General features: G+C 47.1%; 7 protein-coding genes across 10 annotated transcripts; 2 read left to right on the top strand and 5 right to left on the bottom strand.

The window, feature by feature from the left end:
- Positions 1–38,196: 38,196 nt before the first annotated feature.
- CIMIP1 (ciliary microtubule inner protein 1) lies at positions 38,197–45,789 on the top strand. The gene is made up of 4 exons (XM_061571994.1): positions 38,197–38,467; positions 41,290–41,371; positions 43,866–43,988; positions 44,385–45,789. Exons 1-4 carry the CDS (start codon positions 38,226–38,228, stop codon positions 44,544–44,546), a joined length of 609 nt encoding a protein of 202 aa, XP_061427978.1. The 5' UTR covers positions 38,197–38,225; the 3' UTR covers positions 44,547–45,789.
- Positions 45,790–48,564: 2,775 nt separating this feature from the next.
- On the bottom strand, positions 48,565–59,791 carry LOC133354811 (waprin-Phi1-like). Its single transcript, XM_061571950.1, has 4 exons — positions 59,533–59,791; positions 56,132–56,269; positions 53,813–53,947; positions 48,565–50,972 (listed from the first exon to the last, which is right to left on the bottom strand). The coding sequence occupies exons 1-4, from the start codon at positions 59,612–59,614 to the stop codon at positions 50,836–50,838; spliced, it is 492 nt and encodes a 163-aa protein (XP_061427934.1). The 5' UTR covers positions 59,615–59,791; the 3' UTR covers positions 48,565–50,835.
- A 2,165-nt stretch (positions 59,792–61,956) lies between these two features.
- MROH1 (maestro heat like repeat family member 1) lies at positions 61,957–127,565 on the bottom strand. Of its 3 annotated transcripts, XM_061572170.1 has the most exons (42): positions 127,397–127,565; positions 121,882–122,027; positions 119,957–120,088; positions 119,011–119,173; positions 118,312–118,410; positions 116,683–116,834; positions 114,866–115,006; positions 113,813–113,905; positions 112,964–113,042; positions 112,014–112,127; positions 111,393–111,466; positions 110,347–110,472; positions 108,405–108,518; positions 107,052–107,196; positions 105,206–105,246; positions 103,593–103,734; positions 102,587–102,636; positions 102,344–102,451; positions 100,821–100,940; positions 100,575–100,697; positions 98,444–98,590; positions 97,206–97,232; positions 93,457–93,579; positions 90,903–90,982; positions 89,975–90,110; positions 88,639–88,734; positions 87,509–87,613; positions 86,914–87,049; positions 85,688–85,800; positions 83,959–84,111; positions 82,156–82,310; positions 80,376–80,541; positions 79,604–79,797; positions 77,953–78,090; positions 76,813–76,927; positions 74,855–75,001; positions 73,469–73,657; positions 71,981–72,136; positions 70,800–70,934; positions 69,130–69,232; positions 68,267–68,332; positions 61,957–67,621 (listed from the first exon to the last, which is right to left on the bottom strand). In XM_061572170.1, the coding sequence occupies exons 1-42, from the start codon at positions 127,416–127,418 to the stop codon at positions 67,539–67,541; spliced, it is 4,947 nt and encodes a 1,648-aa protein (XP_061428154.1). In that variant the 5' UTR covers positions 127,419–127,565; the 3' UTR covers positions 61,957–67,538. The 3 variants fall into 3 exon arrangements, with proteins under 3 accessions (XP_061428154.1, XP_061428155.1, XP_061428156.1); XM_061572171.1 differs by lacking the exon at positions 97,206–97,232; XM_061572172.1 differs by lacking the exons at positions 61,957–67,621; positions 68,267–68,332; positions 69,130–69,232; positions 70,800–70,934; positions 71,981–72,136 and adding an exon at positions 72,151–72,278.
- Positions 127,566–129,955: 2,390 nt separating this feature from the next.
- SAMHD1 (SAM and HD domain containing deoxynucleoside triphosphate triphosphohydrolase 1) lies at positions 129,956–169,769 on the bottom strand. The gene is made up of 17 exons (XM_061572027.1): positions 168,157–169,769; positions 160,729–161,125; positions 155,353–155,419; positions 150,050–150,122; positions 149,740–149,900; positions 148,421–148,536; positions 146,223–146,293; positions 145,053–145,295; positions 142,856–142,956; positions 141,461–141,578; positions 140,664–140,755; positions 139,534–139,649; positions 138,729–138,865; positions 136,834–136,923; positions 134,933–135,037; positions 133,628–133,765; positions 129,956–133,068 (listed from the first exon to the last, which is right to left on the bottom strand). Exons 2-17 carry the CDS (start codon positions 160,952–160,954, stop codon positions 132,928–132,930), a joined length of 1,995 nt encoding a protein of 664 aa, XP_061428011.1. The 5' UTR covers positions 160,955–161,125; positions 168,157–169,769; the 3' UTR covers positions 129,956–132,927.
- Positions 169,770–184,931: 15,162 nt separating this feature from the next.
- On the top strand, positions 184,932–211,984 carry TCAIM (T cell activation inhibitor, mitochondrial). Of its 2 annotated transcripts, none has more exons than XM_061572028.1 (11): positions 184,932–185,464; positions 188,273–188,408; positions 190,938–191,076; positions 193,207–193,339; positions 197,246–197,341; positions 198,301–198,423; positions 199,916–200,013; positions 202,146–202,237; positions 203,597–203,829; positions 206,562–206,693; positions 206,990–211,984. In XM_061572028.1, exons 1-11 carry the CDS (start codon positions 185,421–185,423, stop codon positions 207,234–207,236), a joined length of 1,473 nt encoding a protein of 490 aa, XP_061428012.1. In that variant the 5' UTR covers positions 184,932–185,420; the 3' UTR covers positions 207,237–211,984. The 2 variants fall into 2 exon arrangements, with proteins under 2 accessions (XP_061428012.1, XP_061428013.1); XM_061572029.1 differs by having other exon boundaries at positions 206,537–206,693; positions 206,990–207,190.
- A 16,050-nt stretch (positions 211,985–228,034) lies between these two features.
- On the bottom strand, positions 228,035–241,730 carry LOC133354797 (E3 ubiquitin-protein ligase ZNRF2-like). Its single transcript, XM_061571917.1, has 5 exons — positions 241,036–241,730; positions 235,468–235,563; positions 234,847–234,952; positions 232,873–232,953; positions 228,035–230,820 (listed from the first exon to the last, which is right to left on the bottom strand). The coding sequence occupies exons 1-4, from the start codon at positions 241,448–241,450 to the stop codon at positions 232,896–232,898; spliced, it is 675 nt and encodes a 224-aa protein (XP_061427901.1). The 5' UTR covers positions 241,451–241,730; the 3' UTR covers positions 228,035–230,820; positions 232,873–232,895.
- Positions 241,731–258,004: 16,274 nt separating this feature from the next.
- LOC133354964 (ras-related protein Rab-2A-like) lies at positions 258,005–267,552 on the bottom strand. Its single transcript, XM_061572203.1, has 8 exons — positions 267,379–267,552; positions 264,927–264,998; positions 263,900–263,967; positions 263,319–263,401; positions 262,557–262,649; positions 262,015–262,126; positions 260,981–261,049; positions 258,005–259,616 (listed from the first exon to the last, which is right to left on the bottom strand). The coding sequence occupies exons 1-8, from the start codon at positions 267,422–267,424 to the stop codon at positions 259,515–259,517; spliced, it is 645 nt and encodes a 214-aa protein (XP_061428187.1). The 5' UTR covers positions 267,425–267,552; the 3' UTR covers positions 258,005–259,514.
- Positions 267,553–267,879: the final 327 nt, after the last annotated feature.

Raw genomic sequence — 267,879 nt, 5'->3', positions numbered from 1 at the left:
TGCGGTGATCCACCAACACTCGCTGCTGCCTCCACAATACTGGATCACGTGTGTAGCCACCATCACACCACCAGCGCTATCAGAGCAGAGTAGAGCATGGGGGGGAAGGTGCAGCAAGCCTCAATGGTCACTGGAAGTGATCTCGGAAGTAAATCTGTGATATCTGCCTCCACCGGGGCGATGCGATGCTCGGCGATTATTCTTTAATGGACACGATGCCGACGGCACCACTTGAATACAATTCATGGGGAAAATATATTGGAATACTAAAAACATGACAGGCTAATTTATTTAGAGATGTGGTCCAAATGCCTCACGCTTTGAAAAATCAGTTGATGGCCACATCAAGCGTCAAAGTCACGTCTCCTCCCATTATTTGTACCAAGATGTCCTTAAATATTTATGGATAGGGACATTTATAGGAACAATAAAAGGCTGGCGGTTAAAACTATCGACACAGTAGCAGCCAAAGGAGGGAAGACAATAGTGATGGACGTCCTGCGCAGTGATGAAGCGATCGAATCGGAAAAAATGGGCAGTAGTTCGGTAAATTGTTGCATCAGCAAAGCCACGAGAGATGTAATGGTGCAGAGTGACTTTCGTCCAGCAGTGGAGAGATCGTGGCTGATGATGCCGATGCCGACGACGATGCTAATGTATTTGGGGGGGGGGGGTCTCTCTTTGTTTGAGTCCATGGCCCATTTAGATGTAGCTCCAGGTCACTTGGCAAGCGCAGACAACACAGGTGTGGAGTGTTGCCGCTGTAATTAAACATCGGCTCCAAATAATGCAAATGCGGGCATTGTTTAAAGGGTGCTCTGACCTCAGAGCCATCACCTATATGTTCCACAAATTGGATGGAAATGAAATAATGCAGAACGCATATACTGTTAATTTAACATTCCAATAAAACGGTACTCGGAAGCCCATAAAATGCCAGCAGGAGATCGGAAGCCTTAAACCCACAGAGTGCTCTTTAGAGCAATGTTAAATGTTCAATTCTCGACTTTAAAATGCATTACCATGCTTGTGTTGCAGACCTCCTGCAGATGTGCTGTGCAAATCAGAATTAATCAAATTAGTGAAATGGAGCAGATACCCTTACAGCCTCGCCATAACCGGTGCGTCTGGGGAAAGCAGAGTATTGCCGGCAGGTATATTTTCGCACATGTTGAGGCCCCGGCATATACAATGCATCTGGGAGACGTCTTAGTGGGTGCGGTTTTTTTTTTGTGCGCGTGCGTATGTGCGTGTGTGTGTGTTGTGCTTGCGCAAAGCCTCCTCCCGCATGCGTGGCACGGCATCTGCCGGGACGCGTAACGCAGGTGCCGCTACGGCGAGCGCACCGGAGCGCAAAGCGGCGCGGAGCGTAGCGGAGGAAACTTGCGCAGATCCGTGGGGAGCTCCGCGCACTGACGGCGCCACTCCGCAGGTCTCTCCCGCGTGATTTTCGCGTGATTTTTTTTTTGGTGTCGCGACGTTCCGATCGACGTGCCCTTTGAATGTGCGGCGACGAGCCGTGTGTTTAGGAGCGCACGCAAAGACTTTTCGAATGAGTGGTTGTTAACGTCTTCCCAACGCATGAATCGAAGGCGCTTGCTCACTCACTAAACAAGAACCCTGCAACGCTTTATGCTTCGCAGTTGTTGGGGGGGTTTTTGGGGGGGCCGCAAAGCTGTCTTTCCCATACAAATACACCGAGAGGCACTTGCGGCGTGGAAGTTGCACAAGCTCTCGCCTTGTCTTCTTGGTTCTTTCGGTAAAGTCACGTAGAATGGAAATACTAAAATAATAAAAAATATAACATAATAAAATAATTCTCACGACGTTTCGGCCACAACGCAAGCAGCCGCCCTCGACAGACCTGTTCTCCACCTGAGGACGGATGCTTGCGTTGTGGCCGAAACGTCGTGAGAATTATTTTATTGTTTTTTTTTTTCCCCATTCTACGTGACTTTACAGAAAGAACCAAGAAGATGAATCCCTGCAGTCACGAAAGCATTAAATCGAAATCTCTCGCCTTCTGTCAAAAGACTCATCGTTTGCATTGTTCCAATCACACGGGAAGCAAGGGGCACGGCTAGGTTTGTGCCGTCACTGGAAATTGCTATCGATGTGAGCGCCCGTAACTCGGTGGGTTGCATCTCCATGTGAGCACGTCCCTTGCTAAGTCTGAGATCTGCGATGCCGAGTCTCGAGTGTTGAGATGCAGCGGAGATTGTTGGGACTCGGCGTCTCAATGTGGCTTAAAGAGTGGTGCCGTGTGCAACGGATTGACCTTCTGACCCGCGCAGATACCTGCAGGGATTATTCCGACGAGCAAGTATATCTCCGGAATGTATGTCTGCAAACATGATTGGCGTCCTTAGCTCCAAGAGGCCTAATTAGCGGCACACGAGGAGATGGAGATCGCTTGAAGTCTTTCGCCGAGGACCAAAGGGTATTTTTTTGCGAAGCGCACGACCTTTTCCTTATCCACGTGGTTGATGCAATTCAATCAATCAAGCCGTAAAGCTGTACGCAAGCAGTCCTCTTGTGTTTGTGTACGAGCGTACATGTGAATGGATTGTAAAGCACGTCACAATATTTGCCGGCGATTCGTAACACCGGGGCATTACAGCTGGCGCGCGAGAGAGGGAGGCGTTCGTCACCTTACATGGCAGAGGTCAAATTTGCTACGCTCCTTTTTTCATTCGCTCCAGAACAGATTATTTTGTTTTGTTTCGAGAGGGTAGCGGATACGATCAGATGCATTCGGTTGGACACCTCAGCACGATCAAAGGGGAGCAGTATAAGTAACAATGATCTGTAAAAAAAACACACAAAAGCAGAGGCTGAGTGATGGGCTTTCAGATAGCGTGTGTATTATTCACATTGACTCATTTAAGTACCCAGGAGGTCACGCCTGGATCTAAGGAAGATGGTTCCAAAAGGTAATGTCCTTATTGAATTATTGTTTCACGTAAGGCAATAGTTTTTTTTGGAAGCACTTCTTAATGTTGTTATGTTCAAACAGATGCACACAACTCACCCGTTTGGCCAGCCTATTGAACATAAGAGTCGAATGGAAGTGTACCGCAAATCATTGTGCATTTTTATTTATTTATGATTCTCGCTCTTTGAGAAAAAAAAATGCACACGGTTGATGAGGTTAAACTTTATAATTGGCTCAGATCAGGGTTTCGTGTTGTAAGAGCTTGGCGGTGTAAGCCAAGGTCAAATAACGCCATAAACGCGTCGACGCGATCAACATCACCATGTAAATGATTTAACAGAGTCCACGCTCTCCACTCCTGAACGCGACTTGTTCATCGTAAATCACGAACGCTGCTCCGCTGGCGAGTTGTGTACATGGAGTTATTTTTGCGTGACGCTTGTCGACATTGCCGCGGTCACATCGAATGACTGCGGCCGATCTATTGATTCCGACGCGTTGCAAGATACCTGTGGTGGTGAGATGTTGACTCGCTCGCCTAGTATGCAGGAAGGTCGTGGGTTCGATCCTGACCCTGAAATCTGCTGGGAATTTCGAGTTTGCATGTCTCTCTCTCCCCGTGGTCGCGTGGATTTTTCTCCAGGTCCTCCGGTTTTTCCCTTCACATTTACAAACATGTGCTTAAAATATTTGGCTGCTATAAATTTCCACGTGATAAGCCACTTCGTTGAGCTGTCATTTTGTGGCCAGGTCGATTCTGAAAAAGAGCTATATAGCTCAGTGGGCATTCGCTGGTAAAATAAAAAATATCTATATTTTAGTTTATATCCGACATTCCGTGCTGGAAGCCACAAACATAACCCCCATACGCGGTAACGTTGTTTCTTCTCCACAATTCCGGCTTCACTATTCTGTCGCGGAGATATTGAGCGCAGTTAAGTTGTTGAAATCACACTGTCAAGTCAGGCCGTGGAGATCACGGGGGGTGGTGGGGGAGGTGGGGGGGGGCGGGGGTTATTGGGCTTTAAAAAAAACGTTGTTGCTTTCGACTCCCCTTCCCCCAAGTAGAAAGCACACTTTGCATCAGGTCAGCAACCTCATGCAGCTTACTTCAGTACTTCAGCTCAGCAGCAGTCTCGGGGCATCATGTATCAGCTGCTCCCAGCGTGCTCCCGTTCCCCCCGAGCTGCTGATCACTGTCTATTTATCTACGTGTTCAACTTTTTTTCTTTAGAACAATTTTTTTCCAGATTGGTCTATTTGCGTCGTGTCAAGAAATGTGTCGTTTTTTTATTCATTTCTATCAATGAACGGATCGACCCTTCATGCTTGAAGAAAGCGGTCCACGAAAGTGGACATCACAGGGCTACTCTGAGATCCCTTCAACTGACTTCTGTTGCACAAAGCCGGGGGCATGACACTTTCACACGCGCCCACCCACACTGCCACAGATACTTATGTCCGTCGCATTGCAGTCACACCAATATTCTTTTGTATCTCCGAACTAGAATTTGGGATAATAGGAGAAGTCAATGGTGACTGGGCTGAGATCATCAACTCGCTACACTTGAGACGACATTTGTTTTCAAAAGGCAGCTGCCCGGATTCGAACCCAGAATCTTAGTGGTGTCAGCTCATGGCCCTGCATTGGCACATTAGCTGTTAACATGCCAAGCTCCCCCTTGCCCCCTTGTCATTGCACTCCACCCTCCCACAGAAGCTCCACTTCACTCTGCTCTCCGGATATGGAGCTGCCTTCCTGATGAACACATTGTCGGCGAAATCACCGATTCTGGTCTTCTAAGGCCTTCAAATGCCGTGCTCACACACGGACATCTCCTAACTTCACCATGCGCCTAGTAGGGGATTCCTGAGTCTTTGAGCTGCAGTGAAACCAATGACGATGCCGATTATGTGTACTCGTGTTTCATATGGCTGCTGTTCACAATTGCACCCAATAAAAAAATGCGGCGGTGAATCCATTCCACTGCACTGGTGATGACCTGTGCAGGGTTTCTCCAACCCCGGTATTTCTTAAACTCCAGGTGGGTGCACTGTGCAGTGGCTTGATGTGTATAGGAATGGAAACGATGGGTTAATGGTACTGTGTGTTCTTCTTGGTTCTTTCGGTAAAGTCACGTAGTAGGGAAGTAATAAAATAATAAAATAATAAAACACAATAAAATAATTCTCACGACGTTTCGGCCACAACGCAAGCAGCCGTCCTCAGGGTGAAGAACATGTCTGTCGATAAGACACTGTGTGTGGCAATGGCTGACATGATTTTGGTGGTCTGCAGAAGGCTGTGGTACAGTATTAGTGGTGTTTGTAAAAGTACAACATTTTCAATATTTGTGATGTTTACGATTGGAGAAGACGAGTGGTACAGTGGTTCGCACACACAATGGGCTAGGAAACCGACGACCTGGATTTCGTTTGAGGCCAGCCCTTAACCAACCCCGCACTGGCTAGCATTGGTGAAGTATGGTCAAACCACCTCCATGCCTGATGTGGTGTGGAGAGGAGGCCTTCATTCAGCAGGGAATTGACAAAGGGCTGAAAATTGTTGCACTTATTGTGCAGAAAGAAATCATATATTGATCTCGTATTTAGATAACTTTGTTTTGTCTGCGACTAGGAGCAAGATTCAGAAATATAATACGTGATTTCGTGGTATTTGGCATTGAGGACACTGAATAGGAAGGATCTACAGCAGTGTGTCTGCAATTGCAGACTACTTTCTGCCACAGTGCAAATACAAAAAAATATCCGCCGTTTCGCCTGAATAGACTGTTGGGGAAAGTGATGTTAGCGAGCACTTCTGAATGCCAGAACAGCACACACCCGGCCGCCTTTTTTTACACACCACACCAGATACTCGTTTAAGGCTTGAGTCGACCTAGGGGAGGCCCAGAACCGGTTCAGACAATCGTAACTGGTGTTGGCCGTGAGCGACAATTGAACTCGGTTTGCCGGGTTCGTAGCGCAGCGCGCTGACCGCTAGGCTACCGCTAGGCTACCGCTCCCGACAGTGCGAGCGCTCACACACACAAAGATAAAGATCCCCCATATAGCCTTAACAGAATGTAGGGGCAAGTGCTGTTAGCGAGCACCTATGAAGGCCGGAACGGTACACGAGGGGATGGGTGGCCAGCACCACGCCCGACCGCCTTTACCTCCCTAGTGGCAATGTTTACACATCGCACCAGGTGCTCATTTGGGGCTGAGTCGACCTAGGGGAGGCCCAGAACCGGTTCAGATAATCGTCACTGGTGTTGGCCGTGAGCGGGAATCGAACCCGTGTCGCGGGTTCATAGCGCAGCGCGCTAACCGCTACACTACCGCTCCCCACACACACACACGCACACACACGCACACGCGCTTGAGCTTGTCACTTAAATTGCTAAATCTTGGGACGGCTATTGGGCCCTCTTGCTCGTCGTATTTGCTTCCTCGCGGACGTAAATGTCCATTTTGCTAAAGGGAGACAGGCCATTGTTTCCAGGCCAAAGGTGTCCCACAGTTTCAAGATATCTTCAAAGCGTGGCACTTTGCACCTCGGCGGGCCTGCACCGCTAAGTTCCCTTTTGTGTGGCTTTTCGTTTCCTCCATTCAATGTGAAATAATAAATAAAATGGCTTTCCACAGTTGTCTACGTTACCCATCTCTGTGGTTGCTGTGGCAGCCACTTATATATCGTCGATACGTGCGCGGAATATGCAGGCTGTTAATTTAACTGCACGCGTTTTTCGAGCAATAATGTGGAGGGACATGCCACCCTGTCCCGTGCGTTTCAGTGTCAGGTGATTTAATAAAAAAAAAACCTTATCAGCCAGCTCATTCCACTCCCGAATTATGCATCTAAATCTGTCACCGAAGGACAATCCTCCGTTGCCGCATCAAATGATCGTTATTTTTGCAAGTATAAACGGGAGCGTTAATCTTTCCAGCAAATTCGCCCTCGTCGGGTTACAACAAAACGGGGGGGGGGGGTTGGCTTTTAAATCACCACGTGGGCTGAAATTCCTGCAGAAAGAGTGAATGAAATATGCCGCTGCGGTTCAGCGATTTTAGGGAGCCCTCTAAGGTGGGCGTGATGTCTGGGCCCTTCTCCGCCTGCCTCCCTTCCTCCCACGCCCACGCCGGCTTCAATCAGGCGCGTTCCTCAGACGCCTTTCCCCAATCAACGTCTCAATCAGCCGGGGAAAGTGCAGCGCGCTGCAGTCTGCTCTAATCTTCACTTAAAGAGAGAAAAGAAAGTAAAAGCTCAGCTGTTACTTCGGGAAGGATCGAGGGCGGGGGGGTATCGGCTGAGGAAATATTTGAACAAGCATAATATTATCCCCCTTTATATATTGGGACGGTGCTAAGTGAGAGCGTGAATTGGACATCAGCCCCGGGGTGACCAACTGATCTGGCACTTTTGTCGGAGAAAATTGTGAAGTGGACGGAACGAGTGTTCAATAAGAGCGGGACGCCCGTGTGGGTCGTGCGTTTCCGTATGGGGTTAAAGAGGTCACGCTATGCCTCTGCAATGCGTGCAAAGCAGGGCAAGAGACAGAGAGGCGTGGGATGTGACTTGGCAATATTCCCATTGCGGTCGTGAACCACGAACACACACTCGCTTCCTTGTGTCTGTGTGCAGAGCAAACATCTCCAAAAAAAATCCGTAGAGGTGCAGCCCTGCAATTCCTGTCTCGTTGCTCTCCTGGCGTAAGGGCATCTACTCGGGCAGTGGTTTTAAACCTGGGGTGCGCGCAGCCCCTCGGAGTGCGAGATGCCCATTCTGGGGTACGAGACATGCCAGATTTTGTTTTAGAAGGTAAATCATCGAACACACAAATTAAGCACGGACACGTAAGTGCAACTACTTTATTCCATCAAACCTATGTATGTATTAACATTATAAAAAAAAACATTGAATTATTGAGAACCAAATGGTTGCAAGGCTGCAGCAAAGCTTATGAATCACTGTACTAGAGGAAGCTCTAGAGAGCTCCTCTGAAGGTTACTTTGGTCTACTCCTCCACCAGACTCGACCTGCTGATCGTCGAGAAACGTGTCCCATTGTTTGAGGAAATCGATCCGGTGGCCTCCGGATTGAAAGGGCAGTGTATGCGAACCATCATTACACCACGACAGCTTCGCAAAAACGAGGTGGGAGTGCTGGGAGCAATAAAAACCAACATTCACATTTTAATAGCTTCTCTTGGTAACACTTGGCACAAACATATGTCAACGTGCTCCCGCTCCATGCCCATCCTATCCCGCACGGGGCTGCGAGAATGCCACTGGATGCCACTCGATCGGACACTACCTGAACTGTGAAAGAGTGGCGGACCCACGCCTCATTAATATTGGTACATTGTTACGCACGTGTTTACCCGGGCAAGTCTCAAGACAATTTTTAAGGAGGGGCCATGCCAAGTTTTTTGTGTGTGTTTGCAATCAGGGGCAATTGAGTAATTTTTGCAGGTCATTTTTTTCTGCATTTGGGATGTTTGCCCCAAGAACAAGTGTGGCGAAATAACAGCTACAGGAAGCAACCGAAGAACCTGGAGGACACCCATTTCAGAAGAGAGGGAGGATGCACAAACCCCACGCAGAAAGGAGCCCAGGCACTTCTTGCTATGAGACGCAAGTTTAACCACCCTGCCACCCCGGTTCCATCTGTTTGCTAAGTGTGCATTACGTTTGTTACCCCCAAACCGATTGCTGGGGTTCCAATTCACCATTATATTGAATACGTGCTGTTTATTCGATTTAACGTTTTTTTGTTACGGGAAATTGTATAGGATGGTTAAAAATGGTACTTTCGAAAAGTGTCTTACCAATGACTATGATGAAAATGTCCTTAATGTGTTGTAATTTTTATGAGTTTACAATGAACAATGTTACGTCAATATGAACTTCACTTAACAAATGCTGTCGAGTCACAGGTTATATCGACACGTACAGCCATTTTGTGATTCCACTGCTGGATGATTGCCTCCCCACGCTACGTGGATCATGAGTATCATTCGACCATACATCGCCACGGCTTGGTGAAGGCGTGGAGACATAGACGTGGAAACATAGAAGTACAGCACAACAATGGATTTTGCTGCCCCGTACTAACCTGATAGTAGTATACTCTTTGGTTCTTTCGGTAAAGTTACGTTGGTTGAAAATGTTTTAATTAAAACAAATAAATTAAATCACGACGTTACCGGCGCAACACAAGCGCCCGTCATCAGGTGGGACAACCACAGCAAGAAAATACCTGATGGTTATTCCACCTGCGCTTGTGTTGCGCCCGAAACGTCGTGATTTAATTTATTTGTTTTTATTAATTTTTTCACCTACGGGACTTTACCGAAAGAACCAAAGAGTATATGGATCCTTGCAGTCACGAAAACTTCAAGCCAATAGTAGTATTATGCGGTAAACCGTAAGTTACAGATCTCACACTAATAAAGAGTAGGGCAATTTTGATTATAACTTACTTCTCAAACTTATTTTACGTAAAAATCCAAGTGCATTCGAGCCGAGAACTGTGAACCGCCATGCCATGTATATTTTGCCCGCTGCAAATAAACACCGCACTTTACACATAAAGTTGCAATTCCTTTGAGACAGATTTAGTTTTAAGCACTTTCATAAACAATCAAAAAAAAAAGTTCTCGTTACACACCTTGTAACTTACACAGCCCACACAGACTCGGTGGAAAACATCCGGCCTGCGTCACCTCCCCCCCACCCCCCCGCACCTTAAAGGTCAACGTGGTGCGTTGGTGTGTGGCACATTAATTTGCAACGCACACTCTGCCTAATAGGGGCATTTTCTCTTTGAGTTGCAATCCACCTGCCCACAGATGCCCCCACTCCTCCACGAGTGAAGGCCACCGGGCTACACAGAGAGCGGTTGTGGTCCATTGCCAGATGCCACGTGCTCTTTTGCTGGCATTAGCCTTAATTACTGCCTATTAAAGAAGATAAAGTTAACTTAGTTTTAAACCTTCCGGGGTTCGACCCCGCGTCTACAAATGTCAGTGCCGTTCCCTGCGGCCAACCGGGGAACTGACCAGGCAGCCGCTGACATTCGGCGCGACGGGAGGTCAGTGCCAAAGCGTCGTCGGGTGAATGATGGGGACATCCCGTGCCACTGCAGGCCACGGGCGACGCACCTTGATTTTAAACGTCCGATGTCGTGCCGGAAATTATACACGTTTTCATCTCTCCGTGTTGTTTTGGGCTCCTGATATTTAACGGCATCGTAAGTCCTCGTTATGCAATTCATTTGCCGAAGGGGGGAGCCTTACGTTTATGGCCGCTTTCCCAATAATAGTGGTTAACAAAATACCTCATAAACGCAAAACGATGGCAAAGCATTATTTGTTTTTTAAACAGACATAAATCCAGCTAAGTGTGGTGAATATCAGGATAAAGTTTTATACCGACAAAATAGGTGATGCCTTCATCCAGCAGTGGATTGACCGTGGCTGATGATAATAATAATGATGATGATGAGAGTGATGATGACAATGCATTCCTTTGAATTTAAATGTTAAAAAATATAACCAAATACTCCACTGATTTATAAAGGCCCTCAACAGTTGATTGAATCATATGAAACCGATGGCTGCGTATCTTACAGAGGAGAGAATTAAAATATCAAATAAGAAACACTGAGATCGGTGGGAGATGTCAAGAGAATTTGATAAAACATTGTCTTCTCCAAACAGTCTTTATTATGTTTTAGTGGAGGTATAATGAGGGATGTCGACAGCTTGGGGAGGCCTTAATGCCACAGAGATGTTTCATCTCGACACTCAGCAAGTTGCGTTTGAGGATTCTGTAGACTAACTCTGCAGATTGGAGACATGCTGACGTAAATCAGATTGGCCTCTGGCATGCAATGCCACGGTCAAGGGGTTCTCCTTGGACGATGGAGAGCTTCCATCGCTTGAGGCCACCAATCTCATGAGCTCATATCCCATCTGTACGGCTATTCTCTCCCCAACGCAAGCAATACGTACACGTGATCTTTGAATATCACACTGTCAATACATTTACGCACAGCTCCTAAACACTGGGGCCAGGTGAAGTCAGCGCTGCCGTGTTTGGTTTTCCTGCAGTGGCTTTGCTGGGTGACATAAAAACCAAAAATGTTGCAGCCCTGCAATTTCTACTTGCGAATACCACAATTTACTTGCGAAGAGCTCTGAAGGGAGAGCTCTGAAGAGATCTTCTCAAAGGTGTTTTGGCCTACCCTTCCACGCTGGCCAGAAATTATCGGGAGAGGTGAGATTTGCCACACTTTACCCCCACCATGTGCCACCTGCTTATCAACGAATTGTGCCGCACCAATTTATACTTCTTGATGGACAGAAGTAGCGAGGTGAGGATTTAAGAAATGCGCACCGTTGTTTCGACTGCCTCGCCAGGAGATTGAATCGAACCGGCGACCTCTGCATCGCAGGTCCAGCGTGCTTCCAAACCTAGATTTGAAACTTTCGTGACTGCAAGGATTCATATTCTTAGGTTTTTTTCGGTAAAGTCACGAAAAAACCTAAGAATATGCTTCCAAACCGTGGCGATACGTCCGCGTCTCCACTGGCGTCAGTAGCCGTGCACTATGCTGCTCACCTTGGCTTCCTGAGGACAGCTATCGCTCAAAGGCTGCATTTTAATTTGTCGGCCACTTGGACCGGCCACCCAAATGCATCTCGCCACCCACGGCGCAGGGTGAGACGGTTAACCCAGCGCTTGTATGTCACAACCGCCCTCACAGGGCCCTGGCAAACAAACCAAACTTCATCCAGGGCAATGTGCTGTACGGCTCTCTGGTGTGCTTTCGGGATGTCCCAGGGTTGCCAGCCGTCCTGAGTTTCCCAGGAACGTCCACTTTTTTGAGGTGGCTGTCCTAGGGAAATCTGTGAGGCTTTCCACGACATTACACGTTCCAGTTTTGTCTCAGTAAATTTAATAATAATACCACTCAAGACAATGCGTTTGAATCGAGTTCTCCCCTCTTATTTATTTTGTGCTGTGAAAGGTGGCAACCCTCATTGTTTGTACGGTGTACAGCATTCCGCTGCGTGCACTAGGAGCGGCCTCTTGGTCAGGAAGCTCTCAAGGGTGCGGAACGACACGTCGGACATCACACCGAGACAACGGGCGACACAACTCGTTTTTTTTCTGTGGCCGTCTGGAACGCTCTTCCTTCCAATATTAGAAAGCCACTGGGAGCGATGCACTTTGAAATCTAGATTGAAAACTCATTTCGTTAGAACTGCTTTTTGTGTTTAGCATTGTTGGTGTGTGTCCCCCACCCACCTCCCACCACCAGCTCCGATTATCACGGTTGGCTACGCACGACGCGAAAAAACAACTCTGCGTACACACGCCGAGGTTGTATGCCGCGGGGCGCTTGAGGCCACCACCGTTTTGTTGTCGCCCTGCGAATTCCCGGCCACGTGAGCAGCGGCACGGCCGTCCTGGGGGCGCGCGTCCGTCCGCCGGCTTCGCTTTGTTGTTTTCTTTACGATTCCTGCGCATATCTTTTTTTATGAACTGAGAGGCCATTGGTTTTGTTTGCGCTCAAACGTCCCCCCCCCCACCCCCCGAGGTGGAGTATTGGCCGCGCGTTACATGCGTGTTAGTAAGAGTGGGTTCGGGGAGTCTGTGGCCTGTAAGGCATTAAGTGGAATCTCCAGCCATCTGCTCGTGAGAGTTCCATCTGTGCGTGCTTTTTGATGATGGATCGGGCTGCTCTATAATGGGGCCCCAAATGAAGGTCACTTTATACGGTGAACATTTTTACTTTGCCATTTTTGTGTGTGTGTGTCGTACAATGAAATGTCACAGTTGCGTGGCTGTGAAACCCTGACGCCTCGTGCATCAGAACCCTCTGCAATTAACCATTTCTGTGATGGGTAAACATAAACTTTTTCAGACGATATCCTGGAGAGGCACTATACAGATATCTTATTTTATTGTACAGAATTGATTGATAAACTGTGGTTCGCGGCTGGAAACTTGCTGCGACCGTTTGGATCGACGGTGTCTGATGGGCGAACGTCTTTGCGTGAACGAAATGTGGCGAGCAAAATCCCCACCCCCCACCATCCAACCATCTCGCTTTTATTTTATTCCCAGAGCGGGAGGAGATGTGAGGAAAGGAGTTCAATACTTCACTGATGCCTTGGCTCGCGATCACTGCTTTACGCTAGGCTGCGCTTCAAAACAGAGGAAGTGTGCATTAGTTGAAAGTAAATATGCAAAGCGTAATTAATAAAGATACAACGCATGCGTACTGCAGACGTATCTTACCTGCTTTGGGCCGGAAAATCGGCACGGCGAGGCACCAATTCGACGTGGACGTTTAAATTTCACGCTGAGAAAACAGAAGAATCGTGGGGAGATGTGTGGTTGGAGTTACGTTTGAGAGACGTGAAGAGGAACGCCGTGGGTTTCAGAACGTGCGCAGGTTAATGACATCATTGAAATCAGCATGAAGGAAAGCGATTGCAATGTTATATTATTACATCACAGGATCGTGTATGTATGTTGAACTTCGTTCGCACCGTACGTAGCCAACCGTGCTCATCATGAGAGGCGGTGACTGCTTAGGACAGCCTTCATCCAGCGGTGGATTATATTCTGTTTTTGCATGTGGCGATATATTCACGAGCTAAATGCTGATGTCGAGGTCTCCGAGCCAAGAGAGCGCTTCGAGCGAAAGTGTATGTGTTTTTGATATTCCTCCTCCATTGGAGGAGTGCAAACTACAGTGGTTTACTATGTGATCCATACGAAGTGTTTGAGGTTGCACGGCCAAAATTACACTGCAGTCATGTGGCTTATGTTGATTTTCCATTCATGAAGGAGACGTGCGCATCGGCCTGATGAAATTCCGATGCGGTTGATGATTAATCGAGTGTCTTTGTGGAACGTCAAAGCCAGGATGTGTGCGGTATTTGGGTTTTGAATGAAGCAGTGGATTGACCGTGGCAGGTGATGACGATGATGATGACGATTGACCGTGGCTGGTGATGATGATGACGATGATGATGTCGTGGACTTTGGTGGGACGCGTCGCTAGAAGGGACGATGATCAAGGATAATGACAAAACGGCAGCCAAGGAATGGAACGCATCTCAGAAGACGTGCACTGAGGAGATGGAGTGATTCATTCAGTTCGTGTGCAGTAGATGCTGGGTGGGATGTTATTTTTAATATTATTATCATCAAGGAGCATGAATAATCATGCAAACTCCGGTCATCCTCGCTAGGCATCGAACAAACACGGTCACCACATGCCGCACTGTGAGAAGCACGTCTACGGCTATCTGGAAAGCTCTTTCTTTCTTTCTTTCCGATATTGGGAAGCCACTGCAGCTGTGCACTTTCAAATCATCCAGGTTGAAAACGAATTTCTGTAGAACTGCTTATTGTGTGAAGTGCGTTGTCCTTCCCCCCGGCACCTCCGATTTGCATGGCTGGTTACGTACCGTTGCGAAAGAAGTTCAACATACATACAGCGCGGGATTGTGAGAGGTGGCGGAGACTTGGGGAGGCGTTCATCCAACAGTGTATTGACCATGGTTGCTGATGATGATGATCATCATGAAACCCACATCTATTGCAAAAACAGATAGTGCTGAACACGTTGGTGCAGTAAGATTTGTTTTTACTTTATTTAATTCAAAACATTTTAATATTCAGAAATGTTCTTCTGCAAACTTTTTAAAAAATGGTAATGGTATTTTAGTATTAATCGGTGCTGGGAGAACTCTGTAAAAAAAGCACTGTTCGCGACAATTAGCGTAATCGGACTCTAGGCAATTAAATTCAAATTATTTTCTTTTTATCAATTGCCATCGCTTTCTTTCAGGTGACAATTGCATTCTAATTTAGCAGACCGGTGCATTCGCTGGTGGGTTGGGAGCGTGCTTAAAAGTAGACTTTCCCTTACTTGCAGATGCATTTAATCATCAGTTTTATAGTAAACTTGCAGAAAGAGAGTGCATACACGTTGGTAAATGAAATCGCATGTTTACATTTATTGGAGTCGACAATGTCAGCAGCAAAAACCAAAAAAACAACAATGTTATGTACACACACACATATCTGCAGTGAGATGAAAACAGCGAGAAGTATTGCGGCTTAAATGTTGGTTGACAATTCGTACGCAACAGAGAACACAAAATGTTCGCGAACTGACACTCGCGTTTGATAAATCTGTTGACTGAAAGGTAGTGATCCTATCAGCAGTTGGTGTAAGTGGTTAGGCTGTGTGCATGAGACACTTACATCAGAGCTGTACCATTGTGCCTGGCAAAATGTTCGACGCTTGCAGGTATATTCATTTGAGTGGCGTGGTAACGCTTGTGTCCCGCAGAGAAAATGGCCTCAGTTCCATTCCCGACGCAGGCGCCATTTTGTGTGTAGAGTTGTATGTTCCCCCCCCCCCCCCCCCTGTTCTACATGGGTTCCAGTTTGCCCTCATGGCTAAGTCAGGTCGCTTCTGGGCCTTACCTGGTAAAACAAAATATATACAAAGTTTTGATTTTAAGCTTTCGTGACTGCAGGGATTCATATTCTTGGTTCTTTCGGTAAAGTCATGTAGGAGAAAAAAAATAAAAATATTGAAACAATTAAAATTCTCACGACGTTTCGACCGCAACACAAGCAATCATCATCAGGTGTGAAATCCACAGCAAGATAATTTGTATTGTTTTATATTTATATTATTTTATTATTTCCCTTCTACGTGACTTTACCGAAAGAACCAAGAATATATACAAAGTTGTTTTAGTTAGAAAGCAATTGCGGGGCTGCGCGTTTTGTCACCAGGCGGCCAAACCCATTGATTGCTTCAGGAGACTGGGTCCGAGACTCCCCGATGCGGGGAGCGACAGCTGCGGCTGTTTGGTGGCCACGTGGCTCGCTTCCCAGAGGCTGGCCCAGCGGGGCAGCTGCTTCCGAATTGGGGTTCCTGCGCGGCTGGCGGTGGAGGAGGTGGGGGGGGGAGCAGGAGGAGGCCAAGGGGGAAGTTATTTTCATGGCTGCAGCAGAAGCAGCAGGATGATTGTCACCTCAAGTAGTTGGTACTGGGTAGGGAGCCGGCCGTGGGGCTCAAGGGCCGCTAGGGGCTCGAAGGGCCGGAGCCAGAGAGTGAACATGGCCACGTGCTACGGAGGTTTACGCCCCCTACATCTCACCTGGCGGGAGAAAATTGTCACGCTTTCAGGTGCAACTCCCAGAATCACATCTGGTGGGGGAAAATCCACTTTGGTTCATGATAATAATCATGACCTAACTCAACCCAAGAAAACCCCACTGAGCCTCAAGACTCTTTTTTTTTCTCGGAGGGTCCTGCATTGTAATATGTGACCAGTTCCTCCAGTGAGTGTTGGGATACGACAGATAAATCCCACGCATACGAGAAGGAACACTCCAGGCTCCACACGGAGAGATTCGAGAATTCATTACTGTGCTGACATCTTCTGGCCACATCGCAGCCCAAGTGGGGTTTTTTTTTTACATTTTATTGAATCAGGAATAAACCACAAAGAGGGCACAATTGGAGGGACTTGGGAGCAGTACTTGGGGACAGGATTCCTCCCGTATAAATGCAGATTGTGACAGGAGATGAGGTGCACGTCAATGTCATGCGCGCGACGTTACAAGCACCGATCGGGCAGGGTCGAAGGTGGTCCTGGAATTCCCAAGTAAAAAAATAACAATACAAAAAAAATAACGTAAAAAAAAAAATCCGATATCAGTGGAGTATTTTTCAAACTGGCTAATGAACAAAAGTGTTGCAGCTGATGCCTGCCCAGATTTCCACAGGGCTTGGCTAACCAGCAGTGGCATAGTGATTTTTATGCCAGGACTGAGAAGCATTAAGTAGCAGCTGTCGCCAAGTGACTCCCTGCAGATGGGTTCACGGAGGACACTCAGTGTGACCAAACGTATCTGTCGGGAGATGTCCGATAATAGGAGAGAAATTGCATGGTCTCCGAGAAGACAATTATCTCAACTTCAGCTTGCTTAACGCTCATCAAATTATTATGCTCATGCATACGTAAGTGGCGGGTACATCGCGTGCATACGTATGACGTGAGATTCTCGTCATGTGCCCAGCATGGCTCAGTGAAATCATGCAACGTATCATTTACGTATCAATTTCCACCGAGTCACGTGTTTATTTCACGTGTTTTTTATCCACAAAGGCTCGAGATATCATGTGGAGTGTTTAAATAAAGTAATTGGGCTTGGGCAGGACTCATCGCTAGAAATGGATAATGGCCGCCGCTTGAGGCCAATGATGGAGTGGGTAGCCAGAGCAGGTAACAGGTCCAAGAGGGCATCGTCAGTCACGGAGACGGAGCAATGAAATCAGCTTGTGTGCAGGCGCTAGATGGATTGTTACTTTCCGAAACTGAGAGACGGTAACTGCTTGGAGAGAGCCTTGAATCCATCAGTAGAGATATCTTGACTATATATATTTTTTCCCTGGGACCTGTTGCACCAGCGATGCAAGAGCCAGGGTTTCATTGAGGGGGCCGTCCATAAATGACGTCACGCGGTTTTAGACGATATTTGACCCCCCCCCCCCTTCGTCACACGACGTCACAAAAAGTCAGACCACCCTCAAATATGACGTCACAAAGTTCTCCCCCCCCCCCAAAAAAAACATGCTTCAAATCGCTTTAAACTATTGTCATTGTAGTGCGTATTTAACGTGGCGCTGCACTCTGATGTTGTAGGAGAAAACATTTATTAAAGAGTCTATTTAATTAAGTAGAACGTCTTATCTATATTCATTTAAAGTTGCGCATTTTGATGTGACGTCACATTTCTCAACTCCCCCCCCCCCCTCGTCACATATCGTCACAAATGTCTGACCCCCCCCCCCCCCAGGTGCGTGACGTCATTTATGGACGGCCCCTGACCGCATTGCCACAAGGAGGGCTTTGCAACGTGGCGACAGTTCAGGATGAGACGGCCGCGTGGTGCGACCAGATCCTCACTCCTCGGGACTCGGCCTGCACAGACTGGCGCTGAGAATCCCGTAAACAAAAGTTCCAGATTAGAAAGAAAAACATAAATGTTATTGGCCAAACAAAATATTCGCTGTGAATGTTCCGGATAATTTTCCAGAGATTGCTTTTGCTTTCCGAACTCAGGGGGGTGAGGTGGTGGGGGTTGGGGGAATTTGGTCACAGACCTTAATCCACCGTGACGCTTTGCACGCTTCATTCCAAAAATCGTATTAGAATCCCCGTTACTTGTTGCCTTTGCCGGAACAAAACCGCTGTCTACGTGCGAATTCAAAGGCGCGGGCTAGTTGGTGGCGTCTGCTAAGAGCGACTCGTGGGGCTTGGTCAACGTCATCTCGGAACGGCGGTGCTCAATGCGGACGAACCATGGTGCAAGAGTAACTTGCGTAAACGTTTGCCTACGCGAACCAGAAAGTCGAAACCGGCGCAGAGTTTTCTTGCTAAAACAAATAAATGCTTCTGGATAATGATGATAATAATAATGGTCTCGAAAGCCACGGACCGATGATAATACTTCGCAATGGAGTTTCATTTACATTTCTTTGGACCCAAAATGCACCCAAACATTGCATCATCCAGGTTCTATTCAATATTGCTTTTCAAATGACCTCGTTTGGCTGTGTCTGACAGTTTTTCCTCTGAAGAAATCAAATAACCTACAGGAAACCAACGCAGAACAGGTGGGAGGACATACAAACTCCACGCAGAAAGGCACCCGAGTCGGGAATTGAACCACAAGCCCTTCGTGCTGTAAAGCACGAATGTTCCCATTACCCCACCGCCCTGCCGTGCCCACACGATCAGTCTGTAACCTCTTCTTTGAGCCATTGTCAATGTGCCTCAAGTGAAGCATGAACATATGGTTGGTACTTGTACCCGTGCAGATACCACCCTAGCATGTGCCGTAGTTGTTTCATGATAAAAACAAATGTTTAAATAAAACTGATTTCAAGCCGTGTCAATCCATTGCAGGATAAAGATGCTGTCATTCACAGTGACTTTTTCGACCATACTTCACCAGTGTTGGTCGGTGTGAACTGGAGACTGATGGTAGCCATAGCCAGGAATAAAACTCAGGTGCCTGCGTTTATAGTGCGATGTGTGAACCGCTGTGCCACTGCAACATACAATTTCATGATAATTATACAATTCTCCCTTTTTGAAGCATGCAGCAAGAACCAGAAGGTTGTTTTTCGTGAAGGCGTGTGTCCTGATGTATATTTTGCAATAATCCAACGGTTTCTCATACATACAGACATAAACCTAAGAGTAACATGCCATATGAAAAAAAGATTGTGTTTATATGAAACAGATATCTGAAAACAATCGATAGGTAAAGTGCAGTTATTTGTCACATTTTTTTTCTGTACAAAGTGATACGATTTCTTTTCTGGAAAAAAAAATTACGTTCAAGAAAATGTGAACTATCAACAATCGAGGTAACATGGCATCCATTAGCTGTGGCGTAAAAAAGACCACCGCCTGGAAAGATTAAGGCGCCTCGGGAACACGAAGCAATTTGAAAGATGAGAATTTATTTTCGGACGAACATTATTTTTCCTCTTTCGGTACAAATTAAGGACACGGTGTGGTGAGTATGGGGGGCCTGGGTCAGGTGTTCCTGGGCGTGCGTTGCTCCACAGTAAAGGGTGACTATCTATGAGATACGGCACATCTCCTTGGCAATTTTCTCCATCATCAGTTGCTGAGGCAGCAGTAGATTTCCTCCCAAAAAATCGAACGAAAACACCATTCGTCGAGAGGTTGAATCCGGATTTCATACCGCCTTTTTTTCCATTGCCACACGAGAGCCGTGCCAGCACGGGGCTTTCACAGTAACAGGTGCTTTTCCACTAGCTATTTGCCTAGCCGAGCCAGAATCAGCCAGCGAAACTTTGTCCCTGCATGATATCATAATCCGGCTCAGTGCCAAGCGGAGCGAGGAGCATTGGTTGACAACTTTCATCGCGCTTTGCCAATGGTCATTACGCGACCCGTGCTTGACCCGCAACGTCAGCGGTCGTGCCTCGGGGCTCTGCAGTAGAAGGGAAAAAAACAACAACCTGGCATCCGCTGAGCCGTGCCGGGCTGGCTCGGTACGGTCCTGGTATGGGTCTGTTGTATACAGATATCAGTGATTCTCCTGTCTTGAGATGGGCATCAAGATGTGACCTCTGCCCCAAACCCGAATGGAGTCGCGTGGCAGTGTGGTCCTCTGTGTCTCTCTGTCCCCTGGCAAACACCAGGCAGACGTCGCTACGCCGTGCCAGGCTTAACCGGCGTATACTCCATAGGCTGCTTGCGAAGCAAATCTAATCTAGCACCCTAACTTGAGAATTGCTTCAGGTACAATAATATAATTTGTGAAATGCTAGGCAGGTGTTGCTATGTTAGATGTATAATTTAGTGTCTGTCGTTAATTACTCCTTTGGGAGATTCCAGGTTTATCTTTTTTTCTTCGCGCAGGAAAGTTACCAACAATAAACTGGTCGCGTTTATGACGAATAGGTCTGCGAGCCGTAACGCTGCGTTGCGTTTGCGCGCACAGACCGTGTTGCCTAACCTCTTAATCATCCCAATTAGCATTCCGTGTAAGCGTGTCAGCTCTTCGTTCGTCGTTGGCTGGAAATGTGCGGGACCGACCCCCGTTCGCAATGAATTCGGTTCCAAGGAAATGTGTCTGCAAAAACCACACACAGTGACACATTTACATAATTGTCTGCTGCGAGTTCTATTGGAAATCGTTACAAAAAACGAGCTGCAAGCTTATCCCCCTGCAGTTAATTATAACAAGGTTCAATTGTAAGGGAATTTAAAGTGAGGCGTGCAAAAAAATACAAGTTAGTCAATATTTCGGCCAGCGGGCTTTTTTTTTCTTCTTCTTCTTTTAAAAAGCAACGTACCGTGACCATGATTGTGTGTGTGTTGCTGCTGTTGTTGTTGTGTGTACGTGTGCACGCACGCATATCAAATATATTTCCCGAGAGGAGCGTTATGGCTGCATTGTCGCGACAATATCCTCATGAATGGGAGCGCTTTGTGTGTGTGTTGTGGCGTGAGTTGGTTGTGAACTCCACCCCTGGCCGAGTGTTGGTTAGGGCAGACCCGTGTAGTTGTGTGCCGTGCGTGTTGCTGCAAGTTTCGTTTGGCCACAACATCTCCCCGCTCACTTACACCCGCCCCCCCCCCCCCAAAAAAAGGTTCAGATGCCCAACTAATCTCATTAAGTGATTTAACTGCACGTTTGCGCATGTCCGGTAATATAATTTACCATAAAGTGGGCAGGTGGCATGCGCGCGTTTAGGATTTTATAAAAAAAAAAAAATTTATATATATCGAACAAGTATTGCTCTTTAGGGGAACCACAAGTAATGTGAAGTAGCGGCAGAAAGATAAAATACAATAAACCATCTGCTTTTACAGCTGATTGCATTACAGCTTAGATACTGTCAAATAACGCCGATTAGCTGGCCCTAACGTCATTTGCCTGAATCGTGTAAACTTTACTAAAATGAAGACTTTTTTTAAGGCTTCCCTTGCGCGGGCGTTGCGCCGTTGTTGCACCGTAGTTGCACCGTAGTTGCACTGTAGTTGCACTTTAATTGCACTGTTGTTGCACTGTTGTTGCACCGTAGTTGCACCGTAGTTGCACTGTAGTTGCACTTTAATTGCACTGTTGTTGCGCCGTTGTTGCACCGTAGTTGCACCGTAGTTGCACCGCAGTTGCACCGTAGTTGCACTGTAGTTGCACCATTGTTGCACTGTAGTTGCACTGTTGTTGCACTGTAGTTGCACTGTTGTTGCACTGTAGTTGCACTGTAGTTGCACTCCAGTTGCACTGCAGTTGCACTGTAGTTGCACTGTAGTTGCACTGCAGTTGCACTGTAGTTGCACTGTAGTTGCACTGTAGTTGCACTGTAGTTGCACCATTGTTGCACTGTAGTTGCACTGTTGTTGCACTGCAGTTGCACTGTAGTTGCACTGTAGTTGCACCGTCGTTGCACCGTTTCAAACGTTGCACCTCTCTTTCGGTGCGTTTTCGGTTTGCGACCTGCGCACTGTTGTTTTGGCACGATGTCCAACGTTTCACTCCATTTGCCGCGAGCCTCTCGCGGAAGGAGCCGAAGAGGCTCTTCACGCGGAGCGAGACTCTGGACACCAAGACGGCGCTGGCCCCCAAAATACACGGGAGAGCTATTTTTGAAGGCTGCCTTTGTCAACATCAATCGATGAATGCCCAAAATAATTACGAATTGGCTCTCATCACGGCTGTAAACTGAATCATTGACTCAGCCTCTCTGCGCTGACACTTCCACGTCTATGTTTATAATTGGAGAAAAAGTTTCGTGAAGATCCTCGGCATCGCTGGGTCATATCCAACCCTCCTTATCACCCCTGAGTGACATTTATTCAGGCCAAGTCAAATCACTGTCCTGCTGTCTCTTTGCGCTCTTAAAAAAATATATAACTTTTAATTAAATATCTAAATTAAGTTTCATATAAAGTGTCACTTAAATGACCACTTTCCCATCTGCTCGCCTGGCCTTCTCGCTGACATTAAAGGTCCCACACACTCCTTTTCGCTCCCGTCACGCTCTAATTATTTCGCGAAAACGCAACCTCACGCGAATTGTACATCTTAACGGTTTGCACATTCTCCAAAGCGAGCTATTAATCGCTTTCGTTCGTGCGCGTATAAATCAAACAATTCTGCATTGTCAAACAGGCGCCAGCTGCGTGTATAATTGGCGAAAACAACTGTGCTTCGCGTGTCCCCGTAGGGGATGTGGAACCCGTACACCTCAAACCGCCTTATTTACTCAATGCTGGGGCCACATGCCGCTCAGACGAGTGACTCAATGGGTGATGCCTCTTCTCTGTCGGCTCGCCAAATATTCCATTGATCCGCGACTCTTTTTGAAATGAATAACCTCCTTAGCTCCCTTTCATTTCTTCTCATGTACTTTTTCGGGCGTGACCTCTTGCTGTGTTTAAGTCTTTGAAATCTGCCAATGTTGTGCATCTCCCCCACCCCCCGCTCCCTTTCCTCTTGCTGAGCCATTAGCCGCGAGCTCTGAAACACTCCGTCAGTCCGAGGCACCGCTTCAGAGATGAGGAAAGCCGCAAGTCCTTACACTCGCAAAGTTTAATTCCATCGAGTTTTCCAAGCGAATCTGAAGACTCGGGGGAGAGGGGTAAAAAAAAACAGTTGGAGTGAGTGTACTTTTTTTTATTGTTGCTGAAAGCGAAGAGAGAGGGAACTTCACGTATGTTGCTGATCAAGAAAAATAGGTCGCGTGAACTGATGATGCTCAATTATGTGAGTCACTTCTTTGTCCCTCGCTTCTTCTTTGCTTCAACGTGCTTCCCCGTCCTGTGCCACGTCTCATTATCCATGGACATTCACCCCAAGTTGCAGGGATTTTTCATTATCGGCTCGTCAAGATGATTAACGAAAAACCCCTTCCCGCCCAAGGCCACGTTGTTAGCTGTAATTATTGCCTCGTATCATATATATACATTTATTTTTCCCGATTGTGACCCCCGAAAAGTGCAAACGAGTATCATACAACAATTTAACTGGGATGCCTCTTTCTTATTAATATTAAATGAGACTAAACGTGCCTCTCATTGAAGCAAAAAACCTTTCCCGTGTTCTTTTAAATGCTACTTTAAATTGCATAAATATTGGATGAATTGATGGCTAAAATTGGACCAGCTACGGAGATTAAAAGTTCATTCCAGGTCACGTGTGACCTCTCAGGTCACCGCAATTTCTGCTTCTTGCAGTATTCATATCAAGTAATAACATTCTAAATTTGAAGAATAACAAATCACTCGAGTTGAAAACACTTATGCGTGTTAACAGCTGCAAGTTGTGCCTTGCTGGCTACAATTAATCTATGCAATGAATAAATTGCATATTATTTCCTAGCAGCATTACATTAGGTTGGTAATTACTCATTACGTTTAACATTTGTTTTCATTTTCTTATGTTTATCTCACGGTTTTTTTTCGTCAACTAGCTCTGCAAAGGTTTACATGCCTCCGTTTTTGTTCCGGTAAAATGATAAAGATAGAGCTTCAACCCCGCAATTATTTGCTCATGGCACTGCTGACAGAAGAGCCTACACTATTGGCGGCTGGAAGCAGCCACTACACAGTGTATTTTGGCTGACTCTTCCACACTGGCGTTTGAACATCACACTGTAAATACATTTCACAGTTCCTGGGGCCAGGTGAAGTCAGAATGAAGAGCTGCTGTTTTTGGTTTTCCCTGCAATGGCATGTCTGGGAACAATTAAAGGTTAAGGTGCTAACCTGCAATGACTTGCAGATGCATACATTAGACCAGGGGTGGGGAACGTCCGGCCCGCGGGCCGTGTCAGGCCCGCGAAATCATCTGGTCTGGCCCTGCCAGGGCAACCGCAGGCGGGACTCGAAATTCAATAAATCTAAGAGCAAACCTAGAAAAGCAGTTGCGAGTAGCAACATCATCATCAACACCAGCTAGCATCACGCGCCTCGCCAAAGAGAAGCAGTTCCAGCCATCATATTAGGGGTGAGTTAATTAAATGTTTGACCAAATATAACGGGCAAATTTTTAAGTCGATTATTTTGTATGTCCCGCGAATGATGTTATAAATATCCAAATGACCCTTGGCAGAAAAAAAGGTTTCCCACCCCTACATTAGAGGGAGCTCTAGAAAGATCCTCTTAGAGGGTATTTGGGCATACTATTCCACGCTGGCCAGAAAATCTTGGAATGGGGGGGGGGGCGGGTGGAGGTTGGATTTAATAAACTAGCTCCATTGAGATCGAACCAGATACCTCTGCACTCCAGTGTGCTAACCTTGACGTCACGGCAGCACAGTCACCAGAGAGACCACATAGAGGAGACGATAACATTCACAGCTCTGCACAGATATATTCAATGGTCAATTGCTCGACTGCCATCTCCAAGAGCACCTCGTAGTCCAACCCTACAACACCTGATAATTCCGGGCTGTCTTCTATCCAACTATCGTACGAACCAGGCTCAAGATTGCTTAGCTTCTGAAATCAGATCAGCATAGGTGGAGTTTGACTTCTATATTTGTGGGGGGGGGGGGAAGCAGGGGTTCGCCTTGCCCCTCACATTAGGAATCGCAAGTGCATGTCATTTATTTATTTTAAATCTTTATTGTAAACTACTGAAAATTGATTTATAAAGGTGTCCAGTTTGGTTGGGGCGTTGACCCCCCCCCCCCGGCCGCCCCCCACCCCCCCTCCTGCAAACTCCACCCGTGCGGATCAGCATTTGTCACACATGGAATGTCACATCAAAGTAAACCTTCATACTTTACCCACAAGTTTTACCAAGACTCGTTTGAGCACCACATTCAACAAGTTATCTCGTTTTGAGAATGCAAATCTGCCGATTAAGCTCTCCCTGCATGCTTCCAGGCAACACACATCCCGCGGAATGGATCACAGGGGGAGGCCATCGTGGTCCAATGTCACCACCAAATTGCCCCGGTTGCATTAAAAATGCATAACATTCGTCGAGTAAAGGAGAGAGAAAAAAAACAAAGGCCATCGTGTAAACAATCTGCTAGCGGCGCCTCAATTGAGCCATCCCTGGGAAACAACTCTCAAACGTGGCAAATTGGAAAACCATAATGTGCCAATCTTCACAGATGTGGCGTCCATCGGCAAAACAAACCAAAATACCGATTCAATTTTACTTCCCGTTGTGCAAGATCACGGCGGCATCGCCATGGTAACCACGCAGGCCCAAGACCAAGAAAGTGCCCTTTATTGAGGCTTGACGCCACCGTCAAACCAAAAAAGTGTCCCATGGACGAGTGCTAACTGGTGCCTTATTTATTCAATCATCAACGTCAGCCACGGTCAATCCGCTGCTGGACGAAGACCTCCCGACAAGCGCCACTATTTCGCATAGTCTCACGGTGTGACGAGGTGCTTCGTCAGCCTTTCTTGACCGTTGTGCAAATGCGACGCGAGAGAATGATAAAAGAATAAAACGCGGAGCATCGGGAGCGAGATCAAGGTAGTGCGTCGGGCAGAATGCGAGCCTTTGAATTTTCTTGAGTTTTTTTTTTACAACTTAATTCAATACAGCAGGAAAAAAATAGAATTTATAAGCAAGCCCCGTCTGTTCCAATTTATATTGAAAACGCCAAACTGTTGTTTCCATTGAAATAAATCAAAAACTGCAATAAAATGTTTTATTACGAGATTGAGTGGATTTAGTTTTCATGGATTGATGCCCCTCCGCCTTTGGCAATAATGATGCCATAGCTGCTATTTGCCAACCTAAAAATAGATCTAAGGGCAGTATTATAGATTTTTCTTTATCTCAATTTTAAATTCCGAAATTTTCTTGGCTATTGCTATTTATTTGAAATGTGACCTTGTGAGACAGATAAAAAATATTTATTGCACCTAATGATGTATACGTTCGCAGCGCATTACACTTAACTTGGCTGAAGTGAATCAAGCGGCCTTTGAAGGATTTCATGACCATTTCGGTTAAATGTTCCCTCGTTGTTGATGGGTACGGATTGATTAAACAGTGGAACATTCCTCCCTGTTCTCAGAATACGCTAGAGTACAAACAATTTAAACCAATGTATTAAAAATAAGAATAGGTTTTACCCTTTCTGTTAATAAAACAGGTGCTAAGATGTTCAAACACCAAATAGAAACTTTTCGCCAATCCGTTTCAAAGGCAATGCAGATATTATAGGAACATTTTTGTTGCATGTTCACCACAAGTAGTGTGTGTGTGTGGTTATTGCAGACTTGATTCCTTGCAAAAAGGTTTCTATTTGGTGTTTGAACATCTTACCACCTGTTTTATAACGAGAAACGGTAAAACCTATTCTTATTTTTTGAAAACTTTGAAACTCTCACAAAAAGGTCCCATTTTGTAACTGCAATCAAACGAATATTACAATCTGGCTGGGTGTGATGCATTTCGCGAGGGTGCTACCGACAACTCCCCGAAACCCCAAAAGAGCCCCCCCAAGAGCAAAGAAAAGGGGGGGGGGGTGGGGGACGGGGAAAACGAGGCCCTCAGTTTGGGCCCCGTTATCACGGGAGCAATCGGAACATCAGGTCCACGTCCAGGGCTTAATTTCAACTGGAGCTGTCCATGGTTAACCCCCCCCCCCCCCTCTCTTCTCTCCCGCCACCTCGCCGTCAAGGTCCAGGGGTTTTTTTGGGGGGGGACCCCAGAATATATTCCATGTAGACATTAATCCCTGGCCTTGTACGCTACATCCCCCCCCCCCACCCCCGGTGTTTAGATGGCCCTGTCTGCCTGCGTGCGTGATTGCGAGCTCGAGCGCTAATCGCGACTGGCCACGTTGCCATCTGCGGGCGGCCAGGGTCTCGTGCCCCGTGCCCCAGAGCGACGGGAGGTCGTCGGTTGCCTTCTCAACGTCTCCCTCCGCCAAGGGCGCAGACCGCGCGGCCGCGAGCAATCCGCGCGCGCGGCACGCGGACGGGGCCGGTGTGGAGGAGGGGGTGTCGGGAGCGTGGCCACCGCTGATTAGCTCATTGCGCGGGGGGGGGAGGGGGTTAGGATTCTGCGGGGCTGGAGAGAGGTGGGCGAGGGGCGCAGGTGGCAGTGGGCAGCCGGCGCGGGGCTTGCCTTTGCGTGACCGCGCAACAAACGCAGCTGGTGGATGCTGCTGGCCATATGGCCTGGTTGACGGTGCAAACAACAGCAACAAAAAGAAAGCGTTGCGCCAGCTTTGCGTTAAAGAAATTAAGTGGTGGTGCCCAGGCGCTGGGGGTGAGTTCCGGCGAGGAAAGGTCTCGTGCGTCGATGCAGCACTTTGTCTTTGACCCTGCTGCGTGAGAGGCGTTGCCTGTCCGCACCTGCTGGATTGAGCGGGGTGGTCACGTAGTCAGCGGGGGAGCTATTGGATTCGTATCGGTTACTTGTTTAGATCGTATAGGATTTTTTTAAACGAGATGTCCGATATGTTTTGTAAGGTTAGTTAATGTTTAGGTGAAAGACCTTTATCAGAGCGGAAAACCTGATTAAGTCCTATCGGCTTAAGCATTGACTCCCCGTGTCTTTCATTCCCGGACGCAAATTGAATTCCCATTCTATTTTTGCCAGCCGATGACAAATGCTGACTCGCCTGCTGGAAACTTAACAAATAGTCTAAATATTGGAGCTTTACGTTTTTTTTGCGCAAGAATTGGATTCAATCACTTGGCGGAGTGTGTAAGCTCCAGCGTAGAGAGGCACACCATTGAGAACAACCAAGCCATTACAGACTAAACGCATCTCTGGAGAAAATGATCCAATTTTCAAGTAATGGGTACATTACTTCCAATGGGAAGCACAGTTACCATAACAGCCGCACAGATGCAGCATAAACACACCGCACATTTCGCAGAGATTCCCCGCGGTGTGTTCCAGCGTTCAGGCGGAATTTGCACGCACGCTGTTATTGCAGCGCAGAGCTTGTGGCCTTGAGGAGGAAAGCTGTTTCCCGCTGACTGCAAACAGCCTCTGCCCGGTGTTTCGTTTTGTAATCTTCGCTCGTACTCGACGATGGGTCCTGGAGTGGCTCTGAGACTCACGTTGATTGACAGCAGCCCCCCCCCCCCCCCGCTAGGGCAGCGTGGAGCCCTCCTTGCGAACGTCAAAGCCTTTTAGGGGGGCGACGCAGGCCGTGGCACGGATACCGTGGAAGACACATTTTTTTTGGACGCGTGGGAGATAAGTCACGGCGTCGTGTGTTCGGTGTCAAAAAATGCCGTACACTAATCACACACCGTGAGACAAATGCCTTCATACCACTCGAAGCACACGAACGCAAAACACACACGAATACAAAACAAGAATAAGTTGCCTTACCAACACCGCGCTAGTGGCGTGGACATGTGGTCTCCCTTTCTTGCTCGAGGAGAAAAGCGGAGAACCCGGAGGAAATAAATGCAGAGCAGACAAACGCCACATAGTCGGGAATCGAACCCAGGTTTTTCTTGCTGTTACCACTGCCACCCTGCCTCCCTCGCCGACTGTGAGAGAGCGAATACCGCGTATGTGTGCGGTTTTCTACTGCCCACTTGGACTTGGGTTGCCACCTGTCCTGGTTCTCCCAAGATCGTTCTCTTATTGAGGTCGCCATCCTGGGAAATGTGTAAGTTGTCTCGTAACACGAAAAGTCCTGCTTTTTGTCAGTTGCGTAATAATACACCACTCAAGACAATGGTTAAACGCGTACATGAGTCGAATGCAGTACCGTTCATTCACCGTACACATTGAAGTAACACATTTTAGTCCATCAACCTATTGGGAGCCCAATATTATCGAGCAGCATTGCCTTGACCAGGCAAACCCTGGGCTGGCATCAGCCTCGCTCTGTGTCTCATCAACATCGTCAGGCTCGTTAAACAAATTCTGCGGCCCTTGCAAGGACGCTCTAGAAGAAAAAAAACCGTGTGAGACAAAATGCATTTTGCTTGGAGTTCAGCGCCCCCTCTCCAGAACGGTGACATATTTTCTCTTCCCATGATGTGTCTCAGTTGTTGTTGTACGTCCGAGGAGATGGCGCCCGCAACGCAGACAGGAGGAAGAATTTGAATCGAGCGACGTGGACCGGCTCGCGGTCCATTTTTGTGGCACCGATGCCACCGATGCCAATTTTCGCTTCCTCGTGTGCCCTTGCGAGCGGTTGTCTGCCGTCGGCAGGATGCTCCGCTGTGAGTTCAACACTTGCTCCCCCCCACTCCCCCAGCAGCCTCTGATCAAGAGGAATCCAGTGGAGAGGAGAGGGCAACGGACGGATGGTTCGGACTTTGTGATCGAGATCACAAGCGCGGGCCTCGTTCCCTTGTTGGTTCTCCCGCTGCGCCTTCCGGGTCGTACCGCCGGCGTCGCTTCGGGCCGCGTGTGATGTCCGACGTTTCTCTCCGCGTGCTGGGGGCGTCGTCGGGAACAGCACGCGGTACGAAATCCCCGAGAACACGCCGGAGGGGGCTGTGCAGCACGCCTGTGAAATTCGTACGCGATAGTTGCATTGCTACTATTATTGTTATTATGATCCGATGTACAAAAGATTCGTCTCACCCGCTAAGAGCACCGCGGTCACGGTGTGACACCGGTTGGCCGATATAAACATTTGCTGCGCCTGCCATTCGCATTGTGCCAACAGCAAATCGAGCAGCGCCCAGGCTGCATTTAAAAGCTTATTGGCAAATGCTGACTCGCCTGCTGGCAAAAGTAAACGGCGAGACAACCGCAAAGATGCGACCGGCAAATACATCTCACTCCTCGCAGCAGCAGCAACAACAACAACAAAACAACTTTTAATAAGCGGCGGGCGAGAGCCGCAGGTTCAGGAGTGTGCGGGACAAGCGCACAACGCGAGCATGTTAAGTCCACGGTCAATGCAGTCGATCGATTGGACCTGTCGGCGGCCACCAGACCAGAATGATTTTTAATTGCTGTTTCTTGGGCCAGACTCCAACCTGGGTCTCGGAGGTAACAGCATTGATGGCGCGGGCACAAGCGCGCCAGACAGCTCCGAGCCATTATGCCCGAAATGAGGAACGGACGACCCCGAGTGCTTTCGGACCTCTCTCCCTCTCTCTCCTCTCTCTCTCTCAGAGCCCCACAGCGGCCGCTAACAACACGTTGTCATTGCGGAGGAGTTCGGAGGGCGCGCGCGCAGATCAGCGGCGTCCGCGTGCTTTGTTAACCGTTTGCTCGGGAAGTCCCGTGCGGCACCTGGAACACTAGAGGATGCGTCGGCTTTGCGCTCCCGTACGACTGGACTCGATGGATGTCGACACACGCGGCGGTCAGGCTGATCGCTCTGCTATCACTACTACAATGGTTACTGGTCCCGTGAACTTCACTTATTGATTCTCCCACCCCACCCCACCCCCGCTCCATCCACCATGTGGAGAATTAGGTCTCCTAGACTGACTGTTGTGTCTTGTCCACACTGTGTTCAAACACCAGGTCGCAACACTTATCTGTCCTTGAATCTCTTCCGCGCACTCCTCCAATTTAGAATTCCTTCCCAATGTCTATTTTCCACAAGCTCTTCGAATAACCTTCATCAATAAAAAATAAAATGTATTAACTGTTATATAATTTTAAAAAAAGATCAATAGTGTTGATGACTTTACCGAAAGAACTAAGAGTATGTTGATGGGCCGCTAGGATGTGCTCAACAACCGTGGGATGTTTCGACATCCGAATGAAGACGACTCACGGAGGCTTCATGAAAACCGGGCCAGGAGAAACAGTCGGCAAGCGCGCCGTCGTTTTTTTACCTCCACATGATTTGTGACTTGGACCGCATCACTCTGGTGCTTAACCTATGACTGTCGCCCCCTTCCCCCACCCCACCCCCTCCTGATGTATGCCTCCGATGAAGAGTAGACACAGTCCCTGTGATCCGCCACGTGAATTGAAACGAGGCCCACACGAAATGTTTAATAAGAGGGGGGTGGGGGAGGGTACCAGGGGCTGTTATAGTTTTTTTGAGGCCCCCTCTTTGTAGATTATCTGTCTTTCCTCGACTGTTTTACCACTGTCCGTAGATATAATAGGGTGCTTTTTTAAAAAAAATGTTAACACTTCTTTGGGACTATAGTTTTTTTCATGGAAAAATAACGGATAATACACTGTAACTTGATAACGAATGCATGTTAATAGCTTCAAAAAGTCAAAGAGTCTCCACTCGTTCGCCATCATTGTCAACACGTGCTGGAGTCTTCTCCAGGTGGTCTCCAGAGCTCGGAGGTCACATTTCTCGTGGTATTGTTGTAAATTCTCGGAAGTGTTAACATTTTTTTAAAGCACCCTGTTTATACGACGATTCAACGAATTGTCAATGCTGAATCAAAGTTAAAACGAACGAAACCCAGTTTACATTTGGCACATCCCTTGCAGTAGTGCACGTTGCGCTGCTACGCCTCTAAACGCCACGTCACCTTTTGGATTCATCACAGCGCTGCGTAGTATAAACGTTCGCATTAAAGTTTACATGTACAAGCGTGCCCCGGCCGCATCTTTTTTTTTTGCGCTAGTGGGTGCGGCAGCATTAAGCGATTGTTTTCGCAATAAAAGCGATGTTCTTTAATCGGCGGTAAAACATTTTTTGTTTAAAAAAAAAAACCCTCCGCGTGCCCCACTTACGGAGAACGCGCGCACTTATTGCACAGTGTGGTCGCGATTCGTTTCCGCGCAAATCGAGTTGCCGCGAAGGGTTCACGAGTTCACGAGGCCGCGCGTGCCTGGGCCCTGGCCCCTTTAGCGCCCGCGCCGTTATTAACGCCGATCCAGCTGCGTGATTTGTTGCTTCATTTGAGGCTCACGGTGCAGCGCAGTGTCACACCGAACCCCAGCTGCTAACATTACCACTAAACACCACGGCTGGTGGGCAGTCTGTACTTAGTGGAGGAGGAGGGGGGGGGGGAGTGGGTTGGTGGTGGGGGGAGGAGGGAGTTGATTTCCAGACTTCTCTGGGGGCACTTTGTGACCTCGACAAAGTAGCAGAGCTGCGGCCAGTCGTGTCTTGGTGTTGACTTTGATTTCACCCGAGCCTTTGTCTGACTATAAATACTGCGGCTGAGCACGCCAGGTGCGCGCATCACGTATGCAGCCGCGGCCCCACTGCTGCTCATTGGAGTCGGGGGTTTCGGGCACCACCGTCTACCAAAGGGAGAGGCCAATGTAGAAAGACCACGGCAGCCACTTCCAATGTCTCTTTTCAGAGGTCACCGCTATCTCCTGCCTCCGAACCCGCGAGCGGGTTGCCTGCCAGCACCCGATGCAGTATTTATGCGGTGAGAATGATCGTAAGGGTTTCTGGATCCCCTTGATTCGAGGATGCGGTGGAGGCGTTTACTCGAACAGACCACGGACATTCGCGCCGGTTGATTATGCAAGTCGCGGGGGGGGGGGGAGATTCTGCACGAGACAAGGCGGACGTGTCACCGAGGCCACTGTCGGCCGATTTAAAATTTAATGGAATGAGAGCGGACGCCTCGATGGGCACGCTGTGGGCCTGATGCAAAGCGGTGGAGAGTGATACATCAGAGTGAAGGGGGCTAATGAGCCTGCGGGAAGGTTATTTGGGTTCAGGGAGCGGAGGGACGGCGTGACAGGGGCGGAGGAGAGAGAGCAGCAGCAGCAGCAGGAGGAGGCAAGGGAACTTTGTCTTCTTGGTTCTTTCGGTAAAGTCACGTAGAATGGAAATAATAAAATAATAAAAAATAAAACATGATAAAATAAAATCATTCTCACGACGTTTCGGCCACAACGCAAGCAGCCGTCCTCAGGTGGAGAACAGGTCTGTCGGGAAGACAGAGTCTGAATGACACACCCCAGGTTTGGAGCGACTATTTAAGCTGGGATGTCATTCAGACGCTGTCTTCCCGACAGACCTGTTCTCCCCCTGAGGACGGCTGCTTGCGTTGTGGCCGAAACGTCGTGAGAATTATTTTATTTTATCATGTTTTAATTTTATTATTTTATTATTTCCATTCTACGTGACTTTACCTAAAGAACCAAGAAGATGAATCCCTGCAGTCACGAAAGAAGCTTTAAATCGAAATTTAAGGGAACTTTGGTTCGTCATCTGTGAACTAACGGGCGAGAATCGCGAGCGGCCAGCGTCGGCTTCGCATCTTCGGTGTGTGTCACAGTCGAGCGGAAGAGCAGTTGTCGCGGTGCGGGAAGTCAACGGCGATTGACCCCAGGAGACGCATGATTTTGAACATTGCACTTCCCACCACGGGGGGGGGAGGGGGGGGGAGATGATCGTCGATTGTAATGAGTCAACCCGTGATCGGTGCGGCAGAGAGGGGGAAGAGAAACCCCCGTCACTTGTTGGCGCACGGGGTGTTCGTGAAATGTGTCAACGTGGAGGCACCTGTGCCGTTCCACCGCCGGATGAAGGCCTTCGCGTGAGCCGCGTCGGTCATGGGTAGGGGTGGCCACCTCTGAGTTACATACAATTGGGACATATCATGGGGGGGGGCGGGAGGGAGATAACATATCACATTATTGGAGGAGGGGTAGGGGAGTGAGCAGAACTACATATACGCAACTGGGACCTTTAATGGCCCGAAAAGATGACGATTGTGGCAAGCAAGCAAGCAAGGGCAAAGGGTGGCAACCCTCGTCATGGGCTTGTTGGATCCACGTGCTCGGCCACGCCGGTTGGTGGCGAGCGACGAAGGAAGCCCCCCCCCCCCTCCTCTTGTGTCGGTGAGGCCGTCACTCGCTCGTCCGACGTTCGCACTGGCCAGGACAGAGGCTCGCGCAGTCGAAGTGTTTCTGCCCCTCGTGCTAACCGCTGCTTCCACCGCTCCCCCCTCCTGTGCCTTGTGCAGGGTTGGTTCAAAAGTCAGGAGACGCATGGTTGTAATATTTATTTTAGGGTCATTGGATTTATGTTTAACAAATGTTGAGGCTGACCGCCATTAGCATTAGTGCGTACATGAATATGAATGTCGGGCTTTTAAAAAAAAAAAAATCTACGTGTAATCTCTATACATTGAATAGAAATGTAAGTGTTTTAATGGCAGTGTTAAAATAAATGAAATAACCCTATATATCTTGACTTTTTGACCACCCTGTATAACTGCACCAAAGTCAAAGTGGGGCTTTCGTTCGAGATATTGGTGGGAGAGGAATTGAGTTTACCTGTCCCCCGATTGTCCTGTTGTTGGTTACGCCAAGACGAACACCTTGATTGCTACGCACTGCGCTGGGATCAGAGGAGAGGGTGAGTGGAGGGTGAAGATGAGTGAAGAGAAGGGCAAAGGGCTGAATAAATATGCGAGTTGGAGGGTGGCAACGCAAGGAAATCTCATGAAACGTTTTCCCACGGATCATCTTGTGATCAGGAAACGTACGCGTTCGACAATCGAAACAGCGGCCCCGCACGAAACAAACCCTGCAATTTTCCCCAATTCCCATCAGTCGTTGCATTTAAATCGCGTAACGTGCTGCGCACAAGAAGTTCTACGGTGAAAGGGGAGGTGGGTCTGGCGTGTGGAGCCGGAGATGGAGCGCGGTGGTTATTTCTCGTCCCGGGGCGACGCTGGATGTTTGCTGGGATGCGAGGTTGGGGCGCCGCGTTCGAGCTAAAGCCTCATGACGTATTGCGCCGGTGGAGAAATTCATACAGACTCACAACCTCTGACCTCCTCCCCCTCCCCGGCGCGAGACGACGATGACGACGTCTTGTTAATAATTAAAATCCCAATTCATCATAAGTCAGCCACTGGCACGCTTGATGCTTGACTTTGTTAATTCAGATTCAACCTTTTGTCAGTAGTGCTGCATCAGCCGATATGTCTTGTTCGCCAAATGGAACTAAATCGACAGCCGAAAGTGCGTAAGATAAATGGCGAGTGTTGGCGAGTTCTTTTCTTATTTATTCGATCACTCTATTGCACAGCTCACAAGACTGTTTACTGACATTCTCTAACCTTTATGCCTTCACTGTTGAAACTCGAGAACACCTCAGTGTTCTCTCTCTCTCTCTACAATCTGTCACATTGCAACGACGGGCGCAGAGGAGCGCTTTAACGGCACCAAGACATATACTTTGGGCATCGGCACACGGACGAGCAGTAAAGTATTTCTGTTGACTTTCGCAACTAAAATATTGAGACGCTGACTTCTTTTACGACCAACGCTGTGGAATTTATGACATCGCTACATCATGCTGCCCGGCACGGCGATCTGGCGCGGGGTGTTTCCCCGTGAGTGATGGAAGCCGAGATTTGAGCTCAGGTCTTCATCCTCACTTCACTGAACAGTTTGATTGGATTTTACCCCCAAGCCGATCCAATCTTAACCCTTCCAACGACGTCCAGCGACCAATTTACGGCCGCGGTAAAATGTCCACTTAAAACGCGTGCCATTCAAATGATTCATTCGGGGACGTAAATTCACTTTTTCGCACCATTAGTTCATTTCTTCCCCCCCCCCCCCCCCCACTTCGGAGGTAGACAGCAGCTCCGCTTGATTTCCACAAATGGTGGCAGCCTCGGCACGGGAGAACGAGTGAACATGTAAAATAGAAAATATTGTCTGTCGTTGAGTGTGCCGGGTATTGGAAGTGACAGGGTTATCCAGCATACATCTTATTTCCAAAGGTCAGCTGTAGCCTCCACAGCCACACTTCAGAAGATGGTTTGAAAGGTGTGCAGTCTTCTGTGCCATGTTTGCGGGGCGTTATATAAAGTTTTAACCCTGTGATGGCGATATTCCCCGTGTACAGGCGGAATGCGCAGTTTAAGACGCCGTATAAGGCGTGAAATACTGCCGGCTGTACGCACAATCCCGACCAACCACAAATGGTGCAGCGGTGTCATTGTTGTTGTGTGCCGGCATGTCTGTATTTCACGTCGCCTGTGGTGTATGTTTTATTTTTAAGGAGGCGTTTATTGACGAGTTGTTTTGTTGCTTGTGCACCACTTCCAACGTGGCACCGTCACCAAATAATGTGTTTAATGTAATATAAGATAGGGATGAGTTTAGAATTTAAAACGTTTCGAATTTTTTTAAATTGACAATTTATACATTTTTTTCCGATTCTTTTTAGATCACTACCATTCCGTTCCCATGTAAAATGTCTTCGTTGTAACAAAAGTTACGTCACCTGATGCCACGTGACACCGCCTTTGGAGGAAAAATGTGACTTCCAGTGTTGGTATCAATCCTAAATAACCAAAACATTTGAATCATCCAAAATGTCGCATCTAATCCTAAGTTTTCTATATTGTTTTTCAGATGAATTATAAAATATGTGGCACACACCTAATCGCGATGTATAAATTGTATGTTGTAGTGGTGCCACAAAAGTAATCGGGCTGCGTGATGATCCTCGCAACTTGAGTTTAATTCCCGGAGAGGGCTAACATCGGTGGCAAATGAAATCTTAACTGCTCCTTAGCCTCCACTTGCTTTCCTTTCATCACTAATCCACACTGATCAGCATAGCGGTGAAGTATTGCCAAGCAACGGCTCTTGATACAGCTGGGGAAGCCTTCAGCCGGGGCTGTAAAAAGTAGAAATGGGTGCTGTTTATCGTAAGATTTAAGGAACGTTTTTCACATCAGGAGTAACTTTGATATTGAAACTCCAGCCTCATCAAGAATGTTGTGTTAGTTACAAACGCGAGTTGATGTCCCAAATGAAAAGCCAAAGAAAACGAGCGAGAGCAAAGGAGCGTTATATAGGGCCCCATCGTGACAGCCTCAGACCAGTCATGCGGACACTTTATTTTCCAACTCTGTGGTCAGAAACAAAGCGATTATTGAACACCCTCCGCTCTACGGTGCGCACTGTGGAAGACGCAGGACATTGATTGGCAAGAGCTCTTGATGTCTCAGGTGACAGCATTCCCAACGTCGGCTCGGTAATTCACCGCGAGTTTGTACAGTACGATGCAATGTCATCTCGGCCACCCGGTTAATTTAGGCAGTCGATTGCTCTAACGATTATCGGTTTGATTCCTCGACCGATCGGACGGGGGAGTTCGTGGGGAGGTAATTGGTATCATCAGCCGTGCAATGCTGAGCTTGACTTTTAGGGGGGTTTCCCACCTTCTGGAAGCAGGATTTGTTGTGATCGAGTAATCGATCACAACAAAGTAGTCGATGACGATGTTTTGATGGTATATCGAAGAATCCATTCCAGCTCGAAACGCAATCGTTGCGACCCGCATCTCAGTAAAAACGCTGCGCTGTCCAAAGATCCCACGAGTGGGTGAGAAAACTCTTTCACCAAACCATCCGCTTGCAGCATTAGCGTCGGCAACTTTTTTGTTGCGAAATATGAATCATTCCGCGAATACGAACGCGACCGTGGCCTGCTGCGTCGTTAGCCTCACGTGCTGCGTGTTTTCACCCCACACCGCATCATGTTCACTTGTCAGCGAATAATTGCGCGTAAAAAAACACACAGTTAGGGGTCAAAATGTCCTGCAAACACTCCCCGTCTCCCTCATGTCCACACCATGCGCTCATTGATGAAGGGGCATTGTTATTATTCAACACTGCCAAAAAGCTCCGGCTGCCAGGTTTGCGCCAGCTCTGTTCCTTTCATCGTCGGTGTAAAAGAGAAAAAAAGTGCCCCCAAATAGGCCCTCTTCTCTAGAACCAAAGTGCGTCTCCAGACACGTGTACGGACATGCAGTTGCCAGGGGTGGAAAGGGTTCCTTGACATCTTAATGACACCGCGTGTCGCGTGCGGGCGAGCGAGCGAGTGGCCGTGTGTTTCGAAGCGCGCGGGAGGACGCGGGCAATTCCTGCGAACGTCGCGTTGCTACGCCGCCGTCGTGGGGCCGCGTCCCGAAACGACGGACACCATCGCCACGCCGCTTGCACTCAAAGCGGCACCCATGGCCGCAAAAGTGGACGACGTTGGTCGATTTGAACCGCGACGCGACTTCGTTGCACAGGACGAGATATGGTAGGCACCATCTTTCTTTGTTCGGGTTTTTTTTTGTTACTTCTCATTGATATGTGTAGACATTTGGACTGAAGGCAGAAAGGGGAACGCGTGCATGTGCAGGTTTTGACGACATGATGCAAACTGTTAAGAAGAAAGGTAAGTGGTTGCAAGGTGGATAACCGCATCGCAATTTCGTGAGAGGTGGCTAAGGGATGCTTTCATTCAGCAGTGGATTAACCATGGCTACTGATGAAGAAGAGGGCTTGGGGAAGGCCCGTTGCTTACGAGGGATAATGACTGATCGTCAAGAATAATGATGGAGTGGCAGCCAAGGAATTGAACGTGTCTGAGAGGAGATGGAACAATAGAATCATCTCTTGTGCAGATGCTTAGGCTAATTATTATATTGCAGAATCGGTTTTCTGGATGCCTCCATCCAGCAGTAGCTTGACCATGGCTGTTGCTGATGATGATAATGGCGTGCGTAATATTATATATTTTTTTAACTTCAAGAAGTGTGCTCTCATGTAATATTACACTGATCTCTTGAAAAAAAAGTATAAATCCCCAGTGGGTTTAGTCTGATAGTAGAGTATAAGAAATGTCATGCCTGTTTTTAAATGTCATCTTAAATGACAAGGGCATTTAAAGATAGCAGCTGAACAAACCCACATCCCTTTTCAGTCCCAACCCATCAGCCTCTTTATATTTCATTACGCTTGCAAATTAATAATAAATATATGCGCAGCAGCGAGATCGGTTCATGTGCAGGCACCGGATGAATGAAATACATCGCAGGATCGAGAGAGATGGTGATAGCTTGCGGAGGCCTTCATCCAGCAGTGGATTGACCATGTGGCTGATGATGACTATGATGTGCAGTGAGATAATTGTTATAAGAATATGTTTAACCCTTTCTGTCACTAAAACAGTTGTGTTAAGATGTTAAAACACCGAGCTGAAACCTTTTGCAACTAATCATGTCTGCATTAACCACATATACTTGCGGTGAACATGCAAAAAAAACATGCTCTGATAGTATATGATGCAGCTTTCTTTAGAGCCTAGTCTCAAACAGTGTTAGACCAGAGGATATCATTGTTACCGTGTACAAAATCGCCAGTGCGTATGATAAATTGTGCAACTCGTTTTCAGCCCGCAGTAACGGTTCGAGCCTCTGCATATTTTGCCTTTGACGCCGTCAATTAATGGAGCAATTTAAAACATTTAGCGAAAATTGCATGCCCAATAAACGACGTCTCCTTAATGCCTCAGCTATCTTAATAAGCAAGGCAACTTTCTATGTAGGTTGCCATTAAAAACACGTATAAAAAATAAATTAACCTTGATCTTACATTTTTAAGGGAACAAGGTAAAAACTATAAAACTAACCACCCACAGCCACCGCCCACTCCTGAGAACACAGCTCCCGGAGTTTAAGGGCCTTTATTGCTTCGGTCTTAAAACACGAGTCACAAAAATAGTTTTCGGCTAAAACTACAGCCCGAGAATATTCTTGGTTCTTTCGGTAAAGTCACGTAGAAGGGAAATAATAAAATAATATAAATAAAATATTATAAAATTACCACGAAGCTTCAGCCACAACGCAAGCAGCCGTCCTCAGGTGAAGAACAGAGCAGGTCGGAAATACAGCATAGTTTTCGTCAAGACGGCATCCTTTAGAACATAGTTTTCCCAAAGCTCTGTTCTTCACCTGAGGACGGCTGCTTGCGTTGTGGCCAAAACGTCGTGAGAATTGTATTATGTTTTCTTTTACTTATTTTATTATTTCCCTTCTACGTGACTTTACCGAAAGAACCAAGAATATGAATCCCTGCAGTCACGAAAGCTTTAAATCGAAATTTAGCCCGAGAGTACATTGCTTGTTCATATCACTGCTGGCAGAAGTTCCTTAAAATTGCAGGCTTCTCTGGAGAGACCTATCTAGAGGGAACCTGGTCTACTCTTCGACACTGACCAGATGTGATGGAAGAGGTGAAAGTACCCACACTTGGAACCTCATTTGACAGTAGAAAAATATGATAATTGATTTTTTACCCTTTTATCTGGCAACAAAACTGACACCTTGTTTGCATAGACCACAATACCTGCAGTCGTAATGCAAACAAATAACATAACTCTGATAATGTATGCACCGTCCTTGAAGTTGATTGGCCCACACCCGAGACAGCTTTCCTTAGAGCCTAGTCTCACATGGTGTTGGACCAGATGACGCCAAAAGGCGCACAACTCAAAGACAATGCACCATCAGAATATGAGAGCTCGTTGTAAATGCTTACCCCGAGCTCTCAAGGACAGTGCATACATTATCAGAGTTATATTTTTTGTTTGCATTACGACTGCAGGTATTGTGGTCTATGCAAACATGACTCCTTGTAAAAAAGGTGTCAGTTTTGTTTGCCAGATAAAAGGGTAAAAAAACAATTATCACTCTAACCCTACTTGAGCCCGACCCCGCAAAATACTGCTGGGCGAACAGAGGTAAGGGCGATTTTGCGAAACCTTCACCGTTGTTTCAACTGGCGCGTCGCGACATCGAATGGCACAGGCCGATCTCTGTTGCAGGCCCAGTGTGCCCGAGCGTTACACCGCGACAGCATTTACAGCTTTTTCGGCTAAAGGCTGCAATTTAACACCCCATGTGAGAAGAGTGTACGACCACTCACTGCTCTAGCACTCTGAAAAACAACACCCGAATGTGCGTGGCGGTCCGTTTACCGTGCGCCTCCACGCCGAATAATTTTTTGCTAGATTCTTGTGGCATTTCTCAATCTCTTTGTTATTTTCTTTTTAAACCCGACTCTCTCCTTCAATTTCAGGAAACGTCACGTTCATGCTGAAGTGGAAGCGGCAAAGAGGTGGCCGAAGACGTGGGGCTTTCTGACTGCCTCTCCGCAGGAGGTTTGTGAATTGCTTGCTAAGTGAAATTTACAAGCTATTTCACACGTTAAATTATAGGGGACTTTTTGCTCACAAGTGCCCATTTGTGATGCAATTTCCCCCAAATTATTTCAATTTCTGGAACATTACCTCAACCAAAAATTTGAGCCAATACATTTTTATGCAATTACCATATCTTGTTTCCTGGCCGAGTTCATTTGATCTCGGTGTGTGAATTATTTTACAGTTCCACACCCAAGGCAAGATTAAGATAAAAGACATTTAAATACAAAACACACGAGGGCTCTGTGATTCAAACAACTATCAAAAAATGTCACCGTAGCACAGATGAAAGCTTTCATAAAAACGTGCGAGGGGTCTGGAACCATGCGCACGTGGGGCTCGATGTACCGCGTATCGTTGCAATTCTCTGTATTTCATGGGCCATTAATGATGAAATATCGGCTTTATTAATATTTAATGTAAAAAAATAACATTGAAATTAGAATCGCATAAACAGGATTTCATGCATTTTAATTTTGACGATTCATCAACTCGTGAGTCTTCGCTGTATGTTTGAGTTTTCGCGTTTTCTTTGTCGTGTTGCGATGAAGCTTGCGTGAATTTGGCATGTGGGCTGTCAAATTACGGTGAAGACAAACGCAATTCGTAATTTAATTACGTATATTTTTATGCTCAAATTTGGCTAAGCCGAGTTGACTTGGGGATTGTTTACAACTCGCAGCAGGGTAAATGTGAGGGCGGTTGGTTACTGTAGGGTGCGACAGAAGTTCAACATACACGCAGTAGTCTGACCTCACAAATCACCTGCCTGCAGTGGTGGTCATCATCGCAAGACTCCCTTTCGGGAGAGCCCTGGCAAGTTTTCGCAGGTACATTTTCAGCATTTGGATTATTTTAGCCAATACCATTTGTATTGCGTGTATGGCGGGGGGAGGGGTTAGCTAAAGGAGGGAAATAAAACAAAACCTGGAAGAAATCCAGGTGGAACAGTGGGAGAACGTACATACTCCACACAGAAAGGCACCCACGTCGGAAATCAAACTCAGGTCCTCATTGCTGTGATGGCACAAGTCAAACTATCGTGTCACCTTGTCACGAGCATTATTCCAGAATGTGAATGATCTGAAAATCTGCAATAAAAAGTTCAGAAATTGTCCTTAGGAAATCCACTCATTGGCTGAGAGCGACCTCGTGACTCCATGAGACCAGTGACAAGGTGGTGGGGGTAGTGGCCACGATGACATTGAGAGCGACCTTTGACACAGAGCAAAAGCTGACCAGTACAGGCTCACCATAGACTCGAACTATGCGGCTTTACCCATTTTTTGATGTTTCTACCGAGGTTCAGTCGAATTCAACAACACGAACGCCGCTGTCCATTTGTACTTATACGTGTTGAACTTATTTCACACCGTACGTAGCCAACCGTGCTAAATCGGAGGTGCGGGCTAAAGGGCAGCACACTAAACACAAAAGCGGTTCTAAAGAAATGAGTTCACAATCTAGATTCAAAAGCGCATAGCGCCCAGCGGCTTCCTAATATCCACTGTGGCGCAGGTGCGCTGCGATTGACATTTTTGCTTAAATCTCTAAACAATTTTTTTTATTTAAACAGGTCAGTCCCACTGAGCTAAACAGTTATTTTTCAAAGGCGACCTGGCCACATATTATAGCTCAAAGCACGTGGCTTATCACGTGGAAATTTATAGCAGCCAAATCATCTCAACTAGAACCGGGGAGGGGGGAGGGGAGGGTGGCCGGGCGACCTAGCGCCGGTGATCTCCTTCCCGAGACCGCGGCGCGCGTTCCGTGATGGTCGTGGGTGACACGGAGCTGTGACCGGCTGTTCAGCGGCAGCCTTCTTCGCTTGCTGGTCCGGGAGCGCGACGTGCGGTCGCTTTGCGAATATAAACGCGGGGACCGCGAGAGCCGTCGCGTCGAGCGGCGGTAGTGGCGGCGGCGATAAAGGGAGCCACGATGCATGCGCAGCCAAGACTCAATTCCCGTGACTTTTTATATTTATTTATTTGGTGTATCCCGCTGAGCTATTAGCTCTCTCTCTTTCAGAGGCAATTCTGGCCACACGTGACGGCTCATTGAAGTGGCTTGTATCGCATGTGGGAATTTATAATAGCCAAATAATCTACAAGGCATGTTTCGGGATAGAACCCACGACCTTATGCATGCCAGGCTAGGCAGATAACATATTCTCGTTTAATTGTAAATGTTTCTATTAGAAAACGTGATGCATGTGCAATCCACCAATGAGCGTTCTGACCAACTTTATACCTCCCATGTCATGCGTGTCAGATGAACGTATTAAAAATACATAAAATGCAAAATATAATAATCCCATTGTGACACTTTTTCATGCGAATCAAATGAGATTCGTAAATAGTTCGCTGTATGGCCTTATCAATAATTCAATTTCGAATGCCCTATTAACCTCAACCAGTGTTATTCTTAATGTGCTTTTCGTGTGTCGCCGCAGCTGCTTAAATATGAAATCCTCCGTGTGGAGAGTAAGTCGAGAGATGAAATTCCAGGTGACGACCATGCGACTCCTGCCACTCCATCCAAATCAGCAGAGCAGCAGCGGCAGCAGCAACGGGAGGTACGACTGCTCGAACTCTTCCCCTTGTTGCGGAGAAAGTAACAAGCCAAAGTAATTTCTTTCAGAAAATTAGCATCGTATGACGGCGGGATGTCTTTGTCTATCGATAAGACAAGTTTGGCGGCCGTGTTGGGCACCGCTCCCCCTTGCCCCCCCCCCCCCCAAACTCCCACCTCCTCCTTTCGCTCCCCGCGTATCTTCCCTTCCACCCCCCGGCAGCACCAGCCCCCCCCCCCACCTGGCTGTCCCCCCAAACCCTCCCTCGGGGTTAATGGCCCCGGATGGATGATGGGCCGACTCATCCCTCAACTAGGATTTCAACTCATCCCTTGTTGTCACCTCGTCGTTGTTGTTGTTGTCGTTGTCGTTGTTGTTGTTGACGTCTCGCCATGCAAGGTGGTGGACGCCGCCCCCGTGGGTCTACCACGCACCTCGCAGGGAGTCATCGGCTGGCAGTTGGATGGGCCAGGGCCGCCCCTCGACCACTACGGCCCCCGCGCCCGCGGGAAACGCGACCTCTGCAAGATGCTCAAGTGGCCGCGGGAGGGCTTCGATTAGCCACGTGCACGCGGGCAAGTGGCTCGCACGAGGCCAACGCATGTCGAGCAAAAGCTGAGCCGCCCCGAGTATCAGAATATTTATTTATCCCGGGGGAATCCGATGAGCTAAAGCACTCTTTTTCACAGATGTCCAGTAGTCCAGTAGTTTTCACAAATCCGAATAAACACAAGTAACTAAATAACAGAAACAAGGCAATTCATCTAACCAGTGTCTGTCTTAACTGCAGCTCTGTTCACTTATTTCACTAAAGCTCTATTTTGTTGTCTCTATTTCTTGTTGTTGGAAGGGCGACTGGCCTCCAACTGCCCAGTAGCGGCGTTCTTCATGAGCTTCCTCTAAAGATTTCCCAGTGGCACACGCATCAAGCTTCCTGTACTGGTGGTCAGGGTGCTGGGGTAAATCGGACGCGTGCCTCTTATCAACCAACATTCAGTTAAAGCTGAGTTGTTTTTATTGTCTATAATCGATAATAATCGTTCGACGAATCGATTAGTGAGAAAAGTAATAGATTACTGGGGAAGCTCGTTATATAATCGAAGCAAATGCCCATCCATAGCGCCGGCTTCTTCTCTTCACGATTATCAGCAGAGAGGTGTAGCCAACTGAATAGACCCTGGGAGAATTAATCAATCTTATCAGCTAACCTCTTCATAAAGATGTGTTAAGTACGAAGTGAATGTTTTTATTTGAGTGTCTTATTGCCCTCATCTGCTATGCAAAATCTGTGGAGGAACATTTTTGAGATTTTTTGACAATATTATTGCAGTGCAGCGTGCATTTTGAGATTTCAATACAGATTCATGAATTAGCTATCGTGTCACTTTGCAACTCGTTCGTGTTTTTCCTTGGGTTATTTTCCCTTTCGGAGGTGTAACGATGCATTGTCGGCTCATACATTAACATTGGTCCTGCGCTTACAATAAACGATGGATTGCAGGTGTACAAATTCATCTTTGTATTCGTATATGTGATACAGCGTGGGCTCACATGAGTCCTGTGGCAGCGAGACGCCGTTACATTTACTTTCTTGTGAGAAAGAATTTGTTCTCAACTGAAACTGCGATTACAGATGATGACAATTTATCGAATTGCCGCGGTGAAGAGGGTAGCGGTGTGGTGAAGCGTTACAACTCGACCTTAACATGCTCATGGAAATGGTACGTTTGGCAATTGTGGATATCAAGAATGTGGATGCCACCTTTGCAAATGATCTCATATCTTCTTCTTGGTTCTTTCGGTAAAGTCACGTAGAAGGGAAATAATAAAATAATAAAAATAAAACATAAAATACAATTCTCACGACGTTTCGGCCACAACGCAAGCAGCCGTCCTCAGGTGAAGAACAGGTCTGTCGGAAAGACCTACTGCAAATAACAGGTCTGTCGGAAAGACATGTTCTTCACCTGAGGACGGCTGCTTGCGTTGTGGCCGAAACGTCGTGAGAATTATATTTTATAATGTTTTATTTTTATTATTTAATTATTTCCCTTCTGCGTGACTTTACCGAAAGAACCAAGAAGATGAATCCCTGCAGTCACGAAAGCTTTAAATCGAAAAGTTGTATTTGTTGTTGTTCAGCAAATCATTTAATGGTGGACTTCTCTGTGGACCACTGCTGAGCTCTTTGTGGTTTTGATCTTCATCTCTCGCGATGTGTTTTGGAGGAACCGTACGTAGCCGACCGTGCCAATGGGCAGTGCAGGGGACGTACTACATTTACATTTGCAGTAGTCCACCCACCAAACCTCTCTTGGGTGTTTCTTTGCAACCCGTAAAAAACGACAACATTCAGGTCCTGAAGAGAAGCTCCAAGCAAGCGGAGAGCGACACGTCAGAGACATCACAATCCCCCCCCGCCCCCCCCCACACAAAAATAAAACACATTGAAAATCCGACTCATTGTGTGCGTGTGATTTTTTTTGTCACGTGACGGACAGCAGTTGGCCAGAGCGAAAACGTGAAATTGTTAAGAGGCCTCTTTTAGTGCGATTCTGCATCAGTCTTCTGACCACTGTTTGAAAAAAAGGGCGGAGGGAGTTAACATCGTAGTCGAGGATGCCCGCTGCAGATTTTGAGTGACAAGGGGAGGGGGGGTTGGGGTGTCATTGCGGCGACGATTACGCCTGCAAGGCCGTCGCCCCCGCCGCAAGTAAAGTTTTGAGATCGTCCGGCCAACTGAGAACAACAAACGGAGCCCCACATTTGCGAGCTTGTCACGCGATGTAATAAGGTTAACTTGACATTTCGTTCCGGCGAAGCAGATCTTCTTTAAGAAAACTTTTGTCGAGGATGATAGGGAAATGAGTTTGCATTGGGTGGTGGGGGGTGGGAAGAAAAATCAATCCATCATTCCCCTTCCTACGAATAGATTGACTGGTTTGGTAATACAATTGAAAGAAAGAAAAATGCAGTCTTTCATCGTGATTAAAGCTTGAAAGAACACTCAATACCAGTACAGATGCTGTTTGGCTCATCAAGTTGGCAATTGCGTTATTGTTGTTGTTGAGCTGTCAGCTCAACTATGATAAAGACCCCCGCAACAAGGATACTTTCCAGCGGGAGGTTGCAATGTTCGGCTGAAAATACAAAGGTAACAAAAGTGTGTGTGCTGGAACTGCTCGCACATGCCACTGCTGACTTAAAAGGGTCTCTGCGAGTGGAAGCTCTAGGAGGTTTTTATTTGTCATAGATAATTTTTTCCTGGGTTAGATCGCGTAAGTGTAGATGTGTCCGTTGACCCCCCGCCACCCGACACAGCCAATTAGTTCTGTCACGGTAAAAAAAAAACCGTTGCTACTTCAGCCCTCCGGTCGGTGTGTTTGGAGAGTAAATCCACAACATTTACACTTTGAGTTCCGTGACGTTTCGCCGGTGATTACACCCCAGCATCGTCTGGCAATTTTGCCAGAATTGTGAATGTTACTTGGTCTGCCCTTCCAAGTTGGCCAGACACCGCCACACGTGAGCTGTCGATCGACTAACTGCGGTGTCCCCATTTACACAATTTATATACGGTATATACTGCCAGCTAGAAACTTGGCCCCATGGGAGGGCACCATCAAAGTGCTTTGTGAACAAAGAATGTCCCCTTAGAATGTCATTAAAAAAATGATATTCATACTGCGTGATACAAATCAATGAGTGCTTCATTGTTATGCAGTAGCAGAAAATCTTTGCAATGATTTTCATCTCAATGATGTAAGAAAGGTAGGCCACATTTAATAGCTGCCCGTGCATGGGCAGCGAGTGCTATCTAAAGAGTTTGCTTGGGCATCGTGTGCCCAACACCAAAATTCAAAGTCATTCCCACATCGCCCACACAGGCTACTTGGGGCTAGTGCTGTTAGCGAGCACCCATGAAGGTCGGTACGGCGTGCAAGGGGGTTGCTAGTGGAAGCCAGTGCCGATGTTTACACACTGCGCCAGGTCATGATGTAATGTTAAGTTAACCTAGGGGAGGCACAGGACCAGTTCAGATAATTCACCACTCATGTGGTTGTTTCCTCGCGCCGCGAACCACTACACCACCGCTCCACATTCCCCAAGCCCCGACCTTTGAATGACCTTTCATAGATACCAGTTGGCCACAACTTATGCACTTACTAATGACAATTTGGTAAATGTGGAATTTGTCATTCTCCTTGTGCAAGGCTATCGCGAAGGCGCTATGTTTCACAGATTAAAAGGGCGGGGGGAGGGGAGAGAGGGGGGCAATGTAGCTGTGAGGCTTTATCCAAGACAGGAATTTGCGAGGAACTTTTCAACTTTGGACCGTGACACCGACAACATTTTAGCGCGCCACCTTTTCCGAGGAACGTCCACTTTGAAGCAGACGACGAATACTCGTGCTCAAAGCACCCGCAGTGTTAACCAGGGGCGGCTGTTGGGTTCGAACCTTGAAACCTCTGCAAACGACGTTGCAGACGCGCTATCGGCTCAGCCATGTCACCCGCAAAAAGAAATGTTACTTGACGACAAAGACATAAAAAAACACTTCTAGATAAGTAGCACTTGGCAGGGTTACGTGTGTTTATTTAGAGACTAAATTGCCATTGCATCAGATTTCAGAGTTCTACAAACACCGCTATTTATAAGCCACAGTGTAAAGAACACGAATGCTGATCCTTGCCCACATGGCTCTGCCTGCCTGTCTGCTGGCCCAAGTTGAACCAAGGTGAGGCAGACAGACAACTCACAGACACTCTGACAGACAATCTTACAGACACACTTAAAAACAGACACTGACAGACAGACAGACACTCTCAGACAGACATACACTCTTACAGACACTCAGACAGACAGACACATAGACAGACACGCTTACAGATACACTCTTTTGGCTCCGTTTTTTTGTTCTGATGTCACTCTGGCATTTGGGGCAACACAGCCCACATCTAGATTGACGTGACAATTTTTAAAAGGGAAAAAAAATCACTGCAACTGAAAATTAAACTATTTAGGGAATAACAGTATAGCACCCAGGCACACGTCACACACAGAAAAAGATCCACTTAAAGCTCTCTTCAGGCTGCTGTAGCCAATGCTGTCTGTTGAGTACCTATGAAGGCCGGCACAGCACATGATGTAGCGGCACGACCAACGCCACACCCGGCCACCATTGTCTCCCCAGATAATGAAGGCTCAATCAACTTAGGTTGAGGCCCAGGACTGGTTAACGTATTCACCGCTAATGTTTGCCATGGCCTGGAATCAAACTCCAGTTGCCGGTTTTGTAGTGTGGTGGGATGACCACGATGTTACCGTTGTCCACATATAAAAGACAAAGATCCCCCGTAGAAACTGTAGGGGCAAGTGCAGTTAGCGAGCACCGATGAAGGCCAGCATGGCACACGAGGGGGTGGGTGGCCAGCACCACGCCTTGCCACCTTTGTCTCCCTGGTGGTGATGTTTACACATCGTACCAGGTACTCATTTGAGGCTGAGTCAACCTAGGGGAGGCCCAGGACCAGTTCAAATATTCACCACTGTTATTGGTCGTGAGCGGGAATTGAACACGGGTCACCAGATTCATAGTGAAGTGCGCGAACCACCACGCTACCGCTCCCTGCACACGCACGCGCTTGCATGCACAGACGCGCACGCGCAGACACATGCACCCACACATTCGCAGCAGGCTTGTAACCCCCTTGAAGCCGCAGTCTGCAGACAGCACATGCCGCAAATGCAGCAACAGTCATTGCACATGGCCCGACTGATAACATCTCCAGCGGCAGGCTGTCTTAGTCCACGATCTAACACGGGTGCACGTGATCTCACACAGTGACACACGATGCAACGCAGGTGCACGCAGGGCCGGGTTTAGGTGTAGGGGAGACACACGGGGCATTTGTCCGGCGGCTGACATCTCCAGAGGGACTGTTTATGATGATTATTGTTTGAGCATGATGATTATTGTTGCAGCATGACCAATACATGGACTCCACGAGTCCAGCGACCAAGGGGAAGACCTACGAACAGACGGTGAGATTCTATTACGGCAAATCTTGGAGATCGCGTGTCAGCTGTGTGGCAGCTGCGAGCTTTGGCGGAGAGCGCTGGCGAGATGCGGTGACATCAACAGTTCTGGGCGTGATGACATCTTGATGAACAATATAAACGATCACATTTTTTTAATTTCTGTTTATTAAGTTCTTTTACATTTCGTCCTCCAAGTCTTCCCCCAACTGACATAGATTAAGCCTCTCCTATCGTGCTGACAACAAAAAAAAGATGAATACACGGACGCGAGAACACACGCGCAAGGTTAAACACATCATTCTAAGCGATAAGCAAACTAAGTGGGCTCCGGAAGGACACGTCGTTCGAACAGATGATGACCGAAGGTCAACAACATTCATGGAGTTTGCGTCTCGGTCATGGAACGAATCCGAGAGAACGTCCACTTGTGTAGTTGGAGCGATTTAAAGCTCGCGGGCGCGGACGCGAGGTGGATTGTTTGCATCGAGGGACCACAAGGGACGCGTGTACATCGCACTTCTTTCGCACCGTGCGTAACCGTGACGACTTTGGCGAAGCCGTCGTCCAGCAGTGGATCGATGACGGCCGATGATAACGGCGGTGCTCCCAATGAACTAGCTAAGAATAGAGAGAGGGACTCTTCGCATTCTGCTCTGGCGTCCCCCAGGGGTAACAGACATCCTAAATACGGCCGTGAGTGCGCGCAGCGCCGAGGAGGAAAAACTCCGCGCGGGGAATTCCATGCGCCCGACCGCAAGGGGGGTTCCAATCCCCTCCGCCGGTGGGGGTGGGAGGAGGGGGAGGAGGGCTACTCGCAGGGGTCACTGCAAGCGTGGCCGCAAGTGGTCTGGCAGCACTTCTGATCGTCGCTGCAGTCTCCGTCGTGCTCGCAGTACTCGGCGCACATCCCCGTCGTCTTGGGCTGGGAGCACTTTCCGGGCTTCACTGAAGAGGAAGAAGACAAATGATAATAAAGAACAATGTTTTATTTTACCAGGTGCAAAGCCCCACTGAGCTATACAGATCTTTTTCAGAAGCGACCTGTCCACAGATGATAGCTCAACGAAGTGGCTTAGCACGTGGGCAGTTAGAGCAGCCAAATATTCTGAGCGCACGCCGATTCCAAATGTGGAGGGGAAAACCGGAGGGCCCAGAGAAAAATCCACACGACCACGGGGAGAGGTGAACACGCAAACTCGCGAATATGCAAGCGTCGGTGGTCGGGATTGAACCCACGACCTCCTGCGTACCAGGCGAGGTAGTTAACATCTCGCCACTGGGTCACCACCGCACACTGTTACCACACCCGCCACGTAACAATTGTCCACTTTATTTAGAATTGCATCCATAATAATAATAGTGCTAGCTGCCCCACGTGTTTTTGGGGTGTAACGCGGGTTGCTCCACGCGATGTCCAACGTTGTGCTCTACGTGCCGGGGAGGCAATTTGAACAGTGGCAGCCAAAAGAGTGGGAAACACCGAAGAGGATGTCCACCGCAGACATGGAGGGATGAAATCATGGGGGCAGTATGACCATACTTCACCACGCCAATCAGTAGAGGTTTGGTGAAGTGGTCCCAGGACCAGTTCAGATACCACTCGCCACGACCGGGAACTGAACTCAATTGTTTCATAGAGCAGCGGTCTAAATATGTACGCCTCCACTCCATCTTCTTGGTTCTTTCGGTAAAGTCACGTACAAGTGACTTTACCGAGAGTCACTTCTATGCTTCTACGTGACTTTACCGAAAGAACCAAGAAGATGAATCCCTGCAGTCACGAAAGCTTTAAATCGAAATTTAGCCTCCACTCCACTCAAATTTTGTTCCGGTAGAGTTTTAACAGTAGCAGTTAAATGATGCACCGACTCATCTATTACAGTATTAAGCTCATGATACATGACTGAATCACAAGTTTAAGAATTGGTGTTTTTCCATTTCTACATCTTCATGTTACCCCTGCAGCCACTACAGCTGGCTACCATTTTCAAGTACTAATACAAAATAATCAATTCTGCAATTTTAATATTGATCCTGGATTGTGAAAATTCTCTGCAAAGTTCCAGCAAGGTGGGGATCGTTCCACCGCGGAAAATTAAAACAAATTCCTCCGAACAAATGAAGGACGTGTGAGTTGCAACTGAGATTCCCCTCCGGGAAGGTTGTGTTATAATTGTGAACAATATTTGTGTTTAAGCAATGCTGACAGCGCAAACCAGAAATAAGACATTTAATTCCAGTGGCACGGCCTGTGCACGGAAAAATTACCGCACTAAAAGACCCGGAGGTGGCATTCCTCCAATGGGCAGTCTCAGAACATTAATTAGCGGCCGAGCTTCTGGTGCGGACGCCACACTGAGTTATTCAAGCGCTGGGGCCAACGAGCTGCCAGATGCAATTTGGCGCGTGGCACGGCCACGAATTCTCTAGCCCATCGTGGGGCATAATCAGCAAACTGGTTGGGGGGAAAGGGTTCTTTTATATGTTTTTTTCTCCATTAGCCGCTTCAACATCCTTCCCTGCTCACGTCAACCAAAACCAACGCAAAGCGGCAGCTTCGCAGATCACAAAGGCGGCTATTGTCGGCGCAACGTGCAGAGCGGACGGACGGGTGTGGGCGGGCGAGCGGAGCGCTGGCACCGCGTTTAGAAATAGCACCTGTTGTTGCCCGGCACGTGACGTGCCGCTGCTGTAAATCAGCTAAAGATAACGACCGGGGGGGGGAGCAGCACCCCGTGCGTGGATGTCGCAGAAGCGGCAGGGTTCGGTATCGAGCTCACCTACCCCCCACCTCCCAAACTGGTCGTGTCCGAGGCCGGCCGCTACTTTTTTTTTTACCCAAGCTCTAGAGACCAACAACCTCGAGGGGTGGGCTATGGTGACTCCCTCTGTTGGAGGCCCCTTTCTCCAGCAGTGGCACCAGCGAGCAATTGCAGGGCTGCACCTTTAGCTTTTTTTGTTACCCAATGTTATCCAAACTTGGCTGTCAAGATGCCCTGTCTCGCGGACGAATTGCAACCTGCGCCCCCACGGTCATGGGCCAGAGGGGCCCAGATGAGGGTATTTGTACAGAGGTCTCGTTGTCATTGCTGGTAGCAATGGCCAACGCCAACCACGCTACATCACTGCCACTAGGATTTAACAACACGCAGAGATTCGAATCTGTAAAAGTGGAGGAAACCCATCAAAACAGAATAATAAGTGTCGAATGGAAGAAAAAAAACAAAAAAGATTTAACAACACACGAACATCGGTAGCATTGCATATGCAAAATTCATGCACATATCAAGAACGTCTGACCACTTACCGTTTATAACCACGGACTCAGAGAGTTGGGGAAATGTTGCCATCCCAAAAGACCCTGCTGCCTGTTGGATAGCCACATTTTCTCAACTCGTTGAGATGGCCACAAATTCAGTTATTTTGAGCCTATGGGCTGGATAAGGCTGTTCAATGGATCTCCTGGTGACGTGACAGTTTCACAACCGACAATACCCAGCAAGCACTGCTGGTCACCCATCCAAGTTTCAACTCGGCTCAACCCCGTTCCCCTTCTGATATACGACGACATCAGGTGAATTCAGGGTGGCTTGGTCTCAAGCAGCCGGTCTCTCACCAGCATTTCTCACCGTCAGTACTGACACATAGGAGGAGGTCTCATTTCCATTGATGGGGGGGGGGGGGGTTGATGAAATGTGGCGTTCCCAAGCCTGCATTTGTTTTTCCCGCAGCCACCGTTGAGACCGGCTCACCGGCCAGTGGACGTTAGGGGCAGCCTTACTTACCCAAGTGGGGCTTCATGCACTCGTGACCACAGCCATTGCTGCAGCACTTCTCCTCGCCGGGGCACTCCACATCATCCGTGCAGTACTCGGCGCACATACCCATTCCGTGGCGCACCGGGCACACGCCAAACTTCACTGCGGGGACAACACAGGACACACAACATGCGGCTGTGAAGCCTCTCCCACGAACAGCAAGGGGGCTTTCCTCGAGGCGGCGCAGTGGCGAGATGTTATCTCCCTCGCCGGGGTAGGTAGGAGGTGACTGGTTCGAGCCCCGACCCCCAACGCCTGTATATATTTGGAGTTTGCGTGTCTCTCTCTCTCCGTGGTTATGTGGATTGTGCTCCAGGTCCTTCGGTTTTGACCCTCCACATTAAGAGACATGCGTGTTTAGATTACTTGGCTACTATGAATTCCCACCGTCATGCGTGGCTAGGTCACCTTCAATAAAGAGCTAATGCAGCTCAGTGGGTTTTACCCAAATGAAAAGATATCCTACAGTTCAGTCGCTCGCTCTGTGCTCGTGTTTGAGAGTCGCGCCACGTGCTTCTCTCCATAAAGTCCGCCGTGTCGTGTCCACGCGCGAGAAAACAACCGTCAGGAGCTCAAATCGCTCTCCGGATTTCAATTCCTGGATTCACAACTGGGAAACAAGTAAACCCGTAAAAACAAAGTTTTTCACTATAAATCCTTTATATGCGTGGCGGCTAGAGTCTTCTCGTCCTCTGGCTTGAGATGGCTGCCACCTATGGGTCAGATGATTGTCTGCCAGTATTAAGCAATTGGTAATTAAATATTTAATTTGTTTTCCCTAAACAGTGTAAAATTTTGGAATTTTTTTTCACGAACATTAATTGTCTCGCACAACGAGTCTGTGTGCAAAATGTCAGCTCGATTGGATCACGGGAAGTGGGTTAAAAAACGACCGAAAGATTTGCACAGTCGTAAGCAAGCAAGCAAGCATGCAAGCAAGCAAGCAAGCACGCAAGCAAGCAAGCACGCAAGCAAGCAAGCGAACTTAATATAAAGGATTTAAAAACCTACGCTGGAGTGAGGGAGCTTCGTTTGATTCGTCCAAGGGGAGGTCAATGTTTTGGACGAGGGGAGGGGGGGCCGAGAGGGTGCAACAAGCCAAAGGCGTTAATGTTTTTTTTAAACCCCTTCTCAGCCACATTTGAACTCCACAATGATCTCCTTGGCTCACGCACGCCTGTCGTAATAACGATGACACTGCCTACCACCATGCATTTGCCTGCAGCATCGTTCGGCCCCCGTGATGGTCAATGACAATTGTAATTAGGTGAGAATGTGTACCCATTAAAAAGGGATGTCGATGGCGATTTTTTTTTCTTTCCCCCGTTCGATGTCACGTTCCAGGTCATACCAATCAATTTTGTTCCTTTAGACGGTCTCATCATAAACAAGCTGCTGGCCCTAACAAGGCACGCTACATAAAGATTGCTGTTAATAGGTTTTGTTTTGTTGCACGCGGGTGAAAATAACGCACTTAAAACGTGCACGATATTATCCACCTTATCACCGTGCATTTTGTGCTTGTGTGCAGGCAGGTCAAAGGTTCGGCGTGATAGAGGCCAATTAGCGCCTTTCGGACACCACCCTGTTACCCACGAAGAGGATGACGCAAACCCAGCCGGACACGACCAAATCAACGTGCCCGACCTTCGGATGCCGGAAAGCTAAGCAGGTTTGATTTAGCCTGTTGAGTACTTTGATTGGAGACTGCCTAGGAATACGAAGTGCTGTGGGCTCGGGTTGCGAGGTGGCCAGGAAACAACTGCACGGTCAACGGGATTCTTGAATCTATGTATGCAGACATTTGAGTGTTACCACCTCCTCGTATGCACGATGGGTTTTCTCTCGGTCCTACAGTTTCTTAAAACATGCCGTACACCTATTACTGGAATTGCGCCAAGCATTCCAATGTATCAAGGCCACCCCGAAAAAAAAACTTGAGACTCAGGCTTTCCTGGTTTAAAGATAATTATTATAAGGGCTTTTCCACATGGCCGTGACAGCATGCCGTCAACCTTCGCCTCTCAGTGGCTCAGTGAGCTGGGTCACCGAGATCACAGGGGAGCGCCATGACAAAGCAGCTGACTCAAGCAGAATGACCCTTACGGTGGCTAGAAGGTGGACATAAAAGGTTGATTAGACTCCATATTGTAGCAATCAAGTGGGTGAGTAATACTGTTGCTGCTGCTGCGTAGGCTTCCGTGCTTGTGCTTCATAGCTCTCCGAGGTGTCTGTCTTTTTATTTTACTTCTCTCGCACCGTACGTAGCCCAACCGAAGCTCGTACCTATGACGGGGGTGACACACACGGGCCCGCAGTCGAAGACGCAGCACTTGTGCAGTGAAGAAGGGCAGTCCTCGTCGTTGACGCAGCCCCTCTGGAACGGCTTCTCGAGCAACTTCTTGGGGCAACTCTTGTAGCCATCTGTCACAGACGCTCACGCAGAGACCCGCGTCGGCCGCCGCACTAGCGGAGTGGCACCAGCGGGGTGCCACAGCCTCCTGCTGGAAAATAATACGACCTGTCTTCCACATACTCCCCCCTCCACCCCCACATGCTTCCACTCTGCATCAACGGCGGAGACATTGTCTGTAGTGTTTACTACCCAAGAGGGAGATGCCCTCACGCTCCCCCACGCCCCCGTCTCTCGGAATCACTCACTCCGCCAGTAAAATTATGACCGTCCCCAACAGCTGCCCCCCCCCCCATCCCCACTTCCCCCACCACCCGGCCCCACAGACTCATTTGGAATTCGCTGTGTGCCCGGTGCCTTCCATCAATTAGAGCCACGTGCACGCCTCATTAGAGCCACCACACCGCCTGCACGTGGGGGCTCTGTGTGGGGGGCTCTGCGCGATATCGCACCCCGACAGCGTGGATTTTTTCTTTTTGGGGTGGGGGGAGGGGGAGATTTTATGCGCCGATCACAGCTAAAGAGCGTTAAAAAGACAAAACCCTCCAGGTCTAACAGCGCATTGATTCACAGGTTTTTAATCTCGCGCCGCGATTTGTTATAACATTGTGGTGGTGGTGATGGTAGTTCCATTGCCTCGAATCGTATGCGTATCAGGCAGAGGCATATCACTGATGGCTGCCCAATAACAACGGGTGCATTCTGAAGGGACTAGCAGACTCCACTCAGCTACCCAGATGGAATGGCTTACAACATTAAAAGTACAGTTGTAGCCTGTTGCTTTTTTTAAAACACCATAAATGAAGACGCGAATATGAATTTAAGTGTTTTTTTTTATTCGTATATCACGTATCTAACGGGGTCAGTCATGTCACCTCTGCCAGCCACTCAAGGCACTCTCCATTAGCCACTATGTTAAACGACTCGCACCGCGGCGCTGAACTCTGACAATTCATCGTGTTATCGGGGACGAGAAGGCGGTGAGAGTGAGTTACCGTCTCTCTTAAAAAGATTTCCCTTGCCCCTCCAACAAAATCTTTATCATCGTTTGGAGTGGAAGACGGCAACTTTCGCGTGGCCCACTATTCTGTTGAAATGAAAAATCACCACTAATGCCATCAACCCGGCGGACCTGACATTGATCAACGATCTCCCGGTCTCCAGAGCAACAGCTCAAATCGCAGTCAACAGGACTAGCATCACCCTCACGGAATATTTCCCGTGACTAAGTAGCCCCGGTGATAGCGAGAGGCAATGCTGGATCCCAAGTCGACGTGCCAATGCTGCTCTGGCCAACATTGGCACGTTGGATAACATAACAGTCAAATACCCTACCTGGTTGATTACGTTCTTCCCGAGAACGTAATCAACCAGGTAGGGTATTTGACTGTTATGTTATCCGACTCTCTGTTGTATTACATTACATTTCTAAGTAAACTAGATTTGTGCTTCTATTTCATTAATACCTGATGATGATTGCTTGTGTTGCAATCGAAACGTTGTATGCTAGTATTTAATTTATTATTTTCTCTTTATACGTGACTTTACTGAAAGAACCTAAGAGTAATTCCTGCAGTCACGAAAGCTCCAAATTAAGTTTGATTGGCACGTTGGCCCAGCGTGTTGGATTCCAGGCTCGGGGCAGACCCGGCTGAAATAAAGCAACGGTCTTTCGTCGTGTGCTGTCCAGGATGCACTGAAAATTTCGGGATGGATAAAAAATGAAAAGAAATGAATCCCAGTTGACGATCCTTTGCCGCAGGTTTAAACAACTTGGGATAACGAACGGAAAAGCGCTCGCGATGAAAGTGTGCGAGGAGAGAGCGTGACGTATGGCGGTTACAACATATGTAATTACAGTTTTAAAATAACACACCTAACCTTAACCTTAATGGGATTTTTTTTTTTACTCAACACGAAGCCTCAACCTTAATTCTATAAGTAGCGGCAGGCAAAACCTCTTATTAACCTTAATGTTTGAGAGTAATGGTATAATGTGTACCATTCAACCGCACACCACTGTTCCGGCTATTAGCTACAATGAGGAAGTTATAACCCATAGCCTGGTCCAACTTAAGTAGTTTTACCAATTACCGGGCAGGCTATTACTGGATAATTGATAACAGAATTGTTTAGTTAGTATTTCAACCGAATAATTAAGACACTGGTAGAGGTAATTTTTTTTGTTATGAATTTTAACTGCGTTTCAATTTTCACCACGGTTGGGATTTGTGATCTCAGACACCATCAACAAATTTAGCATTACCAACTTCCTGCCAAACCAAACGGAGCGCACCCAGCACGACGACATTTTGTTCGAATTAGTTGTGGAAGCCGTGTCAGCAGTCGTGCAACGCGAGGGTTATTCTGAAGCCTGGCAACTATTTTTTTGTAATCATCGTGAGATGGTCTCGGTAAGGGTGGCCGGTCGGTTATTTAAAAAAAAAAATCTTAAACCAGGAAAGACACCGAGTCTCGCGACTCTATTTCTGGAGACTGCCAAATTTTCGGAGGCGATGTCACTATGTTTAATTCAATATGCGTGATTTGCAGGTAACTGTTAAGCATTTGGGATATTTGGCCAATACAAATGACATTGAATGTTACAGGCGGGGGGGGGGGGGGCGTTTCTGTGGGAGGAAACCAGAGAACCCAGAGGGAACCCATGCACCACAGGCAAACATACAAACTTCACGACGAAAGGCGCCCGAGTCAGGAGTCAAACCCAGGATTTTGCCGCTTTGAGGCACACGTGTCACCACTGCGCCACCCCGCCATGGCGATGTGCAGAGATGGCGAGAGACATGGCGGTTGTTTTGGATAGTAGCGTGATAAGAGGTTGCTGACTCAATACTCTTGATTTAATAAGGGGATGTAAATTTAAACGAGTGAATTGTAATGAATTATAATGTACAGCCCTCTGTCCATTCCCTGCTGATTAAAGACCTCCACGTGCCGTATGAGACACGGGGCTTGCTTAAGCATACTTCACCATGCTGGTCGGTGTGGTTTAGTGGACAGGGGGTGTTCAGGGTCAATTCTGGTTCAGCTTGCCACTGAAGTTAGCCGTGACCCAGAATCAATGTCTATCTGGGCTGTTATATTCCCCCGCTGCCAATGGAAACCACATTTAATTTCGATACCCGCCGGTGCTTAACTAAAATCTGATCTGCAACACTTTTGGACGACACCTCATTCAACCGACGTTGCAGTTTTAAGTCCACCACCACCACCACAACCACCAACAGAGCAAGCAAGCCAACGCTTCACTCACCAGGGCCGGACACATAGCCGAAGGCTTTCACGTAGCCGACCGCGAGCAGCAGGACCGCGCAGACGGCGAGACGGGCCTCCATTATCGTTCGGCCGGCCGGACGGACGGACGGACGGACGGGCGGCCGGGCTGGCTGGCGGGGTTCGGGCGAGCAGTAGCTTCGGGCGGCCGCTGTGGTGTCCGTGGCAGCTGTGGTACGACGATGTCCCCGCTCGGACGTAGTGTGCCGCCGCTCCGGTATCACTGACGTTGACGCCTTCCCTATTGGGTTTCAGTGCAGCTGCCCTCGGTTACAAACTTTGGGGGGAGGGGGGGACTTTTACTTTTGTTCGTCTTTTTTTCGAGTTGTTCGAGTGCCCATTAACAGGCCGAAGCATGCGTTGCATTAAACCCAGTGAAAGCAACGCAGTGTTAACGACTCGGGCGGATTTTGATATCCGTTATTCTGGGAAGCAGAAAATATCAGATAGCTTTTCCAGAGAGGTTGGCCGTGGTGTCGCTGGCAATCGAGTGGGGGAGGCTCGAACGGTGCAGCAGTAACACGAGTGGCAGGGCACCACCACTGAAAGCATAACAGAGGCAGCAATGACCAGCAACTAGGTGACCAGCTAAGATTGATCGAGTCATGCCCTTATTGTTAAAGTGCACCAAGATAAATTTTAGAAAAAGTCCATCAATAAGTAAGATACCACCACATGCAGGAACTCAACAACCAAACTTCACAATGTGTAAAGCTGCAACATTATTCTGATTTCACAAGTAATCGAGATTTTGTTTGTACGATCTTTCCTACTTCACTGTTTTGCACCCAATATCGCGTGATGTGGAGCGTTTTCCTGTGATATCATGTGACGATGCGTGTGATGCATTATCCGAGCCTTGTGATTTTTGTGCCGGTAGTACTGTGTTGATGCACAACCTTGCCATTCGAAACTTGACCACTGTGTACAATTGTTTTCGGTTGTTTTGTTCACGCTTTTTTTGTAAATCGGGTCCCAATCAAAAATGAACATTTATTTTCCAATGGGTTGTATCTGTGCCAAAACAAACCAAACCAAACTCATACCAAGCTAAGAAACAACTTACTTTTATCATGTTAAATCTACACAGCTATTGAATACCGACTACATACTGTGCCTACTGTTTGTGCACTCAGCGCATTCAGCATAATCAGCGTTTATGTCACGGTGTTAAATGGACAAAAATACAGTCAATTATGCCACGATTTTGTCGGGAATGTTGAGCGTTTCTTAGCCATGTGTATAAATCTCGGGAGGTGTCAAGACACTCACGACACCCACAGTAGCTGCTGCTCCTTGGTACATTTCTACCGTACACCTGGACACGCAGCTGAACAACCCTGCCATTTCTACAATGAAATACAAGCACATTGTTTATAATAAAGATGTTTTTATTATATCGTGCAAATATAAATGTGTCGTTAAGCAGCTAACCACCCGACACGGCCAATTAGTAAGGTTTGCTACGTAAACAAAAAACGTGCCAATTAGTTACTACTTCAGCCCACCGGTGTAATGGAGAGTAAATCCACAACATTAACAATTTCAGTACCGTTACGTTTTCGCAGGTAATCAATTACATACAGCATCGTCGGAAGATTTTGCCAGAATTGTGAATTGTAAACACACCGGTGGTAGGCTTAAGTAGAAACTCATTAGCATGTTTTGTTTAAGTGACAAACCTTACCAATTGGCTGTTTCGGGTGGTGGCGGGTTTAACGACATATTTATACTTACACGATCTAACCCAAAAAACACCTTTAACATGAACATTGGTCGCGAAAGCCTACGGCGTCAAACAGGCAAATTGTTATTAAATTAAGACTCCGTCCTCCGTTCTGCAAAAAAATCAGAGAGAGATGTGTTTTTCTTGACCTCGTCTATTATCCACGAGCATGGTTTGTACATTCACGGCGTGCCGTGACACAACACTGCCCTCCGCTGGACTGCGCAACCACTTTCATCTGTGCTCTCCCTCTGCCTTGCCGCTTGCCGCCAGAGAAAAAAACATTCACTCGGAGCATCTGCGACGATTTACACACATTGTTGACTGTGGCCCACCGGTCAATTGGGAAGATACAAAACGACCGATGCATCGCCATCACGCTCACACAAGCATGCACGTTGCCCAAGGTGGGTCCCCTCCTTTACCAGGAAGTTGGAATTGATACAAAAAGCCAAATTCTGGTCACGATGCTTAAATTTACTCTCCGCTGTGTGTTTTTTTTGCTGTCGCTGTTGTTGGGTTGAGCCGCACTTTGCCCCCGTATGGTGTCGGTGGTACAACTCGAAAACACATGGGAGAGCCGTAAAGCGCAAAGACGAAAACCTCGGCAGCAGCAAAGCTGAGCAAGCAGTGAACATCCGCAAATATCTTCAAAATGATTGACACCAGTCATCATGGTAATGTCCCAATATAACTTTATTTTTACATCGTAAAATGATTGTGTTTCTTTTTGGCGTCAAGTACGCATTCGCTACACGATGCTTATAACTCAGTACAGTCGTAGAATGTAATGTACATTATTTAAAGTGTATTGCAAAGACCATTGCTCTCAAACGCAAACGAAGTGCATCAAAATCAGCCACCCAGCAACCTTCAAGACCGTCGACCCCAATTCCGAACGTTTAACCGATGGCGTAAACAGCATGACATCACGAAACCCGGGTATATAACGTACAGTATATTTGACAATTTACAGCTTTTTTTGTTTAAGGTTTCTAACGGTTACCATTTTAACCAGACCACACAAGCACACAAGCAAGAAACCGCTCCACAGCTACTCCCCCCCACCCCCACCCCCGCCCCCACCACCGCGGTCACGATAGACGAGGATTAGCAGAGCACTGGGGCAGCAAATTCATACATCAGTCATTGAGATCAGGTTGTGTTCGAAAAAATGTGATCCTTTTTCTAAAGTTACGGATCAAAGCTAATCCAAATGCATATGGAAAAAATAGGCTTCACATCACCAATTAAAACGTTGGCATCGAGAGATGAATGGACTGCCGCATGCCCGAGCTGTAGAAGGGGTGGTGGCTGCTTTAAAGGTGTCAATCGCTTCGAGCCGTTTAACCCCGAGCCACACTCCGTGGCTCAATAAGCAGCGGTCCACCACCACTGAGTAGAACAAGCGCAGCAACGTCCAGGATTGAGTGCAACGCGTTTCTGTTGACAAAACAGGAGTTGCTGTGACAAGCATGGGCGTCGGTAATAAAGGCCACGCAGCGCCAGGAAACCGATTGTGCGACAGTGGCGCTTGCACGGCGCTCCTCCGTCAAGCGGCAAACAGCCGCGGGCTCCCCGCGGCCGTGATCCCAAGGGGCGAGTTTGGGGGGCGACGGTCGCCGTGGCGTTTCCGCTCGTAGACATCTCGTCGCCCAACATCTGAGCAAATCTGATCGCAGCAACCTCCGACCTCCGACCAGAATCGCAGGGCTCGCATCGAGGACCGATATCGCGCGCTCTCGCCTCGTTGGAAAAGAACGGCGGCCTCACGAGTGGGGCGTGGAACGATACGGTGTGGACGGTTGGTGCTGTTGGTGGTGGTCGTGTGGTCTGACGGTGTTGGAAAGGTTTGATGGCGCTATGATTGTGTAGAGCAGTGGTTCTTAACCTTTACTGCAGCCTTGCACCCTTTTGGTTCTCAGTCGTAAAACAATGGATAATGTTTATAAGTACCAAGGGTTTGTCTTTCGATTTACCTTCTAAAAACATCTGGTATGTCTCGCACATCCAGAACGGGCATCTCACACCCCCAGGGGGTGCGTGCACCCCAGGTTAAGAACCACTGGTTTAGAGAGATAGAGTGATGGTGTGTTATGATTGTGGGGGGGGGGGGGGGGGTGATGTGGTGTGATGGGGTGAATAAAGTGTGGTGTATGGATGATGTGGATAAAATGGGTGATGTGGTGTGCATAGAGAGTGTTAAGTGCTATGATGGTGTGGTGAGATGTGTGGTGAGATGTGGTGAGAAGTGTGGTGAGATGTGTGGTGAGATGTGTGGTGAGATGTGGTGTGATGGGCATGACGGGCATCCAGAGTCGACTCAACCAATCAATGTCAGCTCCACACCGCTGTGGGTTGCAGGAGAGAGAACTCTGTCCCTTCATTCAGTTGCCCACCAAGCTTACCGAAGTCTGCTCATGGTTTATGCGTTGCAAGCGACGGTTGCCAATGATGGTTGCCCGCAACGATTGCCCTAAAATGCCCCTGCTGGATCCATGGCTTTGGCATTCACGCGAGTGTCTGCGATCTTTCAAAAAGTTTTTGTTGATGAAATGACAAATTAAATTAGAACAGCTTGGACATTTAGTAACTTGGTGATGCATTTACAATGCCGTCACAAAAAAAACCTTTCACAAACTGTGTGAAAGTCAAGAGCCATTATTTACGCCCGTCCGTTTTATCAACTCCAAACCTCCCACTCGCACAAAGGCAACCAATTCATCCGTGTGTCAATAAAAATATCTATCTAGCACATTCCATTATGTAGAGTTATAATGACCAACAAATGACTAACCAACTCCAGTCTGGATCCACACAACTGTATAATTATATTACTGCCCAAGCTTGCCTATTCATATTTAAGACTCGCAGCCAGACAAGCTGTGCTGAGAATACATATTCATCATGTCACACACACACACACACCCACTTGTACCTCGATGGACATTTCAGCATGAGCAGTGTTTTCATATTACATATCAAGGAATTTATGAGGAAAAAAAAGTGAATAAATAACAAATGTATAGCTTCAAAAGCCTTTTCATACTTGAGAATTTCATGGAACCTTGTCTCAATAGGGCCATGGGTTAAGCGAGATGATTACATAAAAAAAATATGAACACATGTAACATTGTGGAAGATACAAATGCTAACCTTCAGCCCATTTTTATCCATCAGGTTACGTGATCAACGCTAGAGTATGCGGCTCGCAATCAGAAGGTTATCAGTTCAAATCCAGGGTCAACAAGATGCATACTGCTTTCTGGGGAAATCAACCGTGGTTGTATTTTGGAAATAATTTTTAGTTTTGACAAACGCTGACATTCCTGCCTAGTCAGAATTTCACTGTTATGCAAATTACATCATACAAATTTCAAGTGTGTATAAATGTATATATATACACACTTTGCACATTTATGCGTACCTCAAAGTGCACCTAGCCTGGCACAAGTGCCTTGGTGACATTGCCAACCACTTAGTGACGGACGGCAGTTGTTGTTCGTCACCAAGTGATGGCAGTTGCTATTACACAAGCACAACAATTATAGGCACGTGCATAAATAAACTAATGTCTATACACAAAATAGACTAATTATATATGTGTGCGCAGCATGTATAATTACACTCATATATACCCACACACACACGCACGTGTGTACGTGGGTATATATGTAATCTTACAAAACAGACACTGAAAATCAATAGGGCCGTGGAACAGGTGGGTTTTATTCCCAGTCAGTACTCCCACCCAGGGGATTTTAATTATTTCCAACCAACTGTCCTCAGTGTCTGCTTGCGCAGGAATCCCAACTTGGACTTGCCACAAATTGTCGTCTCATTGAGTGGAGCCATCGGCAATTCCGGGGGAGAGAGAGGGGAGCGAGGTGTACGTAACGTGCAAAGACCAGAAAAAATTCCCATTAGTGCTACCTTTTTTTTTTTACAAAAAAATAACATCCGTAACCTTCACTATCCATGCGAAATCATATTTAACAAGCTGACAGACCAGTTCATTAACCATTTCACCAATGGCATTATTATAATTTTAGCAACACTCCAATTTATTCAGACAAAAAAAAAACTTGTTATAATTGGGCCAGCAGCCAGTGCGGGTCAGAGGGCCTGGGAGCCAAAACAACGGCTGCTTTTGCACGCCGTCAAATGTTTGGAGTGGCGACGCAGACTGAAGTTTAATTGTTTTTCACTTTACTTTGGGATATTTGTTTTTGCCGACGTCCAAGCGAGAGGGACATCATATCGCACACGGCTCCTCGGTGGAAAGGGGGAGCAGCAGTCTGAAGAGAGGAACGCCCACGCGCTGACCGTCGGGCAAACTGTGTTCCCATCCAGCTTGCCAACATCCCGCCCCCAAGCTTGCCTTCAACTCACCCCATTCCAGTGGAATTACAATAATAATAACAACCATAATCATTTCAAGCCCTTTGTCAATCCACTGTTGGATCAAATGTGCCTGCACCATGTCGTGTGTGAAAGGGGGGATATCTGAACATGGTTCATCAGCGTGGGATGAAGTACAGTATCGTCAAACAGCGGGTTGGTGAAGGAGAGATTAAGAAACAGTTCAGATCCCACTCACCACCGACATTAATCAAACTCAGGTTGCCAGGTTCATTGCATGGTGCAACAACCACCGTACTAACACTCCACCCCTCCTATGCAATGCCCTCTCTAACGAGGCTCCTTGACCAGCACGCATTCCTCAAACTGTTCAGCACGAGGCGCAGCACTCGCACCACCCCGAAAGACTCTTCCCACGCCAAACCACAAACTGCGCCAAGCTTATACCACGATGCCGCGCGCCCCGATCGTGGGCGAGTTTTCTCGATCACAGCGGGTCTCCAAAGCAAGCGCAACTTCTGATTCGGAGATCGTTGAGCGGGACTTTCATTTGCAGCGTGTGCGCGCGTCTGTATTGGGAAAGCCATGTGGTCGAGATTACTCGCATCATGATTGACTGCGCATCCCCTCGACACACGTTCTCTTGTGTTACTCCCGGCAGACGGGGTCGGCATTGGAAACAGATTGGCCCATCTGATGTTTCCACGCCCATTGCTTTCGCAACCCCACCATATGACCTTCATGTGGCGCCGACTGGATTTGCATTACGGACTATGGATCTGTGACCAATTGCGCATGTGACATATTAGACTTTGCGATTTCTTCACTCGGAATTCACAAATCAGCACAATCATCAAATTACATCGAGCCAAGGGTACAATTATGTGTCACAGCGCACAAGTTTTCTTCTGACAAACGTACGAGCTTATTATTGGACGTTACACAGTTTTTAAATCACTCCCACATCAGGTATGAATGCCTACAAAAGCTCACCAGCTTTAAATAAGCATATTACCCACGCATTGGCTCTTTCAGCTGAGCATCAATAACTTAGGAACACAACATTCTCTGCCAGGCCATTGAACATCAGTAAGGACGGCGGTAGTAGCTTTACAAATCTCACGGCTGTCTGTCAAGGCATTAGATTATTTCATTCCGTTACGCCACTTTCTGACACTGCATTAGACTTGTATTCCTTCGCGCACTGACCCATGCAGTCTCGTTCCATTCAAATGTGCACGTGAGAAAAAAAAAATTGCCCGAGCGACACGAGTTATTATTATGAACATGATGTACAAAAAAAAGGTGTAAGGCTTAAATGATTGCTACAGGATGTCGGTGATCTGATACCCAACATAAGGGCGATTCAACCCCTCATGATATTGTCGAAGTCCAATGGAAACAACCAGGAACAACACAGACTTGGCATGAGCGTCACACTATAATTTTGCCGCATAATTCGAAAGGGGCTGATACACATCCTCCGTAATTTGGTCCACGAGAGAAAGGACAGAAGGAAAAAGAACAGAACAGGCCGTACGGGATTTTCAGCTGCCATGTAAGCGTACGAGCAGCTGCGCACAACAACAAACGAGCTACACGGTGAATCGAATGACGTTGCAATAAACAGTCACTTCAGAGCCAAATTAATCAATCACCCTGCCCGCAACCCCAAAATCAAACACGCCTGATAAAACAACGTTCGTGCGCGTTAACACCGCTACCCTGTTTATATTTATAATAAACTCGACTGTGAAATTTACCGGGTTTTTTGGCCAACGTTAACGCCGCAATGTTTTGCCGTTGGGTTTTTTCTTTCCCCCCTTTTTTCCAAAGGAGGAACTCGTAACCGCGCAGCAAGACGTACTTGCAGTTCTCGCACTCAAGCTCGGGAGCTTTCACATCGTGTGGAAGAGACTCAGCGCTTCCGCTGCCTTCGTTCTCACCGCGGCGGATGGATCCTTGAGCAAAATAATCACAGCTGGGAAAACACAAGGCGGTCATACACAGCGCTGCGTCAATAAAGGCACGAGTTGAACTACGGCTACAAATTAGACGGTCATAAAATAAAATTATAACTGCCAGGCAGCGACGGAACCGGCTTTTAGGAGGGGAATGTTGGTCCACAGGGAAAAGCCTAGGTCTTATTTTATGCATGTACAGACACACGATACATTAATTTACGTTCACATTCAGCACGAGCAATGTGAATCTATATATTGCAAACATAAATTACGCGCTCGGTGCTAATGTGGGTGCAGCTGGTTTTAACGTGAAAGCAGGAGAAATTCATTAAATGCTTTAGTTTTGGTCCGATCTTTATCAACGGTACACATTTTTTTTATTTGCTAGAGCAGTGACGAAACATGTGCCTGACACTGCCTGAGCTTCCTCTCTCTACCCTTGCCACCCTGGCACCAAAATTGGACCGTGCCCTGTTGCCATGCAGACACCGACACTCCCAACTCCCGGCCCGCCAGCGATCAGGCAGACAAAATTTTATCGCGCGACGGCGGCCGCACGGCGCAGCGTTTGAGACGGATGGCGCAGACGGAACGCCGTGTGCCGGCGCTTGATGTGGCATCGGCATGGGCGGCACTCACCCCCGCACACGTGCGACACTCACCCCCGCACACGTGCTCCAGCGAGATGCTCTGCAATGTCTCATTCGCCACGTTGCCCAGGAAGAAGCCTGCAGGCACACACGAAGACAAAGATCCCACCCCGTGTAACCTACGCAGATTCGGGGTGAGTGCTAAGAGCGAACACCCATGAGAGAGCTTGTGGAGGAGAGGGTTGGTGGATCACCAAGAGTTAGGAAACTTCAAATCCTACTTTGAGTTGGGCAGGATATGTCAGTACCACAAGTGGGTCCATAGACCCACGTTGAATAATAAAGTTTGGTTTGCATAACGTCGTTCATGAAAATTGCATCTCAGAATCGGTGTGGAAACACAGACTTGGACAATTGCCCAAGCTCTGCAATTCTCTATATATTAAGATGTTTTCAGGCAATTAATGAGTGTGTTCACATGCGGAAGGAAAGGGGAGCACCAGAAGAATCCCACACGTGTGAGAGGAGGTAACACTTTCCCATACAGAAGGGAGAGATAATATTAGTCCACACTTTGCCATCCCACCATCTCCTGGCAAGCCAGGCTCCGGCCTGGACGCCACAGGGAAGGGAGTTTCACAACATTTGTGCAATCCACAAACCCTCGTCTCCACAGTGGTGGATGTCAGGCGTGCGACACACCTGCCCAGCTAACCGTTTGTTTGCGTTTTCGCCGGGTAGCCCAGTTGCCACCCACGCAGAGTAAAAAACACCCTTAAATGAGGAATTTGCAGAAACATCAGAATGCAGGATCCTATTGAAAAAGAGTGTTGAGGCTCATCGCGGCTTTGTTGTAAAAAAGTATTTCTCATTGTATAAAAGGTCACTCTTGCCATCATTCACTCCGTTCCCAGCAGCACACGCTGTCCACTCACCGACAAGCATCACAGCATTGCCGCGGATTTCCGCCCACATGCTTTTGAAGAACGACACGCAGCTCATCAAGTAGAAGTTCACCTTGTCGGGAAAATCCTTGATCTGCAAACAAAAAAAAAGAATCAAGGAAAATTATTACAACTCTATAAACAAGCAGCTTTCGCGCGACAAAGATGCGGACAATTAAATGAGACACCAAACTCGAAGAGTCACGGAGAAGTGCACGTTTGGTGGGAGTTTGCACGAGGTCATTGAGCTTTTACAAGGGACATTCAGAAGGAAGAGCACAGGTATGAGTCATCAGTCGTTTGGAGTTTATATCCACGTATTGCCGATTGGGATCAACAGCCACCACTACAGGTGTTGGCACAACCGTAAATGAAGTTGTAATCGACTTTGTGCTCACTGCATTAAATGTTTGATTTTGTCTTTATCCCCACTTGTGCCGCTGGCTCCATGCCAAGAGAAGCATCCATTCAGAGGTTTTGCAGGGAAGTGTAAATCAGTGTGTGTTGTGCGAGCAGTAAGCAGAAGGAAATATTCACAGAACTATTTCTGAGAACCATTCACGTGACCATTTACATCCACATGTTATGGGGCAGCGCCATTACTTAACCTGCCCGAGCTAACTTGCAATGCAGGGAGTTTAATATTTGACGGTGGTTTGTGTTTGTGTAGTGTTTTAAATTTCTCGTGTGACACGCTTGCTTTTGCTTTGATTTCTGTGCGCTTCATTGCTGTACTTCATTCTGTTTAATTTTTGATTTAAAGCTATCCACATATACAAACACAGAGACAATTTCAACCGAGAAGATGGATTCTGGCTTAGCAATCATTGGAAAGATTTGATAAACCATTTCGGGTCTTAATTGATTGTGTTCACGCTTACAGCAACTTTCAGACCGCATTCCATTATCTTCCTCTCCCCCCTCCTCTTTTCCAAACATAGATAGACTCGTCCATCTGACCAACTGCCAAATCGCTGTCTGTGGTGCTGACGTTAGGAAAAACCGACACTTTTTTAAAATTTTCTTGCTGTGGATTTCACACCTGATGATGATTGCTTGTGTTGCAGTCGAAACGTCGTGATAATTTTTATTGTTTTATATTTTTATTATTTTCTTATTTCCCTTCTACGTGACTTTACCGAAAGAACCAAGAATATTCATTCTGTTTGTTTTTCTTTAGTCACTTTTGGTGACCCAGGTCACGCCTACAAAAGAGATTTATCTTGGCCACTTGAGCCGTCTCCTGGTTAAACAAAATAAACTTAAAACTTGAACGTGGCCGCACACTCCGCTGCAAACGCGTGTGTAAGCATGCCTGTAAACCCGACATTGATCATTCTCAGAGCTGGAATTCAGGAAAATTAAGTGAAAACCCAAATTTTATGTCACGATTTTTTTTCTGCAGTCATTCCCTTAGTGACTGTACTGGGACCATCAACTCACTACACTTGAGAAGCAGGGGAATAATCTCGGGCAAAGTGCTCCGATTCAAACCAAGGGTTAGTGACAAATGAGCCAGGAGCCAGATCAACATTGCATGCAAGATTAACGGGTGCATGACGTTCCTTTTAAAAATGCCGGCCTCATCCTCGCAACGAGCACCGAGTTATTTTCACGTGAAGCCGTCAGCGTAGTTGCAGGCTGCCCCGGCACTGCCTTACAATGTACTTGGCCAGGTCGTTCATGAATTCCCCGTAGTGCAGGTTTGCATCCTCCAGCAGATGCTTCTGGAACATGGTGCCGATGGCCTCGGAGCCCAGCAAGGAGCCGATCGTGCGCAGGGCAAACTTGCACGCCTGCATGGCACAGGGACCGCGTCAAGGCCACGGGCACACAACCATCAAAGCGTTAGTACAGTCGCTGTTAGTGCCATTCTGATAGCGCGATGTTATCAAGAAAGTGTGTCATGTTTCATTAGGCGATTATAGTCTGCAGAAGATTCACTGCAGGGGGGCGATGTTGCTTCCTGGCTTTACCCAATTATTAGAATCTGAATATTTATTTATACTGGAGGAATCTGATGAGATGTAGAGCTCCGTTTCACGGATGTCCAGGAGGTCATTAGCGAGTAGAACCTTCGCACATTCCGAACGTGACGCCGGTGCACATGGCCGGCTATTTGCGGGATCTTTAGCGTCCACTGCGAAGCAAACTGCATGTATTTTTTGGTTAATACACCCGCGGTATTAACCAGGACAGCCGTGAAAGCTTGAACCGCGAACATCCTCTGCAACAAAGCGGAAAACGTGTTCTCGCTCGGCCACTTTCACAAGGGCGGTAGTTCTCAACGAAATCATACGACACGGCAATGCTTCAAATACAAGGCAAAAATATGTCATCCTCATCATTATACAATGTTTCACAAGGTGAAATTCCATATTGTTTTTGGGCAACTGTTATTTTTGGCACAAAGCGATAGCAAGCAGCCATTCTGCATTTACAGATGACAATTTACGACGGACGTTGCCTTGACAACACGGGCAAACATGACAGGTTCAACTGTGCTTGTGAAATGGCTTCAGAGGAGTCCCTATATTTACATTCCAAGGTTCTCATATATTTATGTTTTATAATCTAAGGTTCAAAAAGCAATCACTACTCTGTTCATCGTGCCACTTTGGATTGCCATCGGATTTTACCCTTCTTTTAGTCCTGCGAGATATTTTGTTTTGCAAAGTTAAAACCTGACCGCTGACTAGCACACGTTTTGCTTTTCCGATTTCAATCAAAAGAGACAGGAGCAGATATGAATGATGGGGCACTGTAGCGAAAATCACGAGCGGACAGAGGAGCAAGCGAGAGGGACGGGGCGACGACGTTCGCGTGACCACCGCTCGCTCACCTTGCGTACGTCGGGGTGCTCGTCGTTCAGGTGCAGCAGGATGCTCACCAGGTTGGTGTGCACCTGCTCCAAGAACTGCCCGCGGGACTCACCATCACCGAACTTGGACAGGTTCCCGAACAGCACGAACGCGGCGGCGCGAACGGTCTCCTTCTCCTGCGCGTTGGGACACCATCCTTGTTTCGATTCGCTTCATTTCCGTGCTTTGATTTTAATTCGTTTTACTTTTGTCATTTTGGGCGAGCAAGGCAACTGTTGCAAGTGGACACCATCCTGGTCCTCTTGAGTTCTCACCGGGCTAAACAAATGAAACTGACTTGACACGCGGCACATTTACACGTAGCACATCACATTTTAACACGTAGGCTTCCAACATCACACACCACGTATCAACGTGACACTTTTTTACTAATTGGCCGTGTCGGGTGGTAGAGGGTTACGACACATTTATAAATAACGTGATCTAAACCCAAAAACGTTGATTATGAGCACATCACATGTTGCACACCGCGTTACGAAACTGCACAACAAGCCAAATATCACGCACAGCATGCCACGTAAAACACAACACATCTCACACACCACGTATTACACACCGCACAGCAGGAATTACACAACCGCACAGAAGCTGCGTGGATCCAACATCACACACCACGTATCATGTCACACGTCAAACACAATACTCTCGCAGCCAACACATCAGTGACATCGCACACAGCACACCAGATGCCCTGCGCCCCACACTCTGCACATCAAACACACAACACTCAACACACCCCACACATTCCACATAGCATCAATGCACCTATCATGTTTTTTTTATCCACTATTAATCTAAGCCATCACTTGTTGTAGCAGTCTTGAAATGGCTTCAGATACACACACACACAGAAACTCCTAGAGTGCTTATGACTATTATATCCTATCTCACCCTGAGTGCATTTGCAGGCATGTTTTGCGTGGCACACATTGAATACAATTACGCACATTGCTTTAGCAGCTGCCTAATGCCCAGATGCCAGAGCTAATTTTCCTTTTTTCAAATTCCAATCTCGCCGAGAACTTAATTGGCTCTATTGACATTTAACGCTGTGATTTCACTCCAATTGTTTTAATCATTCGAGCGATTTCGGCAAGCGGAGAGGTCACGCGAAGAGGCAAGACGCACGAACAAACAAGCAGCGACAGCCGGCTACCAGCCATTTTGTCAGAAAACAAAGCAATCAATTGGCCAATAAATCAAACCAACTTGATCAATGTTTTAATCTTGTTACTCCCTTGCATTGTTTTCGTATGCTCTTTCAAAACCGCAGGAGTAACCAAAAAGCGTGCACGAGTCACGCCTTCGCTGCGTAATGCCGCACACAATATCCCTATCGCTTCCCACCCCACGCCCGTAGGGGATGTCAAAAACCAGAACGTTCATTACAAACAAAACACAAAACCCCTAATCCGTAGCCGCCCTAATTAACACGATTAACCCCTGACCTTTTCGAAGAAGGGACGGATGCGCAGAGCGATGTTGATGAGGATTCCACGCACGTTGCTCTCATCGACGCGCGCCAGAACCTTGGACAGGCCGGACATGGCCTCCAGGGTGATGAGGTCATCTGGGTCATCCTTATCGTCCATCCCGGCGATCAGCGCCGACAGCACCGTCGTCGAGTACCTGTGAACCTGACGTGCATGGACCCCCATAGTGTCGCGCGTGTGAGGAATGATGCCAGTATGTCGGGTTTCCAAGTATAAGAATTAAAAAAATGCATCCCTGCAATTGCTTGCTCATCCCCACCACTGGTAGAAGGATCTCCCTGTCGAAAGCTTATGATGGCACATTCTTCCACACCAACCTGATGTGTTGGAAGAAGTAACATTACTTGCCCCACCACATGCAAGCTGCCAATCGACAAACTGTGCCGAACCCATTTATGCTGCTGGGTAAACATAGGCGGGGAGGGTAGTTATTTAAGAACATTGCTCCATTTGTCTCAACTGCAAAGCCGGGAGGTGGAATTGAACCGGTGGTCTCTGGATTCCAATTCCAGCGCGTTAATAATGATACCACGGCAGCATCCCCCGAGAGAATGTACTTACTCGAATAAAAAAATTGCACTGCCACATTATTTAAATAAGTTGAATAACTCAACCATTTTACAAACTGGAATGGTTTCTCTTTAACGGTTGCTGGCATAATCTTCTTCTATATATATAAAAGGGAAATTTGTGAATATGTGTGTCTGTTCAAATGTTTAGCATACTTCCCAACATGCTACAAACTTGAAATTTGGCATGTGGGTAGTTTCCAGACTGTACACAATGCAAAAAGTATAAAATAGACTTTTGTATTTTGGGGGGTGGGGGGGGAGCGCAAAAATGGATATATTTTGCACGGCAAGTGAGCGGTGACGTCACATCTGTGATGTCACCTGCATGAGGCAGCATCACGCAGTGTGCCTGCTGACGTCACGCATCCCCCCCCACCCTCCTCGTCGGCCGCGTATTAATCCAAGACAAGAATCCAAGTCTCGGGCAAAGCCGGCTAGTAAAGCTAGTGCTCTATAATTCACACATTGTTCGAATGCCAGCCACGGCTAACATCGGTGACGAGTGATACCTGCACCGGTCCTGGATCTCCACTAGGTTGATTTATTCTTAAAATGAGAAACCCCGTGCCATGAGTAAAACATCAGCACTGGTGGAGATGGAGGCGGCCTAACATGGTGGTGGCCAAACCACCCCCTTTTGCACGCCATTTCAGCCTCAATACGTGCTCGCGAACAACTTTCCCCAAGAGCCTTTTACAGGCTTTGCAGGGATCTTTGTCTTTGTCTAAAGTTCCCTGTGCCCGTGGCCCCCGCCCGGTGGCCCACGTACCTTGTGCGCAGCGCCCGTCGCGATGTTGCCAAGGCCACGGATGCACAGCATGCGCACCACATGCGAGTTGTCCACCAGTCGTCCTAGCAGGCTGTGCATCAACACGTCCACCAGCAGCAGATCGGACACTGCCTGGTGGTTCAGCAGCTGGAACAGCAAAGGAGAAGTCGAATTGTCTTTGGTTTTCGAATTGCACTAAGAAATGCAGCGGGCTTCCATCGTTGATTACGGTTGGCTACGTACGGTGCGAAAGAAGTTCAACATCAATACATACACTGCTTCCTAAAAATAACTTAGCTATCGTGAATGTGCCAAAACAAACCATAAGCACATACAGTGATCTATATCTCTGTTTTGGGTAAACCAACATGGTAATTTCATGTCAAAATCATTGTCGTTGACCCTCCATGGCCCGCCGACAAGATTGTCACGAAGCTCAGGGCATTTTCTGTGAGTCGTCGTCACGTGCCGATGGCGAATTCGGTCGTGAAAAGTCTTAAGCGACCGGCGCAGAGCTTAACAGCTCAGAAAATGGATGTGTATACTATCTCTGTAAACGTGACAATCTTGTCGGGTGGTGGAGGGTGAATGTCAATACATTTTTGCATCAAACTACCACGTGGCCAAACCCAAAAACAAATGTGGAGCTATGCAGTGTTGGTAATATGACGGGCATACCAAAATGAAGGAGATTTTTTATATCTATTCTTTTCTTTTTGCTTATTCACAAATACATTTCAATTATGTCACAGGCATTAAGTCATGAGACGAAACTAAATCTACTTGGAGCTATGCAGCTAGCAGTGCACCATCCTGCGTGAGAAAACAGGGGGAGAAGATGGAGTCACAAAACTATTTCGGAAGTCACCGTAGCAGGCCTCTAATTTTTTATGGCCTGAAAAAATTGGTCATCACATTTCAAGCAAGCCAAAATTGTTACATCTGAAAGCTGTAAAAACCAAATAAAGAAGAAAAAAAAATGTAATCATGTTATTTTTATGCAATCATTGGTGGCCCAGCTGAGACCATGAACTCACTTCACTTAAAAATCCAGTTGAATCATGGGCAGCTGCCCAGATTCAAATTCAGGGTCTCGGCATTGCTGGCTCCGTGCTCCGACCTCAGACCCATTCAGCCACCTCCGAGTAAATTTCATACATTTGCTTCTATATATAGAAGTTATTCGATCCGATCTGCAAGCCCCATGTGGTGGGGTAAAGTGTGGTAACTTCCATCTCTAGAGAGAGGTTTGGCCAGCGTGGAAGACCCTAAAATACGCTCTAGAGAGGAGTGCCTCACAGAGAAGTCCCAGGTGCACCGCGGTAATTTCCGAACTGTAGGAGAGTAGGAACCTCGCTGTTCGTACGCCAGGAAGAGACGAACTCGCCATGTCGGTCGGTGGCCAATCAAGCTCCCCCTCCCCAGCCCTCTGAACTCCCTCGGTCGCTCGTGCGCAGTTGGGTAAACAGCAGCCACCTACAAGCGGCGTGTATCGTCAAGATCGAGCAAGCTCATGTGCCGTGGAATGATAAAGGTTGAGAAACAGCACCGCTCTAGTAGCCCTTCCACCAACAGTGACATGGGCAGGACATTTCGATTTAAAGCTTTCGTGACTGCAGGGATTCATCTTCTTGGTTCTTTCGGTAAAGTCACGTAGAAGGGAAGTAATAAAATAATAAAAATAAAACATAATAAAACATAATATTATGTTTTATTTTTATTATTTTATTACTTCCCTTCTACGTGACTTTACCGAAAGAACCAAGAAGATGGGCAGGACATTTGCAGGGCTGCACCTTCACCGTGAAAATGAAGCTATTTGGGTCAAGACTACAGACAATGGACAAGAGATGTCTCTCTGGCGGGGCCATGCTGCTGCGACCGGCTGCAGTTAATAAGGAGCCTCTGTTGGCTTGGCGAGCACGCCGTGGCTTGATGCAGACTGGCGGTGACGGCACCTCTGCGAAGAAGGCCACCACCGTGATCCGCTGCCGGTCGTAGACGCTGGAGAGGACGGGCGCCAGGCTCTCGGTGATGAGTGTGAGGCGAGGCCCCGCGTACATGGCCATTGCACTGATCACGCACGCAAACACGCGTGCACACACACGCAAACACACGCACACACAAAGATAAAGATCCCCCGTATAGCCTTAACAGACTGTAGGGGCAAGTGCTGTTAGCGAGCACCTATGAAGGCCGGCACGGCACACGAGGGGGTGGGTGGCCAGCACCACGCCCGACCGCCTTTGTCTCCCTAGTGACGATGTTTACTACACACCGCACCAGGTACTCATTTGAGGCTGAGTCGACCTAGGGGAGGCCCGGGACTGGTTCAGATAATCGTCACTGGTGTTGGCCGTGAGCGGGAATCAAACTCGGGTCGCCGGGTTCGTAGCGCAGCGCGCTAACCGCACACACGCACACACGCACACACGCACACACACGCGCAAACGCGCGCACACGCACACACGCACAAGCGCACACACGCACACACACACGCACACACGCGCACGCGCCAAAAGGGTCCACCGCGCAAGCCCTTATCAGACTGCTGGAGCGAATGCTGTTAGCGAGCACAAATTTGGCATCACATATATACACAAACACAATATGATAAAGACCACTAAATATAATCCACTAATACACAGCTGCTGGCAACTGCAGTATTAAGTGTCCAGCTTGAATTGTTAAGACAGCTGGTATTGTCACGGAAGGCCCATGCATGTCACTGAAAGCTGCCCATCTGCTGCACAATACGCTCTCTAGAATGTGGAAACGAGAGACAGCTCCAGTTCTCCTAATGACCAGCACTGCTGTCCCCTGCTTCACAGTTATGTGCCTCACAGTCTAGTATGGCACTCACCCAGCCACCGAATCACCCACCTACTCCCAAAGCCACCCAACTAGTTCACCCAATCACCCACCAAGCCACTAAGCTATCCAGCCACCCAATTACTCAGTCATCCAACTACTCACCCAGCCACCCACTCAACGAGCTATCCAACCAACCAGCCAGCTAGCCATCCACCTGCCCGCCAACCTACCTCATACAGTCGCCCACCCACTCACCCAGCCACCCGCCTCGCCGGGGTACTCACCGTGCCAGGGCAGCCACCCCCTGGTGGTGCCTCTCCTCGTCGATAATGAGCTCCCATTCCTGCTCGCTCTCCATTGCCTGCACCACGTCGGCATTGCCGGCGCGGCTCAGCATCAACTCCAGGGCTTCGATGCTGCACCTGCAGTGCGGCAAGGTCAAGTACCGTGTCGGCTTCAGCCCTGGTAACAGTGGTGGCACGTGCGTTGTCTCGTAGACGGCTGTGCACGATGGCACATCACGATGAACATTGCTCGCAGTGGCTGATCGGATGCCTCTGACTATGTGCACCAGAGGTCACTTGAAGGGATCTCTGACAGAGTACTGCAGTAGCCACTTCAGTGGACTGTTCCCGACAGTGACATTTTTTTGTACTGCTCTGCGAGAGATCGAAATGGATACTTGGTCTAAGCAAGATTGGGATAATATTGGGGAAAAAACTAAAACGTGTATATTTTTTTAAAGGGAAAACATTCAAAGGGTTTTAAAATGTGAAAGAAAAGATCAATATAAAAAACTCTGCCTTCTCATGATGTTAAAATTTATCAAAAATATAACACGTGTCACTGGGTCTCCATTAACATGTATGGAACATTACTTCACACCTATTCAAATCGAAATTGCCCTGTTTGTATTCATTTAAACCGTTTTGTAAAATGGAATTATTTCTCCTCAATAGCCGCTACTGAAGTTGTGTGCCGTGATTTACACCTTGTTAACATAGTAATGTCCTGATTATAACTCTATTTGATTGGATTGAATCTATCACGAGCAACTCATTTCTGCATCCACTTGTATGCCGTTAATGAGGATACATTTATTTTCAAGGATGTATATACATAACCAGCAAATTAAATACAAGAGCAATTTTATCTATGCAAAAGTTCTCAAGTAATATCATGGACAGAGATAAATGGAAGGCCATAATTGTCAATGTCTTTGCGGAAAGGGCCTGGCAGAGGGAGATAAATATATTAATTCTGATTTACGTGAAAAAACATTTAACCAAATAAATAATAACTTACAAAAAACAAAATGTGAACTGTATACCCAGCATCTACTGGTAGTGAAATTAAATTGATTTATTGCACATTTACAGCCATTTTGTCAATCCTCTTGTGCTTGATGAGGGCCTCCCCATGACATGGGTATTATTCGGCCATACTTCACCACGCTGGTCAGTACGAGTTGGTGAAGATGGGCAGCATACCTCATGGGAGCATAATCCAGCCCAGTACAATGCATTTTACTGCACTGCTGCCCACAACATAGCCGCACAGCAAAACTCTAACAACCAGGCATTGCCATATCGTAACGGTCAACACGTGGACATATTTATTGTTTTACTTACAGATATTTACGTGTGATTACCCAGGAAAGCATCGCTGTGCCTCAAGAAGCTATTTTTCAGGAGGGCCCTGCCACGTTTTTGCAGTCGATGGCCACGTTACCCAATTTGAGTAATTTAAAGAAACATTTTCAGCATGTGGATGTTTTGGACAATACCAGTTACACTATATATATCTTTTTAAAATCTACATTGCAAAATGGACTGTTCTTTTTCTAGAGATTAAAAAGACAAGTTGGTACTTCTTCTCGTTGTCCCCAGGCCACGTTGATATCCCCACCGGCCACCCCCGGGGTTACCCACGTACTGGCAGGCGTCCATGGGCTTGGCCACCCTGGGCAGCCCATTGGACTTCTGGTTCGCCGTGAGCTCCTTGGGCAGCTGCAGGCCAACGGAGGAGCCCAGGCGCACGAGGAGGGTGGCGAACAGCTGCGGGTAGACGCCGCCCATGACGGCGGCGCACTCGGGGATCGCGAGCACGCCCTTTATCGCGCACGTTATCTGAGACACGGCCGCAGACACAAACGCACGCGCGCACGCGCACACAAACGGGCACGGTTGGCTAGAGACGGCAAAGGCTTAGGCTGATGGCGGGGACGGCTCCGAGGCCCGGCGGGGTGCCACTTTGGCTGCAAATAGAAGGCCATCGAGCTCAGCAGGAAGTCTCTTTTCGAAAAATGCACAATAAGTGGATTAACGTTAAAAGGAGTTAAACTGACGTGGTCACAGGCGTTATTTTTTCGGTTAACAATGTGCAGAGCCGACACTGGGTCATTGCGAGGTTCACGGCGAGGGTTGCTACCTCTGAGCTACAAAAAATATATATCATTAGGAAGAAGATTTCGCAACAGCATAACAGGGGATAACCGCATGTTAATGCATTGCTTTGAGCGGTTGATCCTTACACAGCTCACAAAAACTGGCACGTTTAAGGTCCTGGCAAGACCTACAGATTTCCAAGGAACAGCTACCTCAACAAGAGGACGATCGTGAGAAAACCAGGACAGGTGGCAACCCTAGTTGAGAGGCAAAAGCGGCACGCCACCCCCCCCCCACTCATCCACTGGCTCCCCGCTCACCGCTAGCGACGGCAGTGTGGCAAATCGCAGTGACAGCTTCTTGTTCCGAGGGTCAGGCTTCTCCTGGTAGGGCAGCTGCCGACTCAGAGCTTCAATGAAGTTGGAGAAGATCTTGGCAATGGTCGCCGCATCCGATCCCAGGCAGCGCCACAGCTCCTGGACGTGCCTGCACGACCGCCAACCAGGGCACAATCTCATCAGATCAATGCATTACAGAGAGAGAAGCAGCCACTTGAAGGTTGCCACCATCCCTGGTTTTCCCAGGAACTCCGTCGTCTTTTCAAGGTTAACTGGTTCTCGGAAATCTCGAAGTCTTCCCGGGACATTAAACGTCTCAATTTTGTAGCAAACGCATAGTAATACTTCTGTAATCGTAATAGCAAACAATTCAGAACAAAGCATTCACATGCAGTGGTCCCCGCTTCTGGTGTTGTGGGATGTTCTTTTCCAATGATATAATTAGGTTTATTTGTTGCCTCACCAGGTTGCAACCCCAAGCGGTTACTTGCCAAGTCGTACGCACGGCCGCCCGCAGAATAACACATCCTGACACATGCTGGTGAAACAAAACAGCGCTGAGCAATACAAATATTTAATTAGTTGATATTTGTGTTGACAGTTTATTGTGCTCGGGTGACCGAAGAAAGTTATTATTGTGACTGTACTGTGTTCACAGGCACCGAAGTGTGCGTGATCTTATCAAACCTTGAAAGCTAAGCAGGGCTGAGTACACACAGTGCTTGGACGGGAAATCACCACGCACAAACAGGCCGTCATTAGCTGCAGGGGTAGGTGGAGGCAGTGGAGGCAGTGCAACTAATTAGATTGCTCTTCTGTACTTCTTTGCTCCCAAAGCTATGCTTCCTAGCTTTATGAATCAATAACCAAGCAGCATTGTGAAGCGGGGCAACAAAAAAATAAGTTAGTAAAAATAAACAATAACTGCAGTAGTCAGGGCTGAAAGGGTTATAGCAAGCGAACATTCAGGGCACCCGACCTACTGGATCACTGGATCCTCACGTTTGATGCTTAGGGGGGATTTGAGCGAAACCAGATCTCCCAATCCTCCTGCTGCTTGAGCTGCCCTATTAAAAGCTCGATGATGAACGGGACGACGCAAACCAAAACTCTGCGCATGAGCGGGCGACAGGTGTGACAGCAAGGCATGCATGTACGTGTGGCACGTGACGTGCGTGTGTGGCATGTGGCGTGTGTGTGTGACATGTGGCGCGCGCGTGTGTGGCACGTGATGTGTATGTACAGTGTGATGTGTGTAATGTGACACGTGGCATGTATCACTTGACTTGTGTGTGACGCCTTTGTGCGAGTGGCATGTAACGTGGCGGAGAAGGGGTAGCACATTGCGCTTCGAGCGACATCAGAACTTGCCGTGTTTGTGTGTGTGGCATGTAAGTTGTGTATGGCACGTAATGCTGGTGTGTGTCATTTGACATGTGTGTGCGACATGTGACATGTGCCACTTGACGTGTGCGTGTGTCACTTGACATCTGTGACATACGAGCCACATGCGACCGAGTAAGCCGAGGCAGCCAATTCAGTCGTGCGATTTCGAGGGCGATTTGGTTACTCAACTATTCGCTCAGGTGTGGACCCGGCTCTACACACGCAGAGTGGTGTGTCACGTGACGCGTGCGTCGCAGGACGTGTGTGTCACCTGACACGCGTATCACTGGGCACGTTGCTCGACATGCGTGGAAATTGACAGGTCAATTGACGTGCGTGTGCGTGTCACTTGACGTGCGTGTGCCATGCAACGCACTCGTCATAGGGCAGGGGGTAGGTGAGCAGGACGGCGATCGCGGCTTGCAGGTGGTGCTGCGCCAGCAGCTGTGCGGCCTGCAGGGCCCCGTGGCGCACGGGCTCGGCTGACACCTGCTGCAGGTGGAGGTGCAGCACCGCCAGCATGCTGCCAACCTGCGCCCAGTGCGCGCGCACCACGCGCAAACGCAGTCGCGTAAACAACCGCCGTCGTGACCTCGACTCAAACACGGTGGCCACAAACGCGACGGCAACAAAACACGACAGCCACAAATGCGTGCTCATGCACACCCACAAACATGGCCACAAACACAGCCACAAACGTATCCTCAAAGTCACTAATATATCAGAAACAGAATATGTATTTATACTGGATGAATCCGATGAACTATAAAGTAATTTTTCACAGATGTCCAGTAGGGGCAGGTAAGAACGTTACAACAACAAACAATACAACAAACAACGATAGGTGTGCAAAGTACAAGAAAGGTAAACAAATCACCCAAACACGTACAAATAAAACTAAACAATCCCCATCCTACCGGGCAAAGCCCACTGAAGTATTAACTTATTTTTTTTTAAACGACCTGGCCACAAATGACAGCTCAAGCACAGCCACAAACGAAACCGCGCTCGCCACGTTTCAGGACATAAAATCCAAAGCAAAAATTGAATTGGGAGAGTAAAAAATAAAAACTGCATAAGGTAAAATTGTTAATTTCTCAATACACACACGGCCCCATATTGCATTCGGATGCCCTCACACACGCTTCAAAACTTGACGTTAAAATATATAAAACAAAGTGTTTTGAGTGACGTGTATCGTGATGGATTTTAATTCCGAGAAAGAAGAAGCCTCTCCATGTCAATTATTTGCTTTTACTTTAAAGCATTAACTGCATCAGAAAGTTAAACTGTGATCGCTTTTATTGCATTGAAACAGGCAAACAGCCACAAAAGTAGCCAAAAATTCCAACACGTCACGACTCGCAACCCATCAAATTCTGACATTTCATTATCACCCCATTGGTGGTAAGCATCCGCATAATTTGTCAAAAATTTTAAATTATCCAATTAAAAATAATAACTTTCCATAACAAAAATCTAGCAAACCTATAAACACTCCAGAGAAGTGATAGCATGCTTCATGCTTGACTGCTGGTAAGATAATCTGATTGGGCAAGAGCTGAGGGACAATACATCATCCATTATAAATGCACACTGTATCATTTTAAGGAGGAGAGTGGTGGCACACTGTGCAATGAACCCAGCGACCTGAGTTCAATTCCCGGTCACAGCTAACATCAGTGGCAAATTATATCTAAAGTCATCATGCTCAATCCCAACGTATTAAGGGCTTATCGGCACCCCCTGTAATGAGTGCTATAAAAATTGTCGCTATTTTTATGTTAAACCGAGATGAGCCTGGACAGGCCTGGACAGTGCCTGGATGGGCAACCACCATGCATGATAGGTGTTACAGGCAATGGGGCTATGAGATGGGCAATAGAAGGTAGTGCAGCACAATCCATTGTTGTAGTGCTGTACTTCTACACTCCGACATCACCCCACTTTCACCGACCCGCGTTAACCGGCGTGGTCAAGTATCGTCTAACGACCTCCACAAATCACATGGCACGGGAGAGGGGACATGGAAAAACAGGGTGGTTGCGAGGATTGGGTCGGCTCATCCAGAACAGACACCTGGCCCCATAGGCTCCAGGTACTGACCAGGCAGAGGCACTGCAGCAGACCGCACGCGCGCATGCCACAAGCGGCTCGGGAGGGACCGTGCCAAACCCACCTGATCGACCAGGACCGCCCCCCGCGTGCGGATGAGGCCGTTGAGCACGACGCTGGCCCCCGTGGCCGAGCTGACCTGGTGGTCACCCAGGCTGCTGAGCAGCGCCGTGAGCAGCGGCACCAGCTGGTCCTGTGGCACGCGCTTGCCCAGCACCTGCGGGGGGGGGGAAGGCAAGGCGCACAAGCACCGCTCGCTCGATAAGTGGCAGGGTTTCAGCAAGGCGGTGAAGGTGTGGATGTGCAATTGCCGGTACATGCCCATGCTGGTGGAGGGCCTCAATGAGAAGGAGCTCTAGAGGGCCCTTCCATAGGGTATTTTGGCCTATCCTTTCATCCTTGCCAGACATCTCGGAAGAGGTGCGAGTACCCACACTTTACCACCACCACACGCAGCCTGCCGAGAAATGTACTTTTGTGTACCCATATATTCTGCTGGGTGGACAGCACACTAAAACTATTTTTATGTTATCAGGTAAGACCCACTCAACTATATACCTCTGTTTTAGAAGCGACCTGACCACAATTGATAGCCCACCAAAACGGCTTATCACGCGGAAATTTATAGCAGCCAGAAACTCTAAACGCACATTTCTAAATGTGGAGGGAAAAACTAGAGGACCTGGAGAATAATCCACGCGACCACCAGAACATGTAGACTCCAAATATACAGCAAGCATCAGGGTCGCGATCAAACCCACGACCTCCTGCGTACCAGGCGTAGGTAGTTAACATCTCGTCACCGTGGCGCCCAGAGATAGAGAATTTACCAAAATTGCCCATTGCTTCATCTGACGCGCTGGGAGATGGAAACGAACCTGTGACATCTAGATCGCAAGTGCAGTGCGCTAATCGTTACACCATGGCGGTGTACGCCAGCTTTGTAAGCTCTTCGAATTATTCGGAAACATTAGACTGTGCTGGATCCCCCCCTACTGACATTTCTGAAAAATAACCTGCTGAGCGAGATGCTTGAACTTTCTGGTATACGACAAGCAATGTTTTTACCAGACGGGGTCATGATACATTTGTATTCAATTTGGCGGCAATGACACTTTCATTATAATGTTGGTTGTGAAAGAAAGGTCAGAGATCTCCACACAAAACCTTTCCACAATGCTTAAAATAAAACAACGGTAAATCGTACACAATCACCCTTTTCTAAACGCTAAGGGATCATTCAGTAGTACCAATATTCATCACGAACGTGCACAACCATACTCCAGAGAGGAATGAGTGAAACCAAACACATGCTTTTTTTTCAAAACTAAAATGTTAACTCAAGAATAAAACATTGTACAATAAAAATATATTACGAAAATATGCAACAACAAAAAATTCAAATTCCAAAACACTATTTTTGTCGAGATGGCATGAACCTCACCTGGATGGAATTTAGCTTTTAATCAAGTAACGACCTCGGCAACCACCACCACCTCATTGCCATATGCGACTCGCAAAGCAACAGACATTGAGCGAACAGCAGTGTGTGTACAACAGTGTATGATTGGATAATGCGAAGAGAGAGTTGGGAATGCATGCCATTCATCATCCACACAGTGTGCTTAACAGAAAGCTGAGGACAGGGTCGTGGTAGCGAGTTGAATCCCAAAGCACCGCCAAAGCTAATCAACATTTTTTATACTTTTGGTGAGATGTCGCGGCTGGTGGAAAACATTAGCCAGACTGACAATCCTTACACCACGTCAAGAGGAGGACTGTCACGGGCTTACCTTGGCGATGTCGGAGCCGGCCTGCTGGAGTGCTTGCTGGTTCAACTGCTCCAGTCTTTGGTTCAGAGTGAGGATCCCCTCCACCATATCGTCCTTGTAGTCAGGGGAAAATCCTGGCACACACAGCCACACGGGTTTCCACATGGTAGGAGTGGTGGAGGAGACCTTTGTGCGAGGGCCAATCACGCTAATCGCACCACCGATTAGCACGGTTGGCTATGTATGGTGCAAAAGAAGTTCACCATCCACAAATACAGAGAGAACGGCCCATGGAAGCGGACGTCACAGAGCTGCATCTGAGGTCTTGCCACGTGACCTCTGTTTACACTGATCAAATTCACAATTCAATAAATATATATTATTCTAAGAGCTGGAGTTGAGCCAAAGGGAAGTCAAAACCAAACATAAGTTGGTGGGGTTTTTGAGTGCATGATCTCAGCAGTGCCATCTGAACGCTCTGCCCTCTGAGCCGTGAGCACATCCACTCGCCAGACCCCAACGAACAACGGTTCACCAAAAGTGTGGAGACAAAACATGAGAGTTGGGAAATATAACTTTACGTAAAAAAAATAAGATTTTAATCGGTCGCTTATTTATGGATGCGAAAATCAAGGGGAGTTTTTTTTTTTAATTGCCTCACAACAACATTCACAGTCGTTACAGCTAACAAATTCCATCGTTAAGACTGCACGTTCCGTGCAGTGCTCCACCCGTGTCCCAACGGCTCCTGCTCATAGCTACTCACGGTGCCGTATATGCACAGGTTTAATGAGAAACCAAATGCGTAAAAAACAGTCACTACGCGATAAAAAGTGAGTCATTTGGTGAACCTCGACGCTGAGAAAATAGGAAGCAAGTGTACACGTATTTTTCCTTCTGCAACTATAATTGCACGTCTTTTGTCCTGACAATTCATTGGATAACAATTAATATCAATTTCGCATGTTAAAAAAAATCAAATGCAGACAATACGAATGATTAGGAAGTGTAAAAAAAAAAAATCTGAAACATCACGGGTGGCAGTGCAAGATTCTCATTAAGATAATCATTAAACAACGCGTCTTTACGCTCAGCAGTGGTAAGCATACACCCTGGGGGCTGCGATTATAACTTCCCACATTCGGACGGCCATCACGCTGCCGCACATATCCACTACGTGAATGCAATGAAGAGAAAAAAAACTCGCGCTCACGACGGCAGCAGTCGCGACGGGGCGAGGCGCTTACCTTCGTACTTGAGATGGATCCGCAGGATGGCGTACAAGGCCTGAATAGCGCAGCGGCGCACCGACAGCACGGGGTCAGTGCAGCGTGGCACTAGCCGCCCCATCACCGTGCCCAGGTTGCTTAGCGACACCATGCTCTGTGCGGGCAAACATTCCGCACGAACCGTGTAAAGTTGGCCCAGACGGACGCGTATCGATGCGTTCCCATTCATCACGGAATTTCAGGACGTGCGTGTCAAGCCGCGCTGCCCGGATGAAGGCCTCGCCACGTTGGTCAAAGGGCTCGTTAAACCGTAATTCATCACGTGGGTCAATGCAGGTTGCTGAAGTCGGGTGGGGGAGGGTCGGGAGGAGGACCGGATCGGATATCACTCACAACCGACGTCAGCTGTGATGGTTAATAGAAACTCAGGTCGCCGCCGGGTTCACGGCACAGTGAGTGCGCGCAACCGCCGCACAACCGAACGTGACGCGGGGCGAACAAGGGGCAGGAGGGCGACTTGAACGAGGGTTTAGGATCGACTCCGATGGCACATTTTCCGTGCGCCCGGTTTCGGGGCGATGGTCGGCATAGGCCACCGCGGGACGGCGCTCACCGTGACGCGGACGCCGCTGTAGTAGCAGCGCAGCAGGGCGTGTACGGTGAAGAGCGCTCGCTCCCGCTCGTGGTCGCGGACCGACTCGATCCAGCCATCGACTTGCTACGCGCACGGGAGAGACGCACGGCGCACACGGTAAAGAGCCAGGGAACCGAGCGCACAAGCAGTTTCACCACGACCGCTTCGCAATTTTGCTCAGCAATCGGGTTTGTTTGTCATGATGGCTCATCTTCTTGGTTATTTCGGTAAAGTCACGTAGATGGGAAGTAATAAAATAATAAAAATAAAACATAATAAAATAAAAGATAATAAAATAATGATTTTATTATTTTTATTTTTATTATTTTATTACTTCCCTTCTACGTGACTTTACCGGAAGAACCAAGAAGATGAATCCCTGCAGTCACGAAAGCTTTAAATCGAAAAATGGTGGCTCATGTTAGTGGTAAAACGTGATTTCCTTCTCCCCCCCCAACACCCGTTTTTTTCCAATTCGTTTGAGAGCAATGCAATAAACAGTACAACAAACCGTTCAAACATTTTCGCATCAAATTAGTAACTTAGATTTTTCGTGTTTCGATTCTGTTATGGGAGAGACTCGCCCCTAATATGGACGGCTGACTTACTCATGTGAGCAGGCAGACACTTTTGACTTGGCATCATGACCAGTTGCTGTTGTGTGTTCATCACAAGCACAGTGCCCTGGCAGGTGACCAAGACTCGGGCCAGCGTGAATCCCAGCGAAACCCAGACACGTTACAAAGGTCTTCATGATCACCTCTCGAGCCACGCTCACGTAACGTTATTTGCGAAGAATCCTCACAACGGAAAGGCAGGACGCCAGACGTACACCGAACACTCCTGCCACGTGTGACACGGGCGTCATCTAACGCAACGCTTCGGTCTCGTTACCAGCGCGCGCTGCACTCTAATAAGACCCTTATTGGTTCCGTCTGCCACCACCGAGTGCGCGTGGGGGGGGAGTGGGGGGGCTCACAAAGTCCCATCTCGAGCGTACACAAAGCGGCCCCCCCCGCACACCGACGAAGCGCTGATAATTAACGAGCACCCATATCCCAACCCCCCCGCTCACGGCGGTAATGAGCGGAGCCCCGTCGACTGCGTACCTTGAAGACGGTCTGCAGGCCACCGGGGGTGAGGTCCCGGCGGAGGATCTCGACAAGCAGCTCGTGCAGCGCCGAAACTGTGTCCTTCATGAGAGTCTGGCGGCGCAAGCAGCCGCACGGGCATGCGGGACAGGAGCACGCGTCACACGTGGCGTCCCTCGCTCAAAATGGGCCCCCACTGTCTCAAGGTGGGGGGCGGAAATCTCACCGAGTCCCGAGGGATTTGACCGGATCTGGCTTTCGTATTCGCGAGCCCACATTTTTTTTAACGAAAAAAGCCCGATACGAACTGGGTGGTTATTTTTTTTAAATTGTTCATACAATCTGGATGTATATTTGTACTGTATGTCGAACTTCTTTCGCACCGTACGTAGCCAACCGTGCTAATTGGACGGTGTGGGAATGCTGCCACAGTGTTGTAATGGTTAACACACAGGACTTGCAGCATTCCAGAGGTGGTCAGTTCGATTCCATCTCAAGGCATGGCATTTAAAACGGTGCAGGTTTCTTAAATTCCCCCAGCCTCAATCCAACACGCATTATAAAGGTGTACACCAGGATCGGCAGTCATGTGCGATGGAATAAAGTGTGGGTACTGCCACTTATTCCAAGATGTCTAGTAGAGGCTCAGAGGTGGCCAGAATATTTGTTTTAAATTATGACCGTCATTAATCAATAAAAATATATAATTTGTATTCCTTTGTAGATCCACTGCTCGATGAAGTCCTCCCAACACCGTGTCATTCATTGGGGCTGTTTGACCATACTTCGCAATTCTGGCCAACGTCAGTAGGTCAAGACAATTTCAGATGTCACTCGCCCCCGATGATTAGTCGTCACCAGTATTAAAACTCAAGTTGTGATCATAGCGCAGTGCGCTAAACACAGTTATTTACGTGAACTAATAAATGGTAACATCAACATTACTCTTCAACCAATCCCAAAATTATAAAACTTTCGGCACGCAAAAGGCCGGGCCAGATCCCGTGTTCCGCCCTCCCACGTCACCACCATCCACATGTCACCACCATCCACATGTCACCACCATCCACATTTCACTACCATCCACATGTCACCAACATCCACATGTCACCAACATCCACATGTCACCAACATCCACATTTCACTACCATCCACATGTCACCACCATCCACATGTCACCAACATCCACATGTCACCACAATCCACATGTCACCACCATCCACATTTCACTACCATCCACATGTCACCACCATCCACATGTCACCAACATCCACATGTCACCAACATCCACATGTCACCAACATCCACATGTCACCACCATCCACATGTCACCACCATGCACTGGTCAACCTACCTCTTTCTTCTCCCCGTCGGGCACGGCGTCGTCCCTAGAGTGGTCGGAGGGGAGCGGAGGCAAGATGTACACGCTGTACAAGCAGGTTTTCATCAGCTCCACCGAGTCAACTTCCGCCAGCGGGGGGTCCAGCTTACTGCCCCGCTGTCAAGGTGTGAACCCAACCGTCGCCACGACACTTACTCACTTTTCTCTCCGCGGATACGGCGCTCTCACAGAGAGAACACGGGAGCAGAGACGCCTTCTGCCGAGGCCACCATTTGGACCGATTAAAGGAATGGAGTGCTGCCCAAGCGGGGGGTCCACCGAGGAGATGAAGCGATGGGATCGGTTCACGTGCAAGTGTTGGACGGATTGTTGTTAAAGGTGGTGGCGGCTTGGCAAAGCCTTCATCCAGCAGTGGATTGATCACGGCTGACGAAGATGATGATGATAATGATGATGAATGTGGAAGGCACAAACTGAATGCGAGCGGCTTACTTGGCTGCCCCGTCCAAATACAATGGGGCCCCTGTAATGAAAAGTGCCGGGTGCAAATTTGCAGCCGGTTGAACATGCCATTACAAAAGCAGAAATGACAGCCCTAATACTGGGTTAGTAAAAGGAAAAACCTTTGATACTGGAATCTGCGTGCTACTTTTTAGCCAAACTGTGGTCTATGCACTCACTGCGAAATAAATAAACGTTGCTGCAACACAATTTAACAATATAAAGGCGGCCCTGCCGTCAAGCAATCTTCTCTCCGATCGCACGTGCGCTGCTACTGTGACTCGCTGCGTTCAGTTTCCAGAGCCTGCCGAGTTTGTTCCCCAATAGAGGAGCGGGGCCCTAAGCAGACGTCGTAGCAAAGGACCTTCAGAAGTGGCCCGTGCGCCAAACTTTTTCAGGCAACGGGTGCTCGGCCTGGCCGCGTGCGTGCGAAGGATACACCAGGTGAGAGCACGCCGTGAGCGCGGTCTGCCTGACTAGCGTGGACAGGGAGCTGCTCGGCTCAGCTTTGATCATCTCCTGCACATGGAAGAGACGGGGGGGGGGGGGGGGTAAAGGAGAACAGGGTCACATTGAACCACGATTGTTGCGAGCTCAACGCTACACCCACTGCGTAGGTTTTCACGGTTTGTGCTGTATAGCTCAGTTTCATCGTGTCGTGGTTTCCAATGCAGCAAGGGTTTTTATTTGTATTTACTCGTGTAATTTTCAAGCCCATCGTAAGCTCTTCTTCCTCCATCCAGGCGTGGGACTGGCATGGCTCATTTAACAAAAGACGGCTATAGCAAAGGTGTAACCTTCCTAATTAAGGGCTCGACGCTGGGAGGTGCTTTACGGAGCCATGGACAGGAACACGCGGCGGTGTTGGACTGCCCGATGTGCAGACGTGCACAGGACGGACTATGCACCAAGCGGTTGTAATGCACATTGTTGTTTGGCATGACAGCTCCATATGCTGGGAGCTTGTTTAGGAAATGGACCTTCTGAAGCGTAGTTTTGGGTAATAGTAGGGGAATGAAGATTCTCAAATCTTTTCAATGCAAAAAAAAAACCTTTTGTGCGGCAAGAAAAGAAAACTCTCAATTGCTCGCGCAGGAAAGGCCCAGGGAAGGTGTAAATGTTACTGCGATACAAGACAGTGTAGCCTTGAGACTTGAAAGGTCTGCCAATCGATGGACGTAACATTATTTTATTGCAGCGTTCAAATAGTAGCCATATCTCTTTATTTATTTATTGCTGACCCGAGTCGTGACCCCCCCTCAATGGGAATGAAACCTCCTCCTGGGTGACACTACTCACGGTGAGAAATTCTAGTTAGAGACCGGCTGCTCAAGACCAAGCCACCCTGAATGCACCTGATATCGTTGGATATCAGAAGGGAAACAGGGTTGAGTCAAGTTTAAGCTTGGATGGGTGACCAGCAGTGCTTGCTAGGTGTTGTAGGTTGGCGGACTGTCACGTGCCCAGGTAACACACTGAACAGCCTTATCCAGCCCACCCCAGCTCAACAGAACTGAATGTGTGGCCGTCTCAATGGGTTGAGAATGCGGCTATCCCGACAGGCAGCAGTGTCTGCTGGGATGGCAACATTATCTCAACTCTGAGTCGGTGGCCTAGACGACAACATCGCCACACATTCAATCATCTTGAACTGGTGGTCCGGATAAAGCTTTTATACATGCAATACTGTACACCTCTGTGTGTTACTCTTTGGTTCTTTCGGTAAAGTCACGTAGGTATAAAATAAAATAAATTAATTTAAATCACGACGTTTTGATCGCAACACAAGCGACCGTCATCAGGAGGAACCGATACAGCAGGACAACTACTGATTTAGGAATCAGCGGAACCGATACAGCAGGACAACTACTGATTTAGGAATCAGCGGAACCGATACAGCAGGACAACTACTGATTTAGGAATCAGCGGAACCGATACAGCAGGACAACTACTGATTTAGGAATCAGCAGTTGTCCTGCTGTATCGGTTCCGCCTGATGATGGTTGCTTGTGTTGCGATCGAAACGTCGTAATTTAATTTATTTTATACCTACGTGACTTTACCGAAAGAACCAAAGAGTATGGATCCCTGCAGTCACGAAAACTTCAAATCTACCTCTGTGTGTTGTTCAATCTATTTGAATTCCTTTTTTTTTTTATTTACAAAGTTGAATTACCGTGTCCTTTAGGCAACGCTTCCCAATTTGGCAAGTGTTCTAAAGGGCAAGCCTGTAATCGCAACATAACATTACACTAAAGTGTAATTTGGAATGCATTATCTAAGTGAGAGCCAACCCCATGTTATACAGACAGACAGGCAGACAGATAGACAGCGCTCGTGCATTATCCTGCGATGGAATCACACCGATCTTGCTGATATTAGTCAATCAATTTAAGGGGGCGTCACATCATTACTCGATCCATGGATCAATCGGTCGGCAATGAATTGACACAGCGATTAACCCGCAAATTACGATTAGGCCGGTATTTTTTATATCTGTTTAATTTGGATCGACTGCGCAGACTCGATGCAATTCATCTCGATTAACAATCCACAATACTTCTAGATTTGAAGCTTTCGTGACTGCAAGGATTCATATTCTTAGGTTTTTTCGGTAAAGTCACGTAGGTAAAAAATTAAAATAAAAGTAAAATAAAAATAAAATAAAAATCACGACGTTTCGGAGGCAACACAAGCTTCCGTCTTCAGGTGGAACCGTCTATAAATATATACAAGGACGGTTTTCTTGGAATTTATCTTACTTGATACAGCAATCGTGCTGTGATGGTTCCACCTGAAGACGGAAGCTTGTGTTGCCTCCGAAAGGTCGTGATTCTTATTTTATTTTACTTTTATTAATATCAATTTTTTACCTACGTGACTTTACCGAAAAAACCTAAGAATATGAATCCACAATACCATACGTGGGCAAATCTCCGATCGGTGATTTTGTCGGGGGTACGGTTTCACCGTTTCAAAGCGCCGCTGCTCACCTGCATGAGGTGAAGCAGCTCGAGTTTCTTGGCGAATTGGAAGGCGGAGTGCAGGTTGGAGGGGTGCACGGCCTGGGCGATGAGCGACACCGTCTTGATGAGACTCAGCTTCACCGTCAAGTCCTTCGACACACGGGCACTCGCGTCAAGCGGCCGCCGATGTTGAAAAGGAGGACGCGCAAGAAAATAGAATGGAACGCTTTTCGGAGTTGCGGCACCGCGCAGATTTGTTTGCGGTTGTGCTGTAAGAGCTGTCGCGATAAGCCACTTTGTTGAGCTGTGATTTGTGGCCAGGTCGCTTCTGAAAAAGAAGCTAATAGCTCAATGGACTTCACCTGGTCAAATATAAAAATAGTTTCTTTATTTAAAAAAAGATTTTAATATTTTGTGATTTTCTTACCTCCTATCGTGTTTTTGCATTGTTTGTTGTTGTAATTTTCTTACCCGCCCCTACTGGACATCTTTAAAAAAGAGCTGTATAGCTCATCGTATTCCAGGAAAATAAATAAAGATTCTGATTCTGATCCCATTCTGTTCAATATGCTTTCGGGGTTGTCCTGCCGCGTGTTGTTCGGCACGAAGTCCGACGTTTCGCTCGACGTGCTGGAAGCTTTGGCACACATCGCACCGAACAGCATGCGGTAACAAGCCAACAACACATCGGAGAGCTTTTGCACATTGTTGCAAGTTTCTGCCGATTAAAAATTACAATTTGTCCTATTGGCGTTGTGACGTGAAAATTTCCATTTGGAACTTGTGCAGCTAGCAGGGGCTACCACTCTGCGTCACAGATTAGCCCTGGAAGCAGACCACAAGGCTCAGAATATTAGTTTCCTGAAGCTACTCTAAAAGTCATCTTTATCCACAACAGGACAACGCATCTCTCCGTGCTACGCAAAAGTGTTTGTCGTACAAGCTGGAACAAGCCAAATTGAAAAACCAAATTTCAATACGGTGGTTTTTGTTTGCAGTCACTGGTGACCAGGCTGGGCAACATCCAACTCCCAGCACTTGAGGAGAACCTGGATTTGAACTCGGGTTCTCAAGTTGTGCTGACACAGTGCACCGAATATTGGTTCAACCCCTGCCCCCCCCACTTTTGCCAAAAGTCTCTCCTCTTGCATAAATGTACCAGGGCTGTTAATGCTGGGCCATCCGACATACATTTGAAACTCCATTTGTGAATAAACAGATATTGAATAAACGGATATAAATGTTGACGGTGATTACGGAACTCCAGTCCGAATCGCCGTGACATCACGAACTAACATGCCAATGAAATGACGTCTCTACTGCGCTACGGTGACGCATATGACAATGATTTAGAGCCATTATTAGTATGAAGGAATATCAAAAACTTGCGTCATACGGCCTGGTACACAACCTAGGTTTGTATCTACAATAGATGTTTGTTTGATTGGCCACGTCTTCCTTCAAGCAGACAAACTTCATCGCCGCAACATCAATCAACTTGAAGGACATCTCCATTGAGGTTTACGAGCTTCCGTGAAAGGGCGTGGGGAAGGCCCCTCTATGACCGTAGCCCTCAAGAGCAGTTCTGTGAACGTAAGCTCACAAAAGGTCGCCACGCCGTCAAAGAGCATGGTAATTGGTGACCAGCGGTGGCAACGGTGCTCGATCCCCAGGCCACGGCTAACATCAGCGGTGAGTGATATCTGCAGCGGTCTCGCAGAGCGTCCAATACGTCAACCCCGCATTGACCAGCCGCGTGAAATATGGTCAAATTATCCATCCAGCATGGCATGTGAGGACATCATCCAGCAGTGAATTGTCAAGGGGCTATAAGTTCTTGACTTGAAGCTTTCCTGACTGCAGGAATTCATAATCTTGGGTCTTTCGGTAAAGTCACGTAGATAGGTTAAAATAATTTGTAATTTTTGCGATTTTCTTTGAACCTATCTATGTGACTTTACCGTAAGACCCAAGAACATGGACTATAAGTTGTTATAATATATAAAGGTATACCGTGTAATGAAATGTGCCATGTTTGTGCCATTGCTTTCGCAATAACATTTATAAAACAGCGCAGTTAATTTGCAAAAACTTAAATTCACCAACATTGTACCTTTGGCCCCCAAATTTTTTTCAAGTTATTTACAGGCCCTGCTCATTTTAAACAAACCAGTTGCAATTCGAGTTTATTTCTTATCTCTCCAAATTTGTTCTAAAGAAATGGCTACCGCAGAGCGGCAAACACCATGCTTCTTCCAAAACATTACATTATATGTAAGTGATGTACATCGATGGTGTCGATGCAACAATGCCTGGGCCAGTTATGCGCCTCTCGATTGGTCTCATGAGCAGGACCTTAAACCACCTCCTTGGATTTTTATGATTGTGCTTCATTTGCTCTCCGATGTGTTTTCTGGTTTGTGCCACGCGTTATTCGGCGTGACGTCATCTTTACCTTCCGCTCCACGCTGCTGGGAGATTCTTCCTGAAGACATCAGAGCCAACAATGCGCGGCGCAACCCGAAAACACTTGGGAGAGCCGGGCCTTAAAACCCATGAGGTGGGGGACCAGGTCAAACCAAGCCACGTTTCCCAGACCTTCATTAAAACATTTTTTTTACAAACATTTTAATTTTAAATTCACCAGCAAGGATACTCAAACATAAAAACCAGTACCAACACCCTCATTGAAGATTTCAGGATTTTAAAATGATTGCGAGCAACCCAAATTTCGCCAACCAAAAGTTCCCAAAAGCAGGCAGCGCTTTTCTGAAGTTTTGCAGCTCTGCATCACGCGCTCCTCAGCCTGTGGCGACTTTGTGCGATGGACCATCCGGCTCGACAGGCACGAGGGGAGATCGTTGTAAAAGGAGACGGACAGGTACTCGGCAATCTTTTGCCGAAACCTTTGACGGCGATTGCCCTGCCACACTCTTGGTGAATTCTTTGTAAAAGTTCAGATGTGCGTGTGTGTGAAACAGCCGTTTGACAATGTGGCTTTAACAGCCTTTCAATCAAATACTCGAAGGAAAAAATGTCAAGTTCGGCTTGAATACTTTTACATTATCTTAGAATTGGTTCCATGGTCAGAGCTCTCTATCGAGTTTTAAAGTAAGTTTTAAAACATGCGCGTACGTAAGCGTGATGCATAACAGAAAATGGATGAGAAAAAGGACATTTTCCCCTGTGCATAGACATGGCAGGCGTTCGTGTAACCAGTGTGCTCAGAATGTTTGAGTGAGGACCTTAGATAACCTTTGACCAGTTTAAAAAAAGACAAGGCTGGGTGTTTCATGGAGACAAATGTATTTAATTTTGCTAGAATATTTCTAAGCAGTGGGTGGCTTAGTTAACATCATATAAAAACTCACTATCACTGTAGGCACCCTACACAATGATTGAATGAATGAAAGACGCCATGCAGTGCATTCATTATTAATTGGCTGGACAGGACTGCGTGACCTACGGAGTAACGCAGTACCATACAGTAAACATTTCCATCGCAACAACGGAACGCAGGGTCTTTAGTTCTCGTGTAATAATCCCATTCGATTGCCGTCATTTAACATTCAAAGCTTCTGTAACTTGTGCACGCAACGTTGAAACGCGTGCGTGGAATGAACAGCCAGCCTTGTTTATTTTTTAAATGTCAAAGCAGCAAAGCGCTCGCAGCAGCAAATTCACTGCTGCAGCGGAGAGGACAGGACAGACCCACAGCGCCCCCTGCTGCGCCAGGAGGAGAACACCCAGGGACAATGGTAATGCAGTTACCGTACCTTCACAGCCACACCAATCCCGAGGATCTGGTTACAAGGCGATAAAGCATCGCGTTATCTCACACATAACGTGCTTTGCACGTGCGCCGTCAACATCGAAGCACGCGACACCGAGACGGGGTTTTTTTTTTCGTTGTACCTGTTGGAGAACTCAACGGTTTCACGGCCGCCCTCAACTCTGACTGCCCTCTGCGTCGTGTATTTCATTCTTGCGTTCACCTCTTTGCACTTTGTTTGGTTTTACCCTTGCCTCCGAGCACTATCCCATAATATTCCACCACTATCTTTGGTCCAATGGTGTGTTTATCTGCCTGGTAAATACGAAGTGTTATGCCATTTCACCTTCTAGCCACGGGGGACAAACAAGGAAAAACAACCCTTATTAGTCTTATGAAACTTTTTCCCTCGTGCTGCTCGCCTCTGGGATTCCCTGCCCCATCGTCTCTTTTTGCAAGTTCTTATAACCTTGTTAAAATTGAAGAAAAAAACGTGTTACCTCTTAAACCCCCAATAGGGGCTGTGTATTGATGGACGCTTGGCAATTTGGGCCTTTGGGCCTGTGCTCGGTAACGGTGATATAAAAACAAGGGGGGGGGGAGGGGGGAATCTGGCTTCATCCGTAACTTTAAATGAAATTCAATAATTGAGAAACAACGTTGCTAGTCCAAGGGGCAGCTTCTGATGCAATTGCTCTGCTTACACTGAAGGACAAAGCAGGTGGGGCGTTAGGGTGTGATCTGACACAATTAAACAGGGTGGGCGGCTGGGCACAGTAGCAACACTTGTGCCTCACAGCAATTTGGAGCCTGGATTCCATACCAAACTCGGGCGCCTTTCTGCGTGGCGTTTGTATGTTCTTAGCCTGTTCAAAGTGGGTCTTTCCTCCAGGTTTCCCCATATCATCGCATAGAGAAAAAAAAAGTACAAAGCAAGTGGTATCGGCCAAACAACACAATCGTAAAAAGAAAATTGGAATCATACAAAACAACATCGCCCCCACTACTGCGGAGTCTTGTCAAGACCCTCGTAACAAACAAAAAAAAAAAGAGTCAAAACACTCTTGAGTGAGGGGCTTACCTGGCTAAACAAGCATAACAAATATAAATCATTAATCAGAACCACAAAATGCAGTTACGCAAATCGCGAGCTCGATTAACGACAGCTCCCCGAGCGAGCGACGCCGCAATTTCCCGGCAGACGGTGGGGGGCTGGGCCCCTTCGGCACGCGCCCACGGTACCTTGGAGGTGTAGAGAACGGTGACATTCTTGATAATGGTGGCCTCGAGCCTCGAAGGCAGCAGGGATGCCGGCGCGTACATGCTCACGTAGCCGTAGCAGAGGATGATGGTGCTCCTGACCTTCTCACCGTCTACCTCCGACTTGTCCTTCAAAAACGACATGTAAAAATATATTTTAGTAAGAGTTGCTGACAATGTAATTGTTTATCGAGGACAGTCTCGCCGAGTATCAAGACTGTGTTTTTTACTACCTATGTAGGTCTTTTTCAGAAGCGACCTGAATACAAATGAGAGTTCAACTAAGTGGTTTATCACGTAGAAATTTATAGTAGCCAGTTACTCAGAAGGTCCCCTCATCGGAAAGACTTTAAGTATTTTGCATTGAGAAAAACTGGGGCACCCAGAGAAAACCTACACGGATAGGTTCGTGAACCCACATGTTGCACTGCCATCTCCTGGCCATTATTGCGGTCCAGTGGATTTGGGGAATTTGACAAAATCTGGGTGAATCCACCAATCCTGACCTCCAAAGGGCTGGACGGCAAGCATGCAACCACCACTCCTAACTCAGGGGAACTACAGACCTAATGTTGAACCTAATGCCCTTATCAATACAGATCCGGGCATGGTAAATGATTTGACAATGCAGCCTTGTAAACTGAAACCAGGTGGGAAGACGAAAAAGGTCCACAGTGCGGCAGTACAGGCCATGATGATTGTGGAAAAGTGATTTGTGAAGCAAGTCGGCAAAAAAAAACAATTCACACTTTTGTTAAAATTATGCATTTGTAACAATGCACTTATGACAATATGCATGACTTATTTATTATCGTAGTGATAATGTTACTACTATTAATAACCATTTTATCATAGTTCTATGCAGCTAGCTCTAATGACCAACGATATATGTATATTAACAGAAATCATTACATGGGCTATTTCCTCGCTCAGTTTCATGCGGGGACCTGCTCATTATGCAATTACACTTAGGTGCTCAGAGACCCTGAGACCAGCACATTTGGACAGGAAAAGATCCTTTAATACTACTTGCAAGATTACACAAGTGGATAAAAGGCTGATTGAATGGAATAATTTCAATTACACCCTCATTTTCTTACAACTAAACCAGGTTGGAGCTTAGTACGGCAAAATACCTCCTTTGCAAGGTAACCCTGGTAACCATACAAAACAAAATGGCCGTGGCAGATAATTTTCTATTTCAATGACCTGCAATCACACCGGTACACAATAGCCAAAGTCTTACGAGCAATCATAATATGAATGCGAAGAGTATAACTTAAAACATTTTCATTACGATTCTAACGGTGAGAAAATATAAAAGAAAGATACTGGGAGCAGGATTGATCTGGCGTCAGTCAGCCGACAACCTGGACAACCTTGCAAGGGTAATTCCAGGCGAAATATTATCATAAGTCATTAATAATAAACACTGATGGAACCTTGGGAGTAGCAAGACTCCAAATAATAAAAAATACAAACTCGAAAAAATAGAATTTTTATTACTCTCGTCTAGGACACTGATGCAAAAGATAAAGACACAGGTTTATTTGGTGTTGATGTGCGAAGACAATGGGGGCCAACACGCGTGTGTATGTATAATATAGGTTTTCAAATTATGTGGATTTGCTCTCCAACACAGCTTCTGTACGAGTAACGATTTGGCATGTTCTGTTTACGTGACAAACCTTATTAATTGGCCGTGTCGGGTGGTGGCGGATTTAACGACGCATTTATATTTACGTGATCTAACCCAAAAAAAAAACCTATATCATTGATGATATTGGTCGCGAAAGCCTACGTGTGTATGTATGTCGAACTTTCCCATCCTACGTAGCCAACCATCCTAATCATGGGTACCGGGGAAGGACAACAAACAAAACGCAAACAAGTGGGTGGCCTTGCACTACCATGTGACCGGAGCAAGAAACACAGTCGTCCATGCAAGACGTGGACTGATGGTATAGAGGACTAAAATAGAGAAACGTCGGTCTACGTTAAGCGATCGCCATGACCAGAGACAGAAGTCCATCCAGCCTCTAAAGCACCTCACTACGTGACAACTGACAGAAGCAAAGAGCAAGAGATTATAATGGCATTCCCGACGATGTACCTTGAGAAGGTTGAAAATGTTGATCGTTTTCTTAAGAACTTCATTCTTGGCTACTTCCTCCAGCTTGGAAATCGTGTCATCGAGGTGAGCAGAGGCACTGAACCCAATGCCAACAGCCAGACCCTGCCGCACACACAACCAAGTCGCACGACGCCATCGGCACAACTCGCGCGACGCGGACGGCACAACAACACGCGGCTACCGCTATTCACGCCCCTTCTAGCGGCGACCAACAACAGCGCTCACCTCTCTCTCTATGGTATCCGTGTGCTTGACGTCGCTCAGCATCGTGTGCAGCTGCGTCTTTACGAAAGTCTTGTTGGTCGACTGCCTGAGCACCACGCCTATGCACTTGTAGAGGAAGCCCTGGCGCACGAGGGTCACAATTAAATATGAGAGTCATCATGCCTTCTGCGCAGCTGGCAGTGTCAAACGTGGGCGCAATGTAGCCCTCTCCGGAAACCTGCGAGCATTGCTTCAGTGTCACGCATGTCTCTAGAACAGTGATGTTATAATAATGAATCATAATAATTATAAAGTCAAGTGTCAATGTTCAAGACATTTTTTATTCAGGAAGGCCGTTCTCCTGCATTGGGAGGTTTGGTCAATTCACTGAACGAGTTTTTGGAAACCTGTGATAAAAAATCCAAACGCGTAAGGGGATAACGCTGAGAGCCCCACACTGATGTATTCAACCCATTGCTGTGGCTGTCAACTCCCGACCACCGCACAGCCAAAGCCTACGACACCTGGTATTCACCTGGCAATCGACCATCCAAGTACTAACCAGGCTCAGCTCTTCTTAGCTTCAGAGGTTCAACGAAATTGGATTAATTAGTGTCGATTTACATCTTGACATGAGGCAGCCGAGAGATGCGATTTTTTCATACAAACCAAATACATCATACATTTCAGCCACACACCTTCCCTCACACACCCTCACCCCCGCATGTTTTCAATTCTCTTCATTTAAAATCTCGTTTTGCGGTCCCCTAAAGAGGCCGTAACGAGGGCAGGTGCGAGGACTAGGCGGCTCCGGCGGCACGGCGCGTGTTGAGATCGAGCACAAGCACGGTGCAGTGGGCACGCTGCAGTGGGCACGGTGCAGTGGGCACGGTGCAGTGGGCACGCTGCAGTGGGCACGGTGCAGTGGGCACACTGCAGTGGGCACGGTGCATTGGGCACGGTGCAGTGGGCACGGTGCAGTGGGCACGGTGCAGTGGGCACGGTGCAGTGGGCACGGTGCAGTGGGCACGGTGCAGTGGGCACGGTGCATTGGGCACGGGGCAGTGGGCACGGGGCAGTGGGCACGGTGCAGTGGGCACGGGGCATTGGGCACGCTGCAGTGGGCACGCTGCAGTGGGCACGGTGCAGTGGGCACGCTGCAGTGGGCACGGGGAATTGGGCACGGTGCAGTGGGCACGGTGCAGTGGGCACGGTGCAGTGGGCACGGTGCAGTGGGCACGCTGCAGTGGGCACGCTGCAGTGGGCACGCTGCAGTGGGCACGCTGCAGTGGGCATGCTGCAGTGGGCACGGGGCAGTGGGCACGGGGCAGTGGGCATGCTGCAGTGGGCACGGGGCAGTGGGCACGGGGCATTGGGCACGGGGCATTGGGCACGGGGCATTGGGCATGGGGCACCGCGCAAGTGGGCAAGCCGCGGGATGAAAAAACCACGACGGTGGCCGCCGAGCTGATCAGAGCTGCAAGAGAATCTGCCGATATTGGATCGCCCCCCGCCCCCCCCTCCTCCCACTGACCCTGACTCACCTTCTCTCTGGGGACGCTGCTGTAGTTGGGCAGCTGCTTGGACATCTCCTCCCCAAGGTGGCAGGTCCATCCATCGTCGGCAATTGCCTCCAGGGTGCTGGAGAGAAACTACGGCCGATGCAATGAAAGCAATAACGTGTTAATAGCAATAATAAAAATAGGGCATCTATAATATCGCATTTTACGAGCGCAATGCCAATAACAGTGACAACTGTGAATGCAGCGGCGGTGTTAACCGGGTACCTTGAGAAGCAGGTCTTCCCACTTCTTCTGTGACCATTGCTCCTCAGACTCTGCCAATAGCAAAATAGCAAAAGCACCTTTGCATTGAGTAGCCCCGGCTTACATCCCAGCATTGCAGTGCCTTGCTCTCCCCCCCCCCCCTTCCTTGGCCAGAGCTCAGATGCCAGGTGCAGCATGCATCCCCCACCACTGCCCGTCACAAATATGTATAACATTTGTCTATAGCACTGCCTTAAAAGTAAAACTATTAAATATGTCACATTTTGGGCAATCGCCCTTCTTCATAGCATGTAAATTGCGAGATCAGAGGCATAGAAACTCTGTTCATGCGCTGTGAAGAAAGGCCATTGGCTAAAACGTCTCGTATTATACACTTTTTCTCGTAAGGCAGCATAATTGATGAGTGCGCTGGGTGTTTTACTTGTGTTTGTGCGCCGTTGTCAAAGAAGTATCACCAAATAATTGGTTTAAATGAGTAAAGCTGTGCATTGTGTGAACAGCAGCACTGGGTACGCAAGGGCACCAGCGTGTGGCGTTACCAACACCACCACCGGCACTCGCTAACGGCGCACTCGCCAGCAGCAGCCCGTGCGCAGGCCAGCGGTGGTGGCCGCTAAGTGGATCACTAAATATTTTTTGTGGATCAATGGACAAATCATAAACACTAACATATTAATGCAATAATTTTCATGCGTGTGTATGTTCCTGTGAGGCACGGTGGTACGCTGTGCTATGAACCCGGCAACCCGAGTTCCCTGCCATCAGCCAACACCAATGCTGATAATTTTAAGCGATCCTGGGCCTCTGTTAGGAACTGAGTGAGCCTCCAATGAGTACCTGGTGCAGCGTGTAAACATCACTAACAGGCAAACAATGGCAACCCCCTCGCGTGCAGTGCCACCCTTCATGGTGCTCGCTAACAGCACTTGCCCCAACAGTGTTAAAGGCTAAACGGGGGAATCCTTGTCTTTGCGTGTGCAAGTGCTCGTGCTCGTGCAGGCAAAACCTTCCAGGTGCTGGACGAGCTTGGGCACGTGCAGGTCCCACGGCGCGCGTGCCGACGGGTGCACATTGTCGGCCATGACCTGCAGCAGCCGGAGAGCTGAGACGCCCCGGTCCGGTCCCTCCCACGGCATCGACGACACCACCTGCATCACCGCCATCGCCGCCACCACCACCACCACCGGTGCCAGCACCACGATCAGAGCAACGCGAGCGCACTTGCGGTATTTTAAGTGGATGTTTCGATAAACGTTAATTAAGAGTCTCAATATTTTTGGAGGTAGTTACACAATAATTCCGGGAATACAATAACCTCAATTTATCGCACTGTGTGACTTGACCTTTCTCAAAGACATCGGCGATCATGGCCTTTAGCTCTCTCCGTGATATTGCTCAAGAACTCTGCATTGTGTACTCTGAGTTGCACACAACTGTTCAAGTTGCTTATGTAACTTTGTTCGCCGACTTCTTGTACCTACAAGTTTCCCGGACAAAGCATTTTATACAGTCTCTCTTGTTTTCTCATTACATGTCCATGAAATCTAATTTGCATTTCTCTGATGTTGAATTTTTTTTTTGTACCTGCTTATCCATAATACATTTCTTACATTACTCCTTTGCCTGTCCGTGAAAATGTTTTACATTCTTAAAGAACACATTTCTGTTGCTGGTAATTTGCTCTGTGGGGCATTTGTAATTGTCCGGATTTCACATCCATACAGGAGAACAAACCAGCACATGTAACCCTGCAATATTTAAATTATTGTTGTCATTAATAAGACGGAAGCTTGTGTTGTGATTTAATTTATTTGTTTTATTTTTTAACCTACGTGACTTTACCGAAAAAAACAAAGAGTATGGATCCTTGCAGTCACGAAAACTTCAAATCTAGAGTCATTAATATTGTTTGATTTTTCAATACATTAATCACTGCAAAATAACATAACTACAGTGACGAACACTTCCTTCTGGGAAAGATGTGTTATGTTCATTTCTTCGCAAAAATTAAATTCACAACTACAACACAAATATACCTCACTGGGTTTAGTACCTATGCTAATGTCTATTTCCAGGAAGGACTGAGCCAAAATACTTGGGGATATATGTATGTTGAACTTCTTTCGCACCGTACGTATTCAACCGTGCTAATCAGAGGTGCGGGAGAGGACAACTAAACACAAAAAGCAGTTTTAAAGAAATTCTTTTCAATGTAGATTTAAAAGTGCGTAGATCCAGTGGCTTCCTAATATCAGAAGGAAGAGCGTTCCAGATGGCCGCAGAAGCACACCTGAACGCGCGTGATGCAGTGCACGTCCTTGTTCGATCACTAGCCAAAAGCCGCTGCTGCGAGGATGACCAGAGCTCGTGTGATGGTTTATGTTCCTTGATGACATCAGCGAGGTATTGTGGTTCATTTGTGGCAAGCACTTTGTGTGTAATGAGTGCGACCTCCTAATGTGTTCGTTCAGCAACCGGAAGCCAATACAGCTTCGCGAGCACTCGACGGACATCGTCGGATCTTGCAAATCTGGAAGCAAAACTCGATTGAGACGCAAGAGAACTACCTACGCCCTTCCCTTGGGGGAGGCAGTGGTTCGAGTCGGGAAAGTGTCTCACCAGCAATCGAGTGAGCAGGGCAGGCGGTTTCGGCAAATTTGCTGGAAGAACAAAAAAAACACAGCAGACAAATAATGAAATGGCACAGAGCAAACTGGTGCTACAATGAGGTTGGCTAAGATGCTAACACACACACACAAACTATAACGTATTTTACACGCTTTTATTTAACTCACTCTCTGTCTGTTGTCGTATCCTCAAAAAATATTGTAACTCAATTTTTACCCACTTCCCAACGTGCTATCGCCTGCAAACTTGATATACTTATGTCATACTGATGACAAGGCTATATTCTATCATAAAACATCAAAAACAAATATTTTAAACCATTGTTTTACACGCTTTTGATAAACTCACTCTGTCTGTTGTCGTATCCTCAAATCTTGTAACTCAATTTTAACCCACTTCCCAATGTCGTATCGACTGGAAACTTGGTATACGTATGTAATACTGGTGACAATACTATACTCTATCATAAAAATTTTAAAATATATATTTTTAAACTATATTTTTCGGCTTGGGTCTAATTGTCCACGCTCAACTAACGTTGGCTGTAAATCACCACTGTCCCTTACGTTATGGCAAGCCTCGGGGCTACTTCCTGGAGTCGTGGAGTTCTGCCATTACTCGTACGGGACATTCCATTAAAGCGTGTTTTTCAAAAAAAATATTTTTAAATATTACTTATTTAAGTTTCTGGCTATTAGAGTAAATGTGTTTTCTCTATTTGGCTCTTTTCGATAGTTGCTAGGTTGTGCCCATTGCATGCTGTTTGCTGTCAAATCAGTGCCAACTCTTCATGTGTGCTTAAAATGTTACAAAACATATGTTGTGAAGTGCAACAGTGCTGGATGAAAGTGTTGACCTTTTAAAATGCTGTAACTATACCAGCTATGCAATGAATCGTCCCCACAGCTATTCAATGAAATTGATTCAGGGCCTCAATGAGATTCATGGCGGCTTTAAGTTAGTTATTTCTTTTTCTATTTTTCAGTCTCATGTGCCATTCTGTTGGCTCAATTAGTGTACATGCAACATTAGTCTGCAATGTATAATAAACGTAACATTACCACGCGCATGATTCTATACGTATACCGTGCATGCAATAAAGTATTAAAATCGGTTAATTGATGCAGTATTACTTGCCTATTAACTACACTTGTGCTAGACAATAGACCACTACACTACTCAGCTGCCAAATGCCTATTGTTCATCATCACCCTAGCAGTATCGCTGCAATCCGTAAAGCATCGACTGCCCCCTTGGATTGCTTGAAGGACGTTAACATTCAACTATGACATCTATACAAACTGTTGCTTACATGCCAAACGAAAGAAGATGATCAGACATGATCTATCCACTGTCGGATGAAGGTATTCCCCAATCTGTCGCCATAAGTAAACATCTCACAGTCTTGATAATAGTTTTTTTACCCATTTATCTGGCAACAAAACTGACACCTTTTTTACAAGGAGTCATGTTTGCATAGACCGCAATACCTGCAGTCATAATGCAAACAAAAAACATAACTCTGATAATGTATGCACTGTCCTTGAAGTTGATTGGTCCACACCCCAACTTCAAGGACAGTGCATACATTATCAGAGTTATGTTTTTTGTTTGCATTATGACTGCAGGTATTGTGGTCTATGCAAACATGACTCCTCGTAAAAAAGGTGTCAGTTTTGTTGCCAGATAAAAGGGTAAAAAAACAATTATCATATTTTTTACTGGCAAATGAGGTACCAATGGTGATCTCACAGTCTTGTTCCCTCCTGTTCTCGCTGCATCTTCATTCACCTAGGAATTCCCTGGGGGGGGGTGTGCAGTGTACATTCATCCCGACCTTGCGTCTCGTAGTTGAGGAGGTAGTCGGGTGCCTGAGCGTCGCGTTTCTTGAAAGCCAGGAAAGCCGCGTTACGGCAGACGGTGGCCAGCGCCCCCGAGTATTGCAGCGGACACACGAATCCGAGTAGATACGGCCACAGCACCTGCCACGAGACGCCACCCCGATTCACCGGTGCGTCGTGGTGGCAGCGGCCAGCGTTGCAAACCACCACGGGGGCTCTAACAACCACGTGATGCTTCGTGTATAGATCAGCGGTTCCCAGCCCACCTGCTTGTTGTGCAACCCTCAACAGACCTATCAATTGTATTCTTGGTTCTTTCGGTAAAGTCACGTAGAAGGGAAATAATAAAATAATACACATATTTTTTTTATTGTTTTATATTTGTTTTATTTTATTATTTCCCTTCTACGTGACTTTACCGAAAGAACCAAGAATATGAATCGCTGCAGTCACGAAAGCTTTAAATCTAAATTTAGACCTAGCAATTGTTCTTCGCACCCACGACCAGCATATATATATATACGTTTAATGTATTAACAAGCGAGATTTTAAAATATCTTTTTTTGCACACATTTTAATGCCATGTGCACGTAAAAACCAACTGAGACATTTAATTAACATTTTATAACATAACAATTAACATTTAAAATAATATAACATTATACTTTTAATCGAACTTTTTTAAATCATAACTTTACTGTCAAGTATTCAAAGTAACCTACCATCATGGTGAGTACATGAACCACAGGGAAACATTGGTTTAGAGCGGTAGAATGTTAATTAAAAAAAATGATGCTGATATCCCATTTATACAGCTGCGAGCCGATGCTAGAAATTCGACATTCCTGTGTTTGAGACGAGTTTCTCCACATGATAGACACCGCCGTTGCGACTTTCGACAAAGTGGTACTTCTATTCCGGTCCCCAAAGGGGAAGGAAGGGCCGAGTTGACTCCAAATTGAAATAAATAAAAAATATCTTAATTCTAGATTTGAAGTTTTCGTGACTGCAAGGATCCATACTCTTTGGTTCTTTCCGTAAAGTCACGTAGGTGAAAATAATAATAAAATAAAATAAAAAAAGTGAAAAAACAACTACATTAAATCACGAACCAAAGAGTAAAAAATATCTTCCCTAATTATCCTCCCACTAAATGCTGATCGCGGGCCAAATAGCAAAAGGGGTAAATTCCAAAAAAAAGGTATCAGTTTTGTTGCCAGATAAAAGGGTATAAAAACTAATTATCATATTTTTTACTGGCAAATGAGGTTCCAATGGGTAAATTCCACTCAAGGAGTTCCGTGCCGGGTGGCGTTGCAGCGGCCCAGACCAGGGTCCGGCTTGCTCACCCCGTGTATGTTGTCGATGGTGGTGGTGACGAGGTGCAGGATGTTCTCGGACATTCCCCGCAGCGCTTCGTCCGTCACCTCCTCGGGGTCCGGCGGCCGTGGCTTGCCCTGCACCTTGACGGCAGCGTCACGGTCACCCACCGAAAGATGTTTTAGTACAACTGAAACGGAGGATGCGATATCCGTACCGGTAATTTTTCAATAATGCAATGATATATTTTGACGTAATGATTTCAATCGAGTGCTTAAACACGGAGCATATCAGAAAGAATTTTACAACCCACACATTATGAATATAAAGAAAAGGGTGGAATGGTGGCGCAGTGGTTAGCACACTACACTATGAACCCATTAACCTGAGTTTGATATCCAGTCATAGTAATTGTTTATTATGTAAAATGAAGCTTTGCCTCTGTATACATATGCAAATTTAAGTAATTATAAACCTTTATTCCAGGTTTTATGATTGAAACGCAAGTTATTGTATTCGAGTACTTGTGCTCATGACACAGGGTCACATGCCGCATGCAAGCCTACAAAAAAGCACGTGCTCAAGATGTGATGTAATCTAGTTGGCGAGCAAACAAACCAGTTTAGCTCTTTCCCAATGTCTTGATGTGCATCACCAGTTCTCTTACAGCATAGCGAGCAGCACGATAGCATCAGCTGACCTCCGGCTCAAGTTATTATTAAAATTAAACACGGTTTATCTTACACAATATTGCACAACCACAAAACTCACTAGAGGTAAAACCTCTGATCTGACAAGAGAGATCTAGAGGTAAAACCTCTGACCTGAAACTAAATATCTATAAGTGTATATATTTTCCGTGTATATATAAGCGTGCAATGCTGCTGTGTGTATATATATGCGCTTGACAGATAACATATTCTTAACATGCGCACTCTTGAACGGCACGTAAACCGGCACGATGTTATTAGTACGAACAACGCGATTTCTTTAAAACAACATCGAGCAGGTAAAACTCACAACATCATACCAGAGTGAACACAAAAGACCTTGCAAAATACACAGGGCAATTCATTTACATTAGAAAATTAACAGTAGCACGAAACAAAATCAACAGCTGTGCGATTGTTATTTTGCAGGAGTGGAACTGCCAAGCGTACACAGTAGGGGGTTGATTTTGCTACTTGTAATCCCAATTGCGTTATTTTAATTTCAGCATTGAGATGTTTGGGTTTTGAGCTATGGGAAGAAAACAGAGAACCCAGAGGAAACGCATGAAGATCAATGGAAGAAGACACAGAAATGTGCCTGAGTTTGAAATTGAACCCAGGTCCTTGCTGTGAGGCACAACGGTTACTCACTGCGCCACCGTGCCACCCCTTAGATGCAATCAACATCATTTATGGTTGTTTAGAAATGGGCAAGTAGGAAAAGTAGAAAATGGCAGTGAATATGCGGCTTTGTACGTATGTATGTGAACTTTCGCACCGTACCTAACCAGTAAAATACTCATGTGCTGTGGATCAGTGTGGTGCAATGCATTTCCTGGGGAAGGAAAATGTCAAACTGCCTGACATTTATAGGTTCGCTGTACAGTTGGTGATATGCGTATCACTCAGAAGCACGTGTGATAGGACTAATGCACTAGGCTTATTGCACCATGGAACGGCCAATGAATGAATGGGCACACAGAAGACGTAGAGACTGAATGGTCAATGAATGATCGGATAAGCCAAAGGAGGAATGAAGGGCCTATGAATGAATAACCACACAAATGGTGAAGATGTTTAAGTGAACGAACGAATGGACACGCCTCGGAGGAGACTGAATATCGAATGAATGGTCACGTCAATGAAAAAGGAGATGCTAAAAGTCAAGGAGGAAAGACTGAAAAGTCAAGGAATGAATGGACATGCCCATGGACTAGACACTGCGGCAAAGACACAGCGCGCGCACCCGGAGCACCCTCACCGGTGCCGTTTCCCCCGTGTTTGCGCACTGTTTGATGATAAACTCCACCATCTGGTCGCCGCCTTCCAGCTCCAGGTATCCTCTGTGCGCCATCGTGATCACTACCTGTGCCAGGGCCCTCTTCACCTGCACGAACATTCAAGCGGCTTGCTGGTACCAAGCAGCGGGGCATCGCAATACAGCACTCCGACATTTTCCCATTACACGTGTTAGCCCTGTGACTAAATCACCCAGAATGTATGTGTAGTAGATCATCGATAATTTTTCGGCGGCTTCAGGGGGAAGGGGGCACCGGATTTTCAGAAACGCCAGATAATCACATCATTATTAAAAATAGCTTATTTTTGCACATTCATGCATAGCATTATGTTTTAGCTGCTGTGAGTATGTTTATTGAGCTTTAAATGTTTACTCGATGAAATTGGCATGAATATACAAATAGACAACCAAACCTCGAACACTCTGCATGGGGTGATGTACGTACTACGCTCTTGTTTCAACAACATGATGTGTTTGACGATCGCCGTTTTGACGGTTTCGCCGGATCGGTCCGGGACCACCGGATAATGTTGGAAGCCGGATAAATTGCGTGCCGGATAATCGATGATCGACTGGATATAGGTATTCTTTATTTAACCAGGAGATTAAATAAACCGACTGAGCAGCCTCCAATATTGTTGTCCAATTGTTAAGATCCCGTTCGTATTGTTTCTCAATTGCTCCATGTGGTGTGTACATTGTTGTTTGCTCCACCAGCCGAAATGTAAACACAAAAATAGCATAACTGAAATTAACGCATTCTCGTACGCTTATTGCGTGTGCAAGCAGCAATTAATTTTTATATCGAGATTCTACGGTGCGACACGTACATTTATAGACAAAAAAATACAGTAACAATTTGAACAGTCAAAAGTATCGTGCCAAGCATTGAAGACCATGCCGGTTCATTGACCACGACAAACCAAAATAACACGGGGGGGGGGACAGGGGGGTGCGTTTACACAGCTTTAAACATAAAATAACCAGTGTCTGCCTTGTGCACTTACCTTATTGCTCTGCTCGAGCAAGAGGAGTTTGAGTCCAGAGAGAATGACAGGCTTTTTGTCCTCGATCTGAGGGGCTGAGCGAGACAAAGAGGCAACCTCTGACCGCTTGTCGACATGTTTGCCTCTGCACGGTAAAAATGAGGCTCGGGAAATCTCAGCCCTTGCTTGGTGGGAGCAGAGATAATATACTGGCACTCCAAAATGTATTGCTACAGAAGGATAGTGCATCTGAGCTGGACCCAAAGAGTGACCAACGTAAGGAGTAATAAAAAGGTTGCACGCAGAAGAGGGGCTGATGATGCAGGTAGTGATGAGGAGGAAACTGGCACTATTTGGACATATATGTTGGATGGACAACAACAACAAAAAATTGTTGTTTGGAAAATAGAAGAAACAGCAAAGCGGAAACCCTAACAGAGAATGGCTTGACGACGACATAAGAGATTAATGCCAGAAAGATATGGCACTACTTGAGCATGTAGACACAAGACAGAGGAAAGTGTAAACAAATGGCGAAATGTGCAGTGGACACCCACAGGCTATCTCCCCCCATGCATTGTGATGATGATGATTGGGGGGCAGGAACTACACGGAAGAGCTGCCCGGGCTGATGCTCTTTACCCGCAGAGTTGATGAGGTGCTTGAGGATGATGAGCGTTCCGATGCGGTTGCGCTCGTTGTTTTGCTCCAGCTTCTGAAGCAGGTACGCCAGCAGGCGGTCGGGGATAACCCTGCCTGTTGGGATGCAGAGGTCACCGCCACAAACAAGACCACAAGAATAAAGATGAAGGGGACCTGAGTACGCATGGTTGGTGATCATAATCATTGTGGATAGCAGGCTGCGTCCAACCGTTCTTGTCATTCAAATTAGATGTTGCCGTGTCTCCGCCTGCTGGCCGAGTCACCCTTGAGTAAAGCTGGATAGCTCGATGGGTAACTTAATCGGATAATAAACTCCCGATTCTGATTCTGAGAATATTTATTAATATTGGAGGAATCCGATGAGCTATAAAGCTTTTTTTCACAGATGTCCAGGAGGGGCAGGTCAGAACATTACAACATGTGGAGCACTTGTATCAATCCACCGGAGGATGTGGGGCCTCCAAAAAACATACCTGTCAACCCATATTTTTGTTTAGGGGAATTGAGTTTTCAGGCGAACACAGCAGTTTCAATATGGGCAAAAAAATGTTTGACTATTTGTTTGTGTTTATCCCTTGTGATGGGACTTACTAGGATTAATGTTGAGATTTAAAAGGGCACGGGGTGACCAATAAGGTCTGAATTGTTAAACTGAATTGGTCTGTAATAAGGTAGGCACTGATAAGGGGTTGACACGTATGAAAAAACCACACGGGTCGTTGGGGTTACTTGACCATACTTCAGCACGCCGGTCAGATTTGACAAATTTGGACAAAGACGCCGGCTGCAGACACGACTCACTCTTTATCAAAATAACATTAAGGAATCTCCAATGTCTCCCAATAAGCAGGGCGGCGCAGATTTTACGGCTGATACACCCGCCGGAATCTCAAGACACAGCGTAGAAACAGCGGCGTGCACTCGCTTACTTATGACAGTGAAGCAGCGAAGAATCTCATTGTGATTTTTCATCGCCAGGTTGTTTGAGAAATCCACCGGGATGCACACCTATGGCAGCGGCAACAGCAACAGCCACAATGTTCAACAAACTCCCCACTGACTAACCACAAGCATTTCAGCTCAAAGCAGAAACATAATGCGGGCCCCAATGTGAACCGCTTGGGGGGGAGGAGAAGATATCTGTCGGAGTAACACCCAGCTAGAAGAAATGTCAGAGCTTGAATACCTCTGGCAACTGTTGAGGGTGGACCGGAAACAAATATTTACATTAAGAGAGAGAAGACGGCATGTTTAGGGCGCTTTTGAAAAACTGAACGTACCGACCTGCCTACAGAAGACGTTTAAATCAGGGTGTATTCCTCTGTTATAAGGTATGGATTGGAACAATGGACTTGCACAAAGAAAATGGAACAAGTTGTTGAAAAGCGAGGATAGGTGCGCGATTGGTGTGGTGGCGAGCGCAGGGATAGGATTGCCTGGCAGCGTCTTGTGGGGACCACAACGCCCAGAGGGGTTTGCGCCTCGTGATGATAATGACAGGAAGACAACCACATGTATTAGGCAAAGATCCCCCACTATGTTAGCGAGCACCTATGATGATGATGACGATCAATGTGAACCAGAGGGGGATCTTATTCTTCTTTCGTATGGCCATGTAAGCAAAAGTTAGTATAGATGTCACAGTTGAATGTTAAGGTCCTTCGACCAAACCATAGCGGCAGTAGACGCCGTACAGATTGCAGCAATAACGCCAGGGTGTGCATGGCTGGCGCACTCATCGGTGATGCGTTTTAGAGGTATGCTGTTGTGCTTCATACCTGATGGTGGAGGGTGTTAAGCAGTACGTCCACTTGGGGTTCAGGAACACGACTGCCCACATTCGCCGACGCGTCCAGAACTTGGCACAGACCCTGTTGGCAAATAGGCATTTGAAATGTATTCTTCTACGCGCAAAAACACACCGGTGGTGTTGGAGACACTTGACGGAAATGGGCTTTTTACACACATTTTCAAACTTTCTACGATTAACTAATAGTACCTGGCATCTAACCGGATGTTACAAATTCTTTCCTATGAATTACATCAGCAAATATAGAGCTAATGCTAAAACAGAGTTGTAAGATGAGGAGAAGACTTATGGATATACTCCGCTTCCGGATGTTTAAACATAAAAAATTTACTTGGAAGTAATATTTAAAATTTTAAATAAAATCCCCAATGTAATGCTAATTGGGCTTTCGGTGTTACGTCAAGAGACAATCCATTCGGATCCCACACAGAACAGGAAAACATTTCCATCTCAGAGAATGGACCCCAGGAAGCGGATATCACAGAGCCATCTCTGAAATGCCTTCAAGTGGGCTCTGGTCCACACAATTGAGGGGGGAGCACTTTCCCACCCACCTCTGCCAAATAAGAGTACAGTACACCACTTTCCACATTACAGTGAAAAATCTGTATTGTTAATTCGCAGGACTGTAACTTAGCAAAATTACGTGCAGACCCGAATTTGTATGCGGTTATTTATTTTTTGGTGCACTCATTGTTGTACACGTTGAGATAATAAAATAACACTCCACTTGAGATTCCACTTAAAACACGGGCGGCTACCCGGATTTTAACCCGGTGGTGTCACCTCAGCGCTATGGGCTCTGTGGCCCCCGGTCCAACTCTGACGGTCGCTCATTTCAATTCACACGACCCCCCACGACAGCACAATGAGCTCAAATATAATCGGACCTGAAGCAGGACCCAAGATACGGACCCCGCACCTCCGATTCGCCCGGTTGGCTACGTACGTTGCGAAAGAAGTTCAACATGCATACATATATAAGTGACCCGTTCAGGCCGTGCCCGCTCTACCGCCTTACCTGTGTGATGTAGAAGGGCTCCGAGTGCTTTTTGTACAGCATCATGAAACCGGTCAGCAGGCGCGGAAGCTGCTCATCCAGCTTCTCCCAGGTGAGTAGGTGTGCCATGTGGCCCAGCGCCTCCACTATCATCAGACGAAGCTGCGGGAGAAAATCCAGAGCGTCTGGTGTCTTGGCGGCGGTAGCATTACAGCAAGTCCTCGAAATGCCAGGATTCATCAGGGGTGGAGTGGGGTCACTGCCCCCCCCCCCCCCCCCACTGCATCCACCATCTTAATGAAACCATGTTATTTCCATGCATACAATTAAGGCCGTCTGTAGCTTGTAATGTTAGCCATATAGTTGTTTTTTCATTATAAATATATTATGGAAAACAACCGGATAAGAAAAATATTTTTTTGCACAATCAAACGCTCGAGTTGTTACTGTACAGCAGTAAACCGGTTGCTACATGGCTGTGAACATGAATAAAGAAGCAGCTGACAAGTCAGCTTTGCAACACGCGCTGTTCAGCCTTGGAAGTGCGATTTTCTATTTTTTCCTTTTTTGTTCAAATTTTAGAAGTTCTCCAAAAAAAAATCTAGTTTTACGCACGACACGATATAGCTGCCCCCGTTATTTCCAGGACACGTTATATAGCTGCACCCGTTATTTCCAGGACACGATAGAGCTGTCCACGTGATTTCCAGGTATTTCCAGAGACCCATTGATTAAAAAAGTGAACGCTATGAATCTCCAACAGTGTTTCACTCATTTAGACTTACCTGAAAAACCTGCGAGGCACAAAACAACAAACGTGGCCTCTGCTGAATACAAATGTGTCTGTACTTCTATGCCCAAAACATTAAACAAAACCACTGCAATAAAATTGTCATTTACAACAATGCGTAGAGGGATATAAAATGAGCACTTTGGAGAGTTCAAGCAGTGCACGAGACAGCTGGGGAGATTGATCAATTTCCAACGGATTGACCAACGTGTTTGACTGTCAGCAGTGCCATTTCATCTTGAGAAATTGACTTCCCAAATCATAACACGATCCTAAATCTTAACCGAATACCAACACGAACCTCAACCCCCATTCTAACCCTACCCTAAACTCCATCTCCACCCCAACCATTTAAAAGACAGACAACTCTTGCGCGTCGGTATTTCTCATGGAATCAGGCAGCCGAATGATCTGGCCGTGGAATTTATGTCTCCGCTGACGGGGCGAACGGGGAAGATCGTCGCTCATGTTTCCCATGGAGGCCGTCTCACAGCAGAGAAAATCTAATCTTGTGACGTAACACTATAACTGCAGAGGTTTTGGCCACATGGGTCTTAGAGTGTTCATTTGGATTTAACTAAAGTTGCGATGGAAACTTCCGTCAGTCGAGTGTGTATTTTTCAATGAACATCAAGCGTGGCAATAACTAGGACTGCCCAACACAGCCCAAGGCATGCATAACTGTGAATTAATTTCTAGACTACGCGATAATGCATCAATTTTACGAGTGACAGAACTGCACTCAGAAAGACCAAACATATATGTATATAAAAAACGTACTGAATTAACAGAAATTAGTTTGACCTAATAATACTGGGAGGGCGAAGGGTGTGGGGAGAGTGGGGGGGGAATTACACGCTCTTCACAACAATATTTAATAATAGAGATTGGACTAAACCTTTGACTGCTTTCGTCGACGAGACTGAATGAATGACCAAATTGAATCCACAGACTAATTTCCCCGCAGGCTGTCGTCGCCTCGACTGAGACGAACGACTAAAATTCAAATGTTGACTCAAGAACAGTGTGCAAGAGAGCCCAGCCCAACCTTGGCCTCCTTGCTCTGCAGCCAGACGTTGAAGAGGACGTCGTAGGCAGAGTAGATTTCATTTTGGAAGGCCTCCTTCCGAACCGTGGGGTCGGGTGCCTTGTCCAGATTCGCCACGTACTCCAAGATGCTCTCGCTGAAATGGCTCAGCGCTGCACGGAGAAGGCCCACAGTGAACGTCAAGATGCATTCCTCCACAAAGATGGGTAGCGCAGTGGGAACGAAACTAAAAATAAATAATTTTTTTACTATGAAGAATTTTTTTTATTTTTAAATGTATTACGTGCAGTTTTAATTCACTCTCAGAGCGACGAGAATAATTCAGAGGCATCGGAAACCACAATTATACATGACAGCCAGAATTGGTACCAACAATTGCCCAAGCTTAGTTGTGAGATGTTGGGGTATTTGGCCAACTCCATCAATGAGTGTTTATAGGTGCATGAGGAAACCGGAGTACACGGAGAAAATCCACGTGCGCAGAGAGGGTAACGCCCAATCCCCGTACAGATAGAAAATAATCCCTTTACTGTACTGCCAAACCCTGGCAATCCAAGAGATGGTGACCTCGACTGCCACTGGTAGGGAGTTTCAGGAATCTGTGATTCATCAACCCTCAACTACAAAGCACTCGATTACAGGTGCGTGAAACCGGCACATACGTGTGAAATTATGTTCTCATAATGCACAAGTAAATGATTGGAACATGCAAGGTATATATATTTCATAAGCGAGCATGTCAGTCATTCTCAATCCAATGCTGGAGGAAATCACATCACCATACAGTTGTGGCCATGTGGGTTGCTTGACCATGATTTAACCATGCTGGTCAGTGCGGGTGGGTGAAGGTGGGGTGGGGGCAGGACCAGTAGAGAAATCAGTCGCCGCCGATGTTAGCCACGGCAAGGAATCGAACTCAGGTCGTCGGCTTCCGAGCACGGAGCGGGAAGCACTCAACGGCGGCATAAATTAACAACTAAAAAGTAAAGGAACATTTTAATTTGTATTTATGCATAAAGAAATAAGGGACTGTGTTGTCAATGGCGCACAGAAACATGGAAACAAAGAACTAACCACTTTCATCATAAGCACTACCCCATTTAGAAAATAATTACGTTTCCCAAAGCGTCTTTTCAAATTATTACTCCACATAGAGTAGCCACTAGGCCACAAGAAGGAAACCACCAGAGCATCGAATCCTCTGCACACAGGTTTCCGCTATGTGCACGGATTAACCACGAGAGTAGAACACGACTCGGTAGGTCTTCGCCATTTGGGCCATACGGCTCTCCGACGTGAATTTCATGTCACACCGCGAGTTGTTCAGCGAGATGTCCGACGTTTCGCACCAAGCGCTGGGGAGACCCTTCTTCAGCAAGAAGCTCGCCCGCACACGGAGCGAAACGTGGAGCAAACAAGTCGGACACCGTGCCAAGCGACACGCTGCACGACCCGAAAACACTTGGCAGGGCTACGGGGCAATAAACTTTACCCCAAAGAAAGTTTCCAACCGCAGTGAATTTGCACAACTGATGAAGCGACGCTCGTGCTGGTCAATAGCAGAAGTGGCAACAACAAAAAAGGGGAAAAAGAAACCAAAGTCAAGTGATGGTGACAAGCTGTCAGTACCATATGTGAAGACCCATCTCATGTTGTCCTGTTTTGTCACTCCAAGCATGGGCAGCATGATGCCCATTGTTGCGGTCAGGAAGGGCACCATCCCGTACACTGGAAGGGCAGCACAGCGAGAGCCGACGCACAAAGTAGGGCAACTGTAAATCAAACTCTTCCGTCAAAATGTTTTTCCAAGGAACTCTTGGGCGAGGTGGCTGCGTGGCTCAGATGGATCCAGCGCTGAGCCGGCATTGCTGAAATTCCGGGTTCGAATCGGGGGTTTCAACCATCCATGATTAACCTGGGCTCTCAAGTGTAGCAAGTTGATGGTCTTAGCCTGATCACATGCAAATTGACAAATGCTCACGATGTCACATTTGGTATTTCACTACATTTAAATAATTCCAGTTCTGAGACCTAAATATATTAGTTCGATTGGCATACGACAAACGATCTTTGCAGGGAAAATAAAATATGTGTCGCTCAACAGCGGGTAATGAAGTCTATTCAAATTCGTTCAGAAGTCGTTCTCAAGGATCATCTTCTGGGACTATTCTTTGACGCAAATTGACGCAATTCAAGCTGCACAATTCTAAACGGAAAACATCTCATGACGTGACACCGTCAGCCTATTTCACATGTAGATAGCAAACAAATGAAGACGTGTAAAAAACACAGTGCAAGTACTCGTGCAGCAGCTCAATGAAGTGTTACCATTGGCAGTGGCCAAATTAGCCAGCGTCTTCATCGTAAAGAAGTGCGGTATCGTTCCCGGCTGAAACTTCTGCAGCAGCTCCTCCATGACCACACGGACGAAGCCACTACCAATGGCCACGAGCACGTTGCTGGCTGCCTGCTGCCACTCGGGAAACACCTCCTGCGATGCGCCGCACGCACACGGGTTCCAAACCACTTCACGCAGTGCAATGGAAAAGCATGTTGTAGCTTTTTTCGATTTAAAGCTTTCGTGACTGCAGGGATTCACCTTCTTGGTTCTTTCAGTAAAGTCACGTAGAATTGAAATAAGAAAATAAGAAAAATAAAACATTATAAAATATAAAATAAAATAATAATATAAAGTAAAATAATATAATTATTTTATTATGTTTTATATTTTTTTATTTTATTATTTCAATTCTACGTGACTTTACCGAAATAACCAAGAAGATGTTGTAGCTTGCTGACCTGACCATGCTGGACAGCTGTGAATAAGAACTTAATAGCTCATCGGATTCCTCCGGGTCTAAATCAAAATTCTGATTCTGCATCCCATTCTATCAGTGGCCTTTGATAACTGTGCAGAGTTATTGTGGGGGTGATTTAATTGTATTATTATTAGATATTCAGGGCAACAAAGTTGAACAGTGTGTTTAAAAAAAAACTACTACCTGATTAAGGTAGGTGGCTTTTTATTTCCAAAAATGGAAAAACGTAATTACTATGACCTGATTTTACATTATTTTTTTGTATCAAATAGAGCCCCATTATGTGTCCACATATAAAAAATATTCTTTAGCCTATCGCCGCCCTATTGACGTTCCAAACTAATACTAACCAGCAACATTTGTTTACACGAGCAAGTAAACAAACACTGGACTGGTTTTGACCTTCTGGCTGTCATCAGCAGAGTTACACAAAAGCCGGTGGGCTGAGCGGGCACCTTGGAGCGAGTCATCTCCTCGGAGGTGAGCGCCACAATACTGCGCGCCAGCGGCTCCGACAGCTGGTGCAGCGTGTCCTTGATGATGAGCTCCATGCTGAGCAGGATTACCACGCGATGGCCCTGGGGGAGCTACCCGGGCGACAAAGACAAAGATCCCCAGTATAGCCTTTAACAAACTGTTGGGGCAAGTGCTGTTAGCGAACAATGACGAAGGGCGGCATGGCACACAAGAGCGTGGGTGGCCAGCACCACACCTGGCTGCCTTTGTCTCCCTAGTGGCAATGTTTACACACCACACCAGGTACTCATTTGAGACTGAGTCAACCAAGGGGAGGCCCAGGACCAGTTCGGATAATCGTCACTGGTGTTGGCCGTGAGAGTGAATCGAACTCGGTCACCGGGTTCGTAGCGCAGCACGCTAACCGCTACACTACCACTCCCCAGGCCACAGACACAGCCACGCGCACACACAAAGATCCCCCCTCTAGCCTTTACAGACTGTTTGGGCAAGTGCTGTTCACGAACACCTATTAAGGCCGGCGCACGAAGGGGTGGTGGCCAACAACTGTGCCCTGCCACCTTTGTCTGCCCGACACCAATTATTACAGGGCTGAGTTGACCTAGGGGAGGCCCAGGACTGGTTCAGACATTCGTCGCTAATTTTAGCTATAAGCTAACTCTGAAGTCGTAATCGCAGCGTGGCACGCAAACCAATCTCAAAATACTCATCGCAAAACTGCAGCACACACCATCTCGGTTGTGCCCATACACACTGTGAACATGCTCATTTCATCAGGAAATCACAGTTGTCTCAGCGGTGTCAGCGAGCGGCTCGCAATCGAAAGACTGCGCGCGTTCAAATCCCTGGCTGGGGGGGCCGACTCGGCCCATCATCCCGCAATGGTCAATAAAACCCGTGCCGCTCTGTGTTTAAGTCGACAGCGGTCGTCCCGTGGATAAACTCGACCCTTACCATAGGAACGCAGAATTTCAATCACTGGCTCAGAGCTGTAAACAGTAAATGACTGAACACTAATTTATTTTAAATTGCATTATAAGGTTGCACTCCTTACACACAAAGTGCTTACCACAAATGAACCACAATAGGTTGATGATGTATTTGATTGTCAACCAACACTGGGTAAAACAACATGGGCATTTTCTTTATCTTCTAGCATGTGCACCAACAGGTCCAACAGTTCCACATTCACTCTCTTTTAGCACCCCCCCCTCCCAATACGTTCCTTTCATTGACCACCACATTCAGATAAGCCCCTCCCTCCCTCCTCCCCTCTTAACTTGTATTTAAGAACTTGTATCTTGGAATCTCTGCCTCACTTGATACAGCAAATCTAGCTGTGATGGTCCCACCTGATGACGGAGACTGGTGTTGCCTCCGAAACGTCGTGATTTATTATTTTATTTCATTTCTATCATCACTTTTAGTAATTTTTAATTAAATTTTTTACCTACGTGACTTTACCGAAAAAACCTAAGAGTATGAATCCTTGCAGTCACGAAAGCTTCAAATCTAGAGTTGATGATGTCGTCAAAGAAAATAAACCATCACGCGAGCTTTGGTCATCCTCGCAGCGGCTTTTGGCTAGTGATCGAACAAGGGCAGTCATTGCACCACGCACCTTCAGGTGTGCTTCTGCGGCCATCTGCAACGCTCATCCTTCCGACATTACGAAGCCACTGGATCTACGCACTTTTAAATCTAGATTGAAAACCAATTTCTTGAAAACTGCTTTTTGTGTTTAGTTATCCTCCCCCGCACCTCCGATTAGCACGGTTGGCTATGTACGGATTCACTAGAATAATTCAACCTACATACGAGCACCAAAGCATCAATGCTCATTTCATCAGGAGATCACTTTGATTTGCACTTCTGAATTAAGGTAGCCCCCCTCCCCCCGCACCTTGCTGTGCTTGGTGAGGTAGGAGTGGCAGCACTCGAGCACGGGTTCTGGATGGCGGCATCCAAGCTCGTTGAGGGAGCGAGCGATCCTCTCCCGCACCGCCTCGTCCTTGTCGAACGCCGCGTCCGCCAGCGCAAGAGCCACCACTGCACAACGCAAACGGAACATCGATGGTCACGCGCCGCCACCGTAGCCGCCACCAGAACACAAACTCGGCTGGAACAGCGGCGCCCATTGTTTCACTGTGCTTCTATGCCAGAGGTCGCAAATGGGTTTTGATCCCGTACCCGTACCCTTACCCGTACCCGGCCGCACCAGGGTCGCAAATGGGTACCCGTACCCGGCCAGGTACGGGTAGCCGTTCCCTACCCGTACCGTATCCTACCCGAAATGAGTGACAAACGGTTACTCACCAGTGACTCACGGCCTACCCGTACCCGTACCCGGCCGCACCAGGGTCGCAAACGGCTACCCGTACCCGGCCGGGTATGGGTAGCCGGGTATCGGGTAGGGTACGGGTATCGGGTACCCGGTTGCGACCTCTGTTCTATGCTCCCCGTTCGTATTCTCCCTGTATGCACCCCCACCCACAGTGATCAGTGGCGATGATAAATAAGATCCAACACCCCCCCCACCCCTTAGCCCCCTGTGATCCAGCACTTTGGGAGGTAAAAATTGGCTGCAAGGAGGGTGGGAGATCAAAATTATATTAAACGTAATCATAAAATAAGTTGTAAAGAGCATTCATTTCTCGAAACAGAAAAATTGTTGTTTTACTGTGAACTCGGCAGAGCAAATATATTTCTTCAATATATTTGTGTGGAGATTTGTGAGTGTCATCACCTATTTGTGTACCAGGTTTTTACTGCAACTCTGGTTTCCTCATTCTTGCTATAAACAGCCTGATGCAAGACCCGCCAGAAAAAAATGCACTTCCTCGAGACTTAGTGAGGTTTTCATGGCTAAACGGCATTATTATTATTAGACCACCATCAAACTACAAAAACCACCATCCACCACTACCATCACACACCACAAACTAAGCACACACCATAAGCAAACACCACTCACCACATACAATCATCCATCACAAAATACACTCACCCCATACGGAAGATTCCTGGTGTAAAAGTGTTTTTGAGTTTATGCTGATTGCTTTACTTCTTTGTTTGTTTGTATGAAATGTATCATTCACTCACGCAAATGAGACTCATCCCGAGCCTCTCAAGTTTGATGCATCACCTGGTTAAACAAAGTCAACTTGAACGTGACCCACCACACCGAATCCCACAATATAAACTCTGTAGCCGGCACACACCTTAACCCACGATCACACCACGCAAGATGACACCATTATCTTCTTGGTCTTTCGGTAAAGTCACGTTGAAGGAAAATAATAAAATAATAAAATAATTCTAGCGACGTTTCGGCCACAACGCAAGCAGACGTCTTCAGGTGGAGAACAGGTCTGTCGAGAAGGCAGAGTCTGCCTTCTCAACAGACCTGAGTCTGCCTTCTCGACAGACCTGTTCTCCACCTGAAGACGGCTGCTTGCGTTGTGGCCGAAACGTCGTGAGAATTATTTTATTATGTTTTATTTTATTATTTTATTATTTTCCTTCTACGTGACTTTACCGAAAGAACCAAGAAGATGAATCCCTGCAGTCACGAAAGCTTTAAATCGAAATATGACACCATTACCCAAACAACATCCACTATCACTCGCCACAAACATCAAACAATGCATGCCGTCGTCCAACAGAATCACCTACAACACACACACACACACCACGACTCATCACCCGCCGCTGCGCATGACACATTTTTCAAAGCCTCATAAACATTGCCCCCTCTCGATATATTGCAGTGAAAAGCTGCCGTGACTCCTGCAGCAATCATTCACCTGGGGACTTGCTCAAACGCGTTCACCCTCGGTTCTCACGTGGAAACTAACAGCCACCGCCACCCCCGAGGGGATGATGTATACGCGCCTGTGTACGAGTGCATTTGTTTGATCCTGCTCCAACAACTGAGAAAACCTCAGAACATTTCAGACTCAAGATTGTAATCCTTCGCCATGACTGAACAAGAAATCGTCAGTATCATTGGTACTTACAGAGAGTGAGTTTTCATACGAGAGCCTTAATGTTTGAAGGTCTCATTGGCAACGAGTGCATTTTTATCCCAGATCACCGCTTGTTATATTTATAACACAGAAGACATGTAGTAAGAACCGTATATTTGGCTGAGCAAACAATAACACAAGCAATCGCATGTGTACATTACGAGAAAACCCCAAAAGAACAGAAAATAGTGCAGGGAGGACAACCATAATTTTCAAACAAAATAGAGAGAAACGTGTACAAAACAGTCAGCGTGTTGTGCATCATGCAACAACCATCAGGAGTTCCTGAACCAGAAGATGACAACAATGCACCTCTCTTCAGTAAATGCTCACGTGTGTTTTTGCATCGTGCACACGTGTTGAGTGTGCTTGTGCATGTTTGTGTCGGTTTAACGCATTGGCTTTCGTGACCAATAGTAGCCCTAAGAGTTTTTTTTTGGGCTAGAGCGTGAGTTACTTGATACAATGTGTGTGTGTGTGTAAAATATAGAGCAAATGGATAAGGGGCAGTCCATAAATGACGTCACGCGATTTTGGATGATTTTTGACCCCCCCCCCCCATCGTCACACAGCGTCACAAAAAGTCAGACCCCCCCCCCTCAAACATGACGTCACAAAGCTCTGCCCCCCCCCCCAAAAAAAACACATAAAACATGCTTCAAATCGCTTTAAACTATTGTCATTGTAGTGCGTATTTAATGTAGCGCTGCACTCTGATGTTGTCGGATAAAACATTAATTAAAAAGTCTATTTAATTAAGTAGAACGTGTTGTCTACATTTATTTAAAGTTGCGCATTTTGATGTGAAGTCACATTTCTCACCCCCCCCCCTCGTCACAAATGTCTGACCCCCCCTCCCCCCCAAGGTGCGTGACGTCATTTATGGACGGCCCCTAAGTCACAAACACCAAGCACTGGATTGAAGATCATAACCAGACCAGTTCACTGCACGGCATTGTAAAGAGGAATGTTGGCAAAGAATACATTTCAAGCACGTGACATTTCCTATGTAAACACTGCAATTTCGTCATGTTTTAAGTGTGCACTTACTACTCTTTGGTTCTTTCGGTAAAGTCACGTAGATATGAAATAAAATAAATCACGACGTTTCGATTGCAACACAAGCAATCATAATCAGGTGAGAAACCACAGCAAAAAAATGTTGTTTGCTGAAGTGGAAAAAAAAATTGCTGTGGTTTCCCACCTGATGATGATTGCTTGTGTTGCAATCGAAACGTCGTGATTTATTTTATTTTATACCTACGTGACTTTACCGAAAGAACCAAAGAGTGTGGATCCCTGCAGTGACGAAAGCTTCAAATCTAGATTGTGCACTTACTGTACTACACCGCTGCGCTCAGGTATAACTGAAGTACAGGATCGTTATTTACAACGAGATGAGAGCCCATTGAGACAAAGGTCCCCTCCCCACCCAGCCCCACCCCTCCCACCCCCACCCAGCCCCACCCTCCCCACCCAGCCCCTCTCCACCCATCCCATTTTTGTATGCACGACGGACGGACACAATAATCCCCTGTGGGCTGGTGTTACCAGGAGGTTCCTACCAGTAAAAGTGTTCTTACAGTTCATTCTGAGCAATGCATGGGTGGGGGCCATCCGGGTTGGAGATTAGCTGCACTTGAGAAAAAAAAACCATAGCCTAAAGGACAAATAGGGTTATTCCACTCTCATTTGGCTTTAGTGCGGACGCCGTTTCAATGATTATCCACTCCTAATTAAAACTCAGTGACCTATTATTTAAGAATAAAGAACAACACCCTGGCAGAACTAGAAAGTGTTGGCGAGTTATGGAGCTATCAGCGGCTTTGACATCTTGATCTTAAATCAGATGTTATACGTCTTCAACGTACTCTATGTAAACAATACATGTTTGTACAGCCGAATTTACTCATGTATTACACTCCCCATGGCTTTGTTTAACTTATAGACAAAAGTTAGTTGACCGGGATAAACACGCATCGTTATTAACGTTTTATTGTTGATGTCCATCAAAATTACATTGTTGCAAGGTTTTTTTCTTTCTAAAACGGATTAAACGCACAGGCGTCTGACAACTTTAACGCACAACGACGATGCTGAGTTCGAAGAGAAATTAAAACTTCTGTTCGAGGTCTCCCTGTGAAAATAAACAATTACTATGTTTAAAACGCATTTTTCAGGAGCAGTTTATGTTCAGCCTGTTGTCCTCCCACACCTCCTATGAGCACGATTGACTGCGTACGGTGCAAAAGAAGTTTCACACAAATACAAATAACATTTGAGTTATTTCAACGAGTGTTTGAGCAACCCTAGCTATATAAAAAGTCTGGGCGGCTGGTGGCTAGGAGATGTTAACTACCTCGCCTGATGTACAGGAGGTCGTGGGTTCCATCCCGACGCCTGCTGCTGCTGTGTATTTCCAGGTGATATTAGGGGCCGTCCATAAATGACGTCACGCGATTTTGGACGATTTGACCCCCCCCCCCTCGTCACATGGCATCACAAAAAATCAGACCCCCCCTCTCAAATATGACGTCACAAAGCTCTGCCCCCCCCCCCCCCCCAAAAATAAAACGTGCTTCAAATCGCTTTCAACTATTGTCATTGTAGTGCGTATTTAATGTGGCGCTGCACTCTGATGTTGTAGGAGTGTTTTTATTACAATTAGTGCTGTTAGAACAATTCCATATTTATTTAAAGTTGCGCATTTTGATGTGACGTCACATTTCTCCCCGCCCCCCCCCCCCTAGGTGCGTGACGTCATTTATGGCCGGCCCCAAAAGCCAACTTCGTTGAGCTATCATTTGTAGCCGGGTCGCTTCTGGAAAAGAGATATTTATACAGCTCAGTGGACCTTAGCTGGTAAAATAAAACTAAATATCTCGGTAAAGAGATAGCGCTGTTGCGCTATGAGGAGTACGAGCCTGGACAACGGAGTTCCTAGTCCCGGCAAACATCAGTGGCATCTGATAAGCGAACTGGTCCGGTACTCCTCAACTGCACCAACCCGGATTGGTGAAGTATGGCGAAATACCCCCCCCCCCAACTGCCTGCCCCTCACAATCAGCACGGCGTGGGGAGCCTTCAGCCAGCCAATCTCTCTCTCTGCTCTACTCTGAAGGCCCGTTGCCCGAAACGTCAGTCTGCTGAATAACACAAGAGACGTGTGTGTGAGACACGTCCCGCTTCACGGCGACAAACGTTCAGGGCCGCAGTCTGACCGGGCAGTCCGTGGACACTGCAGAGTTTACGAGGGGAGATCGTGAGCACCCCGTGGGGCCTAGCTCCCTCTACCCGGCAAAACGTCGCGCCCTTCCCGACTGAGATCTAGCCGAGGGTCGGTGAGTGCGACAACAAACGAGGCCGGGCGCTGCGTGGCGATGGGTTTACCTTCGACTTGCGAAGGCGACATTGCGAGAGGGTCTTCGGTCGAACGGGGTCGGCAGCGATGTGGTCAAATGTCACCTCGCGGCATCCTTGTTGTTGTTGTTGTTTCTGCTCTAAAGAATATGGGAGTCAAGAGTTGTGAGTTGGGTGCTGCGTTAAAGCGATGCCGTCATATGATGGCACACGTGAGCGGTGGCCACGGCCTCTGTGTGAAGTGAGACAGAGGCGTGTGTTTTCACTGCCAGTCACTCAGACAGAGGCGTGTGTTTTCACTGCCAGTCGTTACTCAGACAGAGGCGTGTGTTTTCACTGCCGGGAGTTACTCAGACAGAGGCGTGTTTTTTCACTGCCGGGAGTTACTCAGACAGAGGCGTGTGTTTTCCCTGCAAGTCGTTACTCAGACAGAGGCGTGTGTTTTCACTGCCGGGAGTTACTCAGACAGAGGCGTGTGTTTTCACTGCCAGTCGTCACTCAGACAGAGGCGTGTGTTTTCACTGCCAAGTCGTCACTCAGACAGAGGCGTGTGTTTTCACTGCCAAGTCGTCACTCAGACAGAGGCGTGTGTTTTCACTGCCGGGAGTCACTCAGACAGAGGCGTGTGTTTTCACTACCGGGAGTCACCGAGACACATGGGCCATAAATGACGTCATGCACCTGGGGGGGGGGGGGGTCAGACATTTGTGACGATGTGTGACGAGGGGGGTGGGGTTTGAGAAATGTGACGTCACATCAAAAGGCGCTACTTTAAATAAATATAGACAACACGTTCTACTTAATAAAATCGACTTTTTTTTATAAAACACATTCCTGCGGAGGGAGCTGGTAGGAACGTTGGGTTGCTCGGTCAATGGCCTGCAGGGTCAACGGCGGCGTGGTGTATTCCGCAAATATGCTCGACTGTGAGGGCGGGCACAAGCTGGCGTGAGTAGGTTAAACGTTGAGTTTTATAAAAGCTGAAACCTCATTTGTTTCCAAATTCTTTTGTGTGTTTAGCTTCTTGTCATCCTCCGCATTGCACGGTTGGCTACGTACGGTGCGAAAGAAGTTCAACGTACACACGGCGCGGCCGTGCGCAACGCTGATTGCCCAGCGGCAGCACCCTGATAGCTCCTCCAACCAGCCGCATTGAATCCCACGTGGCGCGTTTGGTTCTATGTTACGGTAAAGGTGCAGCCCTGCAATTCCTCCTGCCACTGATGTTGGATGGGCCACCAGTGGCGAAGGCGGTGTGTCTGTTCGACTCTTCCCAAGCTGGAAGGTGTGGGAATATCCCCACCCACCCACCACCATCCACCCACCCACCCACCACCACCATCCACCCACCCACCATCCACCCACCACCACCATCCACCCACCCACCACCATCCAGCCACCCACCCACCACCATCCATCCACAACCACCATCCACCCACCCACCCACCACCATCCATCCACAACCACCATCCACCCACCCCCACCACCCACCACCATCCACACACCCACCCACCCACCAACCACCACTATCCACTCACCCACCATCCACCCACCCACCACCATCAACACCATCCACCCACCAACCACCACCACCCACCCACCCACCACCATCCACCCACCACCATCCACACATCCACCCACCCACCACCACCACCATCCACACACCCACCCACCATCCACCCACCCACCCACCACCATCCACACATCCACCCACCCACCACCACACGAAACTTGCCTATCGGCTCACGGCGTGCGCGCCCATATTCTACAATACGAGATCACATTTCACAATTAAGGATCGTCACCGTATCCGTGTCCCATAACGTCGTCATTTGTACATATTTATGGCACAGTATCGTTGTCGCACTTCTCATGCACAAATATTGCCTAAACGTTTTTCAATGTCAGCTCACTAAAGTCTGTCCATTCTTATAATTGCAATATATAACGCTTATGAGCCATACCATTGGTGCACTATAATTTTATATTGAACCAGATCATGACGTAACAATAGCCGCTGTTCCATCAATTATGCCAAACATGTTTTTGCAAAGTATTATAACGAAAAATGGTAATTCATTTACAACTATGCACACATTGAAACTCACGATTTTAAATATTGCATATTTATTTTGACACGAAACAAAGCACTGAAAAAATTAACCCATAAAAACAAAGTTTTTCACTATAAATCCTTAATATGCGTGGCGGCTAGAGTCCTCTCGTCCTCTGGCTTGAGATGGCTGCCACCTATGGGTCAGATGAATGCCTGCCACCATTAAGCAATTGGTAATTAAATATAATTAATTTTTTCCTAAAAAGTGTAAAATTTTGGAGAAAAAAATTTCACGAAAATACATTGTCACGCACGAGTCTGTGTGCAAATGTCAGCTCGATTGGATCACGGGAAGTGGGTTAAAAAACGACCGAAAGATTTGCACGGTCGTAAGCGCGCAAGCAAGCAAGCAAGTGAACTTAATATAAAGGATTTAAAAAAGGGGCAATCACACAGTGTTCGTTCCCAAATCCACGTGTCACTTCTCGGGTCTACTGGAGCCGAAATGATAATTCATAAACACAGACAATGTCTTAGAAAAATCAAGACTTTATTCAATCAAAATAACATTTAAGTTAGGACAACGCTTACAATTATAACTCAAGATACAACCTCAACTAAGAGCACCACCAATGTCAAATTTTTTTTTTTAAAGATCAACACAAAAAACGTTAACGAATGATTACATCCTTAAGAAGAAACGCTTCAACTGAAATTACAGGATACGGATTGTTTTCACGTTATCTATTGGTAGGTATACACTTCGAATGGGGAAAAACTATTATTTCCCACTTGTATTTCCCATGTTATAGAAGCATTTTTAGAGAACAACGAATTTCCATGGAAGCAAATCACTTTTTTTTTGCACAGAATAAAGGCACTTTGTTAAGAAGTAAAGGATGCAATTGCACGTAACACAGTGACGTTTTAAGCTTCTGCAACTGGGCAAAAATTACACAAACACCCGTAAGACATCTGCCTAAATTAAACACACTCAAAAAATAACAGCGTGTTAAACAGCGAACCCATCACACCAAAGAACAATCTTGGAAATTATAAAAAAAGTTATATCCTGATAACAAAATAAATAATACCCACTTTCCATATTCTCTACTCACAACGACTGAATTACTGTGTTATGTATTACTTAATTTCGTGTTCAACGGGACAATTTCTTACATTCAGCGACCAGTACCGAACTGGTTCAAGCAAGCGGAACTGCTAATGGGACGTAGAACCCCCTTGGAACCAGTGGAGTTTTCTTGTTGTGAACCAATACAACACTACCAAGATGCACTCAAAGTCGAGCAGCTGGTGGCATGCGTAAAAAAATATTTTCATTTTTTACGTGGAGACACAAAAATGGAGAGGCGTTGTTATTACCCCTCTCCGCAATGGCGCTTAACGATGATTCTGTTATAGATACGAAGACATCATCATACTTGGGTTATGTAAAACCCATTGGGACGGTGCTCACAGTGGACTTTATACAGACGCTAAGCGCAACAACGTCCAACATTCAGTAGGTTGCATTCACGTCTGTGTTGTAAATATAACTGCGAGCTCACATTACAAAGCCTCTCAGTAATCATGTAAACTTTGGGCCAATGTTGGCATGTTTACTGAGCTCTCACAATAAATGGTTAGCCCGAAGAACAGGAATACTACAATATGCAGTGTAGATTTTAAATTGGAAACTTTCATAGCCCTGAAATCTCCCATTATTGATGTTAGCAAGTGGATAAAACACCAGAGCCACACGCTGAAAGGTAGGTCCCCTAAGCATCCCATTTCCTCGAGAATGCAAATGACCTGGATACGAATGGCACACGTACAATGCCCAAACACGAGTTATCACACGGTGGAAATTAAAGCGTGAAAAACATCTCAAACGGACGCCCACTTAATGTAGGAGCATCGTGTTAAGTGGAGTGAAGACAATCGAAACATCTTAAAACATGTGGTACTTAAAAATGCTGAAGTAGCGTGATGTAAACAAGGCCCAACATAAATGTTGCTGCATTAATTGAAATGCACCACTGACCGAAGCTTAACGTATTTTTTTTGTTCACACATTTCAAGCAGTAAAAAAATAATTTTGCATAAAAGCAAAGGTTTGCCGTACACATCCACCACATTACAATGTAAAATTATTTAGACTCTTAAAAAAGCAATGGGACTGCCCTTCCCCAAGCCGAATTGAGATAATTGTGAATCATGGTCAAAACACCCTCATGACTCTTATTCTGTTGTATTATTGTAAGATGGCAATTCTTCTTGGTTCTTTCGGTAAAGTCACGTAGAATGGAAATAATAAAATAATAAAAATAAAACATTCTAAAATAATTATCACGTTTCGACCACAACGCAAGGAGCCGTCCTCAGGTGCGTTGTGGCCGAAACGTCGTGAGAATTATTTTGTTTTATTTTTATTATTTCCATTCTACGTGACTTTACCGAAAGAACCAAGAAGATGAATCCCTGCAGTCACGAAAGCTTTAAATCGAAATTTAAGATGGCAATTGTTCTGACATTGCAAGCTGCCCCAATTGGTGGTGTACAACAAAACCTCCCCCCCCCCCATCCAAATTAAAACACCCAACATAAACCCGACGTCGCAGGATCGTGTGAAATTACGAGAACTGCGTGGCGGGAGGGGCTTCATCCAGCAGTGGATCGATGACGACTCAAACGTCGCGATGTGAAGAGCGCAGAGTGTGGCCGAAACGACTCGGGACGGTTCAATGAAACGTTGACAATTCAACGAAACGTTGACAATTCAACTCGGCAATCCAATTTCTCACGAGGTGGACGGCGGCGGCGGCTCTAGCGGCTGCACGAGTGACACGAATCCCATCTTTTAATCCGACGCACCAAAGTCCACACACGTGCAATTCCGTGCATGTATCATGAGGTCAAGAATCGACATTGATAAAAGAATCAACGCATTGTTTCCACCCCCCAAGTGCATAGCGTTAAACACAACAGACACACGGGAGATACGCAAAGTTTTACCCGTAATAATCTCAGCCTACCTGTATCCCAGTATGAACACGGTCAGCACTGAAACCCACTTCAATGGTATCATTGTGCATGCAACCCTATCACTAAGTAGAAACACACAACAACTCTGCATGCCATTAGGCTTGCACGGTCTAAACTTGCAAGCGAGATTCACTTAATAAAAGGCCACGTTTAACTATTGTTACAAAGCGGAAAAAAAGCTGCAAGAGCTGCCCCGATGTGTTTTCGGGTTGCGTCGCGTGTTGTCCGGCACGAAAAGCAGCGAAATTGTCAGATATCGTGCCGAACAACAACACGCGGTACATATCGCAAGCGCAGCGGCGAGATGTACAGCGTAACCTGGGAACATCTGCGTAGCAAGCAGTAAGGCAACAAGAGTGCTTCAGAAAAAAAGGAAAAGGTTTTAAATGCAGTTAAATGCCGACCACAATTTCAAAACCGTACGTAAAATTAAGTGGGTGCTTTTTTTTACACGGGCATATCATTTGGTGTTCTCTTTCAAAAACAGTTTCCTTTGGCATTCCTTGGGTGCTTGTCGCACTTTCTCGTCGGAGTTGGCGTCAGCGTTCCGCTTCCAGCTCTCTTTGAATGGAGTCAGCCCTGGGGCCACCACTTCTCCATCCTGTAACAACATCAACTCAGTTGCACGATTCGTACGTAGTTTCATGTCCTCCCCCCCCCCCCACCTCCGATTAACATGGTTGGCTACGTATGGCGCAAAATAAGTTCAACATACATACAAATATGGCACGTAAAAGTAGGTCCATCATTTTATTGGCATGACCTGTGTTCCATTTGGTGCGGAGGTCACGAGATGTTAACCAACTCGCCTGGTATACAGGAGGTCGTGTGTTCGATCCCGACTCTGACATCTGCCGTATATATTTGGAGTTTGAATCTTGTTCCCGTGGTCGTGTGGATTTTTCTCCGGGTTCTCGGGTTTTTCGCTCCACGTTTAGAAACGTGCATTTAGAGTATTGGGCTGCTAAAAATTTACATATGATAAGCCACTTCATTGGGCTATCATTTGTGGCCAGATCGCTTATGAAAAAGAGCTTTATTGCTAAGTGGGCCTTACTTGGTAAAATAAGAAATTGTTTAGTAAAAAGCGTTGTTGCGCTATGATAGTTTTCTTTGTCAAACTCTAATGAGTGTCACTCGTGTATGCGGAGGCATCAGACCTGAGGCATGATGAACTTCTTGTCCAGACACCACTGCACGAAGTACTGCTTGGCAGCTTTGAGGTATTCCGGCTCCAGTTTCCTGATGTAAACGCGAATGTGCTGCTCCTGAAATATTTCCGGCAGCATCTTTGACACCTGCAGGAAAAGAAAGGCCATGACCTTGTTTGTTTGTACCGGTTCCGTATCGTTAATCGCACAAGTTCTCTCTCGTCATCGTCGTGCAAGGGGCGACTGCTCTCAAGGCAACAACAATGTCAGTTGCGTAGTGTCTGCGGCTCCCAGCTATTAAGATTATTTGGCTGCCATAATTCGTTGAGCTATCACTTGTGGCCAGGTCGCTTCCTAAAAGAATAGCTATAGTTCAGTGGACCTTGCCTGGAAAAATAAAAAAACAGTTCAATAGTTTAGTATTACCGTCCCAAATAAACTGCACATTAGGTCAATCGATATGAATAGCAAGGGACAAAGAGATACTTATACTGGTAGGAACCTCCTGGTTACACCAGCCCACAGGGGATTATTGTGTCCGTCCATTCGTCGTGCAGGGTGGGGAGGGGCTGGTGGGGAGGGTGGAGCTGGGTGGGGAGGGGAGGGTGGGGAGGGGCTGGGTGGGCAGGGTGGGGCTGGGTGGGGAGGGGCTGGGTGGGGAGGGTGGGGAGGGGCTGGGTGGGGAGGGGCTGGGTGGGGAGGGGAGGGGCTGGGTGGGGAGGGGCTGGTCACCCCGTGGTGCCCTTATATCAACGTTTAACCTACTCACGCCGGCTTGTGCCCGCCCTCACAGTCGGCCATATTTGCGGAATACACCACGCCGCCGTTGAACCTGGACATTGACCGAGCAACCCAACATTCCTACCAGCTCCCTCAGCAGGAATGTGTTTTAAGTCCGAGCGGAGCTTGAGAGAGCCAATGTAGTTGACCACAGTGTTATAATGACATAACGTTCTGCCCCTTTGTCAATCCACTGCTGGAATAAAAACCTCTGCCCCATGCGGTGCCGCCCATGGGCATGCGTTCGCTCGTACTTCATCATGCGCATCGGTGTCGGTTGGCGAACGGTTCACGATTTAAGGTTATTCTATCTAACCAGGTTGATAACTCAAGAGACCAGGATCAGTCTCACTTGTAAGAATGACCTGGGTATTTGCAAAGCTCTGGGAGAACATACAAACTCCAAATATACCGCAGGGATCGTCAGAGTCGCGATCGAACTCACGACCTCCTGCATACCAGGCGAGGGAGATAACATCTCACCACCGTGGTGGCCCAACACCTGGCCGTCACTGTTCTAATGCTCGCACTCGCCTGTGTCTTGCAGATTCTGAACGGCTTGTCGGGATCCTCCTTGCAGTAGAACCACACATTGTTGATGGGGTTCTTCTCCTTCATTCCGTAGTCCAAGTTAATTACCTGCAAGGGGACAACGTCATAACGCTCTCTCTCTCGCTTCAGCCGAGATTTAAATACGACGACGCAGCACAAAAATGAAACACTCAACGCAACACCTGGTGAATAAAAAAAGCAAAAAACTATTTATCGCAGCGATTTCATAAATTCACAACTTGTAACGCGCCGCGCAGTTATTCGCTCATTTTCGTAGGGAGAGAACAACTGGAGCGGCGCGAGGAGGAGGAGCCACAGACAAGCAGGACAGCAACCACACAATGAGCTGGCACCAAACCATTACCCAAGCTCTGCAGCGGTCCCTCTATATATTACGGTGTTATCGGCCAATTGATGAGGGTTTACACGTGGGAGAAAACCACAGCAGAGGAGCAACGCTCACAACAACGAGCGGAGCGCCAGGGGGCAGAGGTGGTGCATCTGCCAGTCATCTCAGTCAACCCACGGCACCCGGGGCTGTCCCATGACCTCCTGCCAGCGGGCGTTCGACACTTCACGTGGCCTCAAGGTGCACATGGCCTGGCACAAGCGTCGTGGTGACGTCACCGCCACTTTGCGGCGAATGGCGGTTGTTGTTGAAAACCACAGCAGCCGGAGAAAACCCACGTGATGCTCTGGGGAAATGATCTCATACAGGCGATACAGGTGGAGTACACATTTCTGCTGTACTGCCTTCTCCTGGCGAGCCAGGGTATGGCACCTCAATACACCACGGCAAGGGCGTTTGATAAAACTTTTTCTTGGTTCTTTCGGTAAAGTCACGTACCAAAAGAACCAAGAAGATGAATCCCTGCAGTCACGAAAGCTTTAAATCGAAAAATTGATAAAACTTGTTCAATCCACCAACCCTGACCCACCCACAGCGCTTGATTAGAGGCGTGCGGCACCACCTCCCAGCTAATCCACTGCTGGATGAAGGCCTCCCCCAGGATATCTCAATCATGGGTTTAATTTGTTTGTGGGGGGGGGGGGGTTATCAAACTTTACCGTGCTGGCGCATGCAAGTCGGCCGAGGGGGGAGGGGGAGGGGGAGGACTGGTTCCGATATCGCTCGGCAATGATGTAAGCCGTGGCCAGGAATTGAACTCGATTCGTCAGGTTTGTAGCATAGTGTGCTAACCACTGCATCGCCAATCCACCCCAATACATAATATAATGAAATTATATGGACCGAAACAGGAGGATTTCTCCACATCTCTGGCTTTCGCCTGATGAGGCTGGTTGTAATTACGGGAGAAACGTCATGGTAATCGATTTGTAAATGTTGTGTGTTTACTCTCCAACACACCGGTGTGCTGTACTAGTTCAGAATTAGCATGTTTCATTTACGTGACAACCCTTACTAATTGGCTGTGTCGGGCACATTTATATTTACGCAATATAACCCAAAAACCTCTATTATGGATAATATTGGCTGCGAAAGCCTACGTGTTAAACTCACAAAAGCCTCACTGAGATTCACATTTATATTTTAACAGAGTCCTGGATCAGGATGTTATCCAATACCATTACTGAATGTTTGGTGTGGGACAAAATTACAGTAACCAAAGATAACCGACACACATGATAGATGACACTCAAATCTCCAAACAAACAGATCAATCCATTGCCATACTGCCTACTCCTAGCCACCTGCAACGGACATGTGTAATGATTAACAACGGTGGTCTCAGTACAATGGCAATACAACAAAGTATCAACCAACTCACATTTTCATCATCATTACTAGAATACCATCATAAACAAGAGAGTAATCATCATCATCATTACTGGAATAACCATCATCAAAGAAAGCCACTTACGTGCACCACAAAATCCTCTGGGTTTAACTTGACGTTGAGTGGCGTCTCCGGTTCCGAGTTAGCGATCTCCTTCGCCAGTTTGACCTCATCCTGCAAGGACGAGGTCACCAACACGGGCACATCAGACCAGACAATGAAACCCACATGTACACAAACGCTGCACAATTCAAATCCACACGTCGCAACAATACCCACAATTCGACCATATTCAGCAATCCAAGAGATACAATTAAACGTGGAACATCATAGAATCACAGAATATATCGAAGCGTATTCCATTATTAATACATTTAATATTGTTTAACCAGGAAAAAAATTCATGGTACGAATTTTATTGACCCTAGTCTCTACGCAGACAATGGGTCACTCTTTTTAATAAGATACCACCACACTGTAACATGGTTACCCAGGATGCAATGTGGCAGAATTTTTTGTTTATTTAACTTTTAACACAGATGAGTTTGTGCAAGAATATATTCATTTTGTCTTTTTTTAAAGGTTTGTCTGTTACTCATTATCTACTCAGAAGTAACTAATTTGTGAACCAATTTAACTGCTCATCTGGATATTGTTTTAATAATACTTTTCTTCTCGGAGCCCCATTGGGGTAGAGTGCGTTCTAAAACTCGTAGTCTGTCGCTCTTGCCTTTGTGTGATATAAAAAAGAGCACTGCGTGAAACATCACCTATATATTTTTCCCCTCCTTTCAAGGCAGTGTTATTGACAAATGTGTTGAGTTCATATATTGAAGATGTACCCCCTTCCCTCTCATCTTCCGGCTGGTTTCCCCGTGGTATTTAAAGGACTAATTCCTTATTCTTGGTTCTTTCGGTAAAGTCACGTAGAAGGGAAATAATAAAATAATAAAAATATAAAACAATAAAGTTCTCACGACGTTTCGACTGCAACACAAGCAATCGTCAGGTGTGAAATCCACAGAAATGTTTTTTTTTCTTTCTGTGGATTTTACACCTGATGATGATTGCTTGTGTTGCAGTCGAAACATCGTGATAATTTTATTGTTTTATATTTTTATTATTTTATTATTTCCCTTCTACGTGACTTTACCGAAAGAACAAAAAATATGAATCCCTGCAGTCACGAAAGCTTCAAATCAAGACTAATTCCTTGTTGATTCTTTGAGTCAACCTCCTTTACAGTCCACAGTCTATCCACTTTTAGGTTACATACAATTCAGATCACTCAAAAAAAACTAATCACAAAACTCATGACATCTCTGCCAAGTAACCAATATACCTGATCTACAGTCTGGCTGCTTCAGAAAGGGGGCGCCGGATTTTCAAAAAAGCTGAATAATTCACATCATTATTTAAAATTGGTTATTTTTGCACATTATTGCATTGTGCTTTTTGGGTGTTGTTATAAATATTTTAGTATACTCTCTGGTCCTTTCGGTAAAGTCGATTTTAAAAAATATGTAGTGTTTTAAATTTGTTTACTCGATGAAATTGGCACAGACAAATATACAAACGTACAAAAATGAATATCCTGTAAAAAGTTACTTATTTACTGTACCATACTTGCTACTCCAATCGCGAAGACCCGGCATGGGGTGATGCATGTAGTGCAGTATTTTCATTGTTTAAGTTGTACGTAAGTATATAATGTACTGTATATAATATTTTACACTGAATTCAAGAATTAGCTACTTTTATTGTCACGGACATGGTTCCAATCGTCGGCCTGGAGCGGTTTCGCCGGTTTCGCCGGATCGGCCTGAAACTCCCGGATAATGTTGGAAGCAGCCGGATAATCGCGAACCGGATTATCGATGATCAACCGTATATTTTTAAATGTCCGGTTAATTTTTAAGTCAAATCACAAGCGCATTTCATCACATGGGTCCGCAGTGGGCCCTTTCTTGCGCACTTACAAGAGGGTTCTTCCCTTCCCCGGGCTGCGTGTGATTCACAAACTTGTAGAGGCGCCGGCAAACCACGTTCTCCAGGATCACCCTGGCCTCCTTCAAATTGGGGTCGCGCGAGTGCAGGATCTCGTAAAAAATCAGGTCTGAAACGCACAGACACCAAAAAAGAAATCGCCCTTTTTAAAGCAGCCCAAGTGATTAACGCAGAGAAAATCATAGCAGGGAGAGATATGTTTGTTCAGTAATGCAAGTGAAGTTTATACTGGTAGGAACCACCCGGTTCCACAAGCCCACAGGGGATTATTGTGTCCGTCCGTCCGTCGTGCATCCAAAAATGGGAGGGGTGGGGCTGGGTGGAGAGGGGAGCGTGGGGAGGGGCTGGGTGGGGAGGGGAGGGTGGGGAGGGGCTGGGTAGGGAGGGTGGGGCTGGGTGGGGGGTGGGAGGAGTGGGGCTGGTTGGGGAGGGGCTGGTCACCCCGTGGTGCCCTTATAAAACTTAACGTTTAACCTACTCAGGCCGGCTTGTGCCCGCTCTCACAGTCGGCCATATTTGCGGAATTACACCACGCCGCCATTGACCCTAGCCATTGACTGAGCAACCCAACTTTCCTACCAGCTCCCTCCGCAGGAATGTGTTAAGTATCCAAGATTTGAAAGCATATAAACGGACAAGTTAAAATAAAAGTGTGTAATAATAAAAACAAAGACAAGCACACGTCAATATTGCACAGAACGCGCACAGGGTGTCCCTAAGGAATATTTCACAACTAACAATCGATCGCCAGCGGCCGCCGCTATGTGCAGCCCCAACCTGTGAGCTTTGTGTAGGCCACCATGTCGTCAATCGCTCCGGAAATGGAGAACATCTTGCCGCCAGATCCCTCGATCTTGATGTGCTTATCTGCCTTGAGGAAAGCCTCCTTGATCCTTGGAGGGAGAATACCGACGAAAGAGCACACAATTAACGGCAGTAGAATATATATAAATAAATCATGCGGTGAGTCGCGTTTGTCCTGCCATCTTTCACTCGTGCCGAATGCGCGGCACTTTAACTTTAGTCCGGATTGCGAGTGCTCGTGATTGGACCAAAAGGTTCCAAGCTAAAGAGATTGCACAGCAGAAGCGACTCCTGTGGCCAAGAAGCTCCACATTCTCTTTAAAACCATGAAACCAATGAAACTGAATTGTAAATGTTGTGAATTTTATTCTCCAACACACAAGCGGTGTGCTGAACTAGTAACGAGTTGGCAAGTTCTGTTAACGTGACAAACCTTACTAATTGGCTGTGTCGGGTGGTGGCGGGTTTAACGACACATTTATATATTTACGCGATCTAACCCAACAAAAAAAAACCTTTATTATGGAAAATTAAATTTATCGTGAAAATGCAAAACATATTGCAATTAAAATGACTGCCATGTACTGTAGATGATATTGGGGTAACGGTGGCACAGTGGTTAGCGCACGGGCTATAACTCTGGTGACCCGAGTAATAACTAAACGGGTCCCTGACCCACCCACTTCACCAACCAGCATTCACCAGCGTGGTGAAGTCTGGTCAAATAACATCCGTGATCAACATGGCGTGGGCAAACCTTCATGAAGCAGTGAACTGGGCAAAGGGTTGAATATTTTATTTAACTCAACAAAATATTACTGAGAATAGGTTTTCCCCTTTTTTCTGGACACAGGTTGCTGCATAAGTGGTTCGAATTTTATTGACCAAAGAATATTTGACCCCGCCCCCCTTCTGCCCCACGAAGTTTTTGATACGACCCAAGTGCTGTGCAGCGAGTTTCCGCTGATGTGTCAGGCACGAGTCGGAGACACGCAAGTACACGTGTGTGTGTGAGTCGGTGACGCGCGAGTATGCGCGTGCGTGTGAGCAAGTACTCGTGCGTGTGTGTGTGCACGAGTGAGCTGCAGGGGGCGCTGCGTTACATGAGTTCGATGATGTTGCCCACTCGATGTTGGTACGCGCGGCGGTGCAGGCAGTTGCGCGTGTGGAACATGTCGTAGAGATTGCCCACCTCCTGCGGTGACGGGCACAACAACGTGGGCGTGGGTAAGTCACGCGGAGCCCAAACCCTCTCACCGCACTCACCCCCCCTCCTCATGTCCACAACGCACATCCCTGCATCTCTCCACGTGGCTAGCAAACGCTTGCTAAGCTGTCGCCGCTCAGAGTGGTGTGTGGCAGAGAAGTCGTTCGTGGATGTAAAGGATGCCGTGTTTGTGATGCGCCATCCTCCCTCCCACCGTATAATTGTTTGTTATCACAGCTAAAGAGCACAGTTCCAGCAGAAAAACTCCCACCTCGTCCGAGACGTATGGGCAACGTGGAAAACCGGCAGCTCCAGAGCCACATGCAGTTCTTTAGGCTCCCCTAATACGGGGCAGCTGTTTTTTTTACTTAATTTACGTTATTCGATTTTTTTACACTATAAAGTAGGCGTCGGCAACCAACGGCTTCCGACCTGCATGCGGCGGGCTCTTTAGGGACTTGCTTCGTGACGTTATTTATGAAGGACCCACCGTCTCGTATTCACGCGCATTACGGCTCTTGAAATTTGATTTCTTTCCGAATTCGAAAAAATGTTCTCTTCTTGTTATTTTGGTTGCTGACCCCCCCCGCCCCCCCCCCAATGCTCAAGAGCATCCTATAGCGGAGGCCCGTCAGCCAGCAGCAGTGATGAGCAAGTCATATTACACGTAGGCTTTGACATCGGGCATCTCACCTTGTTTCGGAAGCAAATCACTTTTTTCGTCCTTTCATTTTCGACCTCACAGACGCGCACAAACTCGATGAAGCGCCTGTGGTCGAAGTTGTTCTGAATTCCGAGGTGGTGGCAGTCCCTGTGGAGGGAAACCAACGTTCCTGGGTTACACAATTGGCAAATTAATGTAAATTGCCACCCCGGGCATGGCCTTGTCGTATATCAGTTATAAAGCGAAAGGACTAAGTGGGGTGGAGTGGTGGCGCAGTGGTTATCAAATGCACTGTAACATCTATGATCTGTCTTGGGATTTTTGGCCACGGCGAACCATCAGTGATGGGTGATATCCAAACTGGTTCTGATGAGTACCACCCTTCACAAATCCGCAGTGACCATGGTGGGGAAGTATAGGCAAACAACCCCGATGAGTGATAAGGGCACGGGGAAGGCGTCATCCAGCAGTGGATTGAGAGAGGATTGTAAATTATCGTCGTAATTGCATTCACGGCTGAGTTAAGTTCCCAAGAATGAGAGTTGTCGAATAGCGTCAGGGAAAGAATGTTACTCAAATATAAGCCTCTAACAATTTTCTCCCCTAAAAATGCTAAAAGAATGTACCAATTGAGGTTTAAAATACAATTCGTAGCAGCCTCTCGTGGTTGGAGGGGTCACGTGAACGCATTTCATACAATGTACGTGAATTTAAAAGCGTCAATTCTCAGACGAGTGATTCGATGCATGTATCCTTAACTTAGGAATCGTTATTGTTGGATCGATGCATTCTCACACCCCTAGCAACACGCAGCAGAAACGTAAGTTAATTATTTGGCGTTGTTGCCGCCGCTGCTGCTGCTGCTGCTTTGGCAGTGGCCCACTAAGCACAAATCAACACATTCGTCACTAAGTGTGTGGCCTTAAGAACGACTACATCATAGGCGACGTTTCGGGCAATAGCCCTTCTTCACAGCACAGTGAGAGGCCAGCGAGGCAGAGTTGAAGAAACGTACATGAATCCACGTTTCTTGATGCTTTCCAACAAATATTGCGATTGTGATTATTACACTTTCTTACCCAGGAAAGCCTCACCGAGCCTCATGACTATTGTCGAGGGGCGTCTTGCCAAGTTTTCAGACTCAAGTTGAAAGTGTCTCGAGGTGGCTTCGTGCCGGTGAAGACAACGAGGATGCGGCGTCGAATTAAACTCGAGTCGAAAAGCGTTACGCAATTCGTGCGCATTTATGATTTTTCCTCTACTTGTTTAAGGTAGCAAACGTAATAACAGAGACTTTGTGGATTCGCTGCCCACCAATTACCCACAAAATAACGTAATGCAACATAAGCAGTCGCTAAATTACATGTTAAAAAATCTCAAATAGCCTCGCCGCGCAACGGAAGGCGAGGATGTGACATGAGCACCTGGCAAAGTAGTCCCACTTGTCCACATCTATGCCATTGCTCTTGTTCGCGACAATCTCGTACAGGAACCCCTTGTCCTTGGTCCTGCCCTTGTATGGCCACTTTTGGAAAAACAAAAAATAAGATTTGTAAACCATTCAACATGGGGCAGGTGCACGGAGATTTTGCATCGTTTGAAGCATACAGCTCGAGGCTACATTATCCCACAATGCCTATGAGAAAATCAACCCAAATGGATCTGACCTTGTAGGATTTTCAGAAGCTAATTCGGGAGAGCCGGGTTAGCCTTTGGGTGGGAGACCATCAGTGACCAACGGGTGTGGTGAGCGTGGGGCCGCGGGGTGGCCAGAATGTGGCTCAGCAGCAACTCGACGGGGTAATTAGGGTCACTTGAAGGTTGTTGTGGAGAATACCTGTACACATCTTATCCACAGCCACTCTCTGATTCAAGGGCCACACTGCTCTGAAATATTTCCCATTGGATTATATTATCTGTCGAATGGCTCAATGTTGATGGCACAAATTGGGAGTAAATTGTACAACAAGTAATATTTAAAAAAACTTTTTTAAAAACACCCTTTAATGAAATGTACTCTACTAGTAATGGAACAACTCCACGACTCCAGAAAGTGGCCCCGAAGCTTGCCATAACGTAAGTGACCATGGTGATTTACAGCCAACGTCAGTTGACCGTGGACAATTACACCCAAGGCTAAAAATAACATTTTAAATTTTTTTTTTGATAGAATATAGTATTGTCATCTGTATGACATAAGTATACCAAGTTTGCAGTCGATACCACATTGGGAAGCGAGTTAAAATGGAGTTACAAGATTTGAGAATACGACAACAACAACAGAGTGAGTTAATAGAAAGTGTGTAAAAGATTGTTTAAAAATATTTATTTTTAATGATAGAATATAGTATTGTCATCAGTATGACATAAGTATACCAAGTTTGCAGTCGATACCACATTGGGAAGTGGGTTAACATTGAGTTACAAGATTTGAGGATACGACAACAACAACCCGGAGAGTGAGTTCATAGAAAGCGTGTAAAAAAAACGGAAATATACATCTTCCAAAATGTAATACTTTCATTAACCAGCGTAAGAAGTTTCTCCCTGCTCAGACAATCAATGAGAAGGTATTCATCTCTTTTGGTGGTTCTGAGCCAATGGTAGAAATGCCACATTCCATGGGTGGGCACCAGTCTCCCAACATTACCAATCAATGTTGACTTCCAAAGCAAAGAGCATTAATCTTAAGCTACTCAAGGAAGCAGAAGCTTGTGAACTCTGATGCTGAAGAATACTATTGCACACCCCGTGGGCGGCAAGAAGCACCGATGAAAGTGATCTACGACAAGCGGCTGCTGAAAGAGCTGGACTGTACACCGGAATAAAATGAAGAAGACGAAAGTGTGTTGGATGCCTGGCTACAGGCGTGATGGATAACACTTGGGAGGAACTGCCGTTTGGCAAAGAGGAAGAAAAGGTTGACAAAGACTAAGATTGACAGAGAGTCTTTGACACAATCAGAGGAAGCCCTTCATGCAAGTGTGGAAATTCAGCGGAAGCCAGTGAAGACATCATTCAGCTTCCCCCAGGACTATACATGTTCACTATCAGAACAGGACATAAGACTCACGAGTTGCTACTTTGTGCACAAAGCTATATGTGCAAGAGGAACAGGCAGGACAATAACAAATGTTATAGCAAAGATGAAATCACGGCAAAGTAGTTTCCTCATCGAGGTTACAAATACGCCACAATGAGTAGCCCCCCCCACCCTCCCAGTCCCTGACTGCCACATTTAGATCAGCTCCTCCCCCCTCCCCTTAACCAGCATTTAAGATCTTGTCTCTTGGATTTCTCTTCACTTAGCTGTGATGGTCCCACCTGAAGACGGAAACTTGTGTTGCCTCCAAAATGTCAGGATTTAATTTAGTTATTTTTCATTTATTATTATTTTATTATTATTTTGCTACCTACATGACTTTACCGAAAAAACCTATGAGTATGAATACTTGCAGTCACGAAAGCTTCACATCTAGAATGAGTAGCAGGACAGTGACAGAGGAAGCATGGATAGGCTGAGTCACCCCATCGACAAGAATTTTAAATCGCAACCCTCCGATTACGGGCTGAGCACTTTAACCAAAGCGCCACTATGCAAACCCTTCGATATCAACTCACTTCTTTTGCCTGCACCTGCAGGCCACCCTCCTCCCGGTCTACGTGCGGCGATTTGGCAAAGCAGTTATTGATGCCACTACCAGGACCCGAGCTATTGGCGATGTCAGCCGGGGGCCCAGCGATCTGCTCTTTGATGAAGTCCAGGTCTTCCGGCAACTTGAGGCCATACTCCTTGCTAAGAACCTCCTCCAGGCCGTTGGCCTGGATTAGGTGGTCAAACATCTGCACGGAGGCCACCTCGTGCTGAAGGAGACACGGACACGCAATGAGTCGTGTGCGGCCGTGGTAAACCAGGCGATGATTAACAATCGGTACAGATGTGTGTGATTAATATGTTTAGGCTTCACGTCAGTATGATTAGATGGATGCCTATAACCATTAGGCTTACAATCAGTACAATAAAATGGATTATCAGTAAAACTGATTAATTATCAGTATAACTAAGACATTTCCTAAAGGCCAGTCGGCTGAAATGTTAAGATCTTCCTTTTTTGCTTTTGTTGACAGTAAAAATACAATTTGATCTGTTATTTGACAGATGAGTTCACAAACGAAGCAATACTATAAGTGCATACTTATAAACAGCACACTTACTCATCACCAGCAATAATATGGATCGATACTACTTATAATGAGTTACAGAATTATGATGAGTGCAATTAAACGAACGACCACAATAAACTCATTACGAGTGCTGATGGGGTTCTAAGTGACAGTCCTCCTGCCACAGAAAATTATCTGATGGTTTTACAAATTAACACGCGACCAATATTATTCATAATAAACGTTTTTGGGTTAGATCACGTTATTTATAAATGTGTCGTAACCCTCCACCACCCGATACGGCCAATCAGCAAAAAAAAATTGTAAATTTTGTGGTTTCACGCTTCAACACACTGGTGGGCTAAAGCAGTGAACTATTTGTCTTTTGTCAACGTGACACTTTTTTTGCTGATTGGCCGTGTCGGGTGGTGAAGGGTTACGACACATTTATAAATAACGCGATATAACCCAAAAACGTTTATTAGGAAGGGTACTACAAATTCTAGCACATTGGGAGACCCCATTTGCATGAGTTATGCTACAATAAAGCATCTAAACATTGTAACAAAATACTGCACGTGAGGTGTCACTGACAAAAAGATATTGAAAACTTGTCAAAGGTATCACCTTCCATTTGCATCCGGGACGAGCAGCTGGGATGAAGCTGTTATCAAACATGTGGGAAAATGGGCCGTGTCCTAAACAAAGACAAAGGTAAAGAAACCCCGTAAGCCCCTGACAGACTGTTGGGTGAGTGCTGTTATGAAGGCCGGCATGGCACACGATGGGGTGGGTGGCCAAGCACCGTGCCCGACCTCCAATTGGTGTTGTGTACACACTGCACGAGGTACTCATTTAAGGCTGCTTAACCTAGAGGAAGCCTTGGATCGGTTCAAATATCTGCCACTGTTAATTAATCATGAGTGGGACTCGGTTTGCCAGGTTCGTAGCGTGCTAACCACTACACGACCACTCCTCACTATCCTCAACACACAACAGCACATCAAACATTAGACCGGATTCTGCGGCAGCTGCGAGAGCATTGCAACAGACTATTTCTGAGTCTCATGAATATTTTTCGGCAGATCTCACCAAGTTGTCGCTGGAAGGGGCGATGATTGTTATCTCGATTTTTACTGAGTAATTTACAGATACAGTTTTAAAATTTGGATCATGACGCTGGCACACAATGGCCTACAGTCTGCCATCAATTTAAAAGAATCATTAGCATCCCATGTGATGCAGACGCCTCGTATGTTGATCATTAATTCACACGCACTATTAACCAGGGAGGCTGCTGGATACGAACCGTGAGTCTTTGTAACACAAGCAGCGGACGTAATAATTATGACAATAACCTAAAGCCGAACAAAGGTGTCGTTTTGGCAAATATATATTTTGTTTATCCACAACGAGAGTCATTTCACTGCTGGAAGTATTTGTTCCCTGGCGATCATGGGGTACCTGTGCCCGTTCCCACCAAACTGGTCAGTGTGGGTTTGCGAGGGTGGGGGAGGGGAGGCCAGGATGGGTTCAATGTCACTCGCCATTGCCCTCGGCTGTGGGCAGGAATTGAAACTCGGGTCGTTGGGTTTACAGTGCAGTGAACAGAATCAGAATATTTATTTATACTGGAGGAATCCGATGAGCTATGAAGCTTTTTTTCAAAGATGTCCAGATGGGGCGTGTAAGAACGTTACAACAGCAAACAGTACAAAAACATAAGAGCATTGCAAAGTACAATATAGGTAAATAAATGGCCCAAACACATACAAATAAAACTAAACCATCCCCATCCTACCAGGCAAAGCTCACCGAGGTATTAACTTATGTTTCAGAAGCGACCTGGCCACAAATAATAGCTCAACAAAGTGGCCCATCATTTGGACATTTATAGCAGCCAAAATAATCGAAATAATCTCAATGCATGTTTCAAAATGTGGAGGGAAAAACCGGAGGACCCGGAGGAAAAAAATCCACGCGACCACGGAGGGTAGAACAACCAATGAAACACCAACCGCTCTTCCGCGTGCATCCCCTTTAAGGAGCCGCTTTCGTGACGTTTCGTATTCACGTGTATCGCAGCATTTGAAATGTAAAAAAAATTTTACTGAATAAAAAAAAAGATATGACTCCTCTTTTTATTTTGCTTGCCAACCCCTGATCTACTCAATGACAACCTGTGGAATGTTAGCCAACTCTTAGCCTGTGCCTATAATGTAGTCATTCTCTTGGTCTAAAGCAGGGGTCGGCAACCAAAATAACAAGAAGAGCCATTTCTTTCAAATTCGGTACAAAATTCAGTATTTCAAGAGCCGCAATGCATCTGAGTACATACGTACTCATCGTCAAGAAGCAGCCCGTAAAGAGCCGCATGCGGCTCCGGAGCCGTAGGTTGCCGACCCCTGGTCTAAAGCATGAAAACATTTTGTCACTATAAATTACATTTTGGTGAGAAAATGTTGCGCACACAAAGGAAGCAAATTACTATCCTTGGTAATCGACACGCTTCAGGATTTCCATCCACCCGTCCATCAGTCATCGTCGTTGGCAACAGCAAACAACGTGGGCTGGCGAAAACTCAAACAGACTTGCATCCCACTGGGATTTTGCACACAGCGTTGGTGTACGGTGCTTTTTTTCTGGAATTTTTGCTGTTATTTTTTCCTGGATTTTCAGTTTGCACATAGTCAGTCACTTTAAGATGCTTTCTTGTTCATGTTTTTGTTTTTTGTTTGTTGCGGTTGCACCCGATTCAAGAGCCGAATGGCTCACAGGGCTATACCTAATAAATGAACTTGAAATGAACTTGAACTCGAACTCACCCAGGTCGTGGCAGAGTCCTGCAATCTGCACGCACAGCACGTCCCTCTCGTTGATGCCCAGCTCGGGCTGCCTGCTCTGGATGGCTGTGGCGAGCTGCCCGGCCAGGTAACCCACCCTGCGGGCGCACAACACAGGCGGGGGGCAACACAATGCACCACGGACCCGGCGATGTTTTGCAGGGGGTCAAACGTTCGCGTGCGCGCGGGGTCGGAGCTCTCGGTGACACCACGACCGATAGCCCCGAAGCGACTGCACAGTAAACCCCCCTCCCCCCCCCCCCGAGTTACCGCTGGAGAAAGAGCGACTCAGCGTTTCGGGCGCGGGACGTAAATTGGACAGATTCACGCCGGGGGCTGTGCCGAGCCAGCCCGGCAGAGGTGCCAGGTCGTTTGAGCTGTACACCGGACGTGACACGCAATGGACGAGTCGAGACACGTGAAGATGACACGGTGACACACGGTGTCCTCAAAGCACACCTGTCCAATGTCAAGTGCAACTAGAGTGATACTGTAGCCTCACTCCTGGGCCCTGCTTTGCACCAGAACCAGTTTCATACGCCGGGCAGTGGTGGCTATGCACGCCGATGGATCGCACGAAAGTCGTTAAACTCCCTTTCCATTTGAACAGGGATAGAGTGTTGCCCCCTCGTGCGCGTGTGCGTTTTCTCAAGGTTTTCCAGTTATCTCCCACATGTATACACACATAAATTTCCCTCTACCTCGGTGTGGCTTTCCTGGTTAAATAAGTACATTTCAATTTCAAAGCCTCGTGAGGCCCGAGTTTCCTAGCTTGTTTCGGCTCGGTATGGCTTGTAGACAAGTGGAATACCATCGTACCATGAGGGCCCTCCATTGGCTCGGCTCAGATGTGCCAGTGGAAAATGTTCTATGAGCATCCAGCTCTGCTGTTTGTATGTTGAACTTCTTTTCCACCCTACGTAGCCAACCATGCTACGACCATGAGATGGTCGTGGTGGTGATGGTGATGATGAGGTGGTGATGGTATAAATGTATGTTGAACTTCTTTCGCACCGTACATTACCAACCGTGCTAATCAGAGGTGTGGGGGAAGGACAACAAATTAAACACAAAAAGCAGTTCTAAAAAAAATTTGTTTTAAATTTAGATTTAAAAGTGCATAGCTCCAGTGGCTTAATAATATGGTGATGATGGTAATGATGATGATATGGTGATGATGATATGGTAATGATGATGTGGTGATGGTATATATGTACGTATGTTGAACTTCCTTCACACCATACGTAGCCAACCGTGCTAACCGGGGGTGTGGCGGAAGGACCCGTAGAGGGAGAACCCACCCCATGGAGTGCTCGAAGCGGTTGTGCGAGGCTCCGGGGAACACCCAGTAGGTGCCGCCCAGCTGCTTGATGTTGCGGAGGCGCTGGAACTGCGGGGTGTCGATGATTCTCACGAGCAAGGGGTGCAGCACAATGTGTCCGTGGATGGGGTCATTGAACACCTGTCGAAGGTGAATGTGCGCACAGCCGTCCCCCGCGTTAATGACGCGAGTACAAATGCTTGCGTTACAGAGTTTGGAGTAAGAATGGAAATTGGTGAGAAGACGACAACGATGATGACGATGCATGAAAAAAAAATGGTTGTACTTGCCTTCATGTTTTGCTTGGAATCCTGGCACATGATCTTCAAAACTTGAAGAACTTTCAGCTGATTTCCCAGTTTCCTGCCAGTGGAAATAAGGAGGATTGCAATTTGAATTTTTTTTTTATTACGGTCGGGATGATGACCCTAATCCTGCAGAACTTCCAACACACTTGCTGCAACATACATTTTACATGATACGAGACCAACTTCACAATATGTCTATTATCGCAATATGAGTATCGCGTAACTTGTTATTTCATAAATATTCGAATTAGAAAATACAATTTCTTAAACTTAAATGAGTAACGACAATCACAATATGACAACATATTTCAAAACGAGACGACCTGATAATCGTGGATATTATATCGTAGTATTGCCATGACCAACGGAAGCGAATTCTGCCATTTGGAACCTGTTGTATGTGTCGGGTTATGAAATTTTGATAAAAATAATAAAAATTAATAATTTTCCGAAAAATGCGCAAATCGCATTAATTATGATAGTGTGTGTATTAATATGCATAAATTATGATAATGTGTGTAATTATATGCATAAATTATGATAATCGTAGTAATTTATGCGGATGCTTGCGATTATGTTAATGTGTGCAGTTGTGATAATTAGGCTTAGCTTCGTCTATCCAGAGTTATATCAATCAGGATAACACGATTATCGTCGATTAAACATTTACTGATTATCTTAGTGTGTTTATTTATTTTAATTCTCCAGGTTCAGATCTCATCACAGGATACAGTTGTCAAGAATAAGACAGTTTTGCATGGACTTGGAAAGAAGCACTCGAACAGTTGGTGTTAAGCAATTTTAATTCTAAACAAGCACATGACACTCTAGTATGCGAAAGCGAGTATACGTCAATAAATTCATGGGCAATCTTATGCAATTAACGAAATTGAATGACTAAAAATACTTCTTCATTGGCGAAATTATGCAGTTAACGAAAATGAATGACCAAAACATTTCTTATTCATGTAACTCGACGGCAGCAACTGCTTTGCACGATCAGTTGATATTGAACGCACCACCTCGAAATGGCAACCCTTTTTGAAACGCAAAGACAGTTTTTCTTTTAAAGTCTTATTCGTGTGCGTGCTGTGTGTGCGTCGTCCCCTCGTAATATTAATTGTGTCGTTAGCTTGTGTGGTGTGGGAGGATACGAACAGCGGCCAGATGTTCCTCTCGATTGGGCGTGGCCGCCGGTTCTGCTCCTGCTGCTCTCTCTCCACTGCTGGATTGAGCGGCGTTGGCACGATGTTCTCCTTGAAGATGCTCGGTCGCTCGTGTCGCTCGGTGTCGCTCGGTGTCGCACGGTGGCGCACGGTGGCGCAAGGTGGCGCACGCGCTTTCTTGGTGGCAGCCCCCGGCTTCTCCACTGCTCGATTGATTGTTGAGTCGGCACGATGCTCGCCGTCGCTCTGGACGTCTTGTGTGTTCACACTGGTCGTTGGTCGGTGTGCCCTCAGGCACACGGCGCATTCGATGGCGCTGTCCTCTCCCTCGCAGCCGTTTGACCAGGCTTCCTCCACTGCTTCGCGCTCTCTGCTTTGCCCGCTTGGTCGACGCTTGGCGATCTCCGCCCTTTTACAGGTTGATTGCTTGTCGTCACTCGTCACTCTCTCTCTGCTCCGTGCTTCCCCTTGTTCGTGCGGCTGCCAGCTTTACTCGCACTTAACTTCGTTCTGCGAGAAGCGACACCTACCATCAGCATCGGTGTTTCGTTTCCTCACGACGCTCCGCCAGCCGGAGCACGGCTGAAACCCCGCCCCGACCCAGGTTGAACTCAGACTTCTGCGACTCGAACGACCCCTCCTCGTTCCATCTCTCCTCGAGGCACGATTTGCCCCAGCTCTCTTGCGAGCCCCGTCGCAACGCTGCGTCGCACGCCGAGTTGCGAGACTGAGCACGACTCAACCCAGACTGCTCTCAGACTGTCACTCTAACGATGTCTCGTCACCGCGCGAACCTCGTCCTTCTGTATGACGAAAAGCTTCTTCGTTGGCGGCGACGAGAAGAGATGGAGCCGAAGCCCTGGAGATCTGTGTTGGGGGCCAGAGCCCCTGTCGATCTGAGTTGAATGGATTTTTCCCCGGCCTATATTCAGAAAATCCACTCAATCTTCCCGAGTTGTTTGAAGGCCGTCATATATCTTTCTGTGGATTGAACACATCTGCGTTCGTGTGTTTCGTGTGTCGTGTGCGTGTTTATTAGTAAAGACCCAGCAGGTGTAACCATTCTGGGAGGAGGGGTGGGGAATGTTATTTTGCTTGCGTGTGCAAATCTTGCTGTTTGTGCTCAAAACGCGATCACTCTCCTCTTTCTTTTGCGAGAGAGAAACAACCTAAAACAGTGCGAGAATAAGCAGACATCACCGCGTCCCCTCCTCGCGACCTTCCTAACCCTCCAAGCATTCCTGGGCCATCTGTTTGTGCTGCGGGGAGACAAAGACGGCCGTGCTTAACTCAAACACGCGAGCAGTCACTCCCCTTTCCATGTCTCTTGCGAGAGAAAACAACCAATGTCAGCACAAACCCCCCCCCTTTGTGACCTTTGCCCCCTCCTTGCTTACCCTGGGTGGGTCATTCTGAGGTCAGACCCCGCTGGAAGACAAAGGTGGTCGAGGAGATGTTTGCAATACATGTATGTGGTCCTGTGTGTTACATTTATTCTTGAATTATATTTTATGAGTTCCTTCGGTCTTGGTATCGGGGTTATCATTCGTCTATGTTTAATGAATATTCGCCATGATCCTCGTCACATTATTATTTTGGGCTTCGCCAAGTTTAGTTCTCCAGAGATTGGTGTTTTATTCTGAGTTAATTTTTTTATGTCCTGAGGTTAAGTGCACATGCACTTAAGCTTTCTGGAATTCGTACTTTTTAGTTTTTCGGAAGGTTGTGTAGATAGGAAACATATACTTCTAAATAATATGTATGCGGTGAATATAAGGGAATTACTAATAATAATATTATTGTTTGTTGGTTAATTATCTATGTTAAGTTTCTACTTTTCGGTAAGGAAAACGTTAAGAAAACGCGAGTTTCAACCGTTGTTTGCTCTGCACCTTATCTGTACATCTCCAGATGTCTTTGGGAGGTTAGTCCATACATCTTTTGTCCATCTGGATCTCTATGACCTCTCTGTCACCGACTTCTTATCATTTCAACCGCCCTCCATGTCTCATGGACTCCCGGTGTGCCCGTGAGGAGAAGTGGGCCGTCCTCATTATTAAAAAAAATATATATATAGATATAATAAAAACAAATTTTTTTTTTCTTAATTATTCTTAATATTAATAACGGAAAACAGGGCATAGATCCAACAAACCAACGTGGTTTCCGATGAGCAAGGTTGGCTACGTACGGTGTAAAAGAAGTTCAACATACATACGAACGTAACATCTATACAAAATAAGGTCCATGCCTAAGAGTCCGTTCACAGTGAGGACAGAGCGATGTAATCAGCTCGTGTGCAGAAACCAGATGGATGACTATCTCCCGAGACCATGGGGTGGCAACAACAGGAAAGTCTTTATTCAAGCAGATTGTGGACGATTACAAGGGCTTTTGCCATTGGCCGTCGTTTACATGCATGTGCTGCAAGTCGAAACACGTGCACAAAACCGCCTGCACATTTTCCTTCACCGAGTTCCACACGGCGAACCGACTGTCGCGTAGCAAATGTTGATATTGAAACAGATTCCTAAGAACTAGTATCACTGTCAATGGTTGTTTGGGGCCTCGAATATATGAAATGCATTTTATAGCAACGACGCATAAAAACGTCTTCTTTTTACTGCACATATGTAAAGCACAATACAGTACCTGTGCAGTATGTATACTAGCCAACTACATACTGCTGAACGAATACTTGGTTAGAATACAACTGTTCGACGTTTACCGAGTGGTGTGTAATCAGCTTGAAAATAACGGACCCTTCAACTCCTAATTTGTAGTGTATGCTGTATGCACTGTATGCACTGTATGCATCTTCAATTTCTTTCACGCCGTATGTAGTTAACCGTGCTAATCGGTGGTGCGGGGGAAGGACCACAAACTAAACTCAAAAAGCAGCTCTAAATAAATTAGTTTTCAATTTAGATGTAAAAGTGCATCGCCAACTGGTGCGTTCATTCCTAACGTCCCAGCATTACCTGTAGGGATTACACGCAAGCGACAACGCCCCATACTGTGAAAAATAAACTTGACAGGACCCGTCTGAAAAAGCTTCTTGAGACTCCGTGAGACTTTGGTGAAAGATGATCTCAAACAGCCCTTAGCTCCGGCACCTTGAGAGGCACCGCATGGGAGACAGCGCCAGCGCTTGGCGGCAGGGTGGGCGGGCGGGGGTGGTGCTATGGAGAGCCCTGCGCAGCCGTCCACTCAAGTTCACTCTCCTGTCACGATGGCCCCCCACTCAACAGCTGTTCTGCCACCCCCCCCCCACTACCCTGATCAGAGAGGAGTCGGAGCCAGGCGTGTAGGCAAGCACGGTCAAAAATAATACTTGATGACGAGCGATGATGATTTGTGATGAATCGGTCATCTCTGCTTTGAACCGCGAATGAGAAGCAATCAGCAGTCGCCAGCAAAAAAAGCCACTTCCCCTTTGTCAGCTGTTGCTGATGCCAAAATGCACAACCGCATCCCCCACCCCTGACCAGCGAACAATACATTTCGGACAAACAAAAACCAATTTCAACACTTTCTGTAAATTATAGTAAACATCACCATTACTTAATATATAAACCGCGCCTCTCATGCGCGACAGGGAACCTGTCGTACATGGGAGGCAATGCTCACAACAATGAGTGGAGCGTCAGGCGGCTAAAACACAGCAATTTGGCAGTGGAGGGGGCACGGGTGGTGCATCGGCCACTCATCTCAGTCATCTCAGTCATCTGTCATCTCAGTCAACCCACGGCACCCGGGGCTGTCCCATGACCTCCTGTCAGTGGGCGTTCGACACTTCACATGGCCTTAAAGTGCACATAGCCTGGCACAAGCGACGTAGTGATGTCACCGCCACTTCGTGGCGAATGGCAGTTGTTGTTGTGTGATCAGGACATCCCTTCTGCATATATATCGTTACTGAATTATGACGGGATATTACAATACTGAATTTCACTCACCAATGAATCACTAACATTGGGTCTACAAGTATCAATCACAAAAGAATAGAAGCTTCAAATACAAATTCAAATACGCATGGATCTGCGTGTGGGTCAAGTGTGACCTGTGGAAAGTTTGGAGGTTGAGGAAGTTGTTAAAATGTTACCGTGCTGTACTTACTTTACCCCAATTGTTTTCAGGTGGTCTTCTGTAATGTCCGGTAGCACTGTGCCCGTGATGTTGTGCTCTGTGAAAAACAAAAGTAAAATCTATTCATAACCTGACACCCAGCAGATGTTTTTTTTCTCATGACCTCCCTTGCAAAAATAGACCAACCTTGGCTACACGTCAGTGATATGTTTTCCTTCTGTTTTCTCCACCAGGTTTTAAATGCCCTCCGTCAACATTTTATTGCGAAAATTATCTTTTGCCTGATTATAACAAATCATCTTAAAGAGACTGGCTGTGCTTAAACGATATGGCCTAGTGCTTAAGTTTGTCCATTTTCCGGTTGTGCTTTATTGCTCTCCAGTGGGTGTTTGGGCTGGACAAGGCATGTTCATTCATAATCAACGATTTTTGGGTTTAGATCGCGTTTATTTATAAATGTGTCGTAACCCTCCACCACCCGACACGGCCAATCAGTAAAAATGTGTCACGTTGACAAAGACAAATAGTTCACTGCTTTAGCCCACCGGTGTGTTGAAGCAACAACATTTACAATTTGAGTACGACGTTTCGCTGGTAATTGCAATCAGCATCATCGGGCAATTCGCCAGAATGGTGAGGCTCTCCTGTGTCTCCCGTTCTTATATAGAGCAGCAGCAGGGTGACGTCATCATTAACTCATCAGGTGCAAAGATTCAAGGGGGGAGTGATTGTAATTATATACTAGATTAGTAATCAGGCTATTGTTACGATGCGAGTTGTAGATTAGTAATCATTTGGAATGTGTTTTATTGTGATTATGCTACATTAGTAATCAGTTAGTGGTTGTTTCCCTATAAATAAACGCGATCTAAACCCAAAAATCGTTGATTATGAATAACATTGGTCGCGAAAGCCTACGTGTTAAGGCATGTTCAGCTCCTTATGATCCTGAAGAAGCCCTCATCACATGGAGCTTTAATGAAATGTACCGTACTAGTAATGGCAGAACTCCACGACTCCAGGAAGTGGCCCCGGGGCTTGCCATAACGCAAGGGACCGTGGTGATGTACAGCCAACGTGAGTTGAGCGTGAACAATTAGACCCAAGCCGAAACATAACATATAAAAATGAATGTTTAAAAATACTTTGTATTTTTTTGGATAGAATATAGTATTGTCATCAGTATGACATAAGTATACCAAGTTTGCAGTCGATACCACATTGGCAAGTGGGTTAAAATTGAGTTACAAGATTTGAGGATACGACAACAACGACAGAGTGAGTTAAATAAAAGCGTGTAAAATAATAAAAATAAATATTAAAAAATATTTTTTTTTCCACGCTTTAACGAAATGTACCGTACGAGTAATGGCAGAACTCCACGACTCCAGGAAGTGGCCCCGAGGCTTGCCATAACGTAAGGGACCGTGGTGATTTACAGCCAACGTGAGTTGAGCGTGGACAATTAGACCCGTACAAATTATTGTTTTAAAATATTTTTTTTACTTTTAATAATAGAATATAGTATTGTCATCAGTATGACAGAGCTATACAAAAGTTTCCAGTCGATACGAAATTGGGAAGACGGTTGAAATTGAGTTACAAGATTTGAGGATACGACAGACAGAGTGAGTTAAATAAAAGCGTGTAAAATGTAAACAAATATATGCTTAGGATTTTTTTATGATATAATATAGTCTTGTCATCAGTATGACATAGGTATATCAAGTTTGCAGTCGATAGCACATTGAGAAGTGGGTAAAAATTGAGTTACAAGATTTTTTGAGGATACCACAACAGACTTAGTGAGTTAAATAAAAGCGTGTAATAATAACAAGCCATCAGATTGCCAAGTGTTTGTATGTACCTTTAACTTATTTTTAACCGTAGGTAGCCAACCGTGCTAATCGGAGGTGCAGGGTAAGGACAACTAAACACAAAAAGCAGTTCCAAAGAAATTAGTTTTCCATTTAGATCTAAAAGTGCAGCATATGAAGAAAACGTGACATTATTTCAGTCTCATAAGCACGGGGATGAAACAAGCAACAACATATCACCGTCTAAACTATATTTGTGTATAATAGAGCTTTTTCTGGGTTAGATCGTGTAAATATATAAATGTTGTGTCGTTAAACCCCGCCACCACCCGACACAGCCAACTAGTAAGGGTTGTCAAGTAAACAGAACGTGGCCAATTCGTCACTAGTACAGCACACTGGTGTGTTGGAGAGCCAAGCCACAACATTTACAATTAAATTGCAAATGTTACGTGCCAACCCCTTACTAGTTGGCTGTGTCGGGTGGTGGCGGGTTTTAACGACACATTGATATATTTACACGATGCAACCCCAAAAAACTCTATTACGGATGATACTTGTCACGAAAGCCTACGTCTTAAACTATATTTGTGTATATTCTTTACAGCCAGTTGCATATATGACATGAGGTCACGCGAATCACTTCCTTCATACGGTGGCCCTATTGTATGTTGCGGAGGTGTGGTGTTGGCTACTGGCTTAAGACCGGCTTGACAGTGTTTGCAAGTGATCCAGCCCATTGCATTGTATTCTATTCAATGGTGAACAAGATTGAACAAGCTAGGCACCTGCCGTGTTTGGTTTTCCAAGCCCTCACTTTAAAAGCCAACAACTGCTTTACTGCATTTGTTACCGATACTGCACCAAATTCAAATGCCATTAGGGTTGGCCCGTTGTTATTTTTAGCTTTTTCGTCCAATACAGTACAACTACATAAAAGGTTAAAGACGTCAAAACTGCCGAGATGTCGCTAGAAGGGACATGGCCGAAGGTCAGCAAATAATGACGGAATGACGGGAAAGTAATGGAACGCGGCCACAAGTATGTTCAGCGAGAAGATGGAGCGATTGAAACTCAATCATCATAAACTCATAGCTGTCAACCCATACGGTTTATATTGTTAGGTTTTTTCGGTAAAGTCACATAGGTAAAAAATTTAAATTTAAACTAATAAAAGTAAAATAAAAATAAAAATCACGACGTTTCGGAGGCAACACAAGCTTCCATCTTCAGGTTGGAACTGTCACAGCCCGACAGCTGTATCAAGTAAATGAGAGATTACAAGAGATACCACTCCGTATATATAATGGTTGAGGGGGGGGGCCAGGAACGGCACACATTTTATTTTATTTTACTTTTATTAATTTTAATTTTTTACCTACTTGACTTTACCGAAAAAACCTAAGAATATGAATCCTTGCAACCACGAAAGCTTCAAATCTAGAACCCATACGGTTTTCCCGTATTCTTGTACGGTGTAAATTGAGTTTTCAGGTCCAAACGACATACAGCCGTTTCAATACGCGCAAAAAAATGTGTTTGTCTATTTTTTGTGTTTCTCGCTAGTGATGTGGTACTTTGTAGGATGAACGTTGAGATTTATAAGGAGCACGGGGTGACCAATGAGGTCTGAATTTGTCTGTAACAAGGTAGGGCCATCTTCTTGGTTCTTTCGGTAAAGTCACGTAGAAGGGAAATAATAAAAATAAAACATAATAAAATACAATTCTCACGACGTTTCGCCCACAACGCAAGCAGCCGTCATCAGGTGAAGAACAGGTCTGTCGGAAAGACGCTGTCTTGCGTTGTGGCCGAAACGTCGTGAGAATTGTATTTTATTATGTTTTATTTTATTAATTCCATTCTACGTGACTTTACCGAAAGAACCAAGAAGATGAATCCCTGCAGTCACGAAAGCTTTAAATCGAAAGGTAGGGCCACTGATAAGGGGTTGACATGTATGCAATCTTAATGACATTTATAAAGCTTTAACCAAAGCGCTGTACAGTGAATTAACGATGGTGCAAAAACACAAGTGAGGCATTGAACGAGATGGGGCGGTGAACGTTGTAAATATGAGGACGACGACTACGACGATGATGTGTGAGAGGGGAAGTGAAGTTGACGTAGATCAACGAGACGAGGATGGGGTAGGCGAGTGCGAACAGATGGTTCTTTAAGGAGGAGGGGACGATAGAGGCATCGTTCATCTCTAAGTAGATGATCTTGGCTGACGTTGATCTATAAATGGACCCCTCCCCACCACCCCGGGGGTTTTATATGCCAAATCTAATCGAGGTCGTGCTCGAGTTACCCAACATCTGATCAAAGTTCCCAGCCTGCCTCACCTCACCTCACGCTAGGTCGTTAGTTGCCCTTCGTTCCCCGGCACCACTGATAAGCACGCTTGGCTAACGCGTGGTGGTGCGAAAGTTAACAAGCATAACCCGTAAAAACAAAGTTTTTCACTATAAATCCTTTATATGCGTGGCGGCTAGAGTCCTCTCGTCCTCTGGCTTGAGATGGCTGCCACCTATGGGTCAGATGATTGCATGGCAGCATTAAGCAATTGGTAATTAAATATAATATTTATGTTCTATAAAGTGTAAAATTTTGTAAAAAAAATTTCACGAACATTAATTGTCACGCACAACGAGTCTGTGTGGAAAATGTCAGCTCGATTGGATCACGGGAAGTGGGTTAAAAACGACCGAAAGATGTGCACGGTCGTAAGCAAGCAAGCAAGCGCTCAAGTGAACTTAATATAAAGGATTTAACAAGTATAACCCGTAAAAACAAAGTTTTTCACTATAAATCCTTAATATGCGTGGCGGCTAGAGTCCTCTCGTCCTCTGGCTTGAGATGGCTGCCACCTATGGATCAGATGATTGTCTGCCAGTATTAAACAATTGGTAATTAAATATTTAATTTGTTTTCCCTAAACAGTGTAAAATTTTGAAAAAAAAATGTCACGAACATTAATTGTCTCGCACAACGAGTCTGTGTGCAAAATGTCAGCTCGATTGGATCACGGGAAGTGGGTTAAAAAACGACCGAAAGGTTTGCACGGTCGTAAGCACGCAAACACGCAAGCAAGTGAACTTAATATAAAGGATTTAAAAATACACACGAACACGCATGGCGCAGTGATAAGCGCACTGCGCTACGATCCCGGCGAGCTGAATCGAGTCCCACGAAGGGCCAACATCAGTGATCAATACCTGAACCCGTACCGGACCTCCTCTGGGTGGCCTCAGCATTGATTGCGTACCCTCTTAACATCAACACCAGGGGGTGGGGGGGGGTACAAACACAGCTTCCCCACGGCGTGTGTGATTACCAGCAAAACGTCGTACTACTCAAATAGTAAATGTTGTGGTTTCACGCTTCAACACACCGGTGGGCTAAAGCAGTTAACTATTTGTCTTTTGTCAACGTGACACTTTTTTATCGATTGGCCGTGTCGGGTGGTGGAGGGTTACGACACATTTATAAATAAACGCGATCTAAACCCAAAAACGTTGATTATGAATAATATTGGTCGCGAAAGCCTGCCACGTGTTAAACAGTGTGAGAGAGCGTTACGCACTTCTGAAGGCGATGCAGACCTCGTCCGGCACATCCATCTTCCCCAGCCACTTGGCCACCGTCTCCGCGTCCCAACGTCGCCACGACTCGGCGCCGGACGCCCGGCTCCCCTCGTCGCAGAGTTCCCGCTCGAGCGCCGTGCCCTCGGAGGGAGGCCTCTCATCGTCGTCTCCGTACCCGTCGACGTCTCCGTCCACGAAGCGTGCGCGCTTGCGGTCGGGGTCCATGGCTGGGCCCGCGTGTGCGTGGCCCGAGCGGCGGTGTCGTCAACAAGGACGGGGGTGGGTGGGTGGGTGGACGGGCGATGCGGTGTCCGTATCCGCAGGGTGGGTGAGCAGCTTTGCCCTTGAGCCCAGCACACGCTCGCTTGTGTTGTCGGCAGCACGGAGAGATTATTCCTGCAGGAACACAGGGCGACTGCTGCTGTTGCTGCTGCCGCCTGTTTGGACTCGCAGAGGATGAGTTTGCTTGCTGCTGTTGCTGCCTGCCTGCTGTTGCCTGTCGTTGCCTGCTACTGCTGTTGCCTGCCACTGCCTGCTGTTGCCTGTCGTTGCCTGCTACTGCCGTTACCTGCTACTGCTGTTGCTGCTGCCTGCCACTGACTGCAACTGCTGTTGCCTGCCACTGCCTGCCGCTGCTGTTGGCTGCTGTTGCCTGCTGTTGCCTGCCACTGACTGCTGCCACTGCCGCCACGTGCGGCGCTGCGATCAGCTGTGGCCACAGCGCTCCACCGGCTGCTGGCGGCTTCTCGCGCCAAAATCCGTCGACGTCACGCGGCGCTCCGACCAATCGCAGAAGAGCCGCAGACCGCGTCATCATCATGTTGCTATACAGTACGATATATCGCGATATATCGTGCAATATATCGCGATATATCGCACCGCACGATATATCGCGATATACCGTACGATATATCGCACCGTACGATATATCGCACCGTACGATATATCGCACCGTGCGATATATCGCGATATATACACGATATATCGTGCGGTGTATACACGATATATCGTTCTGTATACAATATCGTACGATGTCCGTGATAATCATATCGTCCTCTTAGCAATATTATCGTTACTACAATTGCGATGTTTCCATTTCTCTCTGTCTCTAAAACGTTACATTTCCTGACAAATATTTATTTTTTAAACTACAACCCTCAACGATGAACTCGGCTTACACTTCTAATAAAATGTATCTCTCCAACTCGCTCCTACATTAACATTAAGTTGCCCCGCCTATCTCTAAACCTTTATATAAAACAGCTTGCCATCTTATTTTACACCTGAAGACGGTTGCTTGTGTTGCGATCGAAACGTCGTGATCTCTTATTGGTTTCTACCGGCGTGACTTTGCCGAAATAACCAAAGAGTATTACTGGGAGGAACCTCCTGGTTACACCAGCCCACAGGGGATTATTGTGTCCGTCCGTCGTGCATCCAAATATGGGAGGGGTGGGGCTGGGTGGAGAGGGGAGGGTGGGGAGGGGCTGGGTGGGGAGGATGGGGCTGGGTGGGGAGGGTGGGGCTGGGTGGGGAGGGTGGGGAGGGGCTGGGTGGGGGGGTGGGTGGGGAGGGGCTGGGTGGGGGGGTGGGGCTGGGTGGGGGGGTGGGTGGGGAGGGTGGGGAGGGGCTGGGTGGGGGGGGGTGGGTGGGGAGGGGTTGGTCACCCCGTGGTGCCCTTATAAAACTCAACGTTTAACCTACTCACGCCGGCTTGTGCACGCAAACATTATACTTCACCACGCTGGTCAGTGTGGGTCGGTGTCCTTTGCGGTGTTGTTCGCTCAATTAGTTGATTCTTACGGCAGAGGGCAGTATCAGCGTACGGTTGAGAGAGAGCTAAATACAATTACTTTAATTGTAAAATTATCCCCAATAATCACAACACCGTCAACTCGAAGTCAACATACACCCGCGCCTCCGATTAGCACGGATGGCTACGTACGGTGCGAAAGAAGTTCAAAACAAATACACAGACTCACACAGAGACCCATAGACTCACACAGAGACCCGTAGACTCACACAGAGACCCACAAACTCACATAGAGACCCGTAGACTCACACAGAGACCCACAGACTCCCACAGACTCACACAGAGACCCACAAACTCACACAGAGACCCATAGACTCACACAGAGACCCGTAGACTCACACAGAGAGCCACAGACTCACACAGACTCACACAGAGACCCACAAACTCACATAGAGACCTGTAGACTCACACAGAGACCAATAGACTCACACAGAGACCCATAGACTCACACAGACACCCACAAACTCACATAGAGACCCAGAGACTCACACAGAGACCCACAGACTCACACAGAGACGCATAGACTCACACAGAGACCCGTAGACTCACACAGGGACCCGTATACTCACACAGAGACTCATAGACTCACACAGAGACCCGTAGACTCACAGAGAGACCCGTATACTCACACAGAGACCCATAGACACCCACAAAGACCCGTAGACTCACACAGAGGTCCCACATACTCACACAAAGACCCGTAGACCCACACAGAGACCCGTAGACTCACACAGAGACCCATAGACTCACACAGAGACCCGTAGACACCCACAGAGACCCAAAGACGCATACAGAGACCCATAGACTCACACAGAGACCCACAAACTCACATAGAGACCCACAGACTCACACAGAGACCCGTAGACCCACACAGAGACCCATAGACTCACACAGAGACCAACCGACTCACACAGAGACCCGTAGACACCCACAGAGACCCATAGACTCACACAGAGACCCATAGACACCCACAGAGACCCATAGACTCACACAGAGGTCCGTAGACTCACACAGAGACCCACAAACTCGCATAGAGAGCCACAGACTCACACAGAGACCCGTAGACCCACACAGAGACCCGTAGACTCACACAGAGACCCATAGACTCACACAGAGACCCAGAGACTCACACAGAGACCCACAGACTCACACAGAGACCCGTAGACTCACACAGAGACCCACAAACTCACACAGAGACCCATAGACTCACACAGACACCCACAAACTCACATAGAGACCCAGGGACTCACACAGAGACCAATAGACTCACACAGAGACCCATAGATTGACACAGACACCCATAAACTCGCACAGAGACCCATAGACTCACACAGCGACCCACAGACTCCCACAGACTCACACAGAGACCCACAAACTCACATAGAGACCCGTAGACTCACACAGAGACCCACAAACTCACATAGAGACCCACAGACTCACACAGAGACCCACAAACTCACACAGAGACCCATAGACTCACACAGAGACCCGTAGACTCACACAGAGACCCATAGACTCACACAGAGACCCGTAGACTCACACAGGGACCCGTAGACTCACACAGAGACCCGTATACTCACACAGAGACCCATAGACACCCACAAAGACCCGTAGACTCACACAGAGGTCCCACATACTCACACAGAGACCCGTAGACCCACACAGAGACCCGTATACTCACACAGAGACCCATAGACTCACACAGAGACCCAGAGACTCACACAGAGACCCACAGACTCACACAGAGACCCACAAACTCACATAGAGACCCAGAGACTCACACAGAGACCCAGAGACTCACACAGAGACCCGTAGACACCCACAGAGACCCAAAGACGCATACAGAGACCCATAGACTCACACAGAGACCCACAAACTCACATAGAGACCTAGAGACTCACACAGAGACCCAGAGTTTGTTGTCCTCCCTCCGCACCTGCGATTATCACGGATAGCTATGTACGGTACGAAAGAAGTTCAACGTACATAAATACACGCAGACTAAAATACACACTCCCATAACACTGGCTCGTGCAAGTGAGTTACCCACGGCACTAAGATGCAAATTACCCCAGCGTTGCTTTTAAAATCCTTTATATTAAGTTCACTTGCTTGCTTGCTTACGCGCTTACGACCGTGCAAATCTTTCGGTCGTTTTTTAACCCACTTCCCGTGATCCAATCGAGCTGACATTTTGCACACAGACTCGTTGTGCGTGACAATTTATTTTCGTGAAAAAATGTTTCCAAAATTTTACACTTTTTTGGAAAAAATAAATTATATTTAATTACCAATTGCTTAATGGTGGCAGGCAATCATCTGACCCATAGGTGGCAGCCATCTCAAGCCAGAGGACGAGAGGACTCTAGCCGCCACGCATATAAAGGATTTATAGTGAAAAACTTTGTTTTTACGGGTTAATTATTTTACCCATTTGGCTGCCATTCTGTCACCAGTCTCGCCCATCTGCCATCGTGGTGGAGAGGTTAACTCCCTCGCCTGGTATACAGGAGGGCCGTGGGTTCGATCCCGATCACGACCCTGACGCCTGCTGTATATTTGGAGTTTGTGGTGTCTCTCTTCCCCCGTGGCCACGTGGATCTTTCTCCGGGTCCTCCTATTTTTCCCCTCCACATTTAGAATCAACATTCACGCGTTTAGAGTATTTGGCAACGATACATCTCCACATGGATAAGCCACTTCGTTGAGCTAGCATTTGTGGCCAAGTCGCTTCTGAAAATAACTATGTATAGCTCAGTGAGCTTTACCTGGTAAAATAAAAAAAATGTTTAGTTTTAACTTGTACACGTGCACAACACTGCCCTCTCCCGACAAGTCAATTACAGTACAATAGTTACATTGTAACGTTATTGCCTGTTAACAAGCTAGACAGACGACAGCTCATGTTAACGATGGGTAAAGAAAGCATTCTCGGTATTTTTTTTGTGAGCAAAAAAATATTGCTCAGTTTTGCCTGAAACGAGCCCGTTTTTTTTTTACCGATAAGTTTTTTTCGTTCAATATTGTAACACAATGCAACACTGCCGATCAAAAAGCCAGCCTTTCGTAAACAGGTCCAGTAATCGACGTGTTGTCGTGCTTCAACGCTTGTAGTACTTGTCTGCCTCTGCAAAAGGGCGTCGTTGCACACGAAGACTCCACCTATTGTGTGACCGACGAATCCGACACCCACATTGCACAATAGAGATGGGAATTTTTTTTGGCCGTCAGCTCAAGAGACTTTCCATTAACAACGACGAAGGGTCCACGTAATTGCATCGATTTGAACAGTTTAAAATACATCAATGAGACATGGAGATTATTTGTATTGTGCAAAAAAGACATTTATCCTCTCCAATTATAAAGGACACATGGACGCAACGCTTTAAAGATGATTAAAAAAATGTGAATAAGCGTATTTTTAAGGATTAAGCAACACTATGTTCTGGCTTATGAGAGTAAATCAGAAGAAAATGTGATTAAGTATTGTAAATTGTGAATGTCTTAATGCCTTATTCGTTCAGATAAACACATTTAATTCCAAATAAACGATTGTTTTCAATCCGTTTTAAACGAATTTAAAGAAAGCATTGACGCACAGCATTTATTTTACAATTATTTAAATAAATTTATATTCAAAACATAATAGCTTGCAAGGGTTACGCTGATAAAGCAATAATTATTTAAACTGATAAATTCGTTTAATAGAATTACGCTGTGACATTCCAAGCGAATTGTGTTATATGTATGTGCAAATTAATATATTACCTGGCCATTATCTTCACACTGCATGGCCTAACCTTATAAAATACATAATGCAATGCCTGAGCATGCTCAGAACTGTTTCATACGTACATAATACAAAGATGCTCGTATAGCCTTAACAGCATGTTGGGGCAAGTGCTGTTAGCGAACTCCTGTGAAGGCCAGCACGCCACACGGGGGAGTGGGAGGCCACCAAGTGGCGATGTTTACACATCGCACCAGGTACTCGTTTGAGGCTGAGTCGACCTACGGGAGGCCCAGGATCGATTCAGACTTTCGTCACTGGTGTTGGCCGCGTGCATTAATACGCTGTCTTTCCGACAGTTGTGTTTCTTCACCTGAGGACGGCTGCTTGCGTTGTGGCCGAAACGTCGTGATAATTTTATTATATTATGTTTTTTTTTTTTATAATTGTGTTATTTCCCTTCTACGTGACTTTACCGAAAGAACCAAGAATATGAATCCCTGCAGTCACGAAAGCTTTAAGTCGAAAAAAAAGAAAAACAATCATTAAACATCTCAGCTCTACAATTCACACAAATGGCATATATTGCGGTGCATCCATGCTGTGAAATAACAAACGCACAACACGAGAGTACACGCGTGACTGAATGCGCATGCGAGCAATTTGTAGCGCACCGGCTTATTATTTAACACGTGAAATGTGTACCGTTTGTATGAGAGTCGCAGCGCCTTTAGATAATTGTTGTAATAATTATGTAGCCAACGGTGAGGAAATGATACAAACAGCATATACAATAAAACAATGTACACATACAGTATTATCCAAAGTGGATTTCCAAATGTGTCGATGAAGCCATATTTTTCAAGACAAGCCTCAATTTGCTTGCATTGTGAATTGCAATGCCTCTATATATATTGCCTACGACCAATCATTTGGAATGCACACGATTTGATCAGATCTCAGAGGCTAAGCAGGCTTGGTCCTGGATAGTGCTTGGATGGGTGACCACTATGCACAGCAGGTTGATATCGACTTCGGTGCTACATCAGAGGGAAGTGCACCAACATCCATTGTTATATATTGTACTTGTATACACCCCGGCTTCACCAACCCACAAGGATCAGAGCGGTGAAGTATGGTCAGATAACACCCACAATCCACAAGGTGTGGGAGAGGCCCTCATTCAGCAGAGGATTGGGTCGCTGGTAGACCAGGAGGTGACACGTGACGAGTAGACACAGCCATAATGGGGGAGAGATATACTGGATTCATAATATAGGTTTTTAGGTCAGATCGCGTTATTTATAAATGTGTCGTAACCCTCCACCACCCGACACGGCCAAACAGTAACAAATGTGTCACGTTTTTCAAAGGACAAAATAATTCACTTCTTTAGCCCACCGGTGTGTTGAAAAGAGAATCAAGAGCATTTTTATTAAAATGCTGTTGCTTTGAAAAACGTGACACATTTTTTACTGTTTGGCCATGTCGGGTGGTGGAGGGTTACGACACATTTATAAATAACGCGATCTGACCCAAAAACCTATATTATGAAGAATATTGGTCGCGAAAGCCTACGTGTTAAATACACTGGATTGTTGTGCGTTTGGTGCCACGGATATATTTTCCAGGTCGCCAAACCGCTCACGTCTGGTGAACGTGGAAGAGTAGGCTGAGACAGAGAGAGCGAAAGGGCACTGCAAAGCCCTCTCTCTTTCTCTAGTGGAGGCCCTTCCAACAGCGGTGGTGGCGTGGGCGAGGGGATTGCATTTGCAGGGCTGCACCGGTAACCTCTCAATTTTCGCCCGTGTGCATGCACCTACGTACAGCGCGCACGCATGCATATTGCTATCTGTGCGAAATGAATGAAAATGCACGGCTTACACGTGGTTGCCAGGTGAATGTCATTTGACCGAGGAGTGCAGCCCTCTCATGCGCCCCTCCTCCTCCTCCTCCCTGTGCAGAGCTCGCGACTCCAATCTCTGACGAGCACACGGGGATGCATTCGATAAAAAGGAACGCGCAATGCGTGGCAGTACCTCGCGTCCCATCCCTCATCCTCGTACACCCTCACTCCTAGGTCTCCCTCCAAGATACTCCCCTTTTGTCCCCGTTTAGTAGCACGTGGAGTGTCCACTCTTGTACCACGCTGCGCTCCAGCCCGGTGAGTGAATGGGAGGATAGGGGCACTGCTGATAAGTATCCTTTAAAGACAACAAAAGTCGTGTTTTTGTATGTCAGTGGGGTTTCTGATATTGTTAAGGTAACAGGTTATTTTTTTCCCAAAAAAATAATTATAAGGCGACGATAACGAGTTTGATCTGTTAAAATATCGCACATGTCCGCGGAGATCGTATAGCTAAATAAACGAATTGACTGCAATTCGGGCGTTGTACATTTTTACGCGTTTCTGTGTATCGTCTAATTTTAGTTTGATCGTCTTTTACAGTTGTAAAATTACAGCTGCGAAACATCATCGACAGAAGTATGTAACATCGTGGAGGGAATATTCATCCAGCAATGAATCGTGGTGCATAAGCGAGCGATGACAACAACGATAATGAGGATGTTAAAACATTAGCTTGCACGGAGCTAGCCGATTCCATTGGCCCGGTGCGTGAAACATTACCAATGGTGAGGACGATGACGACGGTAATTAAGATGATTCGGTAAAACGCATGCTTGCGCAATAAGTCATGTCGGTGCCTGTCACATCGGTTTAGGTATGAAGACAATCAGCTGCCTGATCCGCTATTATTAAACCAGCCACCGTATAATTGGATGTATGCATGCTGAACTTATTTCGCACCGTACGGAGACAACCGAGCGAATCGTTAGAAGGCCATCGCTTTTCAACGCACACCTGTTCCTGATCCCAAGTAATGAATGCACCAGGCACCACAGAACTCACTGCCTGCCCGCAAGATCGGCTCACTCCGGAAGAAAAAGGAGCCCCCCACCTCCCAACCACATCAGCAATATCTCCTCGACCGCAGGTGCCCTCCTCAACAAACGAAACCATGTGCACGGCCAACGCCAGTCGGCTATGCGGCGCTGGGCTCGAGGAAGACGTCGTCCCATCGCTCCGTTGCGCTCTGCAACACAAGCGCCTGCTCGTGTACCTCGTCGCCACCGCCAGCGTGACCGCTCTGCTCCTCAACGCCGCCCACCTGTACGTGGCCCTGCGCGACTCGAGCTCGCACAAGGAGAGCAAGGTGCTCGCAATGCTCCTGGCGCTCTGCGACATCGCCTCCACGCTCGCCTCCGCCCCGGTGCTGCTCGCCAACCTCCTGACGGAGACGCAGGTGCTGGGCCGGACAGCCTGCGCGCTGCAGGTGCTGCTGTTGTCCTTCACCTACCTGGCGCGCCTGTGCCTGCTGCTGCTCAAGTCCGCGCTCACCATGCTTGCCGTGCTGCGCCCCTGGTTCTTCGCTCACCGCGTCTCCAACTCGGCCGTCGCTTCGCTGTCGGCGGCGCTCGCTCTGCTGGCTCTGGGCTCGTCGCTGCCCTTCGCGCTCGACGTGCTGATGAGCACCGAGGCGGAGCTCCCACTCGGCTCGCAGCTGCTGTGCGCGTCGGCGCTGCTGCGGCCGTCCATGCGCGAGTCTGCGGCGCGCAGCGGAGGCGCCACGGGCGCGCTCACCGCGTGCGTGTGCGCTCTCTCGCTCCTGTTCGGCGCGCCCAACCTCTGCCTCCTGGCGCGCATCGGCGGAGCGAGACCCAGGACAGCGCCGGAGCCGCTCCACGTGGAGGCGGTGGACTCTGCCGCGGCTTGGGCGATCACCAGAGCCCAGCCACGGCAGCAGCAGCGGCAGCCGTCTTCGCGCAGACGCACGCGGTGGCGCGCGGTGGTCGCCGTGGTCACTCACGTAGCGCACGTGGTGCTGTGCGTGGCGCCCGCTGCCGCCGTGTTGATGTCGCACTACCTGGCCGGCGGGGCGACGGGGCGGCTCGGCGTGGCGCTCTGTCTCTTCGGCCTCGGGTACCCGGCGTGCGTCACCCCGCTGGTGCACGGCCTCGCGTTCCGGCGCGCCTTGAGGGGCGTCGTGGCGCGGCGCGTGGTGATGCGACGTCTGGGGGCCGTCGTGCCGGAGGAGCGAGCCCTCGTGCGTCCGGCCTGACACACCACCCCCACCAGACCCACTCGGCCACTTCGCAGAGGGTCGCAGAGCGCAGCCTCTCTGGGGCTGTGGCCAGCCAAGCATGGCAAGCCGGCCAGCCGAGCCGAGTAGGTAACTAGGATTAGGGTGAGCTGAGCTCGCTAGAAGAATAAGAGAGGTCAGGTTAGACTCCGGGCAGGCAACGTGTGCGCAGTTGGTTTATGACAACAAAACCGGGCGTAGTGGTGGAAGATGTGAAGAAGAAAAAAACGTGTGACGGTTCATCAGCCGTTCAATTGATTGATCGCTCCACTTCTGGAACAAGGGCCTCTACTGTCGGGAGTTTTTGGCCTTGCCTTCTTCCACGTTGGACAGCCGTCTTGGAAGAGTTGTGAACATCCACACTTTGCTCCACCACGCGCGACCTACCGATTGTATCACTGTTGTGTAAGCGTCGTTACGCCACAGTTGTTACACTGCACGTTGTTTCAACTGCCGCAAAAGGAGATCGAAACGGTGACCTCGGAATTGCAAGTCCCGGGTTACTGGCAGACGTTACACGGTAGCATCCCTACAAAAAAAGTCCAGCGAAAAGTGAAAACGGGACGAAGCGAAATTCATCACGTGGTGCGAGGACAGGGTGCCATCTGGGTAACATGGGTGTTTGAACACCCGAACACCTTTTTCAGATCTCTTCTTGGTTCTTTTGGTAAAGTCACGAAAAGAAATGATAAAAATAAAACATAATAAAATACAATTCTCACGACGTTTCGGCCACAACGCAAGCAGCCGTCCTCAGGTGAAGAACATGACTGTCGGAAAGACAGCGTCTGAAAAGAATTTCCCTGCAGTCACGAAAGCTTTAAATCGACATCTTTTAGATATGGCTGAGAAACGCACATGTTTTCGTCCGTCAAAAGTCACGGTATCGCGAGTTATTTCAAACAATGCCACGTAAAATGCTGATTCTGCTGAAGAGGGAACCTTTGGCTACACGGTAGCGCATGAACTGTCGAATCGGTAACTTGGTCGCCAGTGGTGTTGTGTGGATTGAATGTGCCGTCATTATATTGCAGTAAAACGCCTCTATTCATTGTGTGGGTGGGGGGGCAAGGAATCCGATGAGCTGTGAAGATATTTTTTTATTTCACAGATGTCCGGTATGCGTGGGGTCAGCAAGTTATCGACAACCACCGGGAAATCACTCACTTGTAGGAGACACCCCAACTGTGTGTGCGCCTGGTGCCAGGGTAGCGTTGGGGCTGGAATCTGGTTGTTCGGTTCGGATAGTCGGTAGTCTGCTCAGACTCTGATAGCAGTTGTCAAGTGTGGAACTTTCTGTTGGTTTCTTTTTTTGTGTGTGTACGTGTTGTGTGTGCGCACGCCTGTATCTGTCGCCACTTTAAAAAGGCCGGGTTGGTGGTGGATCACGCCGATGAAATTCCCAAAACGATGAGAATCCCAATACCCAATGGACATATAATGTGGCCAGTACAGAAAGTGGCATTGTAGCTCGTCTGTGCAGACTTGCAAAAGTCTTCCCTCGAATTTTGCGGATGTTATGCGGGCATTATGGTTTCCTCCCATATGCAAAATAACCACACATTTAAAAAAAAAAGCATTGCCCGAACAACACGATGACCTTTCTTGAATAGTATCGACGCTCTGAGGCGGGGATGGCTTCAGAGAGCAAAGTGCAGCAATGTCGTGGTGTTACTTAAGTGACTAATGCTGCTGCAAGGAGCGGATTGCACTTTGCTCCCGTCACATTGCTCTCAAGTCAAATAAACGCCGTGCCTGATTTCCTGCACTCTCCGTCATTAGACCAGAAGGGATTGTCAAAATTCGGCAGTGATTTAATGGGTTTACAGCGTTGACAAAAGCTTCTGAATACGAACTACATTCGCTGCGCGGCTCCTAGGCCCAAGTGACCAGAAATTGCACATATGTCGCCTGCTTGCGGTAAGTTTTCGTACGTGTGTGTGTATTTGGTTTTGTCGGTAAAGTCGCGTAGGTAAAAAATAAAGTGAAATAAATGAAAACAGCTCAATTAAATCACGACGTTTCGGGCGCAACACAAGAAGGATGCTTGTGTTGCGCCCGAAACGTCGTGATTTAATTTGGTTGTTTTCATTTATTTTATTTTTTACCTACGTGACTTTACCGAAAAAAACCAAAGAGTATGAATCATTGCAGTCACAAAAGCTTCAAATCCAGAAGTGTGTGTATTTGCACAGCTGTCTGATGCGTTTTCGGCTCGTTACTGCGTGTTCCACGGCGTTGACACTTGGACCCTTGCTCCACATGCTGGAAGCTTCTTAAGGTAATTGAATTCAGTGCTTGAAGGTCTTGGAACGCCGAGTGAAAAGAAAAGTCAAACATCGTGCTGAACAACACGCGGCGAATATCCGAAAACAACAGAAACAAATTGCAAATGTAGATGCACAAGGCCAGTGGCAAACATATTATTGCACTTCATACAGTCGTGCCGAACAGGGTCAAACTGAGGACTACAGTTGCCTTCATGTGTTTTAATGAAAAAATGGTGCTAAAAAAAATCTCAATCTTTCCTTATAGCTCGCTTACAATCTTATTCTTTCATATGGTTGATGTAGATGCAGAGCAACGACTACAATTTCACACTTGGCCAGACAACCACGGAGTGCATCGCTGCGAAAGAAGGCTTGCAATTATCTAGCTGCGGGCAAATATTTTTTAGGGATTTCCACGTCATATATATATATATATAGAGCTCATGGATTAAACATTCAAATCAACAGAGCTTATTGCACATGAAGATGATGAAAGAGGCATTATATTTCAATAAGGTAGATGTCTCAGGTTAATAACCTTGAGCTCAAACGACAACAGTGGCTTCTCCAGCGCAATGAGTTGATGGTGTACACAGCCGTGGTCACCAATCACTATTCAAAATCAAACCAACATTAAAATAAATTGTGTACTTCATTTGTCCATATTTAATCTCCGGAGAATGAACAAAAAATATTGGTTTGAATGTCATGTGATGGACAACACTGTCGCAGGGTCGGTGGACAGTGCCACTCCCTGGTATGTGGATCAGAAGTTATTGCAGGATCTCCATCATATTTCCGTGATATCTGCTTCTGTGCGCTGTCCACTACAAACACGGGAGGGGGGGGGGGTTCACTTTTCTGCGAGAGATCTGAATGGATTCGTTGTCTTACGGCATGATGTTGAGAGCACAATTGAGCGAAATTACTCAATGGCATGGGGATGGTGCTTTTTATAACCCATGGCTTTACGTGCTTGGGTATCTGACCTTTTACTCAAAACATCTGCCTGACATCGGCATGGATTAGATGCTTGATACTTAATAGGAAAGCCGATAAACCTGCCCTTTAAACAGTTGGGTAACCCACAACATAAGTAATTGTCATGCACACACCTAACCCTTGACTTGCGTTAATGTAAGTTGTTACATATAATGTTTAGCAGTATGCTATTTACATTTATGATTATTGTATGAGGTTGTGATGTACTGCGTATGTAGTAGTATTGTCCAAACGTGCTCAACGTTAACTGACCGGCATTACCACTGACGGAAAACTGTAAGTGGGGTGAAATGATTCCTAAAATAAAACTTGAAAGGAATCAAATTGCCAGAGATGAGGATGCATTGCTGTTTGGTACCTTAGATTAAACAAGTTAGGCACAGTGGTAGCAGCCTATGCCTAAACCACATGAAATTGGCCCGATTTCATCAGATCTTGAAAGCTAAGCAGTCGTGAGCCTGGATAGAATTGGATGGGTGACCACCTTGCATAACATGTCGTTGTACAGGGTAGTCCAGATGTCTTGTGACCCCCATTTAGTCCTCCAAAACGTAATATTCTTTAAATCAATGTTTCATTTCGAACAGAAATGAATATGCAAAGGGATAAAAAAAATCAGTGTCAATTAATTGAGGGTTTAGACATCTGGGCCACCCTGTAGGTTGCCGCAGGGCTATGTTGTGAGCAGCAAAGAGCAGTGTAGCAACATCCATCAGTTCACTGTACATGTCATGCTCGGACATCTGTGCGCAATGCCACCGTCACCAACCCCGTACTGCTGTCCGGCGTGGTGAAGTATGGTCAAACAACACCCACGACTCACACGGACATGCCCCTATCCAGCAGTGGATTGACAAAAGGTGTGTGGGGGGGGGAGTTGAGGCTCTCCATGTGCTTGAATATCATACGTCCTTATCCATGGCATGCTTTATCACGCAAGAAGCAGGGCCTTCAAATGACCGGTGAGACGAAATGACCGATCGATACGCAGCGCCCACCAAGGCAGATCTATTTCTGTGGGGATCCTGGGAGAGCCGTTCGTAGGAAAGATTGTACCGCTCTTTGTTTTGTAAGCGTCTCTGGAGGACTCGGCCTTTTATGTTATCATTATACGTGTAGTGTACTAATTCACAGACACGAGTAGGAGGTACTCTCGTTTATTCCGGCCTTCACAGTCTTAGGGGATAACTACACACCGGGTCGGGACGGCCAACACGCTGCCAGACCCACAGCTTGAAGAGGGCGAAGATCACGATGACGACGGCACGACAAGTTTCACTCCAGATCGCAGCAGCCCCGACTGTGAGTCGGAGCTCGACTTTTATCCTCCCCAGCGTGGCCAGGCTCCGCCTTCAGCCCCGCACCCCTCTGGATCTCCAAGAAGGCTCCGTGCCTTGCCCACAGGTCCAACTGGTAGAACAGACTGCTACCCATATTTCCATTGTCTACCAATATCCCAGCGACACGCGCTACAGTGACTCATTCAATGTCACTACATATGTAACCTTTGGGTTACATTGGATGTGCGGTAGTGTAGCACCCATGCAACTCTGTTCCTGTTTGGGAGTGGTGGAGTTAGTGGCTAGCGCACTGCGTTATCCACCCACCACCCCTGAGTGCGGCAAAGCAAGTGACGACGGATTTGCAAAACGACGTAAAAAAAGAGGGGAAGACGTGGGGTGTTGCTGTATTGCATCACAAATTGTGAAAGTCTGTGCTTGCTAAAATGGGGCAAAAATTCATAATAAAGGTTTTTGGCTTAGATCGCGTAAATATAAATGTGTCGTAACCAGCCAATTAGTAAGGGATTTGTCACGTAAACAAAACGCAAAGTAGCTACTACTTCAGCCCAACGGTGTGTTGGAGAGTAAATCCACAATATTTACAATTTGAGTAGTCCGACGTTTCGCTGGTAATTACATCAACCAGCATCATCGGGCGATTTGCCAGAATAGTGAAGCAATGCACCTACTTCCGATCTGCCATTGAACATACATAATTACCATTGAACATAGGTAGTTTATGCTATATCTGCTGCTCAATGCAGCAGCCGGTGGCGTAGGGTGGAGATTCATATTGCAGGGTTCTGTACGTTAATACGGCTTGTATCATTGCAACTTTGAGATTTGCAACGGTAATGTAAAAAAACCAATAATAATTAAAATATCGATTTAAAGCTTTCGTGACTGCAGGGATTAATATTCTTGGTTCTTTCGGTAAAGTCACGTAGAAGGGAAACAATAAAATAAGAAAAATATTTAAAAATTTAATTTTATTGTTTTATATATTTTTATTTTATTTCCCTATTTTTTATTTTTTTTATCTTTTTATTATTTTATTATTTCCCTTCTACGTGACTTTACCGAAAGAACCAAGAATAATAATTTCAATGTTCTTCTTTTTCGTGCAGCGATCACCTCGGCACACGTTAAACCGCAAATCCGCAGGAACCTCGGTGGTGCAGTTGCCAAGACTATCGGGACATTTTTTGGTTTCCATATTTTCTTTCGCGGGAGCGTGAGCTTCATACCGCGTAAGGGGCCGTCCATAAATGACGTCACGCGATTTTGGACGATTTTTGATCCCCCGCCCTCGTCACACGGCGTCACAAAAAGTCAGACCCCCCTCAAATATGACGTCACAAAGCTCTGCCCCCCCCAAAAAAAAACATGCTTCAAATCGCTTGAAACTATTGTCATTGTAGTGCGTATTTGGTGCTGCACTCTGATGTTGTAGGAGAAAACATTTATTAAAAAGCCTATTTAATTAAGTAGAACGTGTTGTCTATATTTATTTAAAGTTGCGCATTTTTATGTGACGTCACATTTCTCAACCTCCCCCCCCCCCCTCGTCACACATCGTCACAAATGTCTGACCCCCCCCCCCCAGGTGCGTGACGTCATTTATGGACGACCCCTAACCGGAACTCACTCACGCTTGAATTTACCTATCCTTGAGCAAAGATTCGGAGCACAAAACACAGTCAGCTGTGCTGGCGCGTCGTGAGTGCCGATTGCACGCCATTGCTGGAAAGTTGATGCGTTCCAATTAGTGGTGGTGCCACATAATAATTTTGGAGGGGGTGGAGGAGGAAATGGTGCACAGCAGATACTACTAGAATCACCCAGGAATGTCCTTAACGATCGTGATGTCACTCCACATCGACCAGCCCCTCCCCCTCATTAATATTCATGAGCAGGTGACGTCCTCCAAATGGACACTCCCCCCCCCCCCCATTATTATTACCTAATATAATGAGCCAAGAATGTCTGTGTGCAACGCTCGTGACGTCACTCCACGTCGAACAGCCCTCCCCCTCATTAATAATTCATGACCAGGTGACGTCATCCAAATGGACACCCCCCTCCAATTCATAATTAGCGCCTCCTCCCCCCTTCACGGCGTCAACGTACAACCCTCACTACAAAGGCAGAACCCTCACGTCACGTGATCTCCGTCACGCTGTTGAGACATCGAAGTAAAAAGGACGTCATGATGCACAAGGGATTATAACCTTTACATGAAATAGGTCTGTGTCACCGCGCCCTTACAAAGTGCACACGCATTAATGCAATGAATATATCACGTCGTTGGGGTCGGCTTTTCGCTTACAAGTTTCACATTTACTGCAATACACCCGTCCTTGGACGGGCAAAAGGCGAGTAGAGGAGGTTTGCTTCACGTCTTTGAACCGGGAGAAGAACTCGGGGGACCGCAATATTCTCATTTGCAAGAGAAACCTAGGTCACGAAATTGACAAAACAAAGGAACAACACTAAACACAGCAATTAATATTTTAAACAAAAAAAACGTACAGGAGAAATCAAATTTACTGCAGAAAAATAATACTCTGAGATTAAAAAAATCTTGTTACTTGAGTTGTTTCATCTCAAATGTCTTGAAAAACATCGTGAAATTTATTTTCATCACACATCACATAGCACTCATTGCACTATTAGGCAAACAAAAACACATTTTCACTGTGTAATAATGAGCATATCTAAACTGAAACGCACAATGATATGTTTATATATTTACAATGTTACACTTCTGAAAACCTCTAAAATGCTCTGTGGCATACAACGGGGGTCAAGAACTCCCCAGTCCCCCCCCCTGGATTTACCTTTGTCTAATGAACATTATCCATCCACTGGATCCTTCCTCTTATCTGCTCCAAAAAAGTCCCTTTAAAACCTTTTCTTCTTTAAGGCCACATTGTTATTTGCGAACATGTTGAATCATTTGTCAATTAGCCTTAGTTGAACACTGCACATCTGCGCTCAAGCATGCTGACGGCATGACAATGTCTTAGTATCTTAAGGAGCAGGTGTGGTCTCTTTGTTAATACGAGAGCACACGACTTCGATTGTTAATTGCCGTGTGTGTGTTATTTTCATTATCATTGTCAGCGTCGATGTGGCAGTTAGAAAAACAAATCATTGAATTTCACGATTCATAAATCCACTGCTGCATGAAGGCCTCCCCATGCCGTGCGGGTTTGTGAGGATAACGTGATCACACTCCATTGCACTGGTCAAGGCGCAGTGGTGAAGGCGGGGCACACGGACGTGGGAACGTAGTAGTGCAGTACAACAATTCACTTTGCTGCACGATTCAGCTGCCCGCAATGTAGCCTCGGAGCAGCATAGTACCATGGGTGGAAAAACCCCGATTTTTCTACCGGCAGGCATCGGGTTTTTTCTTTAATACAATTAAACCCGATTTCGGGGAATTAAAACATGGTTTAGTGAATACGAAACTTTGATAGGCTCAGGCTGCTTCCTCGTCGGTGCTGCTATCGTACTCGGGGGGGCCGTCGGGCACGGGGTAGTCGTAGAATGCGGCGGGCAGGTTGGTCGTGATGAACACGAGCTTCTCCTCCACAATCGTGGGCGCCAGTGAGTTCCTTGGCTTAGAATGAATGAAGCCCATCGGTGAGAAGTGCGGTTCTGCAATTAGAACCAATTAAACCGGATTTCTCCCAATCTCAGATGATCGGGTTTAATATAAAAAGACAATTAAACCTGATTGTAAAAAAAACCCGACTGTGCCACCCTTGTGGTGAACACCGGTTGTATACACACGACGAAATCCCACTCAAGTGCAGCTCCCCAGGATCACACCTGCTTTAAGCTTCCGAGATCTGATGAGATGGCTCGGATGCGTTCCCGAGTGACTTGCTCACGTCATCCCAAAAGATTACGGGCAGCATACAAAAGCAACACGTGTCCGCTTCGGTCATCATATCACGGGGGGGTGGGGGACCACAACGTCATCGATCCATTAGCGCAACCAACACGTGTTTTGTTGACAATGCTGGCGGTTAACATATGTATGGCCGAGTGGGCGAGACTCGTGTATGATTGGACTGTTACTGCACGTTGAACTACTTTCGCACCGCACGTGGGTCAGGACGAGAAGCAGACGTTTTAAGACGAAACACATTCCTCTGCGGAGGGAGCATGGAAGGACACGTTGGGTTGCTCGGTCAATGGCCAGGGTCAACGGTGGCGTGGTGTATTCCGCAAATATGGCCGACTGTGAGGGCGGGCACAAGCCGGCGTGAGTAGGTTAAACGTTGAGTTTTATAAGGGCACCACGGGGTGACCAGCCCCTCCCCACCCAGCCCCACCCAGCCCACCCCTCCTCACCCATCCCCTTACCACCCTCCCCTCCCCACCCAGCCCCTCCACCCCCTCCCCTCTCCACCCAGCCCCACCCCTCCCATTTTTGGAAGCACGACGGACGGACACAATAATCATCTGTGGGCTGGTGTAACCAGGAGGTTCCTACCAGTGAAAGAGGCAGGCATGTAGACCACGCGATGAGACTGGTGGGCTCCTGCAACACTTTGCAAAACGCGTCTATCCTCGGGATTATTTCATCAGCGGTATGAAGCTGATGTTAGGGTAATATATGTTAGGGTAAAAACGCATTTGCTTCATTAGTTAAAAACTGGAGTCACTTAAAAAAAAAATTACACGCTTTTTATTAGCTCACTCTGTTGTTGTATCCTTAAATCTTTAAACTCAATTTTTACCCACTTCCCAATGTGGTATCGACTGCAAACTTGGTATACTTAGGGGCCGTCCATAAATGACGTCACGCGATTTTTGACGATTTTTGACCCCCCCCCCCTCGTCACACGACGTCACAAAAAGTCAGACCCCCCCTGAAATATGACGTCACAACGCTCTGCCCCCCCCCCCAAAAAAAATAAAACATGCTTCAAATCGCTTTAAACTATTGTCATTGTAGTGCGTATTTAATGTGGCGCTGCACTCTGATGTTGTAGGAGAAAACATGTATTGAATATTGTTTAATTAAGTAGAACGTGATGTTTATATTTATTTAAAGTTGCGCATTTTTATGTGACGTCACATTTCTCACCCCCCCCCCTCGTCACACATCGTCACAAATGTCTGACCCCCCCCCCCTAGGTGCGTGACGTCATTTATGGACGGCCCCTTATATCATACTGATGACAATACTATATTCTATCATTAAAAACAAAAAATATATATTTTTAAACATAATTTTTTATATGTTATGTTTCGGCTTGGGTCTAATTGTCCACGCTCAACTGACGTTGGCTGTAAATCCCCACGGTACCTTACGTTATAGAAAGCTTCGGGGCCACTTCCTGAAGTCGTGGAGTTCTTCCATTACTAGTACGGTACATTTCATTAAGGCGTGTTTTAAAAAAAGTTTTCAAAAATATTACTTATTTAGTGCTGGAATGGGTACGAAAATGTTGGGTAAACCTTTGACATTCTTGGCTGGTTTTCCACAGGGTAAGTGTCCCCTCCGCGCCACGACAGGTTGATGAATAGAAAGAGAGACATTGATGAATAGAAAGAGAGACGGACAGAGCTCAGGAAAAGTTAAACTGGGGCAGGAGAGAGAGACCCATCGGGTGCGGTAGACACAGGCATATATCAACAGATTGCTACAGCAGAGATGCGCCGTCAAGGCGAAGTGGGTTGATATGTTGGTGACTTACTGAAGAAATTCAGTAAGTAACCAACATATAAACAATACCCACAGGCTTGTACAATTGCCTGCATTGAACGTACCAAGGACTGAGACATCCCTAACATTGTCCGTGAGATACGTTGATTTATAAATTCTCAATCTGGACTCCTCCACATCAATGTTCTAGATTTATCTTATACGTCAAATGAAGAAGGACCATTTCCCAAAACATGGCCAATGATAAGTTTAGTTTTAAGGCAACCTTATTGATGAATGTGAGTGTTTTGTTATTTGTGCTTGTGCATCACTGCTAACGCAGGGTAACTCAATATTTTGTTGAATAAAAGGCAGAAGATGTTGGCTACATCCCCGAACAGATGTCCCCCTCTATTGATCGTCTCTGCTTTGCCAAATTTACCAATTACCCTCTCATCTCCGCTCCTTTATCTACCTTTGCATGGAGCTATCCCTCTATGATGGTTTACTATGCCCCTCCCTCACATATAATTTATATAATTCTACATCCTCATGCTTTTGTTGTTGGAGTACTTGCTCGAAATAACCTAAACATCGTAGTGGTTCAAGTGCCTTTATGTTAGCTGCACATCCTAAACCCACTCTGAGATTTGATTGGACGGGAGATAAGGATTTTCCTGGCTCCGCTATTTTCTTTCTATCCCTGAGACTGCACTTTCAAGGCAGGGAAATAATTTATCTCCCCTTATAAAAGACGTTCAATGGACATTCGCAGGGCAGAGCCTGGTCAGCATTTGAGGGAACAGCTTGAATCGGAATAGTATGTGCTGTAGAGTTAAATTAAACTATTTAAATTCCCCAGGCAAGGCCCACTGAGCTATACAGCTCTTTTTCAGAAGCGACCTGGCCACAAATGAAAGATCAACTAAGTGGCTTATCACGTGGAGAATGTGTAGCAGCCAAATACTCAGTTTCTAAATGTGGAAGGAAAAAAATCGGAGGACCCGGAGAAAAATCCCCGCAATCACGGGGGAGAACACGCACACTTCAAATATACAGCAGCAGGCGTCAGAGTCGTGATCGAACCCACGACCTCCTGTATTCCAGACGAGGTAGTTAACATCTCGCCACCGTAGCTGAGTTGGCGCTGGCTGAGGTCGGCAGGAGATGGAAGCACAGCAATGAATTCTTGAAACTCTCAATGCAGGAAGTTGAGGGTCACACCTCCTATGTATGGTGGGGTTTCCCCGCGCACTCTGATTTCTTCCGTGAAGAAAGCAATCACTAATATTTGAAGTTGGCGAAATATGTTGTAGGAGCCTCCTACAAAAGAGGCATGAAGTAAAATGGAATGTAAAGTGTAATAATATTACTTGTATCACTGTGTTTCAGGGGTGGGGAACCTTTATTCTGCCAAGAGCCATTTGGATATTTATAACATTATTCGCAGGCCATACAAAAGTATCAACTTAAAAATGAGCCTGTTATATTTTGTCAAACATTTAATTAACTCACCCCTAATGTGATGGCTGGAACTGGTTCTCTTTGGCGAGGCGTGTGTGATGTTAGCTGGTATTGATGATGTTGCTACTCGCAACTGCTTTTCCAGATTTGCTGCTAGATTTATTGAATTTCGAGTCCCGCCTGTGGTTGCCTTGGCAGGGCCACACCAAATGGTTTCGCGGGCCTTATACGGTACACATGAAGGCAATATAACCTGATACGATACATTATACTCTATATCCTCACAATGATTATCTATTAGTCTAGGTTATCACTATGTTTGATATTATAATCTACACGATGACGGATTTGATATTATGCTGTATTTTACCTATATGATTGGATATATAGTCTAGTTCAGAGGTCAGCAACCTGCAGCTCCTGAAGGGCTGCTAATTGTTTAAGGACTACCGTCTTGTAACCACGTGCATTGCCGCTCTTCAAATATTGAATTGGAAGAAAATACTTTCTTGTTATTTTGGTTGCCGACCCAAGGTCTAGATCAGGGGTGGGGAACGTCCGGCCCACGGGCCGTATGAGGCCCGCGAAATCATCTGGTCTGGCCCTGCCAAGGCAACCGCAGGCGGGACTCGAAATTCAATAAATCTAGGAGCAAACCTGGAAAAGCAGTTGCGAGTAGCCACATCATCAATTCTAGATTTGAAGTGTTCGTGACTGCAAGGATTCATACTCTTTGGTTTTTTCGGTAAAGTGACGTAGGTGAAAAATAAATAACCATCATCAATACCAGCTAACATCACACGCCTCGCCAAAGAGAAGCAGTTCCAGCCATCACATTAGAGGTGAGTTAATTAAATGTTTGACCAAATATAACGGGCTCATTTTAAGTTGATAATTTTGTATGGCTCGCGAATGATGTTATAAATATACAAATTGCCCTTGGTAGAAACAAGGTTCCCCGCCCCTGGCCTAGATCATCAAAATGATTCGATATCAATCTCTTCTTCCCTCTATTAACGTTTGTTCATTATTTATTCTTCTTTTTCTTGAGTTAATTTCAACCGCCCTTGAACTGCACAGGAGTCGCATGTGGCGTGTGAGTTGTCGTGGCCACCCATCGGATTACCGCAGTCACGTGTTTGGGGCTGGGGTCCTGCGAGTGGAAAGTGAAATATTTCCACTCGGCACAAATTTCTGCAGGCTGTGCATTTCCCAAGCTTCAGCTAGCTCATATTTATTATATGCAGCAATATTATTTCGCCCTAGACCCACACATTTCACAATCTTGCGTGATTGATTACTTTAACCGCGAAATATAAACTGTATATGTAATGGGTGGCAACAAAGTTTCCATTCATTCTAGCACACAAAAAAAATATCTGTTTCGCCAATCATGGCCAGCCATTCAGATGATTACAACAGAACTTGGAAGCGGCAAAGTGTGTTAAATAACCTGACCGGTTTCACATTCCAATTCAACGGCCACTTTCACGTCCTCTGTGTGACCTCAGAAATGTCATTGTCAGTCACGATCATTCCACTGCTGGATCAAGCCCTCTCTCACGATCTGCGATGTAACAAACGAACCATCAAGTATAGTACCCGCACTTTGAGAAATATTGTTAATTTAGGCCTTGGTTTTCACACTTTGAGAAATATTGTTAATTTAGGCCTTGGTTTTCACACTTTGAGAAATATTGTTAATTTAGGCCAGGGGTGGGGAACGTCCGGCCCGCGTGCCGTATGAGGCCCCCAAAATCATCTGGTGTGGCCCTGCCAAGGCAACCGCAGGCGGGACTCGAAATTCAAAAAATCTCGGAGCAAACCTGGAAAAGCAGTTGCGAGTAGCAGCAACATCAATTCTAGATTTGAAGTTTTCGTGACTGCAAGGATTCATACTCTTTGGTTTTTTCGGTAAAGTCACGTAGGTGAAAAATATATAAACATCATCAATACCAGCTAACATCACACGCCTCGCCAAAGAGAAGCAGTTACAGCCATCGCATTAGGGGTGAGTTAATTAAATATTTGACCAAATATAACATGCTAATTTTTAAGTTGAAAATTTTGTATGGCCCGTGAATGATGTTATAAATATCCAAATGGCCCTTGGCAGGTTCCCCAACCCCTGATTTAGGCCTTGGTTTTAACTGAATTGCAATTGGTAATAAATAAATGACTAGGTTTCAGAGATTTAAACTTTGTGATAATCCATTGGTAACTGCACACACACACTCTCTCTCTCTACATAGTAATACTCTTTATATATCCCGCAGGAATCCGATGAGGTATGAAGCTCTATTTCACAGATATCCAGTAAAGGGCCGTCCATAAATGATGTCACGCGATTTTGGACGATTTTTGACCCCCTCGTCACACAAATCTTATAGACGGCCCCTAAGGTGCGGGGTGAGAAGATACACCAAGACAAAGATCCTCCCAATAGCCTTAGCAGACTGTAGGGGCAAGTGCTGTTAGCGAGCACCTATAAAGGCCGGCACGGCACACAAGTGGGTGGGTGGCCAAACACCACGCCCGGCCACCTTTGTCTCCCCAATAACGATGTTTACACACCGCACCGGGTACTCATTTTAGGCTGAGTCCGACCTAGAGGAGGACCCAGGACCGGTTCAAATAATCGCCACCGGTGTTGTTGGCCGTGAGCGGGAATCGAACCCGAGTCGCTGGGTCCATAGCCCAGCGCGCTAACCACTACACCACCGCTCCCCCTAAACACACGCGCGCACGTGCGCAACGTTTGATGAGCAACACAGAAGCCGTGGTCCATGAGCAGCGCCGGGGTGGTACCCAGAGGAAGATGACGCCACGCCCCACGTCCACCTCCACACCACCGCCGTGTGGAAAGGCGGTCGGTAGGGGCTGTTGTTGTTGTTGTTATGGTGCTAGGTGGGTCGTTGTGTCGTCCGACGTTCCGCTACGATGCAACTTGCTCCCCTCTGTTCACTTGGTGGCAGCCCGCAACTGGAATAAATCTTACGACGTTACATTCGAAGGGGCCGCGGTGGATTTCGTGAGCGTTAGGGAGTCGGATTTGCCTGTGACATGGGATGACTTGGACGGCTTTATGTTGGTGGCGGCCAGGACAAGTACAAGCGCGGTGGGCTACGTAGCGGAACGAAAGAAGTTCAACACTCACGTCAAGATAATAATAATATTCGACGATCCGGGTCCGTTACCGAGGCCAGGTTTTTTTTGTGTGTGTGTGACAACGGAGGCGTTGCACTACTTGACGAGATAGCAACGTCGCTTGCGGCGGATTTGGCCAAGTTTGTGTGATTTAGTTGCACGGACACTCACGATGCTCAAGCACTTATCTGCGCTCTCGACACCCGCGGCAGCATGGTGAGAGCTGACGGCGCGCATACACACACCACACACACACCACACACACACACCACACACACACCCCACACACCACACACCACACACACACACCACACACACCACACACACACCACACACACCCCACACACCACACACACCACACACACACCACACACACACCACACACACACCACACACCACACACCACACACACACACCACACACACCACACACACCACACACACACACCACACACACCACACACACCACACACACACACACCACACACACACACCACACACACCACGCGCACACCACACACACACATCACACACCACACACACCACGCACACCACACACACCACACACACACATCACACACCACACACACACCACACACACACACACCACACACACACACCACACACACACCACACACACCACACCACACACACACACACCACACACACACACCACACACACACACACTACACACACAACACACACACCACACACACACACCACACACACCACACACACCACACACCCCACACACCCCACACACACCACACACTACACACACACACACCACAAACACCACACACACACACCACACACCACACACACCACACACACACACCACACTCACTACACACACCACACACACACACCACACACACACTACACACACACCCTACACACACACCACACTCACTACACACACCACACTCACTACACACACCACACACACACACTACACACACACCACACACACACCACACACACACACACCCTACACACACACCACACTCAATACACACACACCACACACACACCACACACACCACACACACACACACCACATACACACACCACACACACACCACACACACCACACGCACACCACACACACACCACACCCCACACACCACACACACACACACCACACACACCACACACACACCACACACACACCACACACACCACACACACACCACACACACTACACACACACACCACACACACACCACACACACCACACACACCACATACACACCACACACACCCCACACACACCCCACACACACTACACACACCACACCACCACACACACCACAAACACACACCACAAACACCACACACACCACACACACACACCACAAACACACACCACAAACACCACACACACACACCACATACACACACACACCACACGTGTTCTTGTTGCGACGCAGTTTGTCGGTCACCTTCACCCACCCACAACAACCACCCCCACCCCACTCCCCCACCCACCCACAATCTCTCTATGTATTTCAATGCGTCTGTCTCTACGGTTTTACTATATGGACCATAGTTTGTGTTGCGTGACCACAATTGCAGTGTGGCTTGTGTTCAATGCATCTCTATGGTTCTCTGTATCTCTGTGTCTCTTTGTATTTCAATGAGTATATGAGTCTCTACTTATCTCTATGAGTCTTTCACTCTGTGAGTGTGTCTGAGTGGGTCTTTATATATCGCTACGTGGGTCTCTGTATCTCTGTGTGTCTCTACGGGTTTGCTATATTGTGCAAAGTTTGGGGTGCATAACCACAATCGCATTGTGCCTTGTCTTTAATCCATCTCCATGGAATGCGTCTCTGTGTCTCTACGGGTTTAATTTTATGGATCCAGAGGGTTGGTGGTTGGGCATGGCCACAATTGCACTCATGTCGCTGTATCTTTAATTTTCCATTCATGAAGGAGATGTTGCATTTTGACCTGTTGATGACGGGTACGATGCGGCTGATGGTCGCAGCAGCATTGCTACACGCTTTTGAACACATTCCTGCGGAGGGAGCTGGTAGGAACGTCGGGTTGCTCGGTCAATGGCCAGGGTCAACGGCGGCGTGGTGTATTCCGCAAATATGCCCGACTGTGAGGGCGGGCACAAGCCGGCGTGAGTAGGTTAAACGTTGAGTTTTATAAGGGCACCACGGGGTGACCAGCCCCTCCCCACCCAGCCCCACCCCTCCCACCTCCCACCCAGCCCCTCCCTCCCCACCCAGCCCCACCCTCCCCACCCAGCCCCTCCCCACCCAGCCCCACCCCTCCCACTCCCCACCCAGCCCCTCCCCACCCAGCCCCTCCCCACCCTCCCCACCCAGCCCCTCCCTGCACGACTGACGGACACAATAATCCCCTGTGGGCTGGTGGACTGTACATGTAAGTCTGTAGAAGTGAAAAAGTTCTGATTCTTAAAAATGCCGTTTTTGTATGAGTTTCCTAAATATTAGCTTGGGGCTACATGGAATTGAATGTGTGGTGGTGGATTGTGTGGATTGTGGAACATGTAGGTGGTAAAACTTGCATGGCGTGGATCAATGTGGGTGAAGTGTATGGATGGTGGAGCATTGCCGATGCTGGGTCGTGTTGGTGCACTACAATGCTGGTCGATTGTGATGACTGAATATCGTGTAGATCGGTACATTCCAATCTTTCTGGATCCGTGGACAACAGTCAGCACTCATCATGCACCAAGAACATTTTTCTAAATTAAAACAACTCCAGAACACTGTAAAATGTCAACTAAAGGGCCATGCAACTGAATTGCTTTCGAAAACTATACAATGTAAACAGCGGTGCAATTGCCAGTACAAAATGTTGTGTTTTGTCAAAAGATACCGAAGTATCTATAAAACCTTCGCGAACAGGTCCGACCACTTCCCACGGCCTTAAGCAGGTTGGGAAACCATTGGCGTGGCCGGTTGAACGTTCAACCGATGTATCGCGTGGAATGGTCAGTTGTGTGGATGCTGCATCGTTCGTCCGGTGTGATGTTGCCGGCAGGTGTCCTGTACCCAGGCTGGTGCTGGTGGCACGGCGAGGCCTCGCGAACATCTCCGCTGCCGACGTCACCAACGCCCTGCGTCCGTTCTACTTCGCCGTGCATCCAGACTTCTTTGGCCAGCACCCGCGAGAGAGGGCGAGCTCCCCCTTGATCATTTATCTTTACGCGTCGGATGTTCATCTTGAACTCGTAGGACACTACTGGTTAATGTTATACAGTTTCATTTCAGTTTAATTGATTAGGTATAACCCTGTGAGCCATGCGGCTCTTGACTCGGGTGCAATCGCAACAATACAAAAACATGAACAAGAAACATCTTAAAGTGGCTACACGCAACAGAAATATCCAGGAAAAAACAGCAAAGTCTTCCAGAAAGAACACCGTATTTCAACGCTGTGTGCAAAAAATCCCAGCGGGCTGCAAGTCAAACAATAACAACCATAAGACGATGTAGATGAAAGTTATCAGGCCAACTCTGTACTACAACAGACAAACATGGCTAAACCAAAACTTTTAAAAAACACAAAAATAAAGTTATAAAAACAATGTAACAGTGATCATAGGAACTGTGATTCAAATTTTACAATAAACGATATACATAACATGTACGACCAAACTTTGCAGCCATAGCTGGCTGCATGAGTCACTCCATAACAGCAGGAGTATCAGTAGCAGAATCAAAAATTTTCAATACACCTTTAAAGATCAGCACACTATCATCAAAACTCAAGATCATACTTTGCAGCGGTCATCCAGAACGATACATACGTAGGCTATCACGACCAGTATTATCATTCATCATAATTGTTCCTCTTGGTTTAGGTCGTTTAGGGTAAAATGACAGTTTTTAACTATTGATGTGAAAAATGTTGCTTGTCTTCAACATTCCAGTTTTTGCTGGTAAAGCAAATCAGTTTGCATGTCTGCCCACGTGACACTTCAATTGATTGGCTTTGTCGGGTGGTCGCAGGTGATAGTTCAACATTTTCATTACACCCACACGATGATCTAACCCAAAAAGAACGAATTATGAATCGGGCCATTATAGAACTGTTGTATGCAATGCTATATTTGGGATTTATTTCCCAAACTTTATTGTGTTTATGAAGCGTTTAGATGTCTTCATAGCGAGAAAGGCTTAGCTTTTCTCCGTTGTAAAAACTGGGGTGGCAACAGGCTGATCTGAGCACGACGATGTTATGTTGAATATTTAAGACAATTATTTTCCCACAGTTATTTCTATTGGTGCAATATAGCGGCAAATAAAATGCAAATTAAAATGCAACATGTCAACGTTTAACGTAATGCAACAGCATTTATGGAGTCGAACAGCGGGTGCAGTGGTTTTTGCAGTGCCCTGTGAACCCAGTTGACCTTTCTTGGTGACAGCCTGAACCAGTGGCTTATTGTTACCTGAACAAGTCAGTGGTGACTGGTATCTATACCGGTCCCCCCTACACCGACCTGCGCCAACCAGCGTTGCGAACAAACTAACGTCCCATGACCGGGGGTGCAGCAACCAAAAATAACAAGAAGAGACATTTTTTTTCTTCCGAATTTGGTAAACAAAAAAAACCCTAGATATTTCAAGAGTCGAAGGTGCATGTCAATACGATATGCGGTGGTCCTTCATAAATAATGTCGCGACGGTGTAAACTAGAACACCTTCACACATTATTACACCCGATTTGACCTCCCTGCACTGGCTTCCAGTTTCACATAGAATACAGTTTAAAATCCTATGGTTCACTTACAAAGGAGTGAACCATCTTGCCCCAGCCTACATCATTGACATGCTGCACCCATATGTCCCTGTCAAGGTCCCTAAGATCTGGGCATGATGCAGATCTTCTCTGTAGTCCCAGGTCGAGGTTTCGGTCTATGGGTGACCGAGAATTTTCCCGTGTAGCCCCCAGGCTATGGAACGCTCTTCCACGAGATATCAGGATTTCTGAGTCTGTAGATATTAAAAAAATGCGCTTTAAAACTGATTTATATGCTTTCGCTTATTAAATGATAAAAAAAAACATTTATAATATTTTCATACTGAGTGTCTGCTGCTGCTGTGTCCTTTACAGCGCTTTCAGATCCTTGATGAAAAGTGCTATATCCATATAATTATAATTATTATTACGACCAACACTGGCACGTGGAGGTCTTCACGCATTTGTGGAATTCCTGAGGGTTGTAAATGATTCATATGAATAACATTCATCACGTAAATCTGAAGAACTTGAGCACATGCTGTCAATTTATTTTATTGTATTGGGCACAGGGGAGCGGTGGCGCAGTGGTTAGCCCTTTGTGCTATGAACATCGCAAGCTGATTTAGATTCACAGCCACGTCGAACATCAGTGGCACGTGAACATCTCAACCGGTCCTCCCAACATGCCAAATCCTCCCCTGAACTGACCAGCTTTGTGAAGTATGTTCAAACAATTCCCATGATGGATATGGCGTGTGGGAGGCCTTCATGCAGTCGTAGTACATTGACAAGGGTTGTGCATTATTCCTACTACTACAACAGCATTTACATGTCATAATGTAAAGCATCAACTTGGGGGCACAGAAGCGCACGAAGAGCTGCCTGTGCAGCGAGATAGATGTGGGTGCAGCCGGTTCTGTAGGCTGACTGACGACACGTCGCGTGGTGCCTTGTGCAGGCGGTGAACGAGAGCTCCCTGAAGCGGCTCAACGGGTACCTGGAGAGCCTGCAGAGGCCGGACACTCGCGCTCCACACCCGCTGCATGTCACGTTCTACGTGCGCACTACGCAGGCGCCTCCTGCCGCCATCAGCGCCGGTGAGGGACACGCGCCTCGGCCGTCACCGCCTGCACCACCACCGCTTGCATCATCGCTGCCTCCGCTATCAATGCCGGCAATGTCACCGTGCTGTACCATCACTCTGACATCAATGCTTGCACCATCAATTGTATGCGCCATCATCGTCTGCAGTCGCTGCACCATCACAGCCATCACTGCTTGTATCATCATCATCTGCGACATCTTTGCTAACATCATGCTGGTCTTCAGCATCATCAACTTCAGCGTCACTGCCTTCTTCGTGACCAGCTCCATCATAGCCACCACTGTCCCGTTGGTAGGTCTGGTTAATAGATTTGGCAGCAGGAAACAGACTCGCAATTAAGCAACACAGTGCATGGACACCAAAACCACTCTGAGACAACCAGATAAAGCCTATTATCTAAATCAGAATACCAGTCGGTATTGCAGATCGAAACTCGGTATCACACTCATGTACAACACAAAAGTTTCACGAAAGCCGACTGACCAATGCAAAGATGACAACACACGCACCGAGAAGACGAAGGTTATCCATATGTTCACGTAAGGGTGGCTCGATACAACTTGGCAGCAAGTCGGATTGAAAAATCGCGCCTCTGTTCCCACAAGTGCTGCTGGACGGGAGTTGATCGCCGTGGCTTGGTGATGTCATTGGCACCATCGGACCGGGTGGGTGGGGGGGGCTTGTAAGGGTTTCGTTGTCTTCATGAGGCAGGATTTGGGGGGGGGGGGATTGGCAGCGCTTTTAAATGATTCAGAATGATCGACCATAAAAAATTAACCCGTAAAAACAAAGTTTTTCACTATAAATCCTTTATATGCGTGGCGGCTAGAGTCCTCTCGTCCTCTGGCTTGAGATGGCTGCCACCTATGGGTCAGATGATTGCATGATAGCATGAAGCAATTGGTCATTAAATATAATATTTTTGTCCTAAAAAGTGTAAAATTTAGGAAAAAATGTTTCACGAAAATTAATTGTCACGCACAACAAGTCTGTGTGCAAAATGTCAGCTCGATTGGATCACGGGAAGTGGGTTAAAAAACGACCAAAAGATTTGCACGGTCGTAAGCAAGCAAGCAAGCACGCAAGCAAGCAAGCACGCGAACTTAATATAAAGGATTTAAAAAGAGTATATTCGAGAATACGATGTAGATCATTATTCATCAACTATTCATCATTTGCCTTACCTCCGATTAGCACGGTTGGCTGCGTACGGTGCGAAAGACGTTCAACATACATACAAAGAACCTCGCTGTTCACAAGCGAGGACAGACGCACTCGCCATGTCGTTCGGTGGCCGATCCCACCCCCCACCCCCCAAGCTCCCCACCCTCCCCACCCTCCCCACCCTCCCCTCTCCATTGGTCATGGTGCAGTACGGCAGACCCGTCAGCCCCCACACCCGTCAGCCCCCACCCCCGTCAGCCCCCACACCCGTCAGCCCCCACCCCCGTCAGCCCCCACCCCTATCAGCCCCCACCCCCGTCAGCCCCCACCCCCGTTCCACTCAACTGTCTCGGTCACGCATGTGCAGTTTGGCACTCGTTGAAAATGAAACATTATTTTCACGGATTTTGACGCCACATGATTTCTTAGTGCTCAATAAAATAAGCATTAGCAAGGGATTGTGAATTGTCAGTCAGCTACAACGCATTTCCACCCACCCATCCAGGCCCACAGTGAGTTTTTGGCTCGGTGTGTCGTGGAGATCCAGCAAGCTCGTACGTGAGTGCCGTCGAGAGAAACCGGTTGTAGAGCGCGGCTCTCGAAGTGCCCTGTGGAGGCCCTTCTGCCAGGAGTTACGTTGACAAGCAAGCACATTTTTTACAATTTTGAGGAACGTTTCGCTGGAGATTATGATTATGCTGATACCGGTGATAGTCCAAGTAATGTAATTTATCATGCTAGCAATGTTGTTGATGATGACGCCACTGGTTATGATGAAGATTACCTCGATATTGAACATTAGTATGGTGTTGATGATGCCGGAGAAGATCTGGATGATGTTGATGATGCCGTTACTGCTGGTGATGCTAACAGATGACCGAGATGTTGACGATGCTGGTGTAGATGTTCAACAACGAGGATAGCGATGTTTGTGGCGATCTCTGCTGTGGTGCTGCAGGCTTCACACCGGTGAGCTTCACGCTTCTCTCGGGCGACCTCGTGGCCACCGTGCGAGACATCTTGAGCTCATGCCGCCTGCCCACGCAGCACCTAGCCGGCCTCAATGTGCGGCACTCTCCCGCTCCCGACAGGTGAGAGCTGGGCGGTCAGTTTTACTGACAGCAGTGGTTGCCAGATGAAGTTTGATGGGGGGGCCTGTTTGTAAATTAAATTTCTTCCCTTCACTGTGTTAGCCATACCTGTCAACCCCTTATCAGTGCCTACCTTATAACAGACCAATTCCGACCTCATTGGTCACCCCGTGCCCCCTTTAAAAACCCCAACGTTTATCCTACAAAGTCCCATCACAAGGGAGAAACACAAACAAATAGGCGTTTTTTTTTGCCCGTATTAAAACGGCCGTGTGCCTATGGACTTCAAAACTCAATTTTGAAGCATAATTGGTAGCAATACTGACAGTGATGCTAAGGATTGGATTACCTCGTTGCTTGGTTTGCCATGGTATTTGTCACACGACTATATTACATGTCACGACATGACGATTATACTGGTAGGGACCCACAGGGGATTATTATTGTGTCCGTCCGTCCGTCGTGCAGGGAGGGGCTGGGTGGGTAGGGGAGGGTGCGGAGGGGTTGGGTGGGGAGGGTGGGGCTGGGTGTGGAGGGGAGGGGCTGGGTGGGGAGGGTGGGGAGAAGCTGGGTGGGGAGGGTGGGGCTGGGAGAGGGGTGGGGCTGGGTGGGGAGGGGCTGGTCACCCCGTGGTGCCCTTATAAAACTCAACGTTTAACCTACTCACACCGGCTTGTGCCCGCCCTCACAGTCGGCCATATTTGCGGAATACACCACGCCGCCGTTGACCCTGGCCATTGACCGAGCAACCCAACGTTCCTACCAGCTCCCTCCGCAGGAATGTGTTTGTGATATCAGTTTTGCATAACTTTCTAGTTGTATTTTGCATTACCGTATTGTTTTTGTGTTTTGCTGGACTTCCAATAAGAATAGAACATTTAGTTCCAAGTTCTCCAATTGCAGTTCACTCAAATCAAGCCTGCCACAAGGTTTCTCATCACTGCAACTTTCTATCAATGTATGATGCTTATAATAAAGCACATGCTGTTAGTTAAACAAAACTCAACAAATTGAAAGCGCTACGAAAAATGATGACAATCGTATAACCGCCAAGCCGTCAATTCCTTAAAACGTATTGTAAAGCACAGATATGATTGGTAATAACCCCATTATTTAGACGTTTAATTAATGTATTTTTGTTATTTAATAAATATCATGTCAGGGAATAAAATACACATGAGCACTAAATCACGACATCACGATATTTTATGAAAACTGGCAGTGCGTTTATTGCCAATCTTACGCCGTACAAATAAATATCGGAGTACAGTAGAACTCTTGATAATTTGCTAATCTCGGCATTGCATCTTCATAAATAGTCAATATTTCTGAGAATACAACATATGGGGCTAAAGCCTCTTGACGATGGATGGGGTATTTTTTGTTCAATAAATGCAAAAAGCAAGTGGTCGGTTATAAGGACCTCCTCGGGAGGATGACTCATGCAGCTATATTTTTCATACAGCTATTCTATGTGTACAGCTACTGTATATAATTCACTCAGCTGCAAGGCACATAATAGGTGCAACATCATTATACCATTCATACTATGTATAATTCTCACGGCTGTATAATTCACACGGCCACGAAGCTATACTACTTATACAGCTATACTTTAACACAGCTATAATACAGGCACTCCTCTACTTACAAACGAGTTAGGTTCCAGAGGTCTGTTCGTAAGTCGATTTGTCCATAAGTCCAACTTTACTCCTGTCGATTCCAAACATGTTGTACGGCATCTACACGAAACACGGGGAATGGCTTTAAAAGTTGTATAATCTCCTGTCGTTGTAGATGCCACTGATTCTTCATGTTCTGCAGATGTAGATGCCACTGATTCTTCATGTTCTGCAGATGTAGATGCCACTGATTTTTCATGTTCTGCAGATGTAGATGCCACTGATTCTTCACGTTCTGCAGATGTAGATGCCACTGATTCTTCATGTTTTGCAGACGTAGATGCCACTGATTCTTCATGTTCTGTAGATTTAGATGCCACTGGTTCTTTATGTTCTGCAGATGTAGATGCTAATTCCCTTTGGTGCTCGTGTTTCCTCTATACTCGCTTGAAAAACGTACCAAGAAATGCCTGCACAGTTGCTCTCTTTTTATCTTCATAATTCAACTTGTTAACGGGCAACAGCTGCCGACACCTTAGTAACCCTTTTAGTGTTTGGGTCCTGAGACTCGAAACAAGCCAGTGGTTGACACCGAACAACCACCGCCATCCATTGCGCGGCGGTTGAACTTACAACTCTTGGTCCGAAGAGGCAACTGGACATACGGACAGGTTTATTCGTATCTCTGAAAGTTTGTAAGTCAATCTTCGTAAGTAGAGTCGTCCTTGTAATTGGACCAGCTGTACCAATCGTGCCACGTACTAATCGCGTGGTGACGCTATTCCCACCAGCTCTACTCTTTAGCCAGCGATAACATTAACACAACTATGCTGTTAATTTGACTATACGGTACCATTCACAGAGCAATACTCTTAACACTGCTATGTTATTCATCCATGCTGTTAACCCCGCTGCGCCTATTCCGGTTGAGGCTCAAGACGTTCCGTTTCTCCTCTCTGTCTACCACTGACTGCCTCGTTCTCCACACAAAGCCTACTGCTTCTGTACAGCATCTCAAGACGCTGCCACATTTAGACGCAATGCTCACGGTCATTTTATTACTTTATCTCGTTTAACGAGGCGAGAATTCCAGAGACCACAATGAGTTTCATTTGCACGAGTGACCTGAGGCCGTTAGTCTGCCAGTAGGGGGCGATGATCGCCATTTACGATCCCAATTGAGTAATGTTGGGGTGTAACTTCCGAACGTGGAAAATTTGGACCCTGACGCCGGCATACGGTGGCCTACTCTTGCGAATGACATCATCAATAACTCTTTGTTAATCTACTGCTGGATGAGTGCCTTCCCACTGCCGTGCGATCATGGAGTATTTTTTTTTATCGTACTTCACCACACTGGTCATAGACATGAGAGCATAGTGGTGCAGTACAACATCAATGTTTTTCTGTAATCCCCTCTGCTCCCTCCAATGTTTCTCCGCCAGCCATAACAGCTATCCATCCGAGCACTGTCCAGTCTCAGCCCTGCGTAGCTTTATTTTAAATTATTATGCTCGTTTCCTCACCGAATCCCAAGATTCTTCAGATATCTGATGAGGTCTTCTGATATCAGAGATTAGCTTCTGATATCTGAGAAGATTGGGCTCATTCCCCGTGTTAATGTTCATTTCAGTGTCGAGTTTATTTAATTTGTTACGCGGATGATCCCGTTTAGTCATTAGTCAGCATATTTTACAAGCGAGATCCACGGTGTGTGAGCAGAGCAGCAGCAACAAACAAAACAAAAATTAAACACATCAATATTGCTGAGAACAAATACAGGATCAAATTTCGATTTAAAGCTTTCGTGACTGCAGGGATTCATCTTCTTGGTTCTTTCGGTAAAGTCACGTAGAAGGGAAGTAATAAAATGATAAAAATAAAACATAATAAAATAAAATAATATAATTCTCACTAAGGAAAATTGCACAACTCACAAACCCAGGTATTTAACGATCACAGACAAAATGCACGAATCGAAAAACAATGCATCGGCTAGGCCAGTCGCCGGCAACGAAAATAATAGGCAGAGTAAAAAAAACCCACCCTCAATGCTTCAAGAGCCGCAATGCACATCAATACGTAGACACACACATAACGTCACGAGGCTGTCTGTAAAGAGTCGCATGCGGCTCCGGAGCTGCAGGTTGCCGAGCCCTGGGCTAGGCGCTGCATGAATCCCAGTGGCGTCGCGTCGCGTAGTATCGCACGTGGCCCACTCGGCTGCGCGTGGTCCGTTCGCGCGTTGGTGACGTGGCGGTGTCGTGCGCGCCCCGCGTGCTAGGCCGATCAAGTGGGACAAGACGTTCTACACCTTCACGGGACAGAAGGACCCCGACGAGGAGATGCGGAAGGCCAAGGTGGCTGAGCCAACGCTTGGGTAACGATTTTGCATTGACGTCTCGAGCCGTCAATCTGTGTTCGGCAGCACGTGGAGCTAGGTGACCTGTCTGAGGAGCATTACGTGTTTTATCGCTACTATTACTACGCGTCGTTTACCCAGGAGAGGCTCATCGAATCTCAACTCCTTCAGGAGGGTCCTGCTAATCTTTGCAGTCAGGGGCAATGCTGCAACCGTTTAGTAATTTGCAGAGTAATTTTTCAGCTTTGGGATGTTTGACCAATACCGTTGCACTATGGGGTTTTTTTTTTATCGGAGGAAGCTGCAGTAGCCAGAGATAACAAATGCAGAACAGGGGGAGAACATTACAAACTGCACGCAGAAAGGCACCCGAGTTGGGAAATAAACCCGGGTCCTTAAAGCTGTGAGGCACGAGTGTATCTACTGAGCCACTCTCGCCGCCCAAATGTCATTAATTGAAATTCCTACCATCACGATGCATGCTTGTCATCGTTTGTGTAATAATCGGGTACGTCTGATTGCGCGTGATCGGATCGGACACGTTGACACTCTGAGCGAGCGAATGGAACAAAGGCTGAAATGTAGCAAAGAAGCGTGGAGAGATGCATGCTGGGTATTAGACTTGAGAGAGAGAGAGGGAAAATAAATGTACGTATCGGAAAAAAAACACGAATTCTAGACATCATATTGACTGTTAAGGAAAGTACGTTGTCTTGGGCAGGGACTGGATAAAGAATGCGTGAGAATGAATGAAGCAGCAGAGCACATGGAGCGAAACTTCGAACATCGTGCCGAACGACGCGCGGTACGAAGCACATTTTAAAACGAATGAATGAGTGAATGAATCGTGCTCGAGCGTTGAGCCGGACGTCCTTGCGGTTCATCGCTGCCCTCCGCGGGGGTTGGGTGGTGATGTTGATGGTTGAGAAGTCGCGCGTCGGGGTGCGGGGGGGCTCCGCGTGCCGCCCTCTCACCAGGGCGTGGCTCCAGAGGCACGGGCCCACGGCGGCCGAGAGGCTGCAGAAGAGCCTGCCGCTCCGCACGGCCGTGCAGAGGCTCAAGCAGGAGCTGTGTCAGCGCATGGGGCTGCAGGACATACGGTGAGTGAGGACACGTGGTCAGTGAGGATGCATGGTAAGGGCGTGCAGTTAGGATATTTGGTAAGGACGCGAGATCAGTAAGGATACATGGGAAGGATATGCATTGCGTAAGGATACATGGCAAGGACGCATGGTTAGTAGGGAGACGTTAAAAGAATATACGTTAATTGAGGATGCGCGGTGAGTACGCTCCGCACGGTAGGTACACGTCAATAAGCACACCCGGTGGTTGTTCCATAGTAAGGATACGTGGTCAGTGAGGACCAGTCGCAGGGCACACATTGCATTAAAGCAAACGGCGTGTGCGATTACTAACCAAGCAACTTGAGACTTTCCACAACATGAGCTCGGCGCTTATTTATCCGCTTCGTGAACGTTGAGGCAGCGGTCTCCCACAACGCCTCGGCGCCAAATGTCACTGCGCAGGCAAAGCTCTCCGCCCACGCGCCGTTTGCGACCGCGATGTGTTCCGCCAAACAGAGGCGTGATTCACCTTGGCTTTCAAAATAGTTTCCAACCAATTCCACGTTTAAAAAGATATTTGTCAAGGCTTGCTGTCGAAGCGCGTGGCACGCGTCACGTTCGGACGGTGATTCGGCACGGCTCATCGCTGCACGCAGAGGGGGCGTTCTGGTCGGGAGTGATGCATGGTCGGGGTGGGGGGGGGGGCGGTTCGGCCGGCCACCCCAGATGGACAGAAAGATGGCCTTTATAACCAGTAAAGAGCTGATCGAAACTCGGCGCCGCCTGTCAAGGGAGACTTGATTGAAACTACGATATTGCCATACGCTATTTGTTATTAGTCTGCGATCGATGTTTGCTCTTGAGGTATGGAACAGATGTATGATATTGGTTTATGCCATTGTTTGTTTGTTGTGCAATATAGCTGAAGGACCCTGTACTCGTTATCTGCACTGTTGATGTTTTTGTCTTTTGTTGTTTCGTTGTTGCCGCTCTGCTCATGCAGCATGATGGATCTCCCGTCAAAAATAGTCGGGCAGCTGGCTGATTGGGACCACCATCTGTGTAGTTAATAATTTTTTTGGTTAGATCGCGTAAATATATAAATGTGTCGTTAAACCCACCACCACCCAACACAGCCAATTAGTAAGGGTTGTCACGTGAGCAGAACGTGCCAATTCACCACTAGGGAGACAAAGGCGGCTGGGCGTGGTCCTGGCCACCCACCACCTCATGTTGCTGTTCCAAACTTCATAGGTGCTCGCTAACAGCACTTGCCCCAAAAAGTCTGTTAAGGCTATACAGGGGATCTTTGTCTTTGTACCACACGGTGTGTGGAATAACCTAGAATAAGCGTGAACTTGTGGTGTTGCGCTGTGTGTGCTCTGCGTTGTCTTTGCGTGGCGTGTGCTGTTTTTGGTGTGTTCTGCTGTGCGACGTATGCTTCGTGCCGCAGCATGCGGTAGCGCACGGCTCGGCCCCACGCGTGCACGGCACTTCCCCGTTATTTGCCGTCGTTATTTGCACGCAGGTGGCAAAGGCAGTGGGGTGTGGCACACAAGAACAGCCAGCTGCACAGCCTGAGCCGAATGGGACAGCAGTTCCCGCAGCTGGCACAGCAACTGAAGGGTACGCACGCACATGTACGGGAGCGCATGCGCACGCGCGCGTGTGGATACACTGGTGAAAACGTGTTATTGATCATCGCGTGCAAAAACTATTTTAAAAAATCTGTTACAGGACAACTCCTCTATCCGTTGCCCTATTATCCTATTATCACAATCAGTAAGGTACATGGAAACTCCTATTACCACAATCTGTAAGTTCCATGGAAACTCCTATTATCACAATCTGTAAGGTCCATGGAAACTCCTATTATCACAATCTGTAAGTTCCATGGAAACTCCAATTATCACAATCTGTAAGCTCCATGGAAACTCCTATTATCCACATCTGTAAGTTCCATGGAAACTCCTATTATCACAATCTGTAAGGTCCATGGAAACTCCTATTATCACAATCTGTAAGTTCCATGGAAACTCTTATTATCACAATCGGTACGTTCCATGGAAACTCCTATTATCACAATCTGTAAGTTCCATGGAAACTCCTATTATCACAATTTGTGAGTTCCATGGAAACTCCTATTATCACAATCTGTAAGTTCCATGGAAACTCCTATTATCACAATCTGTAAGTTCCATGGAAACTCCTATTATCACAATCTGTAAGTTCCATGGAAACTCCTATTATCACAATCTGTAAGTTCCATGGAAACTCCTATTATCACAATCTGTTACCCGTGGCTCCTATTCCTATTATCAGCAGCATTCCGCGATTTTTACTGACAATGCAGAACGAAGCAGCTGCGTTATGCTTCAGGAAATAATGTGTTGCTTTTATTTCAAGGGGAAATAAGCGAACACAAAGTACCTGGGCACTTATATTTATTATTATTTTTTATTTATTGTATCAAATATCTTATTGTTTTATATTTGTATGAATTTTTTTATTGTTTCATATTTATTGTATTATATTTCTTTTATTGTTTTACATTTATTGTATTATATATTTTTTGGTTTTACCCCCATTGCTGATGTTGGGACTGTGCCCTGGGCAGGGTGTATGGAGGCTAATCACTGCTGGAACAATGTAATTCTCAAGCGTGGCGACACAGATGATTGTATGAGGGTGTAAGATTGCTACGTGCCGTTGTCTTTCTTCGACCTTTCGTTTCCCTCGCCCCCGCCCCCCCTGGTATGTAGTGTCTGTTCTTTGGGTTTTCTACGGGATTCAATTAATGGTGGTTGTTATGGCTTGGGTCAAAAAGGTAGTCTTGTGTTTTTCAACAGAAGCAATGTTATGTAATAGTCTGATTATGACTGAAAGCTTTCGTGACTGCAGGAATTCATATTCTTTGGGTCTTTCGGTAAAGCCACGTAGATAAATAAATAATAATAAAATATCACGACGTTTCAATTGCAACACAAGCAATCGTCATCAGGTATAATTTTTTTTTGGGTCTTTCGGTAAAGCCACATAGATAGAAAAATAATAAAAATATCACGAGGAAAATAAAATAAAATATCAAAATATCAGGACCGCTTGTGTTGCGACCGAAACGTTGTGTTTTCTTTTCTTATTTTTTCTATCTACTTGACTTTACCGAAAGAACCAGAGAGTACGTGTGTGTTTATGTGACCGCTTGGCTTCTCCACGTTGCTCTACGTGTCGCCGTGCACATCTGTGCTGTCCGTCCGTTTGCTGTCGACGTCGCAAGAACCACACAGTTTGAACATTACATGAAAATACGATCTCCTTTACACGAGAGCATAATTTTGAATGTTTCTGGCATCATCAGCAAAGAAATAGATGAATATGATTGGGGTAAAGTGTGGGTACTGTCATCTCTTCCGAGATGGTCTGGCCAGCTTGAACGATGTAACAACAATACACTCTAGAGGGGCTCTGTAGAAGTGCCTCTGGTGGAGGCCCTTCTGCCAGCAGTGGCGTGAGCAAGCAGTTGCAGGGCTGCCCTTTACATTCATGAAATCCCAAACATCTCATCAGTAAACCACGTAATTCACATCCCGTGAAGCGTGACGCTATCGCGAATAGAAAGTGGGTGAGGCCACCTGTACAGGTCAGCAGTAATGCAATATTTAATAATAAGGCTGCTCTCTGCTGGTTAATGCCGCGCGTTATCCCTGCTGCAAATTCATTCTGCCACCCTCTCCTCCGCCGTGTTTGGCTGCGTCCAGGCCAGACGCTGCTGTTCACCGACCAGTCGGGAGTGAACGCCCTGGGGCACATCATGTTGGGCACCACGGACGTGCACCACCACTGGATAAAGGTACGGGGGATGGGGGGGGGGCTGCTGGCACGTTTAGTGGCGCCACAGAGGCGAGATGTTGACACTCAGCTCCCCCACATTGCTGTGCTTCTGTCTCCTGCCCACCTCACAGCCAGCCCCAACTGATCTATGGTGGCGAGTTATTAACTACCTCGCCTGGTATGTAGTAGGAGGTCGGGGGTTTTATCCCGACCCTTGACGATACCTCTATATTTGGAGTTTGCACGTTCTGCCCGTGGTCGCATGCCTTATTCTCCGGGTCCTCCAGTTTTTCCTTCCACATTTAGAATCAACGTGTGCTTAAGAGTGTTTGGCTAAATTTCGATTTAAAGCTTTCGTGACTGCAGGGATTCATCTTCTTGGTTCTTTCGGTAAAGTCACGTAGAAGGGAAGTAATACAATAATAATAAAATAATTCTCACGACGTTTCGGCCACAACGCAAGCAGCCGTCTTCAGGTGGAGAACAGGTCTGTCAAGTAGACAGAGTCTGAATGGCACGCTCCAGGCTTGGAGCATGCCATTCAGACTCTGTCTACTTGGCCGAAACGTCGTGAGAATTATTTTATTATCATTTTATTACTTCCCTTCTACGTGACTTTACCGAAAGAACCAAGAAGAAAAAGTATTTGGCTACTATACATTTCCACACAATAAGTTACTTTTGTTGAGCTATCATTTGTGACCAGGTCACTGAAAAAAGATGTGCATAGCTCAGTGGGCCTTAGCTGGTCAAATTTAAATGGTTTAGTTTAATTCACCGGCACCGCCTTCATCGTCCATCCAACGCAACTACTCTGCCCCGCTGCGCACGAAGATACAACGGTGTCCAGGACAAGACGACTTTCCTTCCCACAGCGGCCAGCGCTCGCCGAAACTTGGGTGTGTCACGTTCCGTGTGTCGCGGGAGTGCTCCGCCCTTTAGAGCTGCCCAGTTTCCAAAACAAGGTGAAACAATGAGATGCGTGCACGTGCACCTGCCTGCACGCGTCTTTGTACTTGTGAAGAGTTGATGGGGGGGGATCTTTGTCTTTTGTGGGGAGCGGCAGTGCAGCGGTTAGCGCATTGTGTTACGAACGCCCCCGGCGACCCGAGTTCGATTCCCGCTCACGGCCACCACCGGTGACGATTATCTGAACCGGTTCTGGGCCTCCCGTCACTCGACTCAGTACCCGGTGCGGTGTGTAAACATCGCCACTCGGGAGACAAAGGCGGCCGGGAATGGTGTGGGAAACCCCCCATCCCTCGTGTACCGTGCCGTCCTTCATAGCTGCTCGCGAACGGCACTTGCCCCCACCGTCTGCTCATGGCTATGGACGGGGTGGTGGGCCTTGGGGTCTTTGTCTCGTGCGCGGTCCCAGGCAGTGGAGGAGCGCCCACGCCTGTCCATGGTGCTTGCCCAGCTGCGCGCCGCCGAGGAGCGCGCGCGCCGCATGCTGGGCGGCGCGTCGCTCACCCAGCGCGACCCCCACGTCTCGGGCCTGTCGGCGCAACGGGCCCTAGCTCGCCTCAACCTCATGCGGGAGTCGGCGCTGCGCGGGCCGCCCCTCTTCCTGCCGGGCAGCCTGCGTGACCTGAGGCTCATCCTGGAGGGGTGAGGAGAGAAGAAGTTGCGGCGCGGCATGGTGTTGTCGGCGCGGCGTTGTCGGCGCGGCGTTGCCGGCGCGGCGTTGCCGGCTCGGCGTTGCCGGCGCGGCGTTGCCGGCTCGGCGTTGCCGGCGCGGCGTTGCCGGCGCGGCGTTGCCGGAGCGGCGGTGCCCAGCCTTCGTGGCCTACAGCCGGTCCTCAATCATTTGCCGCATATTCTCAGCGTTGTAAGACGCACCGGAAAGTAAGACGCAGCCATGGGCGGAGTTGTGGGGCGCAACGCACCCCCCCACACTGGACACCTTCATAAATGTATTTTCAGTAATTTACAATTAAGATTAAAAAAAATTATATATGCACCCACGATTCCTAATGTGAAGGACAAAGCGAACCCCTGCCCCACCCCCTAAATATAGAAGTCAAAACTTCGCCTATGGACCCAGCCCAAACTTGTGCTCGGTGTCAAATAAAGTTACACGAACCCAGTCGCGCACACACAAAGACACAGATCCCCTGTATAGCCTCGAACAGACTATTGGGTACAAGCGCTGTTAGAGAGTTGCATCTATGAAGGCCGGCATGGCACATGAGGGGGTGGGTGGCCAGCAACCACAACCGGCCACCTTCGTCTCCCCAGCGCTGATGTTTTTATACACCACACCAGGTACTGATTTAAGGCCGAGCAGATCTAGGGGAGGCTCCGGACCAGTTTAAATAATCGTCTCACTGGTGTTGGCCGTGAGCGGGAGTCGGAACTCGGGTCGCCGGCTTTGTAGCGCGGTGTGCTACCGCTCCTCATAGACACATGATCTGGCATAACAGATGCACCCCCAACATTTGCTTGAAGATAAAGGAGGAAAAAGGTGCTTCTTATGATCCAATTAATTTGGTGATGCTGCTACGCTGACAGTGGTGCACAAGCGCGTTTTACAAAAACAATTCAACAGATTAGTCAATAACGCTGCCTTTAAAGAAAATAACTTGTAATCGGTGATGTTACAGGGATTGGCCCCTTTCCATAGCACATAATTGGAAAGCATTTATGTGCTGTGAAGGACTATTGCTTTGAGTTTTTTTTTTTCATAACCTGGAGAGTACGGTATAGCGCGGGATTCCGTTCTGTGTCTTCACATATAAATAACAAGAAATGTGTTTTAGGCTGTCAGCGGCCTCTTGGCTTTCCACACCCGTGTAATCCAGCAGCATTAGTTTACAGTCCCCGTAGAGCAGTGGTTCTTAACCTGGGTTGCACGCACCCCCTGGGAGTGCGATATGCCCTTTCTGGGGGTGTGAGACGTTGCCAGATTTTTTTAGAATGTAAATCATTGAAACGCACATTAAGCTCGGACACGTAAGTACAACTACTTTGTTTCATCAAACCCTGTGTATTTAACATTTTTTTTTACGATTGAGAACCACTGCCGTAGAGGGTACTTGAGCCTATCCCTCAACACTGGCCGGTCAGGCTGTGGCACACCCATCTATACAGCTCGTTGAACGAAAGCGGCGAGATTTAAGAAACTTGCACCATTGTTGCACCTGTCATGGCAGGAGACCAAATCGATCCGGTGACCTCTGGGTTTCACCACGACTTTCAAGTGCCTTTTAAAGGCAACAGGTGACTGGAGTGTGCTAAACGTAGACAGAAGCAGATCAAGTGTGCTCACTGTTACACCACAGCATCGGTGGGGCTCATTTGGAGGTGGCTGGGTGGCTCAAGAGGTCAGAGCGCTGAGCTCGCACCGCTGCGGTCCTGGGTTCGATTAAAGTGAGCTGATGATCTCAGCCCAGTCGCCAACGATTGAAAAAAAAACATAACGTAAAATTTGGTTCTGTGCTTAGTTTGGATAATTTCCAGCTCTGAGAATTCAAATATGAGTTGGTTACATATTCTTGGTTCTTTCGGTAAAGTCACGTCGAAGGGAAACAATAAATAAGAAAAATATAAAACAAGAAAATTCTCACGACTTTTCGATTGCAACACAAGCAGAAAATTGTGTTGTTTTGTATTTTTATTATTTTATTGTTTTTCTTCTACGTGACTTTACCGAAAGAACCAAGAATATGAATCCCTGCAGTCACGAAAGCTTTAAATCAAAATTTATGAGTTGTCACGCAAAAAAACCTCGCTCATTTGCACAGCAAGCGGGAAGTGCTACCATCTACCGCGTAGGTCAGAGGTCACCCGAAGAATTGCTTTGTCTCGTGACATGACCGCCGATAGCACGATCGGGATAAAAAAAATCTGGGAGAAAACAAAAATATCCCGGAAGAATGCAGGAATTTCATGGGACCTCCTTTGCCAGTACCAAAATATACTAATAGGGGGAAAACCCTATTAGTGTATTTTGGTACTGGCAAAGGAGGTCCCATGATGTAGCTGCTCACCCCGAGCTCTCATTACTCTGATGGTGTGTTGTCTTTGAACTGTGCGCCTTTTGGCGTCATCTGGTCGAACACCATATGAGACTAGGCTCTAAAGAAAGCTGTCTCTGGTGTGGACCAATCAGTTTCAAGGACAATGCATAAATGATCAGAGTATTGTTTTTTGTTTGCATTTGACTGCGAGTATTGTGGTTAATGTAAACATGATTCCTTGCAAAAGGCGTCAGTTTTGTTGCCAGAAAAAAGGGGGGGGAAACCCTATTAATGCAGGAATTGTTTTGTGCGGCGCGAGCGAGTGAACGGGCATCTGGCTGTGGTTGACCGTGCAGGGCGTGGGTGCACGCTGTGTCCCAGCTCGGAGTGCAGCCTGCGGCTCCTGGAGTCCGGTGTGTTCGAGGTCCCAGTCACGAGCTCGGCCGACGCCCTGCAGATGTTCATCGCGGGCAACGCCAGGGAGGCGCGCGCGCGCATGAACGCGACGCAGAGGTGCGTGGTCGCGCCGGGCAGTCGATGACCTCACGTCTGCTCAGTGGGCCCTAATCACCCCCGGCGCACACCGGTGTTATTTTTTTTTTACGATATGAGTGACGAAAATATGAATCAAGCAAGTGTTTTTAGTTATTATATATAACTACGAGTGGACGACGACACGACGAGACAAAACCTGTCTGAATCAAGGCGCAGACTTAAGATGATTCCGCATCATATTCGAGACGAGCAGATGCACCGAGGACTCTCAAACCGCGGCGCCGCCTCTCCCTTGCCGCCCGCGCTCCTCGCAGGCTGGAGGCCGAGGCACTGGCACTGGTGAAGGAGTGCGCGGAGCGGCTGGGTGCCCACCGATTGCGCGGTGAGGCCGGCCTCCCCCCGGCCGCCCTGGCCGAGTGCTGCCGCCGCTTGCTGCTGCTGCCGCCGCCACCGACGGCGCCCCATCTGTCGGGGCTACGGGGAATGCGCGTGTGCGTCTCTCGCTACTACGCAGTGTCGCAGGATGGCGAGGTCGTCATCCCGTGGCAGTGGCGCGGATGAGTGCCGGCCTTCTGCTTCGGAGCGCTCCCTCCATGTCCCCGTCGGGAGTAGGCGGGGAGGGACGAACGACCAAGCCGCGCTGGGGCCGTGGCGAAACAGCCCGGCCCGGCGCGGGTCAGGAGTCGCCAGTTTTTTTTTTCCCCCACTGCAGAACCGAGCTGTGCCGTGCAGTCGATGTCGCGTGCAATGGACGAGTCTAGTCGCGTGCAGACAACAATGCGCGTGACAAAAAATTCTAAACCGCCCCCATGGCCCTGCTTGGCACCCGAGCCAGATTCAGATGTCTTTTGAGGGCAGCACGTGACGGTTTGGTCCTGGCTCAGCTTGGCAAGTAGCCAGTGGAAAACCACCCATGCGTACTGCGACGGCCCCGGACTGGCACTGCTCGTCTGAGCGAGTGGACAAGGGCACGAGAAGTATTCTCTAAACCAGGGACGTGGAACCCTTTTCCTTCCCCAGGGCCAAACGGGGCATTCGCCTTTAGCGGGGTTAACATTCGGTGACTCTAAACTTTTGTCATGCTAGGACTTGTGCATTGACTGCTCATAACTACTTGAAAGGCAACATGACTTGAGCGTGCAAAGCTTAGACGCGGTGTTGTTGTTCAGCCCAGCACATTACCCTCGAGTCCCTGATTAGTGCGGTGAAGATTATGGCAGCGACTGGTAAACGTCGTTTGCTGTTCGTTTCGAAGTGTTAGGCCTCAACGTGGCCGTGGGCCACGACTTAAGTCCCATTTTTTACTTTTTTTTGTTTTGTTTACTCCGGCCTATACTTGAGTTGACCTTGGTTTGGGCGTTGTGAGATGCAGTTTTTGCGTGAACTACGCTATATGAAATTGTATTATGAAATGAAGTCGTGGGCTGTAGGTTTACCACCGCTGCTGTTCAAAGACCGAAAGCACCTCGCTCCCATCGATATTTGCGCTGCTGTACGATGATGTTAATGCAGCAGGCTAACGATTCGGACAGTAGACCCTGTTCAGACAGACTACATACGTCCATGCTGGTATATCGCCATCATTCATAATTTAAAATTTCCTACACTTCTGATGGTTTTTGGCGAGGTCTGGCTTGGTTATTACTAAGTGCAATGAAGTTAGGGGTTTATCGTTGATGTTCTGTTCTCAAAGCCGTCGACAACTCCTTGATTTATGTACACGGACGTACATAATGTCAACTTATGACTTTATATTAACTAGGGGAAGGATGTTACTCAGTGTGGCAAAACGATGAAACGCATTGTGTATATTTGTACGTTGTTTTAATAACAGCGGGAATTTAATACCGTGGTTGTATTAATACAAACCGAATGTGTCAACTACCTAAATGTGATAAGCGGATGTCAAAACGCTTCGCACAAAAGTGAGACCTGAATTTTTAGGTCATGGGAAATTTATATTTCCCAGCAACCCTGCGCTTTCCTTCATTTAAATGTTGAGCTAGATATTTTGACAGATGGAATTGGGTCACTCACAGGCAGAGAAGAGAGCGATCTTAATAGTCTGGAAGTGAAAAGATGAATGTTATCGGCTGTGTGGATGACCAGAGTCTAGACGCCGGGAGCAGCATCAGAGAAGAAGCACGCATTTTTCCCGCGTGTATTTCATACAAGACGAGTTCCCTTGTGTTCTGTCTCCGTCTTTCACTCGGTCGTGCATTACCTGAGACGAGAGGCCTTCCCATGGGGCACAATACAGGACAGACGTCACGGAACTCAAGGTCACTGAGAGTTCACACCGGAGCTGTGGACAAAGCATTTATTGTCGGTTGCAATGTGGTATTAAGACAACACCTTCCAAGGTATAGATCGCATTTAATCCCGAATCGTTCACTACTTTAGCATTTAGTGGGAGTGTGCTCTTCAAAGTGGATCCTTCCAAAGCGTCCCTTGCCGAGTTTAACAGGTACACGGAGGTTAGCACGTGACCTATTGACTGCAGAATCAATCTCAGCCGAGAAAGTTCGTGATGCTGGCCCATCTCTGCAAATCCATTTTTCCCAATTTGGACAATTTTGATTGGGACAACCCCGACACCGAGGCAAGCGGGCAGGCAGGAGCACGCCGTTTAACACTTTCCCAGGCGGAACAAATTGGCGAGGTTAAACTGGCACGTCCGCGGTAGTAAACGTCACGGACGTGGCCTCACCAGTGCTCCCAGAAGTCATCTGCTTGGATCTGACTCCAGTCACAAACCGGCTGAACAGACAACTCCAGATCACGCGCGCACACTCACACTGCTGAGGAGGCTGCAGCCTCCCTCCCAATGGGCTCGCGATCCTCTGTACCATCAGGGGGAAACTTTCACTGGGGAACTCTAATAACCCGGTGTACCTACCATGGGAGGACACACTGACCACAGCCGCAGCAGAACAAGTGCTGGCTGGCAATGTCGATCATTCGGAAAATCGGGGCGCAGCCCTTACAGATTGCCAACTAGCACGAGGCGCTGGTACTTGCCTGGGTGGCATTGCAGACGCTGTGATTTCAGGGAAACCTGTCACACGGACGTTGTAAGACGCCTACCGCCCAGCTGCACTGCTGTCGCAACTGTGCGTGCAATTGGGTTGCCACGATATTGCGTTCTGCGATGTTGCCGTACAACGTGTAAGGTCCTCGATAACCAAATCATCGTATCGCGGTTATAATTTTTTCACTTTATTTCCTGACCAAAATGGTTTAAATAACAAGCACAAAAATTGTCGATGTAACCGTTTCCCAGACTAATTGACGGCATGATGGTAATATGACAAAGTAACATTCGTAGTTTATTTATGAATGTTATCGTTTTTTTTCGTGGTTAGATCGCGTAAATATAAATGTGTCATGAAACCCGCCACCACCCGACACAGCCAATTAGTAAGGTTTTTCACGTAAACAGAACGTGCCAATTCATTACTAGTACAGCACACTGGCGTGTTGGAGAGCAAATCCACAACATTAACACTGAGTATGACGTTCTGCCAGTAATTACAACTAGCTTCATCAGGCAACAGCCAGATTTGTGGAGAAATCCTCCTGTTTCGTTCCTTAAATAGAGAGAGAGATGTGATGACATCACTTGTGAGCCCTCCACGTGAGGGAGGGTGGGATTAATGGGTATCCATTGGGTTTAACGACACATTTATATTTACGCGATCTAAACAAAAAAACAAACCTCTATTATAGATGATATTTGTCGCGAAAGCCTACGTGTTAAACTGAGTTTATTTATTAACTGTTCAAGCCGACAGCATTTGCGTTACAAGCATTTTAAAATGTATAGTTGCAACGGTCGGATAAGTCTTGTGGCAGGTTTGCTTTGAGTGAAATGTGAGTTGACGTTTGAGTAATCTTTATCCCGACTGGAAGTCGGGATAATCTTTATCTCGACTGTAAGTGCAGCACAGCAAAAAAAACCTATAAAATCGTGAAATGCCATCTCGAGAATTTCGGTTAAGAATGATGATAATCGTCATCTTGTGAAAATCTATTTCGTGTCGTATCGTGAACAACGAATATCGGCATCAATCCCAGTCCGGGTGGATTGCACAGTAACATTCACGGCAGTGAGCGTCAGTTGCCTGGTGGGCACAATGAGATTCCCATATTCGTTCAGTATTAGCCAACGCAGTACTTTGCAAGCTCGCGCTATTAGTCACAATTGAAGATTGCACACGTACCAATATCAAGCCATGTGTTACGTAGTTAGTTTTTGTCATTTTCACGTTTTTTGTTATCGTGGTATCCATAATGTATTACTGAAGAAGTGTAAAGCGAAGCCGTAAATGGGGTCATGTTCTCGGTAAATGGAATGGAAGCTGATATCAATTTTTCAAGCTTGGGGTGAGTGTGTGTGTGGGGAGCGGTGGTGTAGCGGTTAGCGCCCTGCGCTATGAACCTGGCGACCCGGGTTCGATTCCCGCTCACGACCAACACCAGTGACGATTATCTGAACCGGTCCTGGGCCTCCCCTAGGTCAACTCAGCCTCCAATGAGTACCTGGTGCGGTGTGTAAACATTACCACTAGGGAGACAAAGACGGTCGGGCGTGGTGCTAGCCACCCACCCCCTCGTGTACCGTTCTGGCCTTCATAGGTGCTCGCTAACAGCAGTTGCCCCTACAGTCTGTTAAGGCTACACGGGGGATCTTTGTCTTTGTTTTAGGAACGCAACAGGGCACCTCCAAGTGGCTCGAGCTTGTCCGTGCAATGTGTCACGTGATGGATGCGGTGGCGGCTTCCTCAAGTTGTGCCCGCACGTGCAATACAAGCCAAGCGTGCCACCAAAGACAAAGATCCCCCATATAGCCTTAACAGACAGTTGGAGCAAGTGCTGTTAGCGAGCACCTGTGAAGGCCGGCACGGCATACGAGGAGCCGATTGGCCAACACCACGCACGGCCGCCTTTGTCTGCCCAGTGGCGATGTTTATACACCACAACAGGTACTCATTTCAGGCTGAGTCGACCTAGAAAAAGCTTAGGGCCGATTCAGATAATCGTCACTGGTATTGGCCGTGAGCGAGAATCGAACTCGGGCTGCTGGGTTCTCAGCGCAGTGCGTTAACCACTACACTACCGCTTCCCCAGTGTTCCACCACACACACACATATACATCGGCTGCGTGAGCAGATGTGGAATCGTGGAAAAATAACAGTTGTTCGTCCTGTTGAGAACGCAAGAGACCTTTATAACGGTCTCATTTGCAAGAGTGCCCTGGGTAAATCGAGGCCAAGTACGCACGAAATAAAAACCTCCGTGAAATATTCTTCTCTCCATTCGTCTGGCTGATGATGTCGATGCAGAGCCAACAGCTTACAGTTTCACAAACCGGGTCAGGAGCAAGCGGAGTGCATCGCCGTGATGTCTCGTATTTGTGGCTTTGGCCATTGCGTCGTTATATATGTTGTATATGGTCTGTTTTCCATGACCACAGTCGCACACTGGAGCATTTTTTATTTTCCATTCGTGGAAAAGGTATCCGCATCTGCCATGGTTTAGGGTGGACCTTGAGCTTCGTGGAATATAAAACCTAGGGACTTGCGTTGGGTCTTTTACAAGGTGGTGTTTTTTGTTCTTTTGAGCTCCATTCAACTTTCCAAGCTTCATCAAAGTTGAATTCGCATTGTCTAAGGCAGGGGAGGGGAACGTCCGGCCCGCGGGCCGTGTAAGGCCCGCAAAATCATTTGGTCTGGCCCTGTCAAAGCAACCGCAGGCGGGACTCGAAATTCAATCAATCTAGGAGCAAAACTGGAAAAGCAGTTGCGAGTAGCAACATCATCATCATCAATACCAGCTAACATCACACGCCTCGCCAAAGAGAAGCAGTTCCAGCCATCGCATTAGGGGTGAGTTAATTAAATGTTTGACCAAATATAACGGGCTAATTTTTAAGTTGATAATTTTGTATGGCCCGCGAATGATGTTATAAATATCCAAATGGCCCTTGGCAGAAACAAGGTTCCCCACCCCTGGTCTCAGGGTAAGCGAATGGGTCTAAAAGGGCTTGGCGTGACATCAAGCGATGACGAGGGCCGTTATTGAGGTCCTGATGAGTGGGAAGGACTTCCCGAAGGGTTGGGGAGAGAGATGTGTGACGTGAAATGAGCAGGAGGAAACCCTTTCATCCTCTGCCAAGGTAAACGGGCGGTGGCGGTTTAAATCCAGTGGCCTCCCTGGTTATTACTGTGGGTGTAACAACCGTAGATCTACCGGGAAACACTCGCTTGGGGGTCTGCGCACGGCATTCATGTCCCCCTCCTGAAAAACGAATGCCCCAGGTCAGTCTTGCAAACGAGACCGTCCTGAATTTCGATGTAAAGCTTTCGTGACTGCAGGGATTCATCTTCTTGGTTCTTTCGGTAAAGTCACGTAGAAGGGGAATAATAAAATAATCAAATAATAAAATTAAAATAGAAGTAATACAATAATAAAATAATAATATAATATAATAATTATCTGAATGAGGACGAACCTCATGTCTCTGTGGAATCGTCGAGCCCGTTTACTCGGCACAATAACACGCCATCAACGTCATCTTAATGTTGTTTTGAACATTTTCTAAAGTTTTCAGTTTCGCGTAAATCAGCAAAACGGACAATCATCGCTCGGCAGAGAAGCAGTGCACCACTTGTTGGTGGTGTCAGCCGTTTCCCCTGCACCTCCGATTAGCACGGTTGGCTACGTACGGTGCAAAAGAAGTTCAACATACAAACATAACGGAACGACCGTGGCCACGCCGCTGCGTCGGTGTCTCCGGACGAGCTGTGTGCGCGCTGCCCGCGTTGTTATCGCTCGCTCTGTCCAGCACGATGTCCCACATTTCTCTCCACGTCGCACGTGGAGCGAAACGTTGGACATTCGCGCTGGACAGCACGCGGCGGTCTAATCCGGACCGCGTGTCGGCAAACCATCGCGGGGATGTCGTCGTGGCCTGACCGCGTGTCGGTTGCTGGGCGCCGCGAGACAGAAGCGTGACTGAAGGATGCGGTCACGCTCACTCGACAAGCAGCCTCGTTCCCTCTACCCCCCCCTCCCCTCCCCTCCCCGCCCCGGTTGTGCTTATCTTATTTGAACCCTACTCGGTTCAGTTATTTCACACCTGCTGCTAAACGTACGTACGACTATTTGAGCACCTGGACGGCACGGGTGTGCGCAATTCTGTGCCTTAATCCCAAGTGGTTTTTTTTATCGCTGGAGAAACAAAAATTTTGTACACGGAGCACAAAAAGCACAGCGATAGCGCGGTTGGCATGGCTCTTGGTACAAGAAATAAAATTGCCCCCCCCCCCATCTACCCACTCCCCCTACCCTTTCTCTGTCGAATTCTGCCCCCCCTCCCCCCAGTTTATAGCCCTTTGCCTGCCCCCTCCAGACCGTGGGTCTCCACGCAATTTCCATCGCACTCGATACGGCTTGCGATGTCCGCCGCGCAAGTAGTGCCGGGGGAGCTCGTGTGTGAATTCAAACTATTCGTTGGCGCCAACGCTTCTCGTTTAAAGTGCGAATTTCCTTCGTGTCTCGCGATGTGTATGGCGACCTGCTTGTTCGTTGAAAAATGTGAACGCTGGCTCAATAAAGGCGATCGGATGAAGACCTCTTATCACCAGATACGATTCCGTTACATTCACGTTTTGTGAACCGCGCTGTCAAGGTTCATGCACTTTACAAAAATAGCAGCAAAAAAATAGTTTCGTTAAAGAAGTTAACTTGTTACACGTCAGAGAGAGCAGCAGTTTGATATCACATCATCAACACATTTTCCCATCCCAAGAGATCGAATATCTATCAGTGCAGTAACAACTCCTGGCATTAGCGAAGGGTCCATGGAAGTGGATCTCACCGAACAACCTCCGAAATCCTTTTGTTCAGCGCGTGGAACGAAACTTGAGTTTCTGCAGACACCCCCAGCACGCGGAGCGAAACGCCGGACAGCTTCACGCCGGACAACACGTGGCACGACCCGAAAACAAACCGGGGAGCTGTTCGAAGCAAACATGCAACAGGCGAGAGACAGAGAGAGAGATAGAAAAGATGAGCAACAGCGAAGGATTTTACAGCCTCAAGAAAAGTTCTGAACATCCTGGGCCTTTCTCCTGCCGCCCGCCGCTGTGCCGTGCGGTGCGCAGTGGCGGTGCGGCGGCCGTGCCGTGCCGGTGCTGTGAAGCGGCGGAGGAGCAGGATGGGATCAGCCTGATTCACAACACCAGCTGCGGCACGGCACCAAGCGGCGGGGGCCGGGGGCCCGCTGAGCCGGCGCTTGCCGTGCCCTCCCTGGGCGGGCGGGCGGCCGCGCTGGAAAAGGCATTTTGCGACGAGCTGGGGGGACACGAGCGGCGGGCCGTGACTACCGCGTGGGGCTGCTGGCGCCCCCGACGCTGCTGGCGCCGCCGACGCTGCTGTCGCCTCTATGGAGGTACAAAAACAAAAAAGGACACGGGACATGTCATGGCAAGAAGGGAGAAAAGGGGGAAAAGGCGCAGTCCTGCAAATTCCTTGCTCACGCCACAGCTGGCCTCCACTCTAAAATGGAGCGCCAGAGAGAGAGCCCCTCTAACAGGGGTACGTTGGCCTACTCTTCCACGTTGGCCAGCTGTCTCGGAAGAGTTGGGAGTACCCGCGCTTGAGCCCGCACCGCACGCAGCGAGCCGACGCGCTGTCGTGAACCCACTAGCTACTGCTGGGTGGACATAGGCGGCGGAGGAGTTTTTGAAGAGAAAAACTGGCACTGTTATTTTCAACTGCAGCGCCATGGAAATCGAATTCCAGCGCTGTAACCAACACACCACGGCGGGCATCTGACTTGAGCGGCAGCTGCGACGAATGCCTCCCTCGCTCGCGAGTACTGTGAACAGCGGCGTTCCTGAAACTCCCTCGGTGCTCCTGGCTACTCATTCCCACGTTGGCCGACAGTGCCGAGCTGGGCAATGAGTTCACCTGGCACCACCGGGGAACCACAAGATAACAGTTGGCCTGTCTCCATTCATTGTTACGCTACAGCAGTGGTTCTTAACCTTTACTGCAGCATTGCACCCACCCCCCTTTGGTTCTCAATCGTAAAATCGTTTTAATGGTAATAACTACACAGGGTTTGATGAAACAGAGTAGTTGTATTCTTGGTTATTTCGGTAAAGTCACGTAGAAGGGAAACAAAATAATAAAAATATAAAACGATAAAATTCTCACGACGTTTCGACTGCAACACAAGCAATCATCATCAGGTGTGAAAAACACAGCAAGAACATTTGACAAAAGTGGCGGTTTTTTCTTAACGCCAGCACCACGGACAGCGATTTGGCAGTTGGTCAGATGGAAGAGTCCCATCTATGTTCGGAAAAGAGGAGGGGGGAGAGAAAGAGAATGGAATGCGGTCTGAAAGTCACCGTAAGCGTGAACACGATTAATTAAGACCCGAAATGGTTTATCAAATCCTTCCAATGATTGCTAAGCCAGAATCCATCTTCTCGGTTGAAATTGTCTCTGTGTTTGTATATGTGGATAGCCTCATGAACGAGTCTCTCATGGTAGCCAGATGGCTTGCAGAGAACCTCTGTCTTGGAGAAGTCAATGTCATGTGAGCCCACTGAATTATAACAGTGATCTGCCACGGCCGAGGTGTTGGTCCTACCGTGTTTTAGGTCTGCTTTGTGCTCACGGATGCGGTCTGAGACATGTCATTTGGTTTCTCCAATGTAACTACTACTACAGAGGCAACTCAGTTTATAAACGCCAGGGTACTGTATGTCCAGAATCACATCTTTTACAGACGGAACCAGATCACGGATTTTATGTAATGTGTTGAATCGGACCTAGATCTTGTGTTTATTCAAGATTTTGGAGATCTTTTTTGTGATCCCCGCAATGTAGGGTAAGGTGATGTTTTTGAATGGCTCAAGAGGGTCCTTCTTCATGGTTGGAGTGATGGCTTTGCGGATTGTGTAGTCGGAGTAACCATTAGCCTTAAGAGCTTGGTGTACGTGCTTGAGTTCACTGGCAATGTGTTCCTGATCAGGAACACATTGCCAAATCGCTGTCCGTGGTGCTGACGTTAAGAAAAAAACGCCACTTTTTTTCTAATTTTCTTGCTGTGGATTTCACACCTCATGGCGATTGCTTGTGTTGCAGTCGAAACGTCGTGAGAATTGTATTGTTTTATATTTGGATTGTTTCCCTTCTACGTGACTTTACCGAAAGAACCAAGAATATGAATCCCTGCAGTCACGAAAGCTTTAAATGAAAATTTTGAGTAGTTGTACTTACATGCCCGTGCTTAATTTGCGTTTCCATTATTAACCTTCCAAAAAGATCTGCCCGTGTCTCGCACCCCCAGAAAGGGCATCTCGCACCCCCAGGTTAAGAAGAATAACCACTGCGTCACAGCGTACTCGACACGCACGCATGCACACGCGTGCAGTCAGACACAAAGCACAACTCCCTCTCTGTAAGGGCCCTTCTGCCGCGGAGCACTCGAACCGCTCCGACACGTCTACACCGCGAGCTCACGACATGTGCCGCGTGTGTCAATGTGTGTGGGGTGGAGGAGGCTCACCAAGGACGATCCTGGGCGACCATGGAGGGCGGAGGCGCGAAGCTCAACAGCCAAAGAGCGGAGCGCCGGGGCGGATACAACGCAGCGAGTTGGCACGGTGGGGAGCACAGGCGGTGCATCTGCCAGTCGGTTTAGCCAAGGCACCTTTGTCCGGTGACTTTCTGCCCGCGAGCTCTCGAAACTTCACGTGGCCTCAAAAGTGCACCCAGTTTGCGATGACACCGCCGCAAACTGAGGAATGTATGCGGGTGTCCGAATGTGCGTGCGCGTGCTTCTTAACGTGTGCGCACATACAATACGTGTGCGCCCGCCCCTGCATGAATGTGTGCGTACATTCGTGTGTGCATGTGAATGTGTGCGTCCAAGCAGGAGGAGCAATGGCACAGTGGTTGCAGCACTGCCGAATCTGGTTTGATTCTCGGCCATGGCTAACATCAGTGGTGATATATCTGAGCCAGTTCCGGGCCTCCCCTATGTTGACTCAGCCTTAAAAGAGCACCTGGTGCAGTGTGTAAACATCGCCACGAGGAAGACAAAATTGGTTTGCCCTGGTGAAGGCCAGACCACCCTCCCATGCGCCGTGCCGGCCTTCACGGGTGCTCGCTCACAGCACTTGCCCCACCAAACAGCCTGTGTGGGTTACACGGGGGAATCTTTGTTTTTTTGTCCAATCAAAATTGATTTCATCGGACGCGTTTACATTTTGTTCACCTGGTCGTAGGTGGTACAGAAAATGTGAGCCGCGTCTATTCCGTCTGTATGGGATAGAGCGTTGCCCCCTCGCACGCCCGTGGGTTTCCTCCGGGCGCTCCGGTTTACTCCCGCATGTAAATGCTCATTAATTGGCCGGTAACACCTTCATAGATATGTGTGTGTGTATATAGAGGACCCCCTAAGCTTGGGGAGGAATTTGACACCGGCTCACCGCCCGGCTGCCTTTGCCGTTTGGGTGTGGGTCCTTGCATCTTTCCGAGTCGAATGCTGTGCACGTTACAAGTTGAGATGATTGTCATTCTCACGAGAAGGTCCCGGATGCTGCGTTGATAGTGTAAAAAAAAAGAGTCAAGACGTTTCAGCTCACCTACCCAGGGCAGAGTTCAACTCCTTCCTGGCATGATCCTGGCAATATCATCGGTGCACTTTCTGCATGCTCGTGGTCTTCTTATTTCCATTAAAATAGTGCCAGGTCTCCCTCCCGATGCGTCCATCTGCATAGGTGGGGGTCCTTCATTCTACTTGTTGAATGAAGGTCTAAATGCGCCTCACGTTTAATACTATACCATTACTACGCAAGTCAAAACCTCGGACAGTTTTCTTCAGTGACATTTGACAAATTAGAAAATGGTTTATTTATAATGTCAATTATTTACCTGGGGGAAACGTCTCAGATTTCAAGACCATTTTTTTCAGTAGGGTCTTCCATTTGGCATGTTTTGCCAATTCTGCTACGTGAGAGGAAACTGGAGTATCCAGAGAAAACCCCGAGACACGCACATCACGAGGGGGTTACACTCAGCACTGGCCAACTACCTGGCCACACCTCGCAGCTCCACGCCTACGCCACCTGGCAAGCCCTGGTGGTGGCGGTGGTCGCCCATCCAAGTATGAACCCAGCTCAAACCCGACTTAGCTTCCAGCATCGGCACGATGCGGCGCACTTAGGGTGACTTGGGTTGTCGTAACAAATGCTGGCGCATTAATTGGGGGGATGATTATTCCTGTGTATCAGCCGCTGCAAGGAGATAATAGGGAACGAGTGGGAGTGAGAAGAGGGTGGGGAGAGACACTGGATCAAAAAAAAAAACAGAGGCAAAGCCATTTGACACGACTCGGCAGTTACGCAATTTACATTAACATTTGTATGGAAGAGTAGGCCAAATACTCTCGAGGGGCTACACGCCGAGTGGAGGCCATTGTGCGAGCAGCGGCGTGAGCAATACATTGTTGGGCTGCACGTTTTACCTTTAACACGCAGCAACAACAAAAATAAATCAATTCGTTCAACAATTCTCTATTGAATCTGAATCAATGAAAACCATTGGTAAACAACAACAACAACAATAAAAGCATCCCGTTTCAAGCGACATCCTGACCGATTCAATCGCGAGCGCCTGTTCCCGCAAGCGCCACAGCGTCGAGGCCACAGCCGGTGTCGAGCATCAAGCTCAAGGCGCGACGGACACGTCTGCATGCTAATGCCATTTTTTTCCCCGCGTCGACGCCCCAGACCGTGGAGCGTTTGATTTTTTTTTTTTACCGCGGTGCCATTCAGCGGGTCCGACTGCTGCAGGCGGCGAGCGCGCCGGATGATCCGCCCAACGGCGGCTGGGGCCAGAGGCGAGGGCGGCCCCCCCTTTTGTGTCCGTGGGCGGCCCGGCAAGGCGCGCGTGGACCCCCCTTTAATCAGCGGCTGCCACGCGGGGTCCGCGTAAGACGGTGGAGGATGGTGGGTGGTGGTGGGGGGGACGCAGCGGCGTGGGTGGGTGGGTGGAGGGGAATGCAGCGCGTGGCATCTTTCAAGTGCATCCGAGACGCCCACGGCAGTGAAGGCTGTGACGGCACGCGCGGCGACAGGGACATTAAATTGGCTTTAGCCCCGGGCAGGCGGGCTGGCGATGCAAACGGCAGCGGTGCCCAAGTTTGTGGGCTGGTACCGCGTTTTTTTTTTTAAATATCCCCTTGTTTTGGGGAGGATACTGCCGCGGTGTCATCGTCAGGGGGCACTGGGACTTGGAATCCAGCGGTCGCCGATCTGATTCGATCTTCCGCCGCGGCAGTTGATGCCATTGGCAAGTTTCTTAAATCCAGCGTAAATCGGCGCACAGGTCAGCCGGTTGGCAGGCGGTGCACGGCGGGGTTAAAGCGCGGGTACTCTCACCTCTTTCAAGACGTCTGGCGAGCGGGCAAGAGTTGGCCAAACGCTCTCCCAATAGCGTAAGCGGCTCTCACACACCTCCCCTCCAGGCGAGGCCCATCTTGCCAGCAGTGGCGTGGGGCAAGCGATTGCAGGGCCACACCTTTACCCTTTATTTTGAGAAGCGATTGACATCGCCGTCACCACGGTGACACACAACGAGGGTTTCCACTGCGTCTCAATCCTGGCGAACGCGGCTCAAGAAAATGCTCCGAACCAGTTGGACGGAGGCAGCCGTGGGAACGTTTACCGTCGCTCAGTCGCTGCCCCGGTAGGGGTCTCGACGCAGAGGCGCCCATCGTCGCCGCCGCCGCCGGGGGGGTTTGGGGGGGGGGGCACGTTCAAACTAACGATGCGGCGGCACGGCAAGCGCGGCCGGTAAGGCCGTCGGGGCGAGCGATGCGCGCCGAACCTCGACCGCGTGTCGAGTCTCGCCCCCCGTGATCTCTCTCCCGAGACGTTGCGCGGAGCGATCCGTACCGGGAGATGTTTCAGCGGAGCGAGCGCCGACAGGGGGCGAGAACGCGGCGGCCACGGCGGTTGTGGGGGGCAACCCCCCCCTGCCGTCCAGCTCCGTGGCGACATACACGGCAGCACGCGCAGCGACGGCAAGCGGTCGCGCACGCCCTGGATGCGGGGGCTTTAAACCCCCAAACCCGTCCCAATTTCGCCTCGGGGGTCCCCTTCCTCCACGCGGTGAGCCCCCTGTCCACCTGCACCGTTTGCACGCTCAGTGGCGATGCCGTTCGAGCGCGCGCTCGTGCAACGGTGCAGCTGGTAGCACTGATGGGTGCGCCAAGGGCGTGTAATGAGAGCCACCGTTATTCAGCCAACACAGTCACTTTGCGAAAATAAATCAATGAAGCTGCAATCTGCGACTATTTTTGATACCCTAATCGAGATTCAGAATCGCCATCTTTGTTCCTAAAAATACCAGATTTAGAAACAAATGTTAGGGTTTTATGTTATAATTTGAATAAGAAAAAGATACATTCTCGTGAATATCACTAGCATCAATGCCTCAAATCATGCCATCGTGCAAGCAACCAATTAACACAATTAATATTTGTGACATCTATATTAAAATTCTTGGTTCTTTCGGTAAAGCCACGTAGAAGGGAAATACTAAAATAATAGAAATAAAACAAAATTCTCACGACATTTCGATTGCAACACAAGCAATCATTATCAGGTGTGAAAAACACAGCAAGAAAATGTTACCGCGGTCTGGTTTTCACACCTGATGATGACTGCTTGTGTTGCAATCGAAACGTCGTGAGAATGTAATTGTTTTTATTTTTATTATTTTATTATTTCCCTTCTACGTGACTTTACCGAAAGAACCAAGAATATGAATCCCTGCAGCCACGAAAGCTTTAAATCGAAATCTATATTAAAGACGACGCTGCCATTCCAACGCCAACCGTTGCCGGCCGCGCAGTGCTGCTCAGACCCTCCAAGAGTGAGCCCGCCGACGCGGCTGCTCCCCCTACCTTAGCGCGCCACGACATCGCTTGGGGCCTGGGCCCCTTGCCGGTCCACGAGCGAGGGCACGCCGGCCGGCAGCTCGAGACAGAGCGAGCGAGCTGGCCATCGTGAACCTGTCCCTGCAAAAAATACAACCTCGAATGCCCGGTGCACCGGTTAAAGAGAGAAATCAAAGTAAAGAAGTTGAAATAAAAAAAGCAGGTGGTGGCGTGGGGGTGTCATCGCCCGCACCGAAGGGCTCGCACGCCTAGAAGCTCGCCCGCTTGCTCTCGTGCCGCTCTGCGGAGTGCCCGCTGGCACGGCAGTGGCACGAGCGGGAGGTCCACCTTCGTCACTGCAGTGCCGCTTGCTGCATTAGCCGGGCGTTTCCACGCAACACGTCGGCCAGGGCGTAGCCCGCCTTCTCTCGCAGCCCGTCTCGCATTTCCCTCCAAAAAAATAAATCGCCGCCGACTCATTACGGCATTAATTATGTCATTAGCGGGCAGCCGGGCAGTAGCCGAGGAGCCGGGCTTGGGAGGAGCACGGACGCACGGATGGTGGCGGCTGCTGCTGCTGCCTGTCGTGGCGGCTGTGAACGCAGAATGTTGTGGCGCTGACCGGGCGGGCTGGCGGGCGGGCGTACACGGTAGCATGGCGGCGCACCGCGGTTGTGTACAGACGGCGTGAGATCGCATCTCTGGTGACTTTGCGGCCGCTGCGCGGGACACGTACGCTGCGTCCGGCGGTGGCGGGTGGCGTCGTGCGCGCACGCCGCGGTGATGGATGCAGGCGAGCGCGCTCGCACACGGCTCGCTTGTGCGTACACACAAATTCACTCGTGCATGCACACGTGCAAACTGCACAGCACCCTCGCATCAAATGTGTCACTGTCATGACTGCCTTTTTACGATTCCATATTGGAGGGCGGGGGGGGGTAGATCCTTGCGTGGGTGAGAGATCTGTAAACTGCAAGGGCAGCATTTTGTCGACTGCTTGCTGCAATCAATGGAACGCATACTAAACTGCAGCGATAGAATTCAGATAATGGGCATTTAAAGGAAAAGCGATGTGGTCACGTCCCCTTTCAAGATGAATATCACACGCGACAGTTTAAAGCCTGTGGCAGAGATTGACGGAATGTAGGTGACGACTGAGAGTCAAGATCATGAATTTTCAAGGCGGTTATGGGAGTGCATCACTGTAAAGGAGTGACCGAGTATACGCCGCCGCGCACACAAATATCGAACAAAAACTGCCATTGCTAGGATAATCACAGTACATGCAGCAATTATAATGTGGCGAATTGCTATATAACTCCGGCTCCGCATATCCTTCATGTTGCCGGTAAACACGACAATGGGAAAAATTACATCTTTATGCCAGGTACAGAATTTTAAATGCTTTTTCAAACATTAACTCGTTCTCACAAATATCAGCGGGGAACACACGCACACATATATCTCGAGAGAAAATCGCAAGCTTATACTGCACCACAGAATATCAACGCCATATATATATTTTTAAGCGCACTACAAACTCCAATAGTGTTGAATGTGCTCACGAGAGCTCCGAATCAGAATTTCTCTGCGTTCAAACCCCGTCCTGCGTAACCAAATGGCGGCTTTTGCCATCGTGGGTTTTGGATATCCTCATGTCCAATTTTTCTCATCGCCACCTCCCTAACTTGCAAGAGTCCCTACACACGCAGAGACCTCTTATATTTCATAGAAAAAAAAAATCGCACGTACAAATATTGCGTGCAAACACACCCATGCGTACGACCACACCGCACGTAATGTGTCTGGTGCTGTTCGTTTAATTCTTTTCCGCACACGTATACGCACGTGCGTGCCCGACGATGAGCGTAAATGCACACGCATCCACTGCAGTCGTCTTCCCATGCGCGCATGCAATGACGCTCTCTCTCGCACACGCAACATATTAGGCACACGCGCCGCACGCACACACACATACGTACATGCACAAAGGAATATATGCACGCGCACGCACACGCACGCACGTACCGCTTGTCAAAATCCCCGTCACATCTGCGTGCATTGCACACAGCTCGCGTGCACAGCAGTCGCGTGCACCAATTACCACTGGGCCTGCGATGTACGGCTATTATGCGCGCGCTCACTCGGAGGTACGGCAAACGCGAAGACAATCCGTGCGGGGAAACTGACATGGGCTGTACCAACGAGGCTGCATCCTCGGAGGGGAAATCGCATTATCTGCTCGGCCACCAATGCAATCCTCGAGTAACTAAATGTTAAAACCGCCTGTCCCGCAAACACTGGAGCGGCCCCATGCCAGTTCATCGCTTCGTTTCGCCACCGCGCCACCCGGTTTGTCCCATCGACGCGATCGCCGCGCGCGCAACTTAACGCCGAGGGCTGCAGACCTTCGGCAGTGGTGCCTTAACGATGCCAAACCATCTCTCTGCCGCCGTGGAGCCGTTGCGGCTGCTAAAAACGAGCCGAAACACCTTCCACGGGCCACACTTGATCTTACGGTCGAACATGTTTCCGCCGAACATGCTTGCAGGTTCATTTGCGACAGCGGGAGTGACGGGGTAGGGTGGGAAACCCTGACGAAATTAGCACCAACTTACAATCGCCCCTGTTTTCACAAGAAAATATAGAGGGCTCGATTAAAGATGTTGAGAGCACATGGAAAGGTCAGCAGTTTGTGTTTTTTTAAATGCACATTTTAACTGCAGCCTATCGATGACACCTTAAGCGCCTAGAGCAGGAATGGGGGTGGCACAAACGAGGCTTTTAAATGGACCTGGGTGAAAATTATCCACATCCAGAGGTGATGGCCAGGTGGCTCAGAGGTCAGAGCGCTGCGATAAAAACCGGGTACGATTCAATTGAACCGAGTTGATGGTTCTCGTTCCTGATCACTAAACGGCTGGACACACACCCAATATAGATTTCGAAAAAAAATCGCAGTAAAATTCGTTCCGCTGCAATTAAATTTGACTAAATTCCAACCGTGAGAATTCACGAAAAAAATATCTGCGAGCTTTCATGCGACGAGCATTTCCTCTCCGTAGCGGTAAGGGTGTGAAAGTGCTGCCCTCTAACTGTGCAGACCAGAGGTCACGTTAAAAGGACCGTGGTGTCCATTTGCACGGGGCCGTTCTCGTACACACTTTGGGTTTTGCGCTGCTCTGCCATAGTTCAAGGAGCACAACTGAATAATGTGTAACCAATTTTTCTTCTGCTTCATATACATGTCTGAAGACAGCAAAGACCCACACGAGGAGTTTCGTTTAGTTCCTGGAAAAGGAAGTTGCATATCAAAGTGATGTTTAACGGGACCATTAAAACCACCTCGGTTGCAATAATTGACGCGGTTGGCCTGCGTTCCTGGCCGAGTGCAACGCGCGATATGAGTGGAGGGTTTGCGATCATTTACATTTCTGTTTTTTTGTTTGCTTACGTTTTTATTCGCGACTCAACGCGAGCCCGGTACAATACGCCGATCGCCAAATGGAGGGCCGGGAGGTCGGTGGGAACAGAAACCCTGCGAACAACCCGATTTCGGCACGACAGGACGCCTTGCGAAGGCGGAAAATTGGGCTCGCTGCGATCATTTAAGTCTCAAAAATAAAATCGGCCACACCACATGGCAAGTGAAAGTGCACACATCTTCCTTGTACTGCCTCCTCAACACAAGCTGAAAATAAAACATTCTGAATCCTAATTATAATCGTAGTGGTGGAGGCCTCTTCACCCACAACACCAAAAATACAGGCGACGTTTCTAAATATATCGACGAATATTTTTGAGCCAAATTTAAAGACAACTGAGTGGACAAGCAGGTGTTAGTCACGTACAAGGTGGATGATCGAGTGGGTGAAAGGTACATGCAGGCAATTTTTGCATTATGCAATAACACTGCTGTACGTTCCACACTCCACATAACACAAATGTTACATTAATACAACGGTTTGATGTACACATTTCACTTGAATTTCACTGCTCAGTGGCTACCACACGTGACGCCCCACTGAGGATATTTGACTCGTTCCACGCAACCACCCGCAAATTGAATTCGCTGACAATGTCGCATTTCTCCCGCCAATAAGGTCACGGGCATCACACATTGGTAATCATAGGTCACGAGGTACACGTGGGTCACACGATAGGGGCAGCTACCGGGGTCAGGTGGTACACTGGGGATACAGGTGAAGGGCAGCACAAGTCACGTGTTAGGACAACGGGGGGGGGGGGGGGGGTAATATGAAAGACGTTCACCGTTTCGCGCACTTTCAGGTGCGCTTCAGCGGGCGTCTGGAACACTCTTGCTTCCGATACTAAGAAGCTATGCGCTTTCAAATCATCTAGATCGAAAACAGATTTCTTTAGAGCTGCTTTTTGTTTCTCGTTTGTCGTTCTTCCCTCCGCATCTCCGATTATCACGATTGGCTACGTATGGTACAAAAAGGGGAGGGAGCTGGTAGCAACGTTGGGTTGCTCGGTCAATGGCCAGGGTCAACGGCGGCGTGGTGTATTCCGCAAATATGGCCGACTGTGAGGGCGGGCACAAGCCGGCGTGAGTAGGTTAAACGTTGAGTTTTATAAGGGCACCACGGGGTGACCAGCCCCTCCCCACCCAGCCCCACCCCCCACTGAGCCCCACTCTCCCCACCCAGCCCCTCCCCACCCTCCCCTCTCCACCCAGCCCTCCCATTTTTGGATACACGATGGACAGACGGACACAATAATCCCCCGTGGGCTGGTGGAACCAGGTGGTTCTTACCAGTATAAGTTCAACATACACACACCAGGGGTCGCATGGTTACGGCAGCTACCAGATGCCACATGGTACACCAGGACGACATGGAAGGGGACTGCACCAGGGTAATTGGGAGGCAATTATTGCATCGTTTAGGAAATGCGTGGCAGTGCAAGGCGATTATGGATCCTGCAGACGGCTTGTGTTTTAGAGCTGAGCGCTATCGATTCTCTGGGCCTTCCGGCCGGAAGGGATGTCCCACTGCAGTCCTCACGACATCGCCCAAACAAACCGGCAAACACGGCAGGGTACACAGGGCCTGGTAAATGCCACTTTCAATCACACCACAAAAACAGTATCAGACAACCCAAACATCACACGACTCTTATACGACACAATGTACTATTTGGTGTAATAAGAAAATAGAGCCCGTTTAACACGTCGGCTTTTGCGACCATAGTCCAGGCGTTTTCTTCGGTTAGATCTCCCCCCCCCTCCTTTGCGCACAAGTATTGTCATGGCATCTACGCCTCTATTTAAGGAACGAAACCAGAGGACTTCTCCACAAATCTGGCTGTCGCCTGATGAAGCTAGTTGTAATTACTGGCGAAACGTCGTAATCAGATTGTAAATATTGTGGCTTGGCTCTCAAAACACACCGGTTAGCGCTGGACTAGTGCCGAATTGGCCACGTTCTGTTTACGTGACAACCCTTAGCTGTGTCGGGTTTAAAGACACATTTACGCGATCTAATCCAACTAAAACCCTGCATTAAAGAGCTTGTAAACACAAAAGACAGACCCTCCCAGCACCACGCCCGACCGCCTTTGTCTCCCCAGTGGCGATGTTTACACACCACACCAGTTACTCATGAGGCCGAGTCAACCTAGGGGAGGCCCAGGACCGGTTCAGATAATCGTCACCGACGTTTGCCGTGACTGGGAATCGAACTCGGGACACCGGGTTCGTAGAGCAGCGCGCTAACCGCTACACTACCGCTCCCCACACACACTCTCTGACACACACACACAAGTGTGCGATTCAAAAAGTCAGCACGCAAGCGGACCGGTGCACGGTCTTGTTACGCAACCAAAATGATTCATCCAGCGGTGTAATTGCGATTGCATGTGGCAGCGGTTCACTCTCTGAAGGAGCCCATTCAAACCGTTGTCATTTTTACGACATTTCAAACCAGACACGCCAAGTTGCCTCTTGCGCGAGCGATACACCCACTGTGCGACGGCTTTTATGGAAGAGGGGCGAACAACTGCACAATGCACACAAGCGTCACGTGCAAACTATGAATTCTCACAGACGAAGAGACACTTAGCTCACACGCCGTATGGAAATGGCCAGAGGATTGAAGGCACCTCTTGCCGAAAGATGCTTTTGTGCAATTCATTGAGATTTTTTTTCCAACGACAAAGCATAATTCACACAGGCACTGAACACATGGCTCTAACTGCAACTGCCCCTTGGTTCGCTTGAAATAAAAATTACATTTACCGCATCACGTTCGAGACTCAACCATTCAGCACCAAGACGAAAACATAATCAGAAAACACACAAAAGCAGAGTTGGAAGCTAACAATCCCACAGAGGCACAAAAGAAAAAAAAGACACTTGCCACCATGAATGTATAATGCATTTTTGCTATATTTATTGACATGTACAAAATGATGAGCCACCAAATTTCAAAGACACACAGACTGCCTTAACCAGGCATCGCACAGACTCGGCCAGACGTTCGACTATATACACTCACACTACAAATTTTCCATGAAACTCCACGGTTACATGCAATAGATCTTGTTTATATTTCGACAGCCTACGTTTGCGTTTAATTTGTTTAAATCTGGGTTTCTGGTCATGAAAATTAATGTGTCAATTGCATTTCCTACAAAACACAAGTTGAAAGTTTTAAAAAGACACACCTGCCCTACTGCCTTAAATTGTAACTACACTTTTTAAAATATATATGTGTGTGTATATTTGCAATATAAAAAAGGTACGTGATAATATTTTGGAAACGCCAGCTATTCAGGTGGAGGGGATTTAATGAAAATACGCCTGAACAACCACGCCACTTTCTCCGCCAACAATAACAACAACAAACTCATGTAACCTTTGTTTGCGTGAAAAGTTTTCTTACAAACTGCCTCGAGTCCACATACACAAACACCACTTTCCGTTTGTAGGGAGGGGGGGGGGAGGATTCTGTTAAAGACGCACAAGACCACAGGACTACCCGGTGCTAGGCGAGGACTCAATAGGCCGACACGTTTTTTTTTCTCTGTACAAAAATCACGCAGAAGGCCCCTGGCGTGAGGGCCAACGCATCCGTCCGTGTTTCCCCGATTACGTTTTTTTTTCCCACTTACGGCTTAAATAATACAATGGCTACACGTACATACAACGCGACCCCGCCGCCGCACACGCTCGGATAACGTCGCATTTGCGTCTCTGTAAACGTTAAATTATGGGGGGGAATTTTTTTTTGTTAAGAAGGTTAGTGGTAAAGTGTGCAAATCGATCCCTGGCACCAACGCCCCCCTCCCCCCTCTTCTCAGTGTTTTAGAAACAACTTCCAAAGTGACATCAAGTTTTTTTGTTTGTCTGTTTAGATTCAAATTATTTAATCGACGTATTTCATTGTACTGTGATGCAAAAGATTGATAAACTGTGCAAATGCCCACCATTCTACAGAGCACCTATTCCTAGCAGTATAGGGCATATGCTTCCTACTGCAGGTGGCTTTAATGTGTCAATTTGAAATGTTAAAACATAAAGGCCTCTTATTTTTCTTACAAAGCATTAACGGAGGTAGTTCTACGATCGCCAGACCTGTCGGACCATGCGTAAAGAGCAATGCTTACACGACTGCGACGCAGAATTCACCTACAAGCAACACTCCCGTCTCGTCTCCAAGCAAACACAAAAGTTTAGAAACCAAAAATGAAAATGTTACAGGCTGGAAAAAAAACGATAAACATTCTGTTCACGTGAAATAAAATTTGTTCCTGTGTGGCAGATATTTCAAGGAGGTCAAACGCGGCAAAAATTTCAAGCATCTAAATAGGAGTGTGTTATCAATTCGATTGCGTTTTAATTAAATAGAGAGAAAAGAAAGCCTCACTGGGAATTTTTACAGTGCGAATTAGCGCACGGAGCAACGCGACACTTTAAAAGGCACAGCCCCATGTCACTGAGTGCACTTTCCTTCTGTAATGTGGCAATTTTATTTCTGTAAATGCTCTCAAAAATAATGTGTTAGGAAATATATATATTTTTTTCCGGTTCATTATATATTGGATGGTGCAACGTATGTATTTATTCTTCACACATGGAAGGGTAAATGGAGATAAATCATCTCCCGAATTACAGTTTTGGCCTAATTCCTGCATGGTTGTTTCTTCTCCGGCGTGCAATGGACAAGGATATTTAAGCGAAGCCACATCATTGTTGAAGAAAATGTGAAACTAAAAGTTAAAAACACCACCAGCTTCAGGAAATGTTTAGAAAATATCCAAGGGATGGAAATGACGTTCGGGAAAAAAATGCATTCGCGACGACGTTGTTTGGTTCAACAGCTCTTTACCTTGATAGATCAAAGCACAAACTTGAAATCAATTTACTTATAGTTTATAATTGTTTTGCCTCAATCCCTTATATTCTGATTATGGTCAGGAAATCTTGACACAGACTATAAATTCAGCTTCTGTATCTACAACGGGCGTCATACTTTCAAAGACTGGAAACAGATTCCCGCTTCAAAAACAACATACTTTACATTTTAAAGTTCAAAAATTTGGCCACAAGGACACCTCGGACAGCTTTTACATTTTCTGCCATTTCGCTAAATATTTCGATAACGGACAATTGTCTCCACATGACACGACAGGAACGCGACCGGGGCTTGCTCGCTAGCACACACGCTGACGGGAGCACCCATCCTATATGTCGGTTGCTCATCACACTGCCTCTCGATAAAATCGGGCCCGTATCGGTATGAAAGCTCGATGGATAATAAATTACAGGGGGCAGTTCAGTATATGTCGCTGTCAGTGATGCACCAGCAACAGCCGTACGGGGCAAATAGAGCACACGTGTCATTTCCAACCGCAACACGGGACACATTGGGACTGGGGGCTGGGGGGGGGGTTTAAGGTAGTCGTGGTTTTGATTGGGGAGAAGTGGAGGGATTGGGAGGGGGGGGTTCTGCCACCCGCCTTCGTGCTCCCCGCCTCGACCCCGCCGTAGAGAGCGGGCGGGAGGGCGGAGGTAAAGTGCGCGGTTAAGGCTCAAGTCGTGATGGAGGGTGGGTGGGGGAGCAAAATACTCAGAAAAAAATCAAAAGCCTCTCGTTTGATTGCTCTCAGGTCGCTCTCCCCGCGGCACGTGGGCTGGTGGTGATCAGGCCGCCACTGCACAGCAAAGCAGAGGCATGAGGTCACCATCGGGGGAGGGGGGGGTCAAGACAATCACAGAGACAACTGCCCTCCTAGTATACACAAGCACATCTCGCTGTCCTATGGGGACCTCATTTGCCATGTGAGACTAGGCTCTAAGGAAAGCTGTCTCGGGTGTGGACCAATCAACTTCAAGGACAGTGCACATTATCAGAGTTATGTCTTTTATTTTTATTTATGACTGCAGGTATTGCGGTCTATGCAAACATGACTCCTTGTAAAAAGGTGTCAGTTTTGTTGCCAGATAGAAGGGTAAAGAACCAATTATCACATCTCGCTGCTTTTACAATAACGTGGATGAAGATTGGGGGTGAAACCAGTGAAGTGGGCGTATGTTGGCATTCCTCATTTTCTCGACGGACACGTGCTTTCAGTTTTAACCATGCTGCCACAGGCCCATGACGTTCAAGTTCAGAAGCACGCCCACATAACTTGCGTGTTTTAAATTATTTCAAGTGGAGGACAAAAAAGTTAAATAAAACTAAACGTAGGCATGGCTACTTTACACAACACAAAGTGTTAGTTTTGGCTCTGTTGCTACGTCTTTCACATGGTAATTATTAGAATTTTACCAGTACTTTTCTTTGGCACTCTCTTGACACATGGAAAAAAAAATTCACATGCCATCTTCCTGCAGTGTTTGTAAATAATTTAAATAGCCAACACAGTTTTGCTCTATTTATCGAGACTGTCAGTGCAGGTTTAAAGTGAGAGAGTATTGTGGCTAATAAACACTCATTGCAACGCACACCACTGACTCCAAGGGATAACAATCACAGAATATCCAACAGCGTTATGCATTCTGCACACATTCGCCGAGCAGATTTAACCCCATTTATCAACAAAAACGTACGGGTTAAAAAAACCAGCTGAGAAACGTAACACGAAAGCATCGCCCACCATAGAAAACAAGCACCATGAGAATTAAAATGTATTCACCTGACATTCAACTATAAGCACCAACGTGCATTAAGAGCTGCACAGCTGTAAACATCCAACTTATTAGGGGCCTTAGCATGACTTGCAACGACTTTACTTGAACATAAGGTGACATACGAGTTATTTGAGATGGACACACAACACACCTCTCCCCCCCCCGCCCACACTCCTCAAAATGACCGGTCAGAATATGCCAATTCGGTAAGTTACCCGAGAAGCCTGGGTTACAACATCCCCCATGATCGAAAAGATCATGCCAATATGGCAATCATGCCAAGGCTGCCTTGCTCGATGTACTAAATTTACCAAGACTCAATTGCACATGTGCAATGGGACTTCCATCAGTCTAATAAGAAGACAAAAAACTAGAACACAGGCCCAATGATGGCATGAGACACAAATATAATTTGCCGTGAATTCGTCAAAACTAAAAATCAACAGCCATTTGTCAATTCACTGCTGACTAAAGCCCCCGTGCGCCACAGGTCGCAACCGGGTACCCGATACCTGTACCCTACCCGGCCGGGTACGGGTACCCGTTTGCGACCCTGGTGCGGCCGGGTACGGGTAGGCCGTGAGTCACCGGTGAGTAGCCGTTTGTCACTCATTTCGGGTAGGGTACGGGTAGCGTACGGGTACCCATACCCGGCTGGTACGGGTAAGGAATCAAAACCCGTTTGCGACCTCTGCCGTGCGCCACCCTCCCACCAAACCAACACTGTCTGTCATTGAAGTTGTTCAAGCATAACTCGGTGCAGGTTTGGTGAACCTGGGTTTCTCCAGGACTGGCTGGAATATGACTTTGCCACCTATGCTAGCTGCAGGTGGGAATCGAACTTGTAGCGTCTCCGGGATTCGTAGCGCAGTATTTGACAATACACTGCACCACCTGTCGAGCCCGTCAATTCATTTTGAGGCCACGTTTTCACTCAATTCGTTTCCAAGGGGCCCCCCTCCCCTGCAACCTGGAACTTTACCTGGGGCTCAAAGGTGCCTGTTCAAACGGGCCCAGTCATTATCAATAAAAAACGCCGGTTCACTTAAAAAAAAAGCAGCCGCATGTTTTACCTTTCTGGGCGGGTCTAGTCATGTTAGTCAGGCGGGTGCTCAGGACAGGAGCGGTTCACTTTAAACCACGAGTCAATACATCTGCAAGGAACACAGGTGAAGGTCCAAGGTCAGTCACAAGTTGATACACAGCACCGATAGTATTGAGTCACAAGAAAAGCCATGTGTGTAGCGCTCAGTGTAGCTGTTTCTACATGCCTGCAACAAATTTAGGTAAGAGGTATGCAGGCTTTTTGTCAACAAACCAACTGCTGGACAGGGGGGGGGGGGCTCCCCACACAGTGCAAGCCACGGGAAGTTGTTTGACCGTACTTCACCACGCTGGTCTGCGAGCTTCGGTGAATGCGGCGAACGTAGATGAGCGAGCAAAGTAGAGTACAACAATAGATTTTGCTGCACTTCCTTCTGCTGCCCACCACGTAGCCCAAGGGAGGGAGCCTAAAACACCTGTATTATGCACAGGTGTTTTAGGCTACTAGCAAAAAAGTCCTATTTGTAAATGCTCATCCCCAAGCTAAAAATGCTCTGATAGTGGCAGTCTTTGTACTGTTTGTCTTTTTGCGTTCTCTGGTCTCACACTGGTAGTGAGACTAGGCCCTAAAGAAGGCTGCCGTCTCTGCTGCAGGCGAATCGGTTTCAAACACAATGCATATCTTATCAGAGCATGTTTGTTTGCATGTTCACCACAAGTACGTGTGGTTAATGCAGACTTGCATCCTTGCCAAAGGTTTATATTTGGTGTTTGAACATCTTAAAACCTATATTCTTGGTTCTTTCGGTAAAGTCACGTAGAAGGGAAATAATAAAGTGGCCACTTTTTTCAAAATTTTCTTGCTGTGGATTTCACACCTGATGATGATTTCTTGTGTTGCAGTCGAAACGTCGTGAGAATTTTTATTGTTTTATATGTTTATTATTTTATTATTTCCCTTCTACGTGACTTTACCGAAAGAACCAAGAACATGAATCCCTGCAGTCACGAAAGCTTTAAATCAAAATCTTAACACCTGTTTTAATGCCATGAAGGGTAAAACCTATTCTTGTTTTTTCATACCTAAGTTATGCGTCGTGATCGCCCATCCAATCACTATCTGGGTTGAACTCTTCTTAAGACTCCTGAGATCTGATGGGATGAGCTGCATTCCTGGTCTACTTGTGTATTTACAAATGTAATTAGCATTTTAAATAGATTGCCAACGCTCATTAGAACAATACCCACGAGAGTGTGGCATGGGTGAATCCTGTGCTCCAAAAATACTAGTCCTTTGCGCAGAATATTTTTGTTCAGAAACATGCAAGCATCTTATCACATATGCCTGAACATATACATACAATTTAAATGAACCAGCAACTTCAAAAGGCAACTTGGCAAATATTTATGAAAGATTAATGTGCTTCCAAGGGTGTCTATCACATCCAAGCTGGAGGTGGTGTCACTTTTTAGGTTGGTGTGGATACATTTCACTTTACATGTCTACCACGCTCTCCTGCGCCATGTGACACGTGAAACATAATTCCTCAAGACACTCGTGTAAATAAGTAAGCGGGATAATATGCTGAAGTCAGAGTTTGCAAGGAGACAAAAGTTAAGCTGGTTTAATGTTTTCCTTTTTTTTTAGTTTGCAGTTGACAAATTAGCAAATCATAACCATGAACGTGTCAAGGACGACAGCAACGCGGTGGCAACACAGAACGTCACAGCTGTTTGCTACTTTATGGTGAAACGGCCACCTCCAGTAGCGTTTTGGCCAAAAAACGCAAACGTCAGTTTCCTTTTAAGCACTGCACTACAAATAAAAAAAATTGTTTTTTTCCATTGTACCTTCAAAATAAATTAACAGACCGCTATTGGGGCACCACAAGAGCCAATTCACGTTATTTTGTCATGACAACAGCAATTGCGCATGATTAGCGGCGCGAACGAGTGTCGAGTGTGCCGTGACACGGAAAACGCACCACAGCGCCGTTACTCACCCCTTATGATAAATACAGAGGCAGGGCAGCCGCGCAATTGTGTCTCCTTGATCCATCTCATCCAGGCAGATGGCACATTCGCCAGCATCTTTCGTCAGTACGTCCTCTACGCCACCCAGACACAGGTAACCCCCACCCCCATAAACACCAGATGTCGTTCTCACACACAATCGAGAAAATTGGGTATTGTGACAAATGCGTCGAATCAAATCTTAAGGCTCGTGATGCGTGCAGGAAATTGCACGAAAAGAGAATTTTGGTTTTGTGAAAATAAGCCTGGAGATTACAATGGGTTGGAGAATAAGTCTGTAACAGACAATTTTGAGAGTTAAGAAAAGTAAGTAGGGGGCTTGGACAGAACATGTCGCTAAAAGGTACGATGACCTGTGGGCGAGAATAACTCCATGCGTGGCAGCCAAAGGAACGTAACGCATCCGAGAGGACGCCCAACAAGTGGACAAGAGTTACGATTTAATCTCTTGTGCAGGTGGCTAGTAGGATTAGTGACATCACAGGATCGCGACGGATGGCGATTGCTCAGGGAAACCTTCGTCCGGCAGTGGTGATGACAAAAAAAGTACCGGAGTACAAACCAATCGCAGGCGGTGGAGGAGGCCTCACCGTTGTAGGAGACGCGAGGCTTGGTGAGACACATTACCAGGTGAACCTCCACCTCATCGGACGGCACGAACTTGGAGCAGATAGGGCACTTGAGCCCTGCGTGGGTTCAGGGATGGGGGTGAGGGACGCATGCAGGCGAGACGGGCCGAGTCAAATCAGGGTGTCGGAGAGCAAGGTAGGTGGTGGGGGTGGGAGAGTGTGAAGATAGGCACAAACTAATGCAAACAGTTTAAATGTAATTCTACGAATGACACTTAACACTGTAACTGCAATTAGTATAAGCCAAAGAGGTTATCACGCTGCGCTATGAAGCCGACGGCACGAATGATTCCTGGCCATGGCTGTGAGGGCAGTTCCACAATTTCGGAAGAATGTTTCAGATACTTTAAAGAAAATTAGTACTGTACAATGATCAATTGTTTATTTTTTGCTGGGGCCAAGCTATCACTCAATTAGGACTATTATTCAGATACAAATAAGTTGTCCACCTTTTTAATAAAAGGAGAAATGCTCTTAAAATACCGAGGTGTGAGATGTACTTCGACAAAATAACTTTTTCATGCCTGTTGCCATGATGTTTATGCGTGGCAAACCAATGACTTATTCCATAAACAGGCCACATTTGCTAAAACTAGAGATAAATTACCGTCAAAAATACACCATATTATGAGGATGATTTTTAAAAATTCTAATTAGTGAGGTTGTCTAATCAGTGGAAAGTGATATCTGAACCAATCTTAAATCCTCCTCTTTCACCAACAGCAGTAACTAGCATTGTGAATGCGGTTAACAAACTATCTCAAAAAGTGTGCTGAGGAAGGCAGTGGGACTGAGATAAAGGGCTATACATTTATTTGTATTATACTTAATTTCAATTTGCCAAACAGTTACTTATTCAGTCAAGAGCCATTCTAGACACCCCACAATACAAACCAAATAAACACGACCACCATGTTTAAATAGTTAACCATTTACTGTACTTTCTAATCACATTAGCCCCTTTGAGTAGTCAAACAGACCCTGAAAGCAAAGTTTGCATGACTAACTTTTCACTAAAAGACATAAAACAGTGAGCTAAAGCTTCCCATCAGTATTTTCTCTGCGGCTGGAATGGATTTTTAATACATTGTGTCAACTTCAATTTAAGCTCAGTGTTTGCACAAAGCTGGTTCCACTTTGTCAGGTAATCCACTTTGTTAAACCCGTTACAGTAAAAGCAATGGCAGCAAAACATAGCCTGACGGTACTCGAGGGGAAATATGAAAGGGAGAAGAATGGCCTCCACACGGAAGGAGCTCCTTAGATCCCCGCTAGTATTTTCCCTACTCTTCCATATTGTTGAGACACCTTGGAACAGGTGGGAATTATCCACTTTGCTCCACCACACACGAACCAGCCGATCAACCTAATGTGGTGTGTGCCATATAAAACGATGGATGGACAGAGAACAGGGGGAGGGGGCATTAAAAAAATACCCCCGTGGTTTTAACTGCTGCGTTTGGGGGAAAAAACAGCGACCGGTGAGTTGCAAGTGTGGTAACCGTTACACCACACAAGCCATAAGGAAATATTAATTCTATAAGGAAGTATAAACCCCTCCTGCCTGGAATGGCGAGCACGAGTGGTGAAACAAGGGAATGCCTTCAATGTCTGCTGACTTGGGATGCCAAAGCACAAATGAGTACTGCTGCTCTGAGCAATGTGCCCTTCCGTAGGTTTGAACAAAGTACGCTACGAAATAAAAAAAAACATAAATTGTAGCACTTTCTCAATTCCCCTTATTGGTGAGAGCCACCCCAGGCCTCGCCTGTTGAGGTCACTGTTTGGACACAGTAATGTAGTTGCTGATTTCAATCAAGATACTCTTATATTGCACTGTCCCCACTTGAAACAAGTCCTAGTTAAGACAAACACTGAGAATGTATAACTAAAAGCAGGACACAATTCTACCTTTTTCAGGTAAAAAAGTAAACTCCTCTATCAAGGAAGCCTATATCACCAAATCACTCGGAATGTGCCCAATCTTAAGATCTCAGAAACTATGTAAAAGGGTTGAGCCTGGACAATGTGGGTGACCACAGTGCACACAACAGGTATTATAGGCGGCTGCAATGCTACCTTGTGAGCCGCAGCGTACAGACAAATACATTGTTGTGCTGTATGTCTATGCTCCCCTCTCTTGGCCCACCAACATTGACGAGCGTAACGCAACGGTCAATGAAACAACTCAAAAGCCCCACGGCGCACACAGAAGGCCCTCATTCAGCGGCATCTACTCTCTCTCTCTCTGGAGCTCCTTGTCCCTCGAGGTCAAGACTCCAAAGAGACACTTACAAAATATTAAAATCTCAAAAGTCTTTCTCGCTTCTTCTCTACTTGGTTGCTGATAAACTATGTTCCGCCTTTTCATGTATAGCACCCGGAGAAGGACTGTTTAAGTGCGATTTCGTTCGTTTTCCCAGGCCGCTTGTCTTGGTGAGGGTCGCGGTGGCGGCGTGTTGAGTAGTGGCGGTCCAGACCTCTCTTTTCCTGGCGACAGACTCTAGCTCTTCCTGGGGAATTCACAGGGGTTCCCAGGCCAAGCCAAGCGACAGACTCCCACCAGCGTGTCCTGGGCGCTTTATACATTTAAATCATTATTATTACATTTTATCCAGAAAGGCCTTCACCAATTCTTGAGACTTTTTTTAACAAGAGGGTGGTGTGGTTGGTGCTGCTGATGCACTGGGGGGGATATTTCATGGCCAATTCCCCCCCTGATTGTATTTAACCCCATCAGTTTGTGTCGCCTCAGTAAAAAGATAAATCCTTGGGCCCTGGTCACGTGGGGTTGCTAATGAGCTCATGAGGCAGGCCCCGAGGATGAGCCTCCCCAATCCATCCCTCTGTATTAAGCGGCTTCCACGTGAGTTTAAACAAACAGCCAATTCAAGAGGCCAGAAACAAAGACATACTCGCAACATTCGTCAATAACACAGCCCTCCCTCTAGTTTGCCTGTTGCTTTTCCAAATGGCCCCGCGAAATAAGACCAATGCTATGTAAGGAAAATATATAGTTGATATATACAGGGTGCTTATCAAATTTTTTTTAATACTTATATGAGACTATCGTTTTTTTATGGAAAAAGAACGGATAATACACCGTAACATAACGAATGTATGTTAATAGCTTGAACAAAAAAAAATCCGAGTCTCCACTTGTTCACCATCGTTGTCAACGCTTGCCTGGAATCTTCTCCAGGTGGTCCCCCAGAGCCCGGAGGGTACACGTCTCTTGTGGTATTGTTGCAAATTCTCACAAGTGTTAACAAAATGTTCAAGCATCCATCCCCTCTTCACAGGCGACAAAGAAAATATCCAGATTTTATATTGCTACTTAACGTCCCAAGGATCTAAGCACCCAAATCAGAATAAGCAGCAGGCAGTACCGGAAGTGCGTTGGTTTCGCAGGCAAGCTACTGTACAGACGACGATCTATAAGTATACATCTGTGGAAGTATTCAATAGTAATTACATAAAAAAAAACTCTCGCCACTACGATGGGCCATTGCCCGAAACGTCGCCTATGCTATCTCTCTTCCGTTAATGTTTTCTGACGCGTGTGTTGTTTTGTCATCTGCTCACCGCCGTGCCAACCCAGCACCAGCATATTTTTTCCCCGTTTAATTTTAACCGCACAGCAGTTACCCAATGCCACTTAAAATCCTTACACGTTGCCCTTGTCGTCTGCTAAAGCTGTCCGTACGTTGGTTCAACTCCGAGCCATGTACAACTATTTACATCATCACCAGTGCTCGTGGGGGGGGGGGGGGGGTAATCAGCGAGTGTCATCGTCCTGTGGCGTAGTGGACTTAGATTAAGTAAGGTCAACCATGCCATGCCCACCGCTCACTTGACCATTTGGTGGAAAGCGACCTAATTCATGAAACAAAGAGACACGTGGTGCTGACGAACACAGAACCGGAGCGGGATTCCCCACCGCTAACGCCAAAAGTCGACGGATTTTAACAACCAAACGACACGCATCCCCGGCTGTTTATGACGGCGCACCGAGATCGTCGTGGAAATTCCACGTTCCCGTGGCGGGGATGTGAGGACACACGGCGTTACCGAAACCCACCGCGTTACAGTTAATTATCGCGAGCAGAGACAAAGAAAAACACGTGATGGGTGTGTGGGGGGTGGTTAGAGATAGGGCATGGGAAAGGAGGGGAGCAGAGAGGTTGAGAGTGCGCAAGAAGGTAGGGAAAGAGGCAGAAACATATTGAAACGAGAGTGGGGACAGGTGAGAGATGGGAGAGAGAAAAAAAGAATGAGATGGAAGCGAATACAGGCGAGGCGAGCGAGAGGAAATACAATTGAGCAGGTGAGCTGGGAGACAAAGGAGAACGAACAAGAGGTTTGAGGGATGATGGATACAGTGGATACAGGTTAGAGGAAAGACGAAGACAGAAATGATTGAGAGGAAAGACGGACTGAAGATGTTAAGAGGCGGAATGGAAGGTGTGGGTAAGAGATACACGTGGGGAGAGAATTCGGCGAGAGACGAAAGAGACACAGCCAGAGGTTGCGAAGAGACACGGGGGGAAGGGGACATTCACGTGGCGATGGGGTGAAGACGACCACGATGTGTGAGGCGAAGACAAAGGCGGCAGGCTCTAGCTACTGGGGTGTGTGTGTAGTGTGTGTGCGTGTGGTGTGCGGTGTGTGGTGTGTGTGTGGTGTGTGTGGTGGGTGTGTGTGATGTATGTGTGTAGTGTGTGTGTAGTGCGCGGTGTGTGTGGTGTGTGAGTGTGTGTGGTATGTGTATGTGGTGTGTGTGGGATGTGTGTGGTGTGTAGTATGGTGTGTGTGTGGTGTGTGCAGTGTGTGTGTGTGGTGTGTATGTATGTGGTTCGGTGTGTGTGTGGTGTGTGTGGTGTGTGCGGTGTGTGTGTGCGGTGTGTGTGTGGTTGTGTGTGTGGTTGTGTGTGTGTGTGTGGTGTGTGTGGTGTGTGCGGTGTGTGTGTGGTGTGTGTGTGGTTGTGTGTGTGTGCGTGTGGTGTGCGGTGTGTGTGGTGTAAGGTGTGTGTGGTGTGTGTAGTGTAAGGTGTGTGTGGTGTGTGTGATGTGTGTGGTGTGCGGTGTGTGTGGTGTGTGTAGTGTAAGGTGTGTGTGGTGGTGTGTGTGTGATGTGTGTGGTGTAAGGTGTGTGTGGTGTAAGGTGTGTGTGGTGTGTGTAGTGTAAGGTGTGTGTGGTGTGTGTGATGTGTGTGGTGTGCGGTGTGTGTGGTGTGTGTAGTGTAAGGTGTGTGTGGTGGTGTGTGTGTGATGTGTGTGGTGTAAGGTGTGTGTGGTGTAAGGTGTGTGTGGTGTGTGTAGTGTAAGGTGTGTGTGTGGTGTGTATGTGGTGTGTGTGTTGTGTGTGTGGTGTAAGGTGTGTGTAGTGTAAGGTGTGTGTGTGAGGTGTGTGTAGTGTAAGGTGTGTGTGTGTGGTGTGTGTGGTGTAAGGTGTGTGTGGTGTGATGTGTGTGTGGTGTGTTTAGTGTGCGGTGTGCGGTGCGGTGTGTGCGTCCCGCGTGTAATCACCGCCGAAGAGGTGCGGGGCGAAGCGCACGGGCAGGGAGCGCGGTATCCCCGCCAGGCCCAGGATGCCTCCCGCCGCTGACGCCGCCGCCGCCGCCGCCGCCGCTGACGCCGGCGCGTCGCCCTCGTCGGGGCTGCTCCCCTCCGAGTCGCCCGAGCCGCGAGACGAGGCCGGCGAACGTCTCCCGGGGACTCCCCCCAGGGCCCGCTCCCTCTCCCGCTCCCGCTCCCTCAGCCCCGCGGACCCGCGACTCGAGGCGGCGGCGGCGACGACGCCAGCTCGGTACGAGGCGGAGGCCGCGGCCGCTGCCGCTGCCGCCGCCGTCGTGGGGGTCGCGGGCCCCGAACCTCGGGCTCCAGGGCCCTCAGCGCCGGCGAACGGACCCGCCTCGGCGTCCGAGCTCTGGTTGGCCCCCATTGCTCCCCGTGTGTGTGTCTGTGTAGAAACTCGCGGTGCCTGTGGTTGTCTTCTCGCTCTCTCCGGCTCGGTGTCGCTGTCTCGTCCCCCACCGCGGTGGGACCCACACCTCCCCACCTCCTCACCAAAGGGCCTCCGTGCACCACCACAACCACCACGACCACCACCACGACCACCACCACCACGAGCTCAGAGTCAAACGCGGCCCTCCAGCGCCGCCGCCGCCGCCATGTCGCGCCGTGCGCGCAGCGACGCGACCCGTGCGACGTCACCGCAGCAACAGCCGTACACGGAATGACGTCACGCGGGCCTCGGCGCGTGTGTTTGTTTGGGGACTCTGTGCGCGGTGACGTCATCGGCGCGTGTGTTTGTTTGGGAGTCTGTGCGCGGTGACGTCATAGGCGCGTGCGTTTGCTTGGGATTCTGTGCGCGGTGACGTCATAGGCGCGTGCGTTTGCTTGGGACTCTGTGCGCGGTGACGTCATCGGCGCGTGTGTTTGTTTGGGAGTCTGTGCGCGGTGACGTCATAGGCGCGTGCGTTTGCTTGGGACTCTGTGCGCGGTGACGTCATCGGCGCGTGCGTTTGCTTGGGATTCTGTGCGCGGTGACGTAATCGGCGCGTGTGTTTGCTTGGGATTCTGTGCGCGGTGACGTCATCGGCGCGTGCGTTTGCTTGAGATTCTGTGCGCGGTGACGTCATCGGCGTGTGTTTGGGATTCTGTGCGCGGTGACGTCATCGGCGCGTGTGTATGTCTTGATAGAGTAAATTTAGCTGTGACGGTCCCACCTGATGACGGTGACTTGTGTTGCCTCCGAAACGTCGAGATTTATTATTTATTTACATTATTATTATTTTTTTACCTACGTAACTTTACCGAAAAAACCTAAGAGTATGAATCCTTACAGCCACGAATGCTTCAAATCTAGAATTGTTTGGGAATCTGTGCGCGGTGACGTCATCGGCGCGTGTGTTTGGGATTCTGTGCGCGGTGACGTCATCGGCGCGTGTGTTTGTCTTGATACAGTAAATTTAGCTGTGACGGTCCCACCTGATGACGGAGACTTGTGTTGAATCCGAAACGCCGTGATTTATTATTTATTTCTATTATCATTTCTATTATTTTTATTATTTATTTTTATTTTTACCTACGTGACTTTACCGGAAAAACCTAAGAGTATGAATCCTTACAGTCACGAAAGCTTCAAATCTAGAATTGTTTGGGATTCTGTGCGCGGTGACGTCATCGGCGCGTGTGTTTGTTTGTGGATTCTGTGCGCGGTGACGTCATCGGCGCGTGTGTTTGTTTGGGATTCTGTGCGCGGTGACGTCATCGGCGCGTGTGTTTGTTTGTGGATTCTGTGCGCGGTGACGTCATCGGCGCGTGTGTTTGCTTGGGATTCTGTGGCGCGGTGACGTCATCGGCGCGTGTGTTTGCTTGGGATTCTGTGGCGCGGTGACGTCATCGGCGCGTGTGTTTGCTTGGGATTCTGTGGCGCGGGGACGTCATCGGCGTGTGTGTTTGCTTGGGATTCTGTGGCGCGGTGACGTCATCGGCGTGTGTGTTTGCTTGGGATTCTGTGGCGCGGCAACGTCATCGGCGCGTGTGTTTGCTTGGGATTCTGTGGCGCGGTGACGTCATCGGCGCGTGTGTTTGCTTGGGATTCTGTGGCGCGGTGACGTCATCGGCGCGTGTGTTTGCTTGGGATTCTGTGGCGCGGTGACGTCATCGGCGTGTGTGTTTGGGATTCTGTGCGCGGTGACGTCATCGGCGCGTGTTGAGGGGTGGGGGTGGTTAAATTTCGATTTAAAGCTTTCGTGACTGCAGGGATTCATCTTCTTGTTTCTTTCGGTAAAGTCACGTAGAAGGGAAGTAATAAAATAATAAAAATAAAACATAATAAAACAATTCTCACGACGTTTCGGCTACAACGCAAGCAGCCGTCTTCAGGTGAAGAATGAGACACTACCAAACTAGGAGCTTATATATAAGCTGCATTGGGGGTTGAAGAGCGCCTTAACAAAAAGAATGTGCATGTGAAGAGGAATTTAGCATATTCATGGAAAATGCGTAGGCGTTGGGCGGGGGGGTGTCAAAGTCATATTATGCCCATGCATTATGCAGGATCAGCAGCAACCAAGGGGGGTGCAGGGATTAGCAGTAACAAAGGAAAGGAATGTTAATGATATGTAGCTGCAGTTACTCAACAACCACGTAGAAAACTAAAGTATAAACTACATAAAAAACTAAAGTATAAACTGCATCGCACCATCAGTATACTTACTATACTCTATAATAAGCTGAGTTACTAACAGCAAGTAATACATTACAATTCTACCTCGTAAAAATTCTATAATATGCTTCCATCTAAACCTTATTCTCTTATATCACACGAGCATATACCGTACTATATACTGCCATAGATAAACCCAACATTAAATTATATACTGTATTGCTGTAAAACCAACCTATATCTTATACATTTAATATAACACTATGTATTATTCTACACACCCTAATGTGTATCGAAATGGTTTATTACGTCCTTCCAATGATTGCTGAGCCAGAATCCATCTTCTCGGTTAAAATTGTCTCTGTGTTTGTATATGTGGATCGCCTCATGAACGAATCTCTCATGATAGCCAGATGGCTTGCAGAGAACCTCTGTCTTGGAGAAGTCGATATCATGTGAGCCCACTGAGTTGTAACAGTGATCTGCCACGGCTGAGGTGTTTGTCCTACCGTGTTTCAGGTCAGCTTTATGTTCACGGATGCGGTCCGAGACATGTCGTTTGGTTTCCCCAATGTAACTGCTACCACAGAGGCAACTTAGTTTGTAGACGCCAGGGTACTGTATGTCTGGAACCACATCTTTTACAGACGGTACCAGATCACGGATTTTATGTACTGTGTTGAATCGGACCTGGATCTTGTGTTTAATCAGGATTTTGGAGATCTTTTTTGTGACTCCAGCAATGTAGGGTAAGGTGATGGTCTTGAAAGGCTCCTCAACAGGATCCTTCTTGATGGTTGGAGTGATGGCTTTGCGGATTGTATAGTCGGAGTAACCATTTGCCTTAAGAGCTTGGCGTACGTGTTTGAGTTCACTGGAAATGTGTTCATGGTCGGAGATGCATTGGGCTCTATGATATAGAGTCTTGATGAGGGAATTCTTCTGGGATGGATGGTGGTGGGAATCCGGTTTTAGATAAGCATCCGTGTGGGTGGCTTTCCTGTAGACAGAGTGGCTCATTGAACCATCAGGTCTCCTTTTGATTAGGACATCCAAAAAGGGTAGCTTGCCATCATTTTCGACTTCCATGGTGAATCTGATGGCTGGGTGTATGGAATTGATGTGGTCGAGAAATTGGTCTAGAGCAGGCCGGCCATGTGGCCAGATGACAAAAGTGTCGTCTACGTACCTCTTCCATAAGGTCGGGCGTAGAGTGGCAGTCTGGATAGCGTCCGTCTCAAATTTCTCCATGAAGATGTTGGCTACAACCGGGGCTCCCCCCTATCTCCGGTTGTAGCCAACATCTTCATGGAGAAATTTGAGACGGACGCTATCCAGACTGCCACTCTACGCCCGACCTTATGGAAGAGGTACGTAGACGACACTTTTGTCATCTGGCCACATGGCCGGCCTGCTCTAGACCAATTTCTCGACCACATCAATTCCATACACCCAGCCATCAGATTCACCATGGAAGTCGAAAATGATGGCAAGCTACCCTTTTTGGATGTCCTAATCAAAAGGAGACCTGATGGTTCAATGAGCCACTCTGTCTACAGGAAAGCCACCCACACGGATGCTTATCTAAAACCGGATTCCCACCACCATCCATCCCAGAAGAATTCCCTCATCAAGACTCTATATCATAGAGCCCAATGCATCTCCGACCATGAACACATTTCCAGTGAACTCAAACACGTACGCCAAGCTCTTAAGGCAAATGGTTACTCCGACTATACAATCCGCAAAGCCATCACTCCAACCATCAAGAAGGATCCTGTTGAGGAGCCTTTCAAGACCATCACCTTACCCTACATTGCTGGAGTCACAAAAAAGATCTCCAAAATCCTGATTAAACACAAGATCCAGGTCCGATTCAACACAGTACATAAAATCCGTGATCTGGTACCGTCTGTAAAAGATGTGGTTCCAGACATACAGTACCCTGGCGTCTACAAACTAAGTTGCCTCTGTGGTAGCAGTTACATTGGGGAAACCAAACGACATGTCTCGGACCGCATCCGTGAACATAAAGCTGACCTGAAACACGGTAGGACAAACACCTCAGCCGTGGCAGATCACTGTTACAACTCAGTGGGCTCACATGATATCGACTTCTCCAAGACAGAGGTTCTCTGCAAGCCATCTGGCTATCATGAGAGATTCGTTCATGAGGCGATCCACATATACAAACACAGAGACAATTTTAACCGAGAAGATGGATTCTGGCTCAGCAATCATTGGAAGGACGTAATAAACCATTTCGATACACATTAGGGTGTGTAGAATAATACATAGTGTTATATTAAATGTATAAGATATAGGTTGGTTTTACAGCAATACAGTATATAATTTAATGTTGGGTTTATCTATGGCAGTATATAGTACGGTATATGCTCGTGTGATATAAGAGAATAAGGTTTAGATGGAAGCATATTATAGAATTTTTACGAGGTAGAATTGTAATGTATTACTTGCTGTTAGTAACTCAGCTTATTATAGAGTATAGTAAGTATACTGATGGTGCGATGCAGTTTATACTTTAGTTTTTTATGTAGTTTATACTTTAGTTTTCTACGTGGTTGTTGAGTAACTGCAGCTACATATCATTAACATTCCTTTCCTTTGTTACTGCTAATCCCTGCACCCCCCTTGGTTGCTGCTGATCCTGCATAATGCATGGGCATAATATGACTTTGACACCCCCCCGCCCAACGCCTACGCATTTTCCATGAATATGCTAAATTCCTCTTCACATGCACATTCTTTTTGTTAAGGCGCTCTTCAACCCCCAATGCAGCTTATATATAAGCTCCTAGTTTGGTAGTGTCTCATTCTTCACCTGAAGACGGCTGCTTGCGTTGTAGCCGAAACGTCGTGAGAATTGTTTTATTATGTTTTATTTTTATTATTTTATTACTTCCCTTCTACGTGACTTTACCGAAAGAAACAAGAAGAAGGGTGGGGGTGGGTTATCTCCCGGTGATGTGACGTCACCGCGCTGTATCGTGATGTTCATTCCGATGTTTTTTATACTTACGTATATAAATAGCAGCTAGATAATCCTAGATTTGAAGCTTTCGTGACTGCATGGATTCATACTCTTAGGTTTTTTCGGTAAAGTCAACGTAGGTAAAATAATAATAAAATAATAAATCACTATTTATTCTATATTATTTATTTATTTTTTTACCTCCGTGACTTTACCGAAAAAAACCTAAGCTCTCTATAATCATACCTGTCCAACGCCCTACCTTATTGCAGACCAATTCACACCTTACTGGTCACCCCGTGCTATTATAAATCTCAACGTTCATCAGACAAAGTCCCATCACAAGAGGGAGAAACACAAATATGAAACTAAATGTGCCCGTATTAAAACGGCTGTACGACGTATGGACCTGAAACACTAACAACATTTCCCTGTACAAGAATGCGACGGGGGTTTAAACCCTATGTGTCGATGGGCATGGCAATACGTTCAGGAGATAAACGTCGAGGTCTGCTAGCCGCGACTAGGAGGCTGAGTTTGTGTAGTTTGTGTTTTTAAATCCTTTATATTAAGTTCACTTGCTTGCGTGCTTGCTTGCTTACGACCGTGCAAATATTTCGGTCGTTTTTTAACCCACTTCCCGTGATCCAATCGAGCTGACATTTTGCACACAGACTCGTTGTGCGTGACAATGTGTTTTGGTGAAAGAAAATTCCAAAACTTTTACACTTTTTAGGAAAAAATTAATTAAATATTTAATTACCAATTGCTTAATGCTGCCATGCAATCATCTGACCCATAGGTGGCAGCCATCTCAAGCCAGAGGACGAGAGGACTCTAGCCGCCACGCATATAAAGGATTTATAGTGAAAAACTTTGTTTTTACGGGTTAATTTTTTATTCATCATCATCCGTCGAGGGAGCCCAGGAGCTCTGCGGTACGTGATTTTGGACCGCGTGTCCACAGCGGTGACTTTGGTGAGCTTTCTGGAGAATGTGTGGCAAAGTGACGTCATTGTGCGAAGGCGAAGAGCCTGGGTGACGTAAAACCAGGGACGGTACGAGCGACATGACGTATTTGATGGGGGGGGGGGAGGTGTCGCGCCGTGTTGACATGACGTCACGTGCGAGTGTAGATGGAATTGCGTCACTATTCGCTGATTTCGCCCCCCAACGGCTGGGCGGGATGTCGCCTGCAAGGCTCACGCGGAGATTACGTCATGGATGTCACGTGGTGACGTCATGTGTGGCAAATTTGAATGACGTCATACTCCTAGGTTTTTTTAGGTAAAGTCACATAGGTACAATAATAATAACAAAATGAATTAAAATAACTCATTTAAATCACGACGTTTCGGAGGCAACACAAGTCTCCGTCTTCAGGTGGGACCGTCACAGCTAAATTGACTGTATCAAGTGAAGAGAAATCCAAGAGACAAGATCTTAAATACTGATTAAGGGGAGGGGGGAGGAGCTTATCTACATGTGGCAGTCAGGGACTGGGAGGTTGTGGGGGCGGGGCTAGAAGGGGGAGGTGGGCGGGGCTAGAAGGAAAGGTGGGCGGGGCTAGAAGGGAAGGTGGGCGGGGCTAGAAGGGAAGATGGGCGGGGCTAGAGGGGGAGGTGGGCGGGGCTAGAAGGGAAGGTGGGCGGGGCTAGAGGGGGAGGTGGGCGGGGCTAGAAGGGGAGGTGGGCGGGGCTAGAAGGGGAGGTGGGCGGGGCTAGAGGGGGAGGTGGGCGGGGCTAAAAGGGAAGGTGGGCGGGGCTAGAGGGGGAGGTGGGCGGGGCTAGAAGGGGAGGTGGGCGGGGCTAGAAGGGGAGGTGGGCGGGGCTAGAGGGGGAGGTGGGCGGGGCTAGAAGGGAAGGTGGGCGGGGCTAGAGGGGGGAGGTGGGCGGGGCTAGAAGGAAAGGTGGGCGGGGCTAGAAGGGGGAGGTGGGCGGGGCTAGAAGGGGAGGTGGGCGGGGCTAGAAGGGGAGGTGGGCGGGGCTAGAGGGGGAGGTGGGCGGGGCTAGAAGGGAAGGTGGGCGGGGCTAGAGGGGGAGGTGGGCGGGGCTAGAAGGGAAGGTGGGCGGGGCTAGAAGGGGAGGTGGGCGGGGCTAGAAGGGAAGGTGGGCGGGGCTAGAAGAGGAGGTGGGCGGGGCTAGAAGGGGAAGGTGGGCGGGGCTAGAAGGGGAGGTGGGCGGGGCTAGAAGGGGAGGTGGGCGGGGCTAGAAGGGGGAGGTGGGCGGGGCTAGAAGGGGGAGGTGGGCGGGGCTAGAAGGGGAGGTGGGCGGGGCTAGAAGGGGAGGGGGCGGGGCTAGAAGGGGAGGTGGGCGGGGCTAGAAGGGGAGGGGGGCGGGGCTAGAAGGGGGAGGGTACGGCCGGTGTTGGCTGCCAAAACGAAAATAGCAGCAATGTTAAACGCTGGGGATGTCAACAACTCGGTAACATAGGATGGTACAAATATGCTTAGTTAAATATTTTTTTACACGGTTAATAAGTTATTTTCATTTATTATTGTTTTATTTTATTATTATTTTTTTTACCTACGTGACTTTACCGAAAAAACCTAAGAGTATGAATCCTTGCAGTCACGAAAGCTTAAAACCTAGAATTGAATGACGTCGTCTCTGAGTGCGAGTTGTTTGTCATTAAAATAAATAAACGCGAGACTTCTCTTTGCAAGGGTGCCCGTTGCAAAGTGCAACATTGGCGAACAACAGTTGTGTTAGTTTTACACGTCGGCTTTCGCAAACGATATCATCCATAATACAGATTTTTTTTGGGTTAGATCGCGTAAATATATAAATGTGTCGTTAAACCCGCCACCACCCGACACAGACAATTAGTAAGGTTTGTCACATAAACAGAAAATGCCAATGAGCTACTAGTACAGCACTAGTGTATACTGTAGTAGTGTAGTGCATAGTGTAGTATATAGTGTAGGGTATAGTAGTGTAGTGTATAGTGTAGTATATAGTGTAGTGTATAATAGTGTAGTGTATAGTGTAGTATATAGTGTAGTGTATAGTGTAGTATATAGTGTAGTGTATAGTAGTGTATAGTGTAGTGTATAGTGTACTAGTACAGCACTAGTGTATAGTGTAGTGTATAGTGTAGTAGTGTAGTGTATAGTGTAGTGTATAGTAGTATAGTGTATAGTAGTGTAGTGTATAGTGTATAATAGTGTATAGTGTAGTGTATACTGCAGTAGTGTAGTGTATAGTCGTGTCGTGTATAATCGTGTAGTGTATAGTGAAGGATACAGTGTAGAGTGTAGTGTATAGTCGTGTAGTGTATAGTGTAGTGTATAGTAGTGTATAGTGTAGTATACAGTGTAGTGTATAGTGTACGAGTACAGCACACCGGTGTGTTGGTGAGCAAAGCCACAACAGTTACAATCCGAGTACGACGTTTCGCCAGTAATCACAACTAGCTTCATCAGGCAACACCATCTGGCTATCGCCTGATGAAGCTGGTTGTAATTACTGGCGAAACGTCGTACTCAGATTGTAAATGTATTATGAACAGTTGTATTAGGAAAGTGAAAACGCGAGGAAACAATATTTAGTTTCTGACGTAGTTTATTTATCTTTTAAAAAAAATAGTGAATTCATACACGGACATCGTCATCATTATCAGCCACGGTCGATCAACAGCATCGGTAGAGAGACATGACGTCAGTAAAGAGACATGACGTCAGTAGAGAGACATGACGTCAGTGTTGGAGAGTGATGTCATCGCGCGTCCCTCTTCCCCACGTGCTTCCTGGATCCATCCACGGCGTTGAAGAAACACGTGGAGTGTACAGTGCAGTCTGCGTGTGGGCACTACACAGGTAACGAAGGCGTTGTAGAGTTAAGGTTATCTTCAGTCAAACTTAGATAATAACGCCGTTAACCTGGTCGTGTTAACAATTAAAACGTGTGTTTTTTTTAAAACGACAACGGCGATCTAATGTGCGGCATTGACGATCACGTTTAGGTGCGTTTAACATGCGAACAATATTCATAATAAGGGGTTTTGGGTTAGATCGCGAAAGTATAAGCGCGTTGTAACCCTCCACCACACGACACAGCGGGTAAACGAAACGCGCCAGTTAAGTGACGACTACAGCCCACCGGTGTGTTTGGAGAGTAAATCCACGACGTTTTACAATTTGAAGGTCGACATTTCGCTGGTAATGACATCCAGCGTAGTGTTATGTGTGCGGTAAGCGAGACCCGTCTAACGAGGAGGCTTTCAGTGGCTATGGATATGCCCTCTTCCATGACTTGTGACGATGTAACAATCCACCGAGATTCCCCCCCCCCCCCCACGGCAACACGAATTTGGTGTCGCTCAAATGTACGCAGCGAATGGAGTTTTTTTTTAAATCCTTTATATTAAGTTCACTTGCTTGCTTGCTTGCGCGCTTACGACCGTGCAAATCTTTCGGTCGTTTTTTAACCCACTTCCCGTGATCCAGTCGAGCTGACATTTCGCACACAGACTCGTTGTGCGTGACAATTTATTTTCGTGAAAAAATGTTTCCAAAATTTTCCACTTTTTAGGGAAAAAAAAAATTCATATTTAATTTAAAATACCAATGTGATAAAAATGAAACTCTTGCTCAAGAAAAACAGAAATGAATAATAAAATAAAACCGATGCCACGCATATAAAAGATTTATAGTGAAAAACTTTGTTTTTACGGGTTAATTTTTTCACGGGCGTGTTTTCCGTGTCTGCCTGGGCTAGGCTACGGATTTATTCGTGTTAAGTTCGTTAAGATCCAGTGGAGATCGCTAAACGGGCTCTAGACGTGATCCTCCCCACCCATACTCTGCTTCAAGACCACATTTCATACGGACCACGCGGCAAATGTCACGAAAATCCTTGCGATGTTTGGATTATGTATCGGGAAAATCGGCAAAAATATTTAGTAAACGTAACTAAATACGTCCTCGAGTCTTGACGTAACATAACAACGCGTCCTTAATGATCGAGTTAACTTTGACGGATTATTCAAATACGAATGCATCGTACGTTTGATTATCATCGACAATATTACATATTTTGTATTGGATATAATCGAGAACGTGCGAAATCAATCGGTGTCAATCGATAAACACGTTCAACGATCAAACGGAAATATTCTGCATTTTATATGTTGTCGATTATCAAACGTTGGATGCTGCATTTTAACGTGTCGTAGATTTTCAACAGCTTGTGCCGACTGAATGGGAAGCGTGATAAGTAATATTTTAAAAAATACTTTAAAAAAACACGGTTTAATGAAATGTACCGTACTAGTAAATGGAAGAGTTCTAGATTTGAAGCTTTCGTGACTGCAAGGATTCATACTCTTAGGTTTTTTCGGTAATGTCACGTAGGTAAAAATAAAAATAAAATGAAAAGAAATCAATTAAATCACGTTGATGAAGGAAGCTTGTGTTGCCTCCGAAACGTCGTGATTTAATTGATTTATTAGCATTTGTTTATTTATTTATTATTTTTTACCTACTTGACTTTACCGAAAAAACCTAAGTATGAATCATTGCAGTCACGAAAGCTTCAAATCTATAATTTTCTCCATAACCTCCGGGTTTTCCCTCCACGTTTCGAATCAACGTGCGTTTTAAAAAACATTTGGTTGTTATAAATGTCCACGATGATAAGTCACTTGGTTGAGCTATCACATTTGTGGCCAGATCGCTTCTGAAAAAGATCCGTATAGTTCAGTGGGCCTTTGCCTGGTAAAATAAAAAAAAATGTTTAATAGTTTGGGCTTTCTATCTGGATCCTAAGAAGAAACTTCCATTTGTGGAAATTTAAAAACCCCGTGGGCTGATTTTGTCAACGTGAGTGTGGGTTGACCAGTGTTGGCACAAATAATGTGTGACAAATGCTGCTTCCGGGAACGTAAACAGTGAGAATTACGGGCTAAATAAAATAACAGGTTAATTTAAAGCATTGGTTTTTGTTATATCTAATTGTTATTAACTTGATACTTTTCGATTTAAAGCTTTCGTGACTGCAGGGATTCATCTTAGGTTTTTTCGGTAAAGTCACGTAGAATGGAAATAATAAAATAAAAATAAAACATAATAAAATTATTCTCACGACGTTTCGGCCACAACGCAAGCAGCCGTCCTCAGGTGGAGAACAGGTCTGTCGAGAAGACAGTCTGACTCTGTCATATTTCCATTCTACGTGACTTTACCGAAAGAACCAAGAAGATGAACTTGATACTTGTTGCTATGAGATAGCCAAGCTTTCTTCTTATGACCAAATCCTTCCGGAATGCGCGCCTGATCTTGTCAGATCTGGGAAGCCCTAAGCAGGGCTTAGCCTGGATAACGCGCTGTGCCACTAGGCATACGGCAGCAGGTGTTAGGCCCAGGACAAAGCGACGAAATCCATTGGTGGTACTATACTTCTATGCGCCACGTCTACAGTATACACAAGGGGTTGTTTGTTCAATCGGTTGTTTTTCTTAGCATGAGCGGTAACCGCTTTGGGTAAGAACGGTTACCGGTTTTGCAGCTCGTATGTCCGAAATAAATGTCACATATTGACATTTTTTTTACTGATAAATTATGGCAAATGTACCATGGGGTTATTTTTGCCGCCGTGTCATTTGGGAGTGTGCAAATCGGTGCGTTCGTTACTGACACCGCACTGGAAACAGTCTACTGGATAACAAATAAAATGGTTGCTGGTTTCCCAGTTATCATTTAACGATCCTCATCTACACCCTTCGCCGAAACCAACCGCACGCACCGGCGTGGTGACGTATGGTCAAATAAACTCAGTCCTTGTGAATGTCGTGGGGAGGCCCTCATCCCGTGGTGGGTTGTCAAAGTGGTTTCATGCGACCACGTACTCGTGGTTGCTACTTGAAGTTGATGCTGATGACTTTGAGTGTTATTATGTCCGTGGCACAGCGGGCCGGCGAGATGGGCAAGAACAAGAGTCGGCCGCCTTCACAGAAGCAGAATGGCCTCTTCAAAGTGGCCAATTCAAAGCACCTGAAAGTGAAGAACAAACCCAAAGCCGTGATGACCAACCTGAAAAAGGCAAGCCAGGCATGACATCGATCTGTTGATAACCCCGGAGCAGAGAGTAAACACCACATGTCACCACCTCCACATGTCTTTCATTGTGAACAACACTGATTCGATTTTAATTGTCTACTCGTTTCATGTTAGTCGTAATGATTATGAAGCCACACCTATGATCAAATAATCTGGGACATGACCAGTCTCGTCAGATCTGGGAATCCAAAGCAGGATTTGACCGTCGATAGCGCTTTTAATGGATGACGGCCATGCATAGCAGGTGTCATAGTGGGCTCCGCTACGTGATGGGCAGCAGAGGGCATGGGAGAAAAACCCATATCCCTGTACAGTAAAACCTTGGATTGCGAGCATAATTCGTTCTGGAAACGTGTTTGTAATCCAAAGCACTCGTTTATCAGTTGTGATCACGTGATGCTTGGCAGACAAAGCGTATACACGTACTGCTCGTATTGCAAGACCTCGCTCGTTTATCAAATTAATATTTATTTTAAAAATTTGCTCGTCTTGCAAAACACTCGCAGACCAAGTTACTCACAATCCAAGGTTTTACTGTACTTTTTTTATGCTACCACATCTCTGCTCCCTGCCTTCAACCCACGATCACTAGCCTGGTGAAGTAAGGTCAGATAACACCTGCAGGACCCGCACAGCTTAAGGGATTGACAGAAGAGAGAGCTGTCCGTACGCACGTGCACACACATGGCGTTAGGTTTACATGCACACCGGTGCGGCGCCTGGTTTAGCGTTCGCTTGGGTTGTACTTGAACACCGTTCTTACTGTGCCGCGCCGCAGATCAACATCAAGAACAAGGAGAGGGTGAGCGACAGCGACAAGAACTTCAGCGAGGTGCACGCACAGGTGGCCAACCCCGCCGAAAGCAGCACAAAGGTGGCCGAGCCGACAAAGGTAACGCCCCACAAACGCTTGCGTGCCGTGAAGACTGGGGGGGGGACATTGTCCAAAACGTCACCTATTGTATACATTTTCCTTTTATGAGGGCAGTGTTAGTGATGGACGTGTTGAGTTTTTTTCGTGTTATTTTTATTTGTCGTGAAAAATGTTTCATTTTGAAAAACGCTTTGCATCAGATAACTTTTTTCAACAAGGGATGTGGGGAGGAAGCCACTGTGGTTCAGACAGGTCCACACCCAAGCGTGTCAATCAGTAGGGGTCAACTAAAATCGCTATTGAAATCGCGTTGCCTGCGACTGCTTTGTCCACATGTGATCCCGGGTAGTTGTACAGCAAGGAAATCAAATGGCATATATCGAGTTAAAATCTTGAATTGGTCGTTACTGTGAGGCCAAGACACCTCCAGTTGATCATCATTATCCGGATTCCAACATGTGGCGGTCCCGGGCTGATCCGGCGAAACCGGCGAAACAGCTGCCAAAGTCTGTACCATTCGTACGATCAGCACCATGTGCATGACAAAAACAGTCGCCATGCCTGATTTCAGTGTTAAATAATATATACGGTAGATTGTACACTACATACGTAATGAAAATACTGACGTAGATACATCACCCCATGCAGAGTATTTTTAAAGTAGGATATTTGTTTGTCTGTACGTTTATTCCATTTTCAAAGAGGCAACATTTAAAACAGCAAAAATATGTAATACCTAAAAACGTCATACAAGAATGTGCAAAAATAAGCTATTTTAAATTATGAAATTATCCGGCGTTTTCGAAAATCTGCATAATTGATTATCTACTGTATTTAAGAATATGGCTCAGCTGACACCGTGATTCTGATTTTCCGGATTGTTATTCTTCCCGATGAGGTTTGATGTAGTTTTGAACGAAAAGTCTCCTAATTGCTGATTTTATTCGTGAGAATTTGTCAACCTTCCAGTGAGCCGAAAAACGTTTAACGGGCGATTCATTTATTTGCCCGAGTTAGGTGGTGGATGGTTTATGTAACCTTGGCCACATTACGTGACCGAACACACAAAAAAGTCTATTATGAATCAATATTCGCTGCAAAAACCTACGAGGTGAGTTAAACGGCGTGTTCAGGATTTTAGTAGCGAGTCATAGATTTCAAAGGTGCATGAAATAAAAATGCATCGCTGTCAGTCTCCTCTGTAAGCGAACCAGTTATGCAACTGATTGTATAGACGTCCACGTGAAAGCCATTCAATTGCATGTGAATACGTTGCGCAACCGATTGTTCAGTTGTGGACCCGATTTCAGAAGTCCATTCGAGTTTGCTGTTAAAACAGCTTGAGTAGGAAGTGCCAAATGCAACAACTGTCAGAGTTTTAACAGATTTTAAAACAAATACTTGTTCCACTGCTGTGTAGGATGGTGTTGGGCCCTTAAAAAATTATTATTTAATTGAGTGACCAGCAGACGGCCCATCTGTGAGGCCTGTTATCACTTTTAAATGTAATGAGACTGGCTGCAGGGAGGAGCTTGTGGGTTTTTTACAGCAAATTTGATCAAAGTGGCCCAATACAGATTGGCTTGGAGTTGTGCCAGCAGTACTGATCATAACCATGTAACTAACGAGGTGGCTAGGAGATGTTAACTACCACGCCTGGCATACAGGAGGTCGTGGGTTCGATCCCGACCCTGACGCCTGTACATTTGGAGTTTGCATGTTCTCCCGTGGTCTCTTGGATTTTTCTCTGGGTCCTTCGGTTTTTCCTTCCACATTCAGAAACATGTATTTACAGTATTTAGCTGTTATACATTTCTGCGTGATAAGCTACTTCTTTCAGCTATAATTTGTGGTCAGGTCGCTTTGGTGAAAGAGCTATATAGCTCAGTGGGCCTTGCCTGGTAACAAAAACAAGTTGTAGTTCATAGTTTTGAAAATAGACGAATAAACTAATTGTACACTTAAAACCTAACCCCAAATTATTGCAATTGAATAGTTGTTGATAGGATATGAATTTACACTGAGACCTCCTTTACCAGTGGCAAAATATAGTGATAGGTTTTTACCCTTTAAACTGGTACAAAAACTGACACCTTTATACAAGGCATCATGTGTAAATGCTTATCCCGAGCTCTCAATACTCTGATAGTGCGCTGTTTTTGAGTTGTATGCCTTTTGGCGTAATCTGGTCCAACACAAATGGAGACTAGGCTCTAAGAAAAGCTGTCTCGGGTGTGGACCAATCAACTTCAAGGACAGTGCATATCATTATCAGAGTTGTTTATTTTTGTTTGCAATTTGACTGCTTGAGTTGTGGTTATTGCAAACATGATGCCTTGTATAAAGGTGTCAGTTTTTGTACCAGGTGAAAAGGTAAAAACCTATCACTAGGATATGAATTGTGTGCACGCTCAGCTAACAGCCTCAAGCAGGGACAGGTGTCACCCAGCACCTTCATGAACAGTGTGCACGTGGTTGTGGTTGTTGTAGATCACGCGGCAGAGGGCGGCTCCTGTGCAGGCACCCAATGTGGAGGACGCTGCACAGCTCTTCTCGCAGCTGTGAAGAGGTGGATGTGTGGCCGCGACGACGATGGGACCGCAGCCCCAATAAGGTTCGTTTTTGACACACGTGGGAAATAACCCCCACGATTTGATTCGATGGCCCTGAAATTCACTCTTAATTTCGAGCAGTTATATCGGTGCAAATATATGAATGTAGTTTGTGGATGTGGCATATTTGCTAAAAAAACATACAAAAGTTTCATTTTATACAAGTAGGTGCCCAAGCAGTCTAGTTTATTTTGTTTAACTTGGAGAGAATTCAAGAGGCCAGGATAGTCTCATTTGCAAGTAACCTGGAGCGTTTATCTCCCATTCAGGGAAAATGATTGATGTGTAGTCACAATTTAGTAACTGGCAGTTAAATTGCGAATTTTGAAAATCTGGACCCTAACGACAACACACGACTCATGCGAACGACGTCACGGGATATGTAACGTCCATTGTGGACGTGGAGTAGACGATGAACGTGCTACTGCTAGGCCATGTTTAGAATGTAAAGGTTTTTGTTTAAAAGGTATTAGACTAAAGTGGTTTATCAGTCTTTTAGATTACATATATATATAACTTTTAGGTATGAAATCTATAAAAATGTTTCTACTTAAAGTGAAACCTTGTTACATGGTAACAATGGTGCTTATAAAATAAGGATATGTGAAATGTAACCATTACAAGTAAAAAGGTACAGGGAACGTCAATTAAATTAATCGCACCATCTGCGTTACATTCGAAGTTAAAAGCGGGTTTAATTTTACAATTCCTTCAGCAAAATAAGAACCAAAATGAATGTGAAGCCACCAAGGTAGTGAAACGAACCATCATCAGAGCCACACACAAGTGAGTAACTTAACGCTTTAATACTTGTTGACAAAAAGGCAAACAAGAAACACACGAGTCAACAAATATACCTTCACGTAAACAAAAACAACCGTTATCAGCTGCAGGGAGGGGGGGGGGGGGCATTGCCTGCGTGCTGGCGAGCGCTGGGCTCGCTATGAGACCGTGTCCAACCGCCCTCCACGCCTAACCTCAAGGAGTGAGCTGCTGAGATGTTATTAATAAAAGGTACATCAGTGCATCATTAAAAAAACCCACTCGTACAATTAAAATTATATTCCAAGTAAAATATACATCGAGATGTAGTGGCCACGTGGGTGGTGGGTTCTGTGCTCTCCATTGCCTACAGTGGGGGTGTCAGGGGGTCCCCTTCCTGCTTAGGATTTCCATTGAAGGTAATTAATTCTCCCAATTTGTTTTCGGGTTGTACCTCATGTTGTTTACCCTCGTGCACGAAACGGTTAACTTTCTCTGGGTAACTGGGTTTCCTCCCAGACGTAGCAAAGGCAACATCAGCTGGCCTATGTCAGAGAGTTGAGCCAAACGGCGTCAATCTGCTACACCACCAGCAGCCGCCGGCAATGCTGTATCATGGTACGAAAGCGAGCTGCTTATGTTCCTGAAGCTCCCAGCATGTGGAACAGAATGTCATACAATGCCGACCAACACTCGGTACAATCTGAAAACGTTGGAAAGTTATACAGCATGGCCGTGAAAACCTACAGTGGTATTTGAGAGATTTAAGTTTAGTTGTGAACAGGCACAGAAGTAATTGTGACAGGCAATTGAGTTCCAGTAGCAGGATACAAACACTGGCTTTTTCTTTTACACAACAGGCAAAGTTGTAGGCCAGCAAAAGTCCACGGAATGATTTAAGGTTTAAGTTCAAGGAAAATGTGTGTTAATTCCTTGCCTGGATCACAACAGAATGTGTGTTCAGGGGTAACTAATACAGCACCGGGTGTGACAAGTCAGATTTACACTTGCGCAGGTATGTGTAGTGGCGGATGGTTTGGAAGTGGTTGCAGTGTTTAGCACACTGGTGCTACGAACCCGGCCACCCCCGTTTGATTCCCGCTCACCAGTATCATCAGTGGCAAATATCTAAACTCATCTTGGTCCCTTCATCACTGCAACATGCCCTGAGTAATGGGGTGGTTGTTTTCGCAAGGAGAGGATTTCCCTTACCTCATGTGACCAGCTGTGGCTTTGGCAGTAGACATTTCACTACAAACCAGTTGAGCTGGTCCTGGACCTCCCCTAGGTTGACTCGGCCTCAAGTGAATACCTGGTATGTTGTGTAAACAATGGCATTGGGGAGACAAAGGTGGCTAGGGTGTGGTGCGTGCTAAATCACCCCTTCAATGTCAGCCTTCATAGTAGCTCGCTAGCAGCGCACGCCCTAAAAGTTTTGTGCAGGCTTTCAGGTGTAGTGTGGCAGTGTGTGGTAGTGTAAATTGGCAGTGTTGTCCATGAGGTCCAATGTGTGTGTGTGTGTTTGTTTCAGGCAGTCAGCAGCACCCATCACTGCCACCCGTCGACCCAGCTGGCCGACCCTGCCCGCCGCTGGGTGTAGCTCCAAGCTGCTGTGGCCCAATCTTTATCCCGTTTGCCTGAAGCATAGCCAGGTGCAACGCGCACACACACACAGGCAAGAAGCATATACACACTCTCAAGATGAGGTGCATACACTGCACAAGATGTGGCAGTGCTAGGGATGTAATGATAATACGAATTTCAGCTTAAATGGGATCCAAATACCATCACATGTCTAGACATATTAAACAAATGGAAGGAATACTACAGAGTAGGATGTGGGGAGCATGGACATCCGTTCAGCCTGTGGCTGTATTGATATGTGCAATAGATATGGTTGTGTGACGGACTTGTATCTCGGGCAGTGCCTCTACCTCCATAGACATCAATGTTGCTGCTCACAGCTAGCCGTTACTGTACTTTCCAGATTATAAGACACGTTCTTGTAACACAGCCAACCGTGCCAATTGCAGGTGCTGGGGTAAGGAGTAACACCCACATCAAATCTTTGATGTACTTTTATCCTTGAAAAAACATTACTGAGTCCTCTACGTTTGACTATACCAGCGCCAACGAATTCGGGGGAAATGGATGAATTCACTCCCAAGGTTGTTTGAGAAATATTTTACGAAAATAACGCAAGAATCTGAGCAGGGTAAGTGACGATGCGGGACACCACGGTGTCTACAGCATTACCACCCCACAAGCAGGCCTCCAAATATCATCTCTGCTATAATTTCTAGTGAGTACTGTGTTAACTAATGTAACTTGTTATGCACCACCTTTTAGGGTATCTTGTCATCGATTTTGTTACTTTTTATTTTATTTACCAAGAAATATTATCCCCAGGAACGTATCCTAACTTTATATCGTCAAGTCAATTGTAAAATAGGCTTCGATTTACATTGTTTTGCCTAACAATGCATTTTCCAGGGATGTATCCCAAACGTAAATAAGAGGACTTGCCCTATATACATTCTAGAACAAAAGCAAGTAAAGTGTTTCAATTATAAATTTACACCAGTGGATTCTGGGATACAAACGCTGGTCTTATAATCTGGAGGATATAACAGTGGAATTAAAGTTGTTGAATATACCCGATGCCAATTAGGTTATTCAAATCTGGCTTTAAATGTGGAGGCAATAGAATAGAGGATCCGATACGTGATTATTTTTCTCACAGGAATCGTTCCAATGATGATTACAGGCATGCAACTTGCTAGATATCAGTGGTGTATCCTTTTCTCTAAACACGTTCGCTACATGAAAATCAAAGTTGGTGGCCAAACTTCAGAATCCAGCCTCGCATGGGGTGATATATAGTAACTGGTGCGTGGTTTAAATCTTCCGGCTGTGAGAAGTCACAAATGCATATGACGGGTAACTAAAAAAAAAGCACAGCAATTCTGATCTCAAAAAGTCAGAATGCTTGAGAGGTTACCTCATTGTTGACGTCAAACACGCCTTCCTGGATCTTCTCGTAGATTTCCCGCGCCGTGTTGATGAAGGCCTGCAGTAACAGGAACACAGGTGCATAAGATTAACTTTGTATTATACTACGCGTGTTAAAAAGATTGTACGTAATCATTGTTGTTTCCCTTTATGCCGTCAATGATGCTTTACGTCAGGGGTGGGGAAACCTTGTCTATACTGAGGGCTGAATACGACTTTCAGAGACACCACACACCTCTACTGGTATCCCTACTGATGAGGCAAAAAATAATGCAATCAGTAGGCCCTTTGCGGTGAAGGAAACGACCACATTAAAATAAGAAACTTGCCAGGTTAGAAATATTTCCCTCCACTGCTACCTATTGGTGCCGATAAGATGTTTGCTAAATTTAACATGGTTTTCCTAAGCAATATCATTTTTAAGGTATTATTGTTGGCGCACGTTGATGACATCACACCGCCGCCCGTCTTAAGTCCCAAGACAGGACATTTTCACAATTCTGGTTGTAACTAGCAGCGAAACGTCATACCCAGTTGTGAAATGTTATGTATTGCTTTCCAACATAAGTGTGCTGAAGCAGAAATAATTTGGCATGTCTGGTCAAGTGACAACCTTAATGTGCTGTGCCAGATGGAGGAAGGTTAACGCCACACATTTTACTGGCGCAATGTAATGACGACTAAATATCATTTGTGAGCGGTAGGTTCCCCACCCCCGTTTTACTTTTCCGTTTGGAGATTTGTTCAAATAAACGCAAATTAAAGCATTTATACACGAGTCAACTGGCATGTGAACCTATGTGCCTGGCTTGCATGGAAGGAGAGCCTGTGTGTGCACGTGGGTCCTTCGGTCGACTCGGCCTCATGAGTACCTGGGGTGCAGTGTGTAAACATTGCAGCTGCTAGGGAGACAGGCTGCCACAGTGCACGGCCTTCATTGGTGCTACTCGCTAACAGCACTTGCCCCCACAGTCTGTTAAGGCTATACAGAGGGGGGGGATCTTTGTCATTGTGGGTCCTTACCTCCTCAACGTTCGTCGCCGTCTTGGCCGATGTCTCCATGAAGACGAGGCCGTGCTCGCGCGCAAACGCCTCCCCTTCCTCGCGCTTCACCTCGCGGCGCGACTCCAGGTCACTGGGCACGCAAGGGCGGTGGCGCCGTTAAATGCAGCTCTCAATCAATGCACATTCATGTAAATTGTTGTCGCTAATGCAAGTTTTTTTTGTTCTAGCTAAGGGAAGGAACAGCCCCTGCAATTACAAGTTCATGCACTGCTGGTTCAAAGGCTGCTATAACCAGAAGCTCAAGAGATGGTATTTGGCCTACTCTTCCTAGTTGGATAGTTTATTTTTAAAGTACTTAATTACTGAATAGGATCACATTTTAGCCATGATCAATGCAATGTCTGCTTTATCCAGGCCACAACTTGCTGCCATCACCCCCAAATAATTGAGTCGAGTAATATAATTGTGGTAATCAGCTTTCACATGCTAGAGAGTGCAGGTCAACCATGCGGCCCCCTCCCCCCCACATGTCCTGCCCACGTGCCCCATTCTGCAGTCACCTCTTGTTGCCGATGAGCATGATGACCATGTTGGAGTTGGAGTGCTGCCGGGCGTCCTCCAGCCACGCTGTCAGGTGGTTGAACGTGTCTCTCCTGCACCCCAAAGTAACAGCCGTGGCAAAATAGATTCATAAAAAACTGTTCGGGGAAAAATGCATAAGCATGGATTGTGTGATACAGCAATCGTGCTGTGACGGTTCCACCTGAAGATGGAAGCTTGTGTTGCCTCCGAAACGTCGTAATTTGTAAAAAAAAAAAAATATTTTATTAATTTAATTTTTTTACCTACGTGACTTTGCCAAAAAAACCTAAGAACATGGATTGTGTGTTCCGCTGTCCAACATGCTTTTGTCCGAAGTGGTATTTAATTACCATTAGGGAGGCCAATGGGTAGCTGTCGAGGGAAAATACCTTAGTACATTTCCTTTCTGCTCTGGTTTTGGTGTCAAAACGCTTTAAGAAACCCTGTAATCTATTTGACCAGTTTTCAATTGGACAAGTTGCAAAAATACTTTATGCTACCGTTCGACATTGGATCATATTTTGAGAGTTCTTGTGCCTCCCCCGTTTCAAGTGAATGCACATAGCCAATGCATCAACGCTTTCTACCGTAGTTGGAAAGCCTCAAAAGGATCAACAGATAAGCAGTTAGCTCTCACGCGGTCATGAGTGGAGGTTACCCTCATGCCTAGAAATGGAAATTTTTCTGAGAAAAAAAGTTAGGCCCTTTCTGGCAGGCCAAGCTGTGGAGGAGTGTCACACCTGGTGATGTCATAGACGAGCAGGGCCCCGGCTGCTCCGCGGTAGTACGAGCGCGTGATGGAGCGGAATGACTCCTGCCCGGCCTACACACCACGACGTGCGCGTCACACAAACAGCTTCATGATTTAAACAGCTTCACGATTCAAGCAGCTGCACGTTACAGCACAATCGGCAGCTCCTGACTGCCCGCTGCTGCCCATGACAAGAAATGTCTTCTATGGTGTGTGATTGCGTTCAAGTGGACCCCTCGCCATAACCAGGGGTTAATTTTAACAGTATCTTTAGGAGCTGGGCATACCATACGCTAGTATGCCTCTCGCTATGGCTTCTAGTTTCATACCTACGTGCCTACTTTGGTAATCCAGGAAAATATTTCCTGGAAAAATGAAGCTGCCCTTAACCATTGAGAATTCCTCTCATGTGTATGTCGCTACCTTTAAAGTGGTAGATTGCCACGACCGCTGTCGTAATGGCCATAAATGATTTAAGTAGCACCTCTATAGCCGACTTAATGTTGAGCGCCACAGTGGAGGCCGCAGAGAGCACTCTATTCATTAGGCGAACAGAATCGAGAAACATACCGTGTCCCAGATCTGCAGCTTGACTTGCTTGCCGCCAATGGCGATCATGCGGGCCCCAAACTCGACGCCTGCCAGGCACATCAACGCACATCAACGCACATCAACGCACATCAACGCACATCAACGCACATCAACGCACATCAACGCACATCAACGCACATCAACGCACATCAACGCACATCAACGCACATCAACACCACACGCTGAGAAAAATAGCCACGCCGGTCTTCCGGTGGGACGTTATAAGCCCAGCTTTCAATGTTTACAAACTCCTGACAAAAAGCATGCAGGGGTGTGTGTTTGCCTTCTTGTCAAAGATAAAGTGCTTGGCACTTAAAATGAGCGAGGCTTTTTATTTATTCATATTGGCTGTGTAATGAAAGCATCTGTAAATGAAATCAACCCTACAGTTGCTGCAATGTTGACAGAATTGTTAATTATAATGTAGATATGGTAGTCTATATCACTCACCAACATTTACAGCAGAGGCTTTATTTCCCAAAATGTTAACTTTGTCCGTTTGTTTTGTGCAAGGTGAATTTAAAGGTAAATGGTCAACGTGTTCTGACCAGCGTGGTGAAGTTTGGTCAAACAACCCCCATGATTGGCAAGGCACGGAGGCCCTAATCCAGAAATCGATTGACAGGAGATTTTTACGTTTTCATGTTCATGAGGATGGTGTTAAGTATTATGTGCTGCTGTTGCCCTGCGTGAGGAAATAAGAATTTAATAATTGCATTCAAATTGAGTTTAAAGCTTGCATTAATTTGTGCTTTATTTATTTTTCATGCATATTGCATGCTGCATATTGCATGAAACGTTACCTTTAAGTTAATTGGAATGAGAGGGAACAGAAACTAACATGAGAATAGAAACTAGACAAAACAAGATTCTTAAATCAATAGTGACCTGTATTGTGCAAATGAATAGTTAAATGCCTATTGTGAACTTTTGACACATTGCATGTTAACAGGCTTGCAACCGCACTAAGTTCTAGCGTGATTGTGCAATCCCATCCTGGGCTTACCGATGGTGAGGTCATGGACTGGCTGAAATCTTTTGTCTGTGAATTGAAGCAACAGGCACGACTTTCCCACCCCTGAAACGAACACACGCATGCACAATCCAGAAACACGCGTGCGCAGATTGGATTTAAAACACACAAAACGGTGCAGCCTTTCAGTTTCTAACACATGGGACCTCCATTGGAGGGTGCTCAAGCCAGCCCCTTGTCATGCAGTGTTCTTCACTCATTTTCAGAGGGGGGGGGGGGGGGGTGTTTTCACATTTGTGTATTGTCAGGGGGCGCACTAAAGGCCACCAGGGGCCGCTAGTGGCCCGCGGGCTTTGCAATGAAGAACACTGCCGTAGAAGGTGTCTTATCTACTCTACCATGCTGGTAAGACATCTTTGAAAAACGAGGATTATCTATACTTACCCCACCCTATGTGACCTGCTGATCATCGACTGTTATGTCTCCATTTATATATACTCCTGATGATGATTGCTTGTGTTGCAGTCGAAACGTCGTGAGAATTTTTATTGTTTTATATGTGTATTATTTTATTATTTCCCTTCTACGTGACTTTACCGAAAGAACCAAGAATATGAATCCCTGCAGTCACGAAAGCTTTAGATCAAAACTTTTAAACCTTGTCCATGAAAGCAAATTAAAGCAAAGCCTCAGTGCGATTGTGATCACTCTTTCAACGCAGGAATAGCAAAACTACAGGAACTCTCTCCTGAAAGCCCTCTCGTGGCAGACTTTGATATTGGCATTAGCTTCAACATATTGTCATACGCAAAAAATGAAAAAATATCGTGTATTCAAACCAGCCTTTCAACCGAATACATGTGGCTATTTTTGGATGCATTTTCAATGAGTACATACCACGCGTTTATTGACTTAGCCCTCTCCCAACTCGAAAAGATAATTATGTCCACAATGGCCAACATATTTTTGGTGCAAGTGACAGAGAAAAACACGGTAAAATTAGCTTGCAGGTCAACAACGTCAAGCTCAATCGACCAACACCTGCTGTTGCTTGCCAATCCACACAGCTTCTCGCAGTGGGTAATTTCACTTGTTATGTAACGCTCCGTTCAATGGAGAGCGGTGGCAAATATGGACCGCAATAGGTGGTTGTAACTACAGACGTTTTACGAGCCAACGTCACAGATGTTAACTCAGTGGGGGTTACCAATAGGCTTAATTGACTTGTACACTGCAAGACCTTTCATCAAACCACTACACCTACGGTTGGCTACGTACGGTGCGAAAGAAGTTCAACATTCATAGATGAACGTATGTGACATTCATAGCATCGGCTCCCCCCCCCCACTCAAAGACACGAACTGGATTTACAATTCTAAGCACGGTACATTACTCAAGAACATTGTCGCCCTCATTGACTACTCTATGCACAGTGTCGAATTGCGTGTATTGAACATAAAAGGACGGGAGTGTACATTCCATGGCCTTGGTTAAGATGTGATGATACGGTATTTTGAAAGGAATATTTAAATGTGTGCAATCCATTTTTCCCAAACGCCCTTATTCTCTTAAGTAAACACAACAGGTCGGTCAGTGACACTGCCTTCACGACGCCAGATGATGATGTGCAATTAAGGGAAATTGCCCCAAAAACGTAACATCTTAAGATGTATTTTAAAGCAATGCCATTGACAAATGTGTTGAGATTTTGTGTTGTCAACCGCGCAGCACCGACTCATTAACAGTACAGTAACAACAACAACAGCAGCAATCAATCACCACGAAGTGGCGGTGGACGTCACCACGACGCCCGTGCCAGGCTAGGTGCACTCTTGAAGCCACGTGAAGCGTTGTCGAAGGCTCGCTGGCAGGAGGTCACAGGTCAGACCCAGGTGCCGTGCCCCCCCTCCCCCCCTCAAATCTAATCGGCGACGTTTCGGGTAATGCCCCTTTTTCAGCGGCCACGTGTGGAATTGTTCACTGCAGACGAACAAAGCCCCCCGTCCGTTCAATTGCGTGCCACTCAAAATTCCCACCTCGCATCGACATCGCCATCGCTTATCCGCGCTACGGAATCTGAGGCTTTGTTCATAACAGACGTGGGTTTCATGTGGGGATGGGTGAGATCGCGTAAATGTAAACTCGTCGTTAAACCCGCCAGCAACGTTTAGTAAGGTTTGTTAAGTAAAGTAAGTAAAAAAGCGTGCTGACGAGGGGCTAATTTAGCACACCTGGCGCATTGGAGAGTAAAACCACACAACATTTACAATTCAGAGTACAACGTAATCGAGTGGTGGCGGGTTAGACGACACAATTATGACATCTGACCCCCTCAAATAAAATAAAACATTTATTACGAACAACATTGGTGGCGAAAATCCGCCTCCGCGTGTTAAACACGGGCATTGTTATCGAGGCCGGCACGGGAGCCGCCGTGCCCGCTACGAGGAGAGTGGCTGGCTGGCTCGCTCTTGCTCTCACTCACCCGTGTCCCCGATGATGATGTACTTGAAGAGGTAGGCGTACGACATGACGACGAACGACGACGGGGGAAGAGAAAACGACGACGCCGATGCCGCAACGCGAGACACCGACCACCACGCGGGCAGCACGATCGGCTTCAACCACTTCGCACGATTCCTGCACTGCGCATGCGCAGACTTCTGGGTGGGAGGGGTTGTTGGGGGGGGGGGTGAGTCACGTGATCACGCAACTTCCCCGCCAACTCCTCCCACCCTCCACCCGGAACCACGTGGCAAGTCGTAAAGTAAACGCATGTTTTTTTAATGCTGTCCAGTATTCTTTTTGTTATTTTTATTTTGTTTCCCGTCTACGTGACTTTACCGAAAGAACCAAGAATATGAATAAATGCAGTAACGAAAGATTGAAATAATTTTTTTTTAATTTTCTTGCTGTGGTTTTCACACCTGATGATGATTGCTTGTGTTGCAATCGAAACGTCGCGAGAATTGTATTGTTTAATTTT

This window comes from Lethenteron reissneri, chromosome 49 (genome assembly GCF_015708825.2).
Source record: "Lethenteron reissneri isolate LAM-NWPU_2019-01 chromosome 49, ASM1570882v1, whole genome shotgun sequence".
NCBI lineage: Eukaryota > Metazoa > Chordata > Hyperoartia > Petromyzontiformes > Petromyzontidae > Lethenteron > Lethenteron reissneri.
Note: the sequence above shows the minus strand (reverse complement) of the source record. Positions and strands in the feature narration are given on the sequence as shown.

What these genes read in the sequence shown, in the direction of transcription:
- SAMHD1 (XM_061572027.1), bottom strand. Translation starts at nt 160,954, where the DNA reads ATGGACCCCGACCGCAAGCGCGCACGCTTCGTGGACGGAGACGTCGAC. An exon ending in CGCTTCGAGCACTCCATGGG is followed by an intron (nt 148,537 to 149,739) that starts GTGGGTTCTCCC and finishes GTGCGCCCGCAG; the next exon opens with GGTGGGTTACCTGGCCGGGC. An exon ending in GGCAACATCATCGAACTCAT is followed by an intron (nt 139,650 to 140,663) that starts GTAACGCAGCGC and finishes TCTCCCTCCAAG; the next exon opens with GATCAAGGAGGCTTTCCTCA.
- LOC133354964 (XM_061572203.1), bottom strand. Translation starts at nt 267,424, where the DNA reads ATGTCGTACGCCTACCTCTTCAAGTACATCATCATCGGGGACACGG. An exon ending in AGCTGCAGATCTGGGACACG is followed by an intron (nt 263,402 to 263,899) that starts GTATGTTTCTCG and finishes CGTGGTGTGTAG; the next exon opens with GCCGGGCAGGAGTCATTCCG. An exon ending in ATGCTCATCGGCAACAAGAG is followed by an intron (nt 262,127 to 262,556) that starts GTGACTGCAGAA and finishes TTGCGTGCCCAG; the next exon opens with TGACCTGGAGTCGCGCCGCG.
- MROH1 (XM_061572170.1), bottom strand. Translation starts at nt 127,418, where the DNA reads ATGTCGCCTTCGCAAGTCGAAG. An exon ending in GGGAAGACCTGCTTCTCAAG is followed by an intron (nt 102,452 to 102,586) that starts GTACCCGGTTAA and finishes CATCGGCCGTAG; the next exon opens with TTTCTCTCCAGCACCCTGGA. An exon ending in GCCTGCAGACCGTCTTCAAG is followed by an intron (nt 87,614 to 88,638) that starts GTACGCAGTCGA and finishes CCGTGCGCGTAG; the next exon opens with CAAGTCGATGGCTGGATCGA.
- LOC133354797 (XM_061571917.1), bottom strand. Translation starts at nt 241,450, where the DNA reads ATGGGGGCCAACCAGAGCTCGGACGCCGAGGCGGGTCCGTTCGCCGGC. An exon ending in CGCCCCGCACCTCTTCGGCG is followed by an intron (nt 235,564 to 241,035) that starts GTGATTACACGC and finishes GAACCCACGCAG; the next exon opens with GGCTCAAGTGCCCTATCTGC. An exon ending in CTCTGTATTTATCATAAGGG is followed by an intron (nt 232,954 to 234,846) that starts GTGAGTAACGGC and finishes TGTTCCTTGCAG; the next exon opens with ATGTATTGACTCGTGGTTTA.
- LOC133354811 (XM_061571950.1), bottom strand. Translation starts at nt 59,614, where the DNA reads ATGGAGGCCCGTCTCGCCGTCTGCGCGGTCCTGCTGCTCGCGGTCGGC. An exon ending in CGGCTATGTGTCCGGCCCTG is followed by an intron (nt 56,270 to 59,532) that starts GTGAGTGAAGCG and finishes CGTCTGTGACAG; the next exon opens with ATGGCTACAAGAGTTGCCCC. An exon ending in GTGCATGAAGCCCCACTTGG is followed by an intron (nt 50,973 to 53,812) that starts GTAAGTAAGGCT and finishes CTTCCTCTTCAG; the next exon opens with TGAAGCCCGGAAAGTGCTCC.
- CIMIP1 (XM_061571994.1), top strand. Translation starts at nt 38,226, where the DNA reads ATGACACCGCGTGTCGCGTGCGGGCGAGCGAGCGAGTGGCCGTGTGTT. An exon ending in TGACTGCCTCTCCGCAGGAG is followed by an intron (nt 41,372 to 43,865) that starts GTTTGTGAATTG and finishes GTGTCGCCGCAG; the next exon opens with CTGCTTAAATATGAAATCCT. An exon ending in AGCGGCAGCAGCAACGGGAG is followed by an intron (nt 43,989 to 44,384) that starts GTACGACTGCTC and finishes TCGCCATGCAAG; the next exon opens with GTGGTGGACGCCGCCCCCGT.
- TCAIM (XM_061572028.1), top strand. Translation starts at nt 185,421, where the DNA reads ATGCTCAAGCACTTATCTGCGCTCTCGACACCCGCGGCAGCATG. An exon ending in CACTCTCCCGCTCCCGACAG is followed by an intron (nt 193,340 to 197,245) that starts GTGAGAGCTGGG and finishes CCCGCGTGCTAG; the next exon opens with GCCGATCAAGTGGGACAAGA. An exon ending in CGCATGAACGCGACGCAGAG is followed by an intron (nt 206,694 to 206,989) that starts GTGCGTGGTCGC and finishes CGCTCCTCGCAG; the next exon opens with GCTGGAGGCCGAGGCACTGG.